Source organism: Falco biarmicus, chromosome 8 (assembly GCF_023638135.1).
Source record: "Falco biarmicus isolate bFalBia1 chromosome 8, bFalBia1.pri, whole genome shotgun sequence".
NCBI classification, from domain to species: domain Eukaryota; kingdom Metazoa; phylum Chordata; class Aves; order Falconiformes; family Falconidae; genus Falco; species Falco biarmicus.
The window spans coordinates 5,625,333-5,913,690 of NC_079295.1; the positions used below are offsets into that span (position 1 = coordinate 5,625,333).

The 288,358-nt window shown below is 39.0% G+C and overlaps 2 protein-coding genes across 2 annotated transcripts; one reads left to right on the top strand and one right to left on the bottom strand.

The window, feature by feature from the left end:
• Positions 1-28,705: 28,705 nt before the first annotated feature.
• COL5A2 (collagen type V alpha 2 chain) lies at positions 28,706-141,772 on the top strand. The gene is made up of 54 exons (XM_056349466.1): positions 28,706-29,275; positions 86,465-86,689; positions 88,103-88,116; positions 89,429-89,461; positions 90,077-90,109; positions 90,788-90,841; positions 94,804-94,914; positions 96,655-96,732; positions 98,754-98,798; positions 99,307-99,360; positions 100,024-100,077; positions 101,478-101,531; positions 103,925-103,978; positions 104,713-104,766; positions 105,980-106,024; positions 107,225-107,278; positions 108,149-108,193; positions 111,236-111,289; positions 112,935-113,033; positions 113,482-113,526; positions 113,629-113,727; positions 114,165-114,218; positions 115,320-115,427; positions 115,924-115,977; positions 116,677-116,775; positions 117,504-117,557; positions 118,074-118,172; positions 118,282-118,335; positions 118,433-118,486; positions 118,984-119,037; positions 119,636-119,689; positions 120,010-120,054; positions 120,507-120,605; positions 122,287-122,394; positions 122,519-122,572; positions 124,354-124,407; positions 124,535-124,588; positions 125,614-125,667; positions 126,504-126,611; positions 126,719-126,772; positions 126,966-127,019; positions 128,122-128,283; positions 128,404-128,511; positions 129,469-129,576; positions 129,749-129,802; positions 130,134-130,241; positions 130,332-130,385; positions 131,680-131,787; positions 132,671-132,724; positions 133,430-133,537; positions 135,522-135,813; positions 136,737-136,924; positions 138,842-139,066; positions 139,941-141,772. Exons 1-54 carry the CDS (start codon positions 29,176-29,178, stop codon positions 140,085-140,087), a joined length of 4,488 nt encoding a protein of 1,495 aa, XP_056205441.1. The 5' UTR covers positions 28,706-29,175; the 3' UTR covers positions 140,088-141,772.
• Positions 141,773-151,422: 9,650 nt separating this feature from the next.
• Positions 151,423-204,372, bottom strand: COL3A1 (collagen type III alpha 1 chain). Its single transcript, XM_056349351.1, has 51 exons — positions 204,158-204,372; positions 186,086-186,291; positions 184,212-184,247; positions 183,469-183,585; positions 181,282-181,356; positions 177,605-177,670; positions 176,928-176,981; positions 176,651-176,704; positions 175,891-175,944; positions 175,680-175,733; positions 175,193-175,246; positions 174,630-174,674; positions 174,383-174,436; positions 173,362-173,406; positions 172,576-172,629; positions 171,995-172,093; positions 171,828-171,872; positions 171,607-171,705; positions 170,823-170,876; positions 170,580-170,687; positions 169,312-169,365; positions 169,086-169,184; positions 167,882-167,935; positions 167,428-167,526; positions 167,226-167,279; positions 167,036-167,089; positions 166,469-166,522; positions 166,048-166,101; positions 165,787-165,831; positions 165,597-165,695; positions 165,389-165,496; positions 164,796-164,849; positions 163,721-163,774; positions 163,565-163,618; positions 162,928-162,981; positions 162,486-162,593; positions 162,261-162,314; positions 161,698-161,751; positions 160,108-160,269; positions 159,866-159,973; positions 158,958-159,065; positions 158,519-158,572; positions 158,248-158,355; positions 157,593-157,646; positions 157,384-157,491; positions 156,087-156,140; positions 155,737-155,844; positions 154,772-155,051; positions 154,081-154,268; positions 153,650-153,892; positions 151,423-152,633 (listed from the first exon to the last, which is right to left on the bottom strand). The coding sequence occupies exons 1-51, from the start codon at positions 204,234-204,236 to the stop codon at positions 152,487-152,489; spliced, it is 4,380 nt and encodes a 1,459-aa protein (XP_056205326.1). The 5' UTR covers positions 204,237-204,372; the 3' UTR covers positions 151,423-152,486.
• Positions 204,373-288,358: the final 83,986 nt, after the last annotated feature.

The window sequence follows — 288,358 nt, forward strand, 5'->3', positions numbered from 1 at the left end:
TCTCTTTTGCAATGTAGGTAAATATGCCAGCAGTCAAACCCAGCCATATCAGCTGAATTACGCACACATCATGGTAGCATATAAGCTTCATGCTTACTGGAAAAAAAAAAAATAATTGTAAATACTTTTGTAGTTCTTAGTTATTTCTGCTACTCTTAACATTATATAATATGTGCATCTTCTCACCCTCTTGAGTGGCTACAGTGTTTATTCTTTACAGTGGAAAACTTGATGGCTGATAATGAGTCATCTGGCCAGCAGCAACCAGCCTTGTCTGGAATGATATAACTGGTAGTCAGATGTATGGGAACGGCAGTCACAATGCTAAAATTACAGTATTTCTAAACCAAAAAAATCAAACAACAGAGTAAAAAGCTTGCGTAGTGAAAAGGGTGCTCAGTTTTTTTTCGGCATCCCCTAATTTAATTTCAATGGTGCTAGTAACTGTTCTACACCTCTGTAATTCCCCTGCAGCTACTCACCATGCATCCCAGCTTACTAGATAGGTGCTGTGCAAACTGCAGGACAAGAGTTTTTTCCAGTTTTTCTCACTGTGACCAGTGCATGATATGATATTCAAAATCTGTGCATTGCCAGGAAACTATCTTTATACTTCTTTTAATTCTGGAAATCCGGAGAATATTTAATATTTGTGAGAATAAGCCTCATGTGTAGTGTTCTGATTAACTGTTCCTTTGCTTAGAACTGGGGCAAGTAAGAAAGCAGCAGGGAAAGCCTCTGTGGATTTGTAAGGCTGTTCTGTGTCCACTCTGGTATCCCTCTGCCTTTTTTCCAGCATTTGCAGCCAAGCTTGATTGTGGGACGGAAAACAGGTGTCAGCCCTCCAGACCTCCACATCCGTCTTTCTGTGCCACCGCCGATGAACCACTCCTAGCCGAACCGCACCAAGAGCAAGCGTGGCGGTCTCCACGTTTAAGGCTCTTAAGGTCTCTGAAAATTAGCAAATAATGATGGGACCCTTTGCTGTTTGAAGCAGACAGGGTCGTTCCTTCATGTGTAGCCTCTTTTTTTTTTTCTGCGAAACTACAGACATGCCATGTCGTATTTGCCATGTAATTTTACTATCATGTGCTATATTGCTGCATAACTAACTTTGAATTGCGGTTTTGGACATGTTCATGATGTGCTAAGTTAAGAAAAATCTGTATTTAGGAAGTACAATGCTTTTGAAAGTAGCATTGCTCAAACCTTTTTGGCATATTTATCTCTGTGGAAAGGCAGAGCTGGCAGCAGGATTGGGCTTTGAAACAGGTTTGTGTAGAATTCGGTGTTCGCTGAATGGAAGGTTCATTGCTAGCACCGTAAAATGGTAATGGGTCTGTGAGCACTGAAGAGGCACAGCATAGATATATATTTATTTTTTAAACAAGGGAGAGCATTTTTAGTGGACCAAATTTAATCATTTTACTGCCAGGGAGGTACTATTAATGCCTTAATTAAGATTTATTCTTAGTCTGCTCCTCAAATGCTTTTTTAGACTCAAACTGGAAATGCAAAGTGCTTCGGAGATCTGTTAAGTGACTTGAACATTCTGTTGAGTCACATCCTGCCCCTTTCTTAAGGGAAACGAACATGAGAGGCATTAGGTTTTATGCCAGCAATTGTATGTTTAATGTGAAACATTTGGCCATAACGGACCTCATTTTCATGCTTGTGCTGATTTTGCAGATTGGTAACTCCGCTTATTTCAGTGGCACTAGTGGTGTTTCATCTCGGAGAGCAAAGCTGTGTTCATAATGGGTAAAATACAATTTTCCAAACACAGTAACAGCATCTTTGGGGAAAACAAAGTGTTTTTCGTCATCTGCTCTTGACAAAGATATTTGTAATTTCTGCACTAAGCTCTTTATGGTAGCTGGGCAAGATAGTATGAATTCATTAATGCTGGAATATAGGAGGTTGTTATCAAAAGGGAGCTTGAAATATATAATTATAGTGTCATTTTATTGGCATTGGTAATTAGTCACAACAGTTGCTGGGAGGTTCTGCTGGAGTTTGAAACAAATCAAACTAAAATATATGCACAGACATAAAAAATACATATATTATTCTGAAAAGAGCTTTTCTTTTTAATGAGACAGACCTAATAACTTTTCTGTCATTAACCAGACCAAAATTTTGCTTTGCAAGATGGCTGTTAAACTCCTGAATGGTTTCATGACTGTCTTGAGATTTCAATTAACATTTTATTACATGGAGTACAGTGTTACTAATAGCCAAGAAAACGGTGAGATAACATTGTAACAGGAGTGTCTGGTTTAAATGGAGAATTAAAAATGGGAAATATTAATGCTGCAGTAGTCTCTGTGAAGTGAGTTGTTTATGGTAGATCTATACTGGTAAAAGTAGACCTCCAAAGAAAAAAGATAGGAGTGAGAAATGCGGTTTTAGGGAAATTGATGAGTGATGCCTTGAAGCTGGAGGAAGTGACACTGCTTTGCTTTCCTTCTTGCTGCAGGAGAAAGCTCTCCAGCTCCGCCAGAGAAAGGGGCTGTGCTCAGATGTTGGTCCAAACTTTTCCTTTTAGTCACAGTGTAATATTTCCCTGGGGTTCAGGTTTTGATCACTTGGATGAATTTTATATCTATTTCTATAATTATTGTATCAACAGCATTGAGACTTTGGACACACAGTTTAGAGTTTATATTAATGATGCAATGAAATCCTTATTACTGAAGTACGGACTGCGATAAAGGCAGAAGGAAGTGAGGCCTAATAATATCTTACTGTGGGACAGAAAATATGGGCCTGCTATTGAAGCGTGAAATTAGTACGCGCTTCATCCAGCAGGTTGATTTTTATTGTCACACGGATGAAATATAGTTATAAACAAAGTTGAAAAAAGTAAAGTGGGGAGAAATAATTCAATAGATAAAATAACCACAAACATCTCGTAGTAATTATAGAAAAGCCTGAAACAAGTGTTAGGTTTCTAGAGGTTAAGTTGCTCAGAAAAGCGACTTAAAGGCAAATAAAAAGACTGGAATGCAGAATAAATACTCTTGGTACAAATTGGTTTGATTTGTTCCCTGGTTAAAAATGATTACAAATAAGCTTTTATCTGGGGCATAAATTGCAATAATTGCCTGTGATAGCTTTGAATGTCCATTTTCTTTTTATGAGATTTGCCTTTTGCCTATGTTTGCTTGGAAAAGGTATTTTATTAATTAGGCTATGAAATAAGACTACCATACCTGGTTTAAAATTTTGTGTGCACTTTAAGTAGCGTACAGAAGTACCTATTCCAATTTCTTTGGTTTTGATTAAGTTGTAAACCAGATCTAGAGATCTTAGAAATTCATATTTCTAAGATGGAAAGTAGACTGCAGAAAGCACCAGTTGCACTGATTCTTGACAATGTATTAAAAAGATAAGGCAAAATGAATGAGCTTTGCTTCCACAGCAAACTGGAAAAAAGGCTATTTTTTATTATTTTTTTTTTCTTTTTTCCAGAAAGCTTTGTGCCTTTATAATTGGGGTCACTTTCAAATATTCAAAATACAGTTCTTCATCCCTCATCTGTTTCTTCTTCATTTCCTTCACTTGGACATAGCTGTGGAGAAGCATAACTACCCTGAAATACCAGACTGCTTTGGTAGGAACAGAAATGATGACAGATGCAAGTATTTTGGGGAATGAAAACTGCTAATCTATGTCATGGTAAAAAACATATGAAACTTGGTGATGGCTTCTTTGTATCCCAAAATGATTATGTCTAATTGTTCACTTGTGACTGTCTTTGAGCTTAGTCTGAAGAGCTCAGGGCCAACAAACTTCCTGGGAAACCACGCTATCTGAAAACCAGCGCACATAAATCGGAACCGTGAAGATGATTTCATCACATCTTCCTTATGTGGGGCTGCAATTAAAAAAAAAAAAAATGTTTCCTTGGGTGGAAAGAAAGTCTGCATGACCCAGATGAACTAGTTTGGTTGAATTTTCTGGAATGCACTCAAAGAAGCATCATTGTGTGATTCATATCTATTCAACAATTTTTGATTCTGCACCAGAAGAAGTATCTTGATAGAATGGGAAACTTGGGCATATAAAGTGGCTTTGCTGGTTACTGTTCCCCAGTTGCTATGTAGAACTACTGTTTTGTTAAAAAAGGAATATTGAGATGTTGGTGAATTACTGTGAATTTCCATATGTCTTGCCTCAGATTCTGCACTTGGCATGAGGTATTTTCTAGCTGCTTTTTTTTTTCCCCTCTCAGCTTCAAACTTTCATTTGATATTACTTCAAGACTGGACTAAATTGAGAATTTTTATTATTAGACTATGAGTGTATAGTGGAACTTTGAAAAATACACTTTCTGCATTTTATTTTGTTAAATAAGTTACAAGTCACGTGTAAAATTATTTGAAAATTAAATAAGGGTAAAACCAATTTCATTTCCTCTATTTGTATTTGCTTTGCAGAAGTCAGAGAGATAAGAAAGGAACAGACTGAGTAGAAAGTCTAACACCTAAATAGGTCTTGCTTTGCAGATCTGATAGTTGCCTTTATTTACAGTGTGGATGGTATTTTAAGCTTTCAGGCTTTTTAATTTTTTTTTTTTTTTTTACTACCTTACCAGTGTCTGAGTATATAACCTTCCTTTTCTTCCTTTTGCAAAGCAGACATATGACAATGGTAGCTTGGATATTGGAAAATTTTTGAAGCAGTAGAAGAGAAACATAGTTCAAACTGGCATTAGATTAGTTATTCACAGTTTAAAACAACAACAACAAGAAGTCTCTAAAAAATCCCACCCTTCCAAACAGCCTGTTTCATGTAGAAAGCTTGATGGTTCAATTCATCTTTCTTGTGTTTTCCTTGGATGATTTTTTCCTGTCTGTAAACACAACTAATAGCTTTGGGAAACGTCATAAGATGCCTTGCAGCCAACTCTCTTGAGTTTTTCATCCTCAGACCCTCCCAGCTCCTTTGCAGTCTGTTTTCATTTGTTTAATTGCTGTTCGGTGGCAGCCCCGCATATCTACTCTGTTTCAAACCTTTGCAGCTGGATTATACATGTTTGCTAAAAACATTAGTAATGGTTAAGTGCTCTCAATTTGGATGCAATTAAAATATATTTTATCATATATATTTCCTTATTTTGTTCGTAAGGATTAGGATGTCTTCAAACTATTCTAGCGTATAACTACCAAGAATGTATGCTGCTGCTGTTCAAGGACTGTGGGCTTCTTGCTGGCCTGAGAGTCCCTGGTAGGCTATCATAGATTCAGACAGCTTCATGAACTCCAGAAACATGTACATAAGATTTAAATTAAATGACTTTGCTTTTGTGCAAAATGAAAGTTTAGAAGTCTGGGGGTTTGGGGGTGTTTTTTTGGTAGAACATCTGGAAATTCTAGCTTTTGCTTTGCTTGAGCAGAAGGAATTCAACACTGTCTGACTAGAAGTTTACAGCAGTGAAGGATATTTTCTCTTTGATTTATTGTTTCAGCCTGTGCTGGAACAATATGCTCTTTTAAACTAGTTTGTGCCTGAGCTTTGAATGTTAACTACTGGGGCCAGACATCTCCAAGTGGAAAGAAGCACTTCGAGTTAAATCCTTCCTAAAAACTAAACAAGATGAGATTGATCACTTCAGGTTGTGGCTTGGAAGCAATGGAGTTTGTGAAGAAGAGTGAAAATTAACTGGAAAGCTCTTCCATCTGCAGTGTTAGCCTGAGAGGTGTGGCTCAGAAACTCAGAGTTAGCAGGGAACAAGGAGCCCCAGCGCATTCAGAGAGGGATCAACACTTGATTCTCATTTTTCTTGGGGAGTCCTACTCCATAGAAATGATTTTCAACATTTTAAGAGGACTCCTCAAAAGAACTACTCAATGATTTTTAAAATGTGGCATCATTTTAGTTCTCAAGGCTGTGCAAACTGAGACATAAAGTTAGGGACTTGCTGAAGCATAGTGAACCCACAGGACAACCCAAAATAAAATCCTCGTGTTCTGATACTGAATAGTGCTCTGTTCCTTGTACTATGGTTACATAGAGATGCTTTCACTGTCATTGTACTAATAACTGAACTAATAGTAAGTGGGAACTAAAGAAATTAAGATAAAAATCCACTCTTCTATTACATTTAATGACTTGAATCAAATGTTCATAGCTAGTTCCTGGGAAAAAGTTGCAGGAACTACAAATAATGTTTTTCACCTTTTGAACTCCATCCTTCTTGGTGTCCTGATGTGATCTCTGAGATATTCATCTTTAATTAAACTAGTATGGCCATTCCTAAGTCTGTGAGAACAGTCATAAAAAATGTAGCACAGTCCCTCTCCCTCCCCCCGCTTTGCTGAAGTAAAATGCAGACATTAGTATTTACAGCTGGAGGTTAAAACCCTTCACAAGGAGCAAGAAAGATGAGTCATTCCTGATTCATTTAATTATCTGGTTCTCCTTAGTCTTGTGGTGTGCAGCATCTCTCTAGCTGTCAAATTTTTGGCAACCGGTGTCCCAGTAAGTGTAATAGGCAGTTTCTTCTTTCTCTTAAGTGAAAATACAGCTGTCACTCCTGAGGGTGAAAGCAGGCAGGTTTGCAGTGGCCCCAAACCACGTCCTAAATGACATGGTTTAAGTCCCACAAATGCTTGTCAAGTGCTCCATCACCATCGGAGAACGAGCCTGCTGTTTGCTGCAGAAAGCAAATACATGATCATTTGGAGCCTTCTGTTCGATGGCACATGGCTGTTTCCTTCTATCCTGCGCAGCCGCAAATGTGGCAAGGCATCTCCTCTACAAGCGTAGGTAGGAAGAAATTCCATCAGATGATGAAATTTCTCAAAACTGTATATCTTAGACAAAGCTTTCCTTGGCAGCATAGTTTCATGACTTGATCAGTCAGTGATGAGTATAAATTATATTCGTTCAGAACCCTCAGAGCTGTAGGAAAGCCAAACTGGCTTTCCAGGTTAAAAATAAGGCAGACTGAAGTGATAGTCTATTTAAGAATAGTTAATAGTATCGGGGTGCAAGAAGATGGTCTATTGAAAAGTGTCTGTAAAATTATACCAAAACATAAAAGTAAATATAATATAATATATATTAAAAATTAATCCCATATCTATTAAGAAAGAGAAATTACATCTCTGTTTATGGAATGATTTCATGTAACCATACAGCAGGATACAAATTCAATGAAATGACAGTGTAGAAAACAGTATTGCACAATTACTATGTTTTGTGTTTCCATGATGGACAGATAGATTTCTCTGCCTGGAAATGCCTTTAATATAATTGCTTCCTCTGTACATGCCATTCGGGTGACATGTCTAGCAAAAAGACAAAAAGAAAGCGTCCACAGGGAAATCCTGCACGTAAGTTGGGCGTGCTGATGGAAGGGCAGCCTATTACAGCCTCTTATATCACGGTGGCAGGGCAGAATCATTCATCACTGTTTTTAAAGAGCAAGGATATGAGTTAATTGCATTTGTCCTTCCACATCAGGGTTCAGGTACCAAGTATAAAGAGGGCTGCCTGAAGTTTACTATCCATTAGACTTGCAGTGATAGAAAACCATTACAGTAGTGGGAAACTGAGTACAGAAAGAGTTCCAAAGGAAAAAGTTTCTCGTTTTATACAGTTCCTCAGTCTGTGTGGGTTCCCTGCTCACCAGAGAGCGTCCACAGAAGCTTGGCGAGGCAGGAAATGATGCGTAAATCATTACTGTAAGGTCAGTAAATTCACTGCTGGAAGTTAAAAGTTATTTGTGATCAGAGAATAGAAGTAAAAGCTATCAAATAGAGGCTGCAGAATTCAAATAAAATTTGAACAAGCAGACAAACTTTCTAACATGATCTGTGTGATTCTACTTTACGTTAATAAAGCTAATTTTATATTTGCCTGTTAGGTCTTTTCTGGAAATAAGAAATATTGCCTTTAATGTGGGAACTATTTTTTTTTTTTTATTGGAAGCTTTTACCCTCTGTATTTGTACCGAGTGATACTTCAGGTAAACCTATAAAATTTCACGTATGAAACTTAACTGCTGTCCTCCTACTTTTCTGCCAGCAGCCAACATGCTCCTGGCACCATAGCTGCTCTCTGATTCTTAACCCCGTTTGTTAGATGGATCTGGTACGTGGGCTTTTGGAGTGGGAGAGGAGCAATAGCACTGCAGAGCTCTCAGAGACTGCGTGTTGCCTACTTACGTTCCTGTGTAGCCCCTGCACTTACCCACCCTTGTGTTACTTGCGAGCCGGGATGCAGCACACTCCTATCCAGGCTGGATAGGTATTTCACCATTAGGTGTGCCCAGATGGTTTGACAAAGTGTGTGATGCCCAAGAAGTTTATTCAAGGAGTCTCACTTAATTCAAGAGCCCTGGTTAGCTCCCTGTTACCTGCTCATACTGTTACGTAAAGCTCGCTTCGCTTTCGTATTACAGAGCTCTCAGGACATGGACAGAGTCTTGGGAAGTAGCTTTACCCCACTCCGCAGCTAAAACACTGGCTCATAGAAGGAACTCAAGGTTTTGATTTCTACTTCAGCTTTCTTCTGGAGCCTGTAATTTGTGGGTGTCCTACACAACTGACAAAAAACCAAAGTGCTTTTCCCCTGTGGGAGATCAACAGCCGGCATGTTCCTTCCTGCTCTGGGGCTGTGACTATCACATGATCACATGGAGGTTTTTAGGCACACAAATTAATTTAATGTTTTTCCTTGTCTCTTCTTTCCTCATTGTACTTATTTTGCATGTTTCTGCTTATTCTTTCTTACATCTGAGTCGGGATGTCTCCCTTAGTGCCTATGGCCTTCATCTGATTACCAAGGAATGGTGTTAGGATGCTGAATTTCCTGGCTCCAAACCCTCCTCTTCCCTCGGTAGCTCAAATTAAAGTGAATTACTTCTACATTATAAAAATAATTGAAACGGAAGACCTGAGCAGCACTGAGGACAGGAATGCTTTTGTGTGGAGGACGGTATGTGGGATTTTTTTCTTTTTTTTTCTTTTTCAAGACATGTAACCCATAGTGGTAGTCATCCAAAAATGTTTTTACGCATTTTGAGCTTGCACACCCAGGAATGATAGTGTACCTAAGGCAATGAATGGCCTTGGCTCTAGTTTTGCCTACTGCTGGCCTGTTCTTTTAAGCTTTGCCTGGTGTTGGTTTGGGGTGTGTTTTGTTTTGGTTTTGTGGTTTGTTTTTTTTTTTTGTAAAGTGTAATGGTTTGACTTCTGGGCTATCAACTGCATTTGTCATGCAAATTAAGTATCTGACGTTTTCTACACAGGCAAAGTGATGAAACACTCTGTTGCTATTGGCAAGCTTAGGCCAGGTATTGCTGATACTCCATATGGATCGGTGTGACCTGTCATGATATTCCATAATGTGGATTTTCCACTGTTTTCCAACATATTATCTGTGACTATATGCAGTTCTTAGTTATTGCTTAATTTCCCTTCAGTTAATTGCTAATCAGTTAATTTCAGATTTTTGGGTGTTGTGTTATGCTATAAACTATCCCCCCAATGTAACTGAAATATTTTTAAAAGGTTGAGGGCTGGATGGTTACCGATATCACTGGCAATTACCTGAGAATATTTTCACTCCACCTAAGTCAGACTCTATCGTGGATAATGATAAGTGGATTGTAAATGTGCTTATTTTTTGAAAGTTCGTTATTCCAAAGAAACTTTGGCTTTTGAAAAGAAAGCTTCATTTTTACGTGTTTTGTGGCTCAGTTTTACTAGACTTAATTGAGGTCATAGCAATAACTGACTTAATTTATATGGCATTGGGGTGATAATTAAAAACTTAGATACAAAGAGTAGTCTGAAAATAAGCTGTCACTGAGCATCAGGTATAGATTATGGGCTCAATTAGGCTTCTTGTAATACTGAACCATACTAACAAAACTGGATCGGGGGAGAGAGAAACTTATTTTTGCTAATGTGTGTCTGTGTTTCTGTGCTGCAAAGTAGGTGCTGACTAGGCACAGCGTTGTTACCAATCCATGCGGACATTCTTGGGATTTTCAGACATGGGTGGATTCAAGACAATGAAATCATTGGGACAGAGTCTTTGCATGGAAATTGTCCAATAAATGAGTAGAGTGAGTGGTTCTGGGCACCATACAAATGTAGGGAGTGAAGTGTAATTTAAATCAATACATTTGTTTGGTGGTTTTCTCTACTGATGCAATGCTTCCCTTCCAGGAGAGCAGGAAAGAGGATACAAGACAGGCATTTCTGAGTTGTCTGCCTTTGTTTCCCCTCCCTCTCCCTTCCCTCTTTGAAATAATAATAATAATAATAAAAAAAGGATCACTTGTAGTGAGGTTTGAGGCTCACCGTGCATTCACCATACTGTCTGTAGTGAAGTGCGGCCCTTTCTCCCCACAGTCTTGCTTTTCTCTGGGAATTGTGAACAAAGTCACTTTGGAGAGGAAGTTCGGTAGGGAGGTAAGGAGAGGAGGAAAGAGATTAAAACAATACAGTGTGGAAATATAAAGCACGTAGATAAGAAATCCTGGTTAGGAGGCTAAATATTTGTAAGCTCTCTTTGTGAGTATATGCCATAGCATTAGGTGAAACCATTGGCATAACAAAACCACTGTTACTGATTTCAGTTCTGGTCAAGACCTTCAGTCTTGAGTATCTTCCTTTCTTGTCTGAAACCAGGTGAGGTTCTGCTATCTTCTAGTCCCTTTCCCCTGCCTGTGTCTTAATAACCTTGTTTAACGGCAGTGTTCCAGTGTGTGGGTACGTGATAAGCTGATATATGAGTACCAGTTCACTGCACAGGGTTGAGACTTTTAGGAAGGATAAAAAAACCCAAGAAAGAAGTGTCAGGCTTAGACAGCTGGAGTTTTTAGGATGCGTCAGCTTATCAGCTGTGGGCAGAAAACAAGAAATCCTTGTCCATTTTCTAGGCTGCTCTACTGATGTGTGTCTGTGTGTTGGGAAGAGCTGAAATACTTTTATCCTAAACCCAAGGCACAGGTACCAAAGCATGAAAATTAGGGAATAAAGTAACTGGGCAATAAATACCATTGCATGGAATTAATACCATTGCACAGTATTATAAAGCAAGGTATAGAATTGGCCTAGTTATGCAAATATTTTCAAAAGTAATTTTGGGTAAGTAAAGCTGTACTGCACCCCAAACACAGTATTGTTTCCCCTCCCCAAATCTGCCAAACACTCCTGAGCTTGGAGGGAAATAGGACCTTTTCTAAAATATATATTTAAAGAAGTGACCAAGCACAAGGAGTGTCCACGTAAATCGTGTTTTCTTCCAGCTTTGGCAGTTGTACGTTATCTTGTACTTAGGCAACATAATTTTATGCCAAGTTACTTTGGTTGACTTTGTTTGCTTGAAATACCTGTGGCAACCTCTCAGTTCATGGTCTTTGAGGTGACATGATGCATCTCAGTGACACGTTCATCTGAATGCAGTTGGAGAATTTTAAAAATAAGATCACTTTTACCTTTTAAAAGAAAACTATCAAGGCAATAGTTTTGCAGTTACTTCAGTTGCTTTCAAGAAATGTTATTTTTAAATGATCTTTTGCACATCCTCCAAAGATGAAAAAGCTTTGAAGTTTCATTTTATTAATACCTTGAGTTTTAAACCATGTTGATTTACTTTGGAACCATCTCTTCACTGGACATAAATAAAAAACAACTGCAAAAATGGAAAGCAAGTTGTAGTTTTCTGTCTCTCTTGTTTGCTTTTCACTTGATTTTCACTCTTTCTCTTTTTTCTTTTTCTCTTCAAATTACCAATATCTACTAGGTTAATTAAAAATAAGGATTCCTTTTTTGAGTTAAGTAGTAGACCATGCATTAAATATGAGAAATATATCGGACATCCTTTCACAAGGCTTATGCCATTATATCTGCAAATTACAAAAGGTACTATTATTTCCTCAGAGCTTTCTTAAAGTCAGGAATACCAAGCTGATGAGTCAGAACCTCTTCACATTTCGCCTTTTAATAATTTTCCAGTTGCAATGGTTGTCTGTGGTGGTTTTTCTAAACCCCATAAATGTAAAAAAAAATTTCTAATTAAGTGGAAACAGACTGAAATGTGACTCATCCTACTTGTCAGGGATTGGTTTGCTGATGTAATTTTGCTTTCTATAGCCAAAACTTGGGAATAGTTATAACTAGACTAAGATGATATTATATTTCTATTCAAGTAAATTAAATCTCAATACTTTTAAAGAAAATTTTTCATGGGAATTACTTTCTTTCAGTCATCCTGTTATGAAGTAAATCTGAGCACTCCTCAAATCAGTCCTGTACTCCTGCACATCACATGAACCTCTTATTAGAGTTTACAAATCCAGTGGAGAATTTTCGAATGAAACAGCAGCTTTTATGCTCCATCAAGAGGGTTTCCTAGCAGATGACTGTGCAGCTGTAGTAACCTCATTGTTCAGGGCGAAGTGAGATTCTGCTTAGCATAACGCTGGATTTCCACCCTCCCTCTGTATTTTCTGGGGAACCTGGTTAAGAGGCAGAAGAAATAAATTTTCAATGTTGCATTGCTTAAGAAATACACAAGAAGTTAATTTTTGAAAAGTTATAATTTCTTTGGTTCCAAAATGCCTTAGCTCACAGTCTCTTTGCTTGATTTATTATTTTATTAGCCTTGCTGGGAAAACAGACTTTTAAATACTTATGGGAGAAAGGGAGGAGGAGGAGGGAGGGAGGAGCAAACAGATGAGCATCTGAGAGAAGATCCTGTGAAATAAAATCAGCTTTTTGGGACACCACTGCAAAGTGAGTCATGCATTTGGTTAGGGACTCGTGGAAGTGGGACTGTTTAAAGGAGACAGCTGAGGGATGGCCCGAAGGGGAAAGGCAGGCAGAATGCTTGCTGTCTGATGAAAAGGGGAAATGTCAGGCATGTCTGCCACTTGAAGAAGGTGGGATGCTAAAGTGGGATGATTTATTTCATTCTGCTCATCTGGCCAGAATTGTCATCTTTGTAATTTGCAGATCTTTCAGTGTCCTAGGCTGGGTGCTTGCACTTAGCCTGCACAGGGGAGCCGCCTTCGGAGCCCTAAGCCTTGGCTCTGTGCTGGCCCAGGTGCATTCCCAAGGGAGTCACGCCTCCATTCTCTCTTTTCCTTAGCCCTTCTCCTGGATGCCTCCAGGGTGGAATCTTGCTGCTGTGTGTTCACTTACACATGCCTTATTCTCAGATCCAGTACCCTCCTTAGCCAGGACGTCAGCCTGTGACCTGCCATTTCCCTGGTCTTTTACCACGCATACGGCACGGAGTACAAGTGGAAGTCATTTGTACAGCATTAGTTGTAGAAATAAAAACTCACAGTTTAGGAATCCCTCTGGCAAAGTCGGGAAGTTGTGTTTCTGTGCCACAGCCTCTTCTAGCAACCATGCTACTCTTTAGTGTCTGATTAGCCAGAAATTGGGATGCATTTCTGCCTCTCTCGTTAGCTGCCACTGTTGCTGCGAGCCAGCATGCCGATACAGCTGGAAGGGAGTGTGCATGGAGAGCGGAGGGTGGCAGTGAGGTACACAGTGGAAAACATTTCTGTATGGAAAATAGGGACTGCAGGTACTTTGTGGGTACGTGCCATCTCCTTGCTTGCGCCTTGTGGTGTTAAACCAAATGTCTTGGATTTCAATTTATAGGTTTGCAGAAATAACAAATTAGCACAAAGATCTGAAATTGAATGTTCTCTTCAAGTGATGACTTTCAAAATATTATTACATGATGCAACATCGCTCACTAGAGAAATGGCAAATGTTAATTATTATTCATTGAAGTTACTAAGCTGTCCGTGTGCTCTCGTAACCCAGCAGATCCTGCCAGCTGCCCAGTTCATAAAATGGAACACGTCTCTCATTCACAGAAATAATTACTTTTGTCAGCATATTCTCTGTGACAGAAAATTTAGGCATGACTTAATGTGGCCTGGGATTATATTAACTACCGTATCGTTAACAAATGGTATGAAAAAGCAATACCACACGTTCAGCACCTATTTCCTTTACAAAATAGCGATATAGCTCACTTTTGGCCAACGTTCAAATACTGCGAGATGGGGCAGGTGGTAAAGGAATGTGAACAGAAATATTACAGCTGAATATGTAACGTATGATGTGCAGTCGGGCAGGGCAGTAGGGCAGGGAGGACCAGCAGGAGCTGGAATATCGATTCCATGGTAGTTCCCTCCTCAGCCTTGTGGGAATGATGTGTTGCTGTGCCTGAGATCAGCGTGTGCCCAGCTGCCAGGGCTCTGCAGAGGAACTGGTTGTGGTTCCCCTTGTCCTCTGCTTGGCTCTGCCTTAGCCCTGACCTGCTGTGAAAGCTGCTAGGGCTTTCATAGCAATTTAAAGTGATGCATTTGAAACCCTAGTGAGGGGAGTCCTAAGGAACATCTGCCAAACAAGGGGATGGGTTGTGTCCAACCCCTTATGCTGCTGCATGAGCCCTCCTGGTATCATGTCTACGTGCAGAGAGCGGAGCAGCTATGTCCATGCCCAGTTCCCCTCTTTCTAAGGGAGTGGGAAAGCTCAGAGAGCGAGAGGCTGAGCTGATCAGATGCACCCTCCTTCAAATTGGCACACGGGAGGCTACCAGCCCGAGTCCCTTGCTGCCCCCCGGCAGCATCGACACAACTGGAGGAGCTGCCACGTTGTAAGCCACAGCTGTTTGCAGCTCCCTATCTCATAACCAGAGCTAAGCCTCAAGCTAACATGAGCCCAAAGCCAAAAAAGCTGACTAGTCTGCTGAAACATACTATGGTTTTTCCCATTTTAAAATGTAATCTGGCCCACAGTCATAAAAGAGCCAGGAAAATGAGCAGTCATTCAAGAAGAGCTGCAGCTGTAGGCAAGTGTGTCTTGCCCTCAACAAATACGTGTAACGTCTAGTAAGTTTAATGAGACTTACACAGGTGCATTGATGACCTTGGGATTTCAAAATATTTTATGATTTTTGTTTGAACACTAGTGACTGAATTTTCCAAGCCTGGCACACAGCTGGTTTTCTCACAAAAATATATGTATATCTCCAGTTAACTATTTAAACCTTTCTTCACTTCTACAATGGGAACAGAGGATTGCACAGATGAAGAATTGTGCTGATTTTATTCCATTTGCACAAACAAGTTCTTTAATTAGTCCTTAAGTTCCTGAGTATACACATAATTATAATGCTGACCCAATTCACAGAAGTTCTGCATTCATCAAAGTGTGAAAAAATATTTACTTGAATCCTTTGCTAGCTCTTGTTTAAAAGTTCATTTGCATTTAAAGGTATACCATGACGGTACCGCACGGATGTGAACAGGTATTCACTGGGAACTCTGAGCTAGCTGGCTAAATGGCAAATTACTTTAGTGCCTTAGGCATAGACTTTGCTTTCAGAGATGGAGAAAACGGGTCAGTTTTGAGAATTCCAGGACCAGCAGAGAGAACTTGCCGAAGGACTGAGTTTCACAGGGCTGCTGCAGATCATCATGAATGTCTGCTAAAGAAGCAGCAGGTTAAACTTCAGTTATGCCTGTCCTTAATATTACAGATAAACTCACTTTCAAATAAAGATAGGATAAAACATTAAGATTTCACTTGTCAAGGTGAATATTGGACGCCTATATATTTAGGGTAGAATACTGTAGACAAGCCAAGCTATAGGATTAAAACCTTCCAGTAGTCCCTGCATAAATGTGAGTGAACACCAGACAGAACTATTTTTGGAATGTCCTTCTTATAGACAGTGGAGAATGATTTCCATGAGGGCTGATTAGTACCATAAACTTAATTTTTAATATCACTTAAAGTAATTGTTTCTGCAGTTCCTTTGAGTCATTTCTCAGCGTCATTAGAAAACAGCATTTGTCTTTTGCTTTTCTGACAGTTGCTGACCTCTGTGTTCAGAAAGGGAACTTTGTGCTGGCTCGAATCTGACTGTGAAAATGTGACTTTAGGTAAAGCTTGGAAATAAACAATTGCAAGCAGTCTTTAGATGGACTGAGGGATTTTACCGAAAGATCCACTCTTACAGAAACTAATGGTCCTTTGGGTACCACACATGGTATCTGGAGTTGCACAAACATTACAATAAGCATTGAAGGAGCATGCTATTGAAAATGATCTGACTTCATGAAAATAAAGGAATGATTCTAAATTATGTATCTGTTCTTTTCTTTCCCTTGTAGCATAACTTGGGGTATGTAGAGGGTTTTTTGGTTGGGTTTTTTTTTGGTTTGGTGGTTTGTGGTTTTTTTTTTTTTTTATTATTTCTGATACTTTAGATCTTGTAAAAAAAGTGCAGGATTCAGCTGTGTTCCTGTTTATACAGACTTGTTCTCTGCCAAAGCAAACATTCGTCTGTGTGCCACCCTAAATACTTCCTCTGGTCTATGCGTGCATGTTAAGTTCAGCTTGGTCTTCTGATGGTCTGTTATAACGTATATGTAAGGTGGTGGGCTCTTAAAATTCTTTGGTTTAGGTTTAGCAGCAATTATTTGAACAGCCATTACAAGACTGTCATACCAACAGTGTGTTGGGCTCTCATAACCTCTACCTGCGGCTGTGGAGGATGTCAAATGCTCTATCTGGCTTATTTTTTGTCCACAGAATCTGTATTTCTTTATTTCACTGTTGACACACGGGCGGTTTGCCTCCAGCTGTGGTGGCAGGCTTTTTCAAGGACGTGCTTTAGCAGGTGACTGGGCTGAATTTCTTCTAGCACTGATAGCGATGCTGCAGTGCAACGAGCCCTCTGGGATCCGTAGGTCCCACCCTCATTGGAAAGGGCTTGATTACGCAGATCGAGAGGTGATTTTTTCAGGGGCCTAAAAATTCTCTGACGAGGATATAAATAGTGTTCTTAAAAGTCTGTGGCACTGAGGAGAGGTCAGGAGTAGCTTTCCCCCCCCCCCCCCCCCCCCCGCTTCTGTGTGTTTTCTCTATATTAGAGTACTCTTGCAAGGTTATTCAGAAGAGCCTGTGTGCAAGCCTGAATCTAAGGTTTCAAAAAGGCTTAAAAAAAAAAAAAAAAAGGAGAGAAAGATATATTGAGTAAACTCAGCAAGGCCTGGAGAATGTTGAAGCCCAAGAAATATTTGACTAAATGCTTGTGACTTTTAAAGAGTTTGCCACATCCTTGAGTCAACACCTGCATGGAACCTTGCTGACTTCTGTGGGGCTTGTGACAGCTTTGACAACTATTCCTAAGAGAGCGTTGCAAGATAAGGCTGGGATCAATGTCTAGTTCATGTCAGGACTTTAGCTCTGACATGTAAGTGCTTGCTTTCTCTTCAGAGGGACATTGTCACAGGCTTCTTGAATGAAAATAAATGAGGTCAAGATTTTACATTTTTTCTCTTTATTCTCAGTAGAATAGGGCTAAGATTTCATGCCAGTCTCTTATTCTTGGGTATAAATCTAGAAACAGTTGGAAGAAGCAGATGATAAATCTGGAAAATTCTTCCACCTTCACTAGAAATGCATATGAATTGCCAAATTTTCTACTGCAGGTTATATGAGTGTATATTAGATAATAATAATAGATATTCAAAGCTTGTATTCCAGGTGCAAAAAGTAAGCTTTTATTAACATTAAGCAAAAGCATCTGTTCCGTCCTGCTTGAAGGTATCATTCGTGCAATTTAAACTTTACACTTCACAAGAGAATTACTGCAGTGTCGAATGTTGGAAGCATACCAAAGAAGTTGAAACAGCTTTTTCATCTGTGTTTTCTATCCAGTCTATGAGATGTTTGAATATAGGCATAAACATCACAATGAGACACTTAATTCCCGGTATCCTAAAATCTGTAGAACGTAAGTACTTTGTATTTAGGCCTCTTTTCTTAACAAATATGTGATTTGGAACGTATTTGGGAGACAGTATTATGTGAGGTTGTATTATTTGGCTTTGCTTATTTAATCCTTTTGAAGGTAACATGAAAGATTGTTAGGAATACCATAATGATACTGTAAAATGATGATACAAGATGAGACATCTCTAACCAACAAGCACGATTACAAGACACGCGAGTTGCAATGAGCTCATACCTATACTTCGTGTTGGTGGATGTGTTTGTGCTTGGGTTAAGTGAATAAAGCTTAGTCCAATAAAGTTTGAATATATGTGACAATTATAACTATAAAGTAGCGGACATGGAATAAAGCAGGCACAAGAAGTGTTAAAAACGCGACTTTCTATTGCAGGCCCGCAGAGCAGCCTGTAAGGCCGGGGCTGTGTCCCTGCGGGAGGCTCAGGAGCTGGTCTGCTCCCTGGGTTGCGGTGGGACACCGCACTGAGGGGTATCTTCCCATGTGCCTGGGAGGTCTGGGCAGGGGATCTGCATGGTAAATGCGTTAAGTGATGGAAATTGGCACAGTGAAAGAGAAAGAGGTCTGTGGGTTTTATCCGTGTTTTGTCCGGGGTTTTTGTATACACAGCTAAGTCTGCGTGGGCTTCACTCTGTGCAGCGGTGTTTGGACTTTTTTTTTTTTTTTTTGTGTGCTGAACTAATGTGGGTGTAAACAAATGTCCTGGGGGATTTGAGGGAGAGTATGTGTGACATGGTATGGTACTTTTAAAGTACTTGAATACAAATTCTTTATACAAACCCTTGCTTTCTAACAAGAACCCTACATTTTTCCCCAGATACCAGTCATTAGCTGAGGGGAAAAAGGAAAGTCCAGTCACCCACTGTGGCTATTTTTTATCTCTGACTCCATTTTAAACCCTTACTGAATCAAGGGTTACATGGTGACTTTGTGTTCACGTGCTGCTGTGCCCTCAAGTTGAAGTATTTTACCTGCTGTCAGAAAAGACATCTTCAACAGGGAGACCGTTTATTTTTTTTTACCTACCATGGGAATTTTAGGGGTAGGGATCTTTGAGAAATAAATAAGTTATGCTACTAAGGAAATGTAAAATGATCTTTAAGCATTAATAACTATTTTATAAAACATCTGAAGCTCATCTGAGCTGTCATTCTTTAAAAAGGGTAAGAGGCTGGTTTCCTGAAATACATCATGAAAGCAATCAGTTGAGGCAAAATAAAACATACCAGTGAACAAGGAGGGTAGGTATTCCCCTGAACAATCTGTTTCAGCCCATTAACCAGTTGAAAATCCTCTTGCTGATGGGCCATAGCTTTGAAAATAAGCCTACCTCATAAAGAGTTCTGAAATACAATTTTTAAAAAAGGCTCAGTTAACACATTTTTTTCACAGCAAAAATTAAATGTGAATTTGATGGATTGTTTCTGAGTAAACTATGTTTTCAATTAGCACTTAAACTTGATGGATTGTTTCTGAGTAAACTATGTTTTCAGTTAGCACTTAATCTTTAAAGGCAGTGGGAAATGTGCTCCACACATGTATTCAAATCATAGTGCAATAAAGCTCATAAAAGCTATAAAATATTGGAAAGAGGACAGCATGGAAAGGAAATGGAAAAGTAAAGGAGGCAGAATGGACCTTTCTCCTTAATAAATCTGTTTTGCATTCTGTGTTTGAATCTAAAGTAACCAGGCAACTGTACTGACATTTATCTAATATTGTCCTGGGCTTATAGTTCCAATAGTGACACCAACACCCATGGTGCTAGAGCTATAGATGTCTTGGAGAAAGTTCTTGCTTTAGTTTTGTGTGAGCATAAATCCAAGTCTGATATCCTTGACTCACACTAACGTTGATTCTTCCTTTTTTTTTTTTTGTCTGTTACTTCCTTCTGCTGTTGTTGCTTTCCCCCTTTCTTTTATTAATCATCCATAATTTGGTCAATGTTGACAGAGTCTTTTCCTTGCTGCTTCCAAGAAAGAGAAATGCAATGTCCATGTCAACATGGGAAATGCTAGAATACATTGAAAATATGACAAGTTTTCCTTTTTTGTGTGGTTTTTTTTTTTTTTAAATGCTTTTAAATGTTTTGTTGTGGTTTTTGGTTTTTTTCCTCATTCCCTGGTTTTCCATTTGCCAGGCCTTACTGTCTGATAGAAATGGATCCTATTTTCCAGAAGAGGACTCGCTTTTGAGAGAGAATAGTCAGTATATAAATCACATTTTCCTGCTGGAAGAAAAACAACACTGGAAACAATCTAAAAAGATCATCTAGACTTTCCATCCTTTAAAGCAGGATAAACCCTATATGCATTATTCCTGGCCGTGTTTATCCAACGTTTTCTTTATAGGGCTCTCAGGAGGGGGCAAGCATAAGCTGCTCATCACCGTTTGTTGCTCTGGCCCCATGCAGCTGGTCAAGGGAAGTGCTCCAGATTCTGTGCATGCACAGAAAGACCACACTTGGTACAAAAGAAACCAAGATGCACATAGAAGAGAAAGGCCTACAAGTAGCTGAAGGAGCAGTGACTTGCCTGGCTAGGGCTGCTGATACACTGATGAGGTGTACAGTTTCTTTTAGTCAGTATGTATAGTTTCTCTTGGTCTGCTTTTGTTCCTCACCTCAAAAAAATTTGCACAATTCTGCATTCTCATTCTTTTGAGTGCTCAAGAGGGACAGAGTGACAGTGTAAAAGATGGCACCAAAGTAGTACAGATGTGTGCTCATGCTGAGGATTTGAACCATAGTTTGTTTATTTTAGAAACGAGAGATTGGCTGGGACTACTACTGCTGCTAGCTACTACTACCACTTGTCAGGAGGGTGTTATGTTCAACACCCCAAGCAGGGGGATGCCTGTTTATGTATCAACTTTTTTAGTTAATTAAACAGTGTATGAAAAGATTGTTTGAAAGGGTTTGAAACATCCATCCTGAGAGAAAACATGAATTCTGGAGCTGAACTATTGCTTCAACAGGGCCAGAGTTTCCCCATGGTGACTGCTGCTTTGATATGGTGTTGAGGATATCTGCTCCAAAATTATTAAATTTGTTTTTCTTTCTTGTTGTTACAAAAATTAATTAAAGATATTAAATAATGCATTTTAAGAAGATTGCCTTACAAAAAGCTGAGCAATTCCAGTAAGATGCCCTGAGCAAGCTAAATTCCTTTTGTGAATGGAGCTGACACTTTTCCCAATTTTTGAGAGTAAGTGAAATCAAATGCTCTTTGACTATCCAGGAGAAAACCAGTATGATTAAAAATGGAGATTTTCTGGCAAATGTAAATGTAATGTATGACATTATATCAAACATTCACTAAACATCTGCTAAGGTTTTTCTTTTTACATGAGAGACAACATCCTGTGCAGATAGATCCCTTCAGTCCTCCTTCATAGTGTGTGTAAAGTCACAGGCCCTTTGTTTCACATGGATGGAGTAATGAGTATGGTTTTGTAGGGGAGGAAAAAGTATTCTTTAGTTCGGTGGCCCTTTCCCTCGGTGCTTCCCTCTTAAGGGGGGGAATTCTCCTTGGCCTCAGCTCTACTTTTGGCTTGCATGGTGCCTCATCTGCTCAAGACAGTCCCTTCTGCAGACCACCCAGGGTGGTTCCCCCGTCGCTCCCTGGCAGATGGCAGGCTGAGAGCAACTGCTGAAAAAGTCTCATGTTTAAGCTAACCAACAAATTCCAGTATGTTTGGTTACCTTGGGGTTTGTCTTATTTAGCAACTTAGTCTGCAGGGCTTGACCAGTAACTAACTTTCCTTGACACATTATATATACATACACACACACACACACACACACACATATATATATATATATTTTTTTTTCCTCTAAGGTTAATTTTAACATAGACTTACTGTGAGTAGCCTGGTGATTCTGAAATCCATCCTGGAGTGCTGATGCTGCTTCACCTATTCTCAATCCAAATCTGTAAGCCAACTCTGTTAATTGGAACATGGCGTGTACAGGCTTTTTTCAACATTTTAATTTTGCTGGGAAGTAAGGTGTAACTGGGGAGCGATGTGGTATGTAAGACTGCATCCTGAGCTTCCTGGTCTTGTTATGGGTAAGAATTTTGCTACAGACTTTATTCCCCAGGCCTGTCTCAAGTAAATGACTCTGTCAGCTTTGGATGTTCCACAGAATTAGCTATAAAGCTGAAGATCAATGCTTTAAAAAATAATAATGAAGTGTAACGATAGGGAAAAGAAAACAATTGGCCAGCGTATTTACTAGGCTTTGGTCAAATACTACGCAGTCTTAATTTGCAGCTGATGTTATGTTAGTCCATGAGACCAAAAACGGAAACCATGTGCTTTTGCCTTACCCAAACTGAAACTATTATAGAGCCAGGAGAGCTGAACATAGGTCTGGGCAGTGTCTTGTGATAATGTGGCTATTTTGCTTCCGATAGTGGAGGGCACATGCTCTTAGGGCCTTGCAAATAAATACTAGTGAATATAGGGTTCCACCTGTATGCAGCTTTTGATAAGGGTGTGGGCAGTAAGGGTATAAATGATATCCACATCGTCTTCCTATCTTCACTGGGGTCATTAATGCTCCTCACACTTTGTGAGAATAAATTCTATAAAATGTTTGAATATGTGAAACCTGTGGTAATTACATCAATTTTAAATACCAGCAACAGATAAAAAACTTCAACAACTGTGGGTATAATCAATACATAAGGTTTTAATCATGCCCTTAGTTAACACAATTTAAACTCTAAATGACAGATACGGTGTTTTGTTTCTTAAAGACATGCCATGCTATACTAGGTCATGATGACGAGTTACCAAAGGGCTCATTTTGTGCTTGGGGCTGCAGTGAGCATATTAAAGCACAGTTCGGTTGTCTGGTACCTGTGACAGTAAGATGAAATAGTTCTGTGTAGTCTTAGACATAGATTTTTAAATAAAAGAATGCCAGTGAAATGGATATAAAACAAACACTGTAGTCATCTTTTAAAACTGTGGATAAAGCTTTGAGGTGTTGACTAAGTAACCTTGAGCCTCAACACAGCTTATAACAAGCCTAACCCTAAAAGAGAAGAGAGGCTTGAAAATAAGCTTCCAGCTAAGTTCTTTGTTTATGGTCCTGTTGATTTCACTATTCCCTGGGTCAGAAAAATGATTGGAGATGGGAATCTGCTTGTTGGATGGGACTTTACGTTTGCATGCACCTTCAGTCAATGAGAAAGTACAGAGTAAACTATCTTAGGGTCTCAAGGTAAATTAACATCTAAAGAAAAAAAATATGTGAAGGCTTATAATCAGTTGGAGCCTATCTGAATTACATATTAGCATGTGCCCTTGCCATTTAAGCGAGTAGCTTGCTGTGACCCTTTTATGTTTTCACTTAATCAGTTTAAGTTCTTACGCAGAAGAAAGCTAGCTTGACAATGAATTTGTAATAAACAATGAAGTAACGATGCTGGTTTTCCTGTGCTAGGTAAAGAATAAGTGTAAATTACAGAAGGACTTCATGCAAGACTTTCCCTAATTATTCTTGATATTTTGCTTAGATTAATGCCGAGTTTCATTTAATTGAGGCATTCTGAAGGAAAGGCTGCCAGTGCTAATAACCTTACTGAGCTTATTGCGTTTGGAATCGCCCGTAGCAGAAGCAGATTTATGGTGACTGACATAATCCAAGACCCCACACCAGCAGTCTAATAGCAAAGTATCATCCTACTTCCCCAAATTAAAACTAACTGAAACATTACAAAGTTTGAATGTAACCAAGAAAGAGATATTTCCTCCCTCTTTTCTTTAAGGATTTACATTCATTTATTAAACCTTCCTACCCAAAAGCTGATGGGAAAATTCTGCAAGTGGGCAGTAACATTGCTGACGTAGCATTGTTTAAATTTCTAGCTGATACTGGTTTTTTTTAGTGGATTTCTCAGCAGGAAGATTAGGATTTTGAGGTGATGCAGTTTGGGATCTAGTCTGTTTAAAGATCTGACTTAAAAGTAATATCATGTTCCTCTGTTTATGTTCTTGCCAATTTCTGTAGTTTCCTATTACATTTTCTTATTTTAAAGTACAGAATTTTCTGTCCTTTTACTATGTGAAAGACCTGTATAAAACAAGAAAACTGATTCCTTATGCAGTAAAGGGTCTTAAAAGTGCAAACTGAACACACTTCAAAGGAAGGGAACTATTTTTCTCTGGTACATTATTTCAGTCATATTCATTTTAATGGTTAATTCTAAGAACTAAGAGTAAAATATTTAATATGGACTATATTCTTGTGAGTTAAAAATGTGGTATGTCAATTTGCTGCTTTTTTTTTCTTTTAAGCTAAGTGTGTGATCGAAGAGCTTATACAAGGTGGAAATTTCAAACAGCACTTACTATGAATTTAACTGCCTACATAAAATTTGATAGCTTAAGCCAATGTGAGAGTTGCTCGCTTTGGTGAAACTGCGGCTTTTAAAAATCTTGCTGGTTTTTGAACAGATAATTTTTGAATTTGAGTACAGCTTCTTATCGATTTCCACAATTTCACCAATTTGCTATTGCTGCTAAAGACTGGTAGAGGATCTTTTTTGTAGCAGATAGCTTGGTCGTTTTTTGTCAGCTAGGTATAAATTTAAGACAAGAGCACTGTCACACTGTATGTAACAGTGTGAAAGGTCATTAAACTATTGAACAGAGACCCTCATGGATATTGGGATTTTAATTACTCATATGTATGCATGCTGTGAAGCATCCTAAGCTAACATTTGGGGTTTTTGGCCTGACTTGCAGATTTTTGAAAGGTGTAAGCGTGTGAATTATACTTCAATGTATTTCTGAGTCTTCACAATTACCTAATAGTATTCCCTGGCTTCATCTAACACCCAAAATGCTCTTTGACTCTTGAATAACTTTGAATTTCAGGTGTGATTTTTAGGTTAGATAACGTACAGTCCATACTTATTGGCTAAACCATAGGAATGGATATTAACAGACTGGATATTAGGAAGTATTTAGGTTTTGGTTTTGTTTTTTTTTTTTTTTTTTTTTTTTTTTTTTCCAGAGTACTGTATCTTGACATGTCTAGAAGTGTCCTGTCTTTGGGGACAGCCATTGCTTCATGAAGACATTTTAGAGCATATCAGAAAGAAGCACACACTGCTTTTGTGCAAAGATTTTGCTCTTGTCATTTGCCTTCATTTGATATAAAGAATCCTGCAGATGGGAAAACATCTGGTTCCTCTAGCGTAAAGCATGAAACACGTCTCCTGTAAGGAAAGGCTGAGGGGGTTGGGGTTGTTCAGCCTGGAGAAGAGAAGCCTCTGGAGAGACCTTATCACGGCCTTTCAGTACCTACAGGGGGCTTATAAGAAAGATGGGGACAGACACTTTAGCAGGGCCTGGGGTGACAGGACAAGGGTTAATGGCTTTAAACTAAAAGAAGGTAGATTCAGACTAGATGTAAGGAGGAAATTTGTTATGATGAAGGTGGTGAAACACTGGCACCAGTGTCCCAGAGAGGTGGTAGATGCCCCATCCCTGGAAACACTCAAGGTCAGGTTGGAAGGGCTCTGAACAACCTGATCTAGTTGAAGATGTCTGCTCATTGCAGGAACTTGGGCTAAATGATCTTTAAAGATCCCTTCCGACCCTAACTATTCTATGATTCCATTAGAAAGTGATCTTTTAATTATGTCATAACACTTTTTCATCTTCTGGGAGTCGAAAAGCAGCCACGAATTAGTATCTGAGACCATTCCAATTTCAAAATGTCTCCTGCTGGTAGAAAGAGCCTGGCTTTGTGTCCTCTGTTTCCAAATCTACTGCGATGGACTAGACAAAAAAATTTTTAGTCCTACCACTCCTGCAGTGGGTCTGTCTACTAAATCTGGGTTTGGTACATACTGTAAGCTTAATGTATAACAATGAGTAGAGTGAAAGTGTGTTGGAAGGGAACCAGCTCCTGGAGTTGGGGCTCTGGATTCTCCTCCCAAGGAATTTTCATCTTGTGTAAGTTTTCATTGGCACAGAAGAGAAATGAGCTCCAAAAAGTCTGTATCTGGCTTTACTTCTACTCAATGTTTGACCTTAGGCTAGTTTGCTAAATTCATTCCTCTGTTCTTACAGAATCCTAATAATTGATGGAAAAAGTGAAAAGTGGTTGGAGATAAGTTGCTGCATAAATATACAGTATTATTCTATGCAACGTTGGTTTCTCCCCTATGGAGAGGAGGAGGGGGGAGGTGACACTAAGCATACTTGGAATTATTTATCTGCCCACTCTTAATTGCCTAGTTTGACTCTGTATGCAGTGGTGCTAACGAAAGAATTTCTCTCACTTGTATCCAATGTGATGCTATCAAATAACTTAGGCTTAGAAGTGAATTTGTTTAAATGAAGAATGATAGGCTTAATGACTACTTATGACGCTTGGAATAAAATTGAAAACCTCTTCAAATGCAGATTCATGATGAAAGGAAGTGTTTTAAGGAGGAATTAAGGGGATGGATTCACTAAGTAATTTACATCCTTTTCTATTGTGTGTTCATCTGTTTTAGTTACGTGGCATAATTTGTTGGTGAGACAAAGGCAGAAATAGATTTGAAGGGCAACTTTCAGATATTGCTGTAGGAATCTCTCCAAAGGAGAGTCTAGGCTTGAAATGACAGAAGGTACCTTTGAAAATCTCTGTGTCCTCAGAAAAGAGTTCCATTAAAAATGGCAAAAGGGGTTCTTTTGATATTTTTTTTTTTTCTTTCCCTCCCCCTCAGTGAGCTGTTGTAGGGGGGAAATATGTCACCATATTACTATACTGGTTTTGTTCTGGGGTTTGCTTCAGGCTATAAGAAAGAAAGATTGTAAGGCTTATTCTTGCTGTGAATACACTGAGAATTTACCAACTTGTTGCAGCCTTGAGACTTGGGGAAATAAGTGTGAGTGATTGCTATTTAATTTTGAGGACAAAGTTAGCAACTATAAAGGCAAGGTTTACCACTGTGTGGCTGCGTCTGTGATACTGTGGTAGAGTCTGAATTCCCTGTGGTTTCACTGCAGCCTTCCCCAGGCTGCATGGAGGACTTTCAGCTGAGATGACTCTGAGCAGTTGTCAGCTTTATTATAAGAGGTCTCACATAAATCCCTTCCAGTTAGTAGCATATAGTTCAGAAACACCTATGTGGTTGTCTTAATGGTTTTTCATCAACAGGCACAGGAGACTTTTCAAAATGCTGTCCATAGTCTCAGCCTTTCTCCTCTTAAATTATTAATATTGAAATTTCTGCACTTAATACTGCAAGAGACAGGTTACCTCTAACTGTGCAAAACCTTGAGTTGTGTGGCTTTTACCATGTGTTATTTTCCTTTTCTAATGTATATAGTGGTTTTGCATCGTGTGATGTCACGTAGTGCTTTAGCGATGGCAGCGTGCTGTTATGGCTGAAAGCTCTCTCGTTTGCTGCTTTCTCATAACTAATGTGCATATAGAACAGTGCAAATGGCAAAGGTCACATCTGGTTCTAGACCAGATGCATCATCTCAAACACCTGATGTTTCCAGCCAGCACCATATAACATCAGCTTTCCAAGGGAGATTTCCTGGGGTTCTGCTGAAGTATTACATCTAAAACATAGGACTTTTGACACTAGTGACCCAGTGCAAGTACTCATGAAGCTGTCAAAACAGAATTTCACCTACAGCTGGGCAGGTTAACAATGTTACCTTTTGGTTTTCCAGTTCTGAGTTTCTCAGCTGATACTCAGTGATTGTTTGATTTTTCAAAATAAAATTGCAGTGGCTTGCACAGCTTCAGTATTTCTATTCTTTCTCCTGGTTACCACTCTTGAACAACAGGGAGGAGACTACCCTCCTGCAATCAAACCTTGTATGGGTTTAAGACTGCTGAGTCAAGACTGCTTGGTGCAAGAGAGCAGTGAATTTTGATTTTGTTCTCTTTCAGCATATTTTTACATCAATCTCTGTTTTTTTTAGTTAGAGTGGGTTGAATGTAGTATGGCAGTGCTATACCATTTTCTGAGTTACCTTTCTTCCTCTGGGCATGCTGCTCTTTTGAAGAGACAGGAGAAGGCTTGATGGGCTTTAGGATTCTGCATCACTGGGAAGTGCTAAATCATGCTGGGATAACCAGACTGCTTCCAGTCCGCACGAATGCAAGTGGAGAGGTTTACTTCTCACCATATCCACTTTGTATGGCATTGTTCTCAAGCTGAAATGGCTGAAGATGGAAAACCTTCCAACAGATGAATCTGTGTTTCCCTGCAGCAGGTAGCATTCTTAGCAAATGAGGGGATTAGTGATGGAACTTCCTTTACACAGACCATTAGCACTGTGGGAAGAAGAAAACCTGGCATCCTACTCCCAGTTGCAAGTGATCCAAAAGGAGAGATTTTCTCAGTGCCTGCGCTAGAATGCTAATTCAGGCACGTTGTTGAGGGCTAAATATTAGGCTGGGGCTCAGGTAAGTTTCCAGTGTTCGGGGAATAGGAGTGGAGAGCCTCGGAGAACAGCAGGCGGTTGGATAGTTTGGGTTGTCATTCTGCTGTTAGAAGTATCGAGTGCCTTCCAGAGGTTTGCAAGAGTCTTCCCAGCTGATAGACAGTAAATAGAGAACATGCCAAGCATCTGAGGAAAGATTATTTGGAAAACTGGGAGAGATGATTCCCCTTTGGGGGGAAAGGGTGGTTATTTACAGGTTCCCAAAACAAGCTGCCTTGATAGCTCTGTGGCCCCTCTGAGGGACTGGTCTCATGTTTGATAATGCAGCTACAGCAAGGCGGGGGGGCAGTTATCAAGGGAGAGGAGGAAATCCTCCTCTCGGCAAGCTGGAAGGGATCAAGTTCCTAGTATGGGAATCTGCTCCAAAAGGGGCTATACCCTCTGTTCCCAGAAAGCCTGGGCTGGGTGTGTTAAAAGCAGAGCTTTCCCTCCCTGACAGCTTCATCCTGAGCTATGCTTTTGCTTTCATAATAAATGGTCCTGACCCAGCATATACACTGCACAGCAGCAGGAAAATATCCTGCAAGTGTAGTCGTAAAGAGAAAAGTTCAAGGAAGAGTGAAGCCAGCTCTGATTCGGTTATTTACCATCAATCAGGCTGTTGCTTGGCAGGGAGTGGATGATTAGGAGCTTGAATGAGCTGAAAAGGGGCAGGAAGAGAAGTGGAGGCAGCATTCTTCCTATTTAAAGCTGCATCCCCTGAAAGGAGTGTTTGCAGACTGCGCTGGAGCTGGTGCTGAAAAAAAAGGGCTCGCAGACTTTGTGCTGGAACTGATGCTGAAAGGCAGCGAGACTCCCCAGCTGGCTTCATGGTGCTAAAATAACCTTATGTTTCTGCGCTTTTTGCTGCCCAGGAGGATACATGCCTCATAGCTAGGCGTGATGGCAATCTGGGTACAAACGAGAACTTTTTTCATCCTTGTTGCTTTATTAGGCCGATTTGTAACCATAAAAGCGCAAGAGGAGGAAGAATATGACGCTGGTGAGTTTCTCGCTCTCCCTCTAGAATGATTATAGTAATTCCCCGCTCTGTGCACGCAGTGGGCTCGCCGTGTGATCTGGGTGGTAAGCGGACTGGAAAACCTCTGGGGTGGAAGGGTAACAGGAGTTTTGCTTTTATAGACGTAAGTGAAGGGGGCTGAGAGGTTTGCGTCTCCAGCTTCTGGCCAGGAGACGGAGGGAGCTTGGAGCCGGGGCTCCGCGGGCGGCAGGCGGTGGGGTTGCGGGGGGCTGAGCCCCGCTGTCCCGGCTGGGGGGGCTGGGTCCTGCTGCCCACCCGCGGCTGCGGCCGTGGGGACGGTTGCAACAAAAGAAAGTGCCGGGGACGGGGCTGAAGGGAGAGCAAGCTGAGCTGGGAGAAGTAAACACAGAAGCCTCGCGCAGGGCGGAGTCGTTTGCGCTGAGCTACATCTGCATTCTCACATTCTTTGTTTTAGGGAAATAGAGAAACGTGGATTTCCTTAACTCCCCCCTCCTTTTTCCTCCTTTCTTTATTTTTCTTCTTTTTTCTTTTCTTTTTTTCTCTTCTTTTTTCCTCCTTTTTTCTTCCTTTTTAAATCTTTTTCCTTCTTTTAATCTTTTTTCCTTTTTTCAAAAACTTTTTTGTTGTTCTCTTTTTTTTTTTTTTTTTTTTTTTTTCCTTTCTTTCTCCCCTGCCGCCTTTTCCTCTCCCTGTCTTTCCCCCTTTGCCTCCTTCCCCTGCTGTCGCTGGCGGGGCTGCCTGCTCCCCACCTTGGCAGAGCCGCGCTGGGTCCGGTCCCTAGCAAGCTCTGTGGGTGCAGGAGGGCTGGCAAGCTGCCTACCTGACCTGTGTAACCTGCGCTCCCTTGGGCTGCTTTCTGGCTGTCTGGATGTAATATTGGTCCAGTGCCTGAGAAAGGGAGACTGGTGGTCAGGGGAACGCGCTGTGCCAGCGCCCTTCCATCACTCCGGCTGGATGTCCTGCTGTACGTTGATTTCCTGAAATGTGAGCAGGCTGGTTACAGGACACTCCGTAGCTGTTGTACTCCTGAACGTACTTGCTAGGCTTCTCATACGTAACACCGGCTTCTATTCCAAATAATACCTAACAAAGGGATGAATACATTCCCCTACAATAGAACTCACAGTTATTTTATTGTGTGTTTTCAAGAGTTTTTCATTTTTCTCGTAACTGAACTTTTCTGATAATACGCGGCATTGCACAAGTGAGGAGGAATCAAAGCCCGATGAATAAAACAACACAGTAATTCTGAAACTTTTGTTCTACAAAGCAAAATGAGACTCTGCACAGCTGTGGAAGAAGTCCCATAGAGGGGGCACTTTGTATAATTTTCGGAGTATAATTCATGTACTTGCCATAAAGGGAGGCAAATATTATGCGTGTTTCGGTTACATATAAAGCCCAAGAAAACACTTGTGAAAATATTGGCTTCATTTTTTGGTATCTGTTTTGTAAAAATGATAGCTTTTTTGCTGCTTAAAAAGAAAAAAAGACAGGTTTTATGTGAGATTTCTGTGGGGTTATTATGGGTCATTCACTAGTTTGTTGCTGTTATGGAAATTAGGGGATGAGCCAGTAATGTAGCAACACCTTCTGGGATGTACTTCCCATACGCTGATGGCTGAGAAAACGGAGAGGTACGTGGTAAGTCAGAGAGCAAAACATGTTGTAATGAATTAGTGACATCTGTTTGCACTTACTTCACTTATTCGTCTTCCTGTTTGAGAATGTAATAGCCCGTCTACCATTCAACAGTGTTCATTTTATTAAAAAAAAAATACAAACCCAAGCTATTTGAGTGTGTTGTGTGGGATGGTGCACAGTGAGGAAGAAGAGGGGGCGGTACATCCTACACATTGGTCTGGTTTAACTGTATAAACAAGGGGTTTAAATTTTTATTTAGCTCCTGATTGAAGCCCGCAGAAGCTGCAGAACGGGCAGGTTTTTACCCTTAGTTTGTCTTGGGTTTGGTACTTGTGCAGAGGTCTGACATTAGTGTACATTGTATTGTGCTGCAGCTGCTTCACTTCTCCACATTCAGTTGGTCCAGTGTGTCACCTGAATACAAGTGTTGTGGTAGACAAATATTGGAGGCATCTGTGGAAGCAGGGAAGGTGCTTCAGGAAGCTTATGTTAGAAAAAAACTGTCAGACTGCCAGAAAGTACATATACTAGTGTTTTACTGGTCATTTTTCATGCCAAATCCGAGAAAAAAAACATGAAGGACTAAACACCAGTTACCAACCTCAACCACAGTAGAAGAAAGAAATAGTTTTGGCAGATCTATGTTACAGAATTTATCATGATAAGGGTGTGATATTGACAGATAAGTTGATTATAGTAAAGCAGGTAAAATGGTTGAAAACCAGTTTAATGTAAGCGCCATAATACTACCTCAGGACAAGTATACTGCTTAACATTTTCTTTTTTTGGCACTTACCATTGCTGTGCTTTTAAGTAACGCCAGTTTCTATATTAATTTTTTTCTCTTGGAACCATTGCAGATCGATCTGTTTTGTTCAGGAACGCTTGGCTGGTAGTGCTAGATAGTACACACACTTAAAAGGCAGGTAAAACCCTGGAAAACAGGCACTTTCAAACCTAGTGCAACAAAATTGGTCATCTTGAGATGGGCTGTTTTAAATGTGCCTATTTAAAAGTTATTTAGGAATAAAGTCGGCATTGCAAAATCCTAGAAAGACTGGAAGATCCTGGGTTTAATTCCTGTGTAGGGGCCCAGACTAGCTGAGAAATGCAGTAGGGCTAAAAACTGCCTAGGAGATGGCTGAAATTATGTGCCATTTAAGCCCTGAACACTTGGAAGCCCTGAATATTTGATGTAGGGATATCCACATGCTGTATGATTCCTCTTTCCTTAGGACTCAGGATAGAGGAAACTACTAGCAGTGCATGCTGCTGGGACCCTTTTCCCTCTACCTGTGAGGGTAAATGTGATTGCTTTCTTCAGAAAAGTTGTTTAAGAAAACTAGGAACACGCCTTCAGTGGAAAATCTGTTAACTTGAATCAGGGCTGAAATTGGGGGAATCGGCTCCTTCAAAAGGACTTGCCTGTGCCAAATTGCACATGGGCATGGCAGTGATGGTCCGTTGCCACCATCCCCTGTATTTCTCACTGCAGTCCTCCACTTGCCTTTAGGTTCTCATCAGTTTCTACAACACACCCTTGTCTGTGAATTTTGTGGCGATTTATCCTTCCCTGTCCCACTCCTGTAGTGTCAGCCCCACTTCAGCTGAGATGTGAGCCCTGGTATGAATTTAAAAGTATCTAATTTGCCTGGTTCAACAGCGTGAGCTAGCAAAGACAAACAATGGCCATTCCATTTGAGTTCATGTTTATCTTTGCCTTCTCTGAATTCTCCAGGTCTTTCACTTTGCCTGGAAACTAGGCAAAGGAGAGAGGAGGATGGTCTGGCCTTAATGGAGACAGAAACAGCTCAGTTGGCTGAATAGGGGCTATTAAATATGTCCATTATTCCCTCACTGATATTAGTAGCCTCTTTTCTCCCTAAAGATGATGCCTCTGTTGCACAGTCTCCTCGCTGGGGCAAGTGTTGGGTATATGATGGCAAGGGAAATTCAGCTGTAGCTAGGAGGAGGTAAGCGAGTAACTGAGCATTCATGCCAGATGGTTCGTTGGTTTTTATGGGTCTTTCATCTTTGTAAATAGTCCTCAACGCTCCTAAGGAGAAGGATAATGATTTTATATGAAAGATGTGGGGACGAAATCGGTCTTGCTAATTCTCACAGTTTTAGCAAGAATCTTATGATACTTGGAATCATAGAATTGTTTAGATTGGAAAAGATGTTTAAGATCACTGAGTCCACCTGTTAACACAGCAGTGCCAAGGCCACCACTGAACCATGTCCTTCAGGGCTGCATCTGTGTGTTTTTTAAACCCCTCCAGGGATGGTGACCCTACCGCCTCCCTGGGCAGCCTGTCCCAGGGCTTCACCGCCCTTTTGGTGGAGAAATGTTCCCTCACACCCAACCTAAACCTCCCCTGGCGCAGGGAGGTTTACTGGGAATTCACAGTTCTTTGGGGTCTGACTTACGACTCCAGAATATTTGTGGTTGTGTTCCCTGCCTGTAAAAGTGTGGGAAGGAGATTCTACAGAGAAATTTCCCCAAGAAGAGTCTTCAAGAATATTCTTCCTGCTCAGACTAAGCAAACTTGTGCTCAAAAATATGGAATACGTAAAACTGAGGGTCATGTTAAGCTCTCCATATTAGCTTGTTTTTTTTAGAAAATACTTTGTGGTTGAAGAATAATTGTGTACTGTGGTCGTTAGTGCAGGCATATTTTTTTGCCACAGTGTTTACAGATACAGATTATTGCCAAATGGTCATTTCATGCTCTCGTTTGCATTTTGGCACGCTCACACTTCATTTCTTAGTGAAGTCCTTTCATTTTTGTAATTTGTTTCAATATGATAACGTTTTATTTAGGTTTTTTGTTAATGTAAAACATTGCAGGATTGGTTCTGTTTAACAATCGTGTATATATAAACATAAAAATAAGCCCTTTTCAATTTGTTAACTCTTTAGAAGTTTTCAGAAAAAATAAATGTCCGCTAAACCCCTCAATTTGTAATAAGATTTACCCAGGAAACCCTGCTTAGGAGCAGCTCCTGGTATATGAATAGTATTTAGTATTTCTCTCTGAGTTAACTAGAAGTTATATCATTTTTCTGTGGTTAGAATTAGAACTGGTCAACTCACCACATTACTTGGGTTTTGGTGTTTTGTGAGACAAGCAGCACAGGGATTCTTGTGTGTACGTGTGGGGGAGCAGAAACTCTGAAGGCAGACCTTCATGCAAGACTATGATCCTTTAAAAAAAACCGAGCAGATGTTCATGGCCTGTGTGCAACTATTTTTCCATATACAGAGAAAGGCAATGAACTCAGTGCCAAAAAATAATAAAGTAATAATAAAAAAATAGTCGAAATTCCAGCCAGAGGCATGTGATCTATCCTTATATGTACACTGATTGTTTCACCCATGTTTATCTTTGTGACCCTGCACATTTTTGTGTGTAAATTCCTGGTGATATACTATATTTTTCTCAGAAATTCTTCTTCGAAAGAATAAATGAAGGTGCCAATCCAGTGGATTCTCAGTTGGGTCAAGGAAGAGAGGCTGGGCTTGCACTTGAACTTATTTTATAGACAAAAGAACCGATTCTTAATCTAATGCACAGGCCAAAACTTGAGTGTAAAATGAGTAAATTAATCAGATTAACTCAGAATTTCAGTTTTCAACAAAGGCTTCTTGGAGTTTGAACTTTCAGAGCACGAGGAAAGATTGTTGTACTGGCAGCCTGAAATCTCAAACTGCAACAGATCCGCCTTGTTAAACCGCCCTTTGAAGCCCTGGTGAGACTGTAACGTGCAGGAGGTCAGATACAATTTGAACTGCAACGTCTGATGCATTGATTCAAAGGGTAATGAGAAAGGAATGAGGGAAATGTGTTTGTTTCTGTCGTCAAAAATAAGTGTTAAGAAATCAGGTACTTTCAAGCTGGAGAAAAATGGCTTCTAAGTCACATAACACCTTGAGGATGAGAGGTACCTCAGAGGCGATGCTGTGTACTGTTTACATCTTTAATGTAATCAATACGTTGTGTCACAGATTATTCTGTGATTTATGCTTTTCCTGACTTAAATTCTGAGAAATGTGAAGAGTTAGTGCTGTTGCTGAGCTACCAGAAAGGATAAACCAGCGATACTGTCTATAGAAGTGACACAACAATTTGTTCATATAAATTCTTTTTTTATAGGTTGATTTATAGTTACAAAAACAATAGCATGCGGTAGGCTTTGGATGCTGATAAGCCCCCAGTGCTATGGTAATTAAAATATCCAAACCATTACTTACAATTATCTTTTCTTAGTAAGCAACGTACATTTTTCATAGCCTGCTGTGCTGTCTTTTATTCATGTAGTGAGAAACAATTCCATTATTCCACTATCCCACCCGCGTTTGCTGCGGAAAGGTCATGTGTTATATAAGCATGAAGACTAAGAATGGTTGTCAGAGGGCCAGCGGTGGGATGCTCCCTGTACGGGGAACCTCTATTCATGCACACCCTTGGGATTCCTTGTTTATTAGCTGCTGAAGATAGGTCTTGTCTTTGGAGGGCTGGTCTAAGCGTTGTTCCTTGGCCATGCTGCTGCCAGCTCAAACTTGATTGGAGTTTTGGAGAATTTGTGTTTTTTCTGCAGCTTTGTGTAAATAGTACAGTTGGGAGAATGATGTAATGGGGTTGGTTTTATACTGAAAAAATTCCACGGTGTTTTGTGTCTTTGCTAGTTTTCATTTATAGCCTTTGGATTATGTAACGGTAGCATGGGGGGGACTAAAGAATTAATTTGAATCTCTGTGCCCCTGTTTTTTTGGATAATGTGACTGAGCAGAAACACAAGCAGCGACTGATACTGCTGGCAGGAATTCAGAGTTTTGGACATGAACTCGCTTAGAGTAGGAACAGAAGAGTAAACTGTCTCTCGGAGGCCTGATCCCTGCTGTGCGGTAGATGTCTGGCTGAGAAGGTCCGTACAGTATCTTCTCCAACTGCTCTTTGGCCAGGAGCTGCCTGCCAGCGTCCTTCGGCAGGCTGCCCGTCTGAAGGGAGGCATTAACGGCACAATGGCAGCATGGTGCGGCGAGGGATTAAGGGAGATAAAAGGTATCGTCCTGAGTCTTTCCTGGGCCAGTTGCTCCAAGGTGAATACTGCACATTAGATGGTAACAAAAATAGAAGCTAAAAGCCAGGAAGAAACTGTTCCTCATTTAAGAAGGCCTGTCCCTGGATAGTTGTGTTACTACAGGTAACCTCAGAGGTTATGCTGAGGGTTTTGTTTAAAGCCGTCCTCCCTCTTCCAAGAAACCATAGAAGACCTTGACTGATATTTAATCACTTTCTAGTCTGAAGTCTTATGTCTCTTGTCCTGTTAAATATCCCAGTAGGTCAAGAAAAAATTTTTAAGGAAAAAAATAAAGCAGAAGCAGTGAACAGAAGCTGTGCTTGCTTGCTTGATTGCCTGTTTTCCACCCAGCTTTTCACAAATATTTCCTTTACAGGCTTCTACCAAATCTCTTGATCTGATGAAAATGTGATGTAATGACGTACTGATTGCTATCTTATGATAATTATTTTTGTCTCATTTTCTGTCTGTTTTAAAGTGTTATTTTTGTCAGCTGCAGTGCCTTAAGCATTCCAAATACTGAGTCTCGCATGCTCGATGGTTGGATAACAGCATTCCGTGGCGCATTGTTGAGATAAATAATTGAAATCTCACTGGCAAGAGGAACTTACTTCAGACTAGGATATATGATTAGGTTTGTTAGACATATAAGGATGATTTAGCCATCTTTAAGCCATCAGTGCTATTTTAGGTAAATCAAGTTACCTTGAATGATGAACATTCAGTTGACCCAAATTATGAATTTTAATTATCAGTAACAAGTAATACAATAAATAAAAATGTATTTTTTTTAATACAGTATGATCTATATTTGGCTTTCTCACATTAATGATGAGCCTCTTAGTAGGAAAGATACCACTGAGTGGCCGGATCATCTCACTCCTCCTCTAAAACTCCTGGCTGTTTTCTGAAATTCCTCTTCCCATCACAAAATGAGAACATACTTTAATGTCACTTATCTTCACGTGTGTCCCAGACCCAATGGTAGTGATGCTTTGCACAAGAGGTTAAGGTCAAGAAAGGAGAGCATTCTCTGTGGCAGCTGTGACCAGACCCATAGAAACCTGCCAACTAGATGAACTGAAACAGCGATTAACCGCTGAGGGCTCCAGCTAGCAAACCACCTTGTGGTTCTGGGGTTGTCCTGGCTTAATGTTACCTAACAGCATGGCTGCTGATCCCAAACTGGCTGAAGGTGCCTTTATTTAATAATGTATTATTGCTACAAGGCAAGCTCACTTATTACAGTTCTGGAAAAATCCTGATTTATTCAACAGGAACTTTGAAAATCAGTTAGACTTCAGGTCTTTGGAGATAGGAACAGATCTTTCCAAAATAGTTTAGGAGTCAGACTTGCAGATGGGACTGTAGCATCCCTAAGGGAGGACTTGAGCATCATTCATTGTGTGCACTGTTGAATTATAACTAACTTGGTTGTTGTTACCGGGCAAGGACGTTGCAGAGTTCCTGTTCCTGCCCCCCCCCCCCCCCCCCCCCCAATAATTTTAAAAGGCTTTATGCTGTGTTGATGTAAAAATGTTTGATTGCTAGTAAAGCATTTGGCTCACTTTCTTAGGAAATCTTAAAGTTAGTATTGGCTTGAATGTTGCTGTGGTGAGCGGTGGGAGAATTAAATAAAGGTGTGTGATTGAGTAATGTATCTTCATTGTGGATGGAACCTCATGGGTTCACAGACAGTCTTCTGTAATCTGGACCAGGAAAGAAACAGGATGTTAACAAAATTCACAGATGATAATGAGTAATGAAATACTTGCCATCTGTGCAAAAATATGGGTAAGAAATACAAAGAAGAGAATTATCTTTAAAACGTGTAAGCGGGAGTGATGAAAACGACAGAGTTTGCGTTGTGCTCTGTAATCAGAGCAGGCTAAAACTAAGGAGGCTCTTCTTTGGCACATAGTAGGAATCGGTGAAGAGAAATGTGGTTCTTAGGATCCATTAGGCAGAAAAACACAAGGAAAAGAATGAGAGGCTTTTTTTCATCCTTCAGTAATCAAGTCCAATGTCAGCTTATGCGGTAATTTATGGGGGAAAAAAAAGGTGATAAAATGGAAATTTAGGTGACCCAGACTTGAATAAGACAGATGTTCTGAGGACTGAATGTCTTTTATTTGAGGTTTTTGCCATGTGCACACCTGCCAGACTGAGTAATCCTCAGTGTGTCCAAAGCTTTGAGAAGGGAAGATGAAGGGAAGCAAAAGAAGCAGGAGCTTCCAGAGAGGCATGGGGTGCCAGGTGCGGCTCGTGCCTCTTGAGGAGCTCTTGGCTCTGCGCGACTGAGGTGTTATTACCCTATTGTGACCTCAGGGTGAGGAAAAGGAGTGAAAATAGTTTGCATTTTCCACTCCTTCAGAGGCACAGACAGGAAGTAGTATCTCTCTTCCTTTGTATTAATTTTCCATTGAAGGAATGGCTTCTTTTATTACAAAATCCCCAAACCCAACACACTCTAATGCATGCATTGAAAATCTAGTGGTTTCTGAAAGCAAAGGTAATCAACTTCATGATGCAGTTAAAGAACCTGCAATGTTGAAGTTGTATTTTCTTTAACTCACGCAGACCATACAAGAGCTTTTCACATGCTATATATCCAAATTGACAGTGTTTCTTCAGGCCTGTGAGGCATTAAAACAATGTTTTTAACAAAGGGCTTACAAGTCAGAATTGTTGCATTATGCCTGCTTTGTATCTTATGGCACACAGCATCTGACATGTTAGCTATCCTATATTTTAATGATTGCTCGAACTGAGTCCCGAAGAGGAATCCATGTGGCAACAACTTCTGAAGACACCGTTAAGACTTTTACTGACTTTGTGTTCAAATCATAGCACTTTTGATGTCATCATTCCAAACATATCATACAAAAGACTCTAGGTTTTATATGTGAGATCTCATTTTGTCCATTAGTGCCGCCCCCCCCCCCCCCCCCCCCAAATCTTAGTAAAAAAATATTTCAATTTCAAATTGCATGCACTAGGTAAAGAACACAATTCTGAATGTAGCTTATTGCTTCCTATTTATTTTAAAAATCGGTAATGTAGAACTCTCTCAAATTAGGAATGTTTGGGGTTACCAGTATACATGCTAAAATTCTAAAAATAAAATCATGTATATTTGTAACTTAATGTGCGTTAAATTTTAGAGTAGTGTAATAGGGAATGCATTTTATATATACACAGATATATATACACACACACATATATATAAAGTGTGGTGTCTTAAGACATCAGACATTCCCACTGTATAGGAACTACATTGCAAGGCAGATGCATCTCGCTGGTGAAAGTAATAGAGGATGATTTCCAGATGTTTAAATGCTTGCTTTGGCAAGAGTCAGAAAATACTGGAACACGCATTGGCAACAAAGGAAGAGAAGAGCTTGATGTAAGAGGCACCAAGCGTGGTGACAAGCAAGGCAGAACATGGAAAACGGAGCTATGTGGAGAAGGAAGAGCCAACACAACTGTATGGCTGCAGGGGCAGCACTGAATCTTGGAATTGTGCTGATGATTGGCAGAGTGCCTTCGGAAGCCCGCTTCAGAAATTAGAACTGAGATTAGGGAAATTGTCCTTTACCTTTTAAAACTTTTGCTGTAGTGATAGAAAATTTTTTCTAAACCTGAACGCTGAGATTGAGTAGCTTGAGCATGCTTTGATTTCATGGTACCTTAAAGTGCAGGACCCTCCTATGAATTTGTGCGGTGCTGAGCACAAAGCATCCTTGATCTCAAATGAAGCCTGAGGGTACTACTGTAATATATGTACTGAGTCACCATGCTAATAATATATTTCTTCAATTGCATGGATTTTCGTGTTGAATAGCTGACTAGTTTCAGAAGTGGAATCTGGCTCCTCAGCAAAGAAATCTCTAGACAGTGAATCACACCTCTGTAGCCGTACCATGTTGTATCAAAATGTTCCCACTCCTTGGTTTGTTTTTTTTTTATTTTTTTGGGGGGGCAGGGTGCGATGGTGGGGAGAGAAGAGTTAAACCTTGTTCTCCTCAAGCTGTGCATGGTTGCCCTTATGAAGAATGCTAGGGCCAGCCAGTGCTCTAATTTTTATTACTAATATCTTTGTAACAGTTTTAGAATTGAGGCTATAGAGCACTTAGGGGTTTTTTTTGGTTGTGGGTATTTTTTTTTTTTCTTTCTTTCTTTTTCCAGCTGTTCTCTGTCTCTTTGAGCCTTCCCTGGTTTCCTAGGAAACCTTTGCAGGACAGAATTTGTCTATTTTATAGGCACTGTGCAAGATAGGCAGTTTATTTTGTTTGTGTTTGAAAGTAATGAATACAGAAAGTAAATATTTGGTGATCTAAATCTGCCATTCAGGAGAGTAATTTGGAAATCTGACTTGAAGCACATGAATAGCCTTATTTCTTGTAGTGAGGTGACTTCTGCGTAGTTTGTTTGCCCCTTAATGAATTAAAACTTTCATTATTTCAGTTTTTCATGTAAAAGAGGGCAACAGACATCAGGATCTATTTGTCTGAAGTAAGTATGAATTAGGAAAATTGACAGCAGTGAGTTACTTGTAATAAAAGAGTAGTTAGAAATCTTTTATCAATTACACTGAAAAATGTTAAGTGCACATAGAGATGATTTTCGTATAAGCAGTGTTTTTAAAATCTGTTATCCCTGGAGTATTAGAGCTATGCAGGCTTTCTGTAATAACCCCCCCAGACGAAGTCGTGCTGAGTTTTGCTATCCTTTTGCACAGATTCATGTGATTTTGACCGAAGATTGCTTTCAGTTGTGAGCAAATGTCACTACACAAACACAGCCTGGTTTCTGGTTTCAGGGGGACCCAAGGGAATCTCAGAGGCTTTGCTTTGAGTTTTCTCCATGCTCAGGTCTGACACAGAAAAAATCTTTGCATCATCTCAGTACAGAAAAGCAAGTTAAGCCTTTCAGGGTTCTAAAGATGGTCCACGTGCTTAGTATGACAGATGAACATCTGGTAAATTTTACATGAAGCTACAGGATGTTCAATAAAGACTTAAAATTGGGACAGAATTAAGCATGCCTGATCTGGATAGTGACTTGACATTTGGTGTGTGTGACATCCTAATCTGTAGCTCTGCCTGGGAGAAAGCCGCTGAGCGATGGCAGGAGGAGGAAATGTGACTGTGCCTGGGAAGGGGAGGCTCCTGCCATCCCGCTTGCTAACAGGACATAGCTGTGGCTTAGGCTGTCTTATAAATGTCAGCGAGCGTTGCCTCAATGCCATGAGAAGAAACTTTCTGGTGTGATAGTTCCCTGCCTTTCTCCTACTGGGACAGGAATCAACTGAGAAATTCATGGCACGCAGGGTTTCAAAATGCGATGTGAGAGAGCAAGATCCTGCTGCTCTGCTTCATGTCTGCATCAAATGTCCCTGCTTTCAAAACCCCGATTACTTCATTGGTACTACTTGGCGAGTAGGGGTCCCTTGAGAAAAGGAGTAAGACTTTTTAAAATGTTATTTATATTTTAGTCTACTTATCCTGTAGCTTAAATGTTTCAACTTCTGAAAAAGAAGTCTGAAAACATAGCTAAACCACATTACTGCTTTTGAGGTAAAGTTGGTCTGTGCCCTGAAGGATGATGAGTTGAAGGGAAAGCATATGCTGTTAGGTAGGTAGTATTGTTACCCAGACTTACTAGCCACCGATACTCAGATTAGCTGGGACACTCCTAGGATCCAGGAGTGTGTAGCTTCCTCAAATAGTTACTTAAGGGCTTTGTTCTTGGAGAAAGCTGTGAGGCACTGTGCAGCAGTTACTGCAGTGAACTACAGGGTGAGTATAGGCCGTCTTGGGTCCGTGTGTAAAGGCCATTCTCCAGTTTGTCCGGTGTTTCCACCCCCAAGCAAGAAAAAAGGTTTGAATGGATCCCTACTCTCTCCCAGTGTAATGGTATAAAACTGAACCTGGGTAGGATTAATAGAGTGGTTCATCTTCTGGCTTTCAGTTGTTTACTTTGAAACCATAGGTTTGAGGCTGGGTTAGCAAAAGGGTAGACTTTTACTAAAAGTAGTTTCTAGGGACTGTTTGTTAGAACTATTGGCTTATACTTCTGGTCACAAAAAATAGGAATCAGAATGATTTTTAATTTTTTCCCTGAGTTGGATTTTGTTTCTTCATAAAATGGCTAAATTAACTCTCCATCTTATTCTTGGAAGGGTGTGTGTGTCTGCGTTCTTTTTTTAATTTTTCTTTATTCTAATCTCCTCCCTCATGCAGGCTGAAAGACTGAAATTCCTCCTTGAAGTATGCAAGACTTAGAATTCTCGAAGTCATTTGTTTATACAGTGTGATGCAGTTCACAATGAAATGTAAATACCAGGACTCTGATGCTCCTGCTTTTGCAGCTAGCATTGATTTAAATCTGTTTATTAAAATGGCAGAATGAGCTTTAGGTCATTTTGTCACAGTCAGGCAAGACAAATAGGTAATTATTATAAGCCCTTTTGATACCTAACAAACTGTGATGTTTGAGGCTAGATCTTGCTTAGACCTGGTTCCCTTAGTCCTTGTCTCAGTAGGTAGAAGGTGAGGTTTTTTCCAGGGGTGGTGATGGTGGTATAAGTTTTCTTGTTTTTTTTTTGGGGGGGGGGAGTTTTGTTGTTTGGGTTTTTTTTTTTTTTTTTTGGTGGTGGTGGTGTGTGTGGGGTGGGGTGTTTTTTTTTGTTTTGCTTGTTGGTGTTTTGTTTTGGTTGGTTTGGTTTGATTTGGTTGCCATTTTCCTTTTTATTTTATCTTCCCCCTGGAGTTACCTAGTATAAATAAGGGGATCTGGCAAATGGTTTCAGAGCTAACGCAGGAGAAACTTTTCTTGCCCCTTTGTGTGTCCCATAAAAGCAATCCTTCGAGTACTGCTAGCCTTGCTCTGAGATGACAACAACAAATGGTATCCCACAACTCTGGTTAAGGCAAGTTTAATAAAAGAAATTGCATCAGTTGTTGCTGACAGTAGCCTCTGTCACATTGAAAAACATAGCTAATATCTTTGGCTTGTTTAGGAATAGCAGAATCAATTTTTCAGGAATATAGGTATTAAAAAGAAGAAGCAACAGCGGTGTAACCTGTAGGTCATTACAGACGCTATACCATTACAGCAATTAGAGTGGGGTTTTTTTATGCAATGCAGCACAATCTCTTTGGGCATCTGAAATGTTTCTTTTAAGTCTTAATCAACTAAATATATTCCCTGTTCCTAAAGGGTGATGTAGGCGTGTGCCATTCTTCATGTATAGCTGTGCTATACATTTTTGTAGCCCAGTAGTAGATTTGGGGCTGGGAGAAGTTGCAGATCTAGTCATTATCCCTACTGATAGATGTACTACTGAAGAACACAAAATATTTCTTCAAAATGCCTTTTCCCTCTGTTCTACCTTACACTAGTTTTCTTGGGGTTTTTTTTTCCTTCTTTGTTTTCCTGTTCCTATCCTGTGGGAGACACGTGGGAGCCTGCTACCAGACAGCTCTGGTTTTGGAAATGGAATTGTCTTCATGCAAATTGCCCGACAGGCATTGTTTTTCTTTCAGTACAACTAAATGCACTCACTGCCGTACTATGACGAGTCTGACATGCTTGCAAAATACAGGGTTTTGTAGCCTGTGAAGTCTCTGCTATGTTGTATGCGATTAAAGCTCAAGTTACACGGTGCGCCAGTGCTTTAGGTGGTGCTTACTCAGAGAAACTTTCTGCAGCAAGAAATGTGACTGGTGCCATGGAACATCCCTTATCTACTGAAAAGGAAAGATTTGGTGAAGCCTTGAATAGGCTGGTGTATGTGTTATTTAGGCTCTGTAAGAATGTTAAGAAGAAAAGAATAGAGAGTAGAAAAAATTTAAACATATTACAACTTCCATTGATCCAAACCGACTTTCCATTTTTGATTAAGGAGTATTCTCCCTGAGTTGCTGTGCGTTTGAGTTCTCTGTTTTTGTAACATGAATAGTGCAGCAATTACCTGAAATTAGTAAGCTGTTTGTTGTGTAGGAGTTTTCTAGTCAGTTTAAAGTGTTACCTGTATTCATAAGAAATTAATATTAAAAATTATGGTACCAGGACCTCAGGTGCTTGAGGTCTGATTTTAAGGGACTGAGTTTCTAAAGCAAGTTGTGAAGCCTGTGTGCAGCATAGTCTAGTTCAGCAGAACGCACCTCTGAGCCAGCACTACAGGCTCCTCTGATCCGTGCATCTTGGCGCTCAAACTCCCACAATGATTTTGTTCTTCAAGCACTGGTAGTTTTAAAACAGGAAGTAGAAAGTGGAAGATAAATTTTTCTCAAGATCTATTAACGTGCCTCGTTGATCGTATTTTAATATTCCTGTCTTAAGGAGAGTTTGAAATGGATTTTATTTCTGGATTATTTTGAAAGTATCGTATTTCTCTGTCATAGTAAAATGACAACCCCTTCCAAAACAGTCTACATACCAATGCCTTGTGCCTAAGTTTGGGTGTAAGGATGTTGCACTGCTCGTAAATAGGGGAATGGAAATGTAGAGTGATGAGATGTCTATCTCCAGCTGGTTCTGAATATTCTCTTTGGATGCTGATGAGGAGCACGCAGCAGGGAAGGCCCTCCCTACTGGTATATTCACATAGTGACCACCTTTTGGGTAAGGGTCTTTCACAGTGAGCTCTAGACATCTGCTTTACGTCAGGAATGTTTGAACGTATAGCTCAGTGGCAAGAGGATGTCTTGCAAAAGGCTGTCACACATTTTCTTATGCTCTTTGGAAGACACTTCTCTTACCAGAGAGATGATTTAACTGCATGCTATTCTGTTCTTTGACTGTTTATTAATAGATGAACATCTGGGATTTAATTTATTGCCCTTCAGATATTCTGAAGAGTAATTATGTTCTGAATGGAGCAATCGCAGGCTTTGTACCTTACAAGCTGGCTGCTCTGCCTCTGTGCCGGTCGCCGGTCTCCTCAGGGTGTATTGTTTTTGAGGAGAGCCTGCCAGTAACGAACGAGGCCTGTTTTCCATATTGACCTCAAACTGTACATAATTACCTAAATCCAGCCAACCATAACAATGAGGTGTGCATAGAAAATATGCTTCATAGAGGCATTTTATAGAGCTTGCAGTGCAGTTAAGTTGAAATTACATAGCTATTTATGGGAAATGTATGGTTAGTTATGCCCTCTGCTGCGCCTTCCCTCAGTTCCACGCCACAAAAGAAACACATCAGCTGTATCAGCACTGCTGTGAGGTTGGCTGCTGCTGTATTTTGGCTGGAAACGGTATTATTGAACAATAGGAATGCCTTTACGTCATTCTTTAATACCTTTGCAATAATGCTCATTTCCCAATGAGAGCAAGTTTAGCATAAAATGAATTTATTCTTTGACATTTTTAGTGCAGTCAATCAAGAGAGTCATTGCTCTGTATTCGTAAACATCTCCTGCCCGCTCCAGGCTTGATTGGTGAGCCTGTTGCTCAGCCCACAGTTAAGGGCCAGGGCATTAGGACTCTTACGAAGGTGCAGTTTCTCTCCAAAGTATGAGTGGGATGATGGAGGGAACTTCACTCTGGCAATGTGACATTTACTTAAGGCAGCGGAGCAGGATTTGGGCTTGCATGTGACTGGACATCCCTGCTGCTGAGCTGCCCCCTTCTTAGGGTGAGAAACGTGTTTTGGGCAGGGAATTTGCTTTTATTTGACTAAGATGTTGAATTTCTTCATTTTGCATGCCAGTTTTCCTTGCTCTGAGCAAGCTGAATAGTGACCAAATGAAAGTTCTTTTCATTGTAGGTGAATTACTTTGAGGGTAAAAATGAAGAATTGGTTTGTCTCCTATATACGGATTCCCATTTGTGAAAGAAACAATTAGTAAACTGATGATTGATTGATGATCCTAATTATGATACTGAGCTGACCTCTTCGTTGAAAAAGTTGAATAAACATGCCCATTTTTCTTGTTGTCCTTGATAGACTAGCATGAAAGTAAACAAAAGGATTAATTTCACATGAATGTTTCTAACAGTGGCGTTTTATTCCCACAACTAAGCTGATTGTGGAGTGGAAACTTAACTACGCATTTGATTCTTGTTCGACTTGGCACTGAACTAGCAACTCTAGGTATTTTACATGTAGTAGAAATATTTTTCATGCAGTAGGCATTGAAATAGCTTGAGGGAGAGACACCTGTGCAGATTTTCTGTATAACAAAGATAATAAACACTTTATTTGAATGTGTTATTAACAATTTTGTTGGGTTTGTGTTTTTGTGAGGTGTGGGGTTTTTTTTTTTTTTTGGGTTTTTTTTTTTTTTTAATGCAGCTCTCGGGAGGTTCATGTATTTTATTTATTTTTCCCTTTGGTCTGCAGTATGTAATATAAGTTCAGAGCTTGGGTGTGGCCGTAGGAAAATTGCTTGGAAATCAAAATCCCTGGAGCCGGTGCTGAGACCCAGGAGCAGTTGCTCATCCCAGGGTGACATCCAGGCTGCCGCTGTGTGCAGTGAGCCTGCTCTCCTTTCTTCTAGGCTGGCACCTTTAAATGCTTAAGCCAGTCTTTGTTATTTCTGAAATCAGCACAGAACCAGTGAAATAAAGGCAAGCCACCGTTTATTTACTTCAGCTTTCATGAAGCAGGCCTATCCCAAGCCCTAGGCAGCCTGCCATCAATTATCCACACAATTCATAACAATGAAAGCAAAAAAGCAGCAAACCATACCCACATTTGCCAACTGCCTTGGCTTAGGGGAAATGAAATCATCCAGCCCCTTATGTTCCCTTAGGGCCTGTAACTCTGCCCCTATCAAACATTTGTTCCAAAAACAAGCTATGTCTCTGTTGGAGTTAAAAATGTACATCTTAATATATTGCAACAGATCATGAAATTTCCTAGCTTAGAAAGCCGGCAGTGCCAAGCTCCTCTTCTATAGACTATAATTTCCTTTCTGAAGAGAGAAGAAGCATCTGGACCTACTCAGTCCCCAGTGCAGTATTCCTCCTCCACGTCAGCAAGCTGGAGCTCCAGTGCGACTGGCCAGGGTCAGCTGTGGACTGCCTGGAATCTTCTTATTAAACAAGCCCAGAGTTTTGGATCTGGACCAAACCCCAGAACTGAACACACTGGGACGTTTGAAAAGTCCTTTTTCAAAACCAGAACTCTGTTGCAAAAGGTCATCGATGCACACTGTGGACATTTCCCTGTCTGCTCTGAGTCTCAGACCTCAAGTACAAAAACTTCTCCCAGCAGAACTAACATTAAAAACTCAATTAACAGAGGGTTTTTCTTTCATTCATCTGTGCAACGAACAAGGGAAATAGGCTATGTTTTAACTTCTTGAGACCAGAATTAAACTGGCAGTTTAGGATTATTTTGGTTTAGTTAGAAAATATTGTTTAAAATGTTTGTTCTCAGCCACTGTCTCTTGGTAGAAATTTTCCAGTAATTAAACTTCTGTCAAAGGCCATAGTTGAATTGTGATAATATGAAGTTATAATGGGATGAATGGTAGATTTTTAATTTTGTGGAGAAGATGGTGTGATGTCTAATATCTGTCCTGGTTCTGTCTCCCTGGTTCTTTCTAGATTGCTGTTCTTCTGACTTTGCTAAGAGAAAATACAGTAACATTATTCTTTGCACCAGATTAATGCAAGAATTGTTGGCCACTGACAGGCTAGGGTGGATGGAGATGTACAAATGGGACTCTCGGTAGATGTCGATTGGGGAGATTCGAACAAGATGCCCCCAATGGAGACGAATTGTCTCCTGACCCTATTGGCCTTAAAAAAAACCCACCCCAAAACCTCACACTAAAAGCACAACACCCACACCCCTCCAGCACCCCCAGAAAGACCCAACAGCAGTCTGGGCTTCCCGGTTTTCTAGATGCTGCGTTTGAAGCCAGCTCCCACCCAGCACTTTTCCAAAAGGCTTGGCTGAGCAGTGCTGAAACTGCCTGCATCTGTAGCGTGGATTCTTTGGGGTTATTTTTCAACACCAAACAATTTTGCAGTATGTTCTTCCTTTGATTGCAATGTCATACTTGGGTAACTAATGCATGAAAAAATGCACTGTCAAGTCAGATTATTTGACTTACTGTCATGACACTTCTGTTTGGAAGAGGCAGATCTGGGAATGGATCTTCATCTGGTGTGAATTACAGTGCTTCCATTACTTCAGTGGAATAACTTACACAAGCCAAAGGTCTGCAACATTATCCAGAGACCAGGTGTGCCACATGTTTTGGGTTTTTCTCCCCATTGTCTGTAAAACTGCAATGTATGTATTAATGACTGGAGGCTTTCTAGCGTGGTGCTGATCTGTTCGTTGTGGTGTGTGTAGCTAATGTTAATCACAGTTAGCAATCATGCAATGAAAATATTATCCTTGCTAATGCTTACCTTGCATATAAAGTACATCCGTAAATTTGGAAGTATTCCCTTACCTCCAGGCTGTAATTTGGGGATAGGAGAAACTCCCATAATGCACACACATTTAAAGTGAAAAAAAAAAACCAACAAACCCAACAAAAACACACACACAAAAAACCAAAACCAACAAGAAAAAAACAAATAAAAATGTAACAATTCATTGTTTGCTACTTTTTGGGCCTTCCTCCAATGCAGCCCTGAAATGCCTGAATTAACGCTTGGATTAGGGCCTTGTCCTGTTGTTGGGATGCCGTTAGTGGGCAGTTCCACAGTTTGCTATGTCCTAATTAGAGAACGTGAGAGAGACGTGCTCTCCCCTCCGGGGTGAGACGCCAGGCCCAGCTTTGACCTCACACAAGTGCTCAGTTGATGCGTTTCAGAAACCACGTAATGTTACGGGTGAAAATGGCTGGATGTAGGGCCTGGTGAAGCTTGCATCAGGTTCAAATGTGGGCAATGATACAGGCAGGTTTCGGTGCATTAATTCCTAATCTGTAGCAGATTATCTAGTATTTTCACTGACACCGCTGTAAACTTTTGGAAAGAGGACCAGATCTTTTTGCCTGATCGCTAAGGACTTGGTTAAGTTCTCACTGGGGCTTCCAAGTGTTGCCATAAAATAGATGCTGATGGTACTAATAAAACTACTAATAATAGTAGCCATAGGAAGCTGGGCTGTCTCCTCCTGACTGAAATGTTTTATTATTTAAATAAAGTATTAGGACATCATCAAGCTTATGGTCCAGTAAAATGAATAAAATTAAACAGATTATTTATGTCCATGAATAACCATGTCATTCTTTCACATATTTTATGTTAAGCAGAAAAGCAGCTGATAAGATTAACATACAGATAAGAAGTTCAGGTAAATACAATTAGCTTGAGATCATGTCATATCCATATAGAAATTCCCTGATTGCTATGTGACACTTAATAGCATGGGGCAAGCTATAAAGCACATATAAAGGAATCTGTGTATGCATATGTGAGATAAAAGTAAAAAAAATGTTTATTACATTGCTGCTGAATGAATATTAGTGTAAATCATTTAAAAAGAAAAACAAGACATTGTGAATGTTGGCATGGTGAGATGTTATTTCTTTTCTTTCCCAACTTTTATGGGAACATTTAGGAACAATTTCCGCTTTAAAGATTCTTTCTTTTGTGGTCAAATTGCTGTATTTCCAAAGAAGAAGAAGAAGCAGAAAACTGTATAAAATAAATTTAACTTGTTTTGAAAAATTAAGCTTTTAATTTCATCAAACTTTACTAGAAAAAAATATACTTAAACATCAGGTTTTTTACCATTGGGAACTTTCTGAACTGATTTCCATGCCTAAGTATTCCTTAAAGCGATGAGATAAACAACCCCTGGCTCTTTCACAGTCTGTAGCTGCTTTTCTCCAAAGCTGGGAAGATCACCGCCCAGTGCCAGCTCATACCATCGATCATTGTCCCCGCTACAGTGCTGCCATGGATGTTTCCAGTATTGCTGACTTGATTCAAAATTTATGTAAATGGGTGAAAATGGACACAGGGCCAAAGAATTCACAAACCATGAAACTGGAGCAGGGGAAGAGTCGGGTCCTGTGTTGGGAGGAGATTTGTTGCTTTACTGGTTCCTTGCTTTGCAGGATCCTAGGCCAGGACTGAAATGGGGAGGGTTAGGGGTGAGGAAGGGAAAAGGGAACTATATCTTTCTTTTAGCCTTGCTCTAAGTCAGCACACATTTCCATTAAAGCTTAAGGTTTTTTTTTTTCTTTTAAAGAGCCTCAATTTCTGTGCTATTTTTAGTGTTCTCTAGAACTGGCCCAAAGCTAAGTCATGTGGGTGGATGTAAGTTATTGTTAAATATTATTTATTTGTTAATAATACACCTTGTGTTCCAGAACAAAAATAACCAACGAAATGTACATAAACAAAGTATATTAATGGCATGACCTACTCTTGCAGCTGAGTATCACGTCTTGAGATGTGATTTTTCCCTCCCCTCTTAAATGACTCTCTTCATTCCCCCCCACCGCCCCCACCCCCTTTAATAACATAACAGAAAAGGGCTGTAGTAGTTTGGGAAAATAGAAATACAGAGTATGACACTGACATCAGCTTTCTAAAATTCCATTCTGATAAGCATATGATTTTTTTTCTTTAATTCATATTTTTTTTCCAGTGGATAACAAAAATGAAAAAGGCTGTAGTAGTTTGGGAAAAAGGAAGTATGAAGTATGACACTGACATCAGCTTTCTAAAATTCCATTCTGACAAGTAATTTCTTTAGTTACATTAGATCTGGACACAAGTGCAATCAAAATATTTTGTAGCCAGTACGGAGAGGCAGGAAATGCTGTTAATCTTTGTGGTCTGTGGTATTTATTTTTATAGCTATGGATTAAAGCAGTCTCATATGGTTGGTATGTTGAAGCTGAGAAGACATATATTTGATAGTACTTAATATCTTGGCATCACATCGGTTTCCATAATTGCCTTTTCATTATACTATGCTGCTGCTTTTTCTTTTCCAGTGAACCAGATATCACACTGGCAGTTACCTGAGGAGATAGGACTGGCTCACTGTATTAATATCTCTACTGTGAATGTAAAGATGGCAAAACCCTTTCAAAAGAAAAAACTAAATTTCACTTTTTCTATATTTATAAATTAATTCAAAGTAAAAAGCTTAATTTATTTGCTTATTTATTGTTCTACCTATTTGGGACATTCTTTGCCTCCAGTGCTAGAAGTGTGAGAACTTAAGAGTTCTAAATCTGAAAAGAGTTCTAAATCTGAATGTCAGGAGTGTAGCTTTTAGTTTGGAAACATTTCTGAGTTGAGGTATGTTTGTCACTGCAGTGTAAGGAAAAAGACCACAGGTTCTGGCTGGTATTGCTGGAGAGTCAAGATACACAGTTCATTAAAAAAAAAAAAAAAAAAAAAAAAAAAGTTGTGCTTTCCCATTGTTAGCGGTCTCTGGTTGTGTTCAAGGCAGTGTAAGTAACTGTGTAGCAGCTGATGCTCTTTTCATGACTGTGCTGATAAAGCTTTAGTGTGGAGAAATTACATTTCTTTTAGAGATATGGAGGGGACTGATGATAGACAGAAGTTTATAGAGCAGAAGAAACAAGCAAAACTTACTGTGTAGTATTTAAGAGTAACATCTGTTCAAAAAGTGTGCATAGCAAGTTTAAAAAAATGGCTGTGGAGTATGTGTGTAGAAAGGAAACCAGTGGTATCCACCTAGACTGGAACTAAGCAAGTTGGAGGCAACCAGAAGCCATTTTTTCCACTGAAACAGCCACACCAAAGGATGAGATCCTTGCAGCAGAACTGCTTTGAGGAAAAAAGTACAAAAACTTGGGTACTGAACATCCATTGTTTGGACTTGATAATGGCTTTGCCAGCTCACGAGAAGAAATCGGACTGAAGCAGTACATTTGCTTGGTTGTTGTCTTCTGGCTCTCCCAGCTTTAGTTCGTTGAGCATGACAAAATATGACATGCAGTGTGTTACAGAGACTTTTGGCTGTGAAGTGCATAGTTTGGTCATTTTCAAGTTAAACTGAAAAAAACCAAAACCCACATACTTGTGGAGTGTCTGATAAAAACTGATGGATTTTTTTTTTTTACTCAGTGGATGAAAAAGTAGGTGCTTGGATGCGTTCTTTCACTACTGGTGGTATTGCATGTGACGTAGCTGTATTTGCAGGTAATGGATATCTCACTCAAAAATCTCTAAGGTGCTTTTAAAAATTATTAGCAAAATGCGCTAGAGAAATATAACTTGCTTGAGAAATATAACTCCATTCTTGCAGTATAATTAATCTCATTATAGTCCATTTCATTTATTTCATGACTTTTTAAGCAAAAGTGACAAGAAGTGAGGTGTGTGAGAGAGAAACTGGAACTAAAATGGTGACTAGGAGATGGCCAGATGATGTAAACCTAAAAAGTGAGCTTGGTCTTCTGGTGATATTATTTGTAGTGATGCGCTTTAGTCAGCTTGCTAACTCAGAGGGACTCACCTTACTTCAAAATTGGAGGAAGGTAAGCCCAGTTCCTTCAGATGTTTTTAGGACATGGCCAGAGAGGCAGATGAAATACAACATTACCCTTGGCAAACTTTAGGAACAAATTTCTTCACGTGGAACGGAACTGCATGACTTGTTACAATATATGATAAAACAAGCAATGGTGAAACAATCACAGAATATCTCAAGTTAAGGGACCCATAAGGATTGTTGAGTCCAACTCCTATGTTAAATGTTCCATGTTAACACCCAAATCAGCATTGCTGTTGAGAAGAAACTGAGCAACACACAATAGGTTTCAGTTTGATATTGAAAACGCTTGCCGATTTTATAAAAGCTATTAAATTACACAAATTAGATGTTAAATAGAATCTAGCTAAAAAAAACCAAAAAAGGTTATTTCCAACAGTGCAGACTAAGGTCAGCTTTCTGAAAAGTGACCTCTGGTTGGCCAGCCACAAAAAAAAAAAAAAAAAAAAAAAAAAAAAAAAAAAAAAAAGAGGAAGGAATGTACTTGATGAGTAGCTGAGCTGTCCTCAAAGTATCTCAAGATGAATAGGCCTACTATTTCAGAGAGGTAAAGATTTCAGTGTTCTAAATTGGGAGACTTTTAGGCCTGAATTTGAAAGGAGCAATTTATTTGCCCTTTTTACTTCAGGTTGAGTGGTAGTTGTACATCATTTCATTAGAAAACAACAATAAAAGAAATCTTTCCAGCTGAGCAACCAGAAACAAGGGACAACTTTCAAATATTACACATTCTGCTACTCTAAAAGAGGAACAAAGTAATATTATATAACCTAGGGGTTTTTTTGAAACTTCAAAGTGCTTAATATCTTTTGATGGGATTAATTATGTCTTGAAAATATTTTATGTAAATTAAATGCCATCTTAGATTATTGCTGTTTCGTGGTACAATAGAAAAAGGTCTCCTTAAATTATGAATTTCACAAATATTTTTCTTGCAGAATATTAATCATAACTAAAACATAGCATGCTGAAATAATATTTACACATTTGAAATACTTAAGAATATATACATAATATATGTCTAATATAGAATTTATGTAATGCAAAGGTAAGCATCCTAATCTCTTTAGGAAGATATTGTGCAGGAACCTTAGCAGAGTCTGTCTTCTCAGAATTCATTCAATGAACAGAAAAAGAAATCAGCAGGAAAAACTAAATTTCTAAAGAGGTATCTGAATGTTTTCAGCATTAGTAATTTTTAGGCACGGTATCTGCGAATGCTGTCCCTGATTCCATTATGTGTGGTGCTACATCAGAGATTTGAAGTACCTAGGGATTAGCTACCAAACTCTGCCCTTTCTCCTGAAGGCACTACGTATCAGCAAAATATTTCCAATTTCATTAAAATTTGCAGCAAATGGTTTGTGTTAATTATGCAAACTAAATTCCTGGTAAATGATTTTCATGTTCCTAATACAACAAAAGACAAAGAATGGCTTAGGGCTCTAAATAATTTTACAACTGGAAGATTACCTAATAATTTGATTTGAATTCAGACATCAGGCTTTTGCAAAGCCAGACATGTGCAAGCTGAAACTGGAGTTGAGTCAAACCAAAGCACAAGTTATTCTACAGATATAAAAAAACACCTCCCAGCCCCGCGTGTAGGTTTTTCAAAAGTAGCATGAAGCTTGCGGGCTGGTGCCAACTGGGATCCTGAGTAGAACAGCATGACCGAACCTGCCAGTGAAACTGTGTGACAGCCTGTTGGATGTGGACAGGCGTTTGCACTCCTTAGAAAAGATGTTTTTCTCTAAGTCAAGAGAGGACCCTAAATATTGTTAATAAACTGAGGGTCAATGAATACAGCCACAAGTGAATTCCTCCTATGCTTACCTTAGTCAAAGTGGTTATGCAGACAGTATGCCTTTATCTATTGACAGTGGGTTTATCTCACTTTAATAAATCTACTGAACAGTTACAAAAATAAAAATAATAAATGGCAAATAAATTTCATTCTCAACAGCTTATTATTTTGGGGATTATTTTGTGAGCCGGGGATAACTAAGTAACAGGACTATGTAAAATTAAATGGGGCCGTTACCTGCTTTAGATACGCTGGGGCTATGGACACAGATAAATTGCTGTATGGACTCCCTCACAGGAGCACTGAATCGGTTTTCCCAGTCAGCACAACCTACTTGTTTTTATTCCATCCAGCCAAATAGTCTATTTTTTGATTTACTTCAGGGTGACACTGCCATGCTGTGCTGGATCCGGGATCAAATGCTTGCCTAGATGCAGGCATCTAGGGCCACTTGTGCAGCTGTAGTGTGTCCTGCTTTGCCTTCAGCTGCTAGCCTGGAAGACTGTGGGTCCCTCTGCATGTCCTGTGTTGTATCTGCTAGCCTTACTCCGAGGTTTTGCGTGCTTTGGCATGTAAAATATTACTAGATGACCTATATGTAAGCAACTGAATCGAGTCCAGTATATTGATGAATGTGTCCCTGTGCTAAGTTTTTCTTCTGCACTATCTGTATGTGGTTTTGTGCCTGCTTTGCACTTGAAGTAATAATTCAGACTAAATATTGTCATGTGCAATCCCGCAACTGTTTTCTTGGAAGGTAATTCACAGACTCATTTAAGTTACTAACGCATTATAGAGCAGTATTTTGAATCTTATAAAATGCCAAGACATTCCTTGACTGAAGCATCTATTTTACCTGAAATTTTAATTAGTGTGAAGAGTTCATTAGAGAATTAGACAACTAATAAAGGTAGTGCAACTACAGAGTAAAACCAAGCACATTAATACTTGCATATGCTAAATCTATATTGAGAGGCTAACAGAACCAATAGAAAGCTGTATAACGTGTCATGAGGAACGCAGCCCAGAGCAAGGCGCCCCAGTTCCTGAGACTGAACATCAGTCCTTGAAGGAAGTTGAGGATGTATCAGCCCAAAGGACCAAGTAAGAGGAGCCCAGGTTACAAGGGAGATGTGTAGAGCAGGAGAGCCAGAAGCTAGAGCAGGAACAAGGGCTCAGGAATCAAATTCAGCTGTAGCAGGATGTATGTCAGGCAGAAAGTAAACCCAACAGCCTTGCCTTACATAAATAGCATCTCCGACATGTCAGGATTTCAGTTTGAGGAAAATTGACTGTGAGTAGTGCAGACCTGCCAGAACCTGACAGTAAACATGCGACCAGTGGCAGGCCAGGACTCATCATTAAGCTTTTTCTGTTCTCGTGACTTGGAAAGGATTTTACAACTAAATACCTGAGGTCCCTTTTATTTATAATTGAGTTGTTTTCCACAAGGTGGGAAGGTAAACTAAGTTCAGATTGCTTGAAAATGCAAAAAAGGAGTGTTCCATTTGACATGGTTGGATCAATGAATACAATGAATGCTTGGTACACCTGAAGTTGAGTAAATGTGAATTTATTAGCCGTGGAAGGCTTTTATGTTGTTTTGTGTGAGTATGTAGATGTTTTGTGGGAGGAGGATGTAGGAGCAAAGTTAGGATCTGGAACATGTTTACATGCTTCTTACACATCTAATGCTGATGTCAGGCTTTTCTTGGAAACTGGGGAAACTCATATGCAGTTAATTAAAGCTTGGTTACTAATAAAGCATTTTGAAATGGAAAACTAGAACTAAACACAAGGAACAATCTGATGCTGACAATATTAGATGAGGTTAATGTCATGAAACTGAAATATAGTTAATGCTGTGTTGCTCATAAAGATCTCATTTAGTTTTATGAAAAGTTAGCTGTTACAAATCTAAAACATGACTGCATAGGACACATATTGCTAAGGTTGACTGCTGTTAAGCCCATATTTTATATGTAGAAGACCATAACCTCCCAAAACCAATAGATTAAATGCAGCCAAAATGTGGGAGGATGTTTTCTGTTTCTGTGCGGAGCAAATGAGCAGGTTGGCTTATAAGCACACGTGCGCGGTTATTGCATTGACCCCTCGCTGCTCTCTGCAGGACCCGCGTTTGAGCGCACAGCCAAGACCTTCCCCTCAGCTCCATGGTTTATACATATTTGGTCATAGAATCATTTAGGTTGGAAAAGATCTCTGAGATCATCATCAGGTCCAACTGTTAACCCAGCACTGCCAAGCCCATCGCTAAACCATGTCCTTAAGCACCACAGCTACATGGGTTTTGAACACCTCCAGGGATGGTGACTCCACCATGCCCCTGGAGCCTGTTCCAATGCTTGACAACCCTTTTGGTGAGGAAATGTTTCCTAATATCCCATTTAAACCTCCCCTGGCATTACTTGCGGCTGTTCCCTCTTGTCCTGTTGCTTGTTACTTGGGAGAAGTGACTGACACACACACACACACACACACACCCACACCCCTACAGCCCCCGTCAGGCAGTTGTAGAGAGGTCCTGTAGGTCCTGTTTGAACAATCAAGTCTACATGCCCAAATGGGGTGCATGTGCAGCTTTACAGAGGAAAAGAATACCAGCTCGTATGAAAAACTGTTCTGCAAGTCTTGTTTACACGTGCAGAGTTAATTAGCCCGGCTTTTTTTTTGTATGTGTTTGATGTAGGAAAATCTAATAGCTTGTGATGCCTCCACTTGCATCTTATTCATTTTGTTGTAAGGTTTACTTGGTACTCTGTGCAGAATGCTTGCAAGGAGGCTGTGGTTCTGTAGACACTGTGAAACTTGTCACTAAAGTAGAGTCATCCTGTATGTACTAGGGTCACAAATGAAATGGTGTTGCAGTGGTTTCATTGCACTTTCCAGCAAGCAAAACTCCGTGGGAACAGTGGAGTGTTGGCGATGTGACTTTTCCTCCCCTGCAAGCTGTGGTGGGGGCCTGGATCTGCTGAGAGAGGCTATCTAGCCACATCATGCCTTTTTCAGATGTAAGCCTCACACTCCGTGACTCAGACCTTGCTGGGAGGTGTGATCCAGCCACCACAACCTGAAAAGCTGCAAGATTTAAAGCAAGGAAGATTCAAGGTAGACAGCATAAAAAAGCCTCTCGCGCAAGGAACGCTCATGTGAAGGTAGGGAGGAGGAATTCAGAGTTTTACATTCGTTCTTCTGCTCCACATGGCTTCTGCAGCGATGGCAGCAGGCCAGTGTCTTTGGTCTTCGTTATGGCTCGTTAGCATATGCAGTCAGCTACTGCAGTGCTAGTGCACAGGTTCTGGGTACTGCATGTTTTTTACTACAGTAATAAAGTGTAGAATATATAGGTTACAGTTTGCTTCATGCATTTCATTTTTTTTTTTTTACCCTTGCATGAAAGATGTCAGTGAGTTGGGCTGCAGTGGTGGGAACATGACAGGGTCTCTTTTTTTTGGAAAGTTGAGAGGATAAACCAAAGCAGAGTCTTCCTAAATGGTAGGATATGAGGAAATAAAGAGTTCAGGACACACTTCTAGCAAGGGACAACATACACATCAGGAACAAACACCTTGGTAGGCTATTTCAACATTATCAGAACTTTTCTATAGATTCAACTGAAAGTTTTAAACTTGAGATGACCTTTTTCTAGACTTCAAGCTGGGATGGAACTCCATTTGGTTTATGGTAAAAGGCAAATATGTACTTGTCCATGAACAATTGCACTCTTTCTTTAACGTATAGATTTTTAGATTGATCTTCTCTGATTCAGTCTTTGGCATAAAATGAAGTTCTACAACAGGGTATTAATGAATAAAACTGTGTATAATGGTAATGAGGCATTTTTTATAGATGCCCTTTGTCTATTTAGTTTCAGCTGCTTAAAACTGCAGTGTTTTAGTGGTTAGCAGGTGTATTGATAATTAAATAATTAAGTGCCAATTAAGTAATAAACACCAAAGGTAATTTTGGATTATTATCAGCCATCAAAATGAGTTTGTGTATTCTAAGTGAATCTATGAACTGCTTCAGTAGTATGAGATGAAATAAATTTGGAAACTGATTTTGTGCCAAAGTGAACAAAAAGATAGCTGTGTCCTCAGTGCCAAGAAGATATGTTTTCACCACTAGATAATTAATATGCATTTACTCATGACAGTGTAGAAAAACAGCCTGGATTTTACTGTAAAGTAACTGTGAGATAGTGTTACTACAGTTATGGCTGATCTCATCTCCACTGGGATTTTACAGTACGTTTTTAATACTAGTTTTCCCACTGTAAAAAACAAACAAAAAATCCCACCAAAACAAAAAAATAAAAATAACTCTTCTGCTCCCAGTCAAAGAAACCAAATTTTTATTTATATAGGTTTTTTTATTATTTTTTAAGAATTAACTCTTAATCTATAGTTTTTCTTTTCCTAACCAAACACAATTCTATTCAGGAACATGAATAAGACAGGACTAGTTTGAAACAGGGTAGCCTAGACCGAGAGAGTGTCAGGGCTTGAGCTGATTATTTCTTTTCTGAAAGGAGAATATAGAATTTTAGGGCACGGTGAAGAAATATTTGGGGAATGAATGGGGCTGAAATTCAAGAGACAGAAGTACATGCTGAGCTTTGCTAAGAAAGTCATGCGCTCCTGAATATGCACTTCCGAAAGAATTACTGAAACAAAAATGTATCGGTATTTCCAATCCAAAACCTTATAAAATCTTGAGTCATGTTTAAAAAATCAAAATATTCGTAAGCTTAGCTTTTTAGTTGCCTTTTGCAGTTGCTTAGTTTTTTGGGCTCCCCTTCCTTTTTTTTTTTTTTTTTTTTTTTTTTTTTTTTTTTTTTTTTTTTTTTTTTAACAAGTTAGTTTCTATTCTCAAGGTCTCTTCCGCAGGCTTGGGGCTAGAATTATCTCTTTCTTTTCATGACAGCTTAAATCCTCATAAATTATATGACCCAAAATCTGTAGTTTTTTTAAAAAATACCATCCATCTTCCGGGTCATCATGAAATCATGGGAACAGATGGGGTAATGCATCCCCTGTACATCATTCCTTGGTGCTGACAGATGTGGTTGTTTGGGTTAGATGTGAAGTAGAATTATACTTCAAATTAGTATTCCATTTAATAATGGAATAATAATTATGCTTAATAATAATCTTTGGAAGGAGTTTTATTATTATAGTTATGATAAATGTGTTTTACTCATGAATAGCAGGAGAAATAGATGATTTCTTGATTCATGGTGAAAGCCACGAATGTTATAGTAGTTGGTGTATAGTCATTTATTAATTCCATATAAATCAAACTTCAATTCTAAATGAAGATTTTAAAACTTTTGCCTTTTATTTGTAATGTATTCACTTTATTCGATGTTTTGAATTACACAATATACATAATTACTCAAAATAGGAAGGATTTAGAGCATATAACGTGCATTTGCTATACCTGGAAAGGTCCACCCAGGCTAAACCAAAATACAACACAGAGTAATATGTTTTCTAAATGCTTTTTTGGTACTATTGCTCTTCAAAATTTCCAAATCTATTAATTTATGCTGTTTCTGTAAGAAAAGGTGATACTTTTTTTTTTTTTTTGGTATTTGGGGTTGCACTATACCATAATTTTTTCGTGTGTGTGTGAGAAAGAAAGAGAAGCTATGTAATGGATATTTGTCTAAATGAATTCTAGGGAGCTATTCTCCAGTCTATGGCTTCTGTTTCAGAAGTGAGCTTCTCTGCTGTTCCTGGCTACACTCACAGGTCGGATGAAAGACCTCTTTCCCCAAGCTATTTCTTGCTTGTGCACTCAGAGCGCATTAGTTAAAATGATTTAGCTGCCTTTTCCTTTTTGGTGATGTGCTGGCTGCTGAAAGCTGGTATCAGAGCTTGGAACACTGGTGTGTGGTACAGAGATGCTGAATAATGAGATAGCCTCTCCTTTGTAAAGCTAACGCAGATAGGAAGGGGTAGAACCATAAGCATTGGAACGGTGATTTCTGATAGTATTTTATATAATATGCCACCCTTTATATATGAACTAAATCAATAGGGGAATAGTATTAATACTGATTTGCCCCAGTGGGCTTATTTTTCTGCTCGTGGGCTGAGCGCTGGCTGGTGGTGTTGGGTTTCTTGGACACTGTTCTGGTTCACTCGTCAAATAATGTGTCTTCACAGGAAAAACTGTAGTGGTCTCTCAAACAGTGTAAAGACTCACGGTTGTTTGAACTCTCTGAATCCATCTCCTTTTATTGACACTGCTCCAAATATATTGATTTGTGCTTTAATGCAAGCTAGTTGCAAATGTAAGCTGGTTGTTCCTAGCTCCAAATATAATATGTTTTATTGTTGTAAGCTGAAGGAAGAGGTGAGAACTGATGTGACCTTTAGTTGTGCTATTTCATCTCCAGTGGAATTACTTGTATAGAAAAATGCTCTTCAGAAAGACCTAGTCCATTTGCAAGGGACCTTTTTTGTGAATTTTGCCACTCATGACCCACCGACTTGTAATGTGGATGATTCTGTGTAAGTGCCACATATGTCAATAAACTTGCGAGCGTTTTACATATGCTCTATGGTGGTCAGTGATGCTGGAAGACTCAATATGTGAAGATCCAATTTTAAACGTTTTTTTTAAATTGAAAACTTGAATTAGTTGAAATTTAACAGGCAGTAAACTGGGGGCATTGCTTTACTGAGAAGAAAATGCTCCATATGTGGCTGCTTTTAATTTTCCAAACGCGCTGCGTGGTGAGCATGCAGATACCACGCTTAGGAAACTCTGGAGTATACTCTATTGAAGGCTCTTTGGAGCTCCCTCCTACAGAACCAGCTGATGGTTTTTTTGTACGCCAGCATGGGTTTCTACAGATATTGTTGCATTTCTCTGCATTTTCCTGTGATGCACGTTTAATTTCCTTTATAAAATAGGTGTCGGTTAATGCCCTGTGTGCCTGTGAAAACGATGTCCCTCACTGTCTGGTAGTGCTTGCTAGCCATCAGCTCTGCTCCCCCCAGGCTCCCCTTTGGCCATACAGTTGAGATTAAAAACAGGAGTGGTGCCAAGCAGCTGAAGTACTGCTGAGCTGAATGATGCATCTCCGCTGGATGATGCTTTTCTCTTGTGATGAATGGCACCGTTTCAGGTGCCGTAGCCTAGATCAGAACTTTTTCTTTATTTTGAGTAAGTCGAGGTAATAACGTGAAACAGAAGGGAAGAAAATGCACGAGCAGTGATTTGTTGAGTGTAAATGGGAAGGAAAATAAACTCCGGCCAAGGCCTGAAAATGAATCTCATCGAGTTTTGCACTAACCTGGGGCCTTCAGACTGATTTTTATTCCACATTTTTTGGATTTAATCTGCCTTGGGATTTGGGAGATATTTTTAAAGAAATGGAATAGTTTTCTGAACTCTGGAAGACTGAAGCTATTTCTGTATGAAATAGCTTTCCTGGCTATGTCTCAGGTTCCCATATGTATTAAAATACTGGAAAATGTGCTTTTGTTCTTTTGTACTATGGTGGGATGTAATCAATTATAAAGGCATATGAAATGTAGACTTTATTTTCATTTCTTTTCCATGCTTGGGTTAGTAACTATCACTGTCAGGAGTTTTGTCTTATAAATCTCTCATATTTATCTGTTTCTCTGGGCACAAAATATATCTAAGGTACCAAATACATGGGAACTGCAGGGGTGCAGTGACTGCAGGAAAGGAAACCCAGAGAGATTTGCTAAGATCCCTGGGATAATGGCTTTTCAGCAGCTTTTAATGTGTGGGCCCTTAAAAATATCGGAAGTGCGGAGTTCTGTAGAGCAATATAAGTCTACAAACAACATATCTGATTTTCTTCCAACTTTCTTTAAGCCAAGGGGTTGAGGTACATCTCCTACCCACATCCCAGCTCCGTGTTGGGAGAAAAAGGCCAATTTCCACAATCTTGGCTTGCCCATTAACGTTGGGGGATGGCTTGGAAGGGGGCTCTGATGCTGCTGGTCAGGGCTCAGGTTTGGAATACTGGGGCATACTGCTGCGTCTGCGTTTCATGCACTTCATACGTAGGTGCAGGTATCTTCATGGACCCTTCTTTAATTTTTATTTTAAACCCAGAGACCACAGGTTCAAAACCACTTCACTGGACTGTGCTAGGGATGCTGCTTTGAGAGAATTGCCAATGTCTCTTCCAAATAAACTGGGAGAAAGCCTGTAACCTATTTGTCATTAAAAGAGATTTATATGCAGAGAAAGGCAAATATTGGAGGAGAGCAGCTGAAACTGTACTGGAATTAGAATAAATTCTAAGTTTGGGCAGGGTGCTTAGTCTTCTATATGGAATTCATTTTTTTCCCTAGTACTTCTTGCATCCTCACAAGCTGTTTGTTGCTGAGCTCTTCTGTAGGTGCCTAGATAACTGCAGATAGCTCGAGCAAACACATTTTGAGTGTTAGAGCCTTATACCTCATGCCTCATTGAGAGAGTAGAACCAAGTATTTGCCCATGTTTCAGATGTATGGATGGAGACCACCTGGCATGAAGGTAATAGTTCAAAATATACCTGTTCTTACAAGCTGAACCTACCTTGCTGAGAAAATTGATACTGAGGCACAGTAGAAATGGAGACTTTTAGAAGATAATATTTACCATTGCTAGTTATATAGAGATACTCTGTGATTACTGTGCAATGTAGTAATGTTACTGTGAGTGGCTGTATATTATTTCTGCGCTCTGTACATTAACACTGATTACATGAAATCCCATTTGGAAATATAAGGAACAATGTAAATAATTTGGGTTTAAATATCTTCATATTGACTTATATGTAATTTATCGCATATATTTAATATGCACCATGATTGATATGCAGTTATTTCATTTGCTGATAGCTTGCAGTGCTATATGGAGGATTTTGTGAATTTAGGTTTGGTAGACACGTTTGTAATGGCTGTAAAGGTTATAATGGGAAACTGGAAGGAGATTTGCATGATTAAATTAAATCTGTTTGAATTGAGTATTGCTAGAAGTCACTGGCCATGACAGCAACACCATCCAAACCCAGGAAAAGAAAATCTTTTCTATGAATCTTCCTCAACATGCTTACTTTTCTCCTTCTTGGCAGGAAGGTTCCAGTCTGCTATACATTGATCACGATATATTCCACATTTTTTTTTTCCTTGTTACAGCAGTCTCAAATTTGTTTTATCTTTATGAAGTACAAACAGCTGGTTTCACACAGCTAAGTTAATTGCTGCTGTCTTTAATGCCTCTTTGTATTGCTTGACTTTGATAAATAAAAGATATATAGGACAGAATGATTATCAATAATATTGTATACTGCTAATACAGACATTCTGATCCCTGCTCTCAAATGAGTTTTAATTTTTTTTAAAATGTAAACCTACTATCCTAAGCTGGTACTGGCCTGCTCTTCTGTTTCAATGTCCATTTTTAACTGGTAAGAATAGTACTCCATGTCTGTTAAGTATAGTATGTTGAACCTGGTGCATTTCCAGAGTGGACTATTAGAAAGACAGAAAGAAATTCCATGCATATAAATCCATCAAAAATTCAGAATGAATGAAATCCGAGAGTGTTTGTGTCTGTTTTCCATTTATTGTATATGCTATCCAGCACAGAGCAGGATATTATAAAAAAATGTAATGTGTAAGTCATAAACTAAAATTTTGTGGGGGATTTTATTAATGGAAAGAAATAGGGAAACTAGTAGATCAGACTGTGGCTCGTATTCCTCGAAGTCACGGACTCCTGAACATGCAAAGAAACTGAATCCTCACTTGAGGACAATTGGAACAGCAGTTTTTGTGGTAAAGTGCTACTCCAAGTGAGTAAGTTTCTATGAGATTTTGCAGCTTTTTACACCCTGTCCATGCTTCTATCTTTTGGTAAACAGTTAAATAATGTACTGTGTCAGTAATTTAGATTCATTAGTATTTGTCTTGTCAACAGAAGTTGTGTTGGGTCATTAAAAAATCCTTGGTTAGGCTCAGATCCATATTTTCAGAATTTCTTGGTAAATGTGAGGTGATACTTGGTTTCACTTAAAATAAGAAGAGAAGAAGGAATCCTGCGTTTCTGCTGTCTGCCATTAAAGACAGATGTCTAAAGTACTATGGATCTTGAGCAATGCGCTTGTTAAGTGCAAGTGTGTGTCTGTAGCCTAGCTGTGATTAGCAGCTAGCACCAGTGATAGTAAATAGCAGCAGGACTTATTTCTACTCACCATATGAAAGAGAACACCTGCAAGGCAGTGCTGCTAGTAAGCTGTAAATAGACGAGGCTGGAAGATAAATTTCTGCAGCATCGTTTTGATTTTTGCTATGTGTCTAAGAGCTTTGAAGTTGTTCTGGCAAGCGATAATTGTGGTGTTGGCGTTGGGTGTCTCAGCATGTGTTCATTATGCTTTCTAACAGACATGAAGATTGCAAGTAAATTGAAATAAACCATTTAAAAATATGTTGTGCACTGTAGAGAGGAATTTTGAGGAATGCATGTAAATTTTAAGCACTCGCCACCTGCTTGCAGTACAAACAAGCTGATAGATGTTGCTTCCTTTTTGACCCTAAGCTATGGGTTACTTCTGGTGAAGGATTCCTCTAACGTAGAAGTCAGTGATGTCTTGGAGTAAGCATTTTTCAAAGTGGTATTTCAACTCCTTCATGCAGAAAGAGGTTAAGTGTCACTTGCTATAGTCAACTTCTTGGATTTCACTTTAAATATTTTGGTAATGGTGGGCGAGTTTTACTAGATGTGTTTCTTACACTTAGTGATGATGTAGCTGAAGCAGTCTAAACCTATAGGCAGAGCAAGGAAGATGGAGACTAAAATCAATGTTAATAGTTTGGTTTCTTAACTGTCAGCTCCTGGCAATATGCCATTACAAGGAATTATCTTTTTTTTTCCAAGAGAAAATCCAAGACTAAGCATCAGCAAGGGTCCACAGAGGTGTAGTTTCGTGTACCTTGATATGAACAGCTGATGTAGAAGTAGAAAATGGGTCATGTGCTAGAACTTTAGGTTGCAATCAGTGGTTTTCCAAGGTAGAGAGCTTTGATCTTTGTTAAACCATGAATCATCCTCTGGCTGTTTTGAAGTGTTCACCATGAGAAGCTGCAGTATGAGTGGGTGGATCTGGCAGGAAAAGACCAGTTATAGCTTAGGAAAAATGAGCTCCTATGATACAAAAATAGATATAAAACGTGGCACAGAAGCTCTTTTGTCTCTTGAGACCAGCAAACTTTCTGTGAGGGTGGAAATTCATGTGAAAATGCTTATTGGAGGTATTGATGAGAGGTTTACTAGTCATTCACTGAAGGAAAATGAAACAATACCCATACAGTGGCTTTTGAACCAGTGGGGATTGGGGAACCAAAAAATTCGTCTGCAATAACTGAAGTCTAATCATGCTGTAAATTGAGCTAACCTTACCTTAAACACACACAGTTATGGTATTTTAAACAAAGCTTAGTTCTCAGAAATACTTTGTGAGAGGATTCAGTTTTAATTTTAAAGCTTTTCAAACAGATCTCCGTGAAGTGTGAGAGAATCATTGAAGAGTATTTAAGCCAGATTTTAGGGTTTGGTTTGGAAATGGATTCATCTGTTATTTCAGCACAGGCATCAGCAGAGCAATTTAGGGAACAAGATGTGGCTTTGTTTTTAATTGGAAAAAGCATTAGTTATCTGTGTCTCATTCTTGTCAAGTTTCTGTCAGACTGCTTTGTGAGATCTGCAGTTTCCAATGAGCCTTAGTAACCACTGGACAATGTTTCGCTTTCTGCATTTTTTGAGAATAGGTTTCTGTGTACCTCTGTGTTTCAGAGTTACAGTAACTCATGCTTTTGAGCTGAGGATGCCCACAAAGCATGTGGTGACAGTCTAATAAATGTAGCTTTTCTTTAAAATAACCAGTTTGCATGTAAGGAAGCTTTTACATACCAAAGTGGCAATAAGCATCTGTAGTGGGGGGGAAGTAATCGGTCTGATTTGGTGATCAAAGACTAGTTAATTCATAAATCTCAATGAGTTGAGTCTTCAAAGTGCTCCATTGGTGCAGGCATCCAGGCAGTTCCTGGGGTGACTGCTGGTTTCAGCAGCTCCTGGTGGCTTGTTGTCATCCCTCTGGCTCTGTGCCATCCTCACCTTGTTGTAGGAGCAGCACTTGAGCTGCGCCCAGGCTCCAGAGCTCACCCTGTGAGCATAGTGCAGGTCGGTGTGAAGATGCCCACGGAGAAAGTCCATCTGCCTGGGCAGGCAGAACCTTCTGCTGCGGTCCTTAAAGCACCCTCCTCTGCTGCTCTCTATTGACTCGTCAGGAGATGAGAATTTACTGTTTAGGACTGCTTTGTTAGCCACTGTGAATTAGGTTCATTAGGCATCCCATGGTGTCCTGTGTGCTAAGAAATTAATAGAAATCCCAAGTTATGAAAATGCATAGGAGTGTCGTTGGTGGCTTTTTTGACATCCTGTAACATCCCCAAACCTTACCTTGTTTTCAGATCTTGGAGGATGCCTGCTTATGGTCTGTTGTGATTTAGTGAAGTTTTGCTTCCCTCTGTTAGTATTTGAGGTGGAATGTCTGGTGCCAAGTTAAAATAATTTCCCCCTTTGTGGAGATGGGAAAGCTCCCACATGTTGGAAGGACCATTATAACGCAGATGTGTTAAGGCTGAATCTTACACAACTTGAGTCGACTATTAACTGCTTAACGTCAAAGACTGTGCTATATGCACTGAGCTCAGGGTGAAGCAGGGGTGTCAGAAGGCAAGCATGGAATAAACCTTGCTCGCTACTATGTGTAAGTACATAAGGTGTACACACCAAATGCAAAAAATTGGGACTATTTGTGTGTTTACTGCTTTTAAACTTAAACGGTTGGCCTGTCTTGAAAAGGGAATTTCACTGCTATGAAGAAGGCAGTATGGTGTTCATCTGCAAGCCATGGATTTCACCCCAGAACTTTTCTCCAGTATTTAAAGAATAATTCCTCCAAAGTATTTAAGTGAACTACTTATTCCATAGCACCAATACCAGTCCCCATAAAATTATATAGTTTGGAATAAAAAAAATAAATCATGTTGTCCAAATGTAAATATGGATATATATAAAATAATAATTTCTGTAGCACCTTGTTAAGTTTGTGAAAGATTATTCACTGGATTCTTGTATTTGGAGGTGAAAGTGACTGTTAGACCATCTGTTCTCTGGCCCTTTGTATATCACACTTCATTCATTCTCACCACTTTGCCCTTGAGCCCAGTATTCTGTGTTTGACCAAACTGTGTTTTTATTGATTACATCACTATTGAAAACATAGTGTGCCTCATTCTTCTAGTTTCTCAAGAATTGTTAAGGTACCTTTTAGTTTTTTTGATGGTTCCTCATCTATTTAATTGGAAAATGCAGTCTCTCAGACACACAGGTGAAGTTCTTGTTGGATTTTTGGTTCTCATCTGTGCTTATTGCTAATGTCAGTGGGGTCTTGTACGTCTTGTGGGGTCTAACGCCTTGTCTGTTCACATGGTTTTGGAAGCCCCCAGCATTTGCTTAATATTTAAAGAGATGTATATTGAAATGTGTCATCTCTTGTTACCCACTGTTCCATTCCTAACATGACATATTTTGTGCTTCAGTAAAAGCATTAAAGCTCAACAGTGATTTCTGTTACTTAGAGTTTGAAAATTGGTTCATTATATCAGTATTCAGATGTACTAGAAATACTGTCCTAGTGGTGTTTGGGGTTTTTTTGAAGCCTATGATGTGGTTATTGCATGAAACTGGCCAGGGAGCTGGAGCCCTATTACAACTTAGCAGGTTGCGATGCTTCTTACAGAGGGTGAGAAGATTCCAGTTAATTTCAATGAGATCTAGTGGCTGTCCTTCGGTGATATTTAGCTGGGTGTGGGGAAAGGGCTGTGGAATCCCAGAACTGCTGCTAATCCAAGTGCGACGGGGCACGAGCGTGCAAGCGTCGCAGGAGTAGCTCCAGGGATCTTCCTCTGCTCCTGCCTTCTGTCATTTTTCTAACTTGTTCCTTCACTCTAATTGCATGTAATGAAGATAAAGATAACTTCCAACAGGGCAAACAAGTCCTCATGCAGATTTGTGGAAGGGTTCCACATCTCAAGTAAACTACATTAAATTATAGAGGCAATACACAAAAGTATTTACTTAAATTTAATAAGCAAGCTGGCTAAGAAATTGTAGAGGATTGAAATTATTTATGAGACAAATAATTAAATATGTTCAGAATCTAATCAATAAGCTTAGTTTTAATTACGTTTTTAATACTGTTTCTTTAAAAATGAGCCTACTTACATAATTAAGAAAAGATAAGATTAGTGCCATTAACTGAAATATTGTTTGAATCAGATCTTGAAATGTTATTACAGAATGCTGTATAGTGTAGAGGAGAATGTGCTTTCTATGAATATTTCTAATTGTGTACAGAGCTGATATACAGCAAACCAAAGCTTTTAATCCATGTGGCAGGTTGCATAGTAGAATCAATAAATGGCAGTGGCTAAGAATGCTTTTACAGTGTAATAATTTGTTTGACCACGTGCACCCATCTGCATGAAATAATATTTTTTAATATTTAGGGATTGTGTATTCTCCTGATAAACAAATAGAAAGTAATGTGTGGAGGCATTTCTGGGTTTTGTATTAAAAATGGAAGAATATTAAGATTTTTAACTAGTTTCAATGGCCAGATGCTCAGCAGCTGTGCAGGATAATTTTTTATAATTGACTTTTATTATTTATTTATTTATTACTACTCCTTTATTAATGCCATAACTGTATCTCACTTGGCAGTCACCTTTCTGATTTGTTGGGAAGATTCTATAAGGTACAGCAAGTAATCTCTGCGCTATGTCTTTTGTAAGTTGTTATATTTGAATTATAGACTGTACTGAGTGTAAACTATGCTGCTCTGCTTAATATCAAGTGTAATGGCCCCTGAAACAACATGGCTGTTTATATTCCTCAAGCGTTGATGTCCAAGGAATGCCTCAAAGTAAGGTTTACTTTTGAATGCAGTGTATTTATAACTTTGTGTTTGTTAAAACGGTGCTGCCAGACACACGGGACCATGCTATCTGGGTCGGTCTTGCAACTGTATAACTTATATTGTTCTTCTCGTACGTTTAAAAGATGCTTTGCATCCCCAGACCTCGTTGATACAGCCCCATTAAATCCCAGTCTTCTGAAAGATGACTAGATAATTTAAAAAAAAAAAAACACCCAACAACCAAAGGTTACTTTGTAGTGCTCAAGGAGTAGTCTCTGTTTTGGCATAATATAATTTTAGCATTAAGTCAGACTTAGTCCTGATGATGGATATACTTCAGCTCACATATTTGCTCCAGGTAGAAGAAAATTAAATCAGAAAAACTGCAAAATATACTCCATAGTAGTTTTAAATTACTAGATTTCTAAATTGATTAGTTTTAATACTAAAATCAAATCATGGTGGTTTCTATGCAATACTGCAGTTTATCAGGTGTGCACAGTGGGGTGCATCTCATCTGGGAAATGGGTTTCTCCCAATTTGTCCAACAGTACATCGACAGGGAAGATTAACAAAGTAAACCCAAATTTATATCGGTTTCTTGTGTTCACACTTACTAGTACAGCGTTGTGCAGAAGGCTACACCCCTGCCAAAATATCACCGAGTTCAATGCCCAGCTTCATGACTCATCCACTGAGAAACAAAGCAGCGGTCTTCAAGTTCCTGAAAATTGCCTCTTCGGGGGATTTCCCAAACAGTTGATCTATTTAGGTTTTTTAATATGTAGAATTTTTTTTAATATGCACACACACACATAATTAATTATACTTATTTAATATTTTTATATTTATATTTTAATATGTATATAAAGCTATCACCAAGCTTTAGGTGGGTGTCACCTTTGTACATTGTCATGTTTCATGTACGAGAGCAACTGCAGTAGCTCACAGCATCTGATATAATACAGCCTTCCACAGCAGTAAAAAACCTCAACCCACCAACCACAAATAAACCCTGCCCCAAAGTCCCCGGTCAAGCAGTGAGCAAATTCCTTGTCAAGAAAGGATTTGTGGTCCGAACATTGGAGGGAATTCGAATACCCTGCAGTTTATAGCACAAGAAGAACTGAGAGCTAGTCAGTGTGAAGTGAGCTGTGTAAGTGCACAAAGGAGAGCCTCATCCAAATGTAATGAAGTTAAAAGATGTTTTTGTGATTGTTAAACTAGTGGGGTTTAAGCTATAAAGTTAAATTCTGCATTGCATCCAGAACTGAGTGTTAAGAGAAGCATTGCTATATTTACTTATTACATAGGTCTTAAAAAACCATTCATTTTCAATAGATGCAGTTTGTGTATGTGCATTAATTTATCCCAGATAATCATCAGCTCTAGATCAAAGCAGCTAAAAGCTTTTGGGAAGGATAAAGCTGAACTGAGGTTTTCTGAAATGTAACTGAATGTTGTTTGTTAATTTGGGATTTGTTTCAGCAGTAATGAAACCTGTATGGGCTCATACATTAGAGAAAAGATTTCAAAACTTTTTTAGGACCTAGCGATTTCCATCTATCACCGCCATTTTATCTGTGTTATTTTCAGTTTCTAACACGTCTTATGCTTGGTTTACAGCTATTCATAAAAAATACGTATTGCATTGTATATTTGTACATAGGTGACACACTATTTGCACATAGATGACAGTATATGACAGATGATGTGCATTCTGACCCTGCATCAGTGAAGGCACGGCAGTTGTGCCATGAACATACACACAAGCAGCCCAAGAGGTGACCTTGCATAGTGACTCGTTTCTGGGTGGAGGTCAGTGACTGCTGAGATACTGTCACTTTGTCAGTCCGCGGCGAGAAACACCCCTCCTTCTCTCTTTCCCAACGTTGGCTCAGGAGTGACTATTTCCCCAATTTTTTCCAGGTTACTCCTCTGGTTGTATCTTGTTTGTTGATGTAGAAACGTCGCCTGCCAGCTTGAAAACTGCTGGAAACAGGGCAGCTTTCTATGGAAACGCTGACACAACTTTTATCTATAGCATAGCAATGTAGACCATCTGTTTCCAATGAGGTGGTTATCATCTTCCCTTGTCAGACTTATCACTACGAAAATAGTTTGCTCTCTTCTTCCATGCCTGTAACATGCAGCAGCGCGGTTGCAGACATGGTAAGAAGGAGCTTTGTGAGGGGTAGTTTTCCCTTTTGACACCGTTGCCGTTGATATATCAATTTATGTATATTTCCTTGCCAGAGGCAAAAAGCTATATTCTTTTTTATATTCTCCCAGTTCAGCAGTTTTGGTAGTTCCTCAGGGATACAACACAGAGGACCACACTTAGACATGCATCTCATTCTGCAGCCCTTAAAATTGCTACATATCCTCTTGTTTAAAGAATGGTGCAGATGACTGTGCTGAAGAGGGGTTGCAAACAGTGAGAGAATCCGTCAGTGATGGTGCTGATCCCTTAACTTCAGCGCAACTGCAAGTGTTCGCGCAGACTGAGGGTGAGGGTCTGGGTGTTCGGTCTGTGCCAATCAGTCTTTTGCTCATTTAATGCAATTCTGCCTTTGTCACGTGTAATCATCAGATTTGTGACAACAGGTGGATGCTGGGGAGGGACTGTAAGCCTCGAAGTATTTTGCTTTAAACTTTGAATAAGGTCCTGGTGAATGAAAATAGAGAAGAATTGTGGGTGGTCTAGGAGTAGAAAATGAATTTATTACGTGCATCTAGTATACATTGCAACATTACTGGAAGTCTGAACTCTGACAGGAATTTCTGAAAAGAGCCAGGCAGCACAGTACTCTGCCAAGGAGATGTACGTTGGTGTGGTAGCGGCTCCTTTTTAGATCACCCTTTTCTTTAGGGCAGGATTTATGTTATACTTTTTTATATGTGTTTGCGCATATGTATATAATATACTATATAGCGTGCACATGCACACTAAATAGTATATACTATATAGTATATATGTAAATGTATGTACAGAAAAGACAGATAGCTGCTTTTGGCCGTTCATGGAGGTTTGGAAGGTCTGAGTGCAGCACACGTGCATGCCAGTTCTGCCTGGTATGAGATACAACAGGACCCTGTGATCTAGAAATTACCATGAACCTCTAGTGCACTTTGGGGATAGATGCCAGGTATTGCTCATCCTCTGGGAGCTTGCTTAGAACAGAGTGATAGGTATCTATGGGAAAAACAGATGCTGATCAAGGGACTGAAAGTGAAAATCTGTAACTGGTGTAAAGTGGGGAAGATCCAGTCTACTGATAGCTAATGATTTTTCAGAGCTGTGACTCTGAATCAGCTGAAAATGCAACACTGTATTTCCAGACTTTTTCAAGTGTAAGAAATCCGAGTACCTTTGGTGATGCTCTTGATGACTGTAATATTCTGAAGGAGCTAGAAGATGAGAATTCATGCAAAAGCTGTGGTAAATCTGAAGTATGATGGCCCTAATTGATCAACTGGATTTCGGTAGGTGGGTAGAACAAAACATGTTAATTCGCACCGAGGTGTTTTAGTCTTGCTTCACGCAGAAAGGAGAGTAGTGACTCAGGCAATAAAAGTCATCTCTTAAAGGACTTGAACATAAGTATCTTACAGGCTTTGAAGAACCGAGATAATGATCCCATTTCTGTCCTTATGATCATAATGAGCATTGGACTTTACTGTTGTTACCAAGAGCATGTTCCAATGTATTTAGTACTTTGCTGAACTGGACTCCTACTTCTAAACTGATGGTAAAAAAACAACAAACAAAACAAAGGGTTGTTTACTCCTAAATCGTTAGTTTCTTTTCTAATGAATGAGGTGTTGTGGATGACTTCTCCCTATGGAGTTACTGATGCTTACAAAACTTTATTGAGCAGTTCTGGAATGGGAAATTGTAGTGTTAAGGCATCTTCTTGATACAACACTGACAGATATGTAAGGTGGTGAAGTAAAGGAGAGATACTTTGGTTTGTTAGTTTTTTGTTGGTTTTTTTTTTTTTTTTCTTTTTCCTTAGGGAAAGAGTTTCAGGGGAGGAATTTTGGGTTTGGAGGAAAAAGGTGAAGTGGAAGGGTTTTGTGGTTCAGAAAGTGAAATTATGTGGAAGCATAAAAGATAGGAAATGAAGGCACTCTTGGAGGATGAGACAGACCTTGAAGCTCGGGTGATCCTGTGGTAAGCTGGAGTTTGTCTGAACCAAGCAAAATGTTATTTGAGCTTCTCCAGGGAGTCACTCAAAAAATATCGTAGAGAGCTTGTGGATGGTACCATGTTTGTATGCCAGGCTGCTGCTTCAATCACAGAATGCTGTTTAAATGCAAAACCTGTGATAATTCCCTACTCATGTAGAGTGCCCAGGGCCCTAGAGGGGACCTTTAGGTCCTTCATGAAAGGTCCTGGATGCTGAGGTTGAAAGAAGTAAAGGGGCTGTTCTTGTTGCTTGTATTGCAGTCTTAAACACTGTGTGAAAGATGTGGTCGGTGATGCGTTTCATGTACACAAATAGTCACTGCTAATGATCTACTGCATTAGAGAGGAAAAAATGGCACACTGAAAGGTGTTCATGCATGATGAGATTTCAGTGCCTCTAAATGTAACACAATAATGCTTTTCATGGTACTAAAGCCCACTGAAATTAATGGGTGTCTTTTGATTGATGCAAGTGGCTCTGTCCCCCAAGGGTTATCATTTAATAGCATTGAAGGCTAAGTAATAATAAAAAAGAGAGTATTTTTTTTTCAGCTCTCTATGCATTACCATCATGTAATTTTGGAGATAGATAAGCTAGGTTGCATATTTTCACTGTTAAACTGAGTCCAAGGTGATGTGCAGGATTCCTGGCTTCCTGCTGGTGATTTCCACTTCAAAGCCCAAACCAGGTCTGGTCACATAAAACCGCAATTGTAAGTCAGGGTTCCCCATGTTCATACAGATTTCTGAGTGCAACAAAAGACGGAGTATTTACACCAGCAGAGGGGCACGGTCACAGGGTGCCCACATAGCCTGAATTGTTCCCTAAAAGTTGAGTCTAATATCTAAGTTGCATCCCTTACCCATGGATGCTTCACAGACTTTTATTCTTTTTCAAAAGAGAAAATGAACAGCATTTCTGTATTTTTATGCATTCACATGCACCTGATTGCAGCTCCTAACTCTAACCAGTTAACTGGTGCAAAAAGATGTCAGTATTCATAGAGCTTTGCTTTGGAAAAAAAATGGTCTTGTAACTTGGATGCTGCTTTCTTGGGCTTTTAAAGGCTCATATCAAAGAAACAATAGTAGGATAAAATTAAAAAGATCTGAAAAATGATAAAGTAGTTTTGAAAGGAGGAACTACAGGAAATAGAAAGTAGATTAAGTTCAAAGCAAACAGTAGCTGGAGGTGATGACGGCTGGTTTGTTTTAAACTGTGCATCCCTACTTGAATTTTAATTCATTCAAAACCTTTTTAGTATGGACTATTTGCCTGACAAAAGTTCATAATGCTTCATCCCTGAAGTATGGAAGGATATCCAACAAATAAGAGCAGGAGAGCCTGCAGGAAAGCCTTTCATTTCCTCTGTCCCAGAAACCATAATCCTGCAGGAGGGCAAAGTAATGGCTGGTATGTATCTTTTCAAAGAACATTTATCAATGTTTTGCATCTAACTGCCGGGGTGGGTAGGATTTCTTCTTTACTGACCTTTTTTTTTTTTTTTTTACATACAGATATTTTTTTTTAAATGCTCATTTTCGTTATGTATGGAGCAAGAATTGGGACAGTACCAAAGTCAAGTTAAAAATGAAATTGAAATAAAAATATGTGACTTTATTCAAATGCGTAATGCAGGAACAGTCTCCGATAGGTAAAGATACCTCTATTTTTTTTTTTTTTCACACTGGATTTTTCTTACAATGCCTTATTAACAGTAACAAGGGTAACATTGCCATTTCCCACTGTTGCATAAAGGCAAAATAGGAAATGGGTTTGTTTCAACTTCCTTCTTAAACTTTAAGAAGTTATGCAACACTTATGAAAGTGGAGTAAGGATATTCTTTCCCTGACCTAGCTCTATTCTTCCTCTAGTAGGATTTAAATTAAAGTATGTTGGTCTGCAGACATGCGAGTTGACTTGAACCATCCTGGAAGCTGCCAGCCTGTGCTAGAGAGGAAGCTGCTTCTGGGTTTTCCCTAGCCAGGCCGGATGAATTGAGGCAACCTTGAAGAGGTGTCATGACTCAGTAATAATGAAAAAGATAGAATCAGGTCAGGTCAACAAAAATATTTTTTCTCAGCTTGACTTGGATGTTTTTTAACAAGGCTTTTTTGGTATAAAGTTTGCTCTAGCAAACCTCGATGTTTTCTTGACTGAAATAGGTCATTTCAAATATCCTGAAGATGAAAGGAAAGGCTTTCGAGTGGATGTATCTAATAAAAGCACCTTCCTTGGTATTCCAGTAATCCAGTGCTTTCCAACAGCAACAACAATAAAAAATTGTAGAAAAATTCCTGACTGGCTAATTGGCTTGCTTTTATATTCAGTCTGGAGGATTTTCTCATCCCTAACCTTTATAGAAATGAACTGGGCTATACTCACATGTTACTGACATTGTTACTTCTGCACACTGAAAGAAGGAAACTGCTGTTGCTTCTGTATAAGTAATAAATAAGTTTAACTTGTGTAGAAGTTAAACTCTGTCTTGGACATGAGATGCACCTGAACCACTGTCTCTTTCTCATGCACATGTGTGTGCTGGACTTCAGATTACACTTAAAACCAGGCTGCTCCTTTATAACCTTCATCCCTGCTGCCCTGCAGAAGGCAGCTAGGATGCCCTGAGGGCTGCCAAAGCCTTTCAATGTCATCTTGAAACCAGAAGTTGCTGACTGAGCTGTCTGAAGTGTGGTAAAGGTAATGGTAGCAGAACAGAAACAGAGGCTTTGTTCCTGGAATTTTAGCAGACTTTCTTGCTTACCATTCTTTTTTTTTCATTTTTCAGAGGCCCAGTGTTTCAGCAAATGAGTAGCTTTGCTGTACAAACAGCATATTACGAGTATAGCTTTCCAGCAATACCTTCCTACTCCACCCAAACACTGGGTAGTTTTTGCTGCAGTTTGAAATGCTGAGCCTGTTGGAATGCAAAGATTTTTAATTATGGAATTGAATTTTCTTACTAATTACAAATCTTTATTTTTAGTGGAAATAGAGGGTGATATCAGCAAGGATACATTTAGGGGATTACATGAGTCCACTTTGCAAACCGCAATGTAGAAAAGCTTTGTGGAAAAGGCAATGTGTAATGATAGGTTTCTATTGAACTTTGAAGTGTAGAGCTTCAAAGACAGAGGATGTTTGGGCAGCAGCAAGTGTGTTTCTCTTAGATGTAATAAGAAAAGACATCCATACACATTTTGTCTGACTTCAAAGGATCTAAATCCTACAAAACAAGGAAGGCAAACCAGTTCTTTTGCAGTGCATGGTTATTTTATCAGTTAGGCTTTGGGTTTTATAGCATATGTGAAACTAAAACAGTGGAATTTGTAAGAGTTTGGATAGATGGGTGCAGAGAAGACCAGACTGGAGTTTGGGGCTATTTAATGAATTTTCCCTTTGCCGTTTGTTAGATCTGATTGCCTTCTACAAGGAGATAATTGGCTTGGTGCGTGAAGGAAGAGCAGTGGATGCTGTTTACCTTTAGTTAGCAAGGCTTTTGATGGCATCTCCGGCAGCATCCGTAGGCAAACTGGGGAAATATTCGGTCCTGTATTTGGTATGGGACTGAAGGAGTGGACAAGGTGAATAATGAACACCTGGTGGGGCTATCAAGTTCAAAGAGGAATGGCTGGCAGTTCAAAGTCCAAAATCACAGAATCGTTTGGGTCGAAAAAGACCTTGAAGATCAAGTCCAACCATTAATTTAGCACTGCCAAGTCCACCACTAAACCACTCAAGGCTCAGTGCTGGGACCATCAAGAAATGGTTATTGCAGAACTTGGCTGACAGCACAATCTTACCCTGCATGGCTTGTTGCTTGGGCAATCTGTTGCTGGCTGACTGGACGACCAAGATGGCTTCTTGTGGATTTCCGATAGATTTGCTACAGGAATCCAAACGTCCTGTGAGTGGAAACTGTGTCGTGCTAATACTGGCACAGGAAGCAGTTAAGAGAATTTTCTTCACAGCCAAAATGCATTATTTTTAACTGATGCGCAGCAGTCCGAGATTGGATTTTGGAAAGATGAAAATCAACCGTTCATGGATTCCAGAACCGTGAGCCAAAGTAGACAGTAGAGGAATATTACATTTTCATTATAATCTTGCTATTTTAGACTTAGGTTTAAATATATTAGAGGCAGTTCCATATGTCCTGGTAAAATTTGCTTCAATTTGCCATAGCAGCAGGCTGGGCAAAATTACCACCAACAGGGCATGTTTGCTTCCAGAATTGAGCCTCTTACGTTTTAGAAAACGTGCTAATTGCAGTTTTAATTCTGTTTTAATTTTAAAGACAGTGCCTATATTGCTGAACCTGTGTGTTCAGCAGCGCCGAGCCCTGGCCCTGTTCTGCCTCCACTGACGGCAATGCTCTTGCTGCTTGTAAGCTCCTGGCCAAAAGATTCTGCTGTTTCTGTGGGACCAGCCTGTCTTCATGCAAATGAGAGTGATTCTGCTTAAAATGTCATCCCAGAGTCAAGAATGTGCTCCAACACTTTGCTTAGAAAAACAAATGATCTCTGTTGCCTCAAGCCTCTTTTGAAAAAATAAAACGTAACAATTGACCGTGATAAGCACTCCTTCCTTTTAGGCTTTTACTGCAATGAGTCAGGAAGAAAACTGTGGTACAGGCGGCTGTAGCTGAGCTGACTTCACTGTAACTACGCTGCATGACAAAGTCCAAGCTGGGCGCTTGTGGCCGCATGGGCTCGGGCAGAGACCGGGCACGCCACTACTGACTTCAGCTTTTGACTGGTTTGCTCCAACTGCTGAAATTGCGGCAGTGTTTTTTCAGGTTTGCCCTGAATGCCTCCCCATTACAATCTGTGCACAGCCTTAGACATTTGGAAGTAATTTTATTTCCCACTGTATGCTTGAAGCTTGACTGCTGTCATCTGAGAACATTTGCATAAGTACCGCAGGCTCTTCAAACTCCCTCCTTCACCCTGCTCTCCTACAGGCACCAAGCAATGTGTCCAGCCATCCTAATTGTGAACCAAAGTAAACCCATGAAAAACAAAGTAAAAACATCTAATTGCATTCATGGCATAACTAGTGAGTTAGTTTAAGTGCTCTCAAGGTATGCAGATCTAAGACACTGCTGTACCCAACAGAAAAGGACCCGCCTGACCCATCTTTCAGCAACGTGTCACTGCTGCACAGTTCCCTGCCGGTAGCGTAAGATGTTTAGAAAGGTTGAGTCTGGTACAGTAGCTCAGGAACAGTGAGGTAAATATGCAGATACAAAATCATCAGATGATCTTAGGGAATTGAATAGTATAATAAACATTGGATAATGCTGTGGGACCAGCAAGAGAAATCCTTCTTACAGGAAGGGATCCCAATATATTCTGCCTTTTTATCTAGTGTGTGTTGAATCTTGTAATAAAAAAAAATGTCTTTGATCATTCTGTGTTGGAAATTAATTTTATCCATCAAAAGGCAAGAAAAACTATTCACACTGATGGAGACATAATTACCTGACCCTGTGAGTTGGGGAAATAAGGACCTCCAAACCAAATGTAGGGTAGTGTTGCTTCCAGCCAGTAAAGGAAGCGGTGGAGAAGCAGCTGTGTACTTGGGATGTTAATTTAAAATTCATTCAGAGGAGTCTAACTGTATCCTAAGTGTAGTTTTTCCATTTCAGTTTTCCTTATTCAGCCAAATCTGGAATCACAATGCTGAGTGAAAACCAGAATCATTTATTTTGGCACAATTTTCTGGAAGAGACAAAACCCAGTTGCCAGATCACACTCTGAGAGCCCTTTACCTGGAAGATGACCTTCCCTCCCGAGTCAGGGTACATGGGTTTGCTGTTGCTTTCTGCCTCTGGGCTGTCGTGTAGAGCTTGGAGGTTGGACTTTCTTGGCTGATGAATCTCGGAAGTGACCTTCCTCCCCTTAGTGCCATCCAGAAGAGACTGGCCAGCTGCAAAGTGTATATCTTTAGTAAGGCTTTGGTTAACTGCTGTAGCAATTTCAACAGTTAATTAAGTCTCTGCTTGGGAACTGACTTGTACCTTGATACTTGGCAGTATTTATCATGACATTATTTGTGGACTTTTCAGGAAAAACAGTCGAGTCTGTAATTTTCCACTCCTAAAATATATGTTTTAAAATTATCTGCATCATTTAGGAGAACACCCTGGGACTTTTCTGCTTCTGAAACGAGGCACAGAGGGTTGCAGCTCCTTGTCTAGAGGGCTGACCCCCCCGTCACATTGGAAACTCATTTGGAATTAAGACCATTCAGTGTCCATTAATCTGTGGAATGCTTTTAAACCATTATTGTCAACTTTGCAAATTATCCTCTAGGATTTTTTTAAAGCAGGAACTCTGCAGAACGGATTGAAGAACCCCACCTCTCTTTCCTAAGAAACAGTTCTGATATAACCCTGGTTTCCTACAGGTTTGTGTTTTAAACTGTGTTCCTGTGCCCATTTCCAAAAGTATATTGAGAGGGGTTTGTTGTTATCCACTTGTTCTATGAGGGAGTCTTGGTGGGGCACTAACCTGGAGCTCCCTTCTCTTCCTAACTGTGCGTGTTCGCAACATTTGCAGGAGCACAGTTGCCTTAGTGACCTGGTCTCTCAAGGTCTGTCAAACCTGGCCAAAATCAGCCACTGGAATCAAATGGGCTTGGGGCTGCGAATGTCACAGGGCAGCCAGTGGGGTCGCACAAGACTAATTTCATAGAATGATTTAGATTGGAAAAGATCTTTAAGATCACCAAGTCCAGCCGTTAACTCAGGACTGCCCAGCCCACCGCTGAACCATGGCCCTAAGCTCCACATCTACATGTCTTTTAAACCCCTCCAGGGATGGTGACCCCACCCCCGCCCTGGGCAGCCTGTCCCAGGACTTCACCATCCTTTTGGTGAAGAAATGTTCCCTCACACCCAACCTAAACCTCCCCTGGTGCAACTTGGGGCTGTTTCCTCTAGTCCTATGGCTTAGGAAACCATAGGGGAAATGCATGAAGACATGTTCACCCCGACCTTCAGCGGGTGTACAACACCACAGAGCCACAGACTTTGAGCAAGCCATCTTATTTTAGACCAGTGAATGTCTGTGCTGGTTATTCTATTAGACAGCCCTGTAATGAATAAATCCTCTGCATGATACTTTCGATGAATCTGTGTGTGTCGTTCATTGCTTGCTCTCCTGGCTATGTAGGGAGCCTTAAAATGACTTTGAAGCCACGGAGTGGACATTCATCTTATTGTAACCCTCAGTGAATTAGCAATGTGTTACAGACCTTGTTAGTGGTTAGTGTTTCCAAAAGAATGCTGGGTTATTTGGATTTAAGTGCAGTTGTACTGTAGCTGTTACCTGAAGCTCATAGAGACGTACGATGTATCCTGAATGGAAATGTCTGAATGCAAATTTGATTTAATTTTGACAGTCGAAGGTTTCCTATTAAGTGAATTGTGAATTGGTTCAGCCTTTTATTAGTAAGGGATTCCAGGTTCATCCTCGTGTATGTAAGTGTAAAGTACATGCGTACAATGTGAGCATTGATAATTGTTAACAATAATTGCTTCTGTACAACAGATGCAAAACAGGTTTTGTATTTGTCAGCGCTCCTGAAAATCACTTGATTTTCAAAATAATTGGTGTTTACCTTATAATTTGCATGGTGTGGTAATTTGGATAGTATTTTATTACCACTCAAAAAGAGTTATCAAAGATAAAAAAACAGGTGGTCCGATTCTTATTGGAGTAAATTAGAGGGGGTTTTTTCCATTCATTTAACGGGAATGGGATCAAGCTTTACATTACTGTTGCAACAGGCTGACAATAAAAGATTATTTAATGCCCAGTGCCTCTTGTCCCTCTCTTGGCAGTTGGCACCCGTGCATGACAGTACATCTGCAAAATGGTTGTTGGCACGTATCACCTTTCACTTTGATTTATTTCTGCACCTCTGATATGTGAGTTAGCAGGATTAAATTTTGTAATTCATAACTTGAAACTTAGCTTTTCAAGTGCTAGGAATTTTTTTTTTCCCCAAACTTAAAAAATGCTGTATCTATGTAATCTTATGTTTCCTTACACTTTGTAGAAACTAGAATCTGGATGACAAAGAGAGGATGAGAAGCTACCTGCGCAAGCTGTTTTATTTCCAGCCCTTTTTTCATTAAATAACCATACCTCTTCTGTTCCAGTCTTTTTATATTAAGCAGCATAAAAACGTTGGGATTTGGTTACAGTATGCATCAAGAAGTCCCTCTTAGCAGAAGAAAATGTAAAACTGGCCGCCTGTGCTTTCAATACCAGTCATCATCTTTCTGCCTCTGTTGGTCTATGTTCTCTGCTGCTGTAGGTTTGTCAGCCTTTAGGCTCCTTTAATTATTGCATTGGTAGGACTAGTAAAAATGCAATGAAATGGAGCCTGCTTTGCTGACAAATCCCCTTTTTCCCCTTACCATTTCATTGATAAAGTTGTTAATGTGTGCAGAAAACCTATATATCTGCAGGTTTTGCTCCAGCCATTTTTCCCCCAAGCACTGAGAGTGTATTCCCTTCCAATGGTACACCCACCATCTCCTCAGCCGGGCGCCGGCGGACAACTGCTTCCATATCAGGTTGTCTGAAAGCAGAGACAGGTAATGGGACTGAAGTTTGCAGTTTTGCGGACGTTTCTGCAAGGAAAAATAAGACCTTAGGTTGTCAGCTTCAGCAAGCTGTTTGTACATGTGGAATAGTGTCTTTTCTCCCCCTTCTTACCCTTTGCTTTTAAAATATTTTTGCTCAAGACGCTGTGGTTTTCTACCTCCCTCTCCACCACGCTTAATTTTCTTGTGGTGTTATTTTCCTTCTTTTTTTCCTCTTTGTTCTGTCTGGTTCCATGCCCAGGCCTTTTCTGTTTCACTTGCAGACGCAAACCAGAAGTCGATGAAGGCAATAAGGGTACAATCGTGTGGAGCGACTTTAAACAGCAAAGCAAGCAACACTGAATTTGCAGGTGTTGCTTTAAAAACGCTGTGTATTTGGTAGTGGAGGATTGAAACGGATTCATATGCTGGCTTTTAAAACACTGTCCTGTTGTTGGCTTCTTGAGGAGTTGAATTAACTTGGAGAGGCATTTAATGGAAAGGAAAACAAGCTCAGCGTAACATGCCCAAAGCAAGGTGTGCCTTGCACACCTCTACTGGGCCTGAACTTCTTTGACTTGACGCATGCTTGTGCTGATTGATGGGCTTTGACGGCCATCTAGTGGCTGGCATGGGGGTTCTCCCCCTCCCCCCCACCCCCCACCCCCAAAATTTCTGTGGTCTCAAAACCGGGCCTGGGTATGTCAGTGCACGATGTGATTTTTAGTTCCAACCTGTTGATGTGTAGCCCCGGGGTATGATGGCTTCGTGTGTTGGCTGAACTGGCTATTTGACTTCTGGTCAAATAGTTCCACAGAGCGAAACTGAGACGCTGACAGATCAATGTATAGCAGAAAAGTAACGGCGTTGTTCTCACTGCGCTTTTCATGGAAATCCTCCTTCACGAAGGTTGGTTGTGCAAGCTCGTGGATGAATGAGGCCTTAAATATATCATCAGGCATTTCTTCTACCTTGCCTTTTATATTTGCAGGCTGCTTTGAAACTGATTTTCACCGACTTCAATGGATTCGCAGCCCTGTGGATTCTCTAGTCGGGTCCAGTACCAGAGTTGTACTTTTTGTTGGTGAGAAAGGCATGAGGTACTAGGCTAGCGGAGCCTTTTGCCATACGCAGAATTCCCAAAGCCGCTTCTCAAACCCTTCCTCACCTTGTGTTACAACTGCAGGGGCAGCAAGAAGAGGCGACGTGAAGAGTTTGGGAACTGGTCTCTGTAATTAAAAAAACCAACTTGCAGATTTCCAAACCAGAGTGGAAATGACAGAACAATTCCTGTGTGTCTTTCCTGGTCTGGGTGTAGGTGGATAACGTGCCTGTGGTTCAGGTCTGAGAGTAAAATGTCAAACTGTGTTTGTGGAAGGAGATGGCTCTGAAATAGCTGCTCTTCGCAGGTTACTCTCTGTGCGATGCCGTCATAGCAAAAAGGAGAACAATAAGAACCAAAGTAATCAAAAGTTTTAAAATAAAAAAAGAAAAGATTACTGTTAAAATAATTACTGTTTTCTGGCAGTATTGTGGGGTGGGTTTGGGGTTTTTTTGGTTATCTTTTTAATGGTCAGCAACCTGATTGGAAAACGGACGGCTTCGTACGCTTCCAGGAGTTGGTCTGCACTTTCCCCCCACCTTTGTCCTCCTTCCCTCCACCTTTGTCCGACTTCCCCCCACCTTTGTCCCACTTCCCCCACCGAGCAGCCCCCTGGCAGGAGCTGGGCACCACCTGGCTCAGCGCCGGTTTGCCGAAGCAGTTGCTACGTGGTTTATTTGAAGTTCTGACAGAATGCTGACTTGGGGCTCGGGAACTTTTGAAATTTCCTTTATGCAAACTGCTGCTCCTCTGAGCAGCGAGAGGAGTTCTGCGGGCGATACGTTAGGGAAGACACAGCCCATATGGCAGCCACCTGGGGGGGAAGGCGAACTGTGTCAGACAGTGCGCTGTGTCAGGCACCCAAGGGAGCGGCGAGGGCAGTGCTGTCCAAAACACGGCCTGCGCGTCGGGAGGTGATTCTCACCCTGTCAGAAATGGACTGTCCGGCGCACTCGGCCGAGGTCTGCAGCACCCCTGCAGCTGGTGTGCTGAACCAACCGACGAGGGGAGCTGACGCGGTGGGAGTTTGATTTCGGTCTCTGTTAGCGAGCTGCAGAAGTTAGGGATGGCAGGCAACAGTTCAATGAGACATCTGCTTCGTGTCTCCGAGCTTTGACATTGATGGAGTGACTGGGCTTGAGTTGAGGCATGAAACTGAAATTCCAAATCTGTTCGTATTTATTACTTTGTGATTTTCTGTTTACATCTGGTTTAAATTAGGACAGAAATGCATAGAACAGTGAAACTGGCCTTGTGCTTGGAGCTGCTAATTTGTACGCTAATTACAGGTTTTCCTTGAAAATAATGGTCGTGATCTTTGACTAGCAGGATGTGTCATGTATGTATAGTGCCTGTGTGCATATATTTATAAATATAATATTTTATATATATATATATATATATATATATAAAGATAGCCCCTATTCCCAGTCTTGTATCAGAAATTTTAGGGCTGTAGTGCTGTTTGGGAATTTTCAAATAATGGTTTTAACTGGATTGTACAGTTCCAAACACGTTGTTGATAGGAAGGTTTCTGTCATCAGATGGAGCTCCCACCCAGGTAAAAATAATCTCTGCAGCATGCCAGAGGTCAGAAGAATAATTTGGGGACTGTGTGTGACAGCTTCCCTGAGTGTGACTCAGGGCACCTTGGCACAGAGTTCTTGGTTTGCAGGTTGGTGACCTGTCTAGGGACGGCCCAGGGACAGTTCATTGCTTTTGCAGGAGCTGGTATTCCTTTAGGGGCTGAAATATTTATTGGGCCAGTGATTGTTGTGGGGTTTTTTTTTGGTTTGTGTGTGGTGGTTGGTTTGGTTTTGTTTTTTTTTTCTGATAGAGCATTTTGTAAAATGTTGGATACCCCAAGAAAAGTTTCCACTTCACTTGATTTTTTTAATTCTTTATTAGACTTGTTTTATTTTCAGGGGGAAAAACTGAGACATACTCACCTCATGATTAAAAAACTAGTCCAGGTATTTGGAGTATTTGCCTACAGTGTAGGAAGAAACCAAAGGTATAGACTTAAGTATGGATAGAACAGTACCTAAACAGGTGGTTATGTCCTCTTAAATGCTGCCATCGGTCCAACGGGGAAATTTTTAAAATTTCTAAGTTATAAATTCGACACAGAGAATTTGTTCCACCTTGGTGACTGTAGATTGGTTGGAGAGGAGAGAGCAAAAATTATATTGAATGGCTTTCTAAATAATTAGTAAGAAATTGATTCTAAACTGGAATTCAAGGAAAAGAAAGAAAAGGAATAGCATTAAGACAAGAAACAAACATTCTGTGAACAGAGTGGATTAGGTTAAAAATTACATACGTAATTTGAATAAAATAGAATGACCTCGTTACAAATTTATGAATATATGCATAGATAGGACGTGTGCATCTAGTCAGTCAGTGCTGTTCCTATGTGAATGGCCACACAACAATGGTCTTCCATATATAGTTAATATATATAAGAAGTGTTTTGTATATAGTTGATGTATATCCATAGCAATGATTTATTATTGCTGGGGCAATGTGTAGGGCTATGACCAGCTGGATTATAAAACCTGAGCACAAGAAGTAGTTCGAGGAGCGTCTCTGTGCTCAGCTGGAGGCACTGCTGCAAGTGCCCTTGCGGTAGAGACCGCTGTTGCCACTGCTCAGTGACTGATTGTCCCGTTTGGAAAATGTGATTCTCCATGTTGGTATTCCCTTACACCAAGACCCCGGTAAATGAGGTTTTGTTGGGTTTTTTTCTTTTCTTTTCAACAAGCACTGCTGTGCCTGTTCCACACTGTGGTAGGGCTGGCTGTGCAGGCTACCTGCAGCAGGTAGGGCATGCTGTTTGGTACAGAAGTCTCACAGTTCTCCTCCCCAGGCATCTCTAATGCACAACAGTTGCAAAGAGCAGGCAAGTGGCAGGAGTTCCTCAGCATGGAGTTAGCACTCCGCTGAGCAGAACGCCATCCCGAGGCTTGGGAGGCAATGTTCCTTTGATACTGCGGTGGGTTTGTGTGCTCCATGACGACTCTGTTTTACTCCTTTCTGATTAAGAGCTAAGGTGGTAAAGTAAGAAAGACATTTAACATGACTGATATTTAAAAATCCTTAACATCAACTTCAGCTATGCTAGTGGACTGTTTTCTTCGTGTATGTGGTGCTGCTTCTCATCTCCAGCTGTGCTTTTCCCTTGTCCAGACCTACTTCTCCTTTGATTTCGCAGTGGGAAAACATGTTGTATATTCTCTCTCCTATCTCAGGAGAAGATGTTGAAGAAATAGCCTGCACTCAGAATGGCCAGATGTACTTGAACAGGGATATTTGGAAGCCCTCACCATGCCAAATTTGCGTCTGTGACAATGGAGCTATTCTTTGCGATGAAATCCAGTGTCAAGACGTGCTGGAGTGTGAGAACCCGCAGGTGCCCCCGGGAGAGTGCTGTCCTGTGTGTCCCCACACAACACGCGACTTTGACACCACCATTGGTAAGATTGCTTTCCAGTTTGCTTTTTTTTTGAAAAGAGAGACAGCCCAGAGGGTCAGGAACCTCCTAATACTGCAATTTCTAATAGTATTTCCATGGCGAAGATTTAAATCTGAAAATAGTAGATACTTGGCAGTTATCTTCCATCTTGGGTTGCACCTGAGCTGGCTCTGGAAACAGTTTTCTTCTGACTGTGAATCTGGTATAAGCCCAAATGGTTTTATAATAAAAGGCTGATCTGGATTCCAGCTTGGTATTTCAGAGAAGTTGAATTCTGGCTGCTTTTTGTGGTTTATCTGGAACTGAAAGATAAATACAGTACGATAAGTATATATAATAAGCACGTTAAGATAAATACATGTTTACTACATAATTTATATAATAAAATATGCGATACAAGGTCCCTCCAATAGGTGCATAAATATAAACACTAAAATGTAAGCAGTATAAAGTGTTTCCCCAAAGGGGAAACATGGACATGTGATCCTTTTGTGAGACATAAGAATACCAGTCCATTTCTCCTTCCTAGAGAGACTTGGATGAAGCAATCCCCCTCAATTTTCCTACAAGAATATCTCTTAACTTGGAATTAATGCTCATTAATACTGCGTATTGAATTATTCAAACTACGTTCTATATATAATAGTTAAAGCTATTTCTTCAGGAGAAATAATTGCTGATGATGAGCTTAATGTAGAGTAAAGCAGTGATAAAGAGCGTGGGACCTGTGTAATGGACCAATGGAGCAAGATATGACCAGCATTAATAAACAGATGGTGCATCCTGCTGTGTTTTGGGAGGCATTAGGTCAAGGCCACAAGGTACACATAATGAATAATCAAAGCAGTATGGAATCATTCCAGAATTCCTTACTGTTATTCAAGGTATTAATAAAACATTCCTCTGAAGGACCTTTGTGGGTATGAGTGTGGCTCTGAATGCAGGCATGTGATATTGCAGGTGCTTTTCAAACAAGGAAAGGTCAGAAATTGCTCGGTCAGCCCTATCTTTTAAAAAATACCACGTTATGTGTTGGGGGTCCAGCAATGCTGCTTGTATTGAAGTCAGTAATAAAGAATCCTTTGACTGCACTGACAACCATTAGGCCAGCTTCAGGCAATTCTCCCAAAATGGCTTGCCTGAAGTGCTTTTTCTGATTCTGTGCCATGATGAAAGAGGCTGAGAATCAGGGGCCATCACTGCCAACCTTTCCTGTTCCTCACCCTGAACACGGGAGTACGCGTATCCCTGGGGACTGCCCCAGCTCCCTGTAGGTGATACACCATCCTCCCTGCATCCAGGAGCAGGGGTGGCTCTAGCTGCAGCAACACCTTCACTCAACTCTTACCATGCTCTGTCTTTTAGAATAAAAACATTAATTTCCTCTCTTTTCTTCTTTTGTCCTTTTTAATAGGTAGAGGAAGAAAGGTAAGACTTCCTTATTTTTTTTTCTCTCTCTCTTATATTACAACTGTCAAAAGAATCATTTGCATCTCCTTGGAGCATTTCACAGATATTAAATATAATCTCTGTTAAACTCACCTGATTTTTCCTCTTGGTCTTCCTCAGCAGCTATGGAGATTGCAGTCCCCATGCAAAATATTCTGGGATGCAGGCAAAAATCCTGGTCTATAATATAGAGAATCCCCTGGCTGAAAATCCCTGCTGTCTACATCAAAGGCATTCCAGTTTCAGTAGTTTGGTTGTTTCATCTCTACCAATGCCACAAAATGAGGGAAGGGACCACTAGATCATCAGAAGCCAAACTATTAAAACTTCCAGCTTGTTTTTGTTGCTGAGACTCATCTGCTCCATGTGCAGCAGGCAGGCGCGGGACGATGCGTTCTTGCACAGAGCTGTGGTTCTGTGGGCAGCAGCTCTCACCATATGCAATTAAACAAAGATAAGATCTATTCTTATGAAAGAAATTAAATTATCTGCTGATAAATGAGCTTCTCAGTAAGCAACTACAAGAAATAATTGAAATAATTTTTAGGTGATCAAGTAGACACACTGACTGAAAGTGAGTAGCTCTCTGTGCAGAGGCAGTTCATGGAATTAAATGGACTGTAACCAACCTGTTATTACTTGATAAGCAAGGCAGGAAGTTTTTTATCTTTACAAATTTTTATTTTTTTTCCTTAATGAAATGGTTGCCACCAATCGGTCTAAACCCAGGTATTTTATGTAACATATAATCATCATCAACGCATTCAGCTCAAAGAAAAGTCAATTGGCAAATGCTGTGTCCTTCATGCTGAAGCTCTGCGGTATCACTTTGTGTTCTGTCCCTACACTGCAGGAGGACACGCAGCCTTTTTATGGCTGTAGATTTAATGATAGGATTTTTAATTTAATACCTTGAAGAAATGGAATGTGAAGTCTTCTGTGGGCTCTGAATTTCATCTGAAGTAAATAATCCAATAACAGAACTACAATATGTTTTCTAGTACTTAAATATCTTTAATTAAATACCATTTTTTTAGTTTGAGGCTTCCTTCAGCCAGTATATTATGCAGTTAGAGAAAGTCTGTTAATTTATAGCCTTCATTTAATCAGTGTCCACTAAAAATAGTATGGATTAGCTATCACAGGTACTTTAATTTAGTAGCAGATGTATCCTTAGAGAAGTCTTAACATCTGTCACAGTCCCAGGGATGGTAGTGGTGAAACTGTTACTATTAATTGGACTTTCACGTGTTTTCTGCCATCTGATTTTTTTTGTATATTTTTCCTACAGGGACAAAAAGGAGAACCTGGAATAGTGCCACCTGTAAGTCTGGGGGTTTTGTCTTCATTTATCAGCATGCCCTAGAAGTGTATATTTTGGTGCTGTACAGCAGAATTGCAGTAATTAAGGAAATAAAACAAAAATGTACAGCCTAGGAATGAGAGGAAGGGGATTAATTGTGCTATTTCACATACGTAACATGAGGAATTCCTGTTAATTGCATATTGTTATTCTCATAGTTAAAATTTTATAGAGGTATAATGGTAAATTAAGTATTTTGAAGGTGTAGAGATGCTTGAGAAAACTGATGAAATAAATTGTCGCTTTCTGTCTTTATTATCCCTTTCTAGCATGAAGACAAACAAAAGAATCAATAAGTGGGGAGTAAATCATTGTAAATCACTTACTTAATCTTTTTTAGAAGAACAATGATACTTCAGAGATTTTGTTCATATTGCTTATGAAAAGACTCCAAACTGGAAAGAGCTAACCAGTGGAATTTATATTTATTTATTTTCTAAAAGCCTTACAACTTGCCTGATACTTCAGTTTTCTCTCTTGCTATTTACTTTTCAATAACTAATTTTCTGTAGGGTAGTTATGACAAATACAGCCATGATGTTATGTGGTAACTTGAATTTATATTGCTGCCTTTAGGTTTCAGGAATACGAGGCCGACCAGGACCAGCTGTGAGTGTTTTTTGAATCTTGCGTTTCTCTCGTGGTAGTGTTTTCCACTTTCTGCCATTTCTTTTTGTGTTGCGAGGGTGATGGGAAGGAGGACCCTTCCGTGCCTGCAGTGGGTATGGGGGTGTCTGCAAAGCTGTTCGATTTGAGAGGGCAAGAAAATGATGGGGTTTTTTACTAGTCTTAGGTGAGCCCACGCACCCAAAGTGAAGGGATGTGTGCTTGCGGTACGGGCGTGCCTGAGGACCTTCATGCAGGGTCGATGCCGGGGAGTGCATTTCTAGCAGGGATTTAGCAGGAGCAGAAGGAGCTGCAGCGTGGTCCCCAGCTGCGGCGAAGCAGAGAGCAGCTCTGTGCTGGCTGGAGGGCTGCCTCAGACCTGCACATCTCCGCATTAAGAGCCTCCAGCACTGAGTAAACCTTTGCTAAATTAAGCTGTGGAGCACATGAGAGAGGAAACCATCCTGTAGATGTCTGCATCCTGGTTCTGCTCCCTTCAGGGCATGTACAACTGCGAAGAGATACTAAATCCTCTGTGATTGTAGCTGTTTCTTAAGGATGATGTGGCAAAGGAAAACCCACAAATTAATTTCCAAATAAGCATGGCATTTCATATTTTGAGAGCTTTATTAATTGTTAGCTAGTTTAAAAGGTACTTAATATTTCTGATCTCTCTTTTAGGGACCTCCGGGCTCACAAGGACCACGAGGAGAACGAGGACCAAAGGGAAGACCTGTAAGTTATTGAGCATCTCAGAAATCAAGTACTGGACTAACCTCAAAAGGTTAGGTGGCTTAAACTGTCTCTGTGTCTTCTAGAGTTACCAGAACTTTCCTCATATTTTCCAAGAATCAGGTAACAAACCGAAAAACATTTATATTTCACCATTCTCTGGGTAGGCTGAAACCTGAATGTTTTGAGATAATCGACAGAGGTGTAGCAGTATTTCCACTAAAAGCTGTACTTTCTCAACAGGCTTTCTCAAAGTAGTGTCTGAGAGTATGGCTTTCTTCAGGTTGTTTTTTTTTTTTTAATTAAAAAACCAAACCCCAAAGAAACAAGAAAAACCAACAAAGCAAACCTGGAACATCACGCTTGCCTGTTTAAGAAGTTGCTGACTCTTTGCTGGTGCCTCGGAAGCAGTGTGAGCTGTGCGGCTCAGGGTGTTTCAGGAAAGGCAAAGCTCGGAAAGTTTGCAGGAGTTAATATGTGACTACATATGTTGGTATGCTGGTGAATAATATAATCAAGATTGCTCAGTGGAAATAAAGACTTCATAAGGAAATTTCAGCGTCTGCATGTGGAGAACCACAGAAAGGCCAAAAGGGAGTGCTGAAAATACCAAAGACGACACGTTCCTGCTGAAAAAGCTAGGTCAAAGAGTAGAAGCTGCTAAAAGTAGATTTAAAGAGTTGTATCGTGGTAAATTCTATGTGGATATTTTCCTATACATATATAGGGAGCAAGCCAAATCTGAGTGTAGGGATAGGTGTAAAGCTGGCTGCTTTGTGCTGTTCGTCCAGTGCGTACCTGTTGTCCGTAGCTGGTGGTGACACTTCTTCTCGGGCAGCTGGAGTAAGCGTGTCTCCTCTTAGAGGTGGATGCCAAGCCACTGTTGCTCCCAGGATCACCATAAGACATTTGTCTGATGGATGAGTACCAAGATGCTTAAAAAATTCTGGGAGTAATTGTGAAATCTTTTGGTGCGTGGAGGAATCTTGACTGTATTTATAGAGGCGTCTGAAGCGCTTTCCTAATGTGCAGTATTATCAATGAGATGCTAAATAATTTCTGATTCTGTGCCATGTACCCTTTGTTTCTACAGAGGGGCGGCTAGAAGCACTTAAAATGCCAAAAGGCTGTAAATAGGTGTGAGTTGCCTTGACACAGGTTATTACAGTGCTTTCTGGGAATATCGGTGGATTAGGAAGCAGTCAGCTCCTTCGAAAATGTTAGGTCAAAGGTTCTGGTGAGCTGTGTGTAGGTCTGAGACCAAAGAGTACTGCTTTTAGATACAGAGGGACTGCCAGCGCAGGACTTTTCATTTATACTTGTGGCAAAAAAAAAATATGTTAGCTCACACCTGCAGTATATATTATGAAAACAACTCTGCACATTGTTTGCAACTTGTTTAAAATACTTTAGGGAGCAGGTAACTGTGTACAGACACCCTTTATAAAATTAGCCTGGGTAAATATGTTACTGACTGGTGATATTACAAAACCACTGAGCATATTTCCAAGTCATTTGTTTCTTTCTCTGGATTTTTTTACAATCTATTTTTATTCTTTAAATGGACTCCTCCTGACTAGTGAGCAGAGGGAACTCAGCTGTGCTGTGGGTCTCTGACTTTTACAAAAGCAGGACCCTAGGGTGTAAAATGAATTCAGGAAGATTAGCATATTTTTTTTACTTCAGATTATTTGTCTGTGTAACAATGAGAGAGCAACAACTTGGGAATAGCATGTCTGCATTTGCAAAATGCATCTAGGGAGGGAGAATTTTGGAGCACGATAAAATTTTAGGTGTTTTACAAATGATCTTTTGAAGACAGAAAATAAGCTCGAGCATCCATGGAACCACTGATATTTTTTTGTTTTCCATATGGCATTTACACTCAGTTGCAATTGCAGTAGCAGTTAAAATAGTAGTTTGAGAGTATTCTACCTTAATCTACATTTCCTCTTAGTCCATTACAGGCAAAAGCTGTAGTAGTTCCCGAACAGAGCAGCGGTGAGCAGGAATGAGTAAATTGAGTGTTTAATTGGTGCCACCTTGTGGCTTATATGAAATTTTTTTTTCCTTTTCCCTTATTTTTTACACCTCCCCCCCAACCTTGAGCTGTTGAAAGAAAATGAAAGAACTTCTTTTCATATACATATAAATAGATAAATGATAATAAATAAATAAATATTTTATTACAACCCTCCCCCCAAAGATTGGTTGTATACTGCTGGTTAGTTGCCACCTACAAATACAAACATGCTTTGGGGTTTTTGGTGGGAGGGTGCAGTGTTATTCTAAGTAGGCCGATTTTTGGTGACTAAAAAATAGGTCCTTTTTTGAGGTTTTGGGTGTTGAGGTGAGGGGTTGCAGTGTTACTCTTGAGGCAGTTTGATTTCTGGTGACTGAAAAATAGGTCTTTTTCTAAGAAGAAGTGGAAAAAAGACCATTTTCTATATCAGATTTTGTTAAGGTCTCTTGGTTTGGATATTGAAAATTAGTATAGAAGTTGCTTAATTCTTTAAAGGCAGCTGTGTTTTTTTCTCTAAGGCTTAGCTGTGCTTTCTTTTTGTGAACAAACAACAGAAGAGAACTCTTTTCCTCCTTTGTATGCAGTTTTAGCTTTGGCAGTGTACTTCTGTTTATATAAAAATGCTACATAATAAAGTTTTCTGCTAGAACCTTCTGCTTCCATCCAACACGCACAGATCTTCTCATTATCATGTACTTCAGAATACCGTCTGCTCAGAACTCATTCTGCAAGTAGCAAGCAGGGTGTGTGCGTGTTACGTGCATGGCTATAAGAAAAAATTCCGTCCGTCCCCCGTGTCCCGTCCCGTCCCCCCCCCCCGATTGCTAGGCTTGGAGGAATTTCAGACCATAAAGACAGATTGAGATTTAAGAGGCTTAGCTCATTCACTGGGAGTTTTCAGGAATCCTGCTGTCAGTGCTATCTCAGTGGAGCCCTTTCCCAAGGGAATGCTTTTTCCTTAATGTGTGAACCATACTAGTTCACATTGTACTAATTCAGACACAAATTCCACTGAAACGTTTTGCAGACTGCAAGGAAACACAGTCCTCATCTCATGAAAATACAAGCAATCTGTCAGTTTATAATTGTGTTTGTAAAGATGACTCACTGAGCCAGGCTTCCAAAGTTTTATGTTTAAAGATCCTTTAAAAAGAAGAGCTCATTATACAGTATAAAATTTTTCCTCACTGTAGCCAAGCATTTTATTCTAACGAAGGAAACGGTAGTGACAAGCACTTTGAAGCTTGTATTTATGATTGAAGTATATCTTTATTGGCTCTATTGCTATTGGTTTTGTTCCACTAATGTTTTATTAGCTGCTTCCATATTTAATTTTTGTTCTGACGCAAGGTAAGATGAATGCAGTTTAGGAATCAAAAGTAGGTGGATCGAAACGGGAGCAGTGGGATGGCCTTCCAGCCTGTCCTGCGAGTAGTAGCTAGAGAGAACATCGACACTGGGGGATTTACTCTGCACATTTGGAGTGTAACTGCATTGAGAATTCAGCAATATTATGAGCTGTCTGAACCACCCATGATGTCAGGAGGCTGTAAAAAACCAGCCTAATGCTGGATTATGGGTATGTGTGTATACTAATGTAAGCTATATGTACTTTAGAAATAAATTTGTGGTATTCTATATCTTGTACAAAGCCAAATAGTTTTTCAGGAAGAGTATGCTGTAGTAAGGAACGATAGGAAGCCAGAGTTTCTAAAAAAGCCTGTGACAGAAATTGCTGCAATTTACTTGTGTGTTGGATGTATAACTAATTTTTCCCAGTGTTGCTGATCTGAAGGTAGGAGCGGGTCTTGAGTGATGTTGTTTGTTTGAAGATATTTTTGTAGAGGTACAGATTTATTAAAAATGAGGCAGTTGTTTGGCAGTTTCAATGATATTAATGAAAGCCTTGACACGCTATTGGCATTTCTGATTTCTTTTCTAGGGCCCTCGTGGTCCTCAAGGGATTGATGGTGAACCTGGTATCCCTGGCCAGCCTGGTGACCCTGGTCCTCCAGGGCATCCTACCCACCCAGGACCAGATGGACTAAGCAGGGTAAGTTTTACACTTGCTTTAGCAGAAAGTGAAGTGAGTGTTGGGCCAGATCCACGTGATATAAAGAACAACTTCTCTTTGCTTCACCATGGAGGGCAGTGTCCACAGTTTCTGTCTCCCAGTCATGAGGCACAGCAGCTAGTGGCAGTGCAAAGTCCTGCCAAAAACCAGGACAAGTTGAATGGGAGAAACCTTGGAAAGGACACACCTTTTGCAATGGGTTTTAGCATCTAGAAAAGGCAAGGTGCCCATATCTAAAACCCTCCGTAGGGTTCTGTTACTTCCACCTGACTTAAACCCAAGGGATCTGGGTAGAGTGAAACAGGTGTACCAATTTAGGAATACAGGAGAGAAAAAAAAAAAAAAAAAGAGATGAACTATAAATAACAGAATGACTGATGAGAGAAACTAAAATGTGGTTACGTATGCTTCTTGCTGGAATTGCTCAGACCAACACTGAGAAGATTAAGTAAGGAATTGTTTGTGAAAAGCAGGGCTAACCAGCCATACAGACATACAGACAAGGTGTTCTGCAAGACTTTTTCCTCCACTACCACCCCACCTCCCAGATTCCATGTAACACTAATTATGATTGATAATTAAACAAATATTTGAGTTTCTCAAGAATACTCAGTTACACATTTATTACCGTTTCAAAGATATCTGGTTTGATTTCTCACTCCATTGTTCCTGCAACGTTACTGAAAACAGTAGAGTTATACTGGCAATAAATATTCATGTTAGGCCAATGGTTGCAAGTTTGGGCAGCATTTCTTCACTTAACCACTTTTCCAAATAGTCCTGAATCCAGGAGATTCAGCCCAAGTAAATATCTTCAGCACAGAGGAATCCCTTAGAGTCACAGAAGCACCAGGGTGGGTGTTGGACCACCATCCTTCATAGGCGTCCACAGAAAATGTGAAGGAATAGGTGTGGCCAGAGATCGAAGACATTTTTGGTTTGTACTCCTGTCTCTGAAGTTAGGCACTCTCCAGCCTTGCAGAAAATGTGTTTGGGGACCATTCTGATGTGGAACAAACTGTAACTCTTGGAAGACTTGAATGGCATTTGTGCTGTTGCTCCTCAGCCACTGTAAGCTCTGGGTTGCCATGAGTGAAGATTTGGCTTTGAATGAAGCAAAATAAAACTGTTGATTTCAACTATGTGTTTGCGGAACAAGGAGGGCACTGAGGGTTCTCCCTGCTCCAACGCATTTGTCTCTGTGAATTGGCGTGAACAGCAGTGGCCTTCAGTTTTGCTGCATAAGGGCAACAGGCTTAAAAATTCTCATTTGCAATCATGAAATCAGCTAAATTTCCATTTAGCTGAAGATATTTCTAAATTTGAAGGAGGGTGAGTGGAAAAAATGAAAGCCTTAGAAGGCATAAAGGGATATTGCAGGTGAAGTTAAGGTGTGATTTAAATTAGGTGGTGGTAAAAGGAATCTAATTAATTTCATGAGAGGTTTTCCTCTTTTTAGGTCATTTTCCCATTTTTTAATATTAAAGTGGATATACAGTCAGATAGTAAGCAGATAATATGATGCATTCGAGCAGCCTTTGAAGCCTTAAACCACCTCAAACTTACAGGAAAGAAGTTCTATTTTAATGATTAAAACAAGAATTTAGTTGTTAGTGCTGCAAAGCCAATGAAAATAATGAAGATGCGGTCACATAGATTTCTGCCTTATGAACCATCAAAATGACTGACAGCTAAAATCACCCTTCTTATCTTTTTCAGCCATTTTCAGCTCAGATGGCAGGACTGGATGAGAAATCTGGGCTCGGCAGTCAGATGGGACTGATGCCTGGTGCAGTGGTAAGACCAGATTAGCCCCGTGCTTAGGACAGGGTGGCAGTGGAGTGCATATGCAAAAACCCAGAGGGGAATTCATCCTCTTCAACTTCCTATGCCTCTAGAACCTGGATGTACATTGGATTCTAGTGCAGTTTTGTACAGTACCTGGAAAAAAGTGGAAAAATATTCTTCTATTAAATGAAAAGTTTCCCCTCCCCAGCACTTCTAGCTTCTTGTTGTCTTCCTTCCCTCCTGAAATATAACAGCTGCTAACAGTAAGGTACAAGAAAGAAAACCAGCTCCTGATTTTCCCCTATCTTGAGTCACTGCAGAGTAACTGAAAAGTGCGAGGTATAACACAAAGCAGAATAAACAAGTAACTTTGAAGGCTTCTTTTCACATTGTAACATCAAAGACAGCTAGTTTTGGTAGTAATTACAAAAATTCTGAAACCAGCTCTTACCTGAAAGCTCTGCTTTATTATTTTAAGGCAGACATTCTGCTTCTCCAGTAGGTCCAGTTTTATCACTGGCATCTCTCGCTGTCCTGATATGCCCTTTACTTTTAGTGCATTGCTGACTTAATGGGAACATGGGATTTTTTTACCATCTGTGAAAGCAGTTTCACCACCCTTAGTTGTCTCTGCTAGAACTCGAGGGGTTGTTTTTGAATAGCATCTCTTCTCACTACATGTGTTTATCACATTGTGATATCTTGAAAATACTGTTACCCTCTTTGCTGTTACTTTGAACATTCGTTCTTAAGGAAACCATCCCTTAGGAACTGTACTGTCCATGAGTTTGTCCACCTGAATCTTGGTTTTAGTCACGTTTGAAAGATTCTACAGTTAATCTGATGTTTTGCCTTCGGGTTGACTTTTGTGGTGATTTCTTTGCTTTCCCTTTTTACAACTGTCTCTCTTCGGTAAATTTGTTGTGTGCGCGTACAACGATTTGTTCCACAAGTCTTATTCTGTTGCCCTCCATCGTTTTGCTTAATCCTTTCACTCAATTTGTCTTGAGGCATTTCATCTCTTATACTGCCTCTTCTTTTGTCATTCTTGAGTATGGTTCCTTTTGATATTAGTGTATCTAGGTCTCTCTAAGGCCTTACACAAAGTCTACTGAAGCTGTTTGGCACTCACTGTCTGGGTTGATTCCTTGTGTTCTGCAAAACCCTTTTTTCCTTTCCTTGTGAACTGAGTAACTGACAGCTGAACCATTGATTTTTGTTTTGTTTTGATGTCAATTAGAATTTTTAAATGACCTATTACTAACCCTTCTACAGCTGTTTTGTAAAAATCAGTAAAAATTAATGAATTGTGTGTAAAAGACATAAACCTGGAGCCTCTTTCAAAATTTAAGTTGTTGGCTGCTGTAGATATTTTTGTATTGCTAGAAGCAAGAGAATTAATTTCAAACAAGGTTACGTTTACTTCATAAGTTACAATTAAGCATACTATTTTTCCTAAAAATCCTATGAAACCTATTAAGGGGAAATCTGAATTTTCTGTAACAAACCACAGTCATTTGGAAGCTGTTTTGGTGGTTTCTGTGACTCATGAAAATAGGTCCTTCCATCGCTGCTTCTCAGCTCGTGGCTGAGAACAGCAGCATTAATTTATTTTGTAATTGATTCCATTATGAGATTAATCTGAGTGATGGGGTTCCCTTCAAGGCAAGACTATTCCCCCCAAGTCTGTTCTGTTATTACATTCTTTTTCAGTGGAGCTACACAGGCAACCTTGTTATTCTGGCTGATTCTGTAGACTTCCAGAAAGGAAGCAAGCCCATATTTTCAGCTGCTAGTGGATTTAAACTCCTGTGGCTTTTTGAATTTGAAGATTTCCATTCGGTCTGCTTCTGTATTTCATCTCGCCAGTCTCCTGAGTAAAAGCCTTTCTGAGGGTTTGACCATAGAAACGTTACCTGGGAGATCACTATCAAGCCATTTTGCTGTCTTTGGAGCAGCTTGGGGAACTACTTGGGGAACTACTTGGGCAAGGGTGTTTTCCAGTGTGTAACAAGTTATGTTTTCAATAGGGTCCAGTGGGTCCAAGAGGTCCTCAAGGTCTCCAAGGAAAACAAGTAAGTGCTTCACCTCAGGGGATTTAAGAAAATTGGCCAGAGGTGAAGGTCAAGCACAGAGTAACCAGCATGTGTGTCCACCTCTGAGGCAATGTCCATCTTCAATGATGCATCGTCGAGAGAGGAATCTAATCATACCACTCTCAGGGGCTCTGCTCCAGATGTACTCTGTGCACAGAGATTAAAAAGAACAATTCATTAGACCTCTAAGAAGGTTTTAACCCAACACACATTTTTTATTGAGGGGACAGCAATGAAAATAGTGACTCTTCTGATTTCAGTACTGGCATGGTGGTGTTTCCCATGGTATTTGTGTATGGCACAGGGCTTATCTAAAGTCAGAGGGATTCTAGTATCCAGCTTTCACTCATTTTAAAATGTGAGCTGATTCTGAACTAGAATCCAGATTGTCCTGTGGGCTGTGATTTCCCTGATTGTGATTTTAATATATATCCTTACAATATTTTTTTTTTAATTTGTAACTGTATTCATCTTTCATTAATTTTAGGGTGGCGCTGGCCCCACAGGCCCACCTGGTGAACCTGGGGATCCAGGACCTATGGTAAGACCACTAAATACAAACATTTCTACAACAAAATTGCAAGCAATATGTTATACCTCCTTACTTCTGAACGGGTATTTTCTTCGCATTCTCTCAGCCAAAGCTGTTAAATAACTTCAGTCAAGAGCTGTGATGTTAAAAGCATGTTTTCCTGACTCAGAAAATTTGAATTTTGTTGAATATGCATAATAATGGCTATAGTATAGACAATAATTTTTTAAAATGTTTATACTATAATGTAATATATATTATACTATGCAGACTAAGGATGGCTAAACATCGGTGAAACTGTACCTGGTAGTGTAACTTACACAAAGGATAATAAGAATATTTCGGTTTTGGAGGCAATAAAATGATTCAAAAGTAAAAGCAAGAGCTAGAGATTTGGAACAATAGCAATTGTGATTTTTGGATGCTTTTTTTTTTTTTTTTTTTTTTTTTTTTTTCTCTCCTAAAGAATCTGTCCTATGTTTTTAAATAACACAATGCAGGTTTCTTAGGGACAGGATGGTTAGAAAGAACACCACAAAATCAAGACATTGTGCTTATGCATAAAATCATCCTTTTGCTACATCTCTTTTTATAAAACCAGACTTTGAAATGGAGCAAATAAATATTTTAGTGATGGCTAAATTGTATTCTCTACAAATGTTTATTTCTTAGGGTCCAGTTGGTTCTCGTGGACCAGAGGGACCTCCAGGCAAACCTGGTGAAGATGTAAGTTTGTTATTCTTTGTATCTTGTTTTACTTTTAATAAGACAAACAATTGGCATCTTTGAGACTGCCTAATCAGCAGATGTGCCTGTTGTAACTACTTATCTTTCTTTGTAATCTTACTCCTCATTAAGTGCAGTGTCATAACTATAAATCTTAGCAAGCCTTTTCAAAACCCTACTTGCTTTTCCTTACATGTCACCATTATACCTAAGGTTTAAGCACTGGCTCTTTATTATTTCTTGCCGCAACCAGTTCTTCAGCTGAGATGACTTTCTTGAAATCAGACATAATAATAATCCACAGTTGCGAGGGGGCAACTGGAGGCATCGCCTCTCTTTGGGATTCCATGATGACATAGAAGAACTGTAATGATAACAAACGCTTGGATCAGGATAATAACATTTTAGTATTTCATTTTGTTTAACTTCTTAATAATATGTTGTAACTGATTTTATGACTCTATCCATGTATATACACATATATGTAAAATGTATGTATTATGTTACCAAAGTATATATGTACTGCACAAAATAGCATAAGAATTTACCTGTAGATGTATATTATTTATTTGCAAAGCACACTAAATCCATCTGAATTGTAATTTGTAACTTGGAAGTGAGTTGAAGACTGCAGATGCCAGACAGACATTGTAGTATAAAAATCACCATAGCTTGTGTAACAGCGACTTTCCCATTAAACCATACAAGGAGTTATAAGAACCTTTGGAAAGAGTTAACTCGCAGTGTAATGAAGCCAAATCTCCATACTGCTCTAAGAATGTCCTCTGTTTCCAATGTATGTGTGGATTTTATTTGATTGCAGTCGTGAAGGAAGCACTTTACCTCCTCTCTGTCCAGAAAATACTCTCCTGAAACCTTTCATATTCCTGCGGCCTGCAGGGATGTTTGGTTGTGACTCTGGAGGACTTAGAGTAATCCTTGAAACATGCTCATTTGGTTCTACCATATTTTCTTTCCTATTGCATCACACAAAAAACAGTCGCTAACCTGGAATGAAATTATACAGTTTTAGTTGCTTTTGCTATGGAAAAGTAAAGCAATTTGACTCTGTGTGAGAATGTCTAAAGGTTGCCTCGTTAATTCACAGGCAAACTACATTGCAGTGCCATCTTGTGATGCTGAGATGCAGTTTGGAGTTCTCACAATTCATTGTTAAAACCCTTTTTTTTAAGATAGTGTGTCTAATGCACGTTGCTGGTCATGTGCAGTGGATTTATATCACTCAAATCATTATGGCAAAGAAAAAATATATAATACTGGTGTGAATGTCTGCATATGTTTGAATGGAAGAGTGATAAGAGTAGTTAATTTTCACATTTGCTATTTTCATGTGTTCCTTTTTTTTTTTTTTTTTTTTTTTTTTTTCTTTCTTTCCTTAGGGTGAACCCGGTAGACCAGGACAATCCGGTGAGCCTGGATTTCCAGGATCTCCAGTAAGAGAAAGATAATTTACATTTTAGCAAAATAATCATACTCATGCCATCACTCTCTCTTCTAATAATGAGTGCAAAGCTCTGCCATTCAATTTCAGAAGTACTTGTGTTAGCTTACTCTCGTGATCCAGATGAGTGATAGCTCAGAACCAGACAGGTCCTTGAGTTAATCCTGAGAGGCATTTTGCATGTGTATGTTTCAGCTGTTCTATAGATGAAATATGCACCAAACAGATGATAGCACACACCAATTACACTCCATTTCCCAGTATTTCACATGGTCACTCAAAGCCATGTGCAGGAAGTGCTCAGAGGTCGTTAAAATGATGTCAGATTGGAGTGGCACTGTTTACCTTTACCTCGGTTTTATGTTCAGTGTTTACCTTTATAACAAGCAGTCCAAGGGCGAGGGGAAAGGCAGTTTTATCATAGACATATTTAATTTGGTTTTATATATTTTTTCAATATGCAAATGCAATTAAAGGGTTTCCAAATAATATGTACTTGTATTCCAGAGGATAATTGCCATTGGTCACTCTAGAAATAAAAGAAAAACATTTTGGCCCCTGTTAAGAGTTCTGCCTTCATTAGTCAAGTTTCTGTACCTGGAAAGGAGCTGTAGTGTGGCTGAAAAGGGGACAGATAAACGCCAGAATTGAAGCCACCTGACTCACATCACCTCTTGAGCTGCCTCTTTTTCTTTTAAAGTGTCCAGTTCTTGCCTGGCAATTTTGTTAGCAACTGGAGCTACGATCTCTTGGAGAGAGATCTGAGTTTTTAACAAGGAATTGTTGTTTCCTAAGATTTCCTCCTAAGTTTGATGGATCAAAGACAATGCTTTCTAAGCTGTTTGAGGCAGGTGTAGTCTGTGGAGTATTGTTCTGTTCAGATCAAGCTGTTTTGCTCGATAAAAACATCTTTTAGGAGGCTTTCTAATGAAGGAAAGACATACTGCAACTGCACACCGACACAAAAAAAAATATCTTTAAGAGTTTGTTGCAATTGCAGAGCACTCTAGAGAATAGCACTGAAGTCCCTGATAGTTTATCATGACAGTTGCCATCTCTTAATCAATGGCAAGGCTCACAGAGTGCTAGGGACACCCAATGGTTCTTTCCCCTTGTGCATGATTTGCCTCCTTGCCATGTGACTTGTCCCATGTGTGGGCTTCATCGTTCAATTGCCCGAGTTCTGTAAGCTGCTATACATATACCACGGAGTGTGGGCCAAATAAATGCTTTTTATGGGCTACATTCAGGCTTAACAAGCATAATTTACATGCAAGACCTTGTATGACAACAGAGCTCGTTCTTCACTGAGAAACTCACGGAGTATAAATAATTTCAAGAACTCTAATCAATTAATTCCAGAAATTTCATACCTTTATAAAGTCATTTTCCCTTTAGGTGTCTGCACACTGTGGAGTAATTTCCCACTGAACTTCATGATCAAACATTATGCGTATAGTTGGCTGTGGGAAGACAAAGACCTTTCGCACATTCCTTGATGCTAATAAGGGAGCAGCTTGTCTGTGGCTGAAGTTCTCTAATGCTGAGATCTCAGATGCTCTTTTTTGCTCTTCTGAATATCAGTGTTGCTTCATGATGCTTCGTTTTCTATAATATAGCTTTGTGATTTTTTGCTATTCTAAAATGTATGAAGTGTAACCTTTTTGAGAACTGTGATTCAGAGATACCATCAAGGAGGAAATGATATGCTGAAGCAGTTTGCTGAATTGTTGTTATCTGAGAAGGTGTTAATGTGATTTCTATTATAAATTCATGTGACCAGTATTCTGACATGAGGTTCCCTTCCGTTACTTAGTCTTTCCTGAGAAAGAAATTGGGAAACTTGGTAGGAAACAGTGCAAGGCAGCTGTGGTTTAATTGCTAAATGCGCTTTAGTAGCAGTTATTTATCGTGCTACTTGACTTACATGTTTTGAAAGAACATGTACAGTGTGCAGTTCGATCTCACTTTCTATTTTATTTTAAGTCATACCTCTGAGTTTTGATCTCTGTTTAATTAAGGTTTCTCCATATAAAGCCTCGACTCTTGTTCTAGCACTGGTTTTATTTTATTACTTCTATTAACATTTGAGGTTTGAATGTACACTGATGTAAATGATAAAGTTTTTCATGTCAGTGAAAATGTGCATAATGCTGAGACTGTCTTAGTCTCAAAGACTCAAAAAAATGAGTCCTTTATAGCTTGTTAGGCTATATCATCCGTGAGGCGCTCAAAGGCTATGCCTCGCTGTATTATGTCACCAAGGGGAGGGAGGGTTAGGAGTGTTGGTATTAATGCTGCTACCCTCTTCCCTGTTAGCAGCGTTATTGCTAGGTTTAGCTGCAGAAATCAAAATGTAATGGGTTTTGCCTTCTTCCTACTTAGGGGCCTCGAGGCTTTCCTGGTGCTCCTGGTCTCCCAGGTCTCAAGGGTCACAGGGTAAGAGACAAGGTTTCCCCTCTCCTTATAGATGATGTTTCCAGGCAGTTTCAGTGTAAAGATACTGAACTTTTTTTTTTTTCTTTTATGGTCAATTTGACTACACAGTAGACCTGCCAATTGTAGCACAATTACTGGCATGTGAGAGGAGGGCTTTGCAGAAAATGCGCTCTGTTCCCCTTTAAGCTGACCTCTGTATAATATTCTCTAGTGCTTTCTTCACTCTATTTTCAAATGTTCTGGGAATCTGGAAGGAGCTTGCATGAGCCCTGCCAAGCTTCAGGAGGCACAAACCTGACAGTTCTCTTGCTTTTTGGCAAGTCTTGCATTAGGGTGGGGAGCTTAGAGGTGGATATGTTTGCGACATGGAGTGATTACAAATTACCAAGTTTTCTGGCCAGAATTTTACTTTGGGGAGGAATAAATAGGTTTCCTGTGGCTCAGAGCCTCCTCCTTGTTGTTTTAGGATTTATTTTTTTTTCAAACATTCTTGTTTTAAAAAGGAAACCAAATCCAAGGAAATGTACCTTGTACAAATGGTTTCCATTTAGGAAATGTTTAAAAACTTTATTCCATCTGTGGGGGTTTTTTTCTTTATTTTTTCCTTTCTTACTGTTGCCACCTCAGATCCATCCTTAACACTTTAGTATTGAGGTATTTTAACAATAGTAGTTGGAATGCTCTCTGCGTGTATGTATATAAATGTAATTTCTCCATGTTTTTATAACTTACAGGGATTGAAAGGACTTGACGGTCCAAAAGGTGAAATTGGAGCAGCTGGAGCAAAGGTATTTTCACAGCCCAAAGAACTAAATGCTTCAGCTTGTGTCCTGTAATGCCAAAACAATGGAAGCTGGTAGATCTTTTGAACATGGCTTTGTACCCTCTCCTGTCAGCATGGGTTGTGTGGGCTGGGGAGGCTACATGGGATTGTCCATCTTTACTGTGCATTTGATCCACGTAAAAACTGCCACACAGTGACGTGTCTGGGCTTTAGACAGTAAGAGAGTTCAACAGCACCAGCCACAGTTTCAGCTGGGGCTCAGTTCTGGTTGCACGGGGTGAACTGACTGCAGCCTGTCTGTGACACCTACAGAATACCCAGGGCAACAAATCTGTTAACAGACAGCCCATGCACGTCTTGCAGTTTTCCACTCGGGCAGTCTGTGGTTCTTGTTGGCTTGATGTGACCAAGCTGCGAGAGGAAAACCAGTTTCCTGACTTTCTTTAACATATTAAAATAAAATAAATTCATAACTAAAACCTGACTCCTCTCTTGTGGGTTACCAAACTAGAGGTTGGCTTAAAAGAAACTGGTATTGGAAAGGACAGAGCAAGTATTTTATCAAGCTGACTAGTGTTCACCTAACAATTTCCTTCTCTTAGAATTTTTGACCCTCACTGGTAATGGCACCACCCTTACAACTTCAGCTCAAGGCAGTGATAACACAGGATAGCCAGCTGGAATCAATCCTTACAACAGGGATTAAAAGTTATTTTAAAGGAGCATAGAACACATTTTTTTTTGGCTTTTCCACAGTGATCAGCACTGATGCTAAAAAATTTTTGGTGGTAACCATAGGTGGAACAGAACTATTCCTTTAGGTTATAAACATAGTAAATGAAGTGAATCTTCCAAAATCTAAATTTAGATGTGAAATGGGTTGTTAAGGAGAGTTGGTGTAAGAAAAAAGACTTCTTTCTTGAGATTGCCTACTCCTTTCTGTGGAGGCACCAACAGTAGCAGGCTTGGTAGAGACAGTGCCATAGGTGGTGTGGGCAGTGCGGTAGGAACAGGTAGGAGTTAAATCTGCTTCACTGGGAACATGTAAATATGGCATTTCCCACCTGCCTGGGGAGCAGTGCCCCTGACGTGTGTGATGCACACAGGTGACCATGCAGATCTGTCTCTTAGGTCTAACATAAGCACAGAGGATACATGTGACTTCATTTCCCACTAACCCGTTTCCTCTAATTTTGTCATTTCATTTCCATTTCTAGGGAGAATCCGGACCAACAGGTGCCATGGGTGCAACGGGTCCTCTAGTGAGTGTCATGTGCATGGGATATTACAGAAGTGGCTTTAAGACTGTAAATGTTACTGCCAATAGGAATTTTTGGGGTTTGGAACTTTCTCTTAATTAGGGCTTTGTTTTCTATTACTCTAACAGTAAATTTGGTCCACTGTAAGCTGTTACTCTTCTCAGTTCAGAGACATAGATAATAACAATAAATGAGAGGGCTCAACAGAAACCTGAATGTAGGTTATGTGACTGTTTACTTACTCATGTAAATGTAAGATGACTTTTTTTTTTTTAACATGCTGATGCTTCATATGGAGTGATATGGATGAGAAAAATTTTAGGTTACTGAGGTAGAAATGGAATAATTTAGGTCAGAAAGCCACTAGCTAAGAACACCACGGACAGCAGATTTGGGAGGTTATGGTGAGGATAAGCATGCATGACATAGAAGTGAAATGGAGAAAATTGTTCTCAGAGTAGTATTCATTCAAATGTGGTTTTGGCCATCTGAATACTTGTGATCAGTATAACACGCCAAAAATCAACTCTCAGCAGCACTTCTGGAAGCAAAGAACCTTTCTGATATCAGATAATGACATCTCTGAGTGAAGCACTATCTTGTGTCATGCAGAATGTAACATATCCCTACAGTGGAACCTAGTTTGTGAATGGCACATACTAAATGAGATTGCATTATTGACCCTGGTGAGCACATACAGAATTTATTCTAATGTGTTTAAAAACCTGGAAATACTGTTGGAACAGGAAAAGAGAAATTACAGTCTATTAAATTTCCACTAGGCAAGCCTGTGAGGCTGCAGGGATTTATGTAAGCTGCTGCTTCTTTCCTGCTATGGGACAAGATAAGCTACATCTGCAGGAGGGAAAAAAATAATTTGGTTCTGTAACTGTTGTTCGCATCATCTGTCCTTATCATGCCTGTAGTCTCAGTGAACCTCATCACATTCTTATTAAAAGCAAATAAAGAAGACTAAGCAGACCGCGGAAGAGCGATGCAGTGCAAAACTTATTTGAAGCAAAGGAAAAGTCAAGTATGTTTAAAAAAAAAAAAGTAAGAAGCAAAGGAATAAATAAAAATAAGAGGGGGTGACATGTTCTCTTCACTATTGGGGGAAAAAAAATGAAGTGAACTATATTTTCCCCTTTCTGTTATTCTGCCGTGATGAGCTCCTGAATGGTGCACTTTTTGTCCTTTCTTAAGGGACCTAGAGGAATGCCAGGAGAAAGAGGTCGAATTGGACCACAGGGTGCCCCTGTAAGTAGGATCTTCCTTCTCTCTCCTTGTAATTCTTCCCTTGTTTTACTTAAATTTAAATCCTTGAGCCTGACTATTTATTCATGTGACTGCTAGTCACTTCCGTGATGAGTTCTGCTGTAGCTTAAGAAAGTTAGGACTGAGCAAAGTTTTGTGGTGTGAGACCTTTACTATAAATTTCAAAAGTGAAAAACAGTTTTAAAAGGCAAATGCTAGCTGTGTGGTAATTTCTCATGCCAGAGCTGCCCACGAGAGCAAATACCCTCACAACACTTTTGTCTGTGATACAGAAATGTAATCTTTGCTTCTGCAAAATTTCTTGTGAGAGGGTATTTTCACCAAAATATACTGAATTAGAAATAATATGTATTGATTTTTTTCTGGAAAAAGGTTTAAAATGAAAGTTTATGCATTCAATTTAAGTCTTATAATTTAATTCCAGGTGATAAAGCTGTCATCTTAAAAAATATTTTGATTTTTAGCAAAAAGAGAGATTAGTCTTGACATGAGGTCATTTTTGAGTAGACATTTCTTTCTGTTGCTTTACATCCAGTGTCAAGTATTTTTTTTTTCTGGCATTTCTCCCCATGACTTTTATGTGCTCCGTTTACATTATGTGCTCCATACAATGACACTGTCAAAATACTGGCCTCCCTGAAACCCGAAAAAAATCCATTAACTTGAAGGGGAGCATAATTTCTTCCAGAAGTTTTCCATGCCAGTGTTTGGAGGGCTCTGCAATCCAGCATGTCCGTGATTGCTTTAGTATGTAAGGCTGTTATCAAAAATGCTATAAAACGATATATAAATAATAAAAAAAATTAATTAGACTTTTTGTAAATATTCTGTCTTGGCTATTTTCCTGTCTAGGGTGGACGTGGCCAGCATGGTATGCCTGGGAAGCCAGGGCCAATGGTAAGATTCTTTCTTCATCACCTATTTTTTTCACCGTGTATTTCCTACATGCCTTTTGACACTACCAAAAGAAGCACGAAATATTGTTGGCAGTTGCTGGTAACAGTTAAGTGCACCTGGAATTATCTGTAAGCGATTCCTACTTCTACTCATTTCAGCTTTAGTGCTGTCCTCTGAGAAATGATACGCTGTGGTTGGCTTCATCTAAAGATTTTAGTTTGCAGAGGAGGAGGCAGTAGCATCTTCCCTGGAGGGGTGATGCTTTGCTGCTTTTATGAAGTGAGGTCCATATTGCAGGGAGATAAATGCCTTAAAGATACGCACTGTCATATAAAACAGTTTACAATTGCTTATTATATCTGCCTTCACATACAAAGTTGGCAAGTGAGATTGTACCCATTCTCAGTAAGAAATGTCACTCACTGATAGCAGAACCTGCTACCTGCAATTGATCCATTACAAAATGTGTAAAAGATAACCTTTTAATTATGGACCTAAATATGGAAAATTTAATTGTGGACACGTTGAACTGAAGAACCAGAAGCCTATGTGTCAATGTCTGCCAAACTGGGAATGCCTGGCATGCGTGACTATGGAAGTTCTCACATGATTGCAATAGGGCTGAAGGTGATTGTGGTGGTTTTTAAAATGTGGATGTTGGTGTATCAAAGGGTGATGGTTTCAATCCTACAATCCAATCTCACAGTGCATTTGCAAAATGCATTTGAGTGAATTTGTGTGAGTATTAGGAAGCCAGCAGAATTATTCACATATATACAGCTGATTATGTGTTGCTTTTGCAAACGAAAGCTTGTGATTATTTTGTGCTATCTGTGCAAGGCCAGCTTCCACTTGAAAAATGTTGTATTCTTTTTTTATTTGCCTTTTTTGAAAGAACGAATTCCAGGATGTGGTGGACAGTTTCTGCCTGTTGATGTAGCTAACTTTAACCTTTACTACTTTGTGCTGATAGACTTAAAAAGAAAAAAACAAATCCCACCCCCCAAACACACCTGCCTGCAATTAAAATTTCATTTTTGTGCGTACTTTTTATTTAATACTGATATAAATCCTGAGAGAAATTCATTTACCTGTGTCATCTTAATAAACAGACTGTTTTATTAAAAACTTCATTAAGAAATAATTAACTGTAATAAAGCTCAAAAATGAGTGTGTTTAAAAGCTGCAAAGCTGAATTGTTTAGTATCTCATGAAAGAAGGGTAACTTGTCAGAAGAAGCTTTCAATCAATGAAAAGATTTTTCAGTATTGAGAACAAATTAAGAAGTTAAAAAAAGGTGGGTGCCGAGCTATGAAATTCTACATAAGGGTTGAAATTTTTCTTTGGCATAAAATATGAGCTCAGCTTCAGTTAGACCAGATAATGGTTGGCTACCATTTTTGGTAAAATCCCATGTAGTGTCACAAGGGAGATGCTGGTACTTAATGCATGTGTTTCTCATTGGGGGAAGTGTCGATGAAATGCATTATTCTTTGGGTCAGTGCAGTGGCACACCGTAATGCTGGAATTCTTCCTGCAACAAGAGATTTGGCTGACATGTATTTGTGATCCAATAAAATGGAACATAGGTTTTTCAAAAAATATACTTAGTAGGCTGTTACCTCAGTTCTGTAGAAATCCAGTGCAAGGTCATGGCAGAAACGTTGTCTGTAATTAATGCTTAGTGGGACATATTGTTCTTATTAAGTTTGTCAGCAAAGCTTTATTGCATAGAACATTTTTTACAGTATGCATCATATTTTATGAAAAGACAGAAAATCAGAAAGGATAAAGAGGAATCATCTGGGAGCCACGTTGTAGTGAATATTTATAACCACTGTGTGCCGCCATCCAGAGGGTTTATAATGCAGTGGAAAGATCTGTTGGATGTCTTATTCAGCACAGGAGGTGTTAAGGAAACAATTTACAAATTTACCCGTAAAGGACTTAACTGGAAGTCTTATTTAACAAAACAAGACTTGCATCATCCCATACAGGTATATTCAAGTGTATACCCTCAAACTTCACTTTCTCATGGGTTTGGACAGTCTGCCATGTAATGTAGTCCCAGCTGTTTGCATCCCTGCTGGAATTTCAGATCCTCACAGCCACATAAGGTGTGCCTCTGAAGTGCAGTGCGCCAAGAATTTTGCTCTAGAACCAGAAATAGTTTAGTCACATCAATACTTTGGTCTGCTCAAGCTGTCAGCCCTTCTTAGATACAGCATCGCGCACCTCAAGGTACAAGGCTGTTTGGGAAGAGCTATACCCATTTTGGGAGCTGGAGATGTACCTCTAGCATAACCCAGCCTTTCCTCCACATTTTCCAGAAATACCTGCTGATCTCTGCACAAGGATCCAAGCAGTAAACTGTCTCTGCTCTACATCTTTGTCTATACAGCTTTGAAAATTTGATACAAACCCCATGTTTTAGTGCTTGCAAATGATTTTGGCTGGGAATCTCTATGGCACAGAAGAGTAGGAAGTAGGGCATGTAGTTGCATGGTCTTTAATTATATTTTCACTTGTCATGTTGCTTGCCTCAAAAATCATGTTTAGCAGCCCAGTTGTTTCAGTGACGATGTGGCTTGTATTTATCTTTTTTTTTTCTGGATTACTATTTCAGATCTTAAATACTTGAAACTCTCCTTTGCTACATTCTGTAGAGCGAATTGTGATCACTTAACAAATGTCTGATCTTTTCATTACCATACTACAGTAGTGTAGATATAAAAAGAGGATATGTTGTTAAAAACTAAAATTGAAAAACAATTGCCACATTAATTATCAGCTGTGTACATTGCAATTTGTGCATTAACAGATGAATCAAGAGCTGTAACTTTGCTGAAGTCAGTAAAGACTTGGTTAAAATACTGCACCACAATTCCATAAAACGTATGTATATCACTTAGAAAAAAATATATTTATTGTTATTTTGGAACAAAAGTTTTATAACTAACAAATACATTTAATCCCAGAACCATATTTACCTGGATATTAATCTGTGTGATCTAAACAACATTGTCTGTCTGTCTTTTATAGGGCCCACTTGGCATAACAGGTTCTCCAGGTTTTCCAGGTGCTCCCGGTGTAAAGGTAAAAAAAAAAATTAAATATTTTTTATTATATCTAACAGCACGGAATTAAAAAACGTGTACTGGACTACACATTGATCAGACTGACGTTCACAGGTCCCTAAGAGTTGCACTGAAATCAGTCTTAGTCAAGACCTTGAGAGAGAAGACAGAAATCAGAAACCAAATGAAGCAGTTGCAGTTCACCACAGTTAGGAGACTTTGCTTTCTCTCTTGCTTGAGCTAAGGGGTGATTAGAAGCTGTGCCTCAGAAATCTTGTCCCGTATAGTCAAGGAATAACAAAATGCATTATTACAAGTTGTAAAGACTAGCATAAGATAGTATGGAAGCAGTACCTCCTAGTGCTGAAATTTCTAGTTTTGGCTGAGAACACATTTGAGATGACCTAGACTGGTAAGGCAGACACCTGAACCCCAGCTGAGACGTGCCACAGCTCATCACGATAGAGTAAACTAAGATGTCACGTTTTGTGGCTCTGTGTGATTGGGCTGAAATGGAAACCTTACACTGGCGCAGTGCTGTCACCGTGGGACTTTCCTCTTGTTTTTTAAGAAAGTGCTCCATTTTCCCCCACCCCAGCCTTGAGAATACATCCACAAAGACCAGCAAGACAACTTGTACAGCTTGCTTTTACTTCTTATACTTGCCCTCCACCCAGTTGTTCCTCTTTGTTCCTTTACACTCCTAAAACGTGATAGGAAAAAATTATATAAGAAGAAACTCTCAATTAGTCAGGTAGCCAAGTTCAGCAGATGTTTGGTGTTGTGAAGCTGGCAACATTCACGAAGCAGTCTTTTGGAAACAAGTCTTACTAAGAGTATTAACATGATGAATGCAATTAAATGATAGAACTTTTAGTCCATGTTATAAAATGTTTTGGTGTGGCTAAGCATGACTTAATACCTAAACAAATGTTTGGAGAAGCTGTCACATGCTGAATCAATGAAAGCTTTTGAAAAGGAGGTGCTACCTTCAAGTTTGATCATCAGATGATGTAAAATTGGAATAGATGTTTTGAACTCAGAAAAACTAAGCAGACTATGCAATGAAGATGTGGACTTCAGTTACTAAGATGTTATATTCACAGCCATCAGTTCCAAAAGGCAGTTTTCCTATATAAAGATAAAATTCAAAGGAGATGCTAGGAGGAATTTTTTCATTGGAGCATCCAGTCCAATTGTACAGGGATTTTATATTCAATATAGTGCTGCAACAGTAAGCTAATCTGTACCATGCAAAAAACCCCCACCCAGATGTGTTATCATTTCTCAGTCTTAGGCCTTGGCTGTTAATGAAACTAAAAATAATTTTCAAATTACAGATCCATACAGGGTTTTTAGAGAGAGGTGTCTATCTGAAATGTTTGATCTGATTTGAGCCACTGGCTATAGTGCTGCTTCTCTGTGGGAAGTTTTCTTGTCCTTGTATACATTGAGAAAAAAAATCTGTTGGTCCTTTTAAAGTTTACATTCACATGGAAGTAGTAGAAGCAGAATTAAGTAAGCAATAATATATTTTAAGGAAAATAAACGATTTCAAAATCTGGATTGTTTTTCTCTTATAAACTCAGTATTCCTCCTTAGTTTGTACAATTGCTTTTTTTGAGCAAAATAATCTCCATTTGTTTTCTCATGTGAAATCTTAGGGTGAAGCAGGTCCAACAGGTCCTCGTGGTCCTGAAGGTCCTCAAGGACAAAGAGGTGAAACGGGTCCACAGGGCCCAGCTGGATCACAAGGTCTTCCTGTAAGTATGTTAACTTGAGTTCCCCCCTGCTCAGCTTGTGCATGGTGCCTCTTTATAGGGGATTTTAATGCTCCACTGGATATTTTACTCAAAGTACTTTTTTTCCCAGGAAAGGAAAGGTCTCATTCATTTGTTTTGCGCTTATTTTGTTGAAAATAATTTTTTGTTATTTAATTAAAACAGCTTGGGAAACTGGAAGTTACAAAGCTTGATACAATCTCAATCCTAGAAGCACTTTAAAACAAGTGTAAATACAAGATCTTAAAGACTGAAAATCACATTAACTTGTGTGCTTTGTTATTTGCACATGTAGGCCATATGTTGCTGTGTTTATTTAATAGCCTTTATTGTCTGGTCTTGTAAAGTGGATAAAATAACAATCTTCTGCTTTTGTTATCAATACGCTCCTCATGAACATTAATGTTAATGATTGGTACATTATCTTTAGGGTACCGAAGGGACGGATGGTTCCCCAGGTGCGAAGGGCCCTACTGTAAGTAATCGTATCACCTGCTGAAGAAATTGTGTAAGTAAATTTATTTTGTTTATTCTTATTATGTTTCCTTACTGTGCTTGCCATTTTTTCTGATTGTAGGGATCTCCAGGCACTGAAGGTCCCCTGGGTTTATCAGGTCCCCCCGGTTCCCCAGGACCACAGGGCAGTACCGGCCCACCTGGTATTCGAGGCCAGCCGGTAACCATGTCTTTCTCTCTTTGTATTGTTTTGCAAATGTGTCACTCTATGAAACTAAAACTGACTGGCAGTGGGGTTCCTTTAAATAGTAGCCTGCTAGTGAGTATGCTGAGATGTGGATCTTGTGAATCTTCTGTGTGTCCAAAATCCTGGTTTTGCTTTCTTAAAGGTCTAAGAAAGAAGAATGTCTATATAAACTTGGACAATCAGTAACGATTTTATCCTGAAATGGTCTCGTTTAAGTTTTTGTCTTCATAACATCATAATAAACAGCACACTAAGGGAGAAAACAAACAATTATAAGCATCCTATTATATTGCCTACAACAAGTTACTAAATTAGGAAATATTTTTCTGTTTCATAGCATAATACAAAATAGCCAAATGATTTACGCAGAGTTTTAACTTTATGGATGTTATTCATGTGTTTGTCTTCAGGGAGACCCTGGTGTCCCAGGTTTCAAGGGAGAAGCAGGACCCAAAGGTGAACCTGTAAGTCTCCATAAGCTTTGTAAGATGAAAAGGGTTCACAAAGGCTTGTATGAGTATGTTGAATAGATTCTTACAGTTTTCAAGACACTTCTGGTGCTCAGAGATCACGAGAGTAATTATTGTGGAAGACAAACCACAGTGAACCTGGCTGGACAGTACTTACAAGGAATGGCGAAGGACGACATCCTTTCATGTTGTAAATGACCTACCCAATATAGGCCTTGCAGGACTCAAGGACAGAAAAATCAATTAGTTCATCTAGTGAGGTTTCTGTAGCACATGGAATGAGTGTATTTTGATTTTCTCATCTCATATGAAATGGATTCATGTGATTCTGGACATTTAAGAGCACACAGGTGTGTGTGCTAATCATAATTCAAAAGTCCTTTTTGGTTTGAGCTTACATTTAATACATTTTATACTTATGCAATTATGTATATATTAATTATATTGTACTTATACATTAAAATATTATACATATTTATACATCTATGGTATGAATAGCTGTTTAGCCCACAGCTAATATTTGTGAACAATTATTTGAGAACATGGCTTATTCCATGATGTAAGCATGTGAATTTTGGAAGAAAAGTGATTCTGCAGAGCTGGAGTCAGTCTGACTTGTCAACCAATCTTTAGTTTTCCTTTGTCAGTAGTTAAATGGTCAGGTTATAACTGACAAATACAGGTGAAGTAAGTTTCCTTACCCCTCACTGACTGTCTTCTCCTTTGAGAATTTCTAATAGAATCTCAATGAGTTTTGAATCCTTTGCAGCTTGGATAATTGATAATAATAAACAGAAATTGTTGTGTCTGAGCACAAAGGTGATTATAAGAAGCACTGTACACCCAGACTGCAGAATTACAGTTTATTCATAGTGCAATTCTTACTGATATATTAGCCTACAAACATTGTACAAGAGAGAAGCTGGTGCTGAAAAGCTTTATTTTTTTAACTGATTCGAAACCTGGCTTTTTTTTCCCTTCTTTATTTGGAAAAATATTGACAATGTTTAGAAGACAGTCTGTTTCAATATACCTGAGAAATGGTGAGCTTAACGATGTTTGTAATATTTTACAAAAAATTTTTACTTTCACTAGGGCCCACAAGGTCCCCAGGGTCCCATTGGCCCTATAGGTGAAGAAGGGAAAAGAGGTCCTCGAGGTGATCCAGGATCAGTAGGTCCACCAGGTCCAGTTGGAGAGAGGGTAAGCCATCCAAAGGAATAATATGTCTTCACAGATGCACTGCTAAGCTGAAAAACCTCTTGAACTAACCATGAATTTTCTTTACATTTCTTACCGTTTCATTGAGGGTGTAGTCAAACTTTGTTTTCATAATAGTAGTTAATACTGTGCATTATTTTTTACATTGAATATTTCCATTTGTGGATTCAGTGCACAGGCTAGTATGGTATGAGAAATCATGGAGATATGATGATCATATTGTGGATTTTTTGTACATGTACAAATGGTTACCTCGCTTTCAGTGAGGCTGTTCCCATAGAAGGAACTGTTCAGCGTGCAGGAATGAAACGCTGCTATTTTTACCACTCAAGTGGTAAAAAAACCCCCAAGTTTGAAGTATTGAAGTAAGAAAGTGGTAAGGAAAGAAACTGAACCCCTAAAGCATAAATTAGGACTTGATTTTCACTAAGTTACATAAAAATTAAGATAATAATCTCGTACCTATGACTTTTCCTAGGGTGCTCCTGGTAACCGTGGTTTTCCAGGTTCGGATGGCTTGCCTGGACCAAAGGTAAATGAAATTAAGGTGTCTGTCTTTTGCTGCGTCATCTGTTAAATTTTCATACATACAGATACATAGAAAGTGTTCCTTTAAAAATGTCAACTTCTGGGCAGATAGGTAGATCCTCAGAATCACTGGAAGTAGGATCAAAAGGAATTGACAAATGCCAAAAAGGGGGCTGAATTTTTTGAGACTAAAATTGGTTGGGGAAAAGTCACTTTTAGTTCCTGTGATGATCAGCTTTGCTTGCTTAATGCTACCTTGCGCTGAAGTGTGAATGGATGAGACATTAATCTGTTCTGTTGCTCAAATAGTAGATAACTATTTGAAAAATCACCTTTTCTTTGTGTGTGGTATAGTTATTCTAGACTTGTCCCTTGAACAGATGGGCTTATCTGTCTTTGACTTTCCTAACTGCTACTACACTTCCAGGGAAATGACTCACATATGTATGTGTAGTGTTTATGGAAATTCCTAACTTCTTGGTAAAAATACAGGGGTTCTAAAATTCTCATATAAATTTGCTTTATGAAAGAGACAACTTTTAAATAATAATTTTGGGAAAATATTATTATTAATAATAGTAGTATTAATGATTTGAAACTCTGTTTGTAAAAATAAGCCCTTAATAGAAGGATGTTTTATTTAACCTTCCCTTTACTGCTGCTGTTCTACCTGTTAACTAGTAGCCCATTGGTATCTTTCTAGGGTGCCCAAGGAGAGCGTGGTCCAGCAGGTTCTTCTGGTCCTAAAGGAGGTCAGGGAGATCCTGGGCGACCCGGTGAACCTGGCCTCCCAGGTGCTAGGGTAAGGAATTAATAGCAGTATACTATAAACCATGGCATTTTTCATTTTCAAAAGGCAACAATGAACTTTGCAGAATTAAGAAGCTGTTACGCAAGGACCGACTTGTTTCTCTTACTTGTTGAGTGTGGCTACTCAAAGGGTAAAGGCCAAAACAGCTGTCTCTTTTCCTGCTGATGTTGGGAAGCACAGGTTCCATTTGCCTTCAAAAAATGACAGATAGCCCCAATTGAGACCATCTAATGCAATTGAAGGAATTATGCTTGTAAAGCACATCGTTGTCACAGATAACATGAATTGAAGGCCAAATTAACTGAAGGTCAATCTTCATTAGATTGGTGATTGATAATTTACATAGCTGAGTGGTGCATGTCATCTAGATATTTTTTCAGGAAATATATTGGAGGAGATTTTGTAATATCACAAAATGAGAGAAAGGGAGCAACAAGTATAAAATGTGATACAGATCACTGGATAATGTTGACAGAAATAAAGATGAGCTTGTGAGAAGCACAAAAGGTATAAAAGCAAGAAGAGGGAGAATAAGAGAAGGGTAGATCAAAGGCAACAAGGGAATGAAGCTGTAAAGTGAAGAAGAGGATGAAGACCTTTGACACAGAGAAGTTTGTACTGTGGTAGTAACTGCACATATCTTTTGGGTTTATTTACATTTCTCTATTGTTCTAAAATTATAGGCACAACCTTAATGCTGATCTTGTTCCCTCTTTTAGGGTTTGACAGGAAATCCAGGTGTTCAAGGTCCTGAAGGAAAACTTGGCCCCTTGGTAAGCCACACAAAATTAGTCCTTTCAGTTAATGCCACTGTAATTCGAAGGTCCCAACTCACTGAAGTAATTTTTTTTTATGTTGAGTTTTCTTGATTTTTGAAGGTTCATCTTGTAACTATTCACTTTACATTCCTGACTTCAAAGTTAGCGCAGATAATGTTCCTTTATTTTCATCTGTGTAGCAGTGTCTATTGTTTAGCAGCTGCTGCAGTATTTTTAAGCCATTTTGAACTAAATATCTTTTCTAACTGTCTCTTTAAGGAAATGATAAAGTATTTGTGCATAATGGCTCTGTGATAATAATTGAATAGTATTTGGTTAAATCCAGCAGTATGGCTAAAGCTATGTCTGCTTTAAAGACATTTTGACTGATAACTGTAGCACCAGACCAGTTTAATTTTTATATATTTTTTTTTATATACACAAACATTTTCCAGAGGTAAATAGGTTCATTTTTTTTGATGTTCATAGATACATTTATAATTTAATGTGGAGTATGCTTTTCCTCTGTAGGGTGCTCCTGGAGAAGACGGACGCCCAGGTCCAGCAGGTTCAATAGGAATCAGGGGTCAGCCAGGCAGCATGGGCCTTCCTGGCCCAAAGGGTAGCAGTGTGAGTATGGCACCTGGTACCCAAGATCTCTTTAACTTTAAAATTTGGTGTATATTTTAATGAACAAAAAGAGTATCTAAACCCAGTAATTTTTATTTCTGCAAATTAGGGTGATCCTGGGAAACCTGGAGAAGCAGGCAATGCAGGTGTCCCAGGACAGAGAGTGAGTGCCGCTGGTTTTGCAGTGATGACAGAAAATGATGCTATTCTGTTACATATGTTGGCTATACAAGACTTCTTCCTGTGTCATTTTAATTTAGGGAGCCCCTGGTAAAGATGGTGAAGTTGGTCCTTCTGGTCCCGTTGGCCCACCAGTAAGTCAACTTTTACCACTCTCCCTGCCTGCCAGTTGCTCCATCATTCATTACTCTCTGCTTCTATGTTTGTATATCTTCATGACAGTTGTTGATTGTAAACCAAAAATCCCAGGAAATGTAAAGAAAAAAATTTCCTATAAAAATGAGAACCTTTGTATTGAAAAAGATATGTATTAGTAGCGTAATTCCTTCTACTGATCGTTACAAAAAATAGTGCAAGGAGCAAAATTTTCTCATAGTTCATTTTCCTAGCTTCCTTCATTTCAATGGAACCAAGTGTTTTCCTGTCAGCACAGATTTTTTTGGGGGGAGGATCTTAACGATATAAGATTCGACTTAGTACATCTTTTAGATAGGGTGTATCTTGACCTGGGGTAAGTAAAAATTTATAATAAACAAATTCATAATTGAAAATACACATATTCAGAGAGAAGAAAAATTGTGGAGCCTTCCTGTGTTCCTCTACTGTATACTTATTCCTTTCTTTTGTGTAGGGTCTGGCAGGAGAAAGAGGAGAACAAGGCCCCCCAGGTCCTACAGGGTTTCAGGTATGTGCATTCATATTTTTAAAAGGAAAAAATAAACAACCATGTCTTTATCAACTGAAATTGGAGAAATTCAGTCAAGTGATGTACAACAAAACACAACTTCAGAATTATGGCAATGATATCCAGAATAATTAGTGATGCTTAGCTTTCACATTGGGTGTGCACTGAACTGAGCTGGCAAAGGCTTAAATACCAGTGTGGTATTCCTTGAGAAAACCTTTGTTGGTTTTCAGTTTTAATTTGGAGATTTTCCAAAGATGCTTCAAATATGGAGCAAAAGAATCGTTTTGATAATGAGGCATTAATTAAGTCAGTCTCTGTTTATAGAGAACTTTATTTTTAGGATTTATATGCGTACGTCCTACAAATGTTAAAGAGGGGCTGCCATCTCATTTGGAGGGGGGAAACACTTCGGTGCAATATTCATGTAACTGCTTCACTCAAGGATCTCTGAGGTCATATAAACCCTTGTTTGTATATTGTGTATATATATGTATAATGAGTATACTACTACATTCATGTTCTCAATGTCTTAGTTAAATTTGTATTTCCATAACTTTCTGTCATGTTAGTGACCATTGTATTTACTTTTTTACAGGGCTTGCCTGGGCCACCAGGTCCTCCAGGTGAGGGAGGAAAGCCAGGTGATCAGGTAATTTGTGTAATTTAACAAGAATTCACTTCATAAAGTAGTTTTACCTTTTCTTCTCTTTTAAATTTAATTTCTCATACTGTTTCAAAATATGTACTAATGTAGTCTGCAGACTGTCTGAGAACTGCTGTCAGATGAAATGATTACTAGAATCTGACCATCTTCTTGGACTGAATTGGACTATCTCATGGACAGCTAATATTCAGAGCTAGCCATCGACATTCACAGTACTTTGGAAATGAAAATTTTTCTCTCTAATTTCATTACTGTAAGGCTATGAATAATAGTTTCAGTCTCATGGTGAGTTCTGTCCTGCTTAGGGTGTGCCTGGAGATCCTGGAGCTGTTGGTCCATTGGGCCCTAGGGTAAGTGTTTTCTTTCAGAGTTTAAACATTCGTAACAGTTCTCTGAGGTTGAAAGTTAATATCTATTATGGAATTTAGCAGCTGAAGTGAATATTTGAGTTTTTCCCACCAACAAAATGGTTATACATATGGATAAGTTTTAAGATGGTTTCTGTAAAACCTACCACTTTCAATGATTTCATAGCTCGTGAAGGGGTGCTGAACACTAGCTGCTAAATGATTTGGTTTACTGATATGAAATGACAGTCTTTAGTTTGCTGAGCAATATGCTGTTTCCCCTAATTTTAACAATAAAGGTGAAAAGCTGGGGCTTTTTATGTCATCAGTTCTCCTAGAATTTGTTCACAGGCTCTTTGTTCAAAGAGCAGTGCTGCACTTATGGTGTATGTAGGATTTTGTCTGCCAGAACTACGCCCTGACTTCTAGATAAGTAATAATTTTCCACTTCGTAGGGAGAACGTGGCAATCCAGGGGAAAGAGGAGAACCAGGTGCATCAGGACTCCAGGGTGAAAAGGGAATGGCTGGAGGTCATGGCCCTGATGGTCCAAAGGTAAGTGGAATGGAGGTTTGTGTTGCTCAGTGATGTAATGTGTAATTCTGCTCATTTGCACGAACATAAAGGAGACAGCTTTTTTGTTAAAAAAGGGGTATCTTTTCATTAAAGTTTTCTTATTTATGTAGGAATTCTAGGAGAACATACAACTTATTCCAGTGTAACAGTATTAATAACTTGCAAGACTGGCCCCCGCAGCCAGCCTGGGGTGGCACCGTGCGGGGGAGCGCGGGGCTGCCCGGGGCAGGGGGCTGTGCAGGGGCAGGGGGCAGGCCGGGCCCAGGGCCCGAGGCCACCGTGTGAGGGTCCCCAGGGCTCAGCGCCGGGCCCTGCCCGCGGGTCACCCCAGCCCCAGGCAGCGCCGCAGGCCGGGGCACAGCGGCTGGGCAGGGCCGGGGGGAAAGGGCCCGGGGGGGCGGCTGGGGCCGGCTGGGCACCAGCCCCCGGCCTGCCCGGGTGGCCGAGGCGGCCGGCAGCGCCCTGGCTGGTGTCCGGAGCGGCGTGGCCGGCAGGGCCGGGGCAGGGAGCGTGCCCTGCGCTGGGCACCGGTGCGGCCGCCCCTCGGGCCCCGGGGCAGCTTCGGGCCCCTCACGTCAGGCGGGACGCGGAGGGGCTGGAGCGTGTCCGGAGCTGGGCTGGGGGCTGGGGAAGGGGCTGGGGCACAAGGCTGATGGGGGGCGGCAGGGGGCACGGGGGGCTGTGGGCAGGGGGGGTCGGTCCCTTCTCCCAGGGAACAAGTGACAGGACGAGGGGAAACAGCCCCAAGTGGCGCCAGGGGAGGTTTAGGTTGGGTCTGAGGGAACATTTCTCCACCGAAAGGGCGGTGAAGCCCTGGGACAGGCTGCCCGGGGAGGTGGAGGGGTCACCATCCCCGGAGGGGTTTAAAAAACACACAGATGCAGCCCTTAGGGCCATGGTTCAGTGGTGGCCTTGGCAGTGCTGGGTTAGCGGCTGCACGTGATGATCTCAAAGATCTGTTTCAACCTAAAAGATTCTATGGTTCTATACTTAAATGTTGGGAAATCACATTTTGTATTAATTTATATAGGTCTGAAGCTTAAAATGTTTTTTTTTTTTTGTTTTTCTCAGTAGAACTTGGCAAAGCCATTTCTGAATTGCAGAAAACCTTCTAGCAATGTTTCAAGGGCCATGTCAGTTTACACAGAGACACTTGGTAGGAAAAGAGAATGCTGAAAATGGCATGCCTTTCTTTCACCTGCAATTGATTTAATTAGGCTTAGGAAGGTCACTGCAAGTAGGTAGTACCTCTAGTAATGTAGGATCTGTAATAGAAATAAGCTGTGAGGAGGAAAGCATAAATAAAGCATGTCTGCCCCGGCTACTTCTGCCAGACGCTACTTTGTGCAATAAGCCCATGTGGCATCAAGGTCAAGGTAGAAAGATGCTCGAGCTTCTTTTTTTGCCTGTTCTTATCCCCAGTATGCACCGAGTAAATACTGACATATTTGGAAGGACTATGGTATTACAACTGAACTTCCTGAGTAACACAATGGGAAAATAAAAGTATTTGGAAGTGAATAAAGTCCAAATTTAAGAGAAAATTATTACTGAAAACTGTACCCCAGAGATTTCAGCACAGACACAGTGTGTTCTTCAGCCTAGAGACAAAGATGCTTCTCAGATGAATAGACAGCAACTTGTTCTTTATTTGCTTCAGGGAAGCCCAGGCCCTAGTGGGACGCCTGGTGATCCAGGCCCACCGGGTCTTCAGGGTATGCCTGGAGAAAGAGGGATCGCTGGAACCCCTGGACCCAAGGGTGATAGAGTAAGTCTATTTATTTCTGTTGCCCTGAGTAGAATCACCTATCTTTTCATACTGCAATTATTCCAGGGTATGAATTACCCAGCGTTCAGTGTCATAACTGAGACTCTCTGGGTATTTTCTATAGGGTGGCATAGGCGAGAAAGGTGCTGAAGGTACAGCTGGCAACGACGGGGCGAGAGTAAGTAAATCTATCGCTCTCTTTAGACCTACTCTTTACACGCCAGATTGTTTATTGTGCTAGGGGTACTCAGCTTTCAGCTCATAGAGCTCAACTTGGCGATATCATGAGTTGATAGTCGTTCTCATTACCCCTACCCTCCAAATTTTCAAGTTTTTCAAGACTGCTATGCACAGATGTCTGTGTTCCAATCCCTTGTTTTGTATCATCAGTTAAGAGTTAAGACGTCAAAGGAAAGGATTCCCAGAAGTGGTGGGTTGATTTGGGATACAGCTAAGCTCACTAGAGCAAAAACATGAAAAAAAGGGACTGGTGGAGATCAACAGCCAAAAATCAGACCTTCCAGCTCTGACTCTTGGACCAAGTCAGGTGCCTCCTTATTATTTGGATTCAGTTGCCCACAGTCTGTCCTGTGTTTCACGGGTGAAAGTTCCTGTAAATGTGCTAAGGCCCTTATGGGCAGTAAGTTGCGGACATGTCTGGAAAGCTTTGAATCTCCTGTGCATAAACAAAATGGTGAGTTTACTCAAGCCATGTTCAAAACATGTTGCACACACTCTTCTGCATAGACCAACTGTCCAGTAATCCCAAATGCACTGGGTTTGCTGTGTATGCACTGACCAGGTTTTCCTGGTTATTTGAGTTGCTTTTTACCTGAATTGCATATATCTGACATTCTTGGGTTTTGTAAACAAACTGGAGTACCAGCTGCTAGGCATTTGGAAATTTGAGGCATGTTCGAAAGATGAGGGTCTTGTCTGGACTAAATTTATAGTCAAAGAAAAAAAGATTTTTGCAGAAACCCTAGTATACAGGAGCACTAACTTAAAATTGTCAGCTATGAGCTGAAATTAGTTATGTAAGTCAGATATTGAAAGATATAGAACAGTTCTTACTCATTGTAAAGGCACATTTATAGCTTACAGTAACTAATGAACAGGTAAAGTAACGGTGAGCTAAGTGTACATCCCTGTTCTGAGCCAGGTATCTGCGGATATCTCTGCTACCTACCACTGGAGCATTGACGGCATTGCAGTATTCTTTGTTAATGCCTCCTTTATTTGTATTTCTCTGCAGTCTGAACTAAGTTCCAGTGCAGTTATTTTGTGGGAGGGGGGATTTTGTTCAAAGCAAACTCGGTACAAGTTCGTGGTACTCCACTTCTATTGAAAGGGAGCTGTAATTGGGAGATCGAAGTATTCAAGTAGCATAGTTAGTGCTGTGAGATGATGTGGAGTTGATGGGTTTGGATGCAGAATTTGCAACCTGTTTGCCTAGCTGCCTCATGACGAGAAAAAACACACTTCTGAGGAGTTTGCAAGATATAAATGAACCTTTAAAAGTAATAATGGACACTTTAAAATTAATTTAAACAATTATATACTAGCATAAAAGAAAGAACTTCTGTGCAAGTAGGGAAAAATGACTTAATTTTTCCTGAAAGAGCAAAATAAAGCCAGGTGTTTGGGTTGGGTTGTTTTTTTGGTTGGTTTGTTTTTTGGTTTTTTTTATCATTGGCCTTATTCATAAACACTGTATAGAGGAGAGGATTAAATTAGTAAAGAAAGAGAAGAAAGAAGGTCTTTTGAGATGTGGGATTTTGGTCACTGGGAGAGGAAATGCAAGACAATTTTAGATAATGAAGATTCAACAAGTTTTCAGAGATAAAGAAGAAGAATTAAAGGAATGAAAAAGCATATGGAAATTTTAGTTCATGAAAAGTTTTAACTGTTTTGAAGCATCACTTCTCTAACTTCCTTTCATCTTAATTTGTTCAAAAGGGTCTCCCTGGTCCTATAGGCCCAATGGGTCCAGCAGGTCCCACTGGTGAAAAGGTAAACAGATTTTTATTCCATTCCTTACTGAAGTTTCTTAATATTATTTTTTTGGCACTTTATTGGCACTTTTGCTATTTGTCAAATAAGTTACTTGGGAAATAATAACCTTTAATTTCACTTTAAGGGTGAACCAGGTCCTCGAGGTCTAGTTGGTCCTCCTGGCTCCCGTGGAAACCCCGTGAGTAAACATGTTGAGCTTTAGCCTGGCATAAGTTAACAATATCTAACAGTGATCCAGACTCCACACATTTGTCAAATTTGCTGATCTATTTCCCTCTTTTTCTTCTGCTTTCTTTGTAGCCAAAATCTGTAGTTCTGTCTTGATGCTGTGCACAGGCAAAACTATTAGCAGATTCTATTCTTCTGTCCTATACTTGTTTTAGGGCAAACTCCACAGAGTTATGCTCATTTACCTCTTTCCTGAAAGTATGCCACCACTTTTAATTGTTTAAATGTTTTTAAAAGCATGCCCATACCAGATACTACTGTAATACAAATATTTAGATGGACAAAGTGCAGAGGTATACCTTAGTTCATCTAGTTCTGTTAACTCCTGTTATCTTCTGTCTATTTGAGATTTTAAGGGTTGACTTTGATTAGGGAATTAGAGGCTCAGCCCTTCTAGATCCTTCATGTTGCTTGGAATTGATTATGTCTCTCTCATAAATCAGAACAATCTTATTTCCAGTATAAACTGGAACAGCTTTCACCCCTCTAGGGAGTGCTGGAGCTTGGCAGCCTTCAACTCCTTCTTTTCCAAACAAATGTTGTGTGAAAAGCTGAGTTGAAGCAGCTCATAGCCCATTCTGACCTTGTAGAAGAATACATCTTTGAACTACTGTTGTTTTTTTTTCCCCAGTCTGATTGGAATGGTAGGTTGCATAAAGTGTGCGCTCTTCAGGTAATTGTGCTTTCTCTGGAAGTGGTTGTGAGCAGAATTTCTCCTACTGGAGTTTTAGCGCTTGCTCATGCCTTCCATCTCTTAAATTCTGAAACTGTAAATATAGTCTTGAACATATGGCAGATCTTAACATCGTGGTTAACTTTCTTTTATGATTAAAAGATATTTTGATTCAGGTTAATAGAGTAAAAGTATAATCACACATGACAGTAAATAGTTAACATCCTTTCTCGCATGTGTAACTGTAAATTGTACCGTATATGGAAAGACAAATGTTAAATACAGTTAATTTTTTTGACCAGGGCTCCCGAGGAGAAAATGGCCCAACTGGTGCTGTTGGTTTTGCTGGTCCTCCGGTATGTGTTTTGTAACACTAATGAGTTTCTTTTAGTCGTGCTTTGACATACTTAGTTTCCTTCATTATGAGTAATACTGCAGTGTTCTGGAACGTGAGTCACATTTTTGTTGCAAAAAGAGCTGTTTCTTTTTCCCATCAGTATATCAAGTAAAGAAAAAGGCCAGTAAATACCCTGGACAGTTGAAAAGTGGTTGTGTTGATAAAATTATGTAATTGTTCATTAGATTTCACATTTTTATGAATATGCTTTGTTGCTCCTTTGAGATTAAAATAAGGCAAGTAATAAAGTGTCATCTACTGAAGGTAGCAAAGATTTGTGCCATGAGCAGTGAAGACTGGAATGAGTTGATGGACCAAATGGAAGGTCTGTGAGTTTTCCAGTGAATACCCTAAACTTTCCCACAGCCTAAATATTCTGTTTCGGACCTTTCACACAGTGTCAGGCACCTGCTTCCCCTGATGGGGGAGAAAAAAAACCACTACTAGAAAAGGCAATGCTTATTCAGTCCCTTTTACTTTTAGGTATGTAATAGCTGCTGAGGAAAATAGAGAATCTAAAGAAAAGAAAAATGTGAGCTAGATAAGAAAGTATTTAAAATGGAAATACTGGCTTCACAGACTGCTCAGAAAATCTCATCCGTGGTCTTCTAAAGACTGTGCTGAGCTGTTACAGTTCTCTTGAACTGAACCGTTAAGCAAATGCAGTGTTTTCTGGGCTGATCTGTTCTCCTGCTATTTTTTACCTTTTAAGAATTCCCTACAAAATGACTTTGTTAGGTTGGAAAGATTTGGTATTCTCTGGCCTGATGTCTTTCTAAATACTATTTCTTATAGGGCCCTGATGGTCAGCCAGGTGTGAAAGGTGAACCTGGAGAACCTGGACAGAAAGGAGATGCTGGATCTCCAGGACCACAGGGTCTAGCTGGGTCTCCTGGTCCACCAGTAAGTATAAATAACATGGTCTGAGAAACAATGGCACAGGCTGATCTTGCTTATTTAAAATGTTTTGGGTGTTCACTATCAACTCTTTCTTTCTCCTTTCCTCTTAGGGTCCTCCAGGTGTTCCTGGTCTGAAAGGTGGTAGAGGAACCCAGGGTCCACCTGTAAGTAGATTTTAATTTGTGTGACCTGACAGCAGATAATCCGAGATTTTATGTAGCATGTGTATCATTCCTCATCTCAGCTTGTTTTTCACAGTTGGTAATATAACATTTGCTCATTAATTCAGCTGAGAAACATTTGAGGTAACCAGTGCTGTATTTCTTTCAATAAAATTGGCATTAAAATGTTCTTTAGGGTGCTACTGGATTCCCAGGTTCTGCTGGAAGAGTTGGGCCTCCAGGACCTACTGTAAGTCAGTTGTCATATTTTGACTAGGTCTGTTTTATATGGTAATTGAAAACCTAGAGATTAAATAAAGCAGGAAAGGTGAAGCAGTGTTTATGGCCTGATGCTATAGAAGAGAATAGCTTGTTGGCCTGACTTCTGTGACTTCTGTGACACCAGACTTCATGAAATAACACTCATTAGTCTTGAGCTTGATCCAGTGTTAGTGTGTCCAAATTAGTGCAAGACTTTTCACTGGGTTAAGTAGGCTTTGAGCTGTTCCAGCTGCTCTGATGACTTAATTGCTTACAGGAACAAAGCAACAACCTGTACCTTCCTGTACTTTTTATTTTTTTGTCCCTTCAATGGTGACTGGAGTTAGGAGAGTTTTTGGAAGAGGAAGAGACCTCTGCTAGGCTATGTCATTGGTGGAGTTACTCATAAAATCCATTAAAATAAATCATATATATATAAAAGAGAGAAACAAAACAAAAAAACCCCTTATCTAAACATTTTCAGAATCACTGAAAAAAAATAATTAGCTGTGGATCAGCAAGTGGGGGTTCAACTCCACACTGAGAATTGTGTTACTCCTTTCATATGCCTCTAAATGTTATGATGAGAAAAATAACTTGCCATTGTTGTGAGTTTATCAAAAGGTGAAGTTTATGGAAAACATAATATACATGTGAAGTCTTTTAAAGGTATTTGAGAAATGAACAAAGGTCCATTAAAACACTAATTTTGTACTGTGTGAATGAAAATTTTGACTATGGATTTCTGCTTGATGATATTGGAAAGAAGGGGAAAAAGTGAGTTTTCTAGAAGTAGTTGTACACCTGAGGTAAAAAAAAAAAGGAAAAAAAGAATGTCTTTTTAAAGGAGGGAGTTTGAAACTGCAAATTGTAGGGGAGAGAGGGCAGAGTTTAGACATGAGTTGATGAGATATTTATTTCATCTCATTTATTTGATCATAAATGAGATCATAAATGCTCTTAGCTCATTGACACTTTGGGCCTTCCTTACAATAGGCATATTTATAGTTAATCAAAACACAGTCCTTAAGAATGTAATTGTCCTGATCAGAAAAGGGTCCAATGTAACAAGGTGTTTTAACTTGCTTTAGGGAGCTCCAGGGCCTGCTGGACCTATTGGTGAGCCAGGAAAAGAAGGTCCTCCAGGTCTTCGTGGTGATCCTGGTTCTCATGGCCGTGTGGGAGATCGAGGGCCAGCTGGGCCTCCTGGTGGTCCTGGAGACAAGGGTGATGCAGGGGATGATGGGCAACCGGTACGTGCTGGTTGATGTTACTGTTTCTCCCTAGGCCAACGCTAGGCTTGGTCTCATTGGCACTTATACTTATTGCTACTGAAATGATAGTAACCTTGCTTTATTCTTTGTGGATTTTAGGGCCCAGATGGCCCCCCTGGTCCAGCAGGAACTACTGGTCAAAGAGGTATTGTTGGTATGCCAGGACAGCGAGGGGAAAGGGGCATGCCAGGGCTGCCAGGTCCTGCAGTAAGTAACAACCAAGTCACTATGCCATCAACTTGGGCATTCTCATTGTCTTTGTGGGATTCTGAGCGCAGTGCCCCATAGCACAAGGGCAAAGCTGGAAAACTCCAATTGCAGGAGTGAATAGAGAGAGAACAGTAAATAACTAAATCTCATGCAAGTGCATGAGGTATGTTTTGTTTCTGCCACAATGGAAGATCTGAACCTGAATGAAGAGTAACTGGGTAATAACAAGACTTCTGGCTGAAAACTTCCTATTTGACTTAAAACCAGATCCTTGAAAAAAAACAACCCCAGGCTTTTCATTCAGGTGCCCAAAGGTCACCTGAATGTAAATATTCTGTGACTGCTATTTCAAAAATTGTGAACTACAATCTTTGTGCTCTCTTTGCTTTCGTGTAGGATTTCCAAGTATTTATTGGAAAGCCTAATGATCCAGGAGATCAAGTCATTAAAAGGGATGGTATGGACGATCTGCCATTACCACTAGATCCATAAAATCAATTTATAGTTAAAGTTAGCCAGAAGTTATTCCAGGCTAACAAGATTTGTTGATGTTGAGACAGAGAAAAAACAGTTACTTATTTCAAACTGCATTCTATTTTTTCAGAGTCCAAAAGACCATACCTATTGCAGTTAATGACATCAGACTTATTGACCATATCAAGGGAGTGGTGCTTGAAAGCGTCACTACTAGATAGAGCAACTTCAAGTGCAGCTTCTAGTCAATAAAAGCCTATTCAAAAGCAACTAACACAACTAAACTCTTTAAAGTGCACAGTATATTAAATTTATATTCAAAATCTATAAGAATGTTTTCCTTAATTACCATTTTCTTGAAGTTACAGATGTGGATGGTATTTCAGACCTGATTAATGAGTAGTGCTTTGCAGGCAGCATTTTTTGTGTGCTTTCTTTGTTTTGTGATTAAAATTTTGATACATTTCTCATCTTTTTTAGGGCACACCAGGAAAACAAGGTCCCACAGGGCCACCTGGTGATAAAGGTCCCCCAGGACCTATTGGTCAGTCAGGTGCCACTGGTCCTGTGGGTGAAGCTGGTCCAGAAGTAAGTATTAGAGCCTTGTAACATGAGAATTAAAAAAAAAAAAAAAAAAAGTCTAGTGGTTATTCTCCTTGAGTTGAAGTTAGAGATGGAGAACAACTTTCTACTACTTCTTACAGAAATGCAAGACTACAGAGCTAATCAATAGCCCTATTTTTTTGTTCCATAATTCTAGGGACCTGCTGGTAATGATGGTACTCCTGGACGAGATGGAGCTGTTGGAGAACGTGTAAGGATATATTGTTTTCTTAAGTCATTTCTGGAGATCTCCATTTTATTACTGACTTACTGTAGATTTTCTCTTCATTCAGTTAACTTGAATGGAGAACTTGTTCTGAAAGCGTATCACAGCTTTCAATATGTAGTACCTTTGAAAGCTGAGGAAACATGGCTGAGAAGCTAAAAACACCTGCTTCCACAAACTCGGACCTGAGTTCTTACAGAAGGAATATCTTTGTAGATTGAAATACCTAGAAAATAGATCAGCAATGCTAGAGTCCTGTTCCTTTGGTCTAGTCAAGTCTTCTTTAGATAAATAATGTTGACATTACGTTTCACAGGGTGATCGTGGTGAACCTGGCCCTGCAGGCTTACCAGGTTCCCCAGGGGGTCCAGGAACTCTGGGTCCTGTTGGCCCTCCAGGAGATGCAGGTCAAAGAGGTGAAACTGTAAGTGAGACTTTTAATATTTTGTATATCAAAAAAATGTGTATGCTTTTGTGCATTGTTTCACATATCTTCTATGTGCAATCTTTGTAGGGTTCTCGAGGTCCGATGGGTCCCCCAGGTCGTGTGGGAAAAAGAGGTTTGCCTGTAAGTTCTCCACAGTCACTGTGGTTTTGTCTGAGTTGCTTTATACAGGACAATGTACGAGAAACTGAACCCAAATTATAATGCTAAGCAGGGCTTCAGCTTTTAGTGTCCTGACTGCAAATCGATTTAGGTAGTCTTCTGAGCTGCAAATCTGTACTGATCTGTTTGCATACACTAGCGTTTCTACATTTTCTTTAAAAAGACTGCAGTGAAATAACAAATGCTTTGGAAGACTCTTCATTTGGAGTGTGTTGCTGTCCAAATGATGGTAGGACCCAAGCTGGCAAATGCCTGGAGCCTGTGACTGACAATTCAAGTAAGGGGTATTTAAATGAATGCTGAACAAAAAGGCACATTTTTAGGTTAAAATGGCAGAAATATAACAAAATCACCTGTTCTCATGAAACTGCTGTAATTCAGCGTATGAGATTCTGACTTTAGTCCAAATGGAAAAACAAACAAAACCCATCTTTTGGTGTTACATAACTCTTATACAATCCAAGCTTGGAACAAAAAAATTAATTGCAAACTTGGGAAATTCAAAAGAATGTTGTCCTGTCCCTAAGCAGATGTCATGAGAGACAGGAAAATTTATTGAGCAGTTTGTGATAATGATGCCATTGATAAACTATTTGGAATCTGGCACTGAGAAATTTAGCATGCAGTTCGGGCTGAGAAATATAGACTTGAAAGCAGAAGCCATATTTTCCAGGGATTTTTGAATTAGTGTGAAAAATTTGAAACTATCAAAAATACCAAGAATGGAATTGCGGCAATAATAGAATCAAGCTATTTGTACTGGGGAGCCTGAATATTGTTGTCTGTAGTTGGTGAATCTTAACTTCATCTGTATTTTAATTGTAGTGAAGGTAGAAGGAGCTGTAAGAAGTTAAGATGCAGCACAGAGGATTTTATACTGAAAATACATTTTATCACTATGACTCTGTGAGAAATCCATATTTTAATCTCCTCTAAGAAAATAATTTACGGTACCCAGTAAGGCAAAGAAATTTATCACCCTTAAAAAGCTTGTTACATAAATCATTTAGTATTATTATTACAGGTTTAGTTTATTTGACTGTATTATGAAGCTAAATGCACAACATTTTCTGTAGTTATTTACTTTTTGTTTGCTAAAAAATAAAGATTCTTGGAGGTGCCCCAGCATTACTTTCTTTCTGGCTTTAGAAGTGAAGGAGGTCTGAATGCAGTGTCTAAAAGCAAATGAGGGTGTTTTGAGGTTGAGCTTTTTTTCTCAGTTCAGAATTTTACATGTAATTGCTGGTATTTACAGGGTCCCCAAGGACCTCGTGGTGACAAAGGTGACAATGGAGATCGAGGTGATAGGGGCCAGAAAGGACACAGGGGTTTCACTGGGCTTCAAGGTCTTCCTGGTCCTCCTGTAAGTTGTTCTATTCTCACTATAATTTAATTTCCTTGGTAATTAAATAATGTATCAGGTACATAGTTATTTAAAACAAAACAAACAAACAAAAAAGCAAATTAGTTATTTTATTCCCACAAGGTGTTTGTGAGTGGCCTGGCTGTCTGCACTTGCTAATATATTTAATGTAATTTTACAATACTATTGCGTGGTGAGGTAAACCTGTACTTTGCGAGGTATGTGTTCTCTTACTCTTGTTCCATTTGTGCCAGTCCTGCAGTGACCGATCACTGACAGTCTATGATCTGCCAGCACAAGATGATAACAAAAGTTGATAGTTTCAGATGAGCATGTTAGACCATGAAATGCTTTTTGCCAGTGTTTGAACTCTTTACAGTCAAGAAATCAAATACAACATCCCATAAGGACTGCAATCATCTCTCTCACTAATATTTGCAAGAACTTCATTATTTCAGTGCCTACTGAATGGAAATGCCATGGAAAAAATGTTTTCCATTTGTTCACTGATCCTGTGCAAGAGCTGGAGTTTCAGCATGCAGTAAGAGAGTCAACAAAACCCCCTTCATAATCGCACCGTCACTTAGTCTTTGTAAGCCAATCTGATTCCAAATGCCATGAAAGCAAGGCTATTCTGCAGAAACAATTTATTTATAGTCAAGCACCAGTAAACTCTTTATAATCTAAATTGTGATTATGTTTTTTGTTCTGTGACAAGAGAGAACAATAGAATGAAAATTAATTGTAAGAAGGAAAGGTACTACGTACTACACATTGTTCATGTATATTATCCTATTCATAGAGAACTGTGTATATCACACACTATTTCTTTAAAGGAATGTGCTTTGAATGTCATAATGGTGTGATAATTTCTTCTGTTTAGGGTCCTATTGGTGAACAGGGCAGTCCTGGCATTCCAGGCCCATTTGGTCCTCGGGTGAGTATAATGTTTCAGGCTTGTTTTTCTTGCTTGTTTGTTTCCACAATCAGATTTTTATAGCTGCTTCACTTTTATTTCACTGGCTTTTATTGCCTTCAGTATCATGTGGGGATTACCCTGCTACCTTTTGCTGAGAGACATTACCTTGTTTAATATAGTAAAGCTTTGACATGAGCGTAGTTTATAGCTGGGTAAAACAATCAGTTCAGAATAACTACAGGGCTACAGTCCCTTTTTACAGACACATTGCTGCAGCCGATGCAAACCCGTATATGTAGCAGCTCTGCTAATTGCTACTCTGCCTTTAGTACCCCCATCTATGTCAGTCACCCGCAAGTAAAGGAGAAATATGACCCCCTTGGATGTACCCAAGTGACAGTGTATATATCTCTGAGTATGAACATACGTGGGCATCCAGCAGCTACTCCAGTCTGTGTAGCACCTGGAATTGAACCCAGTTATCTTTAGGAAAAGATACACAGCTGATCCGAGGTGTATTAGCTGAGGTGATTCACTTCCAAAGAACAGCTTTGAAACTGCCTTCTTATTTTTGAAGAAGAAAAAGGCTGTTTTTTAAAGGTTTGGTAATAGACACAAATAATTATATTGCTTCCTTAAAATATAGTGCTTGTAGAGAGCTGGGTTTTATAACCTTGTTATTAAATGCTAAAATACATTCCTTCTTGCTCTTATATTTTCTAGGGTCCTCCAGGTCCAGTTGGTCCTTCTGGCAAAGATGGAAGTCCCGGTCCACTTGGGCCAATTGGGCCTCCTGGTGTTAGAGGGAGTGTAGGAGAAGCTGGACCCGAGGTAAGATGACAGGAATATGGAGGGAAAAGGTTGCCTTCAAGTAATGAGGCTTTTTTGCAGTCCATTGCATCACTTTCTCAAACATCCGTGAGCTCAAGGCAAATGCTAAGATTTAATAATTTCTCCAACAAATAGCCAGGTTAGCTGTGTATTGAAAGGGCTCATTTCTTACTCCTTTTCATCTCCCTGTCCTGTGACAATCCCAGCCTCATCCATCTCTGCTCTCCCTAGGCTAACCTGGGGCTACTTCTGCAGTTAGCTCACCGGGTCCTGCTGGATCTGCAGTTCAGCATGGCTGTTTGGTGGGCTGAGTCCTAAAACCTCAGGTATAAGCACAGGTCTGTCAGTGTAGCTGGAACCAGCAGCAGTTCACAGTCAGTGTTGCCACAAATGTGCCACTGAATCAGAGCAGCCGTGTGACTGATTGCCAGCGGCATATTCCATCAGCCCTTGCTTGTGGTAAGGAAATCCATCAGTCCAAATGAACGGCCCAAACTTTCTCAGCCCAGCTGACCCTCAGCCTGACCTGGGGTTTACAGACATCAACCGTGGGCTGATTCACAACTAACAGTTTGACCGTTTTGGAAGAAGTTCTAAACCTTTGCTAGATGCCCCAGGCATATTGCACATTTACCAATTCATGATACCCTAAGCCATAAAGTGTAAGTTATGCTATCCCAAGGAAGATAAGTTAGAAGATTAGAGGAGTTGGAGAAAAGGGTGATTTGGATGATAGTGTGAGGGATTAAAAGACTGGTATTGCTAATTTTTGGGGAAAAGTAGAAAAGGTAGAATAAAATAATGAGCAAGACAGAGAAGGTGGTTTCTGCTGTTTTTTTGTCTCATAAGACATGTTTCCTGTGTTTATTGTGTGCTAATATTCACCCCATTTCGTTTGCATTTCTGCCAATTATAAGTATTTCCACTTCTGCCAAGGCACCAAGACTTGAATAAGAAGTCTATGGTAGAGCATGAGATTGTGATGTGTTTCCAGATACTTCATCTGTGTAATGAGACAGTACAAGAAATATTAAAGACCAGTATTTTTAGTTTAGCTTTCCATGGTGGCTTGCATGCAACTATAAATTGGAACCAAAAAGCAAGAAATAAAAGTTAAAGTTTCATTTGTCAGATGCAGAGTGTGTTAATTTGGGTGTGTGCTGTGTAGTAAGCATTTGGAGCACTACTTGTAAATTCTGAAGTAATTACTATCAAAGTTCTGATGCACCAGAGCATCCAGCTTCAAATGAAGGTATGTTACAGATTTTCTGCTGCCAAAGAAGAGCTGGCAGAGCTTGCAGGTAGAGATGGGTTTATTAACAGATATGGTCTGTGTCAAGACTTAGTTACTTGGCCAGGTGTCACAACTCAGGTTGACAGAAGGACCTCGCAACCCATCATTTGGGAAAGTTGACTTAGGAAAACATCTCCTTTGCCAAGTGAGGATGATGGAGATTCTGTACATACCCGTGGCCAAAAAGCTCAGCACTGTGCTGGATAAATGTAAAGACGTTTCTAGTGCCAATATTCCCATCCAGGCTTTACTGATTGAAAATGTGCCAGAGGTGACTCGGGGGAAGCAGGATTTTTAGATTGCTCTAAAGATCACTTACAGCTGTTGGGAATTTTAAGAAATAAAGTTATTAGGCAGGGATCTTAACAAGGAGGGACAGATGGCTTAAAAAACCGGGATGAGGAGGCCCTTCCTTGGTGACTTTTTCCAGCTGTTAAGTCTGAAATCAAGAGTAAGAAGTTGTTGAGCAAGGTATTAAGAGAGGCAGAGAGTGCATGAAGCAGTCGCATGCAGTTTTAATCTCTTACCTCTGTTCCTGGAAATGTGACTTGTTTATCTGTATCTGAACATTCCCTGTGCATTAGGGTGACAGGCCCTGAAGTTTTGCTTTTTTTAGTGGCTGGTTTTGCTACCATTTTGCATAGTATTTACTCTGCTATGCCTCTATTGCCTTTTTCTTTTTAAACTTAGGGTCCACCAGGTGATCCTGGCCCTCCTGGCCCTCCAGGACCTCCAGGCCATCTCACTGCTGCCATTGGTGACATTATGGGACACTACGATGATGCTATGGCAGATCCACTACCAGAGTTTACTGAAGATGAAGCAGCCCCAGATGATCATAATAAAACAGATCCAGGAGTCCATGCCACGCTGAAGTCACTGAGCAGCCAGATTGAGACTATGCGCAGCCCAGATGGTTCAAAAAAACACCCAGCACGGACTTGTGATGACCTGAAGCTGTGCCACCCATCCAAGAAGAGCGGTGCGTATAAACACACCATCTCCTGTATGGTGCCATATGATGCTGTCACGTTTCCAGTATATACTTGGTCACTGGAAAAACAATGGGTAATACAGATTTTGATGGCCTAAATTGACATTCACACTATGAGCTTGAAACCTTCTCACAAAAAAATATTTCTTCTTGCCAATGAAGTATATATTCTGATGTATCCCATATTTATTTATTCAGCTGTATGTTAAAATCTGAAACATTTTAGACTTCTGTGGAACACTACTTATCACCATGTTATCAAAGTGTTATCACCATGGAGTACCACTTACATGATGAAGATATAGATTGGTATGCCAGTTGTGAATATTTGCTTAATTGCTATTAGCTCAAACTGTCACTTATGGGCTGATGACCTATGAGTGCTTTCCATCCAGAATTCTTTGCTGCAGCTCCATACTGGCAATTTCTAGGTGGTGATGTGCTAACGTGCCATTTAGGAGTTTCCCTAATTTGTATGGATTATCAGTGGATAAATCAGAACCATTTGGAAGGCAGAGATAATTTGTGGCAGGCCTTACAGCTTTTGCCCCGTTGCCTGAAACTTTGCTTCCAGCATCAATATTAGGAGGGGCTGCTGTCAGTTTCTCATATGTAGACAAAATTGTCTTCTAGCCACTGTGTGTTCTTTGTGCACTTGGAGTGTTCAGGAGCTCTGCAATGGATTTAAACCACCTTAACCTTCAACAGCTTTCAAGTTTGAATGCCCTAGTTTTGAAATATTTGAAATACTGCTCAGCTTGTATCTTGAAGCAACATTTCAGTGTATAGTTGAAGCACACATCAAAATACATCAAACTGATACATGAAACATGTGCCTGTTTTGCCTTGTGTTCTGTACTGTGGCAACATACTTTTGCTACCACGTCGCTCACATTTTATGTTCTTTGTAGGTGAATATTGGATTGATCCTAACCAAGGATGTGTTGAAGATGCTATAAAAGTATACTGCAACATGGAAACTGGAGAGACCTGTATTTCTGCAAACCCATCTACTATACCACGTAAAACATGGTGGGCCAGCAGATTGTCTGACTTAAAGCCCATTTGGTATGGCCTTGATATGAACAGGGGATCACAGGTAACTAAAAATATTTAATGTCAAGAATTGACACCTGGTTTAGAAAAATTCTTCTGGTTTAGAACTTCATCTGCTATTCTGAGCAGATTCTGTTACAGTCACAACATTATTAACTATTGGTTGACTACCTTATATTCAGTTAGCTATTATTACCAAACAGTAAATATAGGAAATTGCTGGGAGAAACAATGCAAGGGCATCTAAGGCAGGATTGGCTATAAGTAGACCACTGCTGGAAAAGATTTATTTCTCTTGATCCCAAAAACATCGGCTTCTCTTGCAATCTATCTCAGCAACTCACTATCCCTGAAAAAGGGTACTTTTACCCTAATATATGATTTAAATCACTGCTGTTTTAATCAAATTCTACTTACTTTCTGAAAACTCTTTACTGCTAAAGAATACAAAATTACTTTATAAATTACTTTTAAAAGAAAGTATGATTGTTATCATCTATGTAAGGATGCTCTATCAGCCTCCATGCAGACAAAAATTCCACTCAGCCTTCTGTTGGATTTTCCCTCTGTAGTAACTTCTAAAAGTAGGCTTATTGATCCTGCCAAAATAAGAGAAGTTTATGCTATGCAAAGTGATAATTAATTGAACAGCTTTTGCCATTTTTATTCCTAGTTCATCAAATCAGAAGTACAGAAAATGCATTCAATGGTTATTTCATAGGGAGTAATTAAATAACTTTAAAATAAATATTTGGTGTGTGAAGAATAATGCTGTTATCAGCTGGATTCCTGAAAGCAGTTCAGAACTTCAACAATTGAGAACAGATGTGGTGTTGAGAACAGATGTGATATTGATTGCTTTTGTGAGATGCTTTCACTTATTATTAAATTCAGGCGATCTTGTGCTGACCCAAGATGTCACAGTTGATGTTTAGCTGCCTGCAGAGCTACACATAGGGGTTTTGTAAGTCAGATGCTCTTTGAAGGTAGAAATTTTATTGAGAAATACTATAAAAGCATATTTCATTTTTGAAAACACTGTCAGATTTGATAACTGATAGCATGACCTGTGTGATAGTCATATGCACTCCTTACGGATTCTAAATAATAAATATGTCTGAGATTGCTAAACAGAGATAACACATTTTGTAAAAAATGACAGTGTCGATGCATAAGATTTTATCTTCACCAGTTTCGGTAAAGTTTACACATTTTAGTCATTGTTGATTGTTATGTTTTATGTTGCAATGATTCGTAAAACATGAATAAAATGGAACCTGCACAGATAGGGGAAAAAACCCAGTCTCAGGAATTTTAGAACTTTTGTTATTGGTAAAAAAATTGCTTCTGTTTTTTATAGAAGCAGTGGCACTTCATAAAGCTTTTGTCAAACTTCTGTGCAAATTAGTTAGCTGATAAGGCCCATAGGCAAATGTATAGTTATATTTATGTAGTCAAACTTTGGCTGTTTGTGATGCTTCTAAATACAATACAAAGCCTACAGAAAACAAGTTGCTAAAGTTGCAAATATATTGCTATATATAATAAAAATAATATAGCAACCACTGTAAAAGGGTTTTCTGTACTTGGTGTTTCTTACCTACTCTGAGGTTGCTCTAGTGCACTATTTCATGTGTAAAGTCTAGCTCCTACTGAATCCCTTTTTGAAACAAGGCAGAACTAAATCCAAACTTTGGTATGTCTATGGAAGCCCAGCTGCCTTTGAGTTGTTCAGCTGCAGAGCTTTATGGTCAAAATTCTCCACAATGAACCATCCCTGTTAAAGGCTGTCCTCAACTAGCAGCAAATAACAAAAGAAACCATTCTTAGATTTTATGTTATAGGGCTCCTGCTAGTCATGTCTGGAAAGGGTTACAATAATGACAGATGTTTCTAAAATCCGTGAACTCACAATGAAATATCATGTAATCTATGCTGATCTATTTCTTTGTCTTCGCAGTTTGTGTATGGGGATACAGCTGTCACTCAGATGACATTCCTGCGCCTCCTATCAAAGGAAGCTTCCCAGAATATCACTTACCTTTGTAAAAACAGCATTGGGTACATGGATGACCAGACAAAGAACCTGAAAAAAGCTGTAATTCTGAAAGGGGCCAATGACCTGGAGATCAAAGCAGAGGGAAACAGCCGGTTCAGATACACTGTTCTTCATGACAGCTGTTCTGTAAGTTTTAGGGTTTGGTCCTTTCTTATGGGGAAAAAGGACTTTTGTCCTTTTTCAGTTCTTCCTGAATCTAGAAAAAAATCATAGAATGAAATAATTAAAATGCTACAGAATTTTATTATGAACTGTCAAAGTAACTGAATAGGTGTTTTGTTACAATTTTAGCTTCACATAGTAGGAGTCTGCCCTATTTAGAGGATATTTACAAATTGCTAGTTCTTAGGGAGTGTACTAAGATATGTGCCTTGCCATTTTACATTTCCCAGTATTTGTTTACTTCTGTGTGTAATCACACGAATTGGTCAGATAACCTGGAGCATTTGTCTGCCACTTGGGTAAGATTATTGCAACAACCCACTGGAGAAAACTCATTGGAAAGGAAAATGTTCCTCCCCAAAACTCTTTGTGGGCATAAAACCTAGCAAGTAGTTAATTTTTTTTAACGTTCAATAGCATTCTCAGCCAAGTCCGAGATACTGGCAAAGTATTTCTAAAATTAGTTTTGCATCTGAAATAAAATACTCTGTGCTTTAAAGTAATATAGCCCAAGATTATATGTGCAGGTGCATATTAACACCTAGAGAAGAATTTTATAACAGAAAGAAAAATCAGTCCAGCTCAAGGAGAAGTCCTGCTGTGTCAACCTGGTGGGTCTGTTCGCCACTGTAAAAAGATTTATATACATATATATATATACACACACACATATTTTAAGATAACCAAGATGCAGTACAAGGTGTTGCTCAGTGAAGATACAGTGAGACCGTTCTGAACTGTCAGACAACTGACTCACCAGCTGGAATTCAGGATGTTTCCAACATGAGCTCTGGCCTAAGCTTTTCTTTTTTCTTTTTCTCTTTCTTTCCTCCTCCAGAAACGTAATGGGAACGTGGGCAAGACTGTTTTTGAGTACAGAACACAGAACGTGGCACGCTTACCTATCATAGATATCGCACCGGTGGACATTGGCAGTACTGACCAGGAATTTGGAATTGAAATTGGGCCAGTTTGCTTTGTGTAAGAGGAAGGGGGGAAATTAACACACTACCCAGCAACAGCAGCCAATTAAACACGTGAACTTAGACTGATTGAAGTTAATCCTGGGACTCTTGAAGTAATGGCTGATATTAGATCAGCATTGTATATACGGTTCCTTTTAAATGCCCGGCCTCCTTTTGAATATTTATTTTACTTACAAACCTTCCGTTTTAAATGATTGAAACCAACTTTTTATTACAACAGTACAATTTTAAGAGGATCGATGACCACCTTTTAGAAGTAACATGATTCTTTTTCCTCGCTTTTGTTTCAAATTATTTTGAAATTTACAGGTATTCAAAAAAGATAGTTTTAATGTGGGACTTTGTAAAACTCTAAAGAGTATTTCTTTTGCTTGGTTGCATACTGAATAACGGAAAAGCAGAGCACTTCTTTTGTGACCCGTTGGCTATATTGCAGTCATAATTACTCCCTCTGCCCCAATTTGTCTTCCTGTGGTAGCCAGTATGATAACCATTCACAGAAATCTGTGTCTTTAGTAGAAGAAAATCTCTTCAAACAAGATCACCTTAATTTGGCATTGCCTTTCCTGCACTTTCCTATGTAACAGTCTGCTCAGAAGACTATTTAGGCATGATTAATTTATGAAGTAAAAACACTACTGGAGTAAATACGAGTTTTCAGTAGGGGTGTCCCATATCTTAAATTTTAAGGCCAGACTTCACTTCTCACAATGTATTTGTGTAAATCCATCAAATTATCCTTAATCTTCAAAACTCATCTTAAACCCAATACTTGTTGATTTTCCAGTACTTGCCCATCTAAGAAGCCATTACATATCAAATGATACAGATGTCTTATATATGGTGCCAATTTATGTATGTTGCAAGTCATTGACATGTATACCAGACCAATTGCTAATAAAGAGAAAGAACGTTTAGAAATTCATCGGTTTTAGCTGACATCCAGACATGCATCACCAGTAATTTGACTTACTGGCCTTGAGTTGTCAAGGCAAGAAAGTTCCATCGTTTCTTAGCATGAGCTACCTCATCTCTGGAAGTTGGGATGCATTAAATATTCCTGATTTTATTTTAGATATTAAAAGGTGCTATGCTTCTGTTGTTATTTTGAGCGAGGAGATAGGCAGGGCAAAAACGACAAAATAGTGATGGTGCTAAGTGACTCTAGAAGGCTGATGAAATAAAGATGCCTACTGTCAGTGTCATTTTCAGTGCTTAGCTGTTAGGCTTATGGTGTTTGACAGAACAATGTTACAGTGCATTTATTTGTTGGTCATACAGTATATAGAATGTTTTGTACCACTAACATGCTTTATTTTGTAAAGTATGTGGGTACAAACTTACTTAGTTTTTTTGTTTCATTATTGCATCTGTGCTCTCCACGTTTTCTGTTTGTTCCTTACAAAAAAATAAAAAATAAACAGCTGGAGCCATCCCTAAAGAAAGTCATGCTCATAGCTTTATTCATGTATCTTTGCAAAGCATTTAATTAAATACGTGCTTCTCGCTGTAAGTGGTTTCCTTTTTGTAGAATTCCTTCCAGTGTCCCCCATACCAGTTCATTTCCAGGAAATTAAAAATAGAAATATTTAACTTTTGTTTTGTTGCTATTTGAATAACTCATTTGCAATGCATTCTCCTGAAGTATTTTACACAATGGAATATAAGGGTAGTTTGAACAATGCCCTCTGTGTCAGTTTTTTTGTTTGGTTTGGTTTTTGGGTTTTTTTTTTTTTTGTTTGTTTGTTTGTTTTTTACAAGATAGGCATCAATTTGTATGAATTATTCACCAGCAGTCCTAGTCAAGCTACCTAACTAGTGTTTGAGACTCCAGGGAAAGAGAATTTTTATTCAAGACTAAATAAAATGTGACTTAGCTAATTCCCAGTGTCAAAGTATGTTATTGCTGGTAGGAAACAGTTTCTGGACAAGCCACAAAACTGCATTGTAGTAAGGCAGGCAAGAATTTATGTTCCTTTCCTCCATCTGAAAGAGCAAGAACTTTGACGTTTTCCAGGTTGTCCATACAGGGCAGGTAGAAGCCTGGGAACAGGGGAGTTGACAGGGTCATGCTGATGTTATCTGCTTGCTTTTAGCACCCAAGCAGGAAGTCTGTGATGTTTTTTACTACCATTAAATAATTTCTATAAATATGTCACTCAGGAGTTAACTTAGTGGATCCTTGAGAAGTTCTAGACAACATTAATTTCACTGAATAATCTGAGGTGTATTGGATTGGTCCAACATGTTCATGCAAAGGTGGATATCCAGTGGCTGTGATCATATCTCTACAGGACAGTTATCCAGATGCAAAGAATAAATAACATTTGGAGCATAGATACATGTTCGAAAGTGCTTTTTAATCTCTGATTTTCATCACCAGAGTATTATAATCCATGATTAGTATAACTGTTTTATGTTGAAGGAGAAGAACATTTAATTATGAAGGATATGCTAGTTGTTTTTTTTGTTTTGGTTTTTTCTTCTCAAGTCTCTTTTTACTGCTTTTTTTTGCCTTTTCAAGTCTCTCTTTCCTGCTCTATTTTCGTATGAAGCATGCAGTATTTCCTCAGCTGAGTGCCTTGAGCACTGAAAAAAGAGCTTTACCTGGAAAGCAGTCTAAGGTAATGTTCTGTAAAAAAACATTGCTGGAGAGTCACTGAAGCAAAGTGTCCCTTGAAGTGTGAGCTCCCAGGAAATCTGAGCAGATAACTGAGGAGTAGTTGTAATACAAGTGGTCGGACTTTTGTTCCTCTCTTGACTAACTAAGTTTATAGCATGCGTTCTATTACATCTCTTTCCCTGTTTAAACATTCCTCAAAGCACTGTAGAATCTTTTTAAGCAGACCAAAAAAAATTAAATAAAAATGGGTGGGGGGAATTTCACTGCTTTCAACTGTTTTACCCCTTATCTAGGCTATGTGGCATAGCCTCATGTAAATACAACTTTAATTTTATGAACCTAGAATGAATGAGCTGATAATTTGCAGAAGGCTGATTAACGTATAAAGTATCATTAAGTATCAGCTATGACATTTAGGGCAGTTCTGTCTTGGTTGCAGATGGCCTCAGAAATGGTAGAAAAGTAATTTAAAGTGGTTACGGTAATATCAGAGATTGCATTTAAATTAAATTTGAGTTATAAGAATTGGTCATTGCTATTGTTTTCCATAACTGACCTGTCCTCAGCGAGAAATGAGTCCCAGGACTGCCAGTAGCTGATGCATCTCTTGGTTTCTGAAAAACAGTAGTGCAACGGTTGTGCAGCAATCATTTGCTAAAATCTCAGCTAGAAGGTAAAATTCTGTTGCTCACTGCTCATAATTTGGCACTCACTTTATGTTTACATCAGTGGTGGAGTTGATGCAGTAGTTTATCTTGAAATTTGTTTTCTTATGTAGATAAAGATGTAGATTCTTTTATAATTTGATTTTAACTCATCTGGATTTGCAATGTTTGTTCTGAAGGTGCTTGTATCATCACTGTCGTGCTTTTTTCACTGTGCCACTGAACTCTAGATATAAAATACCAGACTTTGTATGTAACTACACAGCTGATTACAGACTTGGGACCAAGCAGAGCTTTATCTAGCGCAAGGGGCCGCGTCGGTGGAACGAGAGGTTTTCCTTTCTAATTCACTGAGAACAAAAAAGGCAGCCAATTTGAAAAAAAAAACAACCACAAAAAAACCCAGCTTTGGCCTATAGGGCTGTGAGTGGGTTTTATATACTAATATTTCACCTTCACAGCTTACAATTTTATGCAGCTGCAGAGTAGAATCCATTTTGGATTTCTTTCCCCAGGCAGCATCTCCTAACACAGACCACCTTTTACAGTGTGTTTTACTTTCAGATTTCTTTCAGGTTAAAACTTTGTAAGAATACAATCTTGATGGAGGAAAAAATGTGAAAGATCTTTCGGATATGCTCAGTGGACCTTGGGGGTTATGATAAAAGTTCACAAAAATGAAAAATCTTGCATATCTGCAAGCACTATGAACAAAGAGCTGAGATTCAAGTGTTGCTGAGCATATCTTATTTTTGCTTTTATTCTGGTTTTAGTGATATTTCACCTTTATATTAAATATAGATTGTATTGAAGAGTTTAATAATGCCTTTTCCAAGGCTTTTTCTCTTATTATTGCTCAACATTTTCTCTTAATTTATTTTGAGCAGAAAGAGATGCAGAGGACAGACCTCATTACACTGCTATAGTACATTGGATACATCAGCTCAAATGGCCAATGGTTTAACTGGGCAGTGTTAATATTGATTTATGTACTGTATAATTAATAGTATCAGTATTGTAAAAAGGAAAAGAATCCCCAACTGTTCCTTCTGTACTTCCTAGAGGAGCCCAGCTCTGACTGCGTACATCAAATGTGATCGTAGCCTCCCCACTGCATCAGAGCCTCCTCGCACAGAGCTCTCTATACCGAGCACTTCTGGATGCTTGAAACGTAAGGCAAGCAAGGAACTGATGGCTTAAGTCCTCCCTGAGCAAGAGGGTTTTTTCAAATCAGTTTTGGATTTATACACCTACGTTTTAGGGTGACTGTGAAGAAGAGTTTGTATTTTGGCTGGAAGCTTGCTCTTTTAAAAGGCTGGTGGAACAGCGCCAGATTCAGGTCCTCCATCCTCCTTCCATACAGACCTTTTCCTTTCTCTTCTGCTTTGGTCATCTGCTCTAGCTCAGTGGTTATTCTTTTCTCTTGGGCTGCATGAGAGCATAAGTTCAAATCTCATGGCTTCTCCTGCCCACACCCCTTCCTTGCCTATCTGTTAGCCTCCTTGAATCCATTATAAATACTCAGCTCAAAGTTTTTAAATACAAAAAGGATTCTGTAGAGTACCAGGGGTGCTACACACAGTAGAAGCATGCATCAAGCAACAGAGAAGTGTGGGAAAGAAAATGTCATGGCATAGCTACAAACAATTCAAACAAAGTCTATAAGACATAGCAAGCAAATAGAGGAGAATGAGAAAGATTTATTTTTTCTTTTCCCTCTATGAAGGAAATTAAAGAGTCTAAAAGTGGGTGAAGGACAAAAAGCATTATTTTCCTTATTATGGTAGGGTAAGAGCCCCTAGGTTTCTTTTCTCTCTTGTAGCTGCCTGAGGTTAAGCAAAGTAGGTATTGGGCTGGTAAATGCTCACATTATCTGTGGATTTTTAACATTTTTTCAGGAAATGAAGGCTATACTGAAGGTTTAATATTTGCTAGGCCGTTGGTCTCGGAGAGAAGGTATTTATGAAAAGAATATGATTCCAGGAAGACAGAGTAAAACAATTGAAAAAAAAAAAAAAAAAGGAAAAAAAAAAAAAAGCAGAACTAAATATAATTATAGAAATGTTAATGGAAGAAAAAAGATTCCCTGTAAGTAGGCAAATACCATAGAGAGCACAAGGTAAAAGTGTATTAGACAATGATGGTTTTGTAAAGAATATTGACAAAAGACAAAACAAAAATCGGCAGTTCAATAGCTGGAATAGAAATGCCGAGGCAGCTGTGGACCCATAGAACCCAGCTGGCCAAACTGTGTGTTTGAGCTAGAAAAAAAATACATCAATTTGATTTTGCATTACTGTGTCCAGTGGATCGCAGTACACTTGCTAGGAGGCTAAACATCTTGTTGAAGTGTGTGATTTCAAGCATAACCTGCAAAGTTCAGAATATCCATAAAGGAGCCTTTTTAAGCAAAATTGCTAGATGCGTACCAGAGAATTAGATTCAGTTTCTTAAAAGGTAGTATGTTTCTAGCTCGCCTATTTCACCTGCTGTCATGCTATGCAGACATTTAGCTCATGTTAACATCAGAGGTAATGGTTGTTAATGTGTCAGATGGAGGCTGCGAGAACCTCTATGAAGAATACGATGAATTACAATTGAGAATCACCTGCATCGAACCCTATCCACCCCAAGAGAGCATACATATATATGGTCACAGAGGGGAACTCGGTACAGAAGACCAGCTTTCTTGTGAAGCTGCTGCTCCTACCTGTGAGGTGGTGATTGGACAATATCTTTAGGAATAGTAAGAGAAATCTGATTTTTCCGCCAGCCAAAGAAAGGACACTTTCTTTGTGAAAAGACACAAAGGTGCTATAGTAGAGCCATTGGACTGGACAATGTTCAGGAGGACCTGGGCAAAATGATACAAAGATTAAACCCAAAATGCTTTATAGATTTATACAACATAGAAGACTCAGAGAGGTTGATTGCCAATCTGTCTGTTGTGCTATCAGCATTATATGTTCTACCATTTGCTGGGAGAAAGTCTGGAAAACTATTACGGTATCAGGCAACACTCTGAACAGGATGCTAGAAGAGAATTTTTTCCTCCATCCTCCACATTAATTTCTTGCACATTTGTTATTTCCTTGCTGATAGAGTAAGAAGCCACCTTTCTGTAAAGCTCTGGCTTGTTGTTTTCTAAGTAATACTTCATAATCATTATGATCTCTTGTGTTCTCAGTATCAGAATGGTGCACTATGAAATTTTATATTGCAAAATTTGTTCCTCAGCTGAGGTATTACTATCCATCCTCCAGGGAATTCTGAAGCATTATTTAGGAATGTTTGTGTAGGAAAAAAACCCAACAAAACCCCATGCAAGTTCACATGTGACCAAGCATCACAGAACTGCTTGTTGGCCATAGTCAATTAAGTGAAAAATCTGGAATCGTAATAATGTTCTTTTGTTGATTGAGTATGTATCAGAAGCTTCAGTAAAATATTTTTACATGTTTGGTAGGGAGCAATCTTCCCTGTGACAAAAACACAACATGGACAGAAGATTGTGACAATTGTAGGAGCCATCATTGTAATTTCAGAGCCTCTGCCCTCTAAAGGACATGCTGTGTGATTCTACACACATACAAAAATAAGTCAGTCAACAGCATTTTCTGCTGTCGTATCAGTTTAGCCATTTCCTGACGGAAATATTAACTTCTGCTTTGTGGATGCTACCAAACGGAATGGAGGAACGAGTCAACTTCTTCAGGTATCTTGGAGTTACTGTAACCAGGATAGTGAAGCTGAAATGTGAGTTATGATAGGAACATTCACAAAACCCCACTGAAACTGGAAAATCTCCAGTGCCTCCAAGAGCAATCCTTTAATGGCTCAGTTCTCAGCGCATGAGAATCCAGCAACAAAAGTTAAGTTTTGTCCTTTAATCCAGAGATGTCTGTGGCTAAGGATATACTGAAAGGAGGTCACGTGGTTTCTCATGAACCTCCTCTGGCAGAGAAATTTTGGATAAGCGTAGTTTTGCTAGGTAGCACTTACAGGGGGAAAAAAAAAAAAAAAAAAAAAAAGAAAAGAAGAAAAGAAAAAAAGAAAAACATTATGACCAGTGGACTTCCGGAAAGGAGAGGCCATAAGCCGGAGTGGCTTCTGCGATGGGAAAGCAGCAGTGTGGCTTAGAGCCAATGATTCCAGAAGATTTTCTCCAGGCTGAAGCTATTACGGGACAAAAAGCAGGTAGGAAGACAAGACCACCAGGATGTTGATGTGGTGGATTTCATTCATCCTGGAACAGCAGTCCCTCAGTGTAGGGTGAACTACATCTCGCCTCCTCCCAGCAAACAAGTAGGGAGACACACAGAAAGCAGCTCCATCACCCAAATGCTAAAGCCTCCTGCAAAGTATCTTCCTCTTCTGATACTTTTAAATCTAGGTTTCTATAGATTTTTGTTAAGAACATAATGAGATACAATTAAGGACATCTGATTACAAGCACATGTTGAATTAAAATGCTAAATCATAATATAAGTATTTCCTACATTACTGTAGCTTAAGATTTGTGCAACGAGTGCCTCATTGCTCACGTTTCCAGAAGAGAGGCACTTGCTTTAAGACTTGGAGCCTGCCAGACCAGACTTCTTTCCTGGTGAAAAGAAACAGGTATTGTGTTTCAAAGAATCAGAAGGGTTTCAGTCTTCGTTGAAATGGGTATGTTATCTGTAGTGAGAAATATATTCTGACTTGGTGACTACAATGAAGGTGTGTTACTGTCGTAAATAATAGCCAGTCCTCCAAAGTAACACATTTTCCAGCTTATATAACTAATAATGCAGCTGACGAGGTGCACTAAAAATCAGCTTTCTCTACGGAAGCTATCAGGACAGGCATAGAATGGCTAGTTGTTGGTTGGAAAGATCTTTCCTCTTCATGAATTCAAAATTCTTGCAGAGAGCTCTTCCTCCAAGTTACTACTTGCAAGCAGAGGCTTAGGACTGTTTAGCTGCTTTCCCAACAAGGCGAGCGTTACAGGTCACACCGCTGCTTGATGTAGGTGTCTAGCTTCCTTTTCTTTGGAAGGAAAGTTGTTAATAATTAGCCAGCTTCCAGAAAAAAGATTCCTGGTAGCTGTTCAAATTCAGAAACCAGCACAACCCCATGCTAAGTGATTGCTTACCCTTGTCTGGTTCCAGGTGTGAACTTGGCACGGAGGTGAAAAGCTGTAGAGACACAAACTCATGGGATGGCTCATCTCTTCCCAGTAGCTGTCCCTAGGCTGTTGCCCCCTGCCCCGGGAAGGATTGCTGGAGTCAACAGCTTCTGCAGTCATTTCTCAGGCTGCACCCGTCAAGGGTTGTGAGAGGGGGCTGGTGGGGGTGTTACAGCAGGGCCTGGAGCCATGCAGCTTCTAGATGGGATGGCTGCGGAGAACGCCTCGCCTACCACCCACAGGGAGGCAAGGCTACGTGATTCATACATGTATAACTAGCCATACAGGTGCGTATGATTTTTTTTAAAAAATAGGATGTAATAAGATAGCGCTTCCCCCCCCCCCCCCCCCCCCCCCGTTAGGAAAGGGTTGGATGGTTGTTGTCATGTTATGGTATTTTTAAGCATAATTTCCATAAAGTCCATAAGCAGAAGATGTTGAAATAGTTCCCGTGCCACAGACAATAGCCAGGGAGTCCACGTTCACCAGAAGAAAAGCTCTAGTGTCCTGGAAAAGAGCTACACCTTTAGGTGAGAACCTGCAATTAATGGAAAGGTGAGGCTCCAAAACAATATTAAAACCTAATTAGTGATATCTTAAAGCTGTTGGTACGAGCCAGGAAAATCTTTGAGGCAGGTGTTTGTTTTTGGTTTTTTTTCCCTGTTGTTCTGTTTCTTTTTCCCGAAGAGCCATAATACGTGATGCTGTGAAGTGTACGAATATCAACTGGTGTAACAGGTAACGAGAATAAGAAGCTGTGGATCAGAAAGTGAGAAATTTCTTGCATTAGTCTCATTACTATGTGGGCAACTTCTTCCTTTGTTTTTTTTTTTTTTTATGCCTCTCTTTCAACTATGTAGACTACAGTATTCTTTTTTTCTTTTCTCCAACACAACTTTATATGCCAAAGGAAGGTGCACTTGAATATGTGCCTAAAACTATCAACCTGTCTTAGAGCTGGAAAACAGGAGTTTGTGGTTCTGTACAGCCTTGAAAGACCTCTACTAGTTACCTGCTCAAAAGTGGGTTATTCCCAGAAGTGCTGTAGTCTATGGAATTGATGTACTGCTCTGTAACAGTGAAAAATGGTGCTGCCAGCCTGAAAGAGTCAGGTAAGACTTTTCTTTTTTTTTTAAAAAAAATATATTTCCAATGTAAAATAAAAGCTAGAGTCTTCCATAGTAAGTCAGAGTAAAAAAAAATAGGATTAGAATTTAAATCTTCCAAAGGCTAGCCTTATTTCCCAAGCTAATTCTTGTTTCGTATCCGTTTCATATTTCTATTACATCAAAGACCCTGCTACAAAAATACAGAGGCATCAGAATTGTGGCGGCTTAATAAGTGATCTGCTGAAATAAATGAAAGTATGGGGGGTCAAGTAGATTATTTTATGTTGGTCTTGGCTATTTCTTTGTGTTTTCTACAAATGCTCCAGTAATCACCTTTCATTGGTACAAATTATTAATCAAAGACTTAATGACTGGGTCTTTTCTTTAGGAAAAAAGCCCCCAAATCTTCAATTTTAAGGTTGAGTAATTGTTACCAGCTATTCAATCAGCCACAGTAGTGCTGGAGATTACAGAGAACATTTTTTTCCTGCCATGGGAATTAAGAACAGGTTTTTTTCAATGCCTTTTTCCACCAGGCAGCGTTCTTACCAGCCGCTTCCATAAAATTTCAACTCAAATCAAAAGACTCCCTACCATGTAATTTGTCAGATTAATATTATTACGTGCTTGTAATTCTCATGTTCCATAAACGGTAGCTATTTTCACCGTAAAAGTAGGAGGTTTTCTGCAAAAGCCAATGTTTTTTTATGAATTGTTGGCACTATTCCTTTGTGTTGCACTAAAATACAGTCATGCCTGTGTTGATACCAAATTTGTGCTGTTAAGGTCTCCCCAGACCCTCACTGTTTTGGTTCTTTGTGGGCACATCCAAATTCTTTGATGCCAGAGCAGGGCAGCATCTTAGCTCAGATCCAAATCTGGTGAGATTCCCTAAGAAACAGTATTTCTCTGCCCTTTTTTTCCCACTTGGTCCAATCCAGAAACTGTTCTCAGAGGATGCATAATCCACCCTCATCATTGAGAACCTTTAAGAATCTGAACATTTTTTCTCCCTATTTTTTTGTTGTTTGACCTTGTAGAAGGTCCTTAATGATTCTGGGCAGTGGAGCGTCACTTGGCAGTGCAGGCACGGTGTGGGGGCAGGCTTTGTATCTTCCTTCACAGGGAAGAGTGAGTAGCATCTGTCAGCGTCTACCTCTGGGAGAGGTTTCATGGCCCAGGTTCTGGTGTGCAGATAATTTCCTCCTTCTGGCCTGAAGCTCAGGCACTGCCAAACTGCTGTGGTAATTGATCTTGACTTTTTGCTAGAATCTAGCAATGACTTAGTTGTGCAGCTCCAGGGACCATAAAAAATATCCAGCTGCTTAGATTGTCAGCTTCATCAAACTGCTAGTGCCTCTAGCCTGTGCTGTAGGAGCCCCTTAGGCCATTATTTAAGCTGCCATCAGAAAGGGTGGCAGCCTGTGACTGCCTATTTATTTAGGCTGAAGCAGGTTTTCTAGGGGGGAGGAATGATTAAACTCTTGTTATTTCCTCCAAACTGGTCTGCCTAGGTGCATGGGAGCTGTTTTGGCTCTTGCTGTCAGAGCTGAGTCCATGCTGATAGTCAGAGAAGCTCACCACGCTTGAAAAAAACTGAGCCACTGGCTGGGGAGAGGATTGGAAAAAGAAAGAATGAAAATTTCATAGTATGATGGCATAAACCTCATCCCTTAGGATTACCAAATTTTCCTTCAAAAAAGTGATCCTAGAAAAATAAGTGGTACCAAAGAAAGAGATACAAATATTGAAATAAATTTTAAAAGTCGGTTTTATGAAACAAGGAGTTTTATTAAGATATTTTATTATGTGTCTCTGTAAGGAATAGACCAACAACCATATAAAAGCTTACAAAGATGGTTAACCTTCAACACTATAAATGTGTTAACGTGACAGAAGAAGTTCACAATTTTGCATCTTTATTGATTTTACAGAGTGAAGGGAGAAAGTTCTCAACTAGGACATGCCAATGCTGATCTTTGACAGGAGACATTTACAATTGCTTTAAATCATTTGTTGTTTTTTTTTTTTTTTCTTTTTCTTTTTAAAGCAAGTCAATAACCCCGACTTGCAGAGTTAGGAGTGAAAAATACATTAGCACCATCATATTAGTCTTTTACACTTCCCTAATTTTAGTGGTCTTGACCAGCAACGACAGGAAAGTAGAGAAGCACCTTTGATAACAGAATACAATCCAACAATAAACTTATGGTGACTACTGACATTAAGGTATTGAACTCTTAAAAGACACTGTACTTTTTCACAGCTAATCAGTACAGAAATAGACAATTTTATACCAAATGATTCCACTGAATTGACCGATGGGTCCAAGGTGTTTTGACTGATTTGTTTGGATTTTTGGTTTGACTCATCAGACACATCCCAGTTTCTGTCCATGTTGAGGTAGTTGAAACAGGGAGGTCTTTTTAGCTTTATGGACTGCATCTTAGAAAGGAGGGTAAACTTTGGTACTGGGAGCAATCAGTGCTTTATAAATTGGCTAACATTCAACTAATAGAACACAGTGTTGTTTTATTAAGTGTTGAAGTTGTATTATAGCACCACGGAGACATGTTTTGAAGATGGAATTTGGTAAAAAAAAATAGAGCAAAAAAAGCATTTTTACTGTACTTTGTGTAATAGCAAAAAAAAAAAACCAAAAACAAACCCAAAACCAACCCTTGATCTCAAATTTATTTTTCCCCCAGAAATTTTGTTAATAAATAACTGGGATACAGATGGTCACCTGTAATAGCTGACAAGGCTAAAACAAAGGAGCACAGTTGGAGTGTGAATCTGTTTGCTGGGATTTCAGAAAGAGCAGAATCTTTGATTTACAAGAAGCAGACCGGGCCAATGTCCACACCAAATTCCTGATCAGGACCACCAATATCTATGGGTGCAATATCAACCACAGGCAACCTCATTGTCTTGCGCGTCCTGTATTCAAAGACTGTTTTACCCCATTCACCAGTGTGTTTCTGTGAAGTTAAAAAGAAAAGAAAAAAAGCCAACACGTTAGAGAAATCACTGTAGGGGTATGTGAAAGTTATCCTACAGTTTACTGCATTTCATACTTTCTCTTTCCATCTTAATGTGTCCCTCCCACCACTACGAAAGCTGGTCACAGTCTCTGTAGAAATGAACACGTAGTTAAATAGTCTTAATTTCTGGACCTTTTACGCGAGGTCTCGTGGGGCTGTAGGCCTTGGGGCTCAGAAGGGATGGGATCTCTGAGGGACCGTAGAGTACTCTGGAGCGGTGCCAGTGCCCTGACTTGTGACTGTGATGTGCTCTGCGTGCTGGGAGTGGGTACAGATGGCTACTCTGTTTGGGAAGTGGTTTTGGCCTCAGGAAAAAGTGTAATGAGGTAGCTGTTCAGGTTAAAGAAATGGCCACGGAGTAGGTATGTTCGTGCATCCCTAAAGGGCAGGTTTGCCGTATATGTCAGTGTTCATTGTGCCTTGGGGACCTTAAACAGCAGGAGGAGAAACTGTGGATGGTGCTACGGTGTTTTGTATTTGTTACTGAAAAGGCTGCAGATGCTTACAGCCTAGCACGCTTATTGATGTGACTGCTCCTCTCCCGTGCTTTCTGCTGCAGTGAGCAAGGCACAGAGAAGTTTCCCCCCTCCCACAATCATAGCCCATGGCTGGAATCAGCTAGCCTTGAAATTTTTTTAATTATTTTTTGTTACTTTTTAGTGACCAAGATGATTCCTACTACTCTTAGTTTTAATGTTGACATGGGATGGATCAAAACTTGGTCGCTGTCGACTTTGACTCTAAAGCACAGATTTAAATAGGAGTGCACCTCACTTTCTACAATTGCCACGGGAGTGACACGTCTTGTATGGAATCTCAGTTTCCTTGGTTAGGTGCAGCTGTGTCCTTGCCTTACCCAGGTCATGCAAAGCTCTCTCTTCCTTTATTATGGGTCTAGTCCTCTAGAGGGAACGGGTTATTAAACTACCACAGTAGAAGTCTTGTTTACTTACAGTACAGCCATCTTCCAGAACAGCATATGTGAACCTGCTGTTTCCTTCAGCCTTGATCTCACTTTCCACAGAGCTCATCAGTTTCAGAGCTTTTTTAACATTTCCACTGGCTTGATCCATGTAGGCGATGCTGTTCTTGCAGTGGTAGGTGATGTTCTGGGAGGCACGGCTAGAGAGGATGCGGAGGAAGGCCAGCTGAACTTCTGAGACATCCTCTGGAAGCTCAGGATCGCCGTAGCTGAACTGCAGAGTACAACACATGAGCAACAGGTTTGGTTTAATCATGTCTAGGGACAGTCCATATAGTTATCGTTTCACCCGCTAAATGTTTAGCCTAGTTTAATTTCAGGATTATTTTTAAGTACATTGTGATGAATGCGAGTACAATAGATGTACTACCTTTCGGGCTGTTAGCTGTGGTAATTCCGTACCTGAAAGCCTCCATTCATAGATTCTCCAAACCAAATGTGTTTCTTTCCACTGCTTTCGCTGGTCCACCAGTTTTTCCTTGGCACAGTGCTGGGGTTAGCACTGAGGCATGTCTCACCCGTTTCCATATTGCAGTATACTTTAATAGCATCCATTTTGCAGCCTTGGTTAGGATCAATCCAGTACTCTCCTAGAGGTAAAAAAAATAGTAATAAAGAAATATTAAGGGGCTTAATATATTTGGAGAAACATCTGACTGCATGATGGTGAAGCTTATTTCTATACCAGGTTCCTGAGCCAAATTAGGAAGCATATTAACTCTGACAAAAGCGATGCCACAAAAAATAAGGTGATATAAAAATATATTGCATTCATGTGAATACTATAAATAATATGGCTGACACTTGAAATAAAGATAGAACTTGGGTTTGGTTGTGGTTTTTTTTTCAAAATAATTATTTAAACATGTTTACTTACAAGCATTTAAGAATTGTAGTTGAAATCATTATATACGCTGAGTAAATTAAAGTTCGAAATCATAATTACATTTATCCTGGTTATCATGATATTTGTTTAAAATAAAACAAGTCAAATTTTTATAACAGATCTATGCATTTAAATATTTAAAGACAGCGTTTATGAAAAACAAAATGAAGATCTGCTACTGCTGGTGAAAATAAAACCCAAACATACCACTCTTGAGCTCAGGATGGCAGAATTTCAGATCTCTGCAGTTACGAGCTGGATTCTTCTGTGACCCATCAGGACTAATGATATTTTCAATCTGGTTGTTAATTGATTTCATTGAAGATATGATGTCACCCAGATTGATATCATTTTCTTTTGGCTCATCTCGATATTCATACCCATAGCCCACTGGACCTTTTTCAGCACCACCCAGGGAAGCCACGCCACCACAACATGGACCAGGAGGACCAGGGGGACCAGAAGGACCAGGCTGGCCTGGTGGACCCTAAAAAAAAAAGGTGAACATAGTGCTGAGTGGAGATTACAGGTTAAAACTAAGAGTCTGTGTAGGCCCTAATCTTAAGAAAATGTGAATTTTCACGTAAATATTTTATTTATTCATTAAATAATAGCAATTGTGACATATAAGTATCTGTTAGACTTTCCAGACCTTTATTTTCTTAAAATTGAGAAATTTTTTTCCTATTTTTTTTTCAAGCTATGACTGTCCTTCTCCTGTCTGGGCTTTGAGAAGGAGAAGGAACCCTTTCCCCCAAAACCCAGAGAATAACTGTTTCTTGGCTTTAGGAGAAGCGACTATGCTAGTGACCTTTGCAGCACCATCCCCCCTACAGAAGTGTGGGAAACCCAATTTATAGCTTCCATATCACAAAGGGGGTCTGTGCTTTGAAGTGGGGACCCTGCCTCCCTGTTGGACGCAGAAAGGTTGATGATTATGTGAGACTAATGCAACACCCAACACATCAATAGTTAGACGGAACTACAAATGATCTGTTTTTTTGTGCTGGTTTTTTTGTCTCCTTAATTTAGCCTTGGTAGCTAGATAAATCCTACAACAAACTCTGTCCATGAAATACAGAATTTTCTGAGGGAGATATTTAAATGGGAGAGTGCTCTGTGTTCGATGATTAATCCCTAAAGGTTTGGTTGAGTGTGCACAGTTTACTTACTGCAGGGCCACTGTCACCTCTGTTACCACGGGGGCCAGGAGGACCGATTGGACCTGGGTAGCCACCTCTACCATCTTTTCCAGGCTGCCCAGCTGGTCCTGGGGGACCCTAGAACAACGTTGAACACAAATAATATGGTCAAAATAGTTAACCGGATAATCTCAAATTCAGAAGTACTTTGTGAGATAAATCATACAGAAATGTTTGAAATATCAGGTGTTTTCTCTTTCTTCAGCTGTTGCCCATTAAAGTTTTTAAATCAGCTATCTTTCTTTTTTTTCTTTTTTTTTTTTTTTTTTAAGCAGTCTGAATCTTCTTTCTAGTTACACTAAGTAAGGAGTTTTTCTTACCCTGGCACCTGAAGCTCCTGGACTTCCAATTGCACCTTGTGGACCCAGGGGACCCTATGAAGAAAATAAAAGTAAGTCATACACCTCCCAGTAATGTTTTGCAACTAGTTGGGTGTACCTTAAAGGCAGACATTGAAAACATCTTTAAGATTATATGAAACACATCCTTATAGAAAGACTATTTCAAATATGAGAGTGAATGGCTTTCATTCTGTCATTCTTTAGCCAGAAAAAAATATCTAAATATCCTCTAATGGAAAAATATTAATGAATGCGATATCCAAAATGCAAGAAAGCCAATGGACATCAATGAGCTTTGGAAGAATGCATGGCTACAGGCTCATAATGCTGCAGTTGTAATCATATTACCACTAAAGTTATTTAAATGTTTTGACAAACACTCATGTTTTCAAATGCATTATAAAATTTGCTCTATTTATGCACCACAAAGGACTAAGCCATATGTTTAAAGATTATTGACCATCTCACTGTCATAATGTAAATGAGAATGTATCAGATTTTTTAAAAAATCATGTTATACATTAGATAACCGGTTATATTGTGTTGTTAAATAGGTTGGTATTGGTTGCATTTATAGTGAACACTTCTATCTTTTTGCCATCATTAGTAGATTAATTGTGTGAGTTTTGGTTTCTTGGTTCTCACTTGTACCCATGAGTGCTATTAATGGTTCTTTTCACTGTAAATCACTTTTAAAATTTTCATTTATCCTGAATACCTAGGGGCATGCCTGTCTATTACCCTTTGATTCTTTTAGCTATTAAGAACTGTTCAAAATGGTAATGCATGTTCACAGTTCACCGGTTTACTATTTCATGCCCATTTTGCCCTACTATTAATTACTGCAAAAGATACATGATAGAAGTGAGGTGTTTGGACTCCAAGTAGCTTTTTCATGGATTTAGTTGCCTGCCTAACATAGATTTCTAACAGGCAAAGATATTTTAACTCCTGTTTCTATCTTCTATAATTTAATCAGGAGTAAGCTATATAAATGAATGCAAAAAGTGTTTGTTCCAGGCAAAGGCAGGCACATAGATGAAAGGGAATATGGCAACCCCAGTTTTAGCTCCTAACAGCTTCTTCTAGTTCTTTATTAATAATTATTTCAGGTTGATTCAGGGAATCTGGACTTTTGAACTCATTTAACAATCCAATTATACAGATATTTTTTTTTCTTTCCTCAGTACATTATTTAAGGCTAACTATTTACCTGGGACCTAAACTACAGAAACTAAACCCAGCTGTAATTCCCAATCCAATGCAAAATACTTACAGGAGGACCAGGGAGACCGGGAGTACCAGGAAACCCTCTATGACCCTTTATGCCAATGCTGCCTCGTTCACCAGGTTCACCTTTGTCACCACGAGGACCTTGAGGACCCTTTAAGAGTAGATTTGCGACAAAAGGAACATATAAAGAAATACCCAAATAACATAATATGGTGAATTTATGATATTAAAAATACTTTAAATATAACTTACAACAGGACCACGAGTACCAGCAGGACCGGTAGAGCCAGGAGGGCCAGGTGGACCCTGTGACACAGTAAGAATATGGATCACTTGGTGTTGACTAGACTGCCTTTTTATTTCCAGATAAGCAATATGTTCAAAGCCAGCAGCTGTTTGGAAACAAGGGGAAGCTACACACACACACACACTACAATCAGCAAGAATTTTGGCCAGTTCCTTTCTCTACCCACGTTCATCTTACTCAGCTGCTTGTAGGCACTGATACATACTACGTGCACTGGACTCCTTCACTTTGTGAGTTGCTCAGTGCTCAAGCTGTGCTGGTGTCATCACTTCTCAGAAATAACTTGAGGACTTCCAAAAGTTACTCCTTTAGTTCAAATAAATAACATCGCTTCTGCTGCATGAGCACCAAATGGGATGGAAATTAAGATAGGGCCTGGTGGGATGATGTGCTTTTTGGCATCCTAAGGAGTATGTGGATTTTAAGCTTAATTTATATGGAGTTATCAGGACCATAAACTGTGATGTCTTTCCCATTGATATTCTTATAAGAGAGGTCCTCAATGCCAGCAGGCTATGTCAGTAACAAATGTATGAATCTTTCAAGCTTCCTCTTTATTACTGCATGAAGTAGACTTTGCATAGAAAAGGTATTTCTTACCTGAAATCCTCTTTCACCAGCTTTTCCAGGTGTACCACTGCTACCTGCAGGTCCAGGGTGACCAGGAGGTCCTGGAGGGCCAGGAGAGCCACTTTCACCACGGTCACCCTGCAGAGTAACAGTTGACAGGATAATAAATTTAGTGTGTTACAGAAGTACAGTGTAAAATGTATATTCATTGGAGCATAAGAGATTTAAGCACAGAACTATGTATATTGTCATCTCTACGTAACATTTTTTTGGCAATCTAAAGATGTTGGTGATTCCTTACTTTGCCTCCTGGGGATCCGTCACGTCCAGGTGAGCCATCTGAGCCAGGGTTACCCTGGGAGGGAGACAGAGTGGTACAGTTTGTTCATAAATTGGATGAGGAGTAAACAGCTTGTACTCTAGTAAACTTAAATAATGCTTATCAAAGAAAGAGCATTTTCAAGAAGACAGAATTCCTGAAGGTGGATTGGCCCCTAAAAGATCTGGAAGACCTTCATTATTTTGTAGGCATCGGGCAATGCCATCTCTTGTTCAGTTCCAAGTGAGACGGAGCTGTGCAGAGACAGCAGGCTACACCACCTTACACAAAAATGTAACCTGCCCAGGCCCCTGTGCGTCAGGCACTTGAGGAAGGTTTGTGAACCGTGGAGCACCTTTACTCCCAGAATCTCCCATTTGTAACTCACAAGCTAGCAGGAAGGTCTAATGCATCTACTCACATCTCTGCCAGGCTCTCCAGGTAAGCCTCTCTGTCCAATAGGACCTTGTGGCCCAGGAGCACCGCGTTCTCCTGGGATACCGTTCGTGCCTGGTTTACCATCTTCACCCTGAAAAAAAAGGGAAGGGGTTTCATTGCAGATAAGGTACTTGGGAAATACTGTTCTACATCTTCAATTAAATATATGGTCGTTATGAAGGAGATCTAATAAAGTGAAGGGCCAGTGTGACTTTGGTGATTGTGAATACTGAAAACAAGAAAGATAAAAAAAAAAAGTTTGGCCAAATTTATATTGCTGGTATTCTTCATGCAAGGCCATTGAACCCAAGGAACATTGCATATTGTATTTATTTCTCTTCTTATGTACCCAAAACCAATAGCCAAAACAGTTAACAAAAAAATGCCAGTCTGTCACTAATAAATAAATAAACCAAAAAAATACAAACCAAGCCTCACATCGCTTTTTCTGGAGGGAACTGAAAGTATTTTTCTGTTGGGGTCATAATATTTAAGCAAGAAACATATTGAGAATTAAGGAAAGATAAATATCTTGTGGTAGGTGAGACTACAACTCACATCTTGTCTCAAGGAGAGTTTATAGTCCACAACCCTCCTTAAGCGTGTGAAGCTGGCTATATACTTCTAAGTAATCTGATTCAGGGCTCTTGGTAATAGAGATGAAAGCCAATCTCACATCCCACAGCTGCAGGTGACCGGACATTTTAAAGCCCAATCTTCTGCATGCAAATACAAATAACTGTAAATTCCGTAGTGTCTAGACTAAAAAGCATTTTTTTTTTTAAAATACAACATATTCATTACTTTTTGTATCTCTAGGCTATGCCTAGCGGCTGGATTACAGCCGTTGCGTTAGCTTTGAGGCTACTGCTGCAGTGAATGTGCTCTCACCTTGGCACCCGCCATACCGGGGGGGCCACTCGGGCCACGCAGACCTGGCAAACCTGTGCTACCCCGGCCACCAACGATGCCTTGAGGACCTGGTTCACCTGGTGCCCCCTGTTTAAGAAAAGGTCAGATCAGTCAATACTGAGCATCTTCAACATTCAGTCAGTGGGTTCTTATTCTTGAGAGATCAACCCCTGTTATTGGTATATACTGGTATAACAGTCCCCGGCTGGATGTATACTTACCCTTTCTCCTCGTGCGCCTGGTGACCCTTTTTCGCCTGGTGGGCCGGGCTCACCTCTTGTTCCAGCAGGTCCCGGGCTGCCAGGACCACCGGTACTACCAGGGGGTCCAGGAGGCCCATCTTTGCCTGCAGGTCCTGCATTACCAGGGGGACCTGGACTGCCCTGAAAATAATTTTTAAAAAAAGTGTGCGTGAGCTGTGTTCTCTGAAACAGTAGCATATGCTTATGGCATTGATCTTTGCTCATGAAAGCCAGCCAGACTTGAGTCATTGCCTGAAGGCAGATTTAGGGTCGAGCCTCTATGCACCCAAATCTGGTCTGGTCTTATAAAGGTAATCCTTTCAACTACCACTTTCAAAACTGATTTATTTTTTTTTCTACCTACTGTCTGGACACATTGTTTGCATAACACAACACCTGCACATCTTGGATGCCCAGTGGTTGTAATGCATCTGACACAGGATACATGTTTCTTGCCTATGGCTCTGCCACAGAAATTTGAAAACCAGTAGCAGACCCTGCTAATTTCTTGACTCACTCATACCAGATACCTTTAAGGTGGTGTCTTGGACACGTGCAGAATGAAATGTCTTTCATTAGAACTATTGCCTTAACCAATCAATGGAAAGAGTTACGTTGACTTTAATGGTACCTTAAATAAAATCCTATTTTTTCTTTTTATTTAGCAATATTCAAATTTGCATTTGTCTGTAACTGTAAGACAGAAAATAAAAATCTGTTAAAAAAGAAAGAATTTTTCTTGCCTTGTACCTCAGTTACCATAAAACAAAAGATTACTTACAATTTTGATTTCAAAATGCGTAAATGCATTGTGTTATTTATATTTTCTTAGTTTTTAAAGAATCAAAAATCGGAATCTAATTTTTACTATGTGAGTCAAAAGTAGGTGCATGTTGAACATGCAAGGGTATTATGAAACAGCTTTTCTTCACACACAGATATTGCATAAAATATTGTAATTAGCTGATGCACCAGCATACATTTTTACAATAGGACACTGCAGACTGGTAGACTAAACTTTACATGTAGGCCATATCATAAGAGAGAAACTTTGCCACAAGAATCTTTCTAAGCTCCTCTGACCCAGGATAATTAAATCTTATGCGATTCCATTCCATACAGGCAACTAAAAAGATTTCTCAACAGTGAGCTACAAAACATAGTTTTGAAAATGCATACCAATTCAAGATTCTGAATTGAATATTTTTTTGCATCATAGAAAAGCAAGAGAGAAGACGGAATGACTGCCACAAACAGAAATACTTGAGGACCTGATCCAGGAGAAGGACTCCACTAACTCTGATGGGCTTTGGAGAACAAACCATAAAAGCAGGAGGAGTATCAAGACAGTTAAGTGAATGAATTGCTATTCCATATGAACTAAGAGGAGAGTAATCTCTTTTTTTGGAGATTTTTTTCCCCGAGTTGAAACATCATATTGAGAATGCTTTTGCTTACATCCTATTCATGTCAAGGTGCATACAGCTTAATATAATTTAATATATTAATATACATCTAAATATACTCACAAGGTAAGAATAAAATAAAAAAGGGGTTAAGACAACTTACATTGCTACCAGGGGGACCAGGTAGACCACGAGCACCAGGGAAACCAGCAGCACCCTACAAGAGATCAATACTTTTAGTTGTCCTTTTCTGAAGATTGGAAAAATATGAAAAAAATTATTTTTATACAACAGCTGAATACTAAATATATTTAGGTGTTTTGCTTAAAACCTGAATTAAAATATTAAATCTCCTGGAACAGAAAAAGAAATTAAAATTTTTATTGATTTTTTTTTTCCCCTAAGGGAAGGTCCCATATGTTCCTCAAAGGTGAACTAATGGGCTCTGAGAAACTTGGCAAAGATGGCATGTAAATCTACTAAGTGTTGAGATAAGCCATTTTGAAGTTTTGGGTCACTGTGGCAAAAGTTATTTTGGCACCTTACTTATAGTAAAATCAATGTAATCCAGATCACTAAACACCTCAACTTTAATTACTCCTTCTAGAACACTTTAGTATCTGAAGTTCAAGAACAATTAAAGTCCCTGAAGCCCTTGTTTTTCATTTACATCACGTTTGTTGTAACAGAATCATTTAATAGCGACTAAGTCAAAGAACTACTCACAGGGCCTCCAGGAGATCCACGTTCTCCTTTTGTTCCTTGGGGACCGGGTGGACCCTACATGGAATGAAACAGATCAAGAAAATGACTTAATAAATAGATTAAAATTATAGGAAGTGTCATTAAGTTTTAGGCAATTCAGATGCTTGCACTCGGGCCCAGCCACCTTGAGGCTGAGGGAGAACTGAAGAAACCTCTGTGTAGCAATAAGGAACAGCAAAAACTTACTGGTGCACCAGGACCACCTTGTGGACCTGCAGCTCCAGGGGGTCCAGCCTCTCCTCTTAGACCAGGTGGGCCTCTTTCTCCTTTCCCACCAGGTTCTCCATTCTGGCCCTGTAGAAATATTATATTGTTTTATTACGACTCAAAAAAATGCAGATGATATCACTGTGCTGAGAAACCCTATCCAGATACTCTTCTGAAAAGAATTTAGATATTAGATGAAATGTGAATGCAATTGAATTCTATGGGTCTTCCAGTACAGGAAGGGAAGGATAAAGAAATGTTCTTCTGTGTGTGACTGAGTACAGAAAGAGTTGCAAATGAATCAAACTTATGTAGCGGGTATGTGTATTAAAAGGGTTACAGCAAGCCTTTCTGAGATATGGATGAACTTAAACTAAAAACAGATAATCACATTCAATTGCTTTTAGGAATTTATACTTACTGGAGCTCCAGGGAAGCCAGCAGGTCCAGGAAGACCTTGTTCTCCTCGTTCACCCTGTAGAAAACATGTTAGCAATGGAAGGTGTTAGAAAAATAGGCTTCACTTTACAAGTTAGAGAACACTGCAGAAGTTTCTTTGTTGTGTCATCCTTTGGAAGGAAAAAAGCCCTGTACAAAACAATATTTGCTCTTGAGATCTAAAAGAAACCTGTTTGAGAATTATCTAATAATAATCTAAAGTGTGGCAAACTGATTTCAGTTACACCTGTATAAACCCTGAACACAGCCCATATCCAACTGAGATCCAAATGCGCTGTTTTATCTAAAAAAAAAAAAAATAAGTATGAGCATTTAAAAAAGTTTACTTAACTGTAAGACAAGATGGAAACAACTACTGCTCACACTCTTGCCCTGACCTGTCACTGCAGCCATCCAACCCCTTTACAGTGTTAAAAGCACTGATTTTCTAAAGTCCTTAGTACCTGTAAATCCCAAGAGCCAACAGGAGCTAAATGTGCTTAGTTTATTTTGAAGTCAAGCCACATGCGTTCCTGATGGGATAGGTGCAACGCTGACATCTATGCTAGGCTAGAGAAGCCATAGTAAAGTGATACTGGAAGAAAAGTACTCTCACTTACAGGACCACCACGGGAACCCATTGGACCAGGAGCACCTGCTGGACCAGTCTCTCCCTGTAAGGCACAAGAACAATTAGTAGCTGTTTTTCTTCTTCCCATGAGACGGCCACTGGTGTGACTTTACAGTATCAAACATCATTACAGAGGATGCTTTACCTTATCTCCAGGTGGGCCGGCAGGACCAGGAGGACCGATGGGACCTACATTACCCTAAATGATTAGAAAATAATATATTTTGAGTCAAAACATGAGAATGTTAATTCCTCTGCTTTGATAAATATAATTTCTGTTTCAGTGTAAACAGATTGCTAAAGATATTTAAATGGAAGTCTACAATGCCAGTGTGTTGTTGCACGCTACATTTTGGAGTGACACTCTGAGATGACACCATTTTGCGATGTGAGAGATCTCCACTTGATTGGTCCTATTTTTTTTTTTGTTGTTGTTGTTCCCAACAGTCTAAACTTAATCCAAACCCACCTGAAGTTAGTAGATCTCTCTCAATGGCAGACAATAAAAATTATGCCTTGCCCTAACTTTTCTTACAGATAATTGGTCCATGTTTCTTCAGTAAATGTTCAAAATCTCTTGACTAGCTCCCTGACCTTTTGCTTTCTTGAGAATTTAATGTGTACTTTATGGTTTGAAATACTTTTTTTCTCTATTTCCTCCAACTCATAGAAGCTGCATTTTTATACATTTTTCATACCTCATTATTTTGATGTATATACTGCTTGCATGTACTCATTAAATTATATGCATATATTTCAAGTGTCTATTTTATGTGTACATGCTATATAGATGTATAAATATATCCTATATAGTAACCTGCAGAAATATTCTGTGTGAGAATACTTACTATCATGATGTCTTTTTGTGCTTTATTATAACCAGCATTTTCCCCCTCAGTCAGCTGGGTGTATGAAGCTAGTAACATTTTCTCTACTTTTGTATTGCTGCTTTCCCTCCAAAACACTGTCCCAATTAATTGTAATCTTCTGCTTGCAAAAAAAATAATCTATTATATCTACCCAAGCAGCTGTACTCACAAAAACTAGTTTTAAGTCTAGTTTAGTTTTACGAAACCAGTTTGCGCTGCCAGGATGAAGTACAATGGGGTTACTACTTTACCTTTCCTGACAATATTTATTAGCTGTAAGTTTACTTATGTTCTAAGCCTAGACTGTCTGAAGCTAACTGATAAATTGTTATGTGTTTAAAGACCACTCACTCTCTCTCCTCTTGCACCAGGAATGCCATCAGCACCTTTGCCACCAGGTTCTCCCTAGCAAGGATAAGATGTAAAAACCATAAGCAAAAAGCAAGCGTAAGACGAGCATAATAATGGGGGTGGGGAAAAAAGAATTAAAACATTATTGCAGAGAGGAACTCATACTGAGGGTATCTCGTAACCAGATTTTCTTATTGTGATCACACAAGTCTAAAATTGGGGATAACATTCTGCCCACTATTCTGCACCAGGTACTGAATACTTTGGTGGAAAAAAAACAAACCCAAATTGATTCAAAATGAAGTCTATGCCAAACTGTATGCCATGGTATAAGCTATTCCCACTGTTTATTAGCTTCATTAGAACTGTTAGGAGGTAGCCCTCCCCCTAGAGATCTAGCACAGCAAAATATCTAGCATATATTAAATCAGGTGGAAAATCCTATATTTCTTAATATATAGGATCCATATCACACTGCTATATCCATAGTATGTCTGAAATCAGACCAAAAGTGAAAATGTGAACAATCTCAGTGCTGTGTGGGAAACTAACACTAAATTAGCATAAAAATTGACAGAGTGTGGATGTGTTACCTTATCCCCTTTTGGCCCAGGACTTCCGGAAGCGCCTCTTTCTCCTGGCATTCCCTGTAAGCCAGGCAGCCCTGTGCCTCCAGGGGGACCAGGGGGGCCAGGAGGACCCTACAGAGTAATAAAAAATAATTAGGGGTGGGTGGGTGGGTGGGTGGTGGAAATATTAACCCGAATGCTAGACATAATAGCAGGAAAGCAACTGTGGTACCTTGGCACCTTCTGAGCCAGCAGGGCCTGGGCCACCTCTTGCTCCAGGAGGTCCTGGGGCACCCTGTGCACCACGTTCACCTGGGATACCATTTTCACCCTGTGACAAAGAAACACATTATTCTTTGTTTTCAGGTTCGTAGTTCGTTAATTCATTTATGTCATTACAGAAATGTTGCTGTACGATTTACCTTAGGGCCTGGGAATCCTGGCCCTCCAATATCACCTTTTGGCCCCTGTTAATGAGAAAATAAGTGTAAGTTATCCATGCACTTAGTAAATCTGCATTGTGGTCGGCATCCTATTTCTTTCACCTAGTATCCCTAAAATCAGACTTCCCTGCTCTGCAGAGTGCTGATAGCTGTTTGAATTTGGAACTGTAATCTAAGAACAATTTCTCATTTATATTTTGTTACTTAAAAAAAAAAATAAAAAAATAAAATATTACTTACTGGTTCTCCAGGCTTTCCATTCTCTCCAGCTGGTCCTGGTCCACCAGGCAATCCCTATATGGAAGAACGATTTTATCATCCATGTTACATAGATGAATTATATGTTTTCCTATCTAGCAAATTTTTTTGACACAAAGATGTGTGCCCAACTCATTGCAATCCTTTAGAGGGGAGGAGGTGATAATTGGATGGCTAGAGGTTTTAAGTGACATAATCTACTGAGCTAAGCCAACTGTTTTGCAGTTGTGAAATAGTAAGCAATAACTTTTGTCAAGCAGTTGATCTGTCTTACTTCAAAATATGATGACATGCACCCTAATGAAAATGTTTAGAGGCCTCTTTTTTTTTTTCCTTTTCATTTTGCGTGTGTGTTAGTCTATGAAAAAGAATCAGAAACCAACAAACAATAATCACACAGCACCTGGAGGCCTGGTGGACCTGATGCTCCTGGTTCTCCTCTCTCCCCAGGAGCACCCTAGAGTCAAACAAAAGAGAAAAAAGAATTTTTCTGAGAACATTTCAACATACAAACACCTCCACACCACCTCTAATCTATGCCTCCTTATCATGATTTGATGGTGACATTGCACAATCCCAAAGACTAATGTATCTTGGTGTTCTGGTATTTGCTTTTTTCACTCCAACTGTTAGATGTAATTCAGCAGACATATTTGTACTTGATACTAGTCTGAAATGCTATAAACATTAAAGGGAGCAGTAATACGCTTCAATTTGAAAAGCTGGTAGGATCCCCAAGAGCTCTAAATTGACTTTTCATCTCAACTTCTACAAGGTATACCTGACTCAGGTTTTGAGAACTTATTAAAATAATGGGAAAGAAGAGCTCTTCTATCTGTCTTCATAAAAGGAGATTTCTTCATGTAATTAAAAATATTTTCCTTCCCCTACATTTACAGTCTCTATCTACAGGTGCCAGACCACCTTGGCAATAACTCGTAATTGCCTTTTATGAGACTATGACACTTACAGCAGGCCCAGGAGGACCTGGGAGGCCAACATCACCATTCTTCCCAGCAGGACCCTATAACAAGACAACAGGTAGGCTATGGTTATGGGTTGATATGTATTTTAAAACACTCATAAAATTATTATTAATAATTAATATTATATCACTATTAAATTATAATATTATTAAACAAAATCTTAATGAAACTTACAGGTGTTCCAGGTGGTCCGCCAGGGCCTCTTTCTCCATTCTTACCTGGCGCACCCTTACAAAAGAGAAAGATCGTATTTAAAACATTTTTCTGGTAAGTTTACAGTAAGCTGCAGCGTGAGATAGCCCCACTAAGGAGCAATTTATTTTAACATTTGGCTGATCAAGCAGAAGCACAGGAGAAATGGAGAAACCCCACTCACCTCATTGCCCTTAGGACCAGGGAAACCCATTACACCTGGTTGACCACGTGGGCCTGAGGGACCAGGTGGACCAGGGCGGCCAGAGTCACCCTGACTACCCTGGGATAAGCAAAAAAGAAATAAAGAAATGGCATCTGTTAGGAGAAATAAATTAATATCCATGACATTAAATAGTGAGTGAGGGTGAGATTAGGATAGCGATATTGTTATTCAAAACTTATTACATGTGTTGTATTTCAACTAAGCTTCTGTATACTCTGTATTTTAAATAGCATTAAATGATGAGATTTACAGAATATTATTACGAGATAGCATATAAAGTGATAATTAAGTAGTAATTAAACAAAAAAATGAGACAATTAATCTGACTGTGATAACATCTTGTCATGTAGATAGAGTGGGACGAGGGTAAGGTGAGTAGGACTAGTATTAAATATTTGCACGATGTACATACTGGAGGGCCAGGTTTCCCATCGCTTCCAGGGCTTCCTGGGATTCCGGGCAAACCCTGCAATTGAAGAAAACCAAGTGATATTCTTCATTTCAAAATGTGTATCATTAAGTTACAAAACTGAAATATATAACAATACATTTTAAACTACTTGCTTGATTTTCACTTCTTCAATAAAGATTAAAAGTCCTCTTGCTCCCCACCCCACCCCCCATCTCATCGGGGGAAAAAATCAGAGAAAGCTAACAAATTCTTTTTTTAGGAGTTTATCACTTTCTCTGAGAGTTATTGTATATTATCCAGGCATTGGACAATAATCAATATGCACAAAACTTGTATTTTCTCATTACTTGGGAGGAAAACTAATTTCAGATGGTAAAAATCAAGGAATGAAACAATTTTGACTACATACCTCTACTTAAAAGCAAAACAATTTATAATGTATTTCAGTTAACTTCTGTTATGTTTTTAAATATTATTTTTGTTATATTTTAAATAATTTAATTTCATTTTGAATAAAATCTTGTTTAACTCCTGGAAGCCTGCAGTCAGACTAACTTTTGAATTTCAGTGTATTTGTTGCTAATTCTTAGTATAGTTCACAAAATGTTTTTACGTTCTGTACATATTACGCAATGGTGTATATTATCTCTGAAAATCTTCTTGATATGTACTATGAAAATCTGATCAACAGCTTATTTGCTTTAACTGCAAATAAGCAATAAATGTAATACTTAACTGTATTGAAATATATAAATTGATTTATACTTTAATTATTTAAATGTTAATTTGAAGCCTATTTAAATATATATGTATATGCCTATTAAATATAATAAACATAATGCCTTTTATAATTATAATATTTGCTAAAATATAAATAGATAACAGAGAAAATCATCCAATGCTAATTGAGGTTAAAGCTGTATCTCATGATAGCACATAGCACACTCTAAGAACTGGGAGCACGTTCATCTTCAGAGATTCATTTTGTTCAGAGTCATTAATTCAGCTTCCCCATCCACTTGTGACAGATGTTCTCTGAATGCCCCATGTCTCTGCATGGTTCTCTCTTGCGCTATGAATGTACGTACTCTACTGAAAGGAACTAACAGCAATTTTTTCTTAATTGGACACCTCTATTGCATCAACTCAGATGAGGCATCTCTAATGGAGTTTATCTCATTTTCTTTAAGATGTCCTGTCTTACTCTTATTCCAGGAAGCCCTGGGCCTCCATCCTGTCCACGCTCTCCTGCGGGTCCACTAGGGCCAGGAGGACCTGGGCTACCACGTTCACCTGCAGGACCCTGAAAAAGAGATGTTGACATTCACCATAAGGAAATCAGCATCATATTGAATCTGAAATTGTCCGTTCAAATTCAGATGGATTCTCCAGAAGTTTTGGATTTTGTTTTTTTAGAGGAAAACCCATACCTTTTCACCGGGAAGCCCATTGCTACCAGGTAAGCCACGGAAACCAGGGGAGCCCTGCCAAATAAAAGAACAAAATATGGATCATGGGCAATAGGACTTATGTAATGGCAACTGAGGTTTTTTTTTTTCTAAACTATTAACCTTAGATATACTATTATGAAAATTAATGAAAGAAAGAGATGGAAATGACATTTCACCGTGACAAAAATGTCTACAGAATTATCTTTTCGGGATATATCCCTTCTGTTGAAATCATAGCCTGTCCTCCATTAGTTTTAACTAGTTAAATTAGTTACTTTATGTATGTTTCTAAATTCATATAAAAAATGAAACAACACTTTGTCTTGAACAATTATTTTCTTCTAATTCAAGATCTCTATAGTATTGTTTAAATATTTACATTTACTACTATCTTCATTGCTTACAAGAAATTTGAATTATAAAATTTAATTTGCAAACCATTTATATATTTAATATGATTAATTTGTTCACTGTGCATCTTCAGTTTCTTCATAGTTTCAGCAAATACTGTAATCAATTAATAAATTAAGAGTTATAAATAGCTCAAAACAATTTCATTTGATTCAGATGGGAATAGAAATCTAAAATTTGTAAGGATGTTGCTATTTAGTTTGTTGAATAAATCAATCCAGGAATTCCTTTGTGAGAATGCTCTTTGGAAAGTTCTTGAACCTACTAGCTAAAAAACCTGTTGGCACTAAAGATAGTATAATATAAGACGTCCTGACAATATTATTATTGATATTATTGACATTTAAGATCTATTGACAATGACAATGTTGGCATAAAAACATATCCTGAATGTAGAAGAATTAGTGTTATTTTCTCTTTCTAGAACTGAAATTTTGTGAATTGTTCATTTTTGATAATGGAGAAGTAATTTTGAAATTTGGTTGTTTGTTTTTTTTCTTTTCTTCCCCTCCTGCATAGTTGCCACAGTTTATGGTTGCTTTCCAGCACTAATCTTCTGATACAGCTTCCAGGTACATAAGATCACTGCTTCTCCAGTATCAGAAGAAGAAAAAAAATAAATTAATTACAGACTGAGATAGATGCAAGTGCTGCAATTCAGAGGAGGAGCTATATAAGAATTCTACCCAGTTTGGTAACCCAGTTTCCCATCTGGAATTTGCTGAGAACAGATATGGAGCCAAAGTTCTCCTCCAAATATTTTGAAGACCAGGTTTTGCTGTCCGTGTATTAACTCAAAATGTACCTGGGGTGCACGGTCATCTGCAGCAGCTTACCCTTTCTCCAGGCGTGCCAGGGATGCCGTTCTGGCCGGGTTCGCCGTTTGCGCCTCTTTTGCCTTCCTCACCGGGAGGTCCAGGAGCACCTGGGGTGCCGTTTTCACCCTGGCAACAGCAACAAGAAAGCCCACCAGTGAAGTCAGAAGTCTCCAAAAATACCCGCTGGGTGTTGTATAGGCAATGATTCTGGGTTCAGACTTCCTTGGAAGAGGACTCTGAACACATTTTAAAATCACTTACACGGTCGCCTTTTGGGCCTGGATCTCCTTTTGCACCATTCTTACCAGGTTCACCCTAAACAGGAGAAAATGCGAATAAAATTATGGGAGGCAACAGGTTAGTATTCTAGAGCTACTGGATGTACTAAAATACTAAGAAAAAGACATCTTTCCATTTTTTTTCATTTTTATTATTTTACCTTCTGCAAAGGAATTAGCTCAGAAACAGACATAAAATTTTACTCAGCGGTGTTTAAGATTGTATCACTTCTTTCCTTTACTGGATTTTTAAAAACCCTGCTATTTCAGACATCACTGAGACTTTTGCTTGAAATTCCTAAGTATTTTCTCTGACCAAGAACCATGTGTGGTGTAAAGCTGTCAGGGAAGAACCTGCTGGGGTAAATGGCAGTATAAGGGTACATACAACTCACTAGGGAGTAGCGAACTGTGGACTCAGGCAGGGGAATTCAAACAGGTGAAATTAGGGTTTTAAAACAACAGATTTTGTCTAAAGTAGCCATTTTAAACAAGCTATTTTTTGTTGTGTGTTTCTGAATTGATAGATAGACCAGGAAAGCAAATAAATAGTATCATATTTACATATAATTTTTATATATGACAATATATAAATGTGTAAAAGGTACATATATATTTATAAAAAATAATTACCTATTGTTTTTATAAAATAATTTATTAGACCCTCTCAAGTGAATAGGACAAGTTCAAGGGTTTTTTTAAGGGTGTCAGAACTACTTCCACTATATTTGTTTGTACAACCAGTGTAATGAATGTCAGTAACTCACCGGAGGGCCTTTTGCTCCAGGGGTTCCGCTTGTACCTGGAGGACCAGGAAGACCACGGCCTCCTGGCAGACCAGGTGCACCAGGAATGCCAGAAGGTCCCTGTAGAGAGTGAACAGCAGACAGAGATGAAGAAAGCATGGCGTTACTGGACTCTGCCCAGTCCAAACAGAGATGCTCACCAACACAGGGCAGCAAAAGACAGCAATATGAAAAGTACTCACCATTTCACCCTTGCCACCAGGGCTTCCAGCTCTTCCAGGAGGGCCCTGAAAAAATAAATGTGCAAATAACCAATGCTGCTGACCTAAGACTCAACCAAAGGACACATAGGGATTTGTGAAGAGCAGGTGGCACAACACTTCTCAGTTCCCGTGTGGTATTTATGTACCTGAGGCCCAGGTGGCCCAGCATGACCCTGAGGACCAGGTTCTCCTCTCTCTCCAGGGCTACCACTAGAACCAGCAGGACCAGGAGGACCAGCTTCACCCTAGAGACAAACAGTAAAAGGAGAAAAGGAATCCATTTCAGTCTTGTCTCCAGGGCAATCAGTATTAGCTTCATGGTTTGTTCCTCTACTATGGCGTCTTTGCGTGATTTGGGAAGAAGGTTATCACCATCATCACTTGAGGGCAAAAGCCAAACTGGTGTGGCATGCTTGGTGCTGAGGCCCAAGGTACCCATGCACTCCAGCCAGCCCTGCACAGCCCCTCTAGCTGTGGGAATCTCACTTGAGCCCCTCCCATAGCGCAACATAAGGCTTGGGTCTACCACTTAGTGGTGTTTTGGGGAGGGTATTCATGAAGGTGATGAAAATAGAGTTTGTCTCATGCTGCATATGAAAAACACATCTGTTCTAGGCTTGCAAGCCGTGTAATAGCAGCCAGAAAAAGGAGGACTCATAAAATAAAGATGCAGGCTAATTACAGAAAGGACCAAATCCTATCTTAGTATGCATCTTTAGCTGAATACCTTAAAACCTGGAGAGCCTGGAAATCCTGCAGTTCCAGGGGGACCTGGGGGACCCTTAAAAGTGAAAGAAATACTATTAATGCAAAAGGTAAAAGCCATATGGAATTAATCTTAAGTTAAAGAAAAAAAGTCTAATTATGGGATTTTTCTCTGAGTAAGGAAACACCTGGCAAAATAGCAAATATAAATCATGCTGCAGAAGATGAAGTTTGGCTAGTCCTAAAATATCACACCTACACCTTAGTTACCCTTTTACATGTTCAGCTAAATTTCTGTGCTGTAAATTTAAAAACCATGAAAGCTATCATTAAAGAGATTCAGTTATAAAAAAATGTTCAAAATTTGTTCTAATTATAAAAAAGGTGTAGTAGAAAAAAAAAAGCCAATATACTTGTTACCTATACAAGTGGACATGCTCAGGTTTCTATGCAGATGGGAAAGAAAACTTTTTGCGCACCTCAAATAGCTAAATAATACAATTGATAAGACTATTCAAAATTTTATCTGCATAGAGAACAGCAGTTCTACCCATCTGTACGTTCTGTAAGAATAATCTCGTTCTGGATTTATGCATTTTCTGACTTTCAGTGTTAAAGTTCTCCTATTGCACTCTGTGCTTCAGGTATCTTAATCAACACAGATATGAAATCTAATTAAATAAAATCATCATTCTTAAACCAGTGCACCCCCAGCCTCGGGTTTGCTGGCACTGCAGAACATCAACTAGAAGTAATTAGACCTGTGCAACACAAATACTTAAAGTCAAACATCTGTAAAGTGTCTTACAGGTGGGCCTGCTGCTCCTGGAGATCCATCTTTGCCATGGGCACCCTGCAGAAAGAAGAGAGGCGTTGGGTACAGAGCGCTACCCCAGACACAGACCCACATGCATCATGCCCATCATCTTTTTGTATCTGTACATTCCCATTTGGTTTACCAAGACCCAAGGATTCCTCAACTGTGAAATTCTAAAATGATAATTAACTAAGTATTTTGTGAAGGAATATCCAGTGCTTTATGTGATCTGTACTGTAATGATGAGAGAGGAAGGTGCAAAAATGTATTTTTACTACATTTCTTAAGATGCTAACAGTTACAAAGCATCATCTGTGGGGACATTTCTTAAGGTTAAATGAATATAATCACAATACACGTATATTTCAAAGTAACAGTTACATGTAATTCACATAAAAGACTAAAATTTCACTCCAAAATCCTAACAGTGGTATGATTTAAATCCTGTTGCCTCTCTTGTAGACATGTTAGACCAGGTCTGCTGCTCAGGTTATATAGTGCATGTATGAACAACTTGCTGCTTATTATACTTCAGCTGTGCTTTGCTGATTGTGTTGAACGCTATGAACTCAGACTTCCTTCAGAGCAAAGAATGTACCTCCTAATCTGGGTCAAAAAGTAATTTTACCTTTTTCCTGCAGGTTACTTCTGAGATTGCATTTTTTCCTCTCTCTGCCTTCTGCTGATACCCTTTGCTTTGACTCCTCCTCCCTATTCCTCTTGGCTGAACCTGAGCTTATGCTGAAACACTGAACTCTCCTTTAATGTGCAATCTATTAATTTAAAATAAGGAAATAGAAAATAAGATGGTGACCACATCATGAGTTAGAAGAGTTATGTCTTTAATTGGGGACTGGAAAGTTTTCATGTATGATTTTACAGATGCTATATAGTTTTCTAATTCCCTGCATTACAACTGTTTTAAGGTAAATCTATGAAGTAGGGAATTCTCAACATATTGAAACAAAATGTGTGCTGCTTCTGGATAAGAACAACAGATGCAGTCACTTACAGGGCCACCAGGACTCCCGGGTCTTCCTCTTTCACCAGTTGGACCTCTTGGTCCCTAGAAAACATAAGAAAAGGAGTCTGTTAAACAACTTCCAAAATAATATGGCTGAGCAAAGAGACATTGCTCACATTTGTGTATCTCAGCATTGTCAGTGCATGTGGTAGGGTAAATAAGTTAAAAGGAAGAGGAGTAACTCAGTTAACTGGGAAGCGCTTCCATTTAAATACTACAGGATATACATATTTACCGGTTGGCCTGGCACCCCAGCTGCTCCAGGAAGACCAGTTTCACCCTGTTATGGAAAGAAAATACCAATGACAGAATGAACTTTGGTGAAAACATTTTTTGGTTTGTTCAAGTGAAAGAGACACAGAAATGAGACAGCCCAATCCATTGCCCCATTCTGCATGGTGCTGACTGTCCTCAGCATGAACTGAGACCTGTGAGGCCTGAGAAGTCTAAGCAAGTGACAGAATAAAATAATAAAACAGAAAAAAACCACAATCATGAAGGGTCAGTCCTTTAATATTTTGCAACAAAGTCAGATGATCCAGGCATGCCCTTTCATTTTAGAATGTTATTGTTATCACGGCTGGAAAATCACGATATGATGTGGTTCCAAAAACCTAATTCCTTCAGAATGAGTCTCATTCTTTTCATGGAGTCAATTATAATATATCAAAATAAGTCAATTAATTTCTTTAACATCTAATGGATTTTTATCATTATGTAATATGCAAAGCACAGCTATGTAACAAATTATGAGGATATTACTCTACCTATTACAAAGATGGCACTATGGGGTTTTACCTTTGGACCAGGAGCACCACTGTCACCTTTGGCACCGTCTTTTCCATCAAAACCCTGTGGGAAAGGAAAACCATATCTGTGACTAGTGTTCCTTTTGTGTTCTGGGAAACTTGAGTCCTCTTGGCAAAATATTAAGCTTCAAGACAAACTCCTATAAAAAGGCATATTTTTAATAATGAGTGCTATCAGCTATTGGACCACTTTTTGAACAACAGGTCTGATTCCTTCATCTCTCCATGGACATTAATTAAGAGTGGATGCTTTTCTGGAAAGCAGGCTTCAGCACAGCATTTGGGATGGAGCTCTACAGCAAGGTAACCAGATAAAATTTAACAGTCTTTACTACAGAAGGTTAGATTACATTGTCCAGAAATTGGCCTTTCATTCTATGATTCAGTCTCTTTAGCAAGGAATTGATTGAAAGAGCACAACAGTGCAACACCATAATTCAAGTAGAGCAACAGACTCAGCTATACTCAATACTTACTCGTTGACCTTTCATCCCAGGCACCCCAGGCATTCCAGGGTGTCCCTTGTGACCCTAAAAACACAAAGACACTATGATTAATAAAACAGAAATTTACTGTATGAAGAGCACAAACCAATGTTCATTGTGTGTCACGTTCACTTGAGTAATTTTAAATGGGAAAACAAAACCTTAGCTTAGAAGAACATTGTTATTGGGGGCTTTTCCATACCGGTATTCCAGGGATTCCACGGTCTCCATGTCTGCCTGGTCTTCCTGGTTCTCCCTAATAAAAGAAATTTGGGGTTTTTTTTTTCACTGTTGTGCTGTTGCTTCAGTTACTGACAAAGAACCAGTCTTAGTAGATCAAGGCGAGTTGGAATAAGCAGGTGGAACTTCACCAAAGACAGTGGGGAAGATTATAGCAGGGTTTGCTATATAACTGCCTCCTGAAAAACACTTACCAGGATTTAGAACTGCAGTTTTTAACAAGAAAACTTATTTTTCATGGAAAAACACTCAAAACGGAGAAAAACTTTAGCTGCTTGTCTTGCCTTGTACTATACCTGTCCAGGACTCCCAGCTGTGGCTGTGACATAAAAGATGGTTTTAACAGCCTTAACTCTCAAAGCAAGATTTGACAGGAGCAGACAACTACTACTGCTGTCTGCTTTTCTTTTTAAGTGCCAATTATTTTGACACCAGATCAAAATAGCATAATTCACGCTTGGGGCTTTTTGGTTGGTTGGTTGGTTTTTTAAATATAAATTTGTCATTCAAATTGCCCACTAATACTGAATCTTTTTTGGAACGGACATTTATACCTACTGTAGGTCAAATCTAATTTCTTACAGTCATGTTGTCAAATTGGGAAATAGGGTGATGTTAACAATTCTTAAATGCAATGGAATCAAGTGCTCTGCTGTCTTACCATTTAATAAACTCTCTTTCTTGCCATTTATTAATCACTGGATGAGTAATAGTGAACTTACATCTTTTCCTGGTGGACCAGCTGGGCCTATCATTCCAACAGGTCCTGGAGGTCCCTGTAGAAAAATAATTAATATTAACTATAATAATAAAAAAATATTAAGTCTCTTTCAAATTAAAAGCGCATTAGGTGCCATAAAATACTTGTATATTTGACATACATGATAGTAAACAGACAGGATGAACTGACAATTTTAACCCACCCCAGTGATGAGACAGATTCATGCTTGTAAAATGTATAGCCTTTAGCAGATATAGTGAAAGGTAATGTATACGTACAGGAGGGCCAGGTTGCCCTGGTTCTCCGGGGGAACCTTGGTATCCAGCAGAGCCCTGTAATGCAGCAAAGAAACCAGTTATGATGTGAACAATTACATGCATCATTCCATGGTGTTACTATATTTTATATTAATCTCATAATCATAAGGAAAATGGTAGTCAGAACTGTCAACAAATGACCAAAGGTGCAATCAGCAGAACCAAGCCAAATATACTTCGATGGAAAAAAGAATTAAAACTGTTCCTTTAAACGGAAATGTACATCAAAACCTCAGACCCTTTCCACATTCACTGAATGCGTATCAGGATTCCCACTTTCCTTTATCTCCTGTTAATTTTTTGCATGAATAATCATTTGGGAAAGTTAACAGAGGATGATAGGTGGTGGCATATCTTAAGGCAACCTTAGCTGAAACCCCACAGAATCACAGAAAGCTCAGGGGAACACGGGGACCCAAGGAAGCACAATATGCTGTGTATATAGCCCTCAGGCCACCGAGTCTTGGTGGTGCATAGGTGGTACAGCCCAATTAACAGGAGATTAAATTTATTCATAACATTCTTCAGCATAGTATCTAGATTTATCGGTTGAACATGTACCTAATATTTACAACAGAGGAAAGGAGAAGCTCATATAAAAGAATATGAGAGGATTATGAAAAGATGAATTTACTTACAGGGGGACCTGCATGACCAGGCGGGCCAGGGGGGCCACTGGGGCCAGGGGGTCCTGGAAAGCCACTCTATAGTGTAGATTAAAGGATAGTCATTATATTCATGTAATACAGCAATAAAGCTTACTGTAGCTGTAATAGTCACCAATAACTGTGAAATAAATTTTACATATTATTACAGAGAAAGATCCATGGTGAGAAGCCCTTGGTGCAGTAAGAACCAGAAGCAGCAGTACATACACATTGCCAGATACACCATCTAGTACCTACAGTCACTCCAGAAAAGGGATCACTGGGTTTCCCTTTGCAGCCTTAGCTAACATACTCCAAAAGATATTTTCAAAGCTGTAATTTTTGTCTTTTGAATCACTATTCGCCTCTCTAGACCCCCAGAAGGATGCTCACAGCTCAGCTTTTCAGCTGCCTAAACTGGAAGAATAGATAACTGGAACTCTTAATTTCTTAAACAGAGTAAATGAGCTTCAGCTTCTCTGCCATGTAACAGTTTTATTAGCCTAATGCTACATGTTTAGTGGTGCAGCCATAGTCTAGCGATGCCAGCTTGTGCTTTCTAAAACTAATTTAAAAATTTCTCACCTGCATTTCAGGAGCTATATTACACAAAGATACACCACCCTTTAAAAGAACTTTGTATGATGAACTCTGTTTATGACTAGACTTCTTAGGACTTACTTTATTAGGTATACTTTATTAAAGCTGTATTTTTGTTATTGTCAGTAAGGCAAGCATTTTCACCAGTGAAATCTTTTCTGAACTTTAACAGCAGTAAGCCATAAGAAGTAAATGATGTCTAGGATAAGCAAAGGAATGAAATCTCAATATACATATAGTTTAACTCAAATCAGTAATACTGTTCCTTCTTTTAACTGGTAAAAAGAGGGTAAAATATTACTAAGGAAATTCTCAGTTTGGGAAGAGTGCTGTTATTTTTACTTCCTGTACCAACAACCACAAAAGCATTTGACACAGCACAACAGAAAACGATTGGAAGCTAGCACAGTGGTTTACTGCACCTGTATATGGTCCTTTAAAAAAAGCTTTTTGTTAAATTAAACTCTTCATGGGTTTGATACAGCCAAAACAATTGAAGTATATGAATTACATGAGAATCACTGTCTGCTGCAGTACTGGCAGTATATTCCACAGCTTAATATTGCATGTCGTGTGTTTCATGGGAAATTTTCATATTGTGTCAGAATATTACAGATTGTACATGATTTGCATCAATTACAGATATTACACGAACCTAATTTTCATAATACAAGATTAATAGCATTGCTATACTATGCTAGTATACATCATATAGGATACTACTATACTACAAATATACTATGTTAATATTAGTTCACAGATTGTCTTGTGTCTAAAAAAGAGAATTATTGTAATATTTGGTATTTTCTAGGACAAGAAGCACACCACGTGGCAGAGCAGTCAGTGCCTGGGTAAATCGGGTTGCCTTCAACATGTGAATACGAGCAGTCCCTTGCTGTTAATTGTTAGAACTCATTTAGTGTAAAATAACTCTGGATTCAATGTGAATTGGAGCCATCAATTCATCATTTGCAATCAATTGATTAGACAATATGGCTATAAACCAACAATACATTATTTTTTTTCAAGGTGCACACTGAGGAGATAAACTGATAGTTAGGTATAACATTTGTTTGCTGCTAGCACCTCCAGACTGTGAACAAATGAGCATGTTTGCTTTAGAATATGGGCACTGGTGGAAAGAGACCAAGGCAATATGTGAAGGTTATATGAGCAAATAAAGAAAAACTGTGACGTAAAGTCCAAAACCAGCCTGCAAGCAGCAGAAAGGCAGTGGGAGGACAGCGATGGAGAGATGTGTGACTGAGGAAAGAGCAGGCATGGCAACCGCCCATGGACAAATGGTAGTGCTGTAGCTGGCGTGTTTTATTTTATTACCCTTCCAAATTATTTCAGTTCGGATATTTGTTCAAACTGAGTGTTTAAGTTGAAAATTGATAAATTAAATGTATAAATTAATAAATAAAATAAGCTATGTCATGTTCACAATAAAAACAATTTAGTTCTAGTGATTTTAGTCACATCTGCCTGTAACTGCTCTGTTGCTTTGCAGTCGTGTATTGCATGATGCAATATAAAAGGACATATGACCTGAAAGTATACAGACAATCCTGGCTGAACACATCCTAGGGTGCCCAGTTAAGTTGTTTGGGTTTTTTTAGTGGGGTTTTTTTTTTTTGTTTGTTTGTTTTTTAACCAAAATTCAGGTGTCAGAGCACAAGAAACCCCTAAGGACCTCCAGGAAAAATGCCCAAATAGAAAGGAGTAACCATAATTGTTAACTGAAAGGTATCTTGCTTATCTGCCTGTTTCAGCACATCCCATATTAAGACACCAAGTAGCAAAATGCAGGTGGTATGATAAGCTGTGGTCAAAAGCTGTGAAGAGTTGAATACGAATAAATGAACAAACAAATACAAGAACGGATGGTTGAAGAAGACCAGTGCATGGATGATCATATTAGCAAATGAACGAAGTAGAAATAAACAAGTTAAGATAAAGGTGAGAAAACAATGAACTACATTTCAGAAAAAACAGCTGTCATGATTAGTAAAATTTATTTCACAAGATGATGTGATGGAAGCCTGAGAAATGGAAACGTATCAGCTTGGAACTGCCTCGATGTGTTGCAACACGTATTACCCAAACCTTGTTATGCAGTGTTGGACTGAAAATAATGATTATGCTTAATGAAGCAGCAGCCAATTTCAAATAACAGCAATTCGCCACATCCTCTATATAACAGATTGCTTGAATCAAGAACACTCCATGTCGTCAGTGCTGAATATTTCTAAATCCCTGTGCCTAAAAGGAAAATCATAAGGTGCAACATTCAAATTTATTTTACATGGGGAAAGTAGCTCATGCATAAGTCTCTCAGGCAACCCATGCTTTATCTCACAAAAAAAAAAACAAACCAAAACAAACCCAAAAAACCAAACAAAAACAACCACTGTGAAAAGCTTGGCTAGGCCAAGCAGGCAGATACAGCATCCTTAGTACACAGTCTGAATAGCTGTGGGTAAAAAAAAAATGGTAATTGTAAAATGAAAAAGCAAAAAGCTTTTGATTGCTTCTGGGATGAAAAGGAGATTGTAAGAGGGGTTTACTTGTTATCAGGCAAATCTGAGTTGTGGGAAAGTAAACAAGTGTGGACTATAATACTGAGTAAAGGCAGAATGCTGCTGAATAGGTAAAGGAAGATTAGGGACAGTGGAAGAGGTAAAAAAGTGGTGGAAGGGAGAGAAGTAATTAGCATAAGAATACCAGAGCAGATAAATGAGGAACATATGCAAGGGAGAAAGGAATAAATGTTTAGGTAGCTTATAACAGTGAATCAGAGAGAGATTAGGAAAAAGGCGGCAAGAAAAGGAAGAAAAAGAAAAGGCATAAAACCCAGATGATCTATAGTTACTTTCTAGAATGATATTGCCAAGCAAACTGCTGCCTTACATCGCATTCCGCTTGCAGGCAACAATTAAATTAAAACTTATCTTGTTAAATTAAAATCAGGATACATACACATCCAAGGTATAATCTACAAGCAGAAAAATTATTCTTTAAAAAAAAAAAAAAGAAAGGACAGCAAAAGGGCTATATCATCTTACAATGGGCTGCGGTGGGTAACCAATACCAACGGAACCGGCCTTCACATCATAGGAGTCATACTGTGGAGAAAAACTCTGTAAAAGAAATAGAGAAAAACAGAAAGGGAAAAAAAAAAAAAAAAGAAAAAAGAAAGAAAAAAGAAAAAAGGTGATTGCTACAAATCAAATAAGTCTTTTCTTACATTAGAATGGCAAATGTATGGAAATAACTCATTTGTATCTATTGAGTAGCACTTGTTTGACATATAGCTGCCATATATTTAAATCATCCATAAGAGAAGCCCATATTTCTTTTGAGGTCATGGTAACATTAACTCCCTACACTGTGTGAATCCAATTTTCAGCTTGGCAGCTGAGCCTCAGCTGAACCAAAAAATTACCATTCTGTCTCCTTTTATTCTTGTTTGACTCCTTTTAAGCCTTCCCCCCATTTTCTCTATCAAACTCTTTTCTGTTGGACTTAGGTGTTCTCAAGCGCTCTAGAAAGTTGATGAAATTTTTTCTGTTCTACTAAAGGATGCAACAGTTTATCATTACTTTCCTAATTTCTTTTGTCTGTGACTAACAAATGTCTAATTTTGAAGTATTTTGTAGCAAAAAATCTTTTACCTGTGTATAAATTTCTCCTTCCCTGAACTACAAATAATATTTTTACCTCATGTGTGGGAACTTCCAGATCTCAGAAAACTGAGGTTTACACTTTTTTCCTAATGCCATTTTCCATCTTTCCCTTTCTCTCTTCCCATTCACTATGTCACTCCATATAATTCAAATACAATCATCACTTTTGAGCCCAAGCAGCCAAGCCTCAATGCTTTTGACAATTTCTCTGAAACAAATGGAAGCTTAGTCCAAGGTACGGAGTGAAAACTTGTCCTGTGGGTCTTCCTGAGAGCAGATAGCATCTTTGACAGACCCATTTGCATCAAGTACTGCTTAAAAAAACCTATAAATTCTACAGTCATTTTTCCAATGAATTCCTGTGTAAACTCCTTAATTGGCATATATTGATTTTATCATGCAGCTATTAGCAAACTTAATTGAATAATATGGCGTTAATGCAGTTTAGGCATTAATGGCACATAGGTGGTTGAGCAGGAAAGGTTGAAGGAATGCAGTGTTCTGCCTGAGAACCCAAACCACTGTGGAACCCGTTCCTTTGCTGACCAGGTACAAGACTCCCGTGCTAGTGATATCAGCCCTCTCATCAGGATTCAACAGCACATCTTTGATACAGGGTCAGAATGGGTGACTATTCAGCATATCATCCTCTCCCATGTCTGCATCTGCCAACCCAAGCCCAGTACCTCTCTTGGTATATTATTGTGATGTCCTTTGGGGCTGGTTAATCCAGGGTTGATCCATGGGTACCTCTCCCCGAAGCTCAGTCCCTTTTAGAACTAAATACACCCAAGATGTCTTTCCTTGGTTTCCGGCTTACCTGAGAGTGGGAAGCTTAAGCGGAAGCTATAAGCTATGGCCTATGCTCAAAAGTAGCGATTGTGTTGATATAGAATTCCTATGTTCTGTGCTAAAGCAATCCCACCTTGTAAAGCTAGGCTTGCTTGATTGCATGGGAGACAACATCATCTCTCAACAAAGTGCTAGCTGTGGCTCAGCTCCCTTAACAAACTGAACTGCACAGAAACAGGTTAAAATTAGCTCTTTTGCTGAGTCTGCTGCACTCTTCAGAAGAGAATTCAAGATTCAGTGAGCCAGAAATAAAGATGGAGTATGACAAATTGCACCTACATGGCACTTCCCTGTGAGCAGAGGACCTGTGTTTCAGTCTAGTCACCTGGGAATGTTTCTTTATTAAATGTGCATTGGATAAAATATAGGAAGGTAAGAGACTTCCCTAACCATTTACCTCGAGGAGATATACTTCCTCCTGCAAACTTTCTGGTCAGAATATTTCTGAGTTGCATAAGTCCTTCCTCAGATCTGACTCCAAAAGTTTTAAAAAATAAGGCAGAGATTCAATTACACTCCAGCCAAATTTCATGGACAGACCCCCAAAACTACAACAAAAACCCACCTACCACTCAGCTGTGTTTTTCAAAGGTGCAAATGAGAATCAGATGCCACTGAAAGCAAAATACATGTAAAGGTGCAAGGGAGAGGTGCCTATAGTATTGCTTTGTACGCTTATGAGCAAGGCAGTAGCTCAACGTAACGATGACTTACGCCTCCGCTTATGCTGGGACACGACTGGCAGACCCCGGGAGGGCCAGGAGCTCCAGGACTCCCCGGTTGTCCCGGAGGGCCAGGGGAACCATTTCTGCCTGGAACCCCAGGAGGACCCTGCAAAGACACAAACAGAGCAGATACAGACATTGGCACCCGCCTCCAACTGCAAGGGCATGGTGGGACAAATCCTTCCATTCATAACATGCAGCCTGTGTGACTGCGGTGGGAAACTTTCTCTTTTAAACGTCACTAAGGCTGCAAATGGACATTCAGGAAAGACATAGACTAGGCAGTAGACAAAATTCGTACATGGAAACCCTTCTTAGTTGCTGGAGCCTTATTGCAGCTGATATTTGATCAAACACACTAGAAATATTAAACAGGTCAATTCCTGAATCTAAAATGACTACTGCTAGTGGAGTCCATAGATTTCCCGCCCCACACCCCCCCACACACCCCCAGGGGAAAATACAACAAAAAATAACAAATGTCATATATTTCGGACTAAACTCTCTCTCTCTGTTTTTCCAGTTTAAATCTTTGCAAGTTTTTTTGAAGCTAAAGGGCTATTTCAACATAACAATATGGCATAGTCCTGCAGACAGTGCAGACATCAATGAAAGCTGGATATCTCAGCAGCTTGAATAGAAGATATAGCAGTAAAGGGATTGGTTCTTGGTTTTGTCAGTTTCCCTGGAAAAAATAAAAGGAAAATAATAATAATAATAATTTGCACTTACAGGGTCTCCTTTGGGGCCTTGGGTTACTCCAGGAACCTAAAAAAAAAAAAAAAAAAAAAAAAAGTAGTTACATTAAAAAAGAAAATCAAAACCTGAAAACCTGAATATCTGTCTGTGTGTGTGTGTGTGTGTGTGTGTGTGTGTGTGTAACCAAGAGGAAAACACATTTGAACATTGGAATATAATTTTATCAAATGAATTTAATTTATTCTTCTTCAGCATACTTAGAAGCTGTAGGGTTTTTGATCAGTCTATCTGCATTTTCATGGTTCATCCATAAAGCTACACCTCTTCTATAGTCAAAAACATGACACTAATGATGTCAGTAGAGCTTTGCCATAGGGTACCATGGGGACAGAAGTCCACTGTGGAAAGCTGAACAGGACAGTTTTCTTGTATCCTTCTCAGTCCAGCATGTCAAGCATGATAATGTAACTAATCTGAATTTCTTAGATCTACTTCTCCAAGTTATTTATTTTTAAATTAATAATTCAGGTACCTGTTATTATCTGGAGTCTAAATTCACAGTTCAGAACAGTTTTTATGTGTTCAGTCGAGAGTGGTAGCAAATACTACTCAGCTGAAACCCTCTTGGATCTTTCAAAGCTGGCATTTCCCTATACACCTTCCCTGGTCAGCGGGACAGCTTCCAGTGGGCTTATCTAACTCTTATATATTGAAGGCAGAGGCTGGAGGAAGTAGTCCCCATGTCCTTTATTATCAGGAACAACAGAACTGATTCAAGAGTCTCTAGACTCAGCAAGTGAGGGAGATGTGCTTAAATCTCCAGCACGCTTGTATGTACCATTTGTTTACACCTCCAAAACTGTTTGGTGAAGTAGCTCAGGTAATCCTGGAAGCAGTAGAACTGCACTCACACAGCACAACTAACACTAGGCGATGTGTTTGTATCTGACATTTCATGTTTAAGCAGATAGACCACAGAGCTGCAGAAATACATCTCCTCCCTTTCTGCTCCAGATACACGTTTTTCACACTCTTATCTTCTGGATAAGAGTCTTCAATGTGGCTGTGGAAATCTGCGTACTCTAACAGAATCTCATAGATCTTAAACAAGGATGAGATGTTCAGATAACCCTAGAGGTGGGGATAGCTGGCTCGCCTACTCACTGAAGTGGTTTAGGCAGGGGACTTGGCATGCACTAACATTCTTGATTTTCCTGAGGTTAAGTTGCTGCTGGTTTATGTCATGTTGGTGTCTATAAACAAGATGATGATAAATTAGGGATGTAGGGCTTGAATAACCTTTCCTTTACAGGGCATTAAAGTCGGCAATAACTCTGCAAAAGGAAATTTACTCTGTGGTGGTGTAGAATTGATTTGATAATGCAGGCTCACAGTATGCTGTGAAACTTATCTAACTTTCTTTAACTCTGTGTTGGCATTAATTTCATAGATCTAGATTGAGCATGCACTCAACAAATAAGCGGTTTGCATTATTCCTATGTTTCTTTGTAAAATGAAAAATATAATGGTTAATTGTTGCCCTCTGTCTCTTTCTACTATTTATCTGGGCCTGTTGTCTAAGTAAAAGTGGGTTGAAGGACTTCATGCTTTCAGCTGCACAGCCTAAAGGACTAACAAATATTTTATCAGATCTGGTACTAATTCTCTGATAGAATACAGAAGCATTCTTGAATTTAACAAGACACAACTCTGTGAAAGTTCAAGCTGTTTTTTTTAACATGAGTTGGCAAAATCTGCCCATCCTAAGTATTTGCCTAGAGTCAGAAAGTGGCATTCTTAGCACTTAAAAGAAAAGCGTTTAAAAGCATCTAAAAGAAAGTGAATTGAGGTTGACATGGATCAGGAAGGCAGCAACACCAAAGTAATAACACTGAGAACAAATTTACTCTTGTAGGTTGTGGTGTTGTTTGTGGACAAACTGGACAGCACTCTCCAAAGGGAATCTCTGGGTTGGGACAGTCCAGCTCCTGGTCATCACAGATGATGTCATCACAGAGAACAGATCCTGAGTCGCACACACAGATTTGGCATGGCTCTGGCTTCCAAACATCCCTGTCAGCGTAAACCTGCCCAAGATGGGTACATCCTATGACTGGAAAGAAAGACAAAATAGCATTCAATATTATTTCAAAGGTATTTTCCAAATCAAAGATGAATAAGATGAGAGTTGTTAGGTAGTCTCATTTGTTTTCTACTGTAATATAGTCTATGGGTATGAAGTACAAGGCTAAATACTTCTTTTCAGACACTGGGAGGATCTGTTACAGTAATTGCAGAGTCTGCTCTGAATCTATAAATAGACATCAACGGAAACCTCCTGGAGCTGATCCAAAGCCCAATTAAATCTTTGATAATCTTCTGCCTCAAGTAATTTTAGTGTGAGACTGTGTTACTGTGTAATTAGCAATTGAATTCTCTGCTGCAGCTAAAAAGCAAACGTGCCAATTCTTTCAGACAAGTGTGTCATTGGCCCCCGTGCGCCAACACGAGCACTTACACACGGATGTGGAATCAGCCATCTGCCCAGCATGAACCCTTGCTGCTAGCATCTTGCATGAATAGCTAGCACCAAGTGTTTTCAAAGTGTTTTTCGAAAGCCAGCGTATGCGATAGATCTAAAAGAATGTTCACATCAATTGCCCAAATGGCTTGCAATTATTGTATCATCTGGCCTGCTCCAATGTTACAAGTGTCTGTATTTTCAGAAAAAAACCTCGTTCATCTGTATATTCATGACTTTGTGAATTCCTTCCAACAGCTATTCTACTGATAAAATGTGTTGTAAATAATGAAACTGAAGAGACTGATGAAAACCAGCTTCAAACTTTACATTTTGGGTTTGTATTTTTAGAGAAACAAAATCCAGAAAACCTGATCATTTAAGAAACCATTATGAAAATAACACTATGAAGTTAGACAAGCTCCTTGTAAGTTTTGTAGAACTATTAGAAATCCCAGATTACACATATGAGTATCAGTGAACTTTCTGAATAATGGAATAAGATATTTTCCATGAATAATTCAAAATAATTCAGTTTACAGACACAAAATTCTGGGGGAAGAGCTATTTAGGTACCTGCATAGTCCTTGAAACTTTAATATCAGAGTAAGTTACCTACTACACATCACCCTTGAAAAAAGGAAAAAAAAAAAAAAAAAAAAGCCAAAAGATGCACTTCAAAGCTCTGACATTAAAATTACCACTGACTCCAGACAGACAATTCTGAATGCCATCACATTGTTGCAATGGTCATAATTACACAGTACGAGACTGAGTCAAACTTACAGTGCAGTCCATTCCTACGGGTTATTCTTTTCTCACATGCAATGACTTTCATCTCTGTTTTTTCTCTTTTCTACTACTGTGTTACCACCCTGGTCACTTTTTTCCTCTTTCCATTCTTCGTTTTTCTATGTTGTGGGTATCTGTCTCCATACCCACACCCCCATGTCTTTGGCATGGTGCAGACTTGGACACGTTTCCTCTCTTCTCATGCTGCTTCTGCCTCAGTTCCTTTTTTCTCTATTTGGTTTCATCTTTCATATAACACGTAACTTCCCTCTTCATCTTCCCTGAATCCTCTTGTCTTTTGTACCTGAACAGCTCACCTTCTTTATTGCCATTTACTCAGCTGAGCTTAGTTTTTCATTCTCTGCTCCCTTCCCAGTGCCTCGCTTGCTCATCTGCTTCTCCTTGTCCATATTAACCTGACTTTTCCTTCTGGGTCACCCGTGACTTTCATCACCTCCTGGCAGGAGCTCTGTAAGGGTGATGGGCAACACAGCCAAGGCTTCTTGGCTCACTGAGTGGAGAACCAGAGCGGGGATCTCAGAACAGGGCACTGCATGGCACAGGAGGTTTCTTTCCCTAGTTTCAACCCCACTACGGGCTTTCTGCATACACCAACTTGTGTTATTTCTGCGCTTCAATTACAAAAGAAGCAAACAGGAATATGGTGCCTTGTCAAGGCTGACACACTACTTACGGTTAAAGTTGGTTTTTGACCACCAGTTGGATTAGAACAACAAGATGCAAAAAGCTTCAAAAATCCTTTTCAGACATTTTCAAGTCAATGTTTTTTTCTTTGTCTGATATCTGTCTGGGAGCCAGTATTTTACCTTCCTTTGACAACACACACACAAAAAAATCTTAAAAGCTAAACCATTCCAGTGGCATATGAAAACCAATCCTCCTCAGACATTTCCTACCAGTTAGAAATTCACTTTTTCCCTTTTCCTTTGCTTCTCCACCTTTTGGGCCTCATCAGAAAGTTCAGGTCCTGCACAACAGAGGTGGAGAAGTGCTTATTTCCAGGCCAGCATCTTCCTCACACCCGTCGTGACACAGGGTCACGGCCTCAGAGGATGCCGTTTCAAAGGACACTGCCTAATAACCACCACCCCGGGAGAGGATCTAGACATCCTTTCTTAGTCTGCCAAGCCTCATTTAGCTTCTAAAAAATTTGCCTGGTTTCCCAGCTCTCACACTACAGAATCATGTCAGTGGATCCCAGTTAAATAAGCTGATTATCTGCTTAATTAATTGCTGTTTCTGCGAGAATCATTTTCCTTCTTTAACAAACCAGGATTTCACTGTGGGCAGTTACTTAGGAAAAAACCAAACTGTCCAGCCTTGACAAATGTTTCCTGACAAACAAGCAGGCTGACATGTATTTTAAAAATGAGAAGTGCAGCGTTATGAATGAAATCATCTTTACAGTCTCTCCAACGACTCACGAAGAAACCTGAATTTTAAAGTGGCAAAAGCTGAGCAGATCAGTGCACGAGCTGCTCTCTGTATACAAGACGACCTCAAAAGCAGTGTCCTGTGGGAGGCAGAATACCACCAAAGCTAGCGGGGAGGTTAGAGCTTGTTATCTGTCTAATAGGAGCTGGTTGGATACACCCAAAAGAGCAGGGGTGGGCATGGATCCACTTCACCCCAGAGCAATGCTCAGCTGTCACTCTGCTTAAGCACTTCCGAGCTCCACAGGTTAAAACATCCTTCTAATTTACAAACCTAACGAGGAAGAGAAAAGATGATTTTTCTTTAGTTTAGGGCAGAACATAGTTTATACATAATTGTTAAATAAAAATACCATGATACAGAGCTAAAAACTTCACAGTGTCACCACGAGCACATGTAATGTACAGTTATATGAATTGCATACACATATTAAAAACAAATACTTTACACACACTTCGCTTCTGTGCTCATAAGATGTGTTTGATTATTTTTATTATTCCAGTTTCAGCTCTCGGTATCACCTTCATACTTTCAAATCCTCAATTTTTTTGAAACTATGTGTTTAAGACAGCACGGTTCTTATTCACTAGGAAATTCATATCCAAGAACTTGTATTTCCATGTGTCAATTTTTTCTTCCACCTTACTTCATTTTCATTGATTTGTTTTGTTGTTTTGTTCTTTCCAGTAATGTGATCCTGCTGCCCTACAGCAAAGAGGGCAGCCCAAATGGGGAGCAGAAAACAGCCGTCTTTCCCATATTTTCACTCTGCTGGTTAGAAAAGATTTTTTTTTTCAAGACACCTGCTCTTTCCTGAAGCAAAGACTTTTCTCAGTAACCAATTTTTCACACAGAGAATACTGATCTTTCCATATTTTAGTTAACAATATAGATGAAAATGACACATAAAATGTGTCACGAAATGACTGACATCATTTTACAGTAATAAGGAAATAAAGCAGATGCGTTTTACGAGGTTGTCATTCAGTTATTCTACAGTAGATGGCATCATTTAACAGAAAGAAAAAAGACAAAAAAAATCGAAGACATATGGATATAATGACATTCATATTTGCTTCTGACTTTCTGGACATTGTTAAATGAATTAAGAAATCAGCTTGGAGAGCTGCAATGAAAATCGTTGTGGCCTTTGGCAGAATGAAGGTATTAAATAGGTTTCCAAAGGAAACTTACATCTGGGAAGACTTAGTCTGTTCAACACCCCCTCTGTGCTCAGATGTAGATCTGTGTGTCAGCGTGTTATGACATAATGCATTTTGCATTGCGCATAAAGATTAACCGTTAGCTCCAAAATCCTTTGGAAAGCTGATTTGTGCTAAAGCACTGGCAAATAACATATAGGAATAATAAAGTTATAAAAAAGCTGACTTGACTACATCTAGACTTGGAGTAAAACAGTCACACACATGCCTTAGCCAGGTTTTCTTATTGATTCAAAAATATATATTAGCCTAAGATTCAAAAAAATATTAGAAATAAACGGCGTTCTTCTATGGCAGAGCAAAATCTTCTTCTTCTTCCCCAAGCGCTAAATATGGTGGCTATACAGCCCTTCACTTCTATAGGAGTTATTGTAGTAGTTTGTTGGAAGCTGTGTCAATCTCTGATTCATTGTACAAAGCATTAAAGTTTAATATTTGAAAGCCTGAATATCTCTGCATTTATGCTGTTTACTGAGCATTCACATTTTTAAAGGTTTTGCTGTGAGTAGCATTTCCCTGAGCTGGCCTAAAAAGTGAAGAAAATTTAAAAAGGCAACAGTATCTTTGTCATACGCTGGGTTTGAATTATTTCCCATTTTCTAAGCAGATTAGCATCTGTACGTAAGCAGACCAATAGCAAAAGGAAATCACCAACTGTGAAAGGAAAATCACCATTCAATCCCAAAGAACCTCTAAGCGTGGTACATAAAAGAGCCCAAATGTGTACAAGGGAAAACAAGTATGGTGGCTGTAAGCCCGGAGGATGACAGACATCCTATGGGACATAATCCCCGTTCCAGTGAGGTGAATGAGAGTTTGTTATCGAGGGCTATGACCTGAGAAGCTGACCCGTTCTGTAGTTGCTTTTGGCTTTGCATTTCTGCAAGCGCCCTGATCATGACTTTGCTACATTTATATGGCAAAAGGAAAAAATCTCCTAATAGTAACCTCAAAACCCACAGGCTTTTCCACATTGGACAAAGCAAATGTCCAGCTATCGCATTAGTAGCAGACTCACATATCCCATTTGCAGAGATGTGACTAAATGCTTAGAAATTCTAGAACATCTTGAACTTGTCTGGTTCTGCCTGAGAGAGGGCAAGAGTCCACGCAGAGGTGACTCACGCTTCTGCAGCGGCCGCTCCGTGGTGGCTTGGGAAGCAAAACTGAGGAGCTTTGATCTGCGAGAATCTCATCACAAACACAATGACTCAAGCAAATGGGTTTTGCTGTTATTTAAAATGAACCTGGTAAAGGCTAAAGCACTGAGCTGAAGGCCACCTTGCCTCTAAGTCTGGATCCAAAGCCTGCTGAAGCCAGGAAGGGTCTCTCTGTTGCTTTTAATGTCCTTCTAATGGTACAAAGCCTGTGCTGCCTTACTCTCACCTAGTTTTGCTCATTTGCTTTACAGCATGGCTACTTCAAAAACAGTTTTTACATTTCTTCTACAGTAAATACATCTATTTATTGTGTATTCCACCACTGTTCTGTACATTGGACAAAGGACAAAGTAGAAAAGAGATATATTGCTCATTTTCAGTGGTGATGCTTTAATTTCCCCCTACACTGGAGTAGATGCTTTCCATTTACTGAGCAGAAAAGAATGCCACAGCGCCTATCCCAAAGCAAATGGCTCGGGCTCCCTATCTGGTATTATGACGATGTTTAGAAGAAAATCAACCATAGTCATTCTATCCCATGATCAGTAATGGAAACAAATGGACTCTCATAATGAACTAGTTGACTTGCTGAGCCAGAAGAGCCTGCTTTGTCTGCAGGTTTCTCTGTCACGTAGGAGCTGGGTACTCAAAAAGTCTGAAATAATGTCTCACAGAAATAATGTTTCACAGAACTCTGGAAAAGAGGTGGAAATACAAGAAATAGCTTAACAAGATTTTTTTTTTTTCTTTCCAACTACAAGATCTACAGACATTCTCTCAACTGGAATTGTCTTAAACCAACCAGCTAATTGATTGAATCCATTTCACATGGTGCATGAACACATAAGGGCCAATTCGGGTGTACCTACCTATTAGGATGTTTTCAGATTTAATGGTACTCGTGTTCTATTTTGTAACGCCTGTCCACCATGTGGATGGATACCAGGAATGAAACCTCAATTGATAAAACACTTAAATGCAGGCTGTGAAAAATCAGAGCAGGTCCATCTTAAAAATGCTTTCCTCCTCCATGTCCTGTAGGAGCAATAACTGCTATTGGGTGGAATGGAAAAAGAATATGAATGAATTGTTCACAGATTTCCCAAGTTTCACACCAAAAAGGACAGCTACATCCTGTGCTTTCAGACTGAAACCAATGCTTTCCTACTTCTAGGGACGCTTGCCTGCCAAACAAGCTGGCGTTTGAACAGTTCTGCCACTGTGCCAGTCCCAAACGTTTTCCTCTTTACTCAGATGCAGAGCAAGAAAGAGAAATGCCGGGTAACCGTAATGCTGTACTTGTCTGTCAGAGGTATTGCGGAAAGGAGACATGCACTGTCTCACTGGCAATGTATAGCAGCGGCTGGATTCTTAGGCAAAGGCTCAGTCTGTCATGTAGCCAAACTGTCCTTGCTCTGGGACCCACCCAATCTGTCTTTCAGATTACAAAATGGAAAAGAAAAAAAAAAATCAACCCAGGCCTGCACTGGTACAAACAAGTATTTGCATTTTAAACAAATCGTAGCTTGTTCCCTTCATTTGTCTTTATAAGCTCCAAATGCTGAAACCTTTCTGCAGCTTTTACATTTTAGAAATATCAGGATTAAAAAAGATCCATATGGCATATTTGCTACCAAGTAAAACACAAAATGCCTCTGTTTTCCTTACATCTTATTAGCCTTTTCCTAATCTTTCAAAGCGTCATTCATGTTAAGAACTCTTATTTTTCCTCCTTTTATCTTTAGAGGCCTCTTGTTCTTCTCAAAGGTAACATGGTCTAAAGCAGCTGAATCTCTGTCACATTGTTCTGCCTCAACGTCAATGTTTCACAACTGGCTCTATTCAGGCACATATGTTGACATCCTTGAAAGCTGTTCTTCATGCAACTTCTAAAGGTCACCCTGCGACATAAGTCTTGCTCTGAAATAGGGACCAGCAACAGCCCATCAGCGATACTGTTACACAACAGCCCCACTGGCTTCAGCTGGTGTCTGGCTGAAAAAAGAGTTTTCTTGTTGCAGAACTGCTAATAGGAAAACAAAGGGCAAGGAGGGGTTTTTTCATTTGTTTACTGGTGGGGGTTGTTTTGGCAGAACTGTCATTTCCATCTGAGTCATACTAGAGGCAAGACAGAGCAGCCTGCTACGTATCTATCGCCTTGCTGCTTTTTGGGGGGTTGCCCAGAGTATTGTCATAGCTGCTCCTGAACTTATAAATTTCATTTTGAGGAACACATCCGATGGATGCAAGAGATAGTTCCAGTCCTTTTGTTTTTAACTATTTATTCCTCGACAATATCATGGCCTAAATTGTTCTTTGTAAGGGAGGAAGATATTCCTGAATGACCATCTGTATTGAGATGTTATTCTAAGATTTTGTCTCCGAAGTCCTCTCTCGACAGGTTGACTCTGTAGCTCAGACTGTTATATTTAAACTTCTGCCCTTTTAGTCAAGATAGACCTCTTTTGCTATAATCTGCAGAATGTGTATCATTCATTCCTGATTAAGGGTAAAACACTGCCTGATCAGAACCTTTCTTGATTTTACTGGGTTTAGTATTAGACCTAAAACCCACCAACTACTAATTATTTTGGCGGGAACTGAGGGTCATCTGTGCCTGACAGATCCAGCCTTTTAATAAAGGTAACCATTTGCATTAGAGTAGGACATGCAGTAAGAAAGAATTTAATCTTAATTCAATGCATTCAATACCTTTTAGAGGGACCATTGCATAATTTTCCAGTCACTCTTCCAAGTATTGGTAAAATGCCTATGAGATTTTTCCATCCCCTCTGTTCTTACATTACAATATTTTTTGGCACATCACCTTTCGTGCCATTTGGTGTCACTCTAAAAATAAGCAGCAGGCTGCAATCACTTTATTTGTGGCTATTTACTTTTAGCGCTGGCATAAATTCTCACTACTCTGCAGTAATCTGATTTTAATGTGCTTCTTGTCTTTAGAGCGAATGATGCCAAATGGCAGAAAGACTTGTGTCTTAAACCAAACAGAGACTGACATAAATTCGAGGTTTGATGTGATTACTGATGATTTTATGAATTTATTAGTTTCTTTAAACATACGTCCTTGGGCAATCAATGAAGACTTCTACAGTCAGAGTCCAAGCATCAAGACAATCTTAACCTGAACACTTCCAATTCTATCCAGAAGCTGGCCTAACATATTTCTAAAGAAAAGCAATAGCCTCATGCTCCAATTATTAGGATCAATTGAGCGGAAAAAAATACCAAAACCCAGCACATTTTGTCAGAACTTTCAAAAATACCCCAAACAAACCACCCCCAAGGTTTATCTTAAAGACATACTTCTGTATTTCTGATTTTAGCCAGGACCAGGAATAGTTTATAACAGAGGAGTGTTCTTTGCAACGGTTCTTGCAGTAGGTCTGTCCTGGCAAGAATAAAGAAAAAACTACAAAACTCACGGTATACTAGCAGGTTTCCCCGACTGTACAACTGGTCTGACAGATCCAAAGTATCATGAAATTGAGTTTCAGTTTCTGAGCTGCTAAGTGAAAGGGAACCACTGGAAACTGATAATTGTTACAGCCTGCTCTACATAGCACCTCCTGCAAAACACTGAACTACTTAATTGAAGATACTTGAAGCTTCTCACAAGATAAAACCCAAAAGCCAGGGGTGGGGGTGGAGGGGAAAGTATGATTTTTGTTTTTCATCGCATGACTTTGTCATTAAAACAATTTTTATCAGTTGATTAAGGTTTCAAGTGGGACACGATCTTTGCTTTCCCCTTAGCTCAGCGAGAGGGCTAACAATTTTATGCAATGCTGTTTCTGTGGTTTGCCTTGGAAGAGATCAGCTTGATTCAATGCTTCTCTCCTGAGACAGAAACAGATGGGAAATGTTACAATGCAGTATAGTACATATGGTAACATCATTTATATTTTCAGATACATTGGACAAAGTCAGCCCCAATATAACTCCATGGCCATAGTGAATTTACATCAGAGATGAGTAAAGCAGCAGGGGGTCAGATTCTACACTAACATAACTCCCTGCACAATTTTATTGATTTCCCTGTAATTTCAGAAGTTGGACGTAAACAAAGAGTTTGCTGCTTTTATTTCATATCGCTGTGATGGATTAAAGAGCTCTGGCGTATTGTCTAAAGAAAAGAATCTTATCTTTGGCTGCCAATAAATTAAAGATATTTGTAATTCAGCAGATTGGGGGCGAGGGGAGGGGGGATTCTGAACGCATAGAGCATCACTAGCCTAGTTTCATCTGCAAAACACTTTGTATTCATTCACTCCTTGTTCCAGTTTGTGCTAATTCACCCCACATCCATTTTGGACAGTTTGTTGGATACAGATGGCAGTATTTGAAATTCTTCTTAATCTGCCTCACAGAGCATATTAAATGGCTATTTGTACACTGGATACAACGTTCTTATTGTCAACTCCCTAAGGCTACTAAAGTGAGTATTGTGAGGGTTTTCTCAGGGTACCAAAGACAACTTTCTTAATTTTGGAGCCACTTTCAAGTATCAAGTCCTATGTCATGTTTCAAGCATGAAGACCTTAGAATCTTCCTAACTAATGCCCTCATCAGGTGAAGGTCCACACTTTTGGCGTGGTGAAGAGCCCACAAGCACAGAAGCTGATGTTTCATTAATATCAGGGGTCAGCAGCATTGCTACTGAAGCGGCTGCCTGAAGCCTGGCACACGTGTAGCTCTCCCTGCTCTGTGCAGGCTGAGGATAAACAGTGCCGCATGGCAGGGAGGGATGGACCCTCTGCAGCAGACAAGCCAGATCCGCCGGAATTTATCTGTCCCAGTCCTTAAAAGGTGTGAGTGGAAAAGCCTGGGCCAGAGATAAATGAAGAGGCTGTTCTTTTTTTTTTTTTTTTTTTTTTCCCCTGATTCTTCACTAAAAGAAGTTTACAATTCCCTTTCTCTCCTCAGCTGCTCTAACAGGAAAAGAATCTGTTGGACTTCAACGCCTCTCTTCTTTCTTTTCTCCCCCCCCCCCCTCCCCCGCCCCATTTCTGCTGTTCTGCTCATACAAAAAAGAGGGATCTACAAAGAGGACCACCCTGCCAATGACCAGGCCTACAATATTGTGCAAAGAATCTTCGAAATGTCTGAGCAGAATTCAATTACTCTTTTCAAAGATTTGCAATTCCCACTACACAGCCTATTGTTTGCTTTCACTAGGACATTCTTCTCTTAAACAGCTGGCACAGGATGACTACTGCTCTGTAGGGAAACAAGCAAACACCATACTGTAGATTTAAAGCCAAAGACAGGAAAAAAACATATTTTTTTTTAAAAGAGCCTCTCATGAACATAGAAGTGTTTTCCAAGACAATATTAATTCTATTTTCACTGCTTACAGCTGAAGGAAAGCATGGGGGATGTAGTTCATTCTCCTTTGATGCTCAGCATGGCTATTACACTGAACATCAAAGGAACAGTGAGCAATGCTTCCCATATTATCCTTTAGCTGTGCTCGGGTGAGCAATTGCTTCTCTCGTGTCTGTTTGAAAAAGAAGCTGCAATTTTACTCTTGCCTCTTTTCCTAAAAGAAAATGGAAAGAATGAAAAGAGAAGCAGCAGCACAAAGGGAAAGAACAGAGGAACATAGAAGTTTGCAGCAGACAGCCTGCTAGTGCACCAACTGGTCACTGGGTGTGAACTGCGGGGAATTTCAGTGGGAACTAATTATGTCCAGAAGTTTTCCAAGAGCTGCCAGTGCTGAACTGCTGTGGGAAGTAGTTTCCAGGCGCAGTTCAGCCTTTCACAGCTACTGCTGTGAATATAGACAGGATGTTCCTGTGATTCTTCTGCCCTGTGCAATGCTAGGGCTGGGAATAAAGTGGAGCCTGAAGCCACCATAGCAGCCGACAGAAGTTTTGCACATGGAAGGAAATATTTTGCTGCCTGGCAGGAAAGCAGAGGTGCCTGTGCCACCCTCCAGGGTGGGATGCACAGTGACTGAAAGAGACAAACCAGTCACAGAAAGGGACAGGTTTCCTGTGGCTGCGGACAGCTTTGTATTACCCTGAAGGCCGTTCTGGTACAAACTCAACCAAAGCCTTAAATCTACAAGTCTTATCCCCCATTTCTTGAAAGTCATTTGAGTGCCCCTTTAGCTACAAGAAAAAAATCTAGGCTTTCAAAATAAAGGAAAACATTCACCCTTAAAATATGTATCTTTTCATTATCATCACATTCTTCCTGTTCAATGTCCCCCCGCAAGTTGTTTCCTCCCTGGCAGCCACCTCTTCACAGGGTACTTGTGTGAATCAAAGCAAGACAAGAAATGTGCAGGCGTTGTTAAAGGAGGTACCGTTTTCATTCTCATTCTTATAGTTCATGTTTAAATGAAGGGTTTGACGTAAATGAGGGAAAATGGAAGTAGTCTTTTAGCTAATCTGAAAGGCATCTCCTCTGCTAAACTAAACAAAGCCAGAAGTCCCAGAGCTGAATTTTATCCAAACTACAGGCAACAAGCGGTTGTTGTTGGAGGGGGTTATATCATGTTTTCCATTGTCATTTTGACATGAAACAGGCAGAGGCTTCCACTTCGCAAACTTGGAGACAAGAAGATTGGCTCTGAAGTCAAAATAAATAAATTAAAGCAGTGTTTGGAAGAACGTTAGGTTTTCTCAAAGCAAAATGGAGAGAACCTTTCCTACGAAACACAAGATGAGAAAAAATAACGACTGCTTGAAAATATAAATGGAAAATATAATCTGCTGTGCCTCTGTGTATAAGATGTATTGCTCTACAGTTAATGACAGTTCATTCTGCCTTGCACCCTTTCAGCATTTAAGATAGGATAAGCACACCTCTCCATCTCTCCATCTGTTATGCTTACAGAAAAGATTTTCTGACTCCTGTAAGACATAATTTTTTACTCTCTGTGGAAATTGTAAATTCATTAGCCACAGCCTAAAGCAATGTAAGTGTTAATCTTTGAAATGGTTATACAGTCTCAAAGCAATGTGAGAAATATTAATGGCGTGGTCCATACACATAAATATGGAAACCTATTTCTCTGAAAAGCAAAGGGTCTGACTGTGCTAAATGGAGAAAGATCAGGAAATTATGTGGGAGTTCTTTATAGATTTTTCCAGGGACAAAGCACTGCTTGTCAGAGATGCTGTAGAAAGGACAGAAAGTAAAGCTTCACAATCCCTATGCATGGAAAGATTCAATGGAAGCAAGAGAATCCATGGAGGAGTAGCTGTCCTGCAGTAGTCGCTAAGTCAGAGTGCTGTATCTAGCAGCAGCATGGCCATGGAGAGCCAAGTGGAGTGAGTCACCACACAGCATCTCTGCAACAGAGGTAACATCACCTCGAGCAGCGCAGCCCCAAACAGCCTTCTCTCCAGGAGGAATCCACTGGATCCCCTGGACTTGAGATGGGCAGCATGCTGAGGGCCAGGGGCTGCAGGACTCTTCTGTACCTACCCACACTACCCTCAACACCTTGAGCTGAAGGTATAGAAGCAAAATAACACTTCTTGTGCCGCTCCTGGAGCAGGAATCACGTCTGTGCCCAGTTCTCCTTCTGTACATGGTGTATTATCACAGATGTGTCAAAGGAGGGGTAGGCTGGCGAAGTATTGCAGCAGGCAAGATGATGACACTAAATTTTTTGTTCCATTTTGGGTTGAAGGTTATTTGTCATCTGCCAAAACCCAAAATCTGGATGCCTCAAAGCTGTAGACATACAGATGGTGGGTACTGAACTCTAAACCATGTTGAAGTTGTGCAATCTACAATTTGCCAAGCTACTACAAGGAGAATAAGCCAATAGTCATCATGTTGAGTCAGAAAAGATTCTATAATACCCTTTTCAAGTCTAAGTTTTATTTCCCTGGGTGATAATATATTGAATTTTGCTCCATCACAAGACATTTCTGCAATGATGTGGGAATCTAATCCAGCTAGTTTAGGACCAACACCCCCACCCCCCACCCCCACATTTTCTTAATACCATATCTTTTGCCTGGTTTCTTAAACAAGAATGACTAAAGGACAGCATAATCTGGAGTATTAATGGGCATAACCATTGCACTAATTTCCAATTCTGTGGGTTTTGATGGACTATTACTTCAAATCAACAAATTAAAACTGGCAACTGTTACAGCAGCTGTGGCTTGTGCTCTTCTCCAGACTACTAACCTACCACAAAAACATCAAGAGCATTACAGTTTTCATGGTGCCCGCCAGCCTGGGAAAGCACGCTTTGTTATTGTTTCCCCCTACTGGTAGGCTGAACCTTTCAACTCTGAAATCTAAAATGCTAAATGACAGGCTGCATCATTTCCGTCACTGACCTACAGCATACTTTCCCAATTATGAAGCCAGGTATATCCCATTTTCTGCACTTTTCTGATCAGGAAAAAGTTCAAACAATAATAGTACATATCTGGGACAACAACTAATAGGTCAGTCCTGTTTATCAGCCACTCTGGGAAACAAAAAAAAGAGATAGTAAGTCACTCCTTCCTTTCTCTTGAATAACATTAATTAAAGCTAACACCCAGATTTTGCAAGGGACACCTGGCTACCTATTTCAAACCTCAAAACTTTGGCAGAAGCTGGAAGAGGAAACAGGATCTGTTTGTAATCTGCAGCAGTAAGAGGGGAGAAAACGTAATGACTCTGACCGAGGCATCAACAGCGATATTCATGCCAGGGACAACACCCTTCTACCTCTGCCTCTTCCCTCGTAATAAAGCGGTGCACGTTTCCAACTCCACCTCCTCTTTTAAAAAAATCTGTCTACATAGATTTGGTCTCAAATCAAAAACAAATCTGGAAAATAATGAAAGGGATATATAATGGTCTCATTTTCCTAAGGCTAATATCTTCCAGGGATGTGTGATCTAAAATGTGTTTATGAAATTTGTCGTATTTCCAAGAACATATATATAATGCTTAGAGGGGGGTGGATTCCCCAGGCTTTCATTTAGCATGATTTTTCCAGACCAGAAAGGAATGTTTCAATTTTCCTAAGTACAACCTTGCCTGCCGTGTGCATTGTAAAAAGCAGTTAGGAAAAATGGAAGAGCAGCATTAGAGTCCTGCTCTTTCATACCTTCACAGAGTCCAGGATACTTATGATGGTGTAATTATCTTTTGGCACACAGACATACATCATCTGGTTTTACCTTTAACATTCTGGAGGGGGACTTTTCTGTGTTACCAAAGCCTCTGAGGAAAGATAGTTGCGAGTGTCATTAGCAGTACCTTTAAATTAGCTAATTTATCAACAAGAATGCAATATGTGCAATGTTGCATACAGGTAAGTGCTAAAAATGTCAAGTCTGGCAGTTTCACAGATACACTGCGACTGTGCAGTACCCATCTACTTCATTACCTGTCTAACCCTTTCTGATTAATGAAAGAAGAAAGCAAAATGGTTAAAAAAATCTGTTGGTAAGTTTTCCTAAAATATCATCCTAAAATCATTCCTAAAATATCATAAAAACCCCATCAACCCTTCTTTTCTGGGGCATCAGAAGTGGGCGCTCAGCAGAAGTTCTTTGCACGCTGCCTTCTGAAACCTACAGATAGCAGTTATATTTCATTTTAAAACTTCTGTTTGCTAAAGAAAGCAATATGAAAGGCCAGGAAGTCTTCTCAGAGATATTTTAGGATTCAGTCATTACCTTAGAAATGAGCTTCCTGAACAAACATCCAATATAATACTTACACTGCAAGGAAAACACTACATTACATTAGAACAAAAAAATATTCTGAATAATAGTAATGAAAGGTTTCTGGCTCTGCTCTTACACTGCTTTTAGAGCTGTAGACTTTTTCTGATGACCTCAGTGAGGTTCCTCAAGGACTATGGGGTGTATGTAGGAGAAGTGTCAAGTTCCAGGTGACTGAGACATCCCTTAACCCTCTTAGATGCAGCTGACACAGGCCCAAATCCATCTGACCTCCCTTTTGGCACCAAAGGCAGCATAGCTGTGCACGTGCTTCCTTTGTAGTCAGTGGAAATTGCCAAATACCTCCGGTCTGTCCAGCTAAAATTTATTCTGTCTTCTGGAAGTAGCTGTCTTGACTGACTGTACAAACTCAAGATAAATGGGATGAATGCAGGCTGTAAGGCTAGCAAATGCTTGCACGAATCCTGCTGGCTTGGGTAGTGGATAGATTTCTTTCCTAAAGCAGCATTCCAAGTTCTTACACTTTTGGGTAGTTTAATATGCACTTAATATACATTGCTGGAATCTGAATCATCTGTCATGTCTGAAGCACCAGCTTCATGTCATGTCACCCACCTGGAGGCATTTTATCTTGAGCATGGTCAGAGCTTGCAAATGCTTCACACTACCTTGGCACACATCAGGAGACCTGAACTGCATCAAGGTGATTTCATTTGCAGTCTAAAAGCATCCTAGTGGGCTACCAGGACATGCAGCTTTTGTTTATGGAAGTCACAGAAAATTCCTTGTTCCACAATATCCAGATCCCAAGCTTTTGCAGAGGTTCACCCTGAGGCTGTATTCAAATCTCCATTCCTAGCTATTACAGCGAGACAAAGAAACATATAGCCCAGAGATACATCTGACTATCCTAAACTTAGTGTATACTGAGCAATTTCCTTAATATCTTGCCAAGTCTTGTCTCCTGGCAGGCTCTCCCAAGGAAAATTTTATATTGACTTACATTTGATACTAACCATATAAACATTTTTCTTGACAAGAGAGAGCATTTTAGCATGTCTGGAAATTCTCTTTTGAATCGTGGAAAATTTGGTTTCCCAGCCCATTGCTGCCCTGCACATGATTTAGTGATGCTAATAAGCAACTCCTTCAGTTATTATTTTCTGTGAGAAAAGCATATTCAAATGTGTGGAAAGGAACATTCCAAACAGAGGACAGGACTAGATACTTTAAGGGATAACTGGTGTATTATCAGTGTCTCTGTGCAACCTCATCCTTGTAAGTAGTATGGAAGTTAGCCCAGTAATGAAATGTTACCACACAAGAAACAGGAATGTGGCAGAAAAATGAGAATACTCCCTCACACTTCGTTTGTATATTGTTCTTCTACCCAAAAATTACAATTTCTTGAGTCAAATAAGTGTTGCATGTCAGAAACATCTAGGGATATGACCAGAGCGAAGGAAAGAGACCTGGCACTCAGAGGGGATTTGCTTAATGGGAAAAATAAAACTGATTTTAGAAGTATCCTTCTTTTAGAAGGATAAAGACCTCCTTAGTCCTTAACCCTCTGAAGATACATAGATATATACACACACACACACACATAATGCATATTAAATATATGCAATACGAGTATCATTTGATGCTGTAAGCAGACAAAACACAGCATACATTTGGCTCAAAGTCTGTAATATTTTCTTCACTGAAGAATATTGAAGAGAGAGTTTATATATAGGAAGGGCAGAAGCAGAAAAGCTCAGTTCACAGTGTATGACGTTTTTTCTCTACAGAACATCTTCATATGCATTGTGGGGTTGTTTTAAGATACTTTACAAGGCTTAGCCATGCCTGTGCTTGGTGAGGGGGCTGGTATTTGGGCATGCTGCTGTTGCAGATGTAGTTACCTGATTTGCTCACGCACAGAGCCCCCTGAGCTCCAACTGCTCTGCTGCCAGGAGCCTGCTGGTGGATTCACAGCCACCCCTTCAGCAGAGGTGCCTTTCCAGGTACGCTGAGGCAGAGAGGTTTGCCGTGAAATAGCTAAAGTAATCTTTTTTCACGATTTGTATCATACAGAGTAGGGTAGGGTATGGTTTTAAACGCATTTGTCTTTCGTCTCCTGCACTACAGTTTATTTGGCTGCTTCTTTACCAAGTTACTTGTAATGTTATTCATTGCCTCAATGCAGGAATAAATCCATTGCTGATCTTTTATATTTACAAGAAAAGATGTTTTATCTTAAGGAAGGTCTGGTTTACAATGTCTGGCAAGCAGGAACAGAGCACATCCAAAAAAGGTCAGCTGTACTTGTGGAATGTCATCTGTTTAACTTAAATACTCATACCACACTTATCTGCACTCTGTGTTGAGTTATTGTATACAAAGTATTCTTTTTCCCCTCTAAATTCCACATTCACTTGGGTTTTGGTGTTCTTGCTCTCTGTAAACATGCACATACATACTTGCACAGACTCCCAGATACCATCAGCTGCTAATCAGTCTCATGAGGGACCGAAACAGCCTGCAGATGCACAACTCTATTTCAGCTGAAGGAATTAATTTACCCTCCTGCTTTATGTCAAAGTAAAAATCCCATAAGCTGACATATTTTCCTATCTCGTTCTTAAAAAATGTTTCATCCAAACTGATTAGAAATTTCAGGCTGTTTTCCACACGCAAATCGTTTAAACAAACCCCCACGCTGCCAGTGGAAAACACACAAGTACAAAGGAGAACTCCAAATAAAAAAGCTGGAAGCACAGACTTACTGCTTGTGACAAATAACTTCCAGGCAGCACAGAGCTAACAGTTAAAATGTTATTCCAAGAGTCAGAAATAGCTTAAAAACTCTCCCGTGTCTGTAATAGGAAAGCAAGTAAGAACAAGAACAATTGCAGCTAAGGCAGACGGCGCCGTACAGTCCTTTTAACCACAGCAGAAAGCAAAGTGAAGAGAAACCTTTGGGATGGTAATGCAAACTCCTGCAGCTTCCAGCTTCAGCATTGGGTGTCTGACTGCTGAACTACTGAAGGAAAAGTGTTCTGGTGAGATTTGTGACTACGCATTTCTTACAAGCTATTAAAATCATTGGTGAAAATAAAAATAAAATAAAAACATTAAATCATAAGAAGCTTGAATTACTCACCGTCTTGTTGTGCCAAAATAACTGAGGGTTGAAACACGGCAAGAATGAGCAAAGTTACTTTTTGCACAAAGCTCATCATGTCTAAATATTAGACATGAGACTCTCTGTGCAAAAATAAAAAGGGGGGGGGAAGAAAAATCTATTCAAAATAGCAACATCGGTTGTTCCCTGCCCTTCCAGCACCGGGCCATGTACAGAACTCAGCCACAAGCATTCCCCAGCTTTGGCCTTAAATAGGAAAAAAATTGGCTTACTTTACTTTTCCACCCCCTTTACTGAAACATGAGAAGAAGACCCATCCCCTAACAGTAAATGAATGATTAATATTTCTCTTGGCTTTGCAGAAGAATAAAGTCAACTAAACAAGATACACAGCACATCTGGAACTTTTGTGTGCATACAAAATGCATACTGAGACTGTACATGAACAGTTAGTGTGCGCTATATGAGAGAGAGAGAGGCATGTGAAAAAAGAGTCCTGTGGCAAAGTCTCTGTGGTAAAGCATTTTTTCATGGTAATTAGGAGTCAATGGGTACAGCCCCAAGAGGGTTTATAATTCTTAGCGCTCCCTAACAAAGATAAAAGGTAAGTACCTGACATGCCACAGACTGAAAGAATCCCAGAAGTGGAGGAGCAAACCTGGGTAATTCTGCTGATGGGTAATCAAAGTTAATGAAACGGAGGTCTGAACATTGCAATGCTTCTGTTCCAGTGCTTTTCTCACCATCTCTGCCTCATGCCATGATTTTATGTGACCTGGGGAGAAAGCAAACATTTAATAAAATTATGAAGAAAACAAGATCTCAAATCAGAAGCGCCAATCTCCCGACTAAAACTTTTCAAATAATTCAGTTTGACGCTGTCATTGCAACATTTGAAAGGAATGCAGAACAAGTACTACCTTTTTCTTTACTGTTCGCACCTCAAACAAGAAAGTATAATGGACAAAAAAAAAAATAATCTGGAGATTGCTAATCCCTTTTAAGCCTAGTTCTTTCTTTATTCCCTGCAAAACTTTACCAAGAATAGGATCAGAACACACAAACTTATTTCCCAAGTATAATGGCTTAACAGGTTTTGTTACAAACGTAGTTTTGCTGGGAATATGGCTTTAAGTACATGTTTGGGAGACTCCAAAGTGAATGTAGAGAGCTGTGCCAGCGTGCATCTCTGCTAAAACAATGACCAAACTAATTGCTGCTCTCAGTCGATTGATTTGATCCAGATCATTAACTGCAGGAATGCTCATTCATTTGTTCTTAAGTGTTGCTGAGATTACAGTGACCCAGGGAACCATCCCACCCATCAATAATTCATTAATGTCACGAACTGTCATCCCCAAAAAGGGACCTCTGTATGCATAACAAAATAAGAGCGGTTTGAGGTTACCTTTTAATCTGATAGGTATTGGATCTCATTTCAAAACCTATTTATCTGATATACATTTGTACTTAAACTGGAAAGTCCTTTTCTGCTGGGGTCACCTGAGGTGGAAAAGGTTGAAGTATGAAAAGTATGAAAAGACATTAAATTAATTTGATGCCACTCTCAACATACCCTGAGGTTCTCTTCTATGTCTTACACACTCAAACTATGAATGGCTTGATACGTTTCCAAGGAATTACACACCACTTTTTTGCATGAATTAAATACCTCCCAGTTTTCCACATTGTCTGTGTTGGGATGGCAGAATTATTTCATGCAGTTTTAGGTTTCCATATCCAGTCTTACACTACTGAACAGGTTATTTGGTTTAGAAACTCCAAGTAGCTACAATGAGCAGACAGATAACCACCTCCTGTTGAGCTACCCCAAAACATAAACCAAAATGCTTCACATTTTTATGCACAGGCCTATAAGGTTTTCTTCTCTTTTGGAGTTATGCTCAGGACATAAATTAGAACCACAATATCTAATAACACCTGGATTGATTTGTTTGATTCTCTTCAATAAAAATGTACAGACCAAGCACTGGATCCAAATCATCGTCAGGTATGGCATAAGAATTAAACTAAACTAACTGTTCAGCCAAATTGCATGCAGATCAGTTTTTTATTGCCACTCTGTTTTCTGTATTAATGCCTACATGTTTGTTACAGTGAGTGTTTAATTTTCGGGAAACTTAATGAATGTTACGTGGTAGTGTTCACATTTAAATAGCCAAGGAAAAATTCAAGAGAAAATTGATCGCAGTCTTTGACTTAAAGCCCCTTCCAGATCGAATTATACAATTTTTTCAGCCCATTTGACCACAATAAACATTTATCTACATTTCTTAAGTTTATCCTTTCAGAAAAAGAGAACTCTTCCTGTGACTCCATTATTTTCACTAACACTTCCCTTCAAATTTTACAGAAAAACATCTGATTGTTCGAGTAAAATTTCAATTCTAAGAACAGTTCTGGATTGTTCACTTTGGATATTAAACTAGCCTCTAACTAGATTATGAACCCAGGTTTACCCGTGACACATCTCCCATAGGTGTTGGAGTATCAATCTATGTACTTGCATTTGTACAGAAACGAATCCTGAGGTTTCTGTATAGAAGCATAACCAATATCACTTAATGATTGCATCCCATAAAACCCAAAATAACCTATGGACCTTATCTTCCTTGGGGTTTTGCAGTATATTTGCTGTGGTCCAGCAAACAATGAATGGCAATGCTCAGCTACACTGGATTTTGTCATTAGTGTTACCTTCACCTAACAGTGGTTGTAGAATTGATTTTATAATTCTAGCATAAACCCAGGAGGCAACTGCCATTTACCATCCTGAGTCAATTCCTTTTGACTAGGCATTCACCATTTTTGTTTGTTTTAATTACCTGGCCTGAACAGACTGTGGCACAACTTTCCTTGAACATCTGTGGACATTTCTTGATCAAAGGCTTCCTTTTCATATCCTCTGCACGGAAACAGGCCCCCCAGAAACTCAGCTGTGTTGATTCTTGGGTCTTGCAGGCAGTATTGGAGTATTTAGTAAGTAGCTCTTGGTTAACGCTGACCTTCCTGGGGATATCATGTCTTGGCATCTGGACTAAACAGAAAAAAGGTATTCCTATCAGATTCAGAGAATATTTGCAGGAGGGGGGACACCTGGAACAGTTACTTGTAAAAGTTATTGAACATATTTTTGCTTTACTGCAGATACCACGAAAGATGTGTGGACCAAAACTATTGACCAACCTCTATGTCAGATGGAGTGTTCATGCTGCTCCTGCAATTTTGGATTCCTTGTGCACGGTTGAGTCTTGTGGTTAGTGACACTCTGCCGTGAAAGACAAATCAGAGACACGCACTTACATATTTATCAGGTGACCTCAGACCTGCCTCCTCAAAAGGTCAGTTCTTAAGCAAATGTTCCAAGAGTTACTTTAAAAGCTTGTGAAGTTCTGACCTATAGATCAGGCTGGCAGCTATCCCTTGTTTCCAAGAAAGCTTAATCTGAACCAAGAATCTTCAGGTTTTGTTGTCATAATTACCTTGTCAGGAACAAGTAGCTTATCTTCTGTTCTGTGTGGATTTTGATGATAGTAAAGAATCTCAGAATTTAAGAAGGAGCATACAGTTTCACAAAAGCAAAATATTGCAAATAGTGATCAAAACCACAATGGTGGGGTGTTAGGTAAGTGTAGCAAAGCTTTTTTTCCCCCAAATTGTACTTAGTAAAAAAACACACACTGCTCAGATTCAACTATGACAGTTTTCTCTTTAGAAACATCTTTTTTAAAAAAAAAACATTTGACCTACAAGAAAAGCTGAATCTAGAGCCACTAAACAAAAAAACTCTGTGCACCTCTTCAAACATCCCTACTTATGAGCTAGAAGTAATGCGAATTATGACTGAATGTCTTAACAGACAATTACAGGAATTAAGGTGGCCAAGTCAATGAAACCATTTCAATTCTTTTCCCATCTTGCCATTTTCACTGGAATGATTTCCTAAGACAATGGAAAATCAGCTTTTGAGAAGCAGCTTCTTGTTCACATACACTTTGTTTTCAGCTTCGCACAGCTTCGGTGGCTTTCACAAATGAAAAATCTCTTTTTTCAAAAGTCCTGTGCAGATTAAATAAAATCCTTCATGAGTCATGTTGGGAACTAACTGTGTCACAGCACAGCTGTGAAGGCTCTTAAGGCAGAGCCAACACTATGACTGCATATGGGTGAAGCAGACAGCACCCACAGCATTTTCTCTTCACAGCAGGAGGGACACAAGCCAAAGCAGTTTAATGACCTTTGGGTGTACCAAATGCTGGGGAATTCAAAATCTACGGCCAGGGCGTGGTTTTTCTGCACTGAACACGCACCTACTCTTGTCGCCAATGATGGAATCTGTTAATGTAGAACATTGGCCCAATGCCTTTGTGAGGATGCTCCTCCTTTTCACCGAGGTGTCAAAATTGTTTTGCAAGGAATTTTTTCTTCTTGTCTCTAATTCAGATTTCCACTGTACAACTGGAAAAAAAAACCAGACCTTCACTTTTTAAAGAAATACCACAGTCCTACCCACCTAAGGAAGTACTTAATGAAATGGCTACTAGAATTTGTGGCAGGAGAGTGTCTTATAAGGGCTTTTGTGCTCTACAACTTGTGCTTGTGTGACATCAAAATAATACAAAATGGCAGAAAATATTTACAAATTTAAGAATAAATTTAGTTGTGAACTGGTATCTGTTTAGTTTTGCATAATCACAAAAAATCACGTTTTGCTATATCTCTAAGCAACAAAAACCTGTTAAATCTATCACAAGAGCAGTCTGGGAATGAATTATCATAAAAAGCAGGTTATCCTTTCTACCACAGGGTTCCCGTGGAAAGCGAGGGTGCATTATGCAAATCAAAACAGTCACTCTGCTGGCTCTGCCCAGGGACCATTTGCTGCCTCTGTTGTCTCTGCTCAAATCACTGTTGCTCCAGGCAGTCCATGTAGCTTCCCAGGAGAGCTCCAGCGTACTGTGTTTCAGGTACTGGGTCGTATGGGACTCAGCATTGGAACGTTCCAGGTTTTAGGCTTCAGCATTAGCAATCCAGCATATTTTACAAACAATTTTTGGTTTTGCCTTTTAAAAAGAAAAGAAGAAACAATAACTGTAAGATACGGCCAAGATTTTTAAAAAAATTATTGTTTCACATTTTTCAGTTTGCTGATTTATTGTTTTTCTAATGAGGGCATAAATATTCTTGTTTGAGTTTAGTGAAGAGTAACAAAAGGCCATCCGTACTCATATGACTCATCCTTTAGAAAAAACAGAATAGAGAAGATCACAGGATTTAATGTTTTAACTCTTGATCTGTTCAGCATTAACATAATCAGAAGCAAAAGAAATTAGCAAGGCAAAGCAATTGAATTTTTAGAAAAAATATATTTCAAATGAAGGCTGCTGGAGATGTGCAAGTAGGTCAGAGAAAATGGCAATATGAGAGTCTTCCACTAAAAATGAAACCCCAGTCTGGAATAAAAAATGAAATAGCAGTCTTCAAGAGTAGTGTCAGACCAGTTTTCACTGGCCGATGATATGAGGCAGGTATGACGTTCTCTTCTGGACTCAAGTGCTCCACGTGTCCCAGAAAGCACACTGATTTCCTAGAATGGAGAAGCAGCATCCAGCTGTTTCACTGGAAGGAGGGAAGTGTACCACACTGGGCCAGCCCTGCTGCTGCTCGCGCCGGTGGGTGGGTGGCCTGGGAGGCCGACTGCAAGGATTCTCTCGACATCTATTTTATGGGATTTTTTCTGATCCCTGACCTCTTGTCACATTCTTTTCTCTGCTGTTAAGTCTAGTATATTGTCATAGAGCCTGTCATACATCTGCTGCTGGAAAGTGGTAGTATCACTTAGGAATTAATCTCTCTAACGTCATGCATGGAAGTTCAGTTTAGATACATGGGTTGATCTGTTCTGCTTTTTACAGGTAGTTTCAAAAGTCCCTTTCCTTTCAAGATGAATCTTGCCCTAAGAAAGCTATTGCCACCTGGTATTTGAAACCCTCAAAATCTGTGAAATAACATCAAGTGTAATGTCAGATAAAGAAGATATTTAAACAAAATTATACATAGGTATGTAGTTTTACTACTGCTCTGAACTCATTTTACGGCTAAGCTCTATATGGACTTGGAGGTTTTGGTTTAGTATTACAGAACAGAAAACTCTAGTTCAAACCTACCAACTCTATGTCGGTAAGACATGTTTGGGCTATGTTAAGCACATCTGGGAAAGTTTTGTTAGGTACTCTGAGTAGAAAGATACCACAGAACCACCCCAAAGTAGTAACAACAAAGTTGTGGTGGACTCTGGTGACCAAGCTAAATACTTAGGAAGAATCATCTGGAAAACAGAATGAAAATACCACACCATTCATTCTTTTTCATCCCTTCATCCCTGCCAATTCAGTTGCAAAAAAGTGGTAACAATACAATTATTTTTATATTCTTACTTGAAACACTTCTGCTAATGTATTTGATTTAAACTATTTTGTCAATCAAAAAATTGTTATGCCTCATTTGAAATCCATTTACTCTTTGTTTACTAAAGACAAGAGATGCTTTTGATCTCCTTTCCTAAGATTTGTGTCTCATAGAAAAGTGGAAATAAATATAATAGAAAAAATATTTTTTTAAAAAATTAGAACAATAAAACATTTTTTTTTTAATAAACAGCTTTGAGGTGTGAAATCTTCTTACTCCATAATATATGAATGTATTCTTCTCAGCAGATAATTTCCTACACACATGGAAAATTCAGGGAAGTGTCTACTCCAATTAATGAAATCCATATTTGAAGACATTAAATATCCTTTTTTTCAAACGGAAGAACAGTGAATAGCCTGGTATGAATATACTGAAAAACAAGACTACAAGGCTAGTATCGTGATTACAGAAAAGTATTGTAGTCATGATTTTGAGAGCAAAGAATTAAAAGTATGCCTTTAAATGAAAATCCATGTAACCTCACCTTCTCAGCCCCAGCTGAACTCCCTGTCCTCAAAAGGATATTCCATCAAACTCTTGCCAGAGATCAGTCAAGCTCCAGGACCCATGCTATCAAAGAAATCTTGCATGCAGAAAATTAAAAGAAGCAGCAGTGGAAAGAATCTCTCAGCGAATGCCACTATATCTGATTAGTATTTATTTTAAGATTAGAGATCTGCTTTGGGTCATTCTTTCCCAATGGCAGCAGTATGTTGTTTACTGCGGCGGCAGTGTTCAGCCGGTTCAGTGGGTATTGTAGGAGGGAAAGATGATCTTGACTGGGGAGGTGGTGGAATCACCATCCCTGGAGGTGTTTCAAAACAGAGTAGATGGGCTGCATAGGGACATGGTTTAGTGGTGAGCTTAGCAGTGTTGGGTTCACAGTTGGACTTGATGATCTTAACGGTCTTTTCCAACCAAAATAATTCTGTGATTCTATGACTGTAAAGAGATGCCCCAGTGGGAACCCAGGAGTATACAAATCCCCCCTCTCCTGGGCAATTCTGCACCTCACTGGCATAGAAAGAGTGCCAGACCCCAGCCATCCACCCCACATCTCCCCCATGTTCCCAAGACCAGCAGAACACACAGCTGTCGGGAATTTATGAAACGAGCGGACTGAAAATCTGACCTGCTGTTACGGAAATCTCGGGTTCTTTGCACAACAGAGAATTAAGCCTGTTTCCATTCCCAGAGCTTCTGGTGCTGGTTTTGATTTAGAAATTGCACTTCCTAATTTATAAAGGTCAGGAGGGCAGTGTTGTTATTGTACTATCTTTCCCATAAGCTGCCTTACTGTGCCTCTTTAAGTTTTGCCATTGTGAACAAACCCACCACATACTGTTATTTTTCCAGCTCCCAAGATATCACCCATGACCATTTTAACTACTCAGAAAGTGGAGGAAAGTTTTTTCCTTTGGAAAAGTAATGAAATTTCAAAATTACTAATTGCTTTACATATACCGTATCCAGATCTCTGAGAACCTTATCAAATGTCATCTTTGCCTTAAGCAAATGGGAAACAACAACATAAGGAAGATATATTCTAAAAATACAAAATAAAGATGGGAGCAGAATCCTGGTCCTGATCTAGTTCTGTAGCTAATGAATTAGTGTGTGGAGGTTGTCATGTACCTCAGATTTGGTCCTTACCAGCCAAATGACACTCACCATTATTCCTCAGAAACGTAGCTGGCATTCCCATCAAACTCATGGTACCTTTGGAGCCAGGGTTGGACCATCAGAGAGCGAAACAGTAAATCCTTTTGAAGCTTTATGCTGCTGATTCGTTAGTTCTCTGCCAATGTCCAGATAGTGCAGATCATCAGATTCAGACCTTGTAAACTTTTGGCTGCCCTTCTGAAGAAAAAGAAAAGATCTTTCTTAAATACAGACACAGTGTAGAACAGATTTCTGAGGATGTATTTAATTAACACTCTTATAATGGTTAACATCTTTAAAAATTTGCATGACTATCACCTCCAGAGAGCTGTACTGCTGTTGATGTTTATGCTCTGAGCTAAATCAGGCGTTGCAATGCAAAAGCTATTAAGAAACTAACAGATTTCACTGATCGATACAAAAAATTTCAATATGAATGCTAATAGATTTTTTTGCCCCTCGTCTGTTCTTCTGAGTGAGTGGAGTTCCTTCCATTTTCATGATTCAAGGTCATTGCCTTAAGGAAACAATAAAAACCCAGAAGGATCTTGCCTGATGCTTTCTATCAGTGTCTGCTCTACTGCTTTTTAGCCTGGGGCAACCTTCTAGTAGCCTTCTGTGGGTGTGTGCACACACGTGTGCCTGGGCGCGACAGATTTCAGAGCGCACTGTGATACAAAACAAGCACCCTGTAGGTTGTGAATTATGAAAAAAAAAATACTGACACGTGTATTTACTTGCTCTGCCTCACAAAACAGAGTAAAAGATCCTTCCCTTTTAAACAGCCTCGCAGTTTTCTCTTACACACCCTTCCCACGCACTGTCAAGTGGCAAGGTGCCCGGCTCTGGGACCTGGGGGCTGGAAAGCCAAAGGCCCACCGCGGGCTGCTGCGCAGGTGCAGGAATGCACAACAGCACCTTCAGACCTTAGTGGAAAAAAGCAGCAGCAAATTTGCCACACGTTGCAACAGGTTGTCATGCGATGCAGCACTGGTGCGAGGCTTTGTGCTGTTGTATAGACACTTTCTGCTGTAAAACAGCAAGAAGCGCATGCGTGTTACACCACTACCGCTTGTCACTTGTAAAACTTAATGAGAAAGAAAGAACATGGAAAGGTTTATGAACTACTGGGATAGATCCTGACTATCTTCGAAGTTAGAGCTGCCCCTGCTTTCTGTGTTAGTAGCTCCTGTGTAGCAGGTACCCACTCCGGCCACACCAGACTCCCGGCTCCGCAGGGGTAGTGCACATCGACAGAACAAACTACAAGGGCACAGAAATGTCCAGAAAATGGAAGCAGCAGCATCGTATGTTTGGTAAGAATGTCTAACAACTACACCGTGTAGTCTAAAAAGGGACGCCAGGGGATATTGCTGTAAAACGTTTTGCATGTAGGTACCTTCTGTTTAAGATAATATCTCACAAATTATGTCACAGTAAAGCCTGAGTGTACCTACCTCTCAGTGCAGACCATACTATGATACAAATAAACCACTAGTTACAACATTATTTTTGTTTGTACTTAGGTAGCTACGCAGATCCCAGAGAACTTGCTATCCAGTAAGCTGGCAAGCTACATAAAGTAATGCACGATCTGAAAATTACTCTGGAAATAGAGTTGGAGCATACGGTCATTCTTCAACATACTCACCACAGGCTCATCATAAAGTATGAACAAGGTTACTTAGCTACACCCTGTAGTACAAGGTGTGTGCATATTAACAGTAGATTTATGCCACCATCATGTTAGTGCTCAGAGAATTTTCAAATTTTAGTTTTAAACCACTTTCTAATGAAGATGGACAGCATTCAAAATTTTGACAGTGGATTTTGTTCATATTCATTTTTGTTAAACTGAATAAAATGTCATGTAGGTGGAAAACCAACATATATTTAAATCAAACACCTCCCATATGCAAGTGCAGGAGGAGGGGGGAATGGGGTACTTTCTATTCCGCTCCCCGCCCCCAAGTTAGGATGAGGTGTCTTTTGTGTCTTTTCAGAGCTTTTCTCTAAAACTTTATTGAAACATTGTTTTTAAATGAATGGCAGTTAGGAAAATTCAGCTCACCAATGTCTTTGGAAAGCTGCAAAGCTGTCAGCAGCCATACCTTAATACTCATGAGATGTTTCTCATGTGGTGCTTGTAAAAGTACATAAGTAGTGTGGACTGAAATCTCTGCTAGGCAAAGAGTAAAAAAATATTTCAAACCATAAGAATTCAAAGAATTTGTCCTTGGATGACTTCTAATGTTATCAATCTAACGATGTGCACTAGTTTTACTTTGGATCTAGTGCGTTGGCTATTTTGAAATACAATAAGAAATCCAGTTTTAATCTATTCATGCAGAGTTAATGACCCCTCAAAAGGGAAAAAAATAGCTATTAGGCCTTCCCAGAAACACTGCATCTGGTTCTTTCTGGAACTGATACGGAGGTCTGATATTCTGATAGATTTCAGGCTGAAAGAAAATTTTGAAGATTCTTTTTGGAATAAATCATAAGTCCAAAACACATAGATACTCATTATGCATGTGTTAAAGTAGGTGTGAATTACATTTATAGAGGTACCCAGGTCTTCTTAATGAACCGAATAGTGGAAAGAAAGCATAAACAAGCAAGAATCTTGCTCTATTTTCTGTTTCTGTGAGTCAGGCAAAAATGGCACTTGAAAGAGATTATATTCTCTCACTGTAGCTACCACTTCAGGAATGGCTGTGGGAAATGATGTTGGATGTAGAAGAAAATGAGAAGAGACTGTGTTCTGCAATTTTTAAATGCAATGCATCCTTTTCAATGAGCTGAATAATACATAAGCCACACCCCTGAATATGTCAAGCACAGTATAAACATCACAGCCTTATTGTATCATTACAAAGAGACTTGCCACACTCCTTACTGCTGAAGGACTTTTGACTTCCCAAAAGTTACACTTACTGTATCTAGGCTGCCTTGATCTCCTTGGGAATCCTCATTCAAATCCATCCAAATTGTGCCTTGGTAGGCACAAAAAAAGATTTTTCAAAAATTGCTATCAATTTGTCTTGAGATATCATCTACTAGGAAGTAGAAATAGGATCCCTATACATATTGCTTTATTTTCAACAGTAGGAATCTGTGCCCACCTCTAAAATACAAGGCTCCCAACAGCATTTGGGTGGTTCGGACACCTGCCATTTTCACTTACACCCCCCCCCCCCCCCTTTTTTTTTTTTTTGAGCTTCTGATCTGGTTCTCTAATTGCACATCGTTTGATTAGCAAAGAGCACCACTAACATCTGGAATCAAGTTGGACAAAAGGAAAAAACCCAACAATGAAGTTTAGGATGAGCTATTCCGACCTGTGATAGCTGAAGAGCCTTGCTCTCCAAAACCCCTCACGCCTGTCCCGGGAGAGCGATAAAGCAGCCCCACAGCCAGCCAGCAAGGCACAAACTAGACATTTTGCATCAACAAGTCACTACTTGGCTGACCCTGCAGTCTCTCAGCTCTCTTGAGGGAATCAAGAGCTAGAAGCTGCTCGCTTTTTTAACAGTTCAGAGTTTCACAGTCATCACACTAATGATTTCTTTTTTTAACCGCTTAACACAATAAAAATTTGAGGATGTCTAAATCAGTGCTTCCTTCTGTGGTCTATTTCACTGCAAATACATTTGTAGCATGAACAGAAAAGTGTGCCCCAAAGAGCTTACATTATTTCATCTTTGCCTTTTGCTTTGACAGTTAGGTCAAATTCAAATTAACTCCTCAATTTTCATGATTTAGCATTAATTTCAGATATAAGAAATATGTGTTTTTAAAGAAACCTTGTAATTTTTAAGCTGTAAGAACTTAAAATTATTTTCACGCATGTGAGATCATAAAATCAGTATTGTAAAATACTTCTCTCACATATGATATATTCACACATTAATATAAATATTTTTAATATTTTCACTAGTGATCTCTGTCTTTAGACAGCTCTATTTCCATGAAAGCATGTTTGCTAACCTCTTTTGGGTTAATTGGGCAATTCTGCATTTTCGTTCTCCCTTCAAACATGATTAATGATATTCATCTGAACGTGAGGCAGAACTTCTTTCCCTGGAGGGTGGCAGAGCCCTGGCACAGCTGCCCGGAGAGGCTGTGGGGTCTCCTTCCCTGCAGACATTCACATCCCGCCTGGATGTGACCCTGCTTTGGCAGGGGTTAGACTGGATGGTCTCCAGAGGTCCCTTCAACCCTGACCAGTCTGACATTCTGTGGGTATTGCTGGAGTGCCCAGGAAAAGGGATGCAGGGACTGTAGGACTCAGCTTTTGGTGAAATCCAGACCAGACAGAGGTTGACATTTGAGCCATGGACTCTTGTGAATGGAAGAAAACCACGACCTACCTCAGATCACACTAGGATGAAGCAGGAATGCAGAGGGCCCGACACCTTGGCCACGCCGTCCCCGCTGGGCTGCTGTGCCAGTGGAGGGGCCTGCCAGGAGCACATGGGAGGGCAGCAGCAGCTCTGCTCCTCTTTCCCAACTCATGGGCAATGCCAGCAACCACAGAGCAGCACGTTTTCTTTAGCACCTGACAATCTCCACACATTGAACTGAGCCAGAATAAGACATTTTGACAAATTAATAAATGAAATGCATGGTGGCTGAAATAAATTGATGTAAGGACTGGCCCATTTGTGCTCCAGAACACTCTGGAAGGAGCTAACCCCACAGCAAACCCACTTCATGGACCTTTAGGCTTTGCAGTTCAGTGCATCAAAAGTTTAGGGATGTCCAAGTTTTGGGCTTGTAAAAAATTTCTTAATAAAAAGCACCTTGGAAATCAGGTTTAGTGTTTAATTCCATTGATTTTTATAATGATAAAATTATATACTTGAATATCAGACAAATAACTTATTTTCTTAGGAACAGGATAATAGCAGTTAAATTTCTCTGCAATCTTGTGAACCTATTTATATCATTTTATGTTTTGAGCATATTCTCTTGGACCAGATCTTTTGTCTTAATTGTCTTTGACTCACCTACCTGATGGTAGAATTCCTGATCTGAAAACATTAACTGCCAGTCTGTTTATCCTAATGACACAAACCAACTTTTTCAAAAATATCAGCTTCTTTAAGGTATGAACCTGTTCTTTCTGCTTTATAAAAAATCTTTTTATACATAATATTTTTTAAACCAATATGTTTTTATATAACGTATCTGATTGCACACTGACCTTGCTTTTCAAAGCTTTGGTCTGGTTCATGAGATGACTGCCTTGGAAAGCATGTTTGGATGTCCAAGTCATTTTCACAGTTGTTAACTTATCCATTCCCCGATCTCTGTGTACTTTGGGAAGGACAGGGCCTGGACAGAGTCGCAGCTATTCAGCTGAGAATTTGAAAAGCAAAAGAACCACCCACAAAATGACCAGCCAGTTCCTTCAGACGTTGCTGCAGCAGAAGCAGAGGTGTATCGATCCATCTGCTAACCTTTCACTAAGCTACTCATACGAGCAAATTTCTGGCATGTCTAGGAATAAAATGACCTTACTGTGAATCTGTTTTTCTGCATATGATCTTCCTGAAGGACACATGTTTATTTAAAAGCTGCTTTGATGTTTTTGGAAAATTTATGGCCAATGTCTTGGCTGAGAAGCTGCCTGGAGATTTCTTTTATAGGGAACGTATTTTTTTTGCAACATTTCTTCATAAATTTATCAAAACCAGAAATACCGTGTGTAAACTCAGCGATTATTCTAACTCACTGAGATAAATTGGTATTTTTGGTGCTGCAGTCATATGCATGTGTGGTGATGTGGTGGTTTCTTGTCATGCAATACATGGACATTAATTTATCTGAAACCCTTAAATTGATACGTTGATCGATTAGTTACTGAGTGCCTAACTAAAAACAGGGTGAAAGTGGGCTGGAAATTTGCATCAGGGTTGAATGTCTATGAAATCTCAACTTTGAAAAGCCCTCTGATGATCAGAACACACAAAACTGAGCACTAATGTAGAGGAGTGTTTGCAAAAGCTATTGTGTGTTCCTCTGGAATGTTTGGATTGCAGCTCCTTTATCCCAGCCACATCTGCCTTCTCCATTCTCAGTTGAGTTTTACACCTCTGCCTTGTTTACTGTCCCACAGTTTTATTTCTGTCTTCAATGTTCCTGTTCCATATTATCTATTCAGATAACCCAAGGAAAAGTGTAACTGATATTTTTAAAGAAAATACTATGATGAACCATTTCCTGCAACATAATTAGAAGATTTCAGACTATGGTTGGCTGAGTTTTCTGAGCCAGTTAAAAAATCTAGGTAACTAGATCTCTACATTGCATATAAAAAATTACTTTCTACTTGTGCTGGCATATATAAAACCATGGGGGGGTTTATTGTGTTTAAAAATTCTGTTTTCCTTAAAACACCCATAGTAGTATCTGGACATAAAGTTAGTCATAACTCCCCAGTTTTTGCTTTCATACTTCATCACTTTGGTCTTCCCTAATACCATAATCTTCAACTGGCCAAGCATCTTTTTTCTGGTAAAACATTTCACTGACTTCCTCTAGAGTGCTAATTATCAAATGCCCTTTTAGTACCCTTACCCAGCTCATTGAAAAAGACTTTCCAGGCTTCTTTCCTAGCTTCTGTGAAATTAAGCAAAAGAGCAATATTTAGACACATTTTTTTCTGCATGTCTACAAAAGTTCCCACTAACACTCCTCTCTTTTGTGGAGGTCTTACTGTCAGAGAAGCATGAAAGTTTTACAAAAAACATACAAAAGCTCTCACAAAAGTTTATCTTAAAGCATTTTTTTTTTTTCTGGAAGAAGTGAAAAATATTTTCTTCTTGACCCCTGTATTAAATAACACCCATTTTGTTATTGCCCTTTACTTTCTGAATTTACACCTACTGAAAGTACCATTCAAAGCCCCTCTACAGTCAGCAAAGCTATAGACTTCACCAAAGAAAGCAATGCAAAGTTTAAAACGTCCCATGCAAATTGATACATATGGAAAGTTTGCTGTAAATTAAGTTGGGAAGACTTGTTTAGAAAAAATTTTGAATCTCTAGTGTTCTGTTTATGTGATACTGAGGCTTGAGTGTTTACTTTATCAGTCTGTGTTTACAATGGGTTTGTGGACATTAGATTAGACAGCAACAAGATCTGTAAAAGCCTGGGAAAAAATGAACACTTCTTATTTCTAGAAAACACTTAAACTGTCAATAACTTTTGATATTGTACGGGCTACTAAATGTGTGTCATAAATAAGGTGAGGCAAACAAGTTTCAGCTGCTGAACAAAATAAATCAGTTCAGAATGAATCACTACAAGTTACTTCTGGGGTTGGTTGCTTTTGGTTGTGGTTGTTTGGTTTTTGGTTTTTTTTTTTTCCAGCTGTAGGGTATTCTTTTTAAGGCACTCACATCCAGAAGAGCTCCTGCTTCTTTCCCCAGAGCCTGAGACAAATGGATTAGAATTTGCAGTTTGATGTCCTAGATTTATGGCCTGTTTCAAATATAAAAATAAAATGTGTTTATGATTATAACTAATATATTAGAAGGTCAAAGTTCAAAATTACTTTTTTGATTCAGTGGAATGATTTGAACTAAGTCTCCTAATTTCTGGGAAAGTGTCCTTCAAAGCCAACAAGGTATTTTGAAGTAAGTACCTGCTGGTTCCTGTAGTTGAATCTGTTCCGCTTGCTTTCATGGAGACCAAGCAGTCAAGACAACCTAGAAGTTAATGTTAGGGAGAGGTTGTGAGCACCCGAATTAAAATTGCATTTATATAGGTCACAAACAATTACTTCTGTGTAAAACATATTTTAGCACAAATATTTTTTCATATTTAATGTGTTTTCTAACTATGTAGAACCTGTGTTCAGTCCTGGAACTGTGTTTCATATAATTATGCATTTGCCTCGGGGCTTTCTTTATTCTCCACGGCTTTCATGACATTTAATGAGAATAGAAATATAAGATACAAGGTGTTAATAATAACAGTATGTGTCCACATGTTAGGCAACTGATTTGGTGAGTCTTGAAATTTAAAAAGTTGCTCAGAATCCCCAAAGAGAGGCATTGAACAGTTATTTAGAGAACTGACTTAGTGTTTTTTTCTTGTTTGGAACAGATCAGTTGCAGTTTGACTGCAATTTCCTTAAAAGATGCAGGAAAGACGAAAAAGCAGGCCCTGGATATCTGTGCAGATACTGATACACCCAAACATTTGGTTTTCCTCTACAACTTTGTGAGCATAGCAGCAGAAACTTTGGACCTACTATGTATCTCTAACCAGGAAAAGGCATTAATCTTGGATTACCTAGAAACCTTATGCCCAAAAGGATTTTCAGTAGCAAACTACCATTTTTATGATAGAACTGATAGATCTTGTGCTTTGCTACATTTTATGATACAACTGATAGATCTTGTGCTTTGCTACATTGATGAAGGGTTTACCCGAGCCTGGTTTTGAGGGCCAAATGTCATTAAGATTCTACTGTCAGGAAAATAGTAATTGTAAATCTGTCCAAATCTAAAAAGCATCATCCCTTGTGCAGGAAAAGAGGGCTGATTCAGGATTGAGACAGTGTGGGAGGTGGCCCACAGAGCTTCATCACCACATTGTTCAACTTCTTGAAGACAAGAAAAGCTCTGGTCTGGGGGCTATGTCAATAAAGGCAAAGCTCTGCTGGAAAAAAAAATTGAGAAAACTGTGTTTTCTAATTTCTAATTTTCTAATTTCTAATTTTACCCTTTACCCTGTTCTACCACCTAGAGAGTGAACTACGAAAAATTCTGGTGCAAATTAATTTGATGAACAATTGAAGAATAAGCTTAAAAAAATATTTTTTTTCAGTTCCAATGTATTTTTAAACCAAAAACTCTGGTTGCGGTCTCAGTCTGAAAGGAGAACATGCAGAATCTCCTAGTTTTTATATTAGCTAGGGTGAACAAGACATGCAGAATCTGCAGATGAGAGGCCTTTCTTCCACAGGATTTTTGTTTAAAGTGATAAATCCTGCTTTGCTTTTGGCATGGCACAAAATGCTGATAGCCAAAGAATTAAAAACTGCACGGCAGTGCACAATCGTGCGCTGGCAGATGGGTAAAGTAGATGACCTAATAAGCCCTTTCCACTTCTAGTCTCCAAGATTATGTGAGTATACTCAAGAGAATTGTCTTTTTATTAAATAGCCAACCGAAGATGAGCTTGTTTGGAAAATTATCAAAAGAAATAATTCTCCATGAAGGCCTGTGAGCTGTTGACACAGCATTTGATGGCATCCAGACTAGTAGGCAATGTCTACAGGCAGGCCAAACTGGAGAGCTGTTTTGACTACAGCATTTAGCAAACCTAATAAATATTTCCCCCCTATATGCCAGGGATAGAATAACAGAGAACAGCATGACACACCAACTTTTTAAGTTTTTCAGTGATCTGAGTAACATTTTGTAACGGTTCACATAATATTTCATAAAAATGTAATGCTCTGCTTCACTTTTCTACTTTTATTAGAAATCTAGACTTTTAGCGTAGTTACGCCTGAATACCAGTCAAAATAATGCTTTGCTAAACTACTGGCCAAATTCTATTAAAATGTTTCATTCTGCACCTCTTCTTTGTAGCATATTAATAAGATGAAAATGAAAAAGTATCAAAGACCTTACAGGGATTTGCAAACTATTTAATTTGGAGTGTAAAATCAAATTAGTCTCATTACATTTAGCTTAATTGTTTCACTAGAGCTCTTGAACAACTGTAGGATTCAAACCGACATCACTACTCAGGGTGGATGCTGGTCGTGTTCTCATGGCCTGGGTTAGAATCCACCGATTTAATCATTTCAGGAACTGTTACATGGTAGATGCAAGTCTGTTTCTTGCATGGTACATATTTTGCTCCTCAAAAGAAATATGCCTTCCTGGGAAATTGGCTAATGTTTACTTTAGGATGATTTTCAATTCAAAGTGATATGGAAAAATTTGTTAAATTAATTTGAAATTTTCTTAGATAAAATACCTTCAATCTTTGTGTATCCCCTGATTTCTGAGTAGTTCCAGCCACTAGCACGTGCTGATGTGAGCTGGCTAACATTTGAAGAAGGCTCTGCCCAGCACAGATCTCTACGTTATCTATATGAAGTGGAAGCACAGCACTTGAGTGAAAGCAACAAAAGCTTGACGGACATAAGCAGACCACAGAAAGCTGTGAACTGTGTTACCATACTCGAAGAATGATGATCATTTTCCAGGTAAATATGCTCTAATTCAGTCAGACTTTGTGCCATAGATGTTCTGTTTCTCTGAAGACTTCCCACCTGCTTCCTACCAGGCCTGCCTGGCTCTTGAGGAAATAGTGCAACAATTTTTGTTTCGAGTGCCCACAGTTTTACAAATACGAGAAACTTAAAAACTGTTTGTGTCCAGGATGTTCCTCTGATAATACTTCCACTTTCTACTGCTTATGTAGTACTTGGAATACGAACTGAATGTAATGGCACCCCGAGGTACAACAGTCAGCAAGCTGCTCTTTCCTCAAAGACTGGGCAAGAAAATAGCTGCTAATACTAGGATAAGCTAGAGCTCCTTCTGCACACGATTTGCTTCAGAAAGAGTGAATAAATTATTAGGCATTACCATTTCCACTTCCTGCTTGCTGCTTTTTTACGTAATACTGTAAAACAAAAGTCTGGTAGCATTTTTCGCATGCAAACTTCATGACATTCAACTACAACACCATATGCTGTTGGCAAGAACAATCATCTTCACCAGAGACAATGAATGGGTTTGTGGTTTTTTGTTGTTTGTTGTTTTTTTTTTTTTTTTTTTCCAGATCCTAACATACAACTGCCTGTTTTGTTCTTTGTTGGTTTTGGGGTTTTTTTGTGTTTTTTTTTTTCTTTTTTTTTTTTTTTACTGTGCCATCACTGGGCCCTGTGGAACAGATTCTGGATTGGAAGATGTATATGTAAAGTCAGTCTTCTCAGATGGAGCTGTTCTGCAGCTGTGAGCAGCTACGGATGATGATAATGCACAGTGTGCAAGTGTCCTTTATACAGGCTGAGGGGTGGGTTTTCAACATGGAATACCACAAAGGAAGCAGCTGCTGCTGCTTGGTTTGGCAAGAAACACGCTTAGCAACTTAAAAGATTTCTAAAAGATGTTGATTTAGAAATCAAGACCCAATGATTCAAAGTAATAGGGCTATGTTACAAACCCATGTATCCTATAAATATAAACAGTTAAATTAAGGCTGCTCTTGATGAATATAAGGCAACATGATGTGGTCTAAAAGGATTGTAGTTCTTAGACCACATGTTTTCTTAGGGGATGTGAGATGCTACCTAGGGGAAAACATATTTCCTGATGGCGTGGGTAGCATGGGATTTTATACTGAACCTTTTGTAAAGCTCTGTGTCATGGAAGCCAGTAAAAACCATAAACCTCAGCTTTGCTAGATAGCGCTGCTCCTTGAATTGGTGTTGTTTTCGTTGTTGGAGGGTAATTCTCCACAAGGATAGTCGAGGAATCTGACTCTATTAAATGGATGTTTTACATTAGAGACCATCTCAGTATATATTTATGATCACTTCATATGTAAGATATATTTATAAAACACACTCAGACTTTGACTGTGTATCTTCATATTCACACCTCATAGCCCATGGATCAGGAAAAGTAAATACACATTATTACACATACTACATGGGTATTTGTGTATCCAAATCTCCATAATGGGGTAACAAGACATGAACTAATTCAATGGGTGATATTGAAAAGCATTAAACTGAGTATCAGTATAGCAGAAAAAGGAAGGTAGTGCCTTGTCTCACTTCTGATGCTTAACTCCATGCAGCGTAACAGTACATGTGGGTAACTTGCGAGTAGATTTAAGCAACTTTAAAACAGAGGTGACGATGAAATGACAACTTGACAATGGAAGAAGAGAATATGTAACCAGAAGGGAACGTCAGACTATGCGAAACCCATTCCCTAAAAAATCAGCTGTTGTCATAGCTCAGTCTTAACTAGTCATAAGGCTTATGTCAGTCTGTCAGAGAAATGGACCTGATTTTAAAACACAGGCATGACATAAACAACAAAAAAAAGTCAATTCAGTGTCTTCTCCTCAGGCAGATTAGATAAAAGTTTTAAAGCAAAATGTATCTGTCAGTTAATTGGTAAGAAAACAGAATAGGACTCTTAACTAACTCAGAAAACAAAGGGTATGAGATATACGAGTGGCTGACTGCTAGCTTAACTTCTTTTTGGAGCAGGATTACTCTACTATGAAAACTGTAGGGGCTTAAAACTTCCATAGTCTCAACTGCACATCATTTAACTAAAGACTTGGTCAGAAACAAAGAAAACAAATAATGCCAATCATTGTTAGCCCTTTAGTCTTGTACCAGTATGAAGAATATGAAATGGATCTAATTCAGTAAATTAAAAGAACAGAAAATCTTTTCTGAATTACAGCTGTTAGAATGAATTGAAATAACATACTGTGCATATTTATGTGGTCTGCGTCTCGATGTCCCCGTGTCCATGGCCAATTTCATCTGCTGCTGGCTTCTATGCAGGCAAACTATTTCTTCATGTCCTAAGCTGATGACACAAAGTCATTATTAAAAATGTGTCTCCTCTTTTCTCTAAGAGAAAAAGCTTAAATTTTACTCTGTTTTTACATCTTCTAATTTCTGCAAATTCCTGTAATTATGAAAAACAGTGCTATGTGCCATTCCCATCTAAACCCACTGATAACAGTAATAACAGCAACCTTTTAAATGCCCTGGTCTTGCTCTTGTCACTGTTATCTGTCATACACACAAAGCCCTACAAAACCAATGAACTCGGTGCATGTTTTACTTCTGTGAACGTAGATAAATGGTTACTACATAATATACTTATGTATCCTCTATAATATATAAATAATTTCATTTATTCTCTCCCTATTTTCCTCCCAGTATTCCCTGAAATAATCTGCTGTCATGTGACTTTGATTTCAATTTTAAGAACTCAGTAGTGAGAGGGACCGTTCCACTGTGCTTCAGAAAGACATCTAAAATCTTGAATGCTTTTTGTTATAACAGCTATTGAATAAAGTCATTTATTTATATTTTCATATAGTCCTATAGTTGCCCAATAAGGTTATTAACACTTGTAAATTTAAATGAGCTAGGCTCTAGATGCCTAGAGATTTACAACAGAAATCACCTGATTTGTAAATATTTTTAGCCATTTAAGACTAACACACAGACTAGCGTTGTCAATGTGGCCTTGCTTCATGAAGAAAACCTAACAGGGAATCTAGGTCACAGATAAGAAAACTGTCACGCTCCTAGGCAAAACATCTTTGTAAATCTGTGATAAGTCCAGCACATGTGCTATGTTCAGAGATGTTTCTACAGAATTAGCAGGCAGTTGCAATTTAGCACAGAGTTGATTAGTCTGGCTGATGGTTCACTGCTGAGTAGCCAAAGTTCTTCCCTTCACTGAACATGTTAACTGTTCACCTAACACTGCTTTTTTAACGATGAACCACTGCATATCAGGGATTTTTCTGCAAAATACAGTGTGTATCACGTAGCACAAGAATATTTTTTTCCCTATATTGGATCAAACTAAAGGCCATTTTAGCCCCAGATTCTAGTTTGAGCAGTGACCAACAGCAGATCCTTTGGGAAGAGTGTTAGAGCAGGGCAATTACAAACTGATACTCTCCTGGAGTAAAATTGCTTCTAGCAATTTACAGCTAGGGGATTTCCTAAGCCACAAGTGGTGTTTTGTGTTTAATAGCTTCCAAATGTGATTTTCTTTTCCCCCCTCCCCCGTGAGTCCTCCAGGAGTGTTCTGAACCTATACAAACAGCATTCAGAGCATCTCATGGCAAGGACCATGGACTTGGCAATTTGAACTGTGTGGTGTTATGTGAAGAAATAACGTGTTTGTGTAGTTTAGTACTGCCACTTGCTAGTTTCATTCAATGTCCTCTAGCTCAGGGCAGCTCAGAACCATTCCTTATTTATCTCTTTTGTTCTTCTCATTGTTTTATAAACCACTACAAAATCTTCTTTCAACCATTTGCCTTTCAGGCTGAGGAGTGTTGGTCCAATTCTTGACAATGTGTGATCTCAAAGCCTCCTCTGGCAACTGGGAGACAAAGGTAGGAAATTGCTCTGTGCTCAGGCAACAGGGACCTGGAGAGAAACAGAATGTTGCCCTTTCCTTTTTTTCCTCAAAAGTGTTCAGCTTGTCACCTATATGGCCACTCTGGTTGATGAGAGATTTGTTATCATGTCAGAAACCAAAATTACTCTCTGACTTCGGAGACAAACTCAGAACTTACCCGAAGCAACAGTGAGGGTTGGGTCAGAAATGGGCAGAGAAGTGCCAGAATATTTCATGTAAATTGTGCCTGAACTTGTTCTTTTTGGAATTGTTCCTTGTGACTTCTTTTTTGTTTGTTTGTTTGATTTATTTTTTTAATCTTTAAAAATTATAAGGTAAGACTGTATAACTGTAAATGCACCAAAATGTACTGTTCAAAATCTTTACATTGCACAAAGGTCTCAAACCATTAAAAAACATAGTAAGCAGTTTGGTACTATGCACAAAAATCACTAGAAAGTACAGAATATTTGCTTTTTCAAAAATTAGCTGTTTTGGTCAGGATTGTTGGAAATAATTGGGCTGAAAAGGAACCATCTGACACACTCATCAGAAGATGCTAAAATGCAAACAATAATTTCCTGAAAAGACAACCTAACAAGACACATTTAATCGTTGCCCACTGTGTATTTCAGCATCATATAACCAATTATTTCACACTGTTCTTTTAAAATACTTTCTAAATTTTCATTTATTGCTCAACATTTAAACTTCAGGCCAGTCATGAGCTACAGCTTCAGCAAAATTCATTCATACTGATTGACAAAACTGGGGTATTGTCCCTTCAGTCTGTGCACTGCCTCAGCTATACTTCATCCTTTAAGGTGCCGCATTCATAAGGGCATACAGATATTTCAGATCCAAGGCTTTTATGTTTCAGCCCTGTTCTCTGTTTCAGGCCCTGCTGTATTCTGAGAAGATTAAATACCAAAATTATACATAATGCCAAAAAAATGGCCAATTATAAGGAAGCAAAGAATCACCACTGGCTGCAAAAGCATGACTTATCACAAAAGAGTCAGCCAGCCCCACCTTGGTTGAGCTGTATTTTTCTATCTTTGGCAGATTAGAAATTAGGATATACAAGAACAAGGATTTCAAAATGCTGAATGAATAGATAGGCTCAGATAATCTGTTGGTACACGGATTTGTTTAATTATAACTTAAGCACTAAGAGATGTGTAGCTTTAGAATTGCTTGTTCTTCCAAGGTTGTCAAAAGTTCAAACTTGTTTAAATGAGCCAGTGTTCCTACGTTTTTTACTGAGATTGCTTACAGTACCTGCAACAGAAAACTAAGCTTATTGTTCTCAAAACTGAAAAATAAGATAGGGAATTATTTATGGTTGAGATTAGGAAAAGGTGCTATGGGAGTCTAATGGATTACAGAAGAATTGAGCCTTGCTGTCCAAAATTGGAAATAAAAGATTATGATACTACAAAAATGATATGGGAAAGAAAATATACAGGCATCCCATGCAGGAAAAGCATCGTAACACCAGCCTTCCAGTTTTTTGTGTCTTAAACACAGGGAATTTATTTGCAGCAGCAAAAAAAACCCCACCAAAAGCCAAAATTACTATCTACTATATGAAAATTAAGAGCCCATCACCACAGGATACTGTGGCAGCTTTAACTCCTACATTTTTTAGGAACATTCTGTGGCTGCAATCAAGTTTAACATTACAGGGTTAAGCTTTAGTTGTGATGTGGGTAAATAAGGGTGGGAAGAATTTTGAATCTTGTAATGCCAAAATAATAATAATAAAAAATAATTAAACCGTCTCTACTCTATATGGGCTATTGGGATTTAATGTTAATAAGAAACACAAAGCGTCTCTGGTTTAAATGTATTCAAAAGCTTTCTGTGCTATCTTTTAAGAGAAGTCTTTCACTCACATTTGCCTTGAATTCCATTTCTCTGGTGTTGCTTCTCGTTTTGTTTCTCTTCTCTGTCTACAGGTTAATGTAGCCAGGAAGTTGCACAGATCTTGTTTGAGGTTCTCTTGCTTAGCTTCCCCATATTTCCACCTAATTGCATAAAAGCAAGAAAGGTATTGTGGTTAAACAAGGTCCTCGTCCAGCAAAGCTTTTACACTTAATATGAAATACTTGAATACTCTTAGTTAGATCAGGACCCTTCACAGCAGTGCTTTGCACCATATAAAGACCTGCCTTCCAGATTTTCACCTAACCTATTTAGGCTAATTTTAACATAATCTATTAGCCTAAACAATACTCTAAATTCAATGTTCTATATTGAATCTTTATTAGCATGTGAACAGCTCTATGTAAAGAAAAAGTATGCACTGAAAAAATGGGATTAAAATATCGGCATCATGATGCGGTTTCACTAAATGCTGTTAGAAGTATCAGTGACAAAACCTGCAAGAAGAAATATGGTAGCCTGCAGGAATGCACTCTGGCAACAGTGCTGGACTGCAACACAGATTATCAAGAAAATTATCCCTTTGGGCTCATGCAGACACTTTGCTATGTATGACACAATTAGCAGCAAAATACAAGCACATAATTTAACCAGTAAAAGGTGTCCTTGCACATTATTATTATTTATTGTGTATCCTAAAAAAGAGGGCTAGGATAAAGGATGGCGCTAACTATCAGTATGACAATTCATAAATGCACAGCAGACAGCATGGTCTAAGGGTCTTGAAGATTTTGCTGGTATAAGTACTTGAAAGAGAAAAAGAATTTGTGGCAAAAAAGAAATTGAAGCCTATGGATTTCTGAATGGCATAAGAACACCTGAAGTAAAAATCTTGCACATAGTAGACAAAATGTTTTTCCTCTCCACTTAGTCCAGGATTTTTTGGAAGTATGTTTTGTGAAGGCTGAGATGCTATTAGCAGAAAGCAGAAGGAATGAATGGAAAGGTCAGTCATGTGCAGCAGCAATAGTTTCTTCTGAGAGCCTCCTGTTTTGGAGGACTCATTACTTTGCTCTCTCCAATCACAGTCTTTTAAATCAACCTTTGTCAGCTGCATGGCTGCCTTCCATACATTCTGGCTCCGGAGGAACGGGGGTTCATTGACTTGCCAGAGATGTGAGCTGAAGCGTGGGAAGGTTTGTGTCCTATAAAATAATTCAGCTATGCCAGAGAAAAGTAATAGCCAAAATCAGAGGAGTCTGTATTTCTTAAAGTGAATACAGCAGTGAAATATCTATTGGAGAGGGTAAGAGCCCTTTATAGCCTCATTCAGACAGAACTGCAAGGCTGTGGTAGAGGAAACTCTAGCCACAACGGTGGTGCTCCAAGCGATAGCAAACTACTACCATTATTTCCCTATAGGGGTGCTCCTTGCAAGGGTTTTATGCAATGCAGATAACAGCTAAAATTAATCAACTCAAAACTATATTTTAATAATTAACTGAAAACTTCCATTATTATTAGCCATCTGTGTTTTATCGGAGGCTGAAGTGGAAAGGTTGGAACAAGGCTAGAACTGCCATTGTGATCTTGCGCTGTCTTTCAGCCAGGTTTTAAATGTCATACCTGTGTTAGCACAAAATGTCAGGCAGGAAAATGGGCACAAACACCAGAGCTCCTTCCTCGCAATTACGTGCTTTGTGCCTGGCCAGCTCTAGATTAAAAAAAGAAACTACCTAAGATGTTGTCTGTGGAACTCAATATATACAAATGCAACATATTGAATTTAGGACAATCAGTTGTTTCACATATAGGTATTGATACAGGCTGAAAGTTACCCAACTGTATTTATAATCAAAATGACGGGTGGCTGTTACCTACTCCTGGAACCAAGAGATAACAAGTGGGAAATTCTACATGTGCAAAGGCAATAAAATAAATAAAAATCATAAGTGTATAAGAAACAAGAATGCATTTAAACTAGTCACAGGGAGACTTCAGAAAAAAAATCCATGTAACTGCTGATAAAAACTTGCTCTTCAATTTGCACTCAGTATGAATTATGCCTTTGCAACCTTGGAAAATAGTATATAAATATATGGATTCATAAAACATTTGAAGAAAAATTTCATGTACCTCCCAAACAACTTCACAAATTCAGAATTTTTGCAGGATACCATCTGGAGATTTATAAATAAAAATAATTTACTTCAGAAAAAGAGGTATTTTTTTCTATACTTTTCTATGTCACTTTTCTCAGCTAGAACTCTGTCAAGTCTTGGTCCATCATAAGTTAGTCTGAACTAGCTTAGGTTCTTGAGGGAAAACACTGTCAGAAAAGCATTAAGAACAACGGGAGAAAAAGATGATTTTAAGGAGCATAGAGGTCTAAGGAAAAAAAATGGAAGCAAAGATAAAGCAAAGGAAAAGAGACAAGGGAGTCTGAAGTATTCAGAGGACTTTTCTTTTTTCCTCTAAAGATTTCCAAGAGTAAATTCAGTCTTCTACATTAGTAATCAATGGGACATCTGTTACTTTTTGGCTGAGTACACAAAATCTGGACAGGAGAAAGCAAGCAGAGACAATAAGAGGAAACAGAAGTTAAAATATTTACGAAACACACATCTAAATTTGGAATAACAACATTATGGAATAAATGAATAAAACACATTTCTTCTGTATTTCATAAGTGATGAGTGGATTATAACAAAATATGCATAGAAGATACCTTTACCATTTATAAACTGGCCTAAAAAAATTAGTTGTGAAAAGAATTTTCTCATGCAAGTACAAAAATTATAGCATTGTGTTTTTGAGTTATTTACATAAGTCAGTTGTCCTGTGAAACTCTGCTAGAAGTCAAATTTCACCTTTTCTTAGTCTGTATCTTCTTATGCATGACCAAAACTTGGGCAAAATTGAATGAGGCTTTGTTTTATGGCAAGAAAAGGGAGATCATAATAGGATGAAAAAACTCTAATTTCCTTCGATACCCTTGCCTGAGATATGGAGCTAACTTCCCAGTAATGAAGGATGAACACCCTACCCAGCTCAGCCCTACAGCCAGAAATTCTGAGTGGCTTGAATTGAATCATGGTCTACTGTAGAAGTATATAAGAGCAGCAAGCACCTAATGTCTGTCTCGTTTGCAAAGAAACAGAATACCTGAACAGCTTCCCTAACCTGAGCAGAGCCAAGCTTCTGCCCGCAAATCCTTACCTCTGCATGGATTTCCACTGACATCATTGGACTGTGTAGGTAATTGCATATGCAAACAGATTTATCTGAAGGTTATGGGCCAGGGCTCGTGTCTGCTGAGTTGTCTGGTTTGCTGTATTCATCTGGGAGTCTTTTCAGTTTTGGACATTAAAGGTTGCTGCTCTGTCCCCAGAAATTTTCCTTTCTCATTCCTCTCTCCAACTGACTGCTGAATTCTTGGGATGGAAAATGCCAGAGAGAACAAGATTTTCTGAAAGTCATACTTTATGAAGCAAGAATTTGGCCTTATCCTATGCCCACTTAAATCATGCTATGTATATAAAGGAAGACAAATATGTGAACACAACAAACTAAATTCAGATTTAGACTGAAAAAAAAATCTTGGAGAGAAATGATAAATGCTACAAAGACTGTTTCAATACCTAGGCTTCACTACCACTGTTAAAAGGCAGCCCTGAAAGGAATTCTAGTACTATTGTTCCTTCCTGTGTTTCCAGCAAAGCAGTAAATCAGTATGCGCTACTTGGAAAGTCAGTTATAGAAGTTACAGAAGTCCAGATTATTTGATGGCATTTACAGAGATTTGGCTCATACCTAAATCACATACTGTATTTAAGTACTTAAGAGAGAGAGATATCCATGCCATGATACATGATAATTATAAGCAGTATTGAAACAAAAAGATATTTTAAACCAAAAATTCATTATGATTTTCATAAAACTGGAAGACCATCTCCCAAACGACAAAATTATGCCTCAAGAAACTTTATATTTCATTTATGCTAAAAAAATCCCACCCCACAGCCAAAAAAACCATTAAAAGCCACTCTTCAGGCATTCTTACTTCTATTAGTTGCAGACAGAATGTCCTAATGAGAGAAAAGAGAACAAATGTTTGCCTTTGAAGATTTGACCAGTTTTACATTCCTGAGCATTTTGCATTTGATCCTGATTTATGATGTCAGAGGGTAGGATGCTTCCAAAGCATTTTCTTTGAGTGCTTCATTTCTACTTTAGTGGAATATCACCACAGACTGTTTCCAGTTTCTCATTACGAGACTGATAATTTTAGAAAGGAAATTAGTGAGCAGTAAAAATAATGATACATTTCCATTATGGCTGTACTTTTAAACCGGCAAAGAAAAAACACTAAGAGATAACCAGAATCTGGTACTGAGTTGTGACTTCTATTCCTTGAATAAATAGCCAGGTATCCATCCAAATACTTGCCTGGAAGCTATGACACTTTTGGCATTCATGTGTAGCCTGACTGATTCTTCACAATCTCACAAGTATTATGCTGTGTAGAAGACCACTTTGAAGCAGGAAGAGCTACTGTGCAAGAGCTGAAGTTTGCCTCGAAGACAGAGCAAACAGTGCTTATGTGTCTTCTTGCTCTGAACTGTATCCAGAGCATTTCTGGGTGACGGGGAATGAGGTCCATGCTCCCCATGACCATACCACCAAGGGCTGAGGTCATGCACGCCTGCCCTAGTAGCACTCTCCTTCTGGCACAGACCTAGGTGACTGCTCTTTTGCAAGCACTGCTGTTTCTGTCTCACTCCCATTTGGCCTACAAGTTATAGAGACTCAGCTTGCCAGAATACAACTCCGAGCTGTAAAAGTGTGGTTTTTACATTTAGGTTGCTTGGCCAAATGCATCTGTCGCCTTTCAATCACGATAACTGTTAAAACTTTGAAAAACCAGAGAATAGAGCTGACAGTTATACTTGGCTGATGTAAGAGCTTTCCTATACCTCTGCAAATGTCGCTTTTAATAGCAAAAAGGCAATAAAAGATGCAGTGACTGAGAAATCACATGTAGAGGTGGCTTTAAGCCACAGGATTCACGCCTGTTTTATATTTCAGTTCCTTCCCATACCAATTTGAGAATGTTTAGCTCTGTGATTCAGCTCATGGTTAAGCAGAAGAGAACCACGACTTTCAGTTGATGGCACAATAGTCTGTAAGAAGATGAATACTAGAGTTTGAGCTGTTCTCCTTTGCAGCAAAAAGGCTTAAAATGCAAATTCAAGCTGTGCTGAGCACAAAGGCACTGTGCAAGCTGAAATTAATATTCACATCTGTCCAGACCCCCTCCATGCCCTCCCCATGCCCACTTACATGGAAGTGCAAAACTGCCTCAGAACATCAGATCTGACAGAACTATGCTGTCACGAGGCAGCATATCAAAGTAGCAGCTGTAGCTTCAGGCCGGTTTGCCCTTATGTTTACTTCTGATGCAAACTGGGGGGTGAGGTGGGGGTGGTAGTGACAGAGAGTGATAGGAAATCTTGGGAACTGCTCAATATTTTTTTGCTTTTTGTCAGAGAAAAGAATGTTTTTAAAGTGATCTTCCCAGATACCTATTTTTACTGAAATATTTTAAAATTGTTGCTTTGCCTTTGCTCATCTTCTGAATTGCTTCAGAGAAATTTCAGAGGGCATGCCCTCATTTCAAAGTGTCACTGTAATACCAAGGGAGACTGGCTACCGCGAGAAAGTACAGCTGTTAGTGTGTCTTAAAAAAACCCAAACTACAGATTGTCAGAGAAAACCTTAAAATTGAGTTCCAGTGGATATAAGCTCTGAGTATCCAGCCCATAAAGTCCTACCGGTTTCAGTCAAATTTGGCCACCTAAGTAAAATTGAATTAGTGAAAGGATGTGAATCAAAGTCCTGTTATTTCTTTCTCAACTACTTATCAAGAAAAGATAGGGTAAGCTAGAACACCCGCATGCATCTGTTCAAGTGCTAGAAGGAACGACTTGTATGGCATGTTTGGGAAACGAACATAAGACAGAAGCTTGATCACAGTGTCCAAATACACCACTATAGATGCCAAAAATCCAAAACATTGACAAAATTACTGAGATAAACTATTTGACTGTAAACATCATATGGTATAAATAGATGAGAAAAAGAAGGAATGAAGAAAAGTACAGAGAGGAGGGAAGGAAACTAAGTACACTTAGGCAATGGCTTAAATTAAATTGTAGTTGTGTGGTTTATGTCTGAAACTATAAACCCTTAAGTAATATTGAAGTACACTTAAAAATATTTAGAAAAATTAATGTTTTGTTCCAAGTAGAAATCTATGAAATATTTAAATGTAAACAAACAAGAAATTATTCTGATTTATTAAAAGTTTTCAGACCATGAGAACGAATCTTTGTCTCCTACATGGCAGCTTTGAAAAACCTAACAGACACACCTCATTTCAAGGGAAACAAATAACAACCTAAACTGATTTAAAGTATTATTAGTCCCAGGAAAAAATACAAGAATTTTGTTTTATGCCCCTGAAGAGATCTTTTCCAAGCTAATGCATAAAAGAAGTGGTGGGTTTTTCTCATGACTTTATTTACCTAGCGTAGAGAAACAGAACATGGATTGCTTGAGGGAAATGAGTTGATGCTGTAACTCAGATCAAGTGATGTGAAAAGCTACAAAGGAGCTAGGCAGTCACTCCTCTCACTGCCGGGTGGGAAAAACTCTCAGTAAAATTGTTTATATCTTACAGCGGGACACAAGGTCCTAGGCACTTTGAATCTTGTTTTGACATAAATTTTACTTTAGTCATTCATAAAAGATTTCACTGGTGTCCATTGACACCACTGAGGCCAAAACCAGACTAAAGGCATATTGCGCAAATTCCATTTAAGAGCTTGAGAGCTGTAGCAAACAAAGTATGATAACTGAGTTTGGATGGCAACATTGTTTACAAAAAGGATTGCCTGCCCATATATATAGACCGCATCAATATTTCTTTTAAAGCAAAATAATTTTCTGAAAGCCAAATTCACTCACACAATCTCTATTAAGACTGATTTGGGTTATTGCCATTTTACATGTCTGACAGGTGGGCCATAACAACTTTAGTGCTTTTGTTTTTTAATGACTTACATAACTTAAGATGTCATTGGAGTGACTTCATGTTCGTTCTATAAATGTTATAAATGTAGTGCATTATTTTTTCAGATCTACTACGCAGAAAGGACTAGAAATTAAACAAAAAAATATTATGTTAATAGACTCTAGTGTCTCTGCAATGTTATCGTGGTGCTGATGAAAACACTGAAAAGGCCTGAGGTGACCAATGGTGAAAGTTTCTCCCTAAGGAAATAAAACCATGAGTCCTTATAGGATGATAAGGAAATGGAAATCACATCTGCAATGGCCAACCTAACACTTATAACAGAGCTTCCCTTAGAGCTTTTAAAAATAAACTTGTTTGAAGCAAAGTCAAAAGTGGTCCCCTGCAGCATGTATGTGTACACTGCATGCATGTTCCTGTAGTGATAGGTAACTCTTTTGGCCTTGTTTCAATTACCACAACTATAAAAACTGGACAGTTCTCAGCTTCCAAAGAACGTGTTATATATGCTCCTAGAGCATGTACTGCACTGGGGCTGCCTTGTGTTTAGTTGTTCAGCTGTCTAGTTCTTGGATCAAAATCAAGTCTGGGGAGAAAACAGGCACAGAGTTATCCGGTCGAAGGCAGTTCTGGGCACGCATGGGAGCAATGCCCTGAGTACATAAAGATTTGTAATGTCAAACAACAAGATGCCTAGGTGATAGTTGGCAGCAGCTTTTACTCTCTCTTTCTTTTTTTCCCTCTCTCTTTTTTTTTCTTCTTTTCTTTTCTTTTTTTTTTTTAAATAAACTTTTGGTCCTAAAGGCTCAGTTTACCCAGGTTCTTTCTTGGGGTGCTAAGGTCTAGTTAAGGTGAGACTTACATTCTGATGCATACGACTCTGAGCCATCAACACCGTAAGTCAACAAATACTTGAGAAAAGCTGCTACTCCACCAGGAGTAGCAGTATCAGTTTGAATTTCTGGCACTGTTTCTATTTTGCTGATTTGGTGAAAATTTGGCCTCCTTTGGTCCTGCCAGCCAGCAGGATTCAGTAGGTACTGAATTCAGCAGCAGCATACTAGGTACTGCACAACTGTTCCTAATGAATAAGTATTTTCTTCCCATTTAATACAAAACTCTCATTTTTTAATCCTAGTACTAGAAAATTAATTGCATCACTGTCTGTTACAGGGTCATACAGTATTTTGACATTTTTGCATGTTTTTTCAAATGTCTTCTAAATTGTGCTTGCAATTTTAAAACTAGATATATAAGCATATATAATACACAAATTAAAGACATGAAACAGTCTACCTTTATTGAATGACTTTTTAGAAACTGTTATGTGCTGTTATCATATGACTCAAAGAACTCTCGCGCATTCTCCAAACAGCTTATGCAACTGGAACACATGAACAGAGGAAAGTCCAGTGTCATACTTAAGGTTTACTCATACCCAGAGCTGACCTTGCAGTGAAATTGAAAAACAGACAAATTTCTCTTAGAACAGTCCTCATATAAATCGTAAAAACCCTCTCAAACTCAGTAATAAGAGTTTTTTGTTCAGGAAGCTAAAGTGTTTCTTTAAAGCTGCATGCACATACATGAAAAATGCAGACCGTAATAAGATACACTATTTTATATCCTGATTTGTTAATCAGTTATCTATCTTGGATAAAAATAAGTGCTGATTTACTTGTTGAACTTTGCTTAGGACATTCCAGACTGAAGCTAATGCCACAACTAATACAAAATATGAAAGGCAAACTAAACAGTCTTTAAAAAAAAAAAAAAAAAAAAAAAAGTACTCAAGACTGCATTTTCTTCTCAAAATTAGTCACAGAGAAAGTGGTGTGTGTCTCAAACCATGTTTTTACTATTCCTAGCCAAATCAACAATTTGCATTATTTCTAGCATTCAGCATGTGAAGCAGAGCACACAGATGTATGCCTGTCAGCTTTTCCAGTGCAACACACAAATATTTTCCTTCCACAGAGAACTAGGTCCTTGACTCAGTGTCTTAGTAAGCAGACGTTATTCATTATAACACAACACAGCTGTAATTCAGATTTCATTTACATTACTTTCTTTCAATGAGTCAAGCTGCACATTTAGATGAACAGAATACTATGTCCTTAATACATTTTACGGAAAAGAATGGAAAATGACTCATGTTTTTGAAGGGGTTCAAAGAGTTACAGACATGGCTTTCTCAGCATGCCTAACCTAACTGCACTTCATTTAAAAATAATAATAATGCCGTTTATGGATATGTCTTAACACCATCATGACATTGATTATAAAGTTGAAGATTTAAGTGTGTTACCCCACACAGCCTTTACTATCACTGTGCAAACAGCAAAGCTGTTTCCTTTCCTTTGCCTCAAGAACATGGAATATACTGGGTGGAGAGCTATTTTGGTTTTGCTTCTTTTGCCAAAGGCTTGTAAAATGATGGATAAAATGAAAACAACAGCAGAATCAGTAGTGAAGTAAGTATAAAATCTAAATGAATCCTTGCCTGTTAGGTAAAATTCCATCTACCCAGCAGAACACTGGGGGCAGGCTGGCTAATGTTTTAGTGCCTCCTGTTACTTCTACAGCATAATGTGTTGATATCTATCATATAGTGGGTTCAAGATATATTTTAGCTATGGCTCTGAATAAAACTGGAGCTTCAGCTCTGTTAAAATCAAAGTAAACACCACCCCTACCCCCTGCTATTATCTGGCTTTAATTCAGTCTGTGTTTATACAAAGTCTCCTTAAAGTAAAAGACCTTAAGTAAAGCTGGAAAATCCGAATGAATTCATAAGGATTTGTGCCTAACACGACATCAGTATGTAATATCAAATCAATCTTAACTTTTGGCGCTTTTATAAGGTTTCTGTGCTTCCACCACTTGCAAGTATCAGAGGATCAACATCGCAATAATGAAAGATAAAAGAAATAGGGGCTTGAAAATGATGCTCCAAAAGTGGTTCTGACAAGGTAGACTACAGAACCCAACATCAACATCAAAACATGCACAGTGGGGAGCAACAGCTGTTCCAGAAGGCACAGGAGGGATCATCACTTCTATGGATGTTATTTAAACCTCCCAGAACCTTGAGGCTCAGGATGCTGCATATCATCTGTAAAACAACAACCGTCACAGACGGTTAAGAATATCTGAAAGCCTTTCTCGTATGAAAGACACTTACTACTTCCAGCCTGGAATTCGCAGGTGAGGAGCAGGCAGCCTCCGCTTTGCTGCAGCTCCCAAAAGCACACAGCAGTTGCTTTGCCCCTCCACCTCCTGACACTACTGAAGGTAGCATGTCTGGCTCTAAGCTGCCCCCAGAGCCTATTCCCACCTTCCAGCAGAGTCAGGGCTCCCACAGTGCACAGTACCATAGCCAACTTCCCTACAATTCAAGACAAAATGTTATTTTCATTCCATTCCATGCAAAGCAAGTTCATGCAATTTCAGGAAGCGATGGGTGCCCAGAACAGGTTGCAAGGTGAGCTCCTCAAACGCCATACTCCACTGGCCTAAAGCACATAAAAACGGGTGTTTGGCCAGGCAAAGTCTAGGCAGTGTCAACTTTTCCATAATGTACCAGACAGCTCTCAGACTCACTAGCTATAGTATAGCAGCTATACTCAGGCTATAGTAGCCTCTACCCCTGGTCTGGTAGACACCCATTAGGAAATGCAACCCTGAGGTCAAGTAGTTCCACCTAAGTATCAAAGATCCTTCATTTAAACCAAGGGGAATTAAGGTATATTTTTAATCTTATGTGAAGGGCAGTAGCTGCAGGCTAAGGAATTTGAGCGATGCTCCAAAATTGTTTTGAAAAGTGAAAACCTGCCACAGTTCATCACCTTCAACTGCATACAAATGTGAGCCATGTGTACAATGCAACAGATGTTCCTTCAGCTGTTCCAGGTGCAGGAAAGACAGGATTTAACCGAATATTCTTTACACCTGGAGGCTGAAGTTGCTGTGGATCATCTCAAGCATAGCACTTGCAACACTTGTGAAGGTTCAGTGTTATTCTCAGGAGAGACCTGGATGGCTGATACTATCAGTGAGGATGTGGAAAGCAAAAGAAGTAAAACCAAAGAAAAATATACTGGCAATACCACACAGTACTTAGGAGAGAGTAACTCAGATGCAGTGAAGCACTTGGTTTACAAATCCATATGGCATCATAACTACAGATCGATGAACAATATGCTGAACTTCCACCTGAAACCTGATTCATAAATGCATGAGAATGGAAAAAAATAAACAACTAAAATTCTCCAAGCTCCACAATAAAATAGGCTAACTAATGAATTGATTTATTACTTCTGTTAAAAAAAAAATACTTTAAAGAGCTCTTCTATCATTTTTCAGTTTCAGAGGCACTCTGCCCTACCTCATTTCAATTCTATTGTTTTGCCTATTTCAACAGCATTAATATTGTGAGTTCTGGTTTTCTAAACAGATGTAGTTACCTATAGCTGCTAAAACTGACCATATGAAGTTCCTACATTTTGTCTTAACTAAGAAAAAGAAAACTAAACTCTTAAAGACAAAGGATTTTTACATTAAAATTGCTTATTTGAATAAGGCTTCACACTGGGTCTGTCCAAACTGCAGCCAGTGTAATTTGTACAATTTGTTCATATATAGTTAGCTTAAATATATGTAAAAAAAAATACTGCCCAGCTAAACTCTGTACTAATGTCCCTCAGGAGCTCAAATAGACTATCCATCCCACTTCCACTTGGACCTTAATTTTAATTTAAACATTTAAAAAAATGAGAAGCTTATGAAGAAGAGCCATAACTAAGAAACTTAAATCACACCCAAAGTCTTTGCACAAAATGTGCTGTCCTTTGAAATCATTAGAAAGAGCATTTAAGAGTTATATTTTCACAGACTAAGATAGAACCTGTGAACACTCAAGGTTATTTTCAGAGAAAAGATTTGATGTGACATTACTCTTTGGCCTTTCCTGGCACATATTCTGTAATGTAAGCCTATAACCCAGCCTTGCGGATTGGCAAGAAAATGTTAAGCATGCTGTTACCTTTTAGGATTTAATCTTACATGGCCTAGTAGAAAGGATTTTTTCCTCCTCTGTATCTCAGGACTGTTTATCTTTTCCCAGACAGCTTCTGCAAACATGAAATTGTGATGGCAGAAGTAGTTCCAAACTTAGATTGTGTTTACTTTTTATTCTGCAACTAATCAGTCTATGGATTAGTCATGAACTGTAGGGGATCTTCTATCACTCCAGAAATCTGCACGTTCAGGAAGCTCTTTGGAATTTTTTTAATTATAAAAAAATCAAAGTCTTAAGATACCTCAGTTTTCATTCACTGAAATAATTTGGGTTAAGTGGTGACCATCTGCCTTTTTGTGTAATGTAGCCTTCACATTTCATTTATGAAGATATATTGCCCTCCTTTTGGACTCTTGCAGAAATCATACATTTGGCCAGTAGGTCACAATTAAACATAATCTCCAAGGCATGAAAAAAACAAGTAAGAACAGGTTTCGGTCATACAGTGACACTGCTGTATGGGATCAGAACTCTGACTGTTCTGACTTCCATCTCCCATAATAGCTGGCATCACCTGCTTCCAAGAAAAGCATAGAACTTCCTTGCAGAGCAGCTACAGGGTAACAAATCATAAAATTAGTCTTTCCTCCTGATCTGTCATTGACAAAGGTTTGTTTATACACAACTGTATATAATTTCTTCCAAACCCTCTTTCTTCTTGTGCTGTACTGTAAATATTTTCATAACTAACTTACTCATGAGACTATCCAACTAAAAACTCTGAAAAGTTTACGATTCTTCAGTATGCATTTTTATTGACATTTGAAGTAGAATATTTTGGGAAGCAAATAAAAAAAATAATTAAATTCAGCATCTTGGAAATTGTTTGTGGCAAAATGTCATCAGTGGCCCTTCCTGCATGCCACGCATATGTAGCTGAACAGCATGGATGTAGGTGCCTCTGCCTTCACTTTCAAGCATTGCCTGCTATGACATTAAGCAAAGTAATTCATTCACTATGAAGAACCTATTTCTAGTACTTTGTACTGTCACCATTTACTTGTTTAGAGCACATATTTAACACTAGAAAACATAAAAAGATGAATACTTTTATTTTTGTAAATATATCAGATAATTCTCTATGATAACATCATATTAAACAACCCAGTAAATTTCCAAGGTCTCCTCCTTCCAACTGCTTCTTTTCTATTACAAAAAACAGAGCAAATGTGTTGGTTTTAACTCCACTTTATCCACCCCATTTGTAATTCCACTGCCTTCAGTGGGCACTCCAGAGAGGGCTTTGTCCTGTCACTTGCACTAAAGATGTTAGGCTCCATGATATCATTTTTTACACAGTTATACGTAAAAACTAATTTCCTCAGATTTTTTATTCTGTAACAGAGAAAGATACTGTTGCAATACTCATTAACACAGACTTGGTGGAGAAGAGTGAATAAATTCTATATACAGGCATGTCAAATGCTATGAAATTTGATGAAAGCAAATTAAATCCTTTCAAATTCACCCATATCAAATAAGGTGAAATTTACATACTAAAGAAAAAGATGAAAAAGAAATAAAAAAAAATCAGTTGGAGAGTACAACAGTGCATATCTGTCTTTGTATGCAACACTGCAACACACACCGACCGAACTAATTTACTGAGTTAACCATGCAAAAGCACCTATGGAGGCTATCTGAATTAAACACCTGTATCTTTCAAGCAGATTCCTGACCTAAAAGTTGTACCATCATTTTTGTCACAGGAACATTTCAGCCAAGACTCACTCAGCAAGCAGGGAATTTGATAGCAGAGAAGAGAAAAGGTGCAGCATTCACTGCAGAATATTCTCTCAAAGAACTGCAGACCTCAAATGCAAATCACCCTGAGTTGCAAATACTCATCCTGGGTCTGATCTGAATCAGACCCACACGTACCCTACCACTAAAAATTTTTGAAAGCTGTGGATATGTATGGACAGACATATATTCCTAAAGCTGCACAGTATGCTAAGAACTTGTTTTTGCAGGTTGTATTTCAAACTAAAAATAATCACTAAATTTCTTATGGGTTTTCTTTCATTCAGAAAGAAATCCCAATAATCCAGAGTAGAGATAGGTATTGAGGGAAGAGAGTGACTCACTGCAATGGCATAATGGTATAGCCACCGTCATTTTGAAGCTCAGAAGCTCTTAATGATAGGAATCTGAGTGCTACTTAGTGTTTCTTCCACCATAGACAGATGGGATAAAATAAAACATGTTTGGTTGTGAAATCACTGGTTGTCTCTTTTCCAGTCTTTTCCTATAGAGCATCATGTTTCTTTCTTTTCACATGTGGCCTTTCTTTTCATTGATTGGGTCATTTTTGAGTTGTTCATTTTTTTTTTCCATTAAATTGTTTTTTTCTCATTAATATTAGAATGCCATAAACGTCTTCGCTCCTGGCGTTCTAACCTGGGCTCTACTCAGTCCAACACTTCATTTTTTTGCCAAACTATTTAGTCTAAAATGGAGTTGTAAGGAAACGGTCTGGAGAAGCAGGGAATACATGTAGAAGGCCCATCAGAAAGAGGAAATCCCAGTGACAGGTCATCCAGTCTATGCTTTTGTCACAGTATCCTGAGAGGCACCCAGCACGCATGACACGGTGACTGAGGAGGAACGGGCTCCACTCCTCTTCCTCCCCTAGTGATTCTTAGGGATACTAAATCTGAGATGCCTCTTCTCTTACATCCTTCTCTTTAATATTCACACTCTCTTCTGAAACTCTCAAATTACTCCATAGAAAACTCCCCTGCACCCCTCACTAAAAAAATGATGCAAAAGTTTTCAGCTGCATCTTGTGGTTTTGCCCTTGCTTCCCTGTACTTCAGAGTGCAATATCCTATCACAGGTACTACACAAGCGTGAACAGCACTTAGCTGGTCTGCCAGAAAGGTTCTAATCTGAGCGGGTTGGGATCCAGCCGTAAAAAGAAAAAGGAAAAAAATAAGTGCTCATAATATTTTCTGATTATTGCTTCCTGGTTTGGTGTTTTTTTTTTTTTTTTTTCTTTAGCGTACTTGTTCTGCTTAGAATCCACAGAATACCTATTTATCCACATATTTTGCTGTGAACTATAATTGCTGCTACTGTATGCACAGTATAGTATGTTCTTAAACCATCTAGGAGGCCATGAGAACTTTCGTCTCTAAAAGGAAAGCCAACAAATTCTGAATAGTATTTCTGCTTTGCCATGTGAAACAAATTGTTTTCCTCAACAATTCAATGAAATTATTTTAGTGATTAAACCAGAAAAATTTGCAAGGCTTTTTGACTAATTTTATTAAGCCTTCTTAGTAGTCTCTAAATTTAGCTAACAAAATGTCGAGACACTGATAGAGTTTTTGAAAGCTAATTTTATCCAATATTTACAATAATATGGCTTACAGAGTTGAACTGAAATGTATAAATGGAATCAATCACCTACATTGGCCGATAGACTAATTCCATTGACCTCAAGAGAATACAATATGCTCTAAAAACTGGCCTTTTAGGAAAAGGGAATTTAGCCTATGAGAAAATTAATTAGATTTCAAAAGAAAAAAAATTGATAAGGATAATTCCATGTTGTAAAAAGGTAGATATTCTCCTTTACACATGCTTGTTTCTTGGTGAAAATGTTTAAATACTTCTCTATCAATAAATTATGGCCCCACAGAAGAACTGGATTTGATGTAAAAGAGAAAAACAGAATCCCCAGGGAAAGATAAATGTTTATATTGCAGAAGAGCTGCATGTCTGGTACAGTAGCATTTCCTTATCAGGATGAGGCATTGCTAAATTGATGCTTAATTCTCATCTGGCATTTTTACCCCTCTCCTCTTTGGCTTTGTCTTTTAGAAAATATAGGGACATCTCACATTTTAAGACCATATTATGGCATCCAAAACTGGCAGGATTTAAACATAACTATTCTATAAAACTATGCCCTCAAAATAAATCCAAGTATTTCTAATTTTATATTTGTAAAATAAAGCCATTGCTCATGGTGTTAATTTTCTGCAGAAGAACCTTTCAAGTGAAGTAGATTTTTATGATTCACATGAATTAATGGGAATGTTCGTGCTCCTTAAAACTGATTGGGGAACAGCCGCTAGTGCAAAGTAACGATTAGAGTGCATGATAGCATTAACCGAGAATTCCCATTTAGCCTTGTTTTGCTCTGCCTATTTTAGGACTTAACTATTTTTATAACTGTTCAAAAATAAACACTGCTTGTTTTCTGTAATAGAGAGAAATAAAGTAACCCAGAATAAAATAATAATAATAATACAAGTCTGGACAATTTGGATTTAAATGTGTAACACTGGCATATCAACATCTGCACAGCAGTTTTTTCTCTTCTAATTTCCAAATTGTGTGCTGGAGAAGCATATCAACATACCATCTCACATACAATTACTCAGAGTAATGGAAATCATACCACGTAGGATAAAAATAAACAGACATCTATTAAATCTTTCGCACTCTGGAATTGTACTTATATACTTTGCTTTCTTTGTTTGCATATACGTACAGCTGTTTTGGATGACTCTTTCCATTCAAGGCTCTTATAGACCATTTAGACACTACATCACCGCATTGTAGTTTCCTGATGAAAAATTTAATGCTCTGTCATTATTGCTATAAATTTCTTTAACTAGTTATGTAATTATTATTTTTATTTGGTAGCAATTTACAAGTGTGAGCATGAGAAGATTGTTGTATATCCAAACCTCTGCAAACAGAAAGATGCAACTATCTGAGGGGATGAAGCCCTGGATTCCAAAGACATACCACAACCAATGAAATGGAGATGGAAGTTTTAAACATCTCATTTTCTTTGGTTCATTCTTGCACAGTACTGAAGTATAATGGTAATATGAACCATGCTAATGTATGTGTGTGTGTAAAACCAGTCCTTTGAAAATATTAAAAATTCCTAATGGTCCGTTATCTGAAATGAGCTCATCACAAAACTACTTCAGCTGCTTTTGGCTTAGGCAGAAACGAGCCAGAGCACTGACTAATACGTGGCTTAGTTAAGATGGTTCTGAAAAGATGACTATAATCATCGTCAGCACCAATGCTTTATTCTTAGTTGGATTAAATTAGTTGCTACCTGCTTCCAGCCACTGTTAGGTGCAAGATGAACTTTTCTAAACTGTTTTCAATTACACTCTGGTTCTTTGCACAGATGTCACAAACCCATCACATTTGCATTGTTTGTCCTTTCTTGAGTGCCAAATAAATGGAATTTCTGAGTCATTTTTGCACAATACCTTTTGCAGCTGTCTTTCGTGAATCTTTTTCAGAAGATCTGTGTATGTTTGATTTGAAATAATTATTTCCCCCTAAACTCCCATTAGACTTTACTTCAGGTCAACATACCATAACTTTCACTTCTGTAGAAGCTACGACAGTTTGATCATCCTTTAGAAAATTCGTGTCACTATACATTTTCTCTGTGTTGCTGTACATTTCTCTGATCATTTTTATGAACTTAAATAGTGGTAAATTTTGAAAACCTGACCCATTCCCCAACACTTTCAACCTATCTTTTGATGAGCCTGTATAAGAGGTTTCAAACAGTTTGTCATTCTAGCGTTATTTACGATTTTTTTACATCTGCTCTCACTTCTGTTTGCATTTGTCTCCCCTCCTCAGCACCTTCAGTAGTTTACACTTGTAGAGAGGTTGTGACACCTGGCAATTGCTTGTATAGTACAAGGTCTTAAAGGCAGGGCAATGACATTAGCTCACTGTAAAGTTCTTTAGGAAAGTTATTTTTTTTTGTTTATTTTAATCACATCTGATGAATTCTGAGACAGGATCAAAAAGCTTTGCTGGGTGACACAGACACATACAGAAGACATAAGTCTACAGGCACCGGTACCCATCTATTTTCTGACTGCTGTCCTGCTCGTGGCTGCATGGCCCTGATGCCTCTCAGCTCTCCAGATCCTTGCTGACAAGGTGTAAATCTTTCTTGACTTACTGCAAGGTCCAACTAGCTTATGAGAAATCTCAGAGGAGGGATTTCTTGGAAATAGGGATGAGAGCAGAAGCACAGCAGCCATCAGTCAGACTGACCTAGCTTTAAGAAACTTGCATTTTACATGTGGAGAGGCTGTGTGAGTTCAACTGTATGCTGTCAGCTGGAAATAAGCCATCATCTATCCACAACATGAAGAGATCTTGTGGGTGCTCTATGTCCAACTCTGTATAAAAATCAATGACTCAGTTTAAGTCACTTATGGTTTCTAACTTGTATTTCTTAACCTAATGTGCCCTGTATCCAATCAATATTGCTCCTACCGTTTATAATGTGCTGCAACAAAACTCTTCAGAAAGAATGTTAAGCAAGAAAAGATTCTTCTGCTTGTGGTGGTTGCAACCAACGCTAGCTTAAATGACATTGTGTGGTTTCTTAGCATTTGACTTACGTATGGAATGCATTTCTGCATCACATGCTTCCTTGTTGGAATACATTACAAGCAGCCAGTGGATGCAAAAAGCACTTTCTTTTGATCAGGGAACTGATTATTATTGATGGAATACTGTAGGTAGCCAAATCCAGGGCTGTATTATTCTCACCAGTATTATTCTCACTAGTACTTCAACCAGTTTTGGTGGTTGTTTGATCCTTCCATCACTTTCTGATAACTATTCCACCATAAAAAAACCAACCAAACAAACAATCCAAACCTGTTCTTTCAACAGCTATAAAAATCAGTTTGTCATTCGTAAGGTTTTTTTTATTTGATCCTGAGATTTATATCATTGAATGAGTATGACTACTCACAGAACTTCCACAGCACCCATTTTATCCTTTAAGCAACCAGGCAAGAACTTACAGATTGTGGGTTTTGGCCAACCTTGTGAAGTTTAAAAGTCTAGCCTATTTCTCCTCTTGTCTTTCTTTTGACAAACTGCATTCCAAGAAGCATAGCAATGCTGTGATAACTCTAAGGAAACAATCAAGAAAGCATAGCTGGTCAAAACACACACAAAACCAACTAAACTGGAAATGAAGCTAAGACTAAAGAAACTTTTCTTTCACTAGCTGCATTACAGTAGATGATCACTTTTAATTGATGTGTTCTCTCTACCATAGTAAAAAGCTTTGTGCATAAACACCAGCTTTGCAAAACATCTGCAATCTATAAACATAAACACGTAAAATGAACTCGATTAACATCAGATATATACATTTCCTTTTGTTGACAGTCTTCTGATCTTTTTCCCCCTTCATATTTTCTCCTAGAACAAACAACCTTTTTTCAAGGAAAAAACCTCTTTTGCATCTAAGATTTTCCTCCTGTATCAAGTTAACAAAAAAACCCGACAAAAAAAACCCAACCACAACAACAAAAAAAAACCCAAACCCCACATCAAAACCAAAACACCACCAGCAAAAAACCCAGATGTCCACATCTAAAGTCAGGTTTAAAGGCCACTTTAAAACCCATTCCCCTTTGTGGTGCTCCTCACACTGAGTTGAATGAAACACTGATGCTTCAACTTCTAAAAAGACCATGGGGAGCTATTTTTCCCCTTATTTCAGTCTATGTCTATGTGGAATTTGTTTTGCATTTTGAAACCCAAAGGCTTGTCTAAATCCAAAGCAAAACAAAATGCAGGAGAGTACCAGCGGCTCGCTGCAAACCCTCACACAGTCCCATCCAGGTCACAGCTCTGCCGGCTTCCCTTGCAAAGCCAAAGAGGAGGCAGCTTCCAGTGTGTGTGGTGATGAGAAAGTGGGTGGCCAAAGGTTAGAATCCAGAGTTCACTACAATGTGATGTGGATTCAAAGAAGTTTTATGTGGTTTGCTTGGCAAAGCTTAGGCAGCTTTGCTTACATCCACACCTTCCCTAGTTTGTAGGGCTTCTTTTGTTTCTTTTTTATTTTTTTTTTTTCTGAGAAGCTCAAACAGTGTCTTACAATATCAGTTTTCAGCTTGCAGCCACAGTAGGATGAATTCAAAGAGCAGCTGCCAGCAGTTTTTACTTCATTCTGGTCCACACCTAATCACTTTTTTATACCAATCTGCAAGAAATCATTTCAGCCAAGAACTTCAGGCTCAAACCTGTTGGCTTGAGCTGCTTCAAAGGTGATTTACATTTGCATTTTCACAATTGCTTTTGTAAAAAAATTATGCTTCCTAACGTTATTGTTCTTTGAAAATGTATTCCCAGTCTGCATTGCCTTTGCACTGCATTTCAGTGGACTGATTAGTAAGTGGCGAGTGATGCCTGGTCACCTTAGCAGCCAATGGCTAAGCAGAGCTGCAAGTTAAACTTGAAGGGTCTTGTTTGACAGAGTTTTAATCATCAGACAACAGCTCTCATAGCTCTCATCTATATGAATTAGAATTATGTATGTAGCACTGCACAACACTGAACACTCTTAACTCCTTATTTCAAGGATTTTTTTTTGAACATTTTAATAGCGGCAAAAAGGCAGTGGAAAGAAAAATACATTTTCAGTGCTGATGCAAAAGTATACATACTGCTCTGAACACCGACTCACACACACACGCACGCTGTGGACCATACTGGTAGCATCCGCTTTATCACATTTACCCCAAGTGTATCATCACATAGTTCCACTTTTGGAGCTTTGCGCAGCTCTAGCTCCTTACGTTAAAATTACCCAAGACCAAACTCTATCTGACACTGATATGGAAGCAGTAGAATAAGAAGGAAGAATCTTAGACAAAACAGTTCTGTCACTTCTGAAAATGATGCAAAGGAGAATAATAATGCTTTTTGTTTGAAAACATTTCATATCTCAAGCCAGGGAGCAAAGTGTTGGAATTTCACAGGACATAGCCTAACATACTTCACTTTTCTTGTGAAAATCCACCAAAACCTGCTGAATGCATAAACATTTGAAACACTAAGCCTGCACATGCTTATTGGGATTTGCCTCTTCATCATTACTCCAGGGACTCCATCTGTCCTGGAACCTGGCCAGGGATTCATCAGGGATCCTCTGAAACTGGAGCTCTGGGTTGTACTGGTCTCTGCAAAGTCATAGCACTGGAATGAAGTTCTCTCGCTCCCGTATTTTCAGTTATTCATATTAGTCTTTAGTCATTAAACTGTTATGACTAATAATTGTAACTATAATCTTTATTAAGCTGTTATCAACATCTGTACAAGCAATGTGGTGCTCAGCTTGGCCTGAGTGATCTTAATCTGTGCAGAAACCTGATGAAGAGGGTTCCCATGTGCTTGAAAATTTCCTGTTGTACCAAGAAAACAAGAACTACTGAAAATGTAAGCACAGCCCTGGATGTTTCTGTCCACTGTTCTTCAGGCAAGTATGGGAAGATTTATGGTGACCATCTGGACCTATTTTGGTTCTTATCAAGCAGCAGAGTTGCTCCCTGCCCACCCAACCCCCCCCCCCCCCCCCCCCCCCCCTTTCTTTCCAGCTCTTTGAGTGACTCATCCACTAATGTTTAGCCACAGCTTTTTGTCTTTGCCAGAATGAGTTTCCACTGACCAATACACCAGTGGGGGGGGGGGGGGGGGGGGAAGAGCTTAATTGCATCTCCAGCTTTGTATGGTTCATGCAAGAAACCTCACTGTTTTAATAATGGAAATTTCAAAACACCTTTATTTAGTTCTCAATAATACTTGCCCAGGTCTTAAAAGCCAGACAGATCATTCAGGAAGGACAGAAATAGGTCAAGCAAAGTTACTTAAGTAAAATGGACTGCACCTTACTTAGAAGCCTTTTGGGCTGCTTTGTTGGTTTGGGGGGTTTTGGGTGGGGTGGGGATATTCGTTAGAAAAAAGGAATGGATAAAATCTGAAATTTCATCACCTTGATGAGGTCTCACTTGATGAGAATCACAGGAAGAAAGATTTTGAATAGAAATTCACAGGAAGGGTAAGTGAATAAAAAATTAACTAGAAAGTGACCTAGTTAAAGTTAGAAGCCAGATGGCTCAGTAGAAAATACCAAATACTGTATTAATGGAAAAACTTTCCTATCCTTATATACAAAGAGTCAAAATGGCTTGCCATCTGATGGATTATCAGACTTTACTCACTTTTTAAAAGCTCATACATCTTTGCAGCTAAGAAAATATTTTGTGCAACAATCACAGTAAATAGATGGAAGATGACAAAAAATATTAAGGCAATCTATACTTTATTACATACATAACAGGCTAGAAAGCAACAGGCTGTAGCATGCTAGGTGGTTAAATTTTCATAAGAAATGTTTGCTAAAAACTATAAATAATAGTTACTGATGTCAACTACCATTATGCAAAACATTGCAAAGGAAGGGAAGTTTGAAGCACTTAATTTGCTTAGTGACAGCGAAAGAAATCAGCCCATTCCTACCATATATCAGCAGCTAGCTACAGACTTTGGTTAGTTGTGAAAATGGGGTCATACATGTGCAGAGACAGGATTTACCATTCTCAGCAGAGGGGTATACAAGATATACCCCTGTAGTTCACTCACTTTATACAGTGACAGTTACAGATAGGTATGGACAAAATGCTTGAACATTTTGATATGGCAGCAAATTCCTGAGGGTGCGTGGTGAGTAATTCCATAGAGTTGAACTGTTGACCCAAAACATGTATTATTTACATTTCAAAAAGAAAAAGCACATTGGATATAGTACAAGATTTTTCTTGTCAAGCTTGAGAGCAAACACATAAATCAATGATACGTGGCCAAGATATTCCAAAATAACGGATCATTTTAGGTGCCAAAGCTGACATGAATAAAAGACCTTATTTACAGGAAAGACTGCCTGAAGGTCTATTACATAAGATGTGAACTTAATTTTCTTTTCCCTGTATTTTGGCATTACAAATGCTTGCAATATTAACAGCATTAAGGACTTTGATCGGTTCTGTTTGCAATGACTGGTCTTTATGAGAATCAATAAAAAAGTATTGATGTCTTAAACCTTAGAATTTTCTTGAGAAGAATCAGGCAGATATCTTCTGTTCAATACAAGGGTAGGTGATGTAGCCCAGACATGCCTGACATAACTGAATCAATCAGAAAACATATCCATAGAATACATTTTCAAGGTTTACCCTTTATGAATACATTTATAGCAGCAGCGTATATTACTTGTCTCCCAAACAGTAGATGAACTCTACAGTCCTTCCAAATGTTCCCAGGTCCCCTTTTTACAGCTTACCCCTCCCACTCTCTAGTTTGATTTTCTGCTAAATATTTAATTTGTAATCCAGCTCAAATCCCCTTGAATGTAGCACGTAGCTTTTGCAAGCAGGCATACCACTTAGCAAGAATGGCATCCGTACCGAATACCAACAATAGAGATGCTCCCTACATCTGAAATACCCACCTAACATCTAAGTGAGACTCTCTTTCATCATAATTTCTGTTGTAATTGGAAAATCTACAGCCAAAATGCCTGACAGGCCACTTCCAGGGACAGCACAGAGTTCCCTGGTATTAACACCAGAGAAAAGAGGCTCCGTGCATGCTAAAGCCCCACAGTACCTGAGCTCTATTTCTGCCCTAATCCCTCAGTACGGAATCACAGTCATGACACCAAGATTTCCATTCCAGTTTACTTCTCATATTTTTAACTTATCTTGATTTTCCCATGGAGATATATTTTCACACATACACAAAACACCACACAAAAAAAACCCTGTATGCTTTGTGGCAGTCATGGAACTGTTTTGGAGAAAACCGGAACTAAGACAAGGCATTTCAGTCAGAAAGTTTGAAAATTAACATCTTTTTGACTGTTTACGAAGTGGCTTGTGCACTGGTAGCTTTGATAAGGAGAGTTTGCTAAAAGATGTTAAATTATGAAGCCTTTATTCACAAGTTACTTGGCAATATTTGCTTACACCCTCTAAAAATCTAGGATTTCCCATTTTTCAGGATGTGTGAACACAGTTCCCACTGTCACTGTTAGATTTAAAAAGAAGAGTCTTGACCTAAAATCTGTGCAGTCCAGCCTATTCCAGTGACAACCGAAGGCACCTGTTGACATACTCAAGGGCAACACTGTTGGTCTGAATAACAATGTAACAGACCTGGAGAGACTGCCGGAGTGGGCTCACAGGGTTGTATCAACAGAAGCACAGACAGTAGGTCAAGGAAAGTCATCACTTCCCTCGATTCAGCATTCCTTAGACCACATCTAGCATACTACATCCAGTTTTGCACCCTTCCATTCATGAAAAACACTGGTAAACTTGAGTGAGTTCAGTAGAGGGCTGCTGCGATAGTCAGGACTGCAGCACTTGCCCTGTGAGGGCAGGCAAGGGGAACTGGGCTGGTTTCTCCTGGAGAAGGAGCAACTTCAGATAAATCAGAAAATTAAGCCAGGCTCTTTGCAGTGGTATATGGTAGGAGGATGAGGAGCATGGGTATAAGTTGAGAAAAAGAGGTCAGGTTGGGTAAAAGGAAAAGCTTTTTTTATCATGAGGATGAAAACATTGGAACAGGATGTCCAGACTGGTTATACAGTCAAAACCTGTCTGGATAAAGGCCTGAGTAATTTGGTCTGACCTCATAGCTGCCCTAATTTGAGCAGAAGGTCAGACTAGAGACCTCTTATGATCCTAAATGTACATATTAGCATACATTTGTCTGGAAGTGCTTGGCCATAAATGCTGTGCAAGGATATGCAGATAATGTGAATAATAATCCACGTAGTATGGGGCTTTCACTGGCAAATCCAAGCCAGGGGATTCTCATTCCTCAGGATGACCTGCACCTAGCTTAAGCTGGGCCCTCAATCTTCCCAAGACCTAGGGTCCTGGATAGTCTCCCTCATCGATTTTTCCTTAGGTTGTTCACCTCATTGCTGCAAAAGTATAGGATATTTTTACAGATGGCTAGAAAGATAGAAATTTCTGAAAACATTATACAAGGAAAGTTAGGAAGCAGCCTAAACAAAACCTAGATAAGCTATTTCAATGTTTCGCACTGCTATTACCGTGCCCTTTATGTTGTGATACATACAAGACTTATACATCATGACAGCAAATCACTTTGCAAGGTAAAACTTAAGCCAGATGCCCCTGCAGTTGGCCTTTCTATGCTTCTAAAGGGAGTTGCCAACTAATGGATGGAAATAATTTAACAACAGGCATGTGACTGGGCAGACAAAAGGAACTGGCTGTATCTACAGTGAACACAGCATCCTGCGTGACTATGACTTCTGTGTCTATGAGGACCTCTGCCTGGCACTGACCATCATTGCCTGACTCTCCATACTGCCTGTTACTTCATGACATTGCCGGGGCCTCATTCTGCTTGGACTATACTAGCGTATACTGGGGAGATGTATTGGAAGCTCCTGGAGAGCTGACTGTTCATCTCTGCAAACATTATTCTACCACTACTGCAGAAATTTGAAACACACCCTTCAAATTTGCCATTTATATTCACAATGTACCATCTCTGCAAACAAAAAAAAAGAGGAGGGGGGGGGGGGGATGGAAAAAAAGGAGAAAGAGCCTGTTGGGACTAAATGGACTGAACTGACACCTCTGCCAGGACTAGGTCTCAGGGTCTCAGAGGACAGTTTTGGAGACAAGTGCTTTGTTGGCCACCAAACTTCTGGGAACTGCAAAGCAGTCTATGCAGTAAACCATAAGTTTATATAAGGGGAAAGTGCTGAAGTTTTTGTGATTATAAGGTCTTTTAAAATCAATAGGCCCCAACAATGCTCACTTACACTGGGGAGGTTAGAGCCCTCACTCGGTATAGCAGCTGTCCCTCGGAATGACTTGTTATTCTTTATCAGCTGCGTGATGACTCTGCCCGGGTCACAGCACACATTTTTTTAATCCAAAGACTCTGGTCTAGTACACCGCAGCTGGCTTGAGAATGCTTCATCTTTTACTGCAATTGCAGAGAAGTTTGGCTGATGCCTATAAAACATTGGTTCCAGCTAACTTCCCTTGCTTGGATAAAAATTCGGGTTTGGCTTTTACAAAATTTGTTTAGAAACGTACAAAGTTTGTCAGGCAAAAACACAATGTCATGCAATTCTATTTTACATAACATCTAACTGAGGTCCCCTGTCTTGGGACACAGAGGTTGTGCAGGCATGGACATACTGCTTGTGTATTTATAGCTATACAGAATTAATCTTAGGCACTATCATAACACAAAAATTTCAGCTACCTGTGTAGTGAAAAAGTATGAACAGATAGCACTGCTTAATCACTGTGGTGGCCAAGTGGACAATGCACAGGGAGGAGTGAATTATTTTGTTTTCTCTAGTTTCCATAACTCATCTTTCCTACTTCTGACTTCTGTCTCCAAACTGAAGTTGTTTCTTTTTCATTTCAGAGACATTCTTTATTACATGTACTATTTTTCTGTAGAAAGATTGTGATTAGATTTTTCATGCTAACAAACCTCTAAATTTAAGCATAATTGTAAATGACCCATGCTTACATGTTACTTTCAAAATTGTACAAGTTATATGTAAACTTAATTTTTTATTTTTAATTTATTTTCCCTGCCTTTGGCTGCTTTGTAAGGAATATTTGTCAGGATTTTTTGACATGAAGTGTTACAGTGAGATAATTTTTTCCTTTTAGAAAATGTTATTTTCAGAAGGGTTTTGAAAGGATTCTACAGATGGGATTTATATAACTATGTCATATATTTTAAAGGTAGGGAAACAAGAAAATTACAGCTCACTGTCTACCTGTGCCAGATATAGTAGTAAAATATTTCATATGTACATATAAGAGAACTGTTTTTGACACAGAGTCACTCTACAGAGGAGAATTTGCTCTGGCCTTTGAGCAAGAGCTACACTGAAGAGTTTCAGTGATTCTCTGTACACTTACTGACTCAATGAAAAACCACCACTCCACCTCACTGAACAGCCAGCATAAAGGAAACTATGATTTTATTAAGTACTATCAACCTTTCAAAAAAACTGTATTAAATAATTCAAGTCACAATAAATAATGATAATTCAGGTGCCTCTCTCTTATATTCCTGATGAGAACCACCACAAAGACTCTTGAATCTGAAACACAAAATACAGCTGCTTTCATTCCTGGTAATGATTCATCGCTGAATAGCTCCCAAGAGGAAGAAGTATAGTACAGTGGAATCAGGAGTTACCAGTGTAATCATGAAAGATCACTGTCAGGATGGAATTACTGTACTCCGTGTACTCTCTCACATTAAAGGGAAGACAGTATGTTTTACTAGCTGTGAGCATCTTGCCAACAGATCCTTTGCAGCATTTTGTGGCACTGTCTTAAGAATTGCTCTACTACAGAGCCTGCGCTCCATCCCACAGGCATAAATCCTTAGGCCACAGGCAAGTGTTTGCCTGATTTGTCAAATTTGCAATGGTTTGAGACAAGGCATTTGCAAAACAGTCTTTCAAGGCTCAGAATACATTTTAAAATTGGACCAGATACTTAATTGGCAAATGTTCTTTCTGGACAAGGTATTGTGGGTAAGTCAGTCAGTGTGCCTAGTCCCACCCTGAGCATGTCCTAGAAGATGTGTCCCACCCTCCCACTGTGTTCCCCGCTATAGCATGACCACCATTACTTGGTACCAGCAGTAAAGAAATTCACAAAGGCTATGCAATCGCATTAGTCTTCAAATAATGACTTCTCTAATATATGACAATATTGGAGAAAGTATCTAAGTTCTCCTGCTTTTAATATATTTATATATTTAATATATTTGTAAGCATTATCTGCTCATTTTACCTGAGCATAAGAATTCACACACCAGTCTATTTGTTCACTGTTTGTGCTTATCATTTCCAGAGCAATGAAATTTTGCAGACATTCATTTATTGGTCTATATCCACTTTGGGCAAAATCACCATCATCAGATTGTTATCACCACAGCTGGACACAATCACCTTCTCTTAATGTTGGTCTGTTTGTGGGATGGAGCAGTAGGTTCATTTTGTTGAATGTAAATGCCTTATCCTCTCACCCAGTGCCTACCCAGTGAAGAGATAGACATAAATTCTATTTGTGCATTTTATGTAGGGATGTAGATTTTGTGGCTTAAAGAACAGAGTTTTTTGGGGGTGAAGAGGATTTAAATTTAGATTTGTCCCTCCAGATTATAGAAATTCAGAGATACAGAAAGCCTAACATTTAGTTCTGAAATTGGATGTTTAAAAATAAAAATTAAAAAAAATAATTACACAGAAAGGAAATTTATGAATATATAAATTTCCCTCTCTAATTTTATTTGTGTTTAGGATTCCAGGTCACTAGATTAGTTAAGACCACATTGCTGTGGTAATTTGAAAAATGGACAACTACAGGTCTTGGAAGAAAAAGAGAAAGTGATGACATAACAGAAAGGATAATAGTATAGGATAATTTAAGCCCTTAAAAAAATAAAAAAAAATTAAAAAAATAATTTAAAAAATTACACGTACAGAATGTTAACATGAGTAAAAGTTGCTGGCACAAACAGAACACAAGAAAAGGAATAACAATATAAGGTATTATTTCACTTACAAATTCTTTTAGATGCTGCTAAACACTTACAGTATAGAGCCCCAGGCATGATTAATATCTTATACTAAGCACGACAAGCCCTAAGATACGATCCTGAAGAACTCACACCATGGATTCATGAAACAGAGTTCAAAACTAAGTGAATAATTTCAATTTTAGGCAAAATACTGCAATGTCCATTCTGCACAAATCTGAGACACAAAATAAACTCAAACCTCCCCAAATACTTAAATCTATTGTCCTTTCTTGGAGGATACAACCCCTGCAGTAACTGCATAATTAGCAGTTGCTTTCAAGAACTGTTGGAAAATAGTGTGGTTTTGTTGGGTTTTTTGTGGTTGTTTTGGGTTTTTTTTAAATAAATATACAATGTAGTTACCAAATTTCAGACAATCCATTACAACAAATAGGAAAGTCTGAACCAAGAAGCTGAATTCCCCCCAAAGAGTAACTGGAAAACACAAGAGCTAATCATATACCCATTTGGGATATGAAAGGGTTTGTGGTCCTTTCCACTACCAGAAAGGGACTATCTGACAGATGAATGAGGTGTTCCTTAGCGAAGACAACCACAGTTAGTCACTAAAATACTTTCCTGACTATGAAAGAATAATGTGGTTTTAAGATGTCCAACTGATAATAGTAATAGCAGTTTGCTATTTGGAATATGCATGCTTTTCATGGGAACAAGCACAAAAATTCTGTATAGATCTTTAATTTCATACTACAGATGTTACTTGAGCCAGTTATATAGCAACTTCCCAGAAAAACATCAACATTACTTGAATTTTTATACATATATATATATATATATATAAAAAAATCTATGTCTACGAGCTGAAGGCTTACAAGATGTTAAAAGTAATCTTGACTGGAAAAAAATCATTCTGTAGCATCATTTGAGCAGAGCAAACAGAAACTGCTGCCTTCAGAGACAGAAGGCATAATACCAATACCAATTTAATGTTTTGTGCAGTCATCACTATCCCTGTTGCATCTATGTATTCCTCTGACTGGCATTTTTGCCATTTGCCTGCTGTCCTTTTCTGTTTCAGCTCCTGAAGTCTGACCTGGCCCTAGTGATTTTAGTGAGAGCTTTGCCACTGAATTTAGTAACCACCTGGTCTTTCTCACCCTATTGTTGAATATTGTTGAATAATTTCAGCAACACCGTTTAGTACTAGTGTTTCTGGTGTCTATTACTGTCCTTCTTACATTTCTATATAGCAGTTCTTTGCCCAGCTAAATCTCTTTAAAATGAGCTTCCAGTATTTCAGTAAATCCAGACTAATCTTTTTAAAAATACAAAATTAATACATAAAAATAAACACACCCCACCACCCTTCCCACCCCCAAACAACCACAACAACCTCCAAAAAACAAAAGCACGCCACCAACCAACCAATCAAAAAAAAATATACAACTTCACTACTCTTCCCTGTTCCGTTCCCAGGATTATAATTTTGGTGGAATTGAGGACTCTTTTTTCCCTTCCCCTTTCCCTGCAAACTGTACATGTTCTTCAGTCTTCATGCATTTCCCACTGTCCGCACTCTCTAAATCTGTCAGTTTGTAGCCACCTTTCCCTTTGACTATAGACAGCTTCTCTTGGTCTCACTGCAACTGAGGCTTTGCAGCATGTCCAAGGTGAAACTACTGAAATTCACTTTTCTGTCTCAACATTGTTAACATTTGTCTTTTTCTAAATCCATTTACCTTGTGCATTCCAACTCCAGAGTTAAGCTTTTTATGCTTGTTTACAAAGCATGTTGAGTGTGCTGCTTTCTCATTACAGCATTCATTACTGCATTTCTGAAATGCTAACATTAATCTAGCAGTTTATGATTTCAAGTTGTTCACATTTCATGTTAGCCATCTCCTTTTATATTTGTTTTAGAAGTCTTTATTTTTTTGGTTAATCTGTTCTTTATTTTGGCAGCTCTTCTATAAAAATTTATTCCTAGGGTACTCTGAGATTTTGTTTGGTTTTGTTTCTGTCTCTAGATTTCAACATCCATTTGGATACAGACACAGGAATTGTTACAGCATTGATGATCAGCTACATCTCTCTCAAATGTAATTCACTTCACTGAACAATACTCTGTTCTTTTACCAAACTCTAATTACACTTCCATTAGTCTTTATTTTTGACAGCTGAACACTATCTGTCTGACACATACCAAAAAAGATAACATGCAAATCTGCTTTTGTTTCTTTCCCTCATGTTAAGGTTCTGTAGCACTAATTCCCATGTTCGGTCTCATGGGGAAGACTGGCTTTTCATTTTATTTATGTTATCTTCTCTTGGGAACAAGGGACACTTATATTTGTTATTTAGAAACAGTCAATTAATTCTATAAATCCCCTGGAACTACAGTATTAAGTCTTGCATCCATTTAGCCCATTGTGTTTTCAGCTCTGCAGGAAGCCCACAGGAATAGCCGGCATATTTTCCCAGCAAAATCCTGAGCATTGAAGTCTTGGTCTTGAACTTGGGTCTTATTTTAGTGCTGCAGAATATCATTTCAGGTTTATACAAAGAAAGTCTACAACATTTACAGTCTCAGCAGCCGTTCCTTATGAACAGCTACTACCAGAATGGATGACTTAAATTTAGATGCATTAAAAAACTTGAAGGTGAGGTTGCTATTTCCCTAACACTTCAATTAATTTGTAGTTTGCAGCTGTTTGCTTTCTTGACCAAAGCCATAGTTTGGCTTGATGATAAAGACAATGTTTCCACAGAAAAGTAAATTGAGTATCATCAGCAAAACTGTCAGCTAGGCAGCTGACTCTTTGCTTTCCCAAGAAATGGGAGAGACAGAACCACAGGCATATGGCACTTCCAGCATGGAGCTGACTAACAAACCAAACTACAATTTAATCAGCAATTCCAAGCAAATATTCGGAGCAAAATATCAGCATTGGAATATAGAAGTCCTTGAATCCTACACCGAAAATAAAAAGACCATGCCTACCGTCTAAGTCATTGGCAAAAGAGATACAGAGAACCTGTTCCCCTGAACCAACCAGTATTAGAAAAAGTTGAGCAACAATGTGATCTATGCAACAACCTTGCTACTACCTTTACTTTGATCTCAAGTCTGACCTGCACAGGAGCAATTCCATATCAGAAATCTGTTTACATAGTGATACTGTTATCCTCACTTCCTACCATGTTGGCATTGTTTGCAGGAAATTACCAGTATGGTACAGTAATATCATGGAACAATCACATTAACTTCAGCAAGAACTGCCAAGAAAGACAGTATCTGGCCCTGGATTATTTTCTTGTCCTATATGTGTATGTTAATCCGCACAGCAAGCTGGCTGATTCGCTGCAACACACTCCAACATAGAAGCTCTACAGCTGCATTAGCATAATGCTGCAGCTGAGTTAAGACCACTGGCCAGGACCATCACATGACACCAGACAGCTTCTGGCCAAAGCCACACTCTGACAGCCAGTTCGAGTAAGGTCAGAGGAGTTCGTGCCTGTGTCTGCTAGTGTTGCCATCCCTGTGCCTGCCATAACAAGTCTTCTAACACTTACTAAATCTGTGGAGTACTTCTCATTTCTCTGTGCAGAACTTTCAAAGAAGGTTCCAAATATGCAAAATATTATTTGAACAGGTACATAAAACCATGCTGTGTTGCTTCTCTGTAAGAAGACCTGAAGCATTCTGGAAATCAGAATGGCAGTGTTCAAGATATGTCTGTACTGAATCTCCTTTTTTCTATTTTCTTACTTTTCCCTCTACCTTTGTCCCACCTCTGATGTATGACCCACATTCAGATTGACTGAGTAGCATGTTTGTGACTTACATTCCATTCAATACCACCAAAATAATCTTTTCTCCCCAACAAATGCGTAGAAAAGCTTATCTACAACTCTTAATACTTAGTTACATATCTACTTAATTAGTACTGCAAAACAACAGTGAAAATCAGGTAAAATTAAATATTAAAACCAATGACTTCTACAAATAAAGTGACACAAGCTCTGTTTGTTATTGGCAGAGGTGTTATTTACAATAACTTCATTTTGTCCTGGGTATTAAAACTGCGGTTAGGACAGACGCTGAATGACTGCTGCATAATAGTGTCAGACATGTCAAGGACTATAAAGAATTTCTCATGGTCTTTTAAAGAATTTTCTCATGATCTTTTGAAAGAACATCTGGCCTTGCTTATGCAGAGATGTTCAGGAAAGACTCAATTAGCTGTGTAAAGCTAATGAGCATAAGTTAAAGCATATTCAAAATCCAAATAGGATCATCTGCAAGGGGATTTGAGATGCTGCAGCTCATGACCACTAATCCTCCACCAGTCACTGAGTCATCCATAGATGTCCTAAATATTTCCACACAGAGCTAGTTACATGAAGAAAAATTCTGTATTCCCCCTCTGGATTCTACTGATTTCCATAAAATAAGAGCTAAAGCCTCATCAATTGCACTATTCAAACCACAGAATCTCACTTTTTACACTGGAAAGACTTACTCTTCCCCCTTTTGTAAGTGAAAGATGACTCACCCCAAGGCTGTATAATACTATCAGAAAGCGAGTAACGACATTGTTTATTGTTGCACTAATCTATCTAGTTGTGACCCACATCAAAACCGTTTCACATTTTCTCCAGCAAAGCTAAACTTCCAAAACAGGGGATAGAACATTGTTTACTTATATGAAACAATTGTTTAACAAAAGAAAAACATGTATCCAAAACCACTCATACACCAAGCTTGTTGGCCTGCATTTTTATTGCTTTTAGGACAGTTTTCTTTTCGTGTTTTTCTCAGCAGAGCAATCCCAACAAGCTGGGTTCAACAGGCTCCACTGAAATATACCATTAATTTCATTACTTAATTCTGAAAAAAGGTGTTTTCAGTGGCAGAAAGAAAATCAAAAGGCAATTTCACAATGTCATACAGCAATGAAAAATTTTTGTATCTGATTATCTAACAATAACTTTTGGCTTTACACAGGTAACCATGTCCCACAAAATGTAAAAGAAATCCCAAGCCTAATTAATAAAATACTATTTACAGGTGACAGACTTTGGGTTCAGGGAATAAAAAAACAAACAAACAAACAAAAGTGTGGTGGCTTCAAGAACTCACTATCCACAGAAAATATATGGATTTATTTTTTTTACTTCAGTTGGCAGTTTGCTTACATGATTTTCTATTGTAGCCTCGGTGTATGTAATTTTGATTTCTGTATTTAATACATCTCTTGTTTGTACTATTTTCATGAAACCTTGTGTCAAAGCCTATGGCTCATATACCTATACTAACGTTTGAGAAGAGAAGAAGGATAAATAAGCCACTGAGGTCTACCTTTCTAAAATGAATGGGACCTTAGAAATATGTTCTTCCTGGCAAGAAAAAAAACACACATTCTGGTAGCAACAGTTGTTTGATTAACTAGATGTAGAAAAAGTTAGAACATCAATGGTTTTCTCTCCATATAGGATGATATGGGGAGTACCAGCAGAATGACTAAAGAATAAAATTACATGAAAAATTACAAAGATTATGAAAACACCAACATTTTTTCCAAGAGCTGCTGTTTGGTTTTTCCCAGCACGATGGTAATGCCACAAAAGATTTTTTTTTTTTAAAAAAACAGCATGACTAAACTTTTCATAACTTTGCACCAGACATACAAGAATAAGTTTCCAAACCTAGAATATTACTCTTCCCTATTGGAATGGAAAAATGATTGCTCCAACAGACACCTACAGTCTTATTAGACTGACCTCAGCATTAGGTGAGATTCAGGACACATTTTAAGAGAATATTTTAAAACACTGTCATGACTGGAAAATAAGGCATAATGAAATGTAGGCCTCACAAATATACATTGCACCAGAATATCTTTCATAAGACAAAAGGTATTTAAAATGAAGGAAACAAAATAGATCTATGCTTTCTAGATTCTACTGAAGTATTTAATATTGCATCACACAGTATACTGCTAGTTGTCCTGAATTTCATATGCAAAAGTAGTGAGAAGAAAGGAAGTTTGGCTAAACGGGAGGTAACTAGTGGTGCTGTTGAAGGAGGAAACAGGACTCCCTAAATGATTAGTTATGAGGCACATTTTTATAAAGTTAACACTAATCAAACCACAGACCTCAATGAGTTAAAGCTGGGAACACTGTCAGCAAAGTGATCTATCAGATTTGATATCTAAACAATAGGTATGATAGAAATGGGACTAAGCCAAGTATAAGAAAATGTAAACCCATGCATAAACCCAAGCACTTCAGGCTTAACAGGAACAATGTAATTAGTTAAAACCAGAGAAGGATTAAAACCTGGATGCAATAGGCAACAACAGTAGGCATATGAACCATCAACACTGGTTGATGCAGTGTTGGAAACTTTCCCACAATATTGAACAAGCAGAGTGTGGCTTGTTCTTTTTTAAGAAAGATGAATTCAAATAAGGATAGGCTGAAAGATCTTTAAAGGAAAACAGTCCACTATTTTACAAGGTGAAACAAAATTTTGCTCCTTCAGCCTGATGAAATAAAGACTAGAAAGGCTGTAAACAGCAGCATGTAGAAGTGCACAATTTCAAAACAAAAATGTGAGTTTTCAAATTGGGAAGAGGTCCCATGTACAGGAGTAAGAGGATGTAGATAAGTTTTCTGGTTGGTTTGATCAAGGAAGATCCTTCCATTCTTATTCCAGTGTTAACAGATGCTTAGGTCTGTAACTCATGTTGCAGACCACTTTTCTATCTGCTAAATCATAAATCTCCAGAGGAAGTTTTGTACTTCCCAGACTAAGTATCTTCTAAAACAGATTAGTAATGAAAGCTCTCTTTGCAGAACACCCAATTTTAACAAAAAGAGCACAGTTTTTTTTTAAAAAATGAAAGTATATTGAATGTATTTTGGCTAGCTTTACTAGTCAAACATCTAAATAAAAAGGCTAAACACATCTCAGAACTTACGGTGATGGTCAGGATCAAACTGTGAAATGACATCTTACAGTTTACCAGCTTTCACACATGAATCTGCTCTGCATTTGGACTGGTGAGATGGTGAAGTTATTTTATTGATCCCTCTTTGTAGTCAGAAGCTGAGCTTGTTATTTTACAGAATCTTCATTTTTACTGGTTTCAGCTAAAGAGATGCACATATTTGACTAAATAAATAATAATAAGATATTACTGCTGATTCAACAAGTGATGACAGCATACTTGGTTAACTAACTCAGAAGGGCAAGGCATATAGGAAAGCAAACTTCATTTTGTATTTGGGAATCATTATGCTAAATATTATTTGCCAGATTCCTTGTTACTATATATCACCCTTGTTATGTTGAAGTTAATAAACTGCTCTTAACTTACACTAACCAAAGATCTAATCATCATATTATAAGAAAAAAAGATTAATATGTGTAATTATAGAACATCAAACTGCCTTTTCAGAGTAAACCATTAACATTTGTTCTCTGTGTTCCTGAATAAAATCTCTTCCTACTTTCTGTCTTACTGTGTTAATTGCCTATCTTCTTTATTTTTAGCTTTTTATTATTTTCATCTGTTTACATGGAAAGTCTGAAGATTTTCTGTCTTGGACAATGGGTGAAAACCAAACACAATTTTCATTAAAAGGCAGAACACTGCAAAGCCATAAATGGAAATCAAACCAGCTAAACATATCTACTAAAAAAGCAACAATTCCCCAAGCTCTTAGTGTTGACTTAATATTTCTCCCATCAGAAACCACTGGAAGACAACTACTTCCCCAAACCCAAACTAAGCCCACAGCAAGTGCTTCTATTGGAAGACTTTACACTGAAGATAACACAGAGGTGTCTGTTCTTCCTGTGTTTATCCTGTGGCATTGGCACGTGGTTTTCTGTTTGTTTACCTGTTCTTTTCCTCGTTAAGGCTAGATTTTTTTAACGCCAACTATTTCTCTACACCTCAAGATGTATTTTCATTACTCAGAACTCAATGGTTGACACTATATTAGCCCCTTTACTGTTTCTTAGCTATTTCAGGGAAACTCAGATGCTATGGTAAGTAAAAAGAATGCAGCTGCTGTTCTGATTCCACAACAGTCAGCTTTTCCCAATAATACTGGCATCAACTGCTCAGTTATTAGGCCAGCTTTTCCTAGGAATTGCAGGTGTCATTTCACTGTCTGTCCTACAAACATGCATAGTACGTTTTTCTTTTCTACTATATACTGTGATATTATACTACTGTACAGATAAGTAGTCTTTAAGAGGTAACAATTTCATTTTCTCCAATCATGTCTATGTAAGTCCATTAACTACACAATTATCTAAGCTTTTATTATTTATTTCAGCTGGTCAGTCATCACTTATGCAGTTACAAAGTGTGACAATAGTAATAATGTGCTGCTGCTTTTTAACCTCTTCCTATTGGGAGGTATGCCACTGCTATCAATGAATAGAAACTATTCTGAAGTCAGATAATACCAAAGTGAAGGAATAAAGAATAAATCAATGACTATTTCTGCATTTGATTGTATCACCAAGTATTTGGACATTTATTTATATGACGTATCAGTCATAAGAAAAGGGTAACAACGATGTAGGCATCTCCCACAGAGGTACGTGCCCCGTGGCACTACTCAGTCATAGCAATGACTCATTTTATGGCTTCTTCCAGTTACAGGAGGTGTGAAAACTCTGACTATATTCACTTAATTTAGAAGTACTCCCTCTCCTTAGTCTAATCTTTTGATGACCTGAAACAAATGAAACTTGATAAGGACTAGTAGTGCTGGAAAGTGAAATTCTTGAAGCAATTAAAGCAGCATACTAACATCTATTACTCATGAAAGCGGCGCCTCTGCCTTGTTTGTAATGAGAATGGGCAGTGTTATTTGTTACTGAAACTGAGGAAAGTTACTGAAAAGTCCTCTGGCTGTGCTATCAATGAAGTGACAGCCAAGAAGTGCTAGTGCTAGCCTAACCTAGCAAAGATGTCCAACATACTGTTCATAAAGTTAATTTACTTGGATTGTGCCCTAAAAACTCTCTCAGTTTGGGGAATTCACGTAAATTTTGTGCAAGAGCCTCAAAATTGCATTTGGGCATGAAAACACTGGTTAGGAATGGAAAACGACCATTCGCTATGATGGTCAGTTTAAGGGCCAAAAATCAAAGCCAGAAATTGATACCTTGATTTATGCTGGTCATGGCGACAGTCTTGCAGAGCATACATGAAGGAACTTCAGACAGACCAGTACCCACGCTTTGCTTTGGTTAACACCAATAGTTTTAGATACTTAGAACCATGATACCACAGAGTCCAAGCTTTGGTGCGTGCAAGGTAACTCTACTATGGTATAAAACAAATGAGAGAAAGTGACTACAGAGATTTTAGGACAGCTGGAGTCTAGCCTATGGTTTGTTTCAGAATTAGGGTTACATGACATGAAACAAACCAAATGTTTCATGTGGTGGAAAGCAGTAAATTCGAAGTGATTGCACCATTCCTTATTCATTAGCTCTCTCTGAACTAATAATATGCAATTAGTTAATTCTATAAACAGTCAGTCAGTCATGAAGTATTCATGTACTTCACGTGAGGACAGCATTCATGTATCATTTACGTATTATTGAGCCATTAACAGAAATGACTGCATTAATGCTATCCTGCAGCTGTTGGTGGATGTGCAAGAAGATGCCACATCAACAAGAATGTGACTGAAGATTCGAAGCATTAGGAAAATGTTTGCCTTAGAACAGGGAGAGATGTGAGGCTTAAGAACTCATCAGTGGTAGGTTAAAAGACAGCTGTATACTTCTGGGTTGCTTAAGCAGCTTTGTATGAGCTTAGGCATGATTTTCTAAGCAAAGAAAAAACTGGCTACTGACCCAGAACCTCACTTTCATACAATGTCTTTGCTACAAGAGTAGACTCCTTTATTATATAGGCTATTGTCCATATGCCACAGTCTTTTGGGGTTTTTGGAAGTCTATCAAGTGTTCCTTGAACATTGCCAACAGGGTGGACTAGGATACTATTATGCAATTCAGAAAAAAATGGTAGAGTATTAACATGGATAAACTGAAGCCTAAACAGGATTCACAGAGTTTGTACATGTTATATTTTTGGTGATACTACTCATATGGTCATGGAATTCCATTAATTAAGGTGCCAGGTCCTCACAGATTCAAGAATTATGTTGCTACTTCAAAACCAAGTTTCCTGTTTGGTTGTCATCTGAAATTAAAATTCGGTCATTAAAATGTAACCATGAAACGCTAATAAGTCTTAAACAAAGGCTTCTTCTCAGGGCCTATTTATGTCAGTCACTATTAAAGTCCTTTGTTATCTTCAAGGGACAAAGAATATTTTGCTGATAACCATGACAAATAAAAATAAAATCCTTCCTGTCAAAAGTTGCAAAGTACACAGTATACCAATGTGGAATCCTCACATCGCAGAGGATTATCCTTGAACAGTATTAGAAAGCTTTCTGATGATCAAGTTCAGCACTGAAGTCTACTGAAAATTAAATGTAATTTCTAATCAGTCTTTTAAAAAAATTGTCTCTGCATAGCTCTTTATAGTGGCTTCCAAAAGAGTAAAGTATTAATAGCTGTGAAGAAATAGAGAAAATTTCTTCTATTCTTTGTTTTTAATCAGCCAAAGGGTTAAAAAAAACCTATTTCCCAGAAACATCATATTTTCCTATATTTATTCTTTCTTTAAGCCTCCTATATCCTTCTATATTTTTACAGCATAACTTCTCTTTATGTAAAATACGCCAAATGCTGCATTATTACATCTCTGATTGAATGTTTTGCTTCATATCTACCTCTGCCAACTTCCATTTTTGCACAAAAATGGGATTCCAGTTATTTACATTAGAATTCACCATATTCCATGGAATGAAATGCATTATTTCACTAAGTTGCCCATGTACTCTTCTACTATTGCAGATTTACCTTCAAAGGAATATAGATAACCTTTCTTAAGTATTTTTCTCCTTGTCCTCTTATTTGCTTATTTCCTTTTTATTTTATTTATTTATTTATTTATTAGTATAGCAGCCCCTGCACTCAGGAAGCTTCCTTGTGTTTTTCTTCTGTGACCATTATTTCACAGCTCCAGTGGGGCCACTGTACCACAACCTACATTTTGTCAGATATTTCAGAATAAAATACTTATACCAAAACACTAACATAGGTTAGCTACAGGTTTAGGTGGTATGTATTAGCTGCAAGCGGTTTCTTCCTTGCCTTCTTCCAGTATTTATCCCTTCTCCTACGTGGGCACAGGAGCATAGAAGATGAACACCCAAGCAAAGCAAGGTAACAAGATGATATGGTTCAACTTCTGCCTTATACAGAGGAGGAAGACCTCACGTAGACAAAATCTCCATAAACACCCAACCTAAACATGCTGAATACATATGGTGGTATATCTCATCATATTCTTCATAGACTGCAAGCCTTTGCTTAATACCTTAAATTTATTAATCTTGGCTTTCCTGAAGAGAATTAAATTTTTGCAACACAACACTTTCACAATCCATGCAGAATGTACTTGATGCCTAGGATGAACTGTATTTCACCAGTATCCTCATGGGTTTTGTACCCCTCTGTGATTTCAAAATTGTTTTGCAACTCTGTTGCAACTCTGCTCCAACAGCAGAGTGGCATGTGCATGAGTGGCACACGTTGAACTTCAAAAGTAAGATCCAGTATCTCAGTAGGAAAGACTGTCCACTGAGGAAAAAACAGCTATATGGATGCACCACTCCAACTTCAGTGATTGTGCAATGAAGTTACCAAGCTGACCTAACCATAATCCGGTCTTGAATTGAGCTTGGGGTGGACAGAGAGCCTGCTGGAGCAGTCAGCTCTAACAAAATACAGCAGTCTGGCCTTGGAGCTGGCTGTGTTGGAGGCTTAATAGTGTGCAACGGCTGCAGACCTTTCATTACTTTTTAGAGCTTTCGTTACCCAAAATTTAATTGGAAGCAAATACACATATCCCATGTCCAAAGATATGACATCTGGAATACCAGAGATTTTGTTTTGGGAGAGAGTGGTACAAAAGAAGATCACATTAAAACATTGATTGTTTTTTCCTTTGGTGTGGAGATTTATGCCCTGCACTAAAATGTTTATTGATTAATAGGTTGCATCCTCATCACTTTTCTTCCCACTTTTATCAGTTTGAATATACAGCCTAGAATTCATTATTACATCATGCATCTGAAATTACTCACAAAATCTAGTGTTACTGAGCCATTGCCAGTTTGAGTAACCCTGTTTAATTAAAGGCATATTTCCTCAAGGACAAGAAAGGTAAACTTAATGCAGGGAGAGAAACTAATCAGAAACAAAGACCTTGATAATGTATTTTGAAAAAAAATACGAAAGTTTTGAACTACTGAGCAGAATTGTTGGCAAGGAAAGAATAAGTTATTATTAAAAACCAGAAGCATAATTGACCTACACACAAACATAAATGGAAGAGTAAAAACAAGCATAAAATTAGGTGATGTGTAAGCAGATTTCCTTCTTTCTTTAATGTGTGGGACTAAAAAAGCTGTCATTATCTTCTTGTTCAGCTATAAAGTTGCTGGAGGAATCAGTCTGATTTATATGAATAGTCTTGATTTACAGGTGCACTCATACTAGATTTCTATTATAAAAAAATGTTTCAAAGCACATAATAAGTGATTTCTGTATCTTTGCAAAGTGACCTGGACAAAATTGGCCTCCCAGTCTACCTCACTACTGATGCAATGGAATACAGGTTTTGTCTCCATTTAGTGGAGTAGGGGGGTTGGAGTAAAAGCAGTAAGGTTAATGTCTTTTGAACAATTACTAGTACAAGACTGAGTCATATTCTATTTAAAGACAATCCTGTGACTTGGTTCTCTACTAGATTTCTAAATTACTGAATCTTTAAAGTACGATTTGAAGACCTACACTAGAAATTTGAGTCTGATTTCATTTGTACCAGTGCAAATACTGGAGTAATTCACTTTTAAGAGATAATTATCTTTAATGCAGCAAATACTGTATAAGGCAAACTAAAATTATTATTTGCTTTTTTGTTGCGGCTTTTTTTTTTTTGGTTGTTTTTTTTGAACCATAAGTATAGCTGACTTGTCATTTATGTTGTAACTTCAGTGGCTATTAGTTTTGGAAAATATAAGGAAAATAACTATGATAAGAAACTGAATAAGGAAATATTTGAGATTAAATAAGGAGAAAAAATAATTAAAGTTTAGACGAGAGGGAAGTGAACCAAAGTAACACAGTATTACTGCAGTTTATCCATGTATCACTAAAACTATAATTATTATTTTGTACTGAAGACTAAGATACTTCACCTTCACATTAAATAATGATCAAGCCATTATGAAAAGGGTAAAATAAATTAAATAATACTACTAAACATTGTTGTGTATAAGCAATTTACATATCAATTATTCATACATACATACATATATAATTTGGGAATTCAGTGAGTTCAATACAATAGTTTCATGTTTACTATTACCATCCAAAATTTCACTAAAAATTTGGATAAAACAGAAGGATAGATTTTCTCTATTACATGTATTTATACAAGGATTAATTTTAAAAATATATCTATTTTTTGTTCTTATCACTTCAGTACTACTGGTTTCTTTGGCTTTTATATCCCCTAGAAAGCAGAAGAGAAGAATAAACTTACTGAGCCGCACTGATGCATCTGATTCCCCTGAAAGCATATATCATCCTAGCATTGACATCCACAAAAAAAAATTCTCCAAAGCTAGCTAAAGTACAGAAGTTAAACAAATACGTATAAGATTTACTTAAATATTTCTGGATGTCTCAACTAACAGTTAAAAACATACATATTCTATGCTGTTATTAACAGCACTGGAAGAATTCATATTGTATTTCCAAGAGTAGCTCACATAAATAATTTCAGAGAAATGCATGCATAAGGGGAGCTCACACCACATCAGATGTTTATGCATGATCATATCTGGTCATATATTCCTTACTACTCGCATCTCAACATTCATAAATGCTGAATAAGATGGATTAATGCTGTTTATGTTCTTAGTTTATAGTGTGTGCATAGAATGAAGATAAAGAAATAAATTAGTTCATTTTGTGAATATCTAGGTTAATTTGATGCTGTAATGCCTTGAAATTCATAGCATTTCTACTGTCTGTAGACTACCTGTTCCACATAAATACTATCTAAACAGAAGTGGAAGGATACATTTCACATAACTGAACTAACAACGAATTCTAAAATGTAATAAGTTTCATAGCTTAAATTTAGTCAGATTCAGTTTTCTGGAAATAAAAAAAAAAGTGCACAGGCTGGTTATTTTCCCCCAATGTGAATGTACTATGAAACTAGGTACTATAAAAAAGGGTTTCTCCATGATTTTTGAGGTCAAAGATGATTTTTGCCATTTAAATTATTTTGTCAGCTATGAAGTATGCAGGTTTTAAAGTCAGACAGCAAAGCCCATTAAAAGTGTGCTGAAGAAATTTTTAGTTAGTTTTGTTAACAAAACCTTTGAACTTATGAAGGATTTATAGTATGTTAATATCAAATAATACAATACTATTAAAACTCCCAGAAAAGAGGAAAACTGATTTTTGAAGTGATGTGGCTGATGTCTTTCTTCCTCCACTACCTGTTCTGCAGAAGAGGGAAAGGCACCTCAGCAACGGGACAGGGCAAATCAGAGCTGAATACAACTGCAGAAGGTGGCACAAAGATGGCATTGAACGTGATGGTAGATTGGCACCTGGCAATGCAATGACTCCTACTATCTGACTTCTTTTTTGGAGTATATTTATTGAAGAGTCATTTTGCAAACGTAATAGAAATGCACCAGCTCTTTATCAGGACATCATCATTTTTCATCTCTGTGGGCCCAGCTCAGCTGGATTTATTCAGGATAAATAGCACTTTATGGTCCAAAGAGTCCTTCCAAAAAAACATTTGTACTAGGACTCTGTGCTGCTCATCACAAATAGGGTGGTCCGTCACAAAAAAATAAAGAGGAAGAAGAAAAAAAAGGTGACCTTGTGGAAGGTCTCTGGCTCTCTGAGGTAAACGTACCAGTCTTTACAATGAGACACAGTATATGATTGTTACTTGGGTTTGGGCTTTGGTTGTTGGGGTTTTTTTTTCCCTAAAACAATATTTGCACACAGATGTTCGCTTTCTGAATGGAAATCTTTTTCTGGCAGTTTTGAAGGCCATCTTGTGGCCATGGCATTTCATTGTTGTGCCTCAAAACAATTTGTTTTGATAAAGGGACAAATTCTGCACTCCCAGCTCTATCACTCAATACTAACATCGGGGAAGACATCAGCACAACCGGGTTCAAGTGAGGTAAGCAGTCAGATTTATAAAACAAACTCCCATTCAAGCTGTACAGTCATTCTGCTTATATTACAATTTAAAACAGGATTTTATTTTTTTAATATTATTTTTAAATAGGGATTTGATTACGCATATGAGGAAGGCTTCAAAGCACAAGGGATTCCCACCAGCAACCAAATGTTGTTCTCCCCCCAACACTATGTGATAATTGCAGCTCCTGCACACCCATTAAAGCAGTCCAGCACTCGGAGTTAATTAGACATCAGGGTGTCTAATGAGGCAGTTTTCCATAAACAGCAAAATCTCTGATGAAACAGCCTTGTCATTTGCAACAGAATGCTATTATTGCCTCAAGGAAGGACCTGAAGGACTTGATCCAAATCCTCAAGGTATCTTTTCCTGTATTGCATACGCAGTCCCACAGAAGCAACCAGGAATTTGGTAAGGGGTGTGAGGGGAGAGTCAGTCACTAAAAAGACAGAGGAGAAAAGGAAAAAAAATACTTAAAAAGGACTGGTATGACACTAATAGATGTACACCAGAACACTTCTAAAACGACAACATAATGTAATCATCCTTCCCCAGACCTCATGGCAAAAGGTTTTGAAGGTTTTTAGGTGTACACTAAGCTGATGGTTGTTTTACTACAGACACACAAATGCAGATCTGTAACCTCTGTAAGTACAATGTGCTTCACTGTATTGTGACACAGCTATTTATTTCTTTCTATATTCTTAGTTATAATTCACATCAAAATATTTAATCTATTTAGAGAATTTGAAACACTTTTGAAGATTCTAAATAAAATAGTATGTCATGGCCTCTGGTCCATGTTAGATCACCTTTAATGTCTCATTTTGTTTTATAAAAACTGATCTTGATAAGAGAGAAATTTCAGCATATTCTGTTTGGAAACAACAGGTGTTCAACAACTGAACTTTCTGATGAAGAGCTTCCTAGTCACCAATAATTTTTCCATTAACTAAAGGAAATTATACTATGAATCTTGAAAGTACCAAACATTTCTAAAAGGATAATTCATTATTACACACGCTGGACTAGTTCTTTTACCTGTAAGAGCCTTTAGCATTCCAGAACCTAGTACAGCAGGACAGTGACTAAGGGGTGATGCCCTTAGCTGGTATTGCAATAGGAATAATAATGATACGCTATCATGTGACTCTTTCAAAGTCAATTTTAAAGCAAAAATAACTCCAGAAAACAATTGTTTTTATCATTCTAAAAATGCTAATGAAGAAATTATATACTCTCAGTTTTGGGACAGATGAAAACAATACAGCTTAATGTTGATGTCAGTCTTCCGCAGAGCTTAATGACATGTGTATTAACTGGGGGCCTTACTTTGCAGTGACAACATGTGGACTTGAAAAAAACGCTTGCTAGAAGCTCAAATAAGCATTGGACAAGAGCATCTCGTCTAGCAAGGCCAGGTCTCACAAAAACCTGGCAAATCTGCTATGTCTGTACCCTCTAGTGCCTCTCTGCTGTTGCCAGAATATATTTTGTCTATATCCACCCAGCAGCTCTCAGCCTGGCTTCTGCCACATCCTAAGAGAGATTCTATTTGTGTCCCCAAAAGGGAACCACAAGCTTCAGGAAGTAGCAGCGTCTCCACAGCGGAACATATGAGAGGTGCCTCTGACGAAATCACATTGTGATACATTTATAAATCCACCAAGATTGATTGAAAATGCATGCTGGGTGGAAGAAACAAGGGGGGGGGGGGGGGGGGGGGGAAGTTCATCGTCACCTGGAAGTGATTTACAAGGCTGTGCTGTACTTGGTAACAAATTAAGATTTCCCAAACATGTAAACATTTCTCTGTGAACTGCTGAAGTCATAGGTTCCATTTTTTGGGGGCAGTCAGGAGAGAGCAAGCTGGTCATCATCATATCACCACAGAATAGAAAGTCCTTTTTCTTGGCCACTGACCTACTGAGCAGGTGACCTATACAGTGCTTTGAATAGGGACTGTCATGGATGCACAATACTTCGTTAAATGGTTATTTTCCCCCTGTCATTCAAGTCCCAGTAGTTTCAAAAAGATATATTTTTTTTCCTTCCTATCAGGTACAGTTTATAGCACACCTGTATTTTATGGCCGAAGCAAGATGGAAGATGCTAAAGGCAGAAAGCTGCTTGTTTGTAGCAATGAGAGATGTATTATAGCATCAGAAGTAAAGGTCTGAGCTGCATAATTATAAACTGTCAGTGATATTTCTAGATTTTCCTCAGACTAACTCATTCCATATACTGTGTTGGAGTAACTGAGAAAAATCACTTCCATGAACTTCAGCTGTTGTGGCAGTGAAAGTGATAATTCAACGGTTGGTTTTCAGCTGGTCCCTAATATAGGAAACAGTGTTAAATAGAAGAGGGCAGCTTTTTAAAAGCTGAAGGTGTTGTGACCATGACCATTGGATCATTGGTGTCTCTGGCTTCTTGTTAAATCCCAGTGTGAGAAAGCCTGCCCTTGTTATTTCCAACCTTTGGTTGAACTTGTTTTTATCTTTTCCAGTTGTGAGGCTGTAAGAATATAGCTGTAGCTATCAGTAAGACCGTCCAAACTAATTTAAAAAAAAATGTTTAGCAATGAATGGGCCTGTTTAGTCTAGAGAAGAGAAGGCTGAGAGGGGACCTTATCAATTAAGAAATCTTGAGGGTGAACATCAAGAGGATGGGGCCAGGCTCTTTTTGGTGGTGCACAGTGACAGGACAAGGGGCCACGGGCCCAAACTGCAGCACAAGAAGTTCCATCTGAACGTGAGGCAGAACTTCTTTCCCTGGAGGGTGGCAGAGCCCTGGCACAGCTGCCCGGAGAGGCTGTGGGGTCTCCTTCCCTGCAGACATTCACATCCCGCCTGGACGTGACTCTGTGCAACCTGCTCTGGGTGACCATGCTTTAGCAGGGGATTGGACTAGATGGTCTCCAGAGGTCACTTCAACCCTTACCAGTCTGACATTTCATATGCAAAGGCTTTTGGGGAAAATTCATCTGAAAACAGTTCTGCAATGCCTAATAAACAAAAGCTGTGATTGCAGTGGGGGTCTGAGTGTTACAGAGGCCTCAAACCAGGACACTAAGGACCACAGTTTGCATCAATACAGGCACAGTTCTGGCAATTGAGGAGAAGCATTAATTGTGAGAGATTAAGAGAAAACAGTATCTCTTCTTTCTCTAAAAGGTATGGTAAGAAGCCTACCCAGTTCTTCAGAAAGCACCCTTATTGAACAACTGCTACTGATGCCCAAAGTCTTCAGCACCCAGGGTTTTTTTAGTGTTGAACCTAAAAAACACTACCAAGTTTGCATATGAGACACACATTTTTACTGTTTTGTTGTACTAGGTCTGGTTATTTTTTTTCCTAATTAAGTTAATTTTCTTCCTAACAGCCAGTAGGGTGCTGTGTTTTGTGACTAAACCCATGTCAACAGCACACCAATGTTTCAGTTTTTGCTGAACAGTGCTTGCACAGCATCAAGAATTTCTCCATATCTCACTCCGACCTACCACCAAGTAGACTGAGAGGGGACACAGCTGGGACAGCTGATCCCAACTGACCAAAGCGATATTCCATACCACATAAGATCATGCTTAGCAATAACACCCGAGGGTGACAGGAGGGAAAAGTCTTGCTGAAGTAACTGCTGCTGCCAGTGAATTTTGCTTGCACAGCACTGTGAAAAATTCTTTGGACTGGTGCAAGCTGCATTCAGTGTCATGCTCCTCTATTTGTTTCCTTTTATGACTTCAAGCATATCACATAAGCAAAGTTTTATTGACTTAAATGCATCACAGTCATGGAAAAGAAAAAAGAAAATAAAACAACACCAAACCCCTCTAATTAATGTAGCTAAACTGTGAAAAGCACTTGAACACACAGTAATTTCCATTTCCATATAATTAGTCTAATGGGGAAGCCCAAAGGAAATCTGTCATCATAAACAAGACACCTTTTCAACGTTGATGGTGCCTTACTCTTTCTGGCTAAACATACTCTGTCCTACTATGATTATCCTATCCACACCCACATGGGAGGCATCCTAACAGCCTTCAAAGCATCCCATTTTTTTCCATAGGCAATTAGATTATTCTGGTTATCCCTCTCACCCTTACAGCATCCCCACAAGTCTCGCCAGAACTTACACCACACAAAAACTCCACTTACATAAAGTACATTGCCTCCCTTAAACAGGAGCCAGCAGCCAGGACCTGAATTTGCTGCTCAGGGGCAGCAAATGCCTTGGAAAGAGAGATTCCACCTCATGACTTAGCCTGTCTGCTAACTAAGAAGGGTAAGATTTTCTTTGAAAGGCTTTGGCTAAGGGCACTCATATGAGCCTGTTTTGATAATATTTTTACAAGCACTCTACCAGATAAATTAAACAGCTGAGAAAATCCCAATCGGTTTCACACAAAAACTGAACTCAAGAAGAAGAGCACACAGTCTATTTAGCTATTCCAAATTACTTCCTAAATCAAGATTAAGGGCTAAAGCCTATGACAATAGAGGATAAGCTACCCACAAAGGAAAATCCCAAAGAGAAAGGAATTCTATTCAAGCCTCCCACTAGGACCTGCAGGACTGATCTTAAGGTAAGGCTTTTAGATAAGCTGCCTTTGGAAAAGGTCCTACAGAGGCTTAGAACGGCCTGACATTAGATGTGTGTCTGTTCCAAAAACTACGGAACATCCCTTTACTCATTTCTACATCTTTTGAACTGAAATAATTTGAGGCAGAAGAGATGCATCCCCAGATTCTTTTCAACCTCAAAGTCATTTTGTGTTCCAGCCACAATCCTCCATAATAAGGTTGTACCAAGTCCAGTGCCACTGTGGTCATGCAGATCTGCAACAAAATCTCAAGAATTTTCATGTTTAATACCCCCTTGCTGAATACCAAGGCTAGGCTGCAGAAGCTGCTGTGGAAACTTTGTACATCTCCCTCACAGGACTAAGCAAGCCTATGGCAAACTATGATCAGCCCCAATACAAATGATTACTACTTCAAGAGGCCAAGAGGCATGTCAGGGAGACGTGACAGTGGGCACTTCACAGTGCTGCTTTGTGGCATTTGTATTAACATACTTGGGTGCTCTCAGCTTTGCAGTTCTGGGTACAAATAGTTTTCTGTAATAAAAAAGTCAAAGGAGCACACTGTTTCGATTATGATTACAATTTTGTAGGGAGAAAATAAGTGTTATTCAGCGCAATTCCAGGATTCAGTTTGCCCTACATTTTCATACTGTAATTTAATTAAGAAAAAAAAAAAAAAAACAAACCAAAAACAAAACCTGCATAACTTTGTCCATCGAATCACATGAAAATATTTCCAGTTCATACCTAAAGTCTTGCCACTGAAATCAATAGATCTGCTTATCAGGTTACCTAAACACAGAACATTTGGATTGGGATCACATCTAGTCCCTAATGGATGATATCTATCCCGGCTTTTGTCCAGTATCTTTCCACTTCTTAATATGGAACAACTGTAAAGAGGGATCAATGTACAATTACATATAGTAAACATGGTGGGGAAAAAAGACACACACAGACAGGATATAGTTGTTTCCAGGATGATGCTGAGCGAAGAGCATTTGGGTGTCCTAGGAAGGAAGGAATAAGAGGAGGAAGGTAGTTCTTAGGAAGCTGAGTCTGTTTTCTCCCTGCTGTTTCTTGGAGTTTCTAGGCACTAACCACATTCTTCTTGTTCAGCTCAACTATTTTTACTCAGGATGCTAAATTTTATAGCCTGAAGTAGAAGCTTCTGAGTGCAGTGTGAATTTTTCAGTTATTTGAACACTGCAAGCTATTTTTATGTCCTTGAGAAAAAGAATGAAATCAGGATAGCAGAAAGCCTGTATTAAAACTATGCATTTTGTCCTCTGCAGTGATTTCCACAGGTGTTTCATCTACTTTTTCATTCCACTTATACAAGTACTGATGTAACTATTAGAGCAATCATTATTTTTTTCCCCAAAGCCTTTCTTTGTTTTGTAAATCAAAATTGGTCACTATATAAAAACATTTCAGCCAAAATTTAGTTACAAAGAGCTTTATGGAATACACTCTTGAGTCAGGGAATATTGCTTTGAAACAGAAGGGTGTATTCATCCACTCATTGTCGGATATTGCAAACTCCTGGGCTAGAAAGCAGCAGATTCTGTAATATTCTATATTGTACCATGGTCTGTAGTTTTGGGTTAATGAATCTTCAATTAGATGCAACGTTAAAAATTGAGACTTAAACCTAGAGAGATGTATGTCTGGTGTGACTCCTCATTACAAGTCCAGGTGAAGCAAAACCACTTCTATTTGCCATGTGTTTTAATCATAGCCTATGAGTTAATAAAACATCTCCTTCCAGCACAGCTACACTTCTGCATTCTCAGAAAATATTGATAATTTTTATGGACAGTTCTGATACATATGAATGTAAGAATACACAGAAAGAAAACAAAGAATATGAGAATATTGCCGGAAAGAGACAAGCACAGAGTGAAGAATATTGCTAGTCACTACCAAAAAAATTATTGTCTCCTATCACAAGAAAATGGGAATGTTCCACTAAGTAAATCAGTGTCTGTAACATGAAGTAACTCTTCCCAAGATTTTAGAACAAGACAGAGAACTGAAAACTGTAGGTTAGTGGAAACTTCCTGGGAGAACTTTGCACTAATTTTATTCTGAAAGTTACATGCTACCTTTTTTTGGAACTTACACCTAAAATTAAATAACCATGGACCATTTTGAAAACTTGAACACATGTCAATTTGCTTTTGCTTTGTTACTAGGATTAGTTAAAGCTGAACTGCTTTATCCTTAGATAATTCCCTTTCAACGGATGGGATAAGCAGAATGGTAAGTGACAGGCAATAACATGGAAAGCGCTTGGTAAGAACCTCAAATGCTTCCTTGAGTGTTCACCACAAAGCACGTAGGTATTCTATAGCAACCTGGAAAGTCCTGCTAGCAGCATAAAATTTATTTTTTTTACTTTGCTTCTGGCAAGGATGCAGGAATTCTCCTTTGAATTCAGCATGCTGGATGGACATTGGTTAACAGCCAGCTACACGTGAGCCAGCAGTATGCCCGGGTGGCCGAGGCGGCCGGCAGCGCCCTGGCTGGTGTCCGGAGCGGCGTGGCCGGCAGGGCCGGGGCAGGGACCGTGCCCTGCGCTGGGCACCGGTGCGGCCGCCCCTCGGGCCCCGGGGCAGCTTCGGGCCCCTCACGTCAGGCGGGACGCGGAGGGGCTGGAGCGTGTCCGGAGCTGGGCTGGGGGCTGGGGAAGGGGCTGGGGCACAAGGCTGATGGGGGGGCTGGGGGCACTGGGGGGTGGGGGGCAGCTTGGAGAAGAGGAGGCTCAGGGGGGCCCTGATCACTCCCTGCAGCTGCCTGACAGGGGCTGTGGGCAGGGGGGGTCGGTCCCTTCTCCCAGGGAACAAGCGACAGGACAAGGGGAAATGGCCTCAAGTTGCACCAGGGGAGGCTTAGATATTAAGAAAAGTTTCTTCACCAAAAGGGTTGTCAAGAACAGGGACAAGCCGCCCAGGGAGGCGGTGGGGTCACCATCCCAGGAGGTATTTAAAAGACACCGTAGCTGTGGTGCTTAGGGACAGGGTTCAGTGGTGGGCTTGGCACTGCTGGGTTAATGGTTGGACTTGATGAGCTTAAAGGTCTTTTCCAACCTAACTGATTCTGTGATTATTCAGTCAGAGGTAGATAGAAGAAAAGAGTTCATTCACTTCTATGTTTTTTGGAGGAGTAAATAATCTTTATTTGAGTGGATTTTCTCTTCTGTGAACAAAAATAAAGGTAGGTGCCAGCTCACATCACAGCACTCTCATTGCTCACTTGTCTACTGATTTTGCAAGAATGTGTGGCTCGGCTACCTCTAAAGATGGTTAGGGTTTGAGAGAGGGTGTAGTTGAATATTCAACCATTCTACCGATGACTGCAAAACACCCAGGGCTGCTTGTCTTGTAAGAATGCCTTCTACTGACTTTTTTAGAATTGATCATTAATTTCCACATTTGCAACATGTCACCTGAAGGTTATCAAGAACTTCCTGCAGTTGAACAGTGATTTCTCTGATGGGCTTTACTTCTAGATCCTTTCTAATGTACTGGTCAGTGTTATTTGGCAGTGAAATCTGGGGATACGGGACAGAAAGGGAAAACAGTTCATTTCTAGTAAAACTGCTGATTTTGACAGATTTTAATTTCTCCTTTCTTGGGCAGGAGATATTTAATGAAAGAAAGACAAACAGCACTGAGGCATTTACTATCTAAAAATAATGTTTTTTTGCCCTATTCTATTATCTTTGCTTACTTTGGAAAGTTTTTTTCTCACTGATTTGATTCCATAAACAAAAGAATTCCATAAACAAGGCAGGACACAAGAGAACACCACAACTCCTTCTTCCCTTAGGAGTCTTCATTTTTTTAATTGTTCTCTTTCACATCTACTTTGTTATCATGGAAACCTTTTGGGCAGTGGGGTTAGGAAACCAGTCTTTACTGGGTTGATTACACAGCTTTTCAGACCTAAAAGATACCTCACACTGCCATAAGTACAAACTAATGGCTGTTCAGATGTTGCAGAACTGAAGAACATTTAGTTTGAAATTGTGTGGAATGACCAGAGAGATTAAAAGCCCCAAAGTTATGGGGCAATGCAGATGGGGGAGGGGCAGTATTCCACTGATCATATGCTTTATTTCTAGGCTACTGTTACGTTTATGTATTAATGCATTGCTACAGCAGCGAAGGTGACACAAACAGGGGGGAAAGATAGCATTAGAAACAGAAGCTAGAGGATAAGACTATGGTACCTGGAAATGACTACTACTGCAAAAAAGAAAAATCAAAGTAAGGCTTAACTGCTTATGAAAAACTTCAGAGAACGCCTACAAGTATGTTGCAAGGTAAGGACAGTGTTGTCACAAAACCACTGATCTTTTCCTATCTATTCATTCATTCCCATTAACTTCCATTTATTCAGTAGTTCCAGGTAGCAGAATCTGTTCAATCATGAAACTGTAAATTTTTTTGTGTTACTGCTCCCCTTCCCTGGAAGAAGGCCATCCTCTTACCCAAAAAAGCTTACCCACAGTGTGAATACTGTATTTTTTCCACACCTAAACACACTTGGATATTTTTCTTGAAGTGAAATACGATCACAAGATCAATACACTAATATCCTGCAAATGTTCTATATTAAAACCGAAATGTATAGGATATGAAATGATCTCTGGATGTGCAAACAAGGGGAAAGTATAACTGTGGAGCATACTGCAGCATCAGTCAGAGAGACAAATTCCATTTTCAGAGATAATAAACACACTGAAGTAGTTAAACAATCAGGTATTGGTTATGTGGACCACTCATTCCTGTGAAATGAATGCACATAGACACCTGCCTCCACACCACCCTTCGTGAAAACCTGAAGCAGCTTAGCTGAAATATATAGAGAATTAACTGCTAGTGGTACAATGAAACACATCCATGCCATAACTCTTCTTACTCTAAAAAAAATAAAATATATATACTGAACAAGATTTATCTATGCTTTAAAATCCATTACTAAGCCAGATAAAGATATCTTTCTATGAGCTTGTTAAGAGTACAATGATTGCAGGCTTCTCCTATAATGATCCTTCTCTTATACACTGCAGAGGACATTCACACCACTTCCTTAAGATGTTGCAATGTTATAATGTCCAGTATATTTTCACTATGGTGAGACTGGTTTAATATTGCACTTTAGTAAGAACAGACACTTGGCATCACCACTATTCTGACCATCCCAGACGTTTGTTCAGAGATGGTCAAAGTTTTGGCAGGGCAAGAATTTGATCTTCAGAAAAAGTTCAGTACTTAGCCTTCACTTGTTAAAAAGAAATAATAATAATAATAATAAAAAAATAATTGGCTCCAGAAATATGTACTAAGTTTCCTGAGCTGCTGATTCATCTTGGTGGAGCTCCACACATGTGTCGTGAGTTCCAAAAACATCTTCCCTGTGTATACAAGCCCTGGCCAAAGGCATTACAGAATCCAAACTTCGGCTGACAGCATCCAGAAATGTTTTGCAAGCCTGAAGCATTGCACTGTAGGAACAGCACTGCAAACTCAACACAGACGATATGCTACGCCCACAATGCAAAGAGTGGTCTGTGTTTTGAAAATGTAAGCATGACTTTCCCCCAGTTTTTGTGCCATTTTGGGGCACCATAACCATCTTCTCTAACGAGGATTTCCTGGTACTGCCTCTGGAAAATTCTTACAACATGCCAATGCCATGCCTGGGACAAAGAAAGGCTTAGTCTACTGCTTTCAGAGTGTCTGAACAAAACAGATGTTTTGGGGGGAACATTCCCTGCTACACATGCTACAGCCAACCCAAAGTTATATTAATGTATATGGAAGTAAGAGCAGAGCTCAGCTAGGCCCTGCTTTAGGAACTGGCAGTGACTCCTCGAAATTTCCTCTCCAATTTTCTCTAGAACAAACAAGTATTTGCTGCTGCCAAGATCCCAGCCCTGGTACTGCTTTTTCTGTTACATAGGCTGAGAAGCAGCCTCACTTGCACACATAACTGAACAAAACCCAGAGCATGGCAAACCTAAAACACTTGTGATACTAAAGAGCACTTATGAAGGCAAAAGAACAGTGCTAGAATTGTTCTACCTGAGGACCCTGCACTGCTTAAAGTTATAATATGAACAAGATTAAGTTTGCATCTATACCTTGGTAATGGAAATAGCAGCTTAGAAATTTCACATATAGGAAACTAACCATATAATACCCAGTTATGTATTTGGGATATAGCTTAACCCAGTACAGTATTTTAACGGTGAAAAGTCTGAATTCAACCCATACTTTAATGACAGATGCAACAATATTTCTGCAGTGAAAACAGTTAACCTGTGATTCAAATGAACACTTTTAAATAGCATAGATGATTATCTATAGGCCTTTTATAAAAAGTCACACAGTTTTCAAAGCCTTTTTATTTGGTCAATAGATCTTTTGATGGTAAAAAGTTTGCAACTGGAAAACAAGTTTGTCTCAGTCTTAGAAGCAAAAATCACTTATTCCATTATCCAGGCTACACACTCAGGCCAGACCCAGAAGACAACGTTTGCATCTGAGTGACCATACACATAAAAAGAGAGATCCCAATGAGTCTGCCCAGTTCTCTTCCGTAGCTAAGCCATACATTGAGAACAGTTTTATAAGGGAAAACTAGGTACCAGTATTAAAGCAAGCAACAACAAAACAGAAGAATGAAGTAAGGACCTCTTGTACCATTTCCTCCTTAATCATCCTAGTACTAAGTTTTGAATTTAGCATAGTGCCAGCTAAAGGGACCGACTATAAGGAGGGGTCAGAGTAGGTTGGCTTTAAGAAATTAGTAGTAAAGATGAATCAAGAAATACCTACTAACTATTTATATTTGCATCTGATTCACTTTGGATTTTACCATTGAATTTTTAAAATTATCTGTCTCTCTTCACATTCTCTCTTATCTGTCAAATAATAACTTTATTCTTTAGAATGGTTCAGTCAAATTACTCCATGTTTCCAAAACACTAAATCACATTCATGTGAAGTACTGAACTATTTTGTCATAAAATCTAAGTGTCATATGGTACCAGACAGGAGCAGAGGAATTTATGCTGGAAGAATTGCACCACAGCATAGATTTGCTTTACTTTTCCCAATTTAAAAACAACACTCCAAAGCAAAAAACAAGGTGATGTGTAATACTGCAAAGAGGTTGTATTTTGCCCCAGTTCTTACATTTTACAAAAAACCCAGAAGCAGTAAACTCCATACTCCACACAACAAAAGGCAAATTCTGGTAATTTACTGTCAAAGTTCAATAGTGTCCCCCTTGTTTTCCTTCAATCTTTTGTCAGTCCCTTCCCAAAATGTCCCATCAGACACCCAAATAATTTTCCTTATATTCTGATGATCTGAAGTTTCATGAATAGGTCAGCACTACAGCCCCTTCTTTATCTAACAGTACAATTCCGACTTCTGTTCAGATATAATTTGACTTTTTTTTTGCATATGCAGTAACTCCCTGGCATACTGTCCTACTGAAATAAGAGATGCCATTCATGGTTACTATTAACATGCATGCATAATTACGTTGAAAACAACCACTTCATTTCTAAGTCTAAAACATTACAGAAATTCAGAGTATAAAGCAAAAAAAAAATATGTTTATAGTTAGGATCCAGGTTTTACCAGCAACCAAAAATCAGACCCATCTACTCTAAATACCACCCTTCTAACTAGTGAGCTACAAGAGGATAACCATGCTGTTTAAGTAATTTTTGAACCTTACCTTTTAAAGATATGAAAATTGCATACCAGAATTTTGCCACAGATCATCTTCTTAAGTTTACAGCAATATCGTGTTAGGCATATTAAAAGAACATTTTTTTACTCGAGTTTTTCCAAGTGATATATGCAATCTATGACTTAATTTTGGCATTCTCCTCTTTTTCATGCAACTAACTCAGCCAGAATGTTACGTGAACACAGTATTTTACATTTAATTTCTCATAACTAAAGAAACTATGTCTTTTTGTGCAAGCTTTTTTTTGGTTTTAGGGTTTGTTTTTTTTTTGGGGGGGGGGGGGGGGGGCAGGGGGTTGGCTGCATTATTCACCCTATACCTAAGAATACTTCATTACTTGGATTGCCTACATATAACCTTCTGTCCCTTGGCTGTTTTCCTTGCTTGGAAATACCTTGCTAAGACATCTGGGCTCATGGCAGTTGCTTCAGCCATCTCATCCATAAGGACAAATTCTGAATTTGTAACTTCTTAATGGCTGGAAATAACAGCCTTATCTGTTTTGGTTTTTGGTGTTTTTTTTCTTCATTACAGCAGACTGTTACTGCAACCAGGAGACAGAAGAAATGCAGCTCCTAAAGATGTAAATGCAGAGTTGGTTTTAATGGAAAATAAGTCTATTTTTCATTCCTCAGTATTTTCCATTGCTGTGTTTCTGCAGCATGGAAACTGGAAATCTTCCTTTGTAAAGCAGAACAGAGTAACACTCATAAAATTTACTATGCCAGCAAGACAGTTCTCAGTGTGATGTTTAACTGATGACTAAACACCAGCAGTCAAAATCACTTTTTGCAACAAAGTTTACCATGAGCTGGATGTAACATACACCCTAGAGTTTTTCCCCTGCTGAAGAAACACAGGCAGAGCTAGAGTCATGGTATTGCTACACAGAGCCTGTCTCCACCTTTATTGAGCACAAATGCATGTCTGGAGTAAAATTTTGCTCAAAGTCACCTGAAAAGTCATATTGTGTCCCCCTCCCATACTTATTTAATTATTGCATGAAATAAATGTAAATGGATAGAGTATGCTTTTCATTAATAGTATTGCAGTGTTAGTTTCTCAAGTGACAAAAGAAAGATTTTCACTAAAAGGTGAACAGCAAACGACAGTGCCTGTAAGGAAGTTTATTAAACATGACCAATTCATAAAGAATTACGTAAACCAGACTTCGCACAATACAGAAGAAAAAATGCAGTGTACTTGTAGTCACTCATTACTGTACATAATAAAGAAGAGGGAGCTTTTATTTAAAAATTGAGGTTATACTAGTGCTGCCAAATCTAAATTCACAGAAAATTGAAGTCTAATTAATTTAGTACTTTCATCAAAGAATGCTGCAGAAAAATAAATTCAGTGTCATCTACTGATATCAAATTACCCAAACTCTTAGAATATTTAATGCAAGATAATTGATGCATCTGGGCACATTCATACATTAATCTACTCTCATCTGGCCTAGAAATTGAATTGCCTCACTTCTCAGAGAGCCGCAGCATGCTTGACATCAAGGACAGTACAGGGTTTTCAACCTGGCTTGTTGCAAAGTTATGTAAAAGACTGACATTAGGTTTAGACTCAGTTGAAAAATATATTTACCCAGGAAGTTTTAGGTACAGGAAGAAACCCTGAAATACAGAACTGTCCATAGCAGCAAACTTTAGGCACTGAAGAGGATCACCTAAACACTGCCTTAAGGCTACATCAAAATTTTTATTTCAAAATATTGGTGCTTAAAATGAGACATCAATTTTATTTCACATAGCCTAACAGACAAAACCGGCTGGAAGCCAGCCTCACACTCTGTTTCAGAACTGTTCTGGGAAACAAATACAGTAGCACCACTTGCATCCTGCATTAAACAACAGCTTGAGTTACAGGTAAAATTGTTCATTACTCCTGCAGGTTTATGTCACTGTTAGCGAAGGATGCAATGAGGAAGGGGGAACTTCCTAGGAATGAATTACCAGGTAAAGACCTTCCAAACTGCAATGGGGACTAGCAACTTAGATGACTTGTAAAAAGCTAGCCACAGAAATCTCAAGCAAGATTTTGCTGTGAAACTCTCTAAGGAAATCTGTCTTTTGAGCTCCACATACACCTCCATAAAGGCATCTTTGAAATGCTTCTTTCATGGGTTTCTCTTTTCCAAATTAGATTCACTGAATTTGTCCTATATTTTTTCAATTTAAAAATCAAACAATCTGCTCTCTGTTTGGGAGGGAGCTGGTGCAACAGAGTGGTTTGTACATAAGAGTGATAAATATCACTGTATGGTCAAACACTGCCATAAGGAGGACACAAACTAAAACTCTGACTTCAAAGGCTTCTCTAAGTAGATGTAATCCGCACATGTCCAGAATGTTAACAAGTCAGCCCTGGATGAGAAGCACATTCCTCTGTCAAGGACCCCTGGTGCAGAGTCCCATGAAAGGCCTGTTGACAGTCATCTGGTTTTGCACACAGGACACCTCGCTTAGAATGAGAGAGCAAAGAGCCCTGTGTAACAAAGAGAAGCCAGAACCAAACAATTTATGGCTGAAATGTGAAAAATAAATTTAATTCCTTGTTGCAAAGGCAGGAGACCATAGCGCAAAGGCACTCAATTCTCCCAAAGAACATATGTCCAAATGACTCCCAAAACACATCAAAGATTCAAATAAGATCACTTCCAGCACACCACACGAGCCCCATGGCTGATGTGAGGAAGGAGAAATCCACTGAACAAAAATTTCTAGGAACATCCCATCTGTGTCTCTTCTCATTTACAGAATAATACTTTCCTAATGCTCAGCTATACAAGCATATTCTCTCCAGGGGTTTCCAAAATAAATAAAGCATACTGATTTGCTGCCTTTAGCGTGAAGGCAGCGTAAATAGAACAAAAGCAGGTAGGCTCTGGAGAAATACAGAAAAGCTTAAAGAAATATTTACAAAGACTTGAAGCATAAGTGTTAACATGAATATAGATTGCATAGACAGTATTCCCATGAAAACACACAGTTCAAGTGAGGCTCTTCCAGCCTGGGCTCACAGATTAAAAGCAGGGTGTGAAACATTTAATGTTCCTGGACTTCCTCCTTTCCTCCCCACCCAAGCCTTCCAAATTTATCTGGAAAGCAGATATTTTTCAACAGCTAGCATCCTATGGAGGAAAAAAATAAAATAAAAATATCTCTAGGCCTGAGTAAATACATACACCGTAAAGAGAATCTGGCAACGCTTCTACTGTCTGGGTCTTGTTAAACTCCTACTGACACTCATGCTTGCATTGTGCAAAAGAACAGAAAAGGTCAGGTGCATTCCTAAACTAAAGTGGTGCCAAAGTTTCTTTTAGATAAATTTATGGTCAGTCATTTACATATATAATTAATTTATTGAGCTTTTCCTCAGAATTGTTGAAATTAAATGTCAGTTAAATAAATTACGCAACAAAAAATGTGTATATACAGCAAAGAATTCAGACAACTCTCAATGCTACAGAGGCATTCCTCACACTCAGTACTCAGGATTTTAAGGACAAGATCATCTCTGTTCTTGAGTCTGTTTTTTGGCAATAGAAGTCTACAAACTCAAATCAATATTTTATTGTGAAAATTAGC

Bases quoted from the DNA above. Each gene is read 5' to 3' on its own strand.
- COL5A2 (XM_056349466.1), top strand. From the start codon at position 29,176: ATGGCAATCTGGGTACAAACGAGAACTTTTTTCATCCTTGTTGCTTTA. The intron at 115,428-115,923 runs GTAAGCCATCCA...GACTTTTCCTAG, and splicing joins CAGGTCCAGTTGGAGAGAGG to GGTGCTCCTGGTAACCGTGG. The intron at 124,408-124,534 runs GTAAACAGATTT...TTTCACTTTAAG, and splicing joins CAGGTCCCACTGGTGAAAAG to GGTGAACCAGGTCCTCGAGG.
- COL3A1 (XM_056349351.1), bottom strand. From the start codon at position 204,236: ATGATGAGCTTTGTGCAAAAAGTAACTTTGCTCATTCTTGCCGTGTTT. The intron at 173,407-174,382 runs GTAAGTGACTGC...TTCTTTCTGCAG, and splicing joins CCGGGAGTCCTGGTGGCCCT to GGTGCCCATGGCAAAGATGG. The intron at 166,102-166,468 runs GTGCTGTGTGAT...TCTTCCATATAG, and splicing joins CAGGTCCACCAGGCCTCCAG to GGATTGCCTGGTGGACCAGG.